This window comes from Stegostoma tigrinum, chromosome 10, assembly GCF_030684315.1.
Source record: "Stegostoma tigrinum isolate sSteTig4 chromosome 10, sSteTig4.hap1, whole genome shotgun sequence".
Taxonomy (NCBI): domain Eukaryota; kingdom Metazoa; phylum Chordata; class Chondrichthyes; order Orectolobiformes; family Stegostomatidae; genus Stegostoma; species Stegostoma tigrinum.
Window position 1 is genome coordinate 45,041,203 of NC_081363.1, and position 243,793 is coordinate 45,284,995.

Genomic DNA, 243,793 nt, shown 5'->3' on the forward strand with positions numbered 1-243,793 from the left:
ATATTAGAAAAATAAAGAAACAAAAAGCTCAGCACTACAGAGTTGAGTAGGGCTGAAACTATAGTAAAATCAAGTCAGCACTCACATGGGTGAACGTTTAATAGCCTTAATTAAACATAACTATATAGAAGGGATGGTAAGAGAGGACATCTTCTGAAACACTACAGATTTAGGCTCCAGTTCCAGGTGATCTGCTGTCACTATGACATAGCTCAGTCACTGTTGTGTTATAATGAGATTCCATGTAAATTCTGATTCTGCAAATAATCAGATGATTCTGACATCTGTATAAGAAGAAACACCAGTCTAGAATGAGCGTGTGAATAGAAAGGTCTTACACACTACATTAGAGAGCTGTATTTAAGAACTAGTATGTGCAGAAGTAAATACAAGATCACTACAGCACATAAGGATTTAAGAAACCTTACTTAGAGATAAGGAGTAAGCAACCTCTGGGCCAATATTTTTATAAACACACAGAGCCTGAGATAACATGATGTCTCTATGTGCAGAAATGACTTAAAACATAAGATAAACCATGATGGTAGCTAGGGCAAAAAAAACCCTCCAGAGCCAGGACCTGAAGTTGAAACAATCTGTGAGATACAGCTGAACAGGGAAAACTCCCAAAGCAGGATAAGTCCTCGGAAGACTTCGAATGTGCAGCTGAGAAAAAAGTGTGAAGACGCCAACAGCAGGCAAAGGCCATGAAAGGTTTTGATTACAGTGCTACAGAATAAGAAAGACTCTGAAACACAGGAAAAGCATGTTCAGCAGTCTTTGAAGCCTAGCTATAAAACACCAAAACTCTGGAGCAAAAAAAACACAAGACTGGAACACTTTGACAGTAAGTAATAAAAACTTACTTACTCACCCAAGTCAGTGAGGCTTGATAATTCTTAGAGATGGCAGCTCCAGTAGAGACATTGCCTTTATCTCAACCACTTGATAATATAGAAGGTTCAAAATTAGGCCAGAAATGGGAGCTCTGAAGCTCCAGTTTCAATGTTATGGAATGGCTTCTGGCTTACATCCTAAGGAGTAGTGCCACCAAATCAGTTCTTATATGCTATAGGTCCAATAGCTGATGATAGTCTGGTAAGACAAATTATGGATCAAAGTTGATTGAAGTATTCATTGGATACATTAGCCCCAAAAGAAATATAGTGATGGAATAGCAAGATTTAATCAGCAACCTTCACATTTCTGAAAGTCAATAGGAGCTTTATTACCAGATTTATATCAGCCTATGTGCAGGTACAAAACTTTGAAAGCTGAATTAATTAGACACTGTGTGGTAGTTGATGTGATAGATGAGAAATTACCAGATTTTCTTCAATCCAAGGAAGGTGTGACATTGAACAGGAAATGCATTTCACTACATAGGTAGAAATAAGGCCCTAACTACAGTTAGTGTTTCAAGGAAGCATCATCATCTGACATGGATCCAGTAATTAGGCCCCAAGGTAGCTCCATCTCTCTCCCAAAAGCCCATTAAAATACCAAAAGAGTGGGAATCTATGTCATTGACCACACTAAGCTGCACAAGAATTATCAGCATGCTGAATATCCAGCAGGAGGAGCTAAATGCTATAATTATGGCCAATTGGGACACTTCAGGAAATATAGTTAAGTTATCAGCATCTTCATATCTTAAACAATGAAGAAAAATTTCTGTCAAAGGAAAACTTCTGAGAAAATGTAAATTATGTAATAAGAAAATGTTAAAAGGTTGAGTAATACCAAATATTGGTTAAATGTCATTTATGTTAAGTTTCATGGAGGTATTCCACCCTCACCACTTTTCTTGCTCTGTAATCTCAAATTTCTCTTATTAATTGGACACATTACTTATCTGATGCCAGCCTGTTTCTCCCACTTGCCTTAGTTGGAAGTATTTGCCACAGTTGTGATATCCTGGGATCCCTGGTGCCATCTTTAAATCCTAGCCATGCATACAGTCAACCATTGGCAATTTGGAGATAACTTTTGCCATGAATATAAAGGGGCAGTATCCACAACTGATGCCTTTCAGAGCACATACTTAGCATGGCTGATAATTCTTTGGACAGATAACTGCACATATCTATATCTATCACTGTTTAAGTGCCAAGCCACATAGCATATCTGCCCTTAGCCACAACATAACTTACAACCCTTTCTCAGTCACTGCTACACTTTCACCAGAAATTGTTGACTGATTCAGTTGCACATGTGGTCTGTTCTGCCGCAGTGAGTGAGGTTTGAAAATCATGAATTGTCCGTATTGTGAAAAAGAGAGAGAAAATCGTGGAACTGACCAAAGTCTGGACACAGGTAAGACTTCTTAATATAACAACGTACTTTTTTAAAAAAATTGTATTAAAATGTACTTTCTTCTAAGTGTGCCTTGGAGTTGCACTTTCAGGACCACTTAATTGCTAATTCTTTTTACATCAGATCAGCTGCCCCTTATATTTGTTTATTTTAAGAGTCAGGGCGGGCTCGAATGCTCATAGTGCTTCAGTACAGAACTATAGCCTTTACTATAGTTATATTTGTAACAACAGCCATTTCATATTTAAGTAAGACAGTCCTAGAAATTTATTGTGTCTTGGAAAATGTTTATAATCTAATGATAAGGAAATCAATTCAGTTTTCTTGGTGGTCAGTGCCATATCTGCAGATCTGTATGACTGTCTATACTCACTGAAACTGGTGCTGCTGAGGCATGAAAGATGGCTCCTTTGTCTGAATTCACTGCTGTTCAAAGCTGTTGTCTGATTGGTCTTCAATTAGTTTTCCAAGTATTTGTCACCAAAATGTTGGAGTTTTATTGACAGTTTTTATTGACCACTGGTAATATGATGTGAGTTTGCCTCCAAGTTTTTCTTTACTTGATGTGACAATGCCTATGATGTCACCTGTAACATAAGATGTTGGGTCTGGATAGCATGTTATTGAAGAATTCAACAAATATTTATCATGGATCACCGTTATGTAAAATAATTAAGTTGTTCAAACCCGAGTTTCTGGGTTAACACTAAGAGTGTTGATTACAAACACTTTCAATAAAGAGTCATATTTCAAGTGATTCAAAATGAAACAGTGTATGGGACCATTGTATCTTTAGGCCACGTGTTATGATGCAATGAAGGTATCATGAGCCTGTCTCTTAAAAGTATACTGATGTATTGACTGTGTCATAACAGAACAGCATACAGTCACCACCATGAGTCTCAACATCCTTTCAGTTGAGCACTGCATGGCTTCGCCATGGTAGTTCAGAGAATGAAAATACTATTTCAGTATGTCAATGGTCAGCTGTACCATGTGGCATTGTGTCTTCAGTTGTATTTGTGCAATCCTTGCATGTGTGGATTGTGCACAGGAATCATCATCTATGTCATTAAAAATGCTCTTGTTGTCCAGTAGCCATTAGATTTTCATTGTAACTCAAATGTGGCTGGCACTGCAGAATGAGGTCAACACAATTATTGCCAAGATATTGGAGACTGACCTGCCTGATTTATTGTGCATGACCATACAACAGGAAGTGAACTCACTCTCAGCTGTAACAAAAACAGAAGTTGCTGGAAGAGCGCAGCAGGTCTGGCACATCTGTGAAAGAAAAACTTAGGATTAAAATTTCAGTTCTGAGGAAGGATCACCAGACAGAACATAGAACATTACAGCACAGTACAGGCCCTTCAGCCCTCGATGTTGTGCCGACCTGTCATACTGATCTCAAGCCCATCTAACCTACACTATTCCATGTACGTCCATATGCTTGTCCAATGACGATTTAAATGTACCTAAAATTGGCGAATCTACTACCGTTGCAGGAAAAGTTCCATTCCCTTACTACTCTCTGAGTAAAGAAACTACCTCTGACATCTGTCCTATATCTTTCACCCCTCAATTTAAAGCTGTGCCCCCTCGTGCTTGCCGTCACCATCCTAGGAAAAAGGATCTCCTTATCCACCCTATCTAACCCTCTAATTATTTTATATGTTTCAATTAAGTCACCTCTCAACCTTCTTCTCTCTAATGAAAACAGACTCATGTCCCTCAGCCTTTCCTCGTAAGACCTTCCCTCCATACCAGGCAACATTCTAGTAAATCTCCTCTGCACCCTTTCCAAAGCTTCCACATCCTTCTTATAATGCGGTGACCAGAACTGTACACAATACTCCAAGTGGGGCCGCACCAGAGTTTTGTACAGCTTCACCATAACCTCTTGGTTCCAGAACTCGATCCCTCTAGTAATAAAAGTTAAAACACTGTATGCCTTCTTAACAGCCCTGTCAACCTGGGTGGCAACTTTCAAGGATCTGTCTACATGGACACCGAGATCTCTCTGCTCATCTACACTGCTAAGAATCTTACTATTAGCCCAGTGCTTTGCCTTCCGGTTACTCCTACCAAAGTGCATCACCTCACACTAGTCTGCATTAAACTCCATATGCCACCTCTCAGCCCAGCTCTGCAGCTTATCTATGTCTCTCTGCAACCTACAGCATCCTTCGTCACTATCCACAACTCCACCAACCTTAGTGCCGTCTGCAAATTTACTAACCCATCCTCCTACGCCCTTATCCAGGTCATTTATAAAAATGACAAACAGCAGTGGACCCAACACCAACCCTTGCGGTACACCACTAGTAACTGGTCTCCAGGATGAACATTTCCCATCAACTACCACCCTCTGTCTTCTTTCAGCAAGCCAATTTCCGATCCAAACTGCTATATCTCCCACAATTCCATTCCTCCGCATTTTGTACATCTTCTGATGAAACTTTACCTCTGATTTTTTTTTTCTTCACTATGCTGCCAGACCTGCTGAGATTTTCCAGCAACTTCTGTTTTACACATCTGCAGTTCTTTTGGTTTTCACTCTCAGTTGTGTTGTGTCTCAGTGATATGAGCGAGTGAGGTGAGTGAGTGAGAGAGAGTGAGAGATTGAGAGAGAGTGAGAGAGAGTGAGAGAGAGTGAGAGAGAGTGAGAGAGAGAGTGAGAGAAAGAGAGAGAGAGAGAGTGAGAGAGAGACAGTGAGAGAGAGTGATTAATGGATGCCCTGTACCACAGAGAAGTCTGCAATCTTTGGAGGTCAGTGTGCTTGCTCTGCCTGTTTCTTTCTGGGAGAAAGAATGCAATGTACTGAGCTGTAATTGATTGAAGTGCCTCAGCCATGTCCCTAAAGCAATAATGAATGGCACACTGGGACGTGCCACAAAAATCTTCAGCTCCAGCCTGGTAGGATCCAGACTACTTACAGTTCGTCACTTTGGTTCCCTTGGCCCTAATATTCCCGCCCTGCTTTGGCTGCAGTTATAGATGAAATAGCTGGCAGATTGTAGTGAGAAGCTCCTTACAGAAGCACAAACATTCCCTACACCATTACTGGCTGAAATTCCTCTCTGAATGTCCTATGTGGATATGGCCTCCTATTGAAAGTCTTTCTTCACCTTCTCCCACCTCTTCAACACCTTCCCCTGCTCTTTCCCACCTCTACATATTCTCCCAACCATGCATCATTCCATTTGGAATGCACACATGTCTGGGACCAATCTGGTTTGTACAGAAAGTAGTAGTCAGCTCCAAATCTTTCAGCACCCATTACACCACTCCCTGTTAGCATTAGTCATATTAAAGATCTTTGGAAAGTACCAAACACTTATACAATTATAAGAACAGTCAGCAGAAATCAATCAGCAACTAACCTGAGAGTGCTTGATGATCCCTTTAAATAGAGCTGGTGGCGACAGTGTCTTTCCAGCTGCTGACAATTTGGCACAGCAGAGGGAGAAACAAGGATGTTAGACAGAGTTCAGCTTCTTAATATCAGCAATGGTGCCAAATCAGTTTTAACACTGATTGACTCCATGATCTGCCTACCCTACATTTTTCTGGCAGATGATTCCAATCCTTTCTTAACACCCTCACCTCATTACATTGCATTGTATGTTCCCTATTACAGATCTCTAAGGCCAATAAGCATCTAAAAAACCAATATATCTGAATTTTGTCCCACATATTTATTTCAAATTGTCTTACGTCAGAATTCAGGGGTACTTGGTTTATTAATTTGCACTTTTGTCAAGATTTGTAATTTAAGGTTGTATTTGTAACATAAGCCTACCAGGATTATTGTAGTAGATGCAAACCACTCAGCGTTTTGAATGACAAATGTGCTTTTACTTTGGAGTGGTGTGGAATTACTGGTTTTGAAAAATTGGATCAAATTCTGACTGTTTCAGTGGTTTCTAGTGGTAATTGGTTCTTGAAAACAGTAAGTCATTGTATTGTTCAAAACAAGGAAAGCTATTTTACCTTTTTTGCATTGAATCCCATTTTCTTCATAATTTCACAAAAGTGAGCAAGTTTTGTGAGTTATGGATTATGTGTAAATTTCAGAAATAAAAATATTACAGATACTTGTATTACATACTTTTTATAATTCTGTAGCTTAAAACAGGGAAGGATAACATTTTGTCAATATACTGGGGGTTACCATTGATGAAAAATTGAACTGGATTAGCCATATATATCAGAAACAGAAATTGCTGGACAAATTCAACAAGAATGGCAGCACTTACTGAAAGAAAACGGAATTAAAGTTACGTATCCAGTGACCCTTCTTCAGGATCTTCTGTTCTGAAGAATGGTCACTGGGTTTGAATCATGAACTCTGTTTTCTCTCCACAGATGCTGCCAAACCTGCTAAGTTTTTCCCGTTCTTTGTTTTATTTTAGCCACAGAAATACTCACCTCTTGATTTCCCAAAGCCTGTCCACCATCGACAAGGCACAAGATCAGGAGTGTGATGCTGTGTAGAAATTCAGCAATGCTCCTTAAATAGCACCTTCCAAACCAATGGCTAGAAGGACATCTTCTAGAAGGACGAGGGCAGCAGATGCACGTGAACACCACAACTTGCAAGATCCCTTCCAATCCATTCATCATTCTGATGTGGAAATATTTTGCTGTTCTTTCAGTGTCACTGGGTCAAAATTCTTAAACTCTCTCCCTGAAGACCATAAGACATAGGAGCAGAAATTAGGCCATTCAGCCCATTGAGTCTGCTCTGCCATTCAATCATGTCTGATAAGTTTATCAACACCATTGTCCCGCTGTCTCCCCTAACTCTTGATTCCCTTGACAATCAAGAACCGGTCTGTCTCCATCTTAAATACACTCAATGTCCTGGCCTCCATTGCCTTGTGTGGTAGTGAATTCCATAGATTAACCAATGTCTTGTCGAAGACATTTCTCCTGCTGTACCCTTGGGTCTGGTCCCTCCTACCAATGAAAACATCTTCCCAAAATCACTGTCTAGGTCATTCAGTATTCTGTAAGTTTCAATTAGATCCTCCCTCATCCTTCCAAACTCCATCAAGTATAGACTCAGAGTTCTCAAATGTTCCTCATATGTTAAGCTTTTCATTCCTGGGACCATTCTCGAGAGCCTCTTCTGAACCCAGGGCCAGGGTCAGTACATCCTTCCTGGGATATGGGGCCCAAAACTGCACACAATACTCCAAATGTTGCCTGGTCAAAGCCTTATAGAGCCCTAGGAGTACATCCCTGTTTTTATATTCAAGTCCTCTCAAAATAAATGGCAAAGTTGCATTTGCTTTCCGATCTACTGACTCAACCTGCAAGTTTACCTTGATAGAATCCTGGACTAGAACTCCCAAGTCTCTTTGCACTTCAGACTTCTGAATTTTCTCACCATTTAGAAAATAGTCCATGCTTTTATTCTTCTTATTAAAGTGCATGCCTCCCACACTTTCCTATTTTGTAATTCATCTGCCACTTCTTTGCCCACTTTCTGAACCTGTCCAAATCCATCTGCAGCCTCCCCGCATCCTCAATACTATCTGTCCCTCCACCTTTCTTTGTATTGGCTGCAAACCTAGCCTGAACACCCTCAGTTACTTCATCTAGATCGCTAATGTATTAAGTGAAAAGCTATGGCCCCAGCACTGACCCTTGTGGAACACCATTTGTCACTGGCTGAGAAAGACCCTTTTATCCTCACTCTCTGCTTTCTGCCAGACAGCCAACCTTCTATCCATGCTAGCACCTTGCCTCTAACACCATGGGCCCTTAGCTTACTCAGCAGCCTCCTGTGCGTCACCCTGTCAAAGGCCTTTTTGAAGTCCAGGTGGAAAACATCTATCTTCTTGGTCTAACCTGCTCATTACTTCCTCAAAGAATTCTAACGGATTTTTCAGGCATGACCTCCCCTTGATGAAGCCATGCTGACTTTGCCCTATTTTAGCATACACTTCATCCTTCACAATTACCCACAACTAAGGCTAGGCAAATTGGCCTGTAATTTTCAGAGTTTTGCCTTACTCCTTGATTTAACAAGGGTGTCATGTTAGCAATTTTCCAGTCCTCTGGGACCCTCCCTGACTCTGGTGATTCCTGAAAGATCACCAGTAATGCCTCCACTATCTCTTTAGCTATCTCTTTAAGAACTCTGGGGTGTAGACCATCTGGTCCTGGTGACTTACCCACCTTCAGGCCGTTCATTTTTTCTAGCACCTTCTCCTCGGTGATGACCACCATATGCAGCTCTGCCCCTTGGTTCTTTTGAATTTTTGGGATATTACTCATGTCTTCCACTGTGAAGACTGACGCAATGTAATTATTCAATTCCTCAGCCATTCCCTGTTCCCCACTACTATCTCTTCAGCGTCATTTTCCAGTGGTCCAATTTCCTCTTTTGCCCTTTATATATCTAAAGAAACTCTTACAGTCCTCCATATTGCTGGCTAGCTTACCTTCTCCCTCCTTATTTCTATTTTTGTTGCCCTCTGCTGGTCTTTGTAAGCTTCCCAATCCTCTGGTTTCCCACTGCCCTTCGCCACATTATAGGCGTTCTCTTTTGTTTTTATCTTATCCTTGGCTTCTCTAGAGAGCCATGGTCGCCTCATTGTCCATACCAGGCTTCTTTTTCCGAGGGATGAATTTTTGCTGTGGCTCCTGAATTACTCCTAGAAACTCCTGCCATTGCTGTTTCACAGCCTATTCTGGTAGGCTCCTCTCCCAGTCAATTTTGCCCAGCTCCTCCCTCATGCCTCTGTAGTTGCCTTTATTCAGCTGTAATACCATTACTTCTGATTCTATCTTCTGTCTCTCAAATTACAGAGTAAATTCTATCATCTTATGATCGTTGCCTCCTAAGGTTTCCTTTACCTTAAGCTCCCTTATCAAGTCTGTCTCATTGCACAACACTAAATCCAATACTGCGTGTTCCCTTGTGGGCTCCACCACAAGCTGCTCCATAACACCATCTTTAGTCACTCCACAAATTCCCTTTCTTGCAATCTACTACCAACCTGATTTTCCCAGTCTACCTGCATATTGAAAACCTCCATGTTTACTGTATCTTTGCCTTTCTTGCACACCTTTTCAATCTCCTGGTGTATTGTGCACCCCAGCTCCTGATTACTGTTTGGAGACCTGTACATAATTCCAACTATGGTTCTTTTACCTCTGCAGTTCCTCATACAGATTCTACAAGATCTGAGACTTTGTTTCTTACTATTGATTTAATTTCATTTCTTACTAACAAGGCAACCCCACCCCCTCTACTCACCTGCCTATCTTTTCAATAAGATGTAAGCTTGTTTATCTTACTCCTTATGCTGCATGCATTCAGATATAACACTTTCAGTCCTGTACTAACTGTCCCTCTTCTCCTTGTGACTTGCTTATCCAGTGTGCATGAAGTTTGATTTCTAACCCTTTCTAAACAGTCTATAGGATTTGTGTCTGTGCTGGAGACTTTAATAACTTCTCCTGAGTTCTCCTTTCCTGTCAGTTTATTCATATTTTTCCAAGCAGTGGAATCTACCCCAACTGATGTCAACCTGTTGCATTGTTCCCCAATGGGGGACGTTTTACCCTCCCATTTTCCCCCACTTTCTAGTTTAAAGTCCTCCCTAAAGGTTTTGTGAACCACACAGAGATTGCAGTGGTTCAAGAAGGCAGCTTACCACCACCTTCTTAACAGCAGCTTGGGGTGGGCAGAAAATGCTGGCAGTGACATAAATTAATAGATAGAATATCACCATGAAGCATATCTTCTGCTCTATGGTATAGCATATTTATTAAATAATTAAAATGTTGTTAATTTGGTTATGCAGTTCTGCTTTAGTAGGAATTGTGAATTTAAATCACCATCTGAGAATCAGATCAACCTAGGCACAGTAAATGAACAAAGGCACACTCCACTCAGTTGTCCCTGCAAGGCCCTTCTCACTAATATATGGGGGCTTGTGCCAAAATTGGGAGGGATGCTTCAGAGACCACACAAATCTTATTGTACGTCTCAGTCGATCTCCCAAATTCCTTCCACATTCCTGACAATGGATTACAACTGGGAGGATTTGGCCTCCCCAATGTTGGCTCTTGACTCCATGAGGTCTCATAGCATCAGCAAGGAGATTTCCTTTTGATTACCCCACATGAACCTTTCTCTCCTAATTCATCAGAATTCTTTCATACTAAAGATTAATTGAAAGAAATGCTCAGGATAAGAAGCCCACAGAATGTACTATGGATGGGGATTTGAATGTTTATCATCATGAGTAACCCATTAGCACTGCAATTCATTAAGTGGTATTGACTTGAAGAATTTCTTGACTAATCTGAGTCTGTAGCAGGCAGAGACAAATCAACAAGAGGAAAAATGCTGCTTGACCATGTCCTCACACGTCACAATCTATGTTTGTCCATGACAGTATTGGTAGCAGTGACAACCGTACAAGGCTACAGCTATATAGGATGCTGGTGAGACCACACCTGGAGTACTGTGTGCTTCCTTACTTGAGAAAGGATGTACAGGCATTGGAGAGGGTGCAGGGGAGATCCACTAGGTTGTTTCCGGGGTTGAGCGTTAGCTTATGAGGAGAGATTGAGTAGACTGGGACAATACTCACTAGGATTTTGAAGAATGAGGGAGGATTTTATAGAAACATGTAAAATTATGAAGAGAATAGTTAAGATGGAAGCAAGGATGTTATCTCCTTGGCAAGTGAAGCTATAATTAGAGGCATAGCCTCAAAATAAGGGGGAAGCAGACTTAGAATTGAGCTGAGGATGAAGTTCTTCTCCGAAAGGGTTGTGAATCTGTAGAATTCCATGCCTAGTGAAGTAGTTGAGGCTACCTCATTGGATGTTTTTAAGGCAACGATAGATAGATAGATAGATAGATTTTTGAGCAGTAAAGGGTTATAAGTAAGTAGAGCTGAGTCGACAAAAAGATTAGCTACGATCTTATGAAATGGTGAAGCAGGCTCAAGGGGTCAGATGGCCTACTCCTGGTCCTAGTTCTTATGTTCTTATGCTATCCATTACTATCAAGTGAGAGGACCAATCCTGAAATAATAAGGGGGTGTAGGCGAATATGCCAGGAGCAGTATTGCGTGTAGCTAAACTTGAAATGCCTAACTGGTGAGGTATAACACAAGACTACATTTATGCTGAACAGCAGAAGCAGCATAATTTCAACAGATCCACAACCAATGAGATCAAATCAAAGCTCAGCAGCCCTGTCTCAGGAAGGCAGTGATGTAGTGGAAATGTCACTGATCTGGTAAGCCAGCCAACCCAGATTAATATCCTGAGAGTGTGAATTCAAATCCCATCATGGTAGATGGTGAAATTTGAATTCAATAAAAAAAGTCTTGAGCAAACAATTAAATTTGACCATTAATTTGCCACTGTCAGTTTTTGTTTAAACAGCCTGGTTCATTAATGTCCTTTGGGGAAGGATATCTGTCATCCACATCTGGTTTGGCCTACGTGTGATTCCAGGCCCATAACATTTGGCCCCAAACCATCTTGGGTCAAGTAACCCTTCTTTAGAACTGAACAGAAATGTTGAGATGTTCTGAGGAAGGGTCACTCGATTCAAGAAGTTAACTCTAGCAATTTCTATTTTTTTCTGATTTATAGCATCCATAGTTCTTTTGGTTTTCATCAATGATGCTGGTCAAGTAAGCAACTAATAAAAAAAAGAGGAGAAGCAACAAATATACCAAACAAAGTAAAAATAACTGGAAATCAGAAACACTAATAGAAATAGGTCGAAAAGCTCAGCAAGTCTGGCAGCATCTGTGGGGAGCAAGAATGTTTCAGGTCCTGTGACTCTTCTTCAGACCAGTTCTGGACTCATAACATTAACTTGGTTTTCTCTCCGCAAATGCTGCCGGACCTGCTGAGCTTCTCCAGCAAATTCTGTTTGTGCCACAAATACATTATCTTTTATATCTTTCCCCTCTCACCTTAAACCTACGCCTTCTAGTTTTAGACTCTGCCACCCTAGGAAAAAGATTTTGGTTATTCACCTTTCCATGCCCCTCATGATATATTAATTTCTATAAGGTCATTCTGCAGCCTCTAATACTCTAGGTAACTAATCCCCAGCCTATTCAGCGTCTCCCTATAACTCAAACTCTCCAGTCCTGGCAACACCCTTGTAAATCCTTTCTGCACCCTTTCAAGTTTAAACGACATCTTTCCTATAGAAGGGTGACGAGAATGTGTGCAGTATTCTAAAAGTAGCCTCACCAATGTCCTGTACAGCACAACATAACATCCCAACTCCTATACTCAATTCTCAGTTCTGAGGAAGGGTCACCAGACCAGAAACGGGGGCTTTTTTTTCCTTCACGGATGCTGCCAGACCTGCTGAGCTTTTCCAGCAACTTTGTTTTTGTTCCTATCCTCAATGCACTGAACAACGAAGGCAAGCATGCCAAGAGCCTTGTTCACCACCCTGTCTACCTGTGACTCCACTTTCAAGACCTGCCCTGGTTTGCCTTACAAAAATGCAACACAATATCTATATCACAAATATCTAAATTAAACTCGACCTGCCACTGTTCGTGCCTATTGGCCCATCTGATCAAGGTCCTGTTGTGCTCAGAGATAATCTTCTTCACAGTCCACTACACCATCTATAAACTTACCAACCATACCTTGTATATTCACATCCACATCATTTATTCAATTGATAAAAAGCAGAGGCCCAAAAACAATCCTGTGGCACACTGCTGGCCACAGGCCTCTGGTCTGAAAAGCAACCCTCTACCACAGGCTGTTTCCTGCCTTCAAGCCAATTTTATATCCAATTGGTTAGCTCCCCTTTGATCCCATGTGATCGAACCTTCCTAAACAGTTTACTATGCAGAACCTTGTTGAATGCTTTGCTGATGTACCTATAGACAACATCTATTGCTCTGCCTTCATCAACTTCTTTGTCACCTCTTTGAAAAACCAGCTCCAGTCATTGCCATAGAAGTTCCTCAGGAGAGTCTACTAACCCCAATCATCTGATATTGCCACATTTCACCTATCCTGAGATGGTGAAAAAAGGTAATCAAAATTTCCATTTCCTAGAATGTTGTATTTTACAGTTACAGTGTTTGTATATCACTTGTATTTCAAAGAAAAATAATTGTTTTGATACTTAAAATGCACCAGATTGACAGTATGTAGTTTGAGAAAGTCATTGTTGCATGTTTAAGATTGAATATTACTAAAGTCCTACATTTGTATGCCTTCCACAACTTCAATGGGCTCCAAGAACTTGTAATCACTGAAGTAGTTTTGAAGTTGTTTTGCAGCAATTTATGTACAGCAAATCCTCACTAACAGCAAAGAACATGAGAAATAGTAATACATGTAGATGATGCAGCTCTTGAGCCTACTGTCATCCAATACAATCATGGCTGATCTTCTATATTCAATCCACTTTCACATTTCCATATCCGTCAATGCTCTGAGATATCAAGCCTTAATGCCCATGAATACAGGCAAAATACTGTGGATGATGGAAAGCTGAAACAAACACAGAGAATGCTGGAGAAACTCAACAGGTCTAGTAGCATCTATGGAGACAGAAACAGAGTTAGTCTATGGTTGTTCTTCAGAACAAAGAACAGAATGTACACTTTTGGGACTTTTCCAAGGATAATATGCTTAGCCTGAGACTCACTGTGTGAAGTGCAATTGCCGTTTCCTTCTATTGTGCTGCAAATAGCAAATACATAACAGAGGTAAAAATGGCTGCCGCCACTCCAAGAATGAGCTAAGTAAGCATTTCTTTGTGCAAGGCAGGTAGCTCCACTTTCAAGCAATATAAGTCCCTTTAAAAGGGCAATAGCTTGACACAGAAACCCATACAGTACATGTATATGACATCTGCAATCATTACATGTGAATGTAAAACTTAGACATTGTCACACTGTGCGGAGTCCAGATCCATGCCTCAAGCACTTTATTCCACATCATGCAGCATTAGGAACAGTCCCACTCATGATTGTGTTGCATAGACAATATACAGTAGTCTGGAAAGATTCGCCAAAGGTGCAAACACTTTCCAAGTTTTCGCTGCGAGTACACGCCTTGTTCCATACAATACAAAACCTGAAAGTACTGTGGGTGCTGTAAATCAGGAACAAAAACAGAAATTGCTGGAAAAGCTCAGTAGGTCTGGCAGCATCTGTGAAGAAAAACTCAGCGTTAACATTTCGGGTCTGGTGACCCTTCCTCAGAACTGGACAAAAGCAGGTCACCGGACCCAAAATGTTAACTCTTACTTTTTTCTTTGCAGATGCTGCTGAGTTTTTCTAGCATCTTCTGTTTTTGTTCCATACAATCTTGCATTGCACTAAGCTTGGCTACACTCTCCAACTTCAGTGTTGTAGTTGCTACTTGACAGACATTTGCTCACACAGTACATGATAAATAGTGAAGATATATTTCCAAATGGAGGAATATATTTTATGATGAATTGCCCTCACAAGGACTTCTTTGCCCTTTTCCTCCCATTACTTTTCAGTGCAATCCCAGCATCTCTAAGTGATGTAGAGAAAATCTGCCTGACAGTGGAGCCCACTGGCCTTGAAGTTTTAGTTGAGCGACACAGTGTGCATTTGTGTTTTGAGGGTCTTGCTCAAAAGGCAGGTGCACCATCCTCAGCTTGAACTCCCCCAGGTCTGAAAGTAGGCAGGGTGGAGAACGAAGGCTCAGCCCCCTCTGGAATGTCAGGCAAGGAGACTTCTGAAACCCATGTATGTGGTTTCTCCTCCATCTGTGTCCCCACTGGTATTGCTAAGCGCTGATGACTAGACCATTGTATTACAGGTCCCATGCAGACTCAGACTGGGGAATCTGGCTCTCTATCACAGCCGCTGACCTGTATCAGGGCTGCCAGATGATTGTATGCCTGAGGCAACAGCATTGGCACCAAGTTTAAGGAATGGCCCAATTTGTTCAGTACTTCTAACAAACCTGCCTGTTGGACAAATGTTAGCTTGTGTAATTCTATGATGGTTTTAACTGCTGACACCATCAAGCCCCAGGGTCTTTGCTGTCCAGCAGTCCTCCAGATGCCAGTTACCTGGGGCTATTGTCCATAAACAGCTGTGGAGATTTGGCAGTGAAGTGCTCATCAGAATATGCTCTGGACTCTAACCTAGTTCACGTTGCCACCAAGGGGTCAGTATTGCAGTGAGTGCAGGGGACAAGGAGGAGCCTCGCCGATGGAACTGTGGCTTCTTTCCCAGAAGTGGAGGGGCTGGCATCTTGGCTGACAAGACTGTGCAGATGTTACTCATACCTGTAGGATACAAAAGAGCAAATGAAACACATATAAGGCAGAGAAGGTTGGGGCTGTTAACAATACATTCATATTGGCACTAATGGGAGAATACTACAGCAATAGTCATTACTTCTTACTTGGTTGCCAGGACATAGACGTTTCATTATCCTCCCTGTGTGCTCTCAGTCCCTATTGGTGAGGGCCAGAATCCTTTCCACATTGGGATGAAGAGCCAAATGTCAATCACCCCACCCTCCATCTTGGATCTCTCTGCCCTTTTTCAGGTGTTTTCTCCTGAAATGAGACAATGGGAGAAATTGAGTGAAGATGAAAGTGTCTGGCATGGCAGGTATTGCTGTTGCATGTGATAGAAGTGTAGTTAAGTGTCCTGAGTGACTGAGTAGACAGTGCTGAGGGCCTGCCAGGCCAATGACAAGAGGGTTTAGAATGGAAGAGAGGGAAGATGTTGCATGAAATAAGAGTTGTAGACCCTAAACCTTGGGAACAGATGGAAGATGATGGTATTGACCCTGGCAGAGTAAAGAAAGTTGTTGAACTTCTTCCTGCACTGCTGAGTCTTTCTCCAGACTGTGGACACTATACTAATCCTAGTGGCAACATTAGACTAGGCTGGTAGAGCTTGGTATCTCCTCTGCCAATCCTAGTGGAGAAGACAGTCCTCTCTGCACCAACTTCTCAACAAGGATCTCCAGGTCTCCTTCTGCTAATTTTTTCTTGTCAGACATGTTTGGAACCAATAACATGAGCCATACCAGGCAGCTCTGGTCTGCCAGCACTTGACCAGGTGAACAATAACCTTTTAAATACTGTGCCAGTGCTAGGGATCTCAGGATATCTGGGCAGCATTGGTACTTCATCTATGCTGAGTGGAAGAATACGCGACTGGGTACCATAGGGGCATCACACATAGGTAAAGAGGTGAGTGTGTGGAAGATTGTGTGGGAAGAACCACTAGGCCTCATGGAGAGAAACACTATGTGAAACTCACAAAAATTAACAGAGATTATCATTTCAGAGAATGTACTATTTTGATTCTAGTCAGTTTTAAGCAGCTTATGGAATTCATCATGTGTCATCACAATGGGCCTTGTGCGATTCAACACAGTGATAAAGAACAGACTGAAAGCTATGTGAACAAATTCCTTTTGACGACAAAGAACAGGATTGAGAGCGTGTGTGTAAATAAATGTAGTTTCTAGCAATGAATCAAACTGACATGTTACTATAGCTTCTTTTTAACTGGAAGTACTCCAGAGGTTAATGAACCAGTATTCATACCCTTGAGAAAATACCTTTTCTTAGTCATTTGTAGGATGTAGACATTGATGGCTGGACAAGCATTTATTACTAATTCCTAATTGCTGTTGAGAAGGTCATGGTGAGCTGCCTTCTTGAAACGATACAGTCCTTTGGTATATATGCACCCACAATGCAGTTAGAGAGGAAGTTCCAGCGATTTTGACCGAGTGACACTGAAGGAACGGCATTTTAGTTACAATTCAGTAAGGTGTGTAAGGACACAGTTTAAAAATAAGGGGTAGGCCATTTAGAAGAGAGTTGAGGAAAAACTTCTTCACCTAGAGAGTGGTGGATATATGGAATGCTCTGCTCCAGAAGGCAGTGGAGGCCAACTCTCTGGATACTTTCAAGAAAGAGATGGATAGAGCTCTTAAAGATAGTGGAATTGAGGGTTATGGAGATAAGGCAGGAACAGGGTACTGATTGTGGATGATCAGCCATGGTCATAATGAATGGTGGTGCTGGCTCGAAGGGCCGAATGGCCTACCCCAGCACCTATTGTCTATCGTGTGCACTGGGGGTGGGGGGAGTGGGTAGGATCTAGCAGGCAGTGGTGTTCTCATTGCATCTACTGTCCTTATGATTGTAGTAGAAGTTGCAAGCTTGGCAGGTGCTGAAAGAGGTGTTTTGGTGAGTAGCTGCAGTGTATCTTGTAAATGGTACACATTGCTGTGACAGGATGTTGTGGAGAGGGGTGCAAATGTGGACGGTGGTGGTTGGAAGAGATAGTCAAGCAGGCTGCTTTACCATGGATGGTGTCTAGCCTCTTGAATATGGTTAGAGACACAACATTCCAGGCAAATAGAAAGTACACTATCACACGCCTTATTTGTACCTTGTTGATGGTAAAAGGCCCTTTGGGAGCTTGAAGGTGCAGTACCCACCACAGAATTCCAAGTCTCTGAGCTTCTGTAGCCATCATACTTGTACCATCCAGATCAGTTTCTGGCTATTGGTACTCCCTTGGATATTGATAGTGAGAGTTCAGTAGTGGTAATAATGAGCATCACTGGGATTACTCTTTCATTATATTAGATTATTATTACCATATTAGAGTATTCTCTCTTGTCAGAGATGGTCATTGTCTCACACTTGTGTGGCACAAATGTTACTTGGTTGTAGTCAATCCAAGGTTGGATATTTTCCAGGTCTTCCTGCATAAGGTCGTGGACAGCTTCGGTGTCTGAGAAGTCACAAATGGTGCTGAAAATTGAGCAATTATCACTGATCCTCCCTGTTCTGACCCTGGACTGAGTTAAATCATTCAAATTGTGCTGCTTGCTGCTCCTCTAATCACACTAATTCTCTCCCACATTTGCTTATTATTGAACATATCAGAAGTAAGTGGAGGAGGGAACCAGCCTCTGATTAGAGGAACATTTCCTTTCAAAATCTTCCAGTTCCACTCACTTGTATATTGAACAAAGGCTCGGGAGCCACACAGGCCACTTCTGTAGCTAGCCTTTTGGGCAAGCCCGGCTTAAATCATCAATATAGATTGCCTATTTATTTTCCGCTATAGAGGATTAACTAAATTAGGGAAAAGTGTTTAGATCTGCACACAGATCTATGCTTCCCTTAACATCCAGTTCAAAGAAAAGAGATATCCTTGGTATGTAGCCTATAACAATCGATTCATTGGTACATTGCATGTAATGATCATTTGTCATGCAGAGTGCTTTTCACTTTATTTTCCGTAAAGGATGGAGAACATTAATGATAGCATATGAGATCAGTTTATCCGTGAACACAACATGGGCTCTGACTTGAAGATCAAGCTATTATTCACATGTTGATAAGTAATAATTGTAGACTTTAGATTGTAATGGATTTACAGTCTGGTTGTGGGAGAGTCCAATGAAAGAGCGTTGGCTTTTAGAGCATAATTGCAAAATTTGTAATTGAGATCAAATCTGTGGAATATTATAAGCGGAAATAAGCGTCCAGCTGTGAAGAGATTATCATGTTGGTAAATACTTTTACCATATGCAGAAAATGATCACCACGTAGAAGTCAATGTAAAATAGTAAGCACACTGAAAAATACAACAGAAACATAGCAGAAGTTCAAGAATTAAAATAGATAGCTTGTGAGTTGGAAGAAGTGAAAGCTGGCAGGTAATTAAATCGAATTAAGTCAAATCTTGTTGGTTTAGCTTTGTTTGATGAAGTGGTTTATATCTGTCATTTTTTTTCATTACAGGAAGTCTTTCAGACAACTTTGAAGGATAACTTTTGTGCCATTGTATCAGCTTGTACTTTAAAAAAAATCATGTAATCAGGCTGATGCCCTTTGTTCTTCTGTTTTCCTATTTAGTTGTGCTGCTGTATGCATTGAGGGCTGGTCAGACTTTATGGGAGTTAACATCGATAGCATTGTTTTTTTTAAAGCTTCTTCTTTTAGATTACTGAAAAAAAAACAAATGCTACAGTATGTTTTATTCTTTGGATGAGATTTAAGTAAGCATTGACGTATTTATCTGCTGTCCAACTTCTTTTGTGGTTTTTTGCTTTAATAAACAATTCACAATTAAGTTTGAAATATATGTAGAGAAATGTGGCAGTTATCTACTTAATCAGGATAGTCATTTTGTACTGTCTACATTATATACTTTACTGAAATAAAATGTAAATTGTTCACTCCACAGGACATTAACTTCATATCTACAGTCAAAATTGAGTACATGGGTGAATGCATTTGACTGAAATTTGATGATTTTCTTTTGCTGAATTAAATCATTGAACATATAAGGCTTTAGTGTTTTATGGATGGTAATGTTAATATCACAATTTTGATTGTAACCTTGTTCACAGATGCACGTCTCCCACACCCCGTACCCCTTAAGCAACACATTTCATTTCTCCCTCAGCTTCTGCATTCGGCAACATCAATGAACATATTCAATGAATGGTTAATTCCCTTCTTGTGTTATTTAGTCACAAAATTCATTAGTTGCAATTGCTGAAGACTGTAGGGTAACTGCTGCTAATAAATCTGACTGACTTAATTTGAATATTAATGGACATCATTACAAACCACTGAGCCCAACTTGTGTGTCTGGAGTCTCATTAGTGCCCAAGACTTGTTTCATGTCTAATTATCTAGAAACGATGGAAACATTTTAATTTAGAAAACTTTGTTACACCAGCTTTCAAGTTGCTTTTTGTGTCTGCCTGGCAGACTCTTTTGGTACTCCCTTCCGTATCAGATGAATGTGGGTATGTGTTCTGTTCCAGGATTTAAGCCCAATAATCTGAGCTGATGATTCAGCGCAGCACCGAGGAAGTACTGCACTGTTGCAACTGCGATCTTTCATTTGAGACTTCTCTTAGATGTAAAAGTGTACAATTTTGAAGCAGAGCAGGGAAATTACTGCTAGTAGAGACAAACAAAAACTGCAGATGCTGAAATCCAAGACAAACAGAAGACTGGAAAAACACAGCAAGCCAGAAGGCATCCGGAGAAGAAGAAGACAATGTTTTGGGTATTACCCTTCTTCAGGACTGGATGTGGGTGTAGGGGGAGCGGGAGTGTAGCAGAATCATGGTGATAGGCGGGCACTGGTAGTAGGTACAACCTGGTTGGTCAATGGGAGGGATGAATCCAGTTGGTAGCTGAAATGAAAGGGAGGAGGCAGTGGGTGGAATGGAATGGAGAAGGCAGGTCTAGAAAGGGAGCCAGGGGATAGGTGTGGAGCGTTCTTTGTTCCTCTACATTTTTCAGAACTCTACACTTCTCCGAATCTTACAACAGCAAACTTTTTTTTAATTAACCAGCATGTGTGGGACCAGAAGCATGCTAGTTGATCAAGTATTCCGGATACTCAAGATGTATAATGGTGCTGGCCATTGTACCCTCCCAACTTCTTCTCACAGATACACAAACTGAGCATAGCACCAAGAGGATCTTGAGCACATTGTACTCACTTGGTTATGAGCAGCGTGTTTTGCACGATGACTTTCCCCACCTTCCCACCCACGTAAACTCTAGTGGCATTGCCACCTCTCATCCATGGCAGAAAATGCCCTCGGGTGCTGGTGCTCAGTGTGGCTGCAGCTGCCATCTCCTTGCCTTCCAGATGAGGTGGTAAATCTACAAAATCTGCTAACATGGTTGCTGCTTGGTCAACTTGGTCCACGGCCTCATGCGTTTTCCCAGTCAGTAGCCTCCTTCTCCTGCTGCTAGGTTGAATCTTCCTTCTCCATTGACTCAATGATGACGACAACATTGGCCGTGATTGCATTTTCGCCTTAGTCCTGCAGGTTTAGCTTTCCAATTTACAGCATAAAAACTCAGACATCACGGAAGTTCATGATATTTGAGGGATATCATGGTGTAGAATGCACGTTGATGAGGAGCCAGTCAAAACAAAGTTTGCTGTATTTATTATATACTACCTTGTCTTGTTTGTTATTGCCAAATACATTGCGACACACCTCTTTGGATTAATTACTTTCTCCAATTTTCTGCCTACTGGGTTGGTCCATTCACATTTTTCAGTACTCCAAACCTTTCTGCCTCATTCTGCGCCACAAGGTCAGTTGTGATCTGATTTGTAAAATTCTCAATCCTCGTTACATTTGAATCTATATCCTAGAGATTTACTGCAAATGGTGAAAGTCCCAGCACGAGCCCATTGAAACAATACTCCAACTGGCTTCCAGTCACAGATACACCTGTTGACTAGAATTATTTAATTTCTGCTAATTATCACTTTTCCTTGAACTCCATGTGCTTTTACTTTACTGATCATACTGCTTTTATGGGAGTTTGTTAAGGGAGATAAGTTCCATGTAGACTATAATCAAACACACTCCCCTCATTGACCCTTTCAGATTTCCCCTTCTCACTGAACTCTGTCGAGTGAGTCAGCCAATCTACCCTTAACAAATCCACACTGAATCAATTTGTGCCTGTCTAAATGACAATATGTGCCCACTACTGACTAGCTGTAATTATTCAGACAGGTCCATCACAATTGAATTGCCACAGACTGTTGGGACAGGCCACACAGCCAGCGGTGAACATGTTAGTTGGTGACTAATACACTATTGTCAGTGGTGAGATAACCCCGGAACCATCCTCCAGTCAACTCCTTAAGGGGTCAGTGGTGAATGAGGGTGAGAAGATGCTGCTAATCTTTGGATCCAAGTGTCCCCCCATTGAGGCCTACTCTTTGTGGGATCCAGAAGCAAGCACACAAGTTCTTCCATTCTACTTATGGGTCAGGAGTCATAAGGTCAGGGGCATCAAGGGAATGGAGGCAAGGGCAGTGGGTGGCTATCAGAGGCCACTCCCTAGCCTACATCCATGCCTCTAATTTCTCCAAAACTGTGTCAATTGCAGATAAACTCCAAATCCATAACTTGAAAAGTAGGTTGTGTGGTTTCTTCATCAAATTAGCCACTTTTCTCTGTCAGGGAGGCAGTGACTGGATAAAGGCCTTTTATGGCCATTTATTGAGCGCTTAATTGCTGGCTAGTTGAGAAAGTTACTCAAGGCCTAAGCACTTAGTTGCAGAAGTGGTAAAAAGGGATGAATTTCTCTCTAGTGTAAATGTACCTAATTAGTTCCCTTTCTCACCAAGTCTCTCACATGAGAGGCAAGTTCCACCCACAGGCCTGGCGTTCCTTGAACATCCTTCTCTTCATAAAACGTCCTGACCTCAATCTCTTCTGGGAAAGTGGTACATGCTTGCTTATTTCCAAGGCCCCCAGCCCCATGTCCTGTGTGATTGGAATCTTGTACTGCTATTAGCTTTGGGAAACAGAGTAGGCAGGCCGTAATTATGAAAGAGTGAAATGATAGCAAGATGAAAAGAGGGTGTTACAACTGTAATTGAATGCAGATCAAGCTTTCCAACACAAACAGTGGAAACCTATTTCTAATGCATTAGTCTATCAGCTTTGCTCATTAAATCAGTATTTCATCAGATTAAATGCCACCTCAATAATTACGTCTAGAATAAATGAGAAACTTGGGTCTTCAGATCCAGGTCTGGTTAAAAGGTGCCAAGCAGCAAGTGAGTTTGTTTTCTTGGCGGATTTGTAATGAGATTTTTTTCTCTCTTGAGGACATTTGTGGGAGCTTGGAAAAGGAGGCATTGAAAACAAACTCACTTGCTGGATGGTGGCAGTATAAGGAGACAGTACAAGGCATCCCTCCCACAAGGAGTTATGTCCTGGTTGTTCCAGGTGAAAGAATTAAAAAAGAGGTGAGGAGGATCGCTACCTGGATCTCTTTGCTCGAGCTCTGCATATTGCTGCACAGATAATCTCTGGGATCATTGTGATCTGCTACCCCCTACACTCACATGCACAGCAAAGGAATGAGCAACCGTCAGGTGGAGAAACGGAAGAGCCAGTGTCTTGCTCAGACAAGAAGTACCTAATGATCTTGTGCGAGTGGGTGATTAAATTAAAGCTGCAGGTGTCAGGGTGATAGAATGAGGAGACAGGCAGGCCCATGGCACTGTTATTGAAAGCCCATTCCTTTACACGCAAGGTCCCTGCAAGAACATGATCTTCTCAATAAATAACATAGTGGAAGTATCAACAGAACAAGAACACCGACCTACATTCCTGTAACTCCTGGCAGCAACAAGGAAAAATGTGATTTGGAAGGAAATTGCATCTAACTCAAACTCCAAATTTTGGCAGTGCCTTGCTATGAACTTTATTGTGTTCATTGGCAAAATATGGGATGCCACATCCAAGGATCCTACTTAGACATCAATTTCTGATGAATGAGAAGGGGCTAAGCACCGTATATTGAGGTTCCAAACTCGCTAGTTTACAAACCAAAACCCCCTTGTCAAAAAAGAGAGTTAGAGATTCCACTAGTTCTATAGCTTCACAATAAACGGTATCTCCATTAGCTCACATTGTTGTGTAAGACAGTTGGCCTGAAGTTGGAAAATTTGGAAGAGCTCCACCCACTGATATATTAATGACTGCTTCTAGAGGAATTAGTCAGATTGTTATTAGATATTAGTTCTATAATCTATAACCATGTAGTATAGACTTAAGTAATACCTGTTGGAGATAGTGTCTCTACTCCTGCCTTAACTTATTTAAATGGTGTAAAGTTACTGTAATCTCTTTTAGTTTACTATTCTGTAACTAACTACTTCTTGTTATGCAAGTATACCTTCTACTAAAGACTGATTTGTCGTTAATCCTTCTCCAGTTAATTTTAGTAAGCTTTGTACCCTGACATTACATGAAAGATAATGACTCTTATGATACAATGATAGTGACCTTAGCTCTGAGTCAGAAGCAAGGGTCACCCCACCTAAAAACATTAATTCTGATTTTTCTTCACAGATGCTGCCAAATGTGCTGAGCTTTTCCAGCAAAGTTTGTTTTCGTTTCTGAGCCAGGAGGTCCTGATTCAAACCCCACATTCTCCTGAGGAATGTCATAACATGCTGACTTCAACAATTGGTTGCATCAAATCTACCGAAAAAGGTCCCAGCATGTAGGCATCTCTATGAACGCGCATCGCCCACCACTGACAGCAAGTGAAGTGCCTTGCCCTTAAATTTACCTATCAACGTGCAACACAATGACTATTCAACACTCATGAATGAAGTGATTCCATCATATATTTATACATGACTTCTCAGTGAGGGCTGAATGACTTACTTCTGTTTCTATGTTTGCTCAAGACTCTGGAACAGGATTTGAACCCACAACCTTTTGACTTCAAGGCAACTGCTGCAGATTAATCTTTGTTTACTTAGTTATGCAGCTGTTGTAGGTTGAGCTCCCCATACATGTACACAAACCAAGGATTTCTTCTGATCTCTTAATGCATGTGCATCCCTTTCTATGGTTATCATAAAAATTTAAGGCAAAGTTGATATTTGAAGAAAACATGCATCTTGAAACGCCAAGAAGTTGGCCCCACTGATCCATGAAACAAATACAGTTTGTTGCCCTGGGCACTTTGTTTTCATATAATGGTGCCTTGCAATTGATAATCCCTAAGCTTTTCCCCTTGTTGACAGCTGCGTTCAGTGTCCTTGGGAAATTGGTGATTTACGCACACTACCAGTAACCTACAGTGTCCGACAGTTCACAATATGTTTGTTCCCTGTAACATTTTGCTATTATGTCACCAATACATAAAGAAAACCATTATTTCCAACTCTAAACAATGCAAATATTTGTAATATGAGTGAAATCAGATATGTCATAAAATCATTTTTATGAAGAGACTGTAGATTCATTTATTGCATCATCTGCCACAGAATGTTTGGACAGATGTTCAGGAGATCACAATGAAACAGGTAAAACAGGCTTTTTAGTAAGTATAATAAAGGTTTTACAAAGAATTAAGGTAGATTAGAGGTGTCTAATTTGGATCTCAGACTTGGTATTTATGATAGGCTTTTTCTTGTTTTTTTTCACCAATAGTCTTATTAAAAGCTTGAGATTTTTATATGCTTTGGAAAATATACAGATTCCTATCACACCACAATTTTTTTTGACCTAGTTCAGTAGTACTGAAAGAAAAAGTAAACTAAAAATATGAAAATGAGGCAGATGGAATAAGCTTTCCAAACAAAACTTATGTTTGGATTGCATTGCTAAAGATGGAAAATTAAAAAATCAAAATCAATGCCATTATCTCACAACATATTAATTAAGATGTATATAAAATATTGTTTCAGAAACCAATTTTCCTGATGCTTACCACTCTTTCTCCAGTCCACCTTGCTCCCACTCTAGTGAATACTACCATGATATCAAGGACAGTCACTATCAGTTCTTTTCTACTCGTGTTTGGGCCAATATAGTTATAAGAGTTGGATTTGGGCACCCCTGGTACAACACAATGATAAACAAACATTGACAAGTGGGTTGTTGCAGAGTGAGTGCCATTTGATTGCACTGTCCATCTTGCATTGTATTGCTGATTACTGACAATGGACTGTTGGGCCACTAATTGACAAGATTATATTTGCTTTTTTGCAGGTAGGACATACCTGGGTAATTATCTGCATTGTTCAGTAGAAGCTGGAACAGCTTGGCTGGGGCGTGGCAAGTTCTGGAGAATAAGTCTTTGGTACTACAACTAGCGCTTTTTGCCTTTGCAGCAGCCAGTACTTTGAACTATTCCTTGATGCCACATTGAGTGAACTGAATTGTCTAAAGATTACCTACTTGGCATATATGCCTGAAGAGGAATATAAATGCATCAGCCTTGCACTGATGAACTGGACCCCCTTATCATTGAGGATGGGGATGATTTGGGATCCTTCGCCTCAGTTAGTTTCACTGTTCGCTAATCTGCATGATTGGGTAAGGCAGGATTGCAAAACTTTGATCTGCTTCATTGGATCGCTGAGCTCTGTCAATAGCATGCTGATTCCATTGTTCAGCATGCATGTTTTGATTTGATTTGATTTATTGTAGTCACATGTACCTAGGTACAGTGAAAATCTTTGTTTTGTGAGCAGTATGAGCAGATCATAGCAAAATGGGCATTCAGATCATATGGTATTTAGCAGAGCAAGGAATACAAGGTTATATAGTTGTGCCGGAAGTGCACAAAGCAAGATCACTGTTAGCAAAACCAACATTATTTGAAGTTGGAGACGCCCATTCAGTAGTCAAATAATGGTAGGTAAGAAGCTGTTCTTGAAACTATTGGTGCATATGTTCAAGCTTCTGTATCTTCTGCCTGATGGAAGAGGTTGGAAGAGAGTATTACCGGGGTGGGAGGGGTCTTTGATGATGTTGGCAGCCTTTCTGCAGCAACAAGATGTGTAAATGGAGTCCATGAATGGGAAGTTGACTTTTGCGATGGTCTGAGCTGTGCACGTAGCTTTCTGTGGTTTCTTATAGTCCTGGGCAGAGGAGTTGCTGCGTGGTATTGTAGTTTCACCAGGTATGTCTGGCAATGTTACTGGCATGTTCCCCTGCACTCACGTAACCAGGGCTATTCTACTTTCTTAATAACAAAGTGTGAAACTGGATGAACACAACAGGCCAAGCAGCATCTTGGAGCACAAAAGCTAACATTTCGGGCCTAGACCCTTCAGAGACGGGGATAGGGAGAGGGTTCTGAAATAAATAGGGAGGGGGGGAGGTGGACTGAAGACGGATGGAGAAGATAGGCGGAGAGCAGAGTACAGGTGGGGAGGCAGGGAGGGGATAGGTCAGTCTGGGGAGGACGGACAGGTCAAGGGGGCGGGATGAGGTTAGTAGGTAGGAAACGGAGGTGCAGCTTGAGGTGGGAGGAGGGGATAGGTGAGTGGAAGAACAGGTTAGAGAGGCGGGCTGAGCTGGGCTGGTTTTGGGATGCAGTGGGGGAAGGAGAGATTTTGAAGCTTGTGAAGTCCGCATTGATACCATTGGGCTGCAGGGTTCCCAAGTGGAATATGAGATGCTGTTCCTGCAACCTTTGGGTGGCATCATTGTGGCACTGCAGTTGGCCCAGGATGGCAGAGGCTTGGGGACCGCTTTGCAGAACACCTCCGCTCGGTTCGCAATAAACAACTGCACCTCCCAGTCGCGAACCATTTTAACTCTCCCTCCCATTCCTCAGACGACATATCCATCATGGGCCTCCTGCACTGTCACAATGATACCACCTGAAGGTTGCAGGAACAGCAACTCATAGTCCGCTAGGGAACCCTGCAGCTCAATGGTATCAATGCGGACTTCACAAGCTTCAAAATCTCTCCTCACCCCACTGCATCCCAAAACCAGCCCAGCTCATCCCCGCCTCCATAACCTGTTCTTCCTCTCACCTATCCCCTCCTCCCACCTCAAGCCGCACCTCCATTTCCTACCTACTAACCTCATCCTGCCCCCTTGACCTGTCCGTCCTCCTCGAACTGACCTATTCCCTCCCTACCTCCCCACCCATACTCTCCTCTCCACCTATCTTCTTTTCTCTCCATCTTCGGTCCACCTCCCACTCTCTCCCTATTTATTTCAGAACCCTGGCCTGCTGTGTTCATCCGGCTTCACACTTTGTTATTTTGGATTCTCCAGCGTCTCCAGTTTCCATCATCTCTATTCTACTTGCTTAATGGAAATGATAGAGTGGAGGATATGCTAGGTCATGCGGTCATAGATTTTAGTTGAATATAACTCCACTTATCCTGGTGGCTTGCAGCACCTTGAGAACATCCACTTTTGAATTACCATTTTAGTTTGAGACCAATTCAGAAAGGTCAGGATGGTTTCGGCATCAGTTCTGTAAATTGCATCTCCTCCAGCAGATTCTATACAGAAATGTCCATAGCTCCTGTTCTCCGAAACTAGCTTTCCTCATTCCAAGGTGTAAAGAATGAACAATTTACTTTAACCTCCCAGTAATATCAGGAATGCTTAACTGACTTGATTTGCAGTTCACAGCTATTTTACACATTTGGCGTTATTCAGCATTTGTGCATTTTACACAAATGACTGAAAAAAAAATAGAACTGTTGCATAAAAACAGAAATAAATTCTCCCAGATGCTGTCAATAGCACAGCTAATCCTGAATAGGCTAGCCATAAATAGGTTCTAGATCACATACACGTTACTTATGGTATACACATCATATATTGGATTGATAAACATTTGCCAACCAGAATGTTGTAAGTAAATTACCGAAAAATTAAAAAAGGTTTCTGCAAATAGTTTCAAATGCCTTGTGATGAGCGTGTGCAATAAATTTGAATTAATTTGTTACTTTGTCCCGATCTGATGTGCTCTGGAAGACTGGCAATCTATTTAGGATTGGTCACTGTCTGACCCCAAAATCTTCTCCTAATTGTTTTTCCAGCAGCATCGGGAGGCTATGTTAATTGGCCGCTTTACATATAATTAACTCCCCCTCAGAATAGCAATTCAAGGTTCACGTTCTGTTTCCCATTCCACAGATTTCTATGTGTTTCCTGTCAGAGTCTTACAAGTTCTGAACAGCAAATTACAAATGGCTTTTTGGTTTCTTCTAGTTACTTTCTTATACATATGGTAGCCTGTGAACAAGTCTGAAACAATTTGTAGGAATGAAAAATGAAAGAAAGATTTCTCACTTGTACAGTCATGTGACTCTTTTTCTCCTATTCACAATTAGTGCAAAATTTATCACATACGAACTTGTTTGGACAACAGCCTGTAGCTCACCTTTCCTGTTTAGGGAATAGGAGTTGCAACATGATTCCATTTAATCTTTTTTATTGTAGTTTCAGATAGGTGTACTAGCTGGTAAAATAACACCTATTGCACAAAACCATGCCCTGGGTAGTTCTTCTGCGAGTACATTTATCCCAAAGCACAGTTAATAAGGAAATGGGTTAAGTCTACCAACATATCCTGGCTCAAAAAGGACTGCAAGTATTTCCTTCATTGTCCCCCCTGCCTTACCATTTGTGCTAGCTGTGGCTTGGCTAACTCTTGACTTCGAGTCAGATTGTTCCGGGATCAGGTTCCACTCCAGGACTTGAGCATAAAAATCTGGGCTGACACTCCAGCACAGGATTGAGAGAGTGCTGCACTGTTGGAGGTGCCATCTCTTAGACCAATTTTATGCTAAGGCCCTGCCAGCCCTATCAGGTGGAAGTGAAAGAATCCAGAACATTAACAAAGAAGAACAAGGGAGTTATCACTAATGTCCTGTCCTGTACTTATCCTTCAGTCAACATCACAAGAAAATGACAGATTGTCTGAGCATTATCACAAAGTTGCTTGTGGGAGCCTGCTGAGTACAAACTGGCTGATGTGTTACATATATAACGGAAAATACACTTCAAATGGACTTGATTAAGTAAATGAGGTGCTAACTGGTGGTGAAGGGTGCTATATAAATGCAAATCTTTCCTCCTTTATCAGTCATTGATTTCACAAAGCCTGGTTTGCCTTGGTCACCATATGTAAATAATGGCAAAGGAATGGGACTATATACTTCCCTTTTTTTTCCTGCAACTATACCACTGACAGAGAGAAAGACTTGTGCTAAGGAGACAGTAAAGCACTGCTTCCCAAACTGTGGACTGTAACCTCACTTGGGGTCATATGAACTGTGTTGGAGTTGTTAGCTACCTCTGCTTTGACACTGCACCAACAGCCTAGCCCAAGTGGATTGCCCTACTGTCACCTTATTCAATTTTCAGTGTTAGCATCTTTCTTCTTCTGACATTTAAGAATATCAGGGGCTACACTGGCTAAGGCTTGAGCAGTCAGAGCTCCCTGTTGGTCACCATCAGCTGGCTGACTTGTGTTCATGGGGGAAGAGGGGCTGAATATATTGTCGGTGGGTGTGTTTGAGGAGTGGGGGAGAATAGGGAGGGAGAAGGCCTCCAGTGAATCTTCAATCATTGTGGAACATGGAGACCTTGGCTGAAAGCTCATTTGCCAGTTGTACTCTGTCTGTTCAGTAGCAATTCACTTTCCCTGGATTAGGAGAAGTGTGAATCCACACAAGTTAGTTATCTTGTTGAAATGAATCCATTTAATTTCAAAACTGTTCTCTGCACAGCAGAATCCATGGTGGAGCTGCAATCTCTGGGACTACAAATGCTATGTGATAACCTCAATAGAAAATTAAATACTTATTTAATTATCTCACATTAGAATCAGTGATGCTTAGATGGCCTTTAGGGAATCTCAGTGTGGTGCTGTTATAGATCAATAAATGTCAATTGCATCCACTGCTTCATGGCCAAGGTCAATGAGCTGGAGAGACTCAGATCAAGGAATGAACTGGTGAATATATGAAGCAATAACATTTTTCCAAAAAAAAAATTTCAAGTTTAATATTTGTGTATTAATCTAATAATCCATGAATTTTAATAATTATGTCCTGAATGTTACAATGATGCTTTATTGCTTTCTTTTTCTTGTTGGTGTTCAGGTACACATTAATTTTGAAGTGTTAAAGTAGTCATAATGGAAAATTGCTTCAGAAGTAAGGGACTGTTGATGGGGGAAGATGATTGTCAGAAAAGAATTAAAGAGACATCAGTTTGGCCATCTTTTCATCTAACATTAACTTCAAACTTTTGCCAATAATGGCCCTCAGAGTAGAAAGGTCTCACGGAATACAGGGAGAACTGGCCCTGTATTAGAATGCAGAATTGGCTCAAAGGTAGAAGACAGATGGTGGTGGTGGTGGAGGGTTGCTTTTCAGATTGGAGGCCTGCGACCAGCAATGTGCCACAAGAATCGGTTCTTGATCCACTGCTTTTCGCCATTTATGCAAATAATTTGGATGTAGGAGGTACGGTTAGTAAGTTTGCAGATGACAACAAAATTGGAGATGTAGTGGACAGCAAAGAAGGTTACCTCAGACTGCAACAGAACCTTGATCAGATGGGCCAAGGAGTTGCGGATGGACTTTAATTTAGGTAAATGTGAAGTGCTGCATTTTGGAAAGGCAGATCAGGGGCAGGACTAATCCACTTATTGGTAAGGTCCTGGGGAGTGTTGCTGAATAGAGACACCTTGGAGTGTGGGTTCATAGTTCCTTGGAAGTGAAGTTGCAGGTAGATAGGATAATGAAGAAAGCGTTTGGTCTGCTTGCGTTTTTTTGGTCAGCGTATTCGGTATAGGAATTGGGAGATCATGATGCAGTTGAACAGGATATTGGTTTTGCTACTTTTGGTGTATTGTGTGCAATTCTGGTCTCCCTGCTATAGGAAGGATGTTGTGAAACTGAGGAAGAATGTTCTGTGGAAGGGTCACTGGACCCGAAACGTTAACTCTGTTTTCTCCTTCACAAATGCTGCCAGACCTGCTGGCAAATGGTACTAGATTTATATAGGATATCTGGTTGGTATGGACAAGTTGGACTGGAGGATCTGCTTCTGTGTTGTATATCTCTATGATTCTATAACCATTCAATTAAACCAATGCTTTACTTAACTGAGCAGCACATAGAGGGTCTCTAACCCTTTTAAACGTGGGCCTGCCCAAATCCACTGCTATAGCAATTCTACCATATTTTTCCACACAGCAGTGGCAAATTCTCTATATAGAGATGCTGTATAGGCCTGCCCAGCAATTCAAATCATAATGCCCAGTAAAAGGAGTCAGCTTTTGGCCTGGCCAAAGATGGAAGAGCTGCATTGGCTGACTTCGCTGCTAATGTTCAGGCCGATGTGTATGCATGTGAATGGCTTGATCTGTAGTATATTAAAAATCAGGACGGAGGTGTTTTCTTCATCGACTTTTGTAATTCAAGGTTAAGGTGATGGGTTGGGCCAAGATGAAGTAATCAAATATTTTGAGACTGGTGTTTTGTCATTACATGTTGCTGAACAAGAATTATAATCAACTGAACACGTTAGAACTAGAATTTTCAAACAGTTACTTAAAAGCCTGCTCATCTCCATTACATGGAAGACTTTTGTGTGATTTAAACGTGAGTGATTAAGTACTGTCCCTGAAACAGAAATTATGAAGGTTTGTACTTTTACACTAATTACTATGCAGTCTTACTAGCTGCAAACCATAAACTGCCCCGGCTGTCTGTAAAATGGTTAGAATAACTTGTTTGTTATGTTATTCAATGACTTGCATAATTCGATGGGATTACAGAGCTATTTCTGCAAAAAGAAAGTCTCTGCTTTTAATATGAATAAGAACTTATTAGATCAAGCAATGCCTTACTGATGTCAATTATAAATGTATAGCCACCACCTTCTTAGAAATTTGCCGGCATTGCCCAGATTTGTACATCAACACAGGCATCGGCAAGCATATGGAGAATATTTTCTTGAAGAGGTGCAGATTTATTCGGTAAATAACCACCTACCTATTTTTGTAGCACATTTTTATTTGATATTGTGAAAGGCACCTGGTTGTGTAGAAGACAGAGATGGTCAGAAATTGCACAACCCCAGCCCTGACCTCAAGATCGAATGTTTATTGAGCATTAAACTGAACCAAGAATAATCAAAGATGTTGAAGTAAGAGACGTGCCTAATAAGCACTCATGTGTGTAAAATGGCTGTTTGTAAAAATGCCTTCACGTTTCAGAGGGTGTAATGCATTAGTGAGGCTAATTTGCAAAGTTTAGACAATTGGATCCCAAATAAGTTAGGAATAGTATTAACTCAGTAAAGCTTGATGTGCCATTTAAAGAATAAATATTTTCTGCATTAAATCTCTCAGCATCCAGGAATCATAGGATGACCTTATGTTCCGTTTGACCTCTGACTATGTTTTCTAATTAAATCAAACCATTACATACAATGATTATACACAGACTTTACCCTTGAATGACCTAATTTTCAACTGAATGTTAACAAGAGGGAGAAATTTATGGAAACCTGAAACAATACCAGAAAGTGCTGGAAAACTACAGGCCAGTCGCTGCCCAGAAAATGTTTCTTTGGAAATTCGCAATCATTTTAAAGCATAGTTTTCTTTGTAATACCAATGAGTTAGAAGAAGTGATATAACAAAGAATCAAACAAAGAGTTCTTAAAAAATTAAATGAAGTTACTCTGAGGAATGTGAACAAGCTCTCCAAATTGTTGCATCTAATACATTCTGCAAATATCTCAGCCTTGTATATCATTAACAACCCAGTCTTGACAGCTCTCTGCAGCAAAGAATTCTATTGACTCACTACCCTCAGAAGAAATTCCTCATCAACTGTCTTAAATGAGTGACTCTACAATCTGAAGTTTTTCCCCTCTGGTTCTAGATTCTTCCACATGGGGAAAACAGTATCTCAGCATTTACCTTGTCAAGCTCCCTAAGAATCTATGTTTCAATAAGGTTGCCTTTCATTTTCTAAACTCCAATGAGTATAGGCCAAACCTACTCAACATCTCCTCATAAGAAAACTCCCCGTACCCAGGATTAACCGAGTGAATTTTCTCTGGACTACTTCCAATACCAGTATTTCTTTATTACCTTAGATAAGGGGACCAAAACTATTTACAGTATTCTAGGTATGTCTTATTAGTGCCTTGTATAGTTTTAGCAAGGTTTCACTCTTTTTATCCTCAATTTCCTTAAAAACAAAAGCCAGCATTTCATTTGCCTTCACTACTGTTTGATGAACATATATGCTGGCTTTGTGATTCATACATGAGGACCTGGCGAGGTGATGGCCTAGTGGTATTATCACTGGACTGTTGATCCAGGTAACATTCTGGAGACCTGGGCTCAAATCTTGCCATGGCAAGTGGTGAAATTGAGAGTCTAATGATGATTATGAATCCATTGTCAATTGTTGAAAAAAACCCATCTGGATCACTAATGTCCTTTAAAGCAGGAAACTGCCATCCTTACCTGGTTTGGCCTACATGTGACTCCAGACCCACAGTGATGTAGATGACTTAACTGCCCTGTGGTAAATTAGGGATGGGCAATAAATGCTGCCTAGCCAATGATGCCCTCATCTTGTGAATGAATAAAAAAAATTCTGCTGTGTTGTCATTTACTTCAGCCTTTCTCAAATTAAATAATATTCAGCACTTCTGTTCTTCCTGCCAAAGTGCATAACCTCACATTTCTCACGTATGTCAACTAGCTTAAACAGTCTATACTTTTTGTAGACTTTGTATCATCCTCACCAATTTCCTTCCCACCTACTTTTGTGTCATCCATACACTCGATATAGTACATTCAATTTCTTTATCCAAGACATTTATATTGTAATTAATTGTTGCCCAAGCAATGTTCCCTGTGGCACGCCACTAGTTATAGGTTGCCAGTTGAAATTGCCCCCTTTACCCCAACTCTCTGCCTTCTGTCAGATAGCCAATCCTCTTTCAGTTTTTCATTATGGATAGAACTGCAGATGCTATAAATCAAAAACAGAAGTTCCTGAAAAAGCTCAGCAGGTCTGGCAGCACCTGTGTCGAGAAATCAAAGTTAACATCTTGGTGACCCTTCCTCAAAACCCTCTATCCATGCTAAAATAACAGCTCCAACAAGTGGGCCCTTATCTTATTAAGTGGCCTTCTGTCTGTTATCTCAAACACCTTTCGAAAATCCAAAAATATTACATTCACTGCTTCTACTTTATCTATTCTGCTTGTTGCTTCCTCGAAAAGTTCTAGTATCTTTCTCAGACTTGATTTTTCCTTTGTAAAGCCATACAGACTCTAATTGATTATATATTGTATTTCTAAGTGTAATGCTATTAACAACTTTACAATAGACTCTAATATTTTCCCAATGACTAAAGTTAAGCTACTGGCCTCACATTAGTTGTTTTTCATCTCCGTCTCTCAAATAAGAATGTTACATTGGCAGTTTTCTAATCATCTAGGGAATTTTCAGGATCTAAGGACTTTAATATTAACATATTTATTTTACACACAGAACATTACAGCACAGTACAGGCCCTTCGGCCCTTGATGTTGTGCCCAGCTGTCGTACCGATCTGAAGCCCATCTAACCTACACTATTCCACGTATGTCCATCTGCTTATCCAATGATGACTTAAATGTACTTAAAGTTGGCGAATCTACTACCGTTGCAGGCAAAGCGTTCCATTCCCTTACTACTGTCTGAGTAAAGAAACCACCTCTGACATCTGTCCTATATCATTCACCCCTCAATTTAAAGCTATGCCCCCTCGTGCTCACTGTCACCATCCTAGGAAAAAGGGTCTCCCTATCCACCCTATCTAACCCTCTGATTCAGGTCCATATTCACTTCTTTAGTCTTTAATCACTCCTTGTGAAACTTGTCAGGCTTTTTGTCAGAGTTAGCACTAATTACTTTATAAGTTATTTTACTTCGTCAAACTTAAAAGTGTTGAGCAATGGAATCTTCCTCTTTATTGCATTATTATTATTATTATTATGCACTGAAATAAAGACCAATTCTACTATCCACTACTCTAAACTAATGCATCTGTGTAGCTGTTTGGCTCTCTCTCAATATTTCCTTCCTTATATACTTTGCAGCCATCTTAAACCCAAGACTAAGTCAGGCAAATCAATCCACTTTACTGGTTAAAGAATTGATGACCAGAGGGCAGAATTTTACAGTGATTGCCAATGAAACAGAGGCAATGTGAGGGAAAAGCCAGTGGTTAGGTTTTGGAATGCAATGCCTGAGTTGGATAATGGATAAAGATTCATTTTAGCCTTCAAAAGGGAATTGGATAAAATGTAAAGGACAGAAATGTTGCAGGGATAGGGAAAATAATGACAAGCCATAATAATTGGATTGTTGTTAAGAAATATGAGTGCAGATTCAAACAACAGAATTGTCTCTTAGACTGGATATTTTGTTATTCAATTATACTACTGTTTTTTATTTAGCTCTGCATTATTGGCGTTGACACTCCCAATAGAATTTTCAGCATAAACAGCCAGGGGGCATATTTTCCTTTGTTCACTGTTTTCAGTAACATGCAGAAAATAATATAAAGCAGGAAACACCACTTAGTAAACAGATTTTAAAAATATTCCCAGATGCTCGGTTGCTGTTTCAATTGAATGGAGCATGTTTTTCTCTTAATAGAATAAAATAAATATTTAACAAGCTCAAAATGTATATTGGAGGAAATTTTCTCTTAATAGAATAAAATAAATATTTAACAAGCTCAAAATGTATATTGGAGGAAATTTTAAACCACAGATTTGATTGTTTCGAGCAAATGGCCAGGTATAAGACACTACAATTTAACTCAATCCCAAACTACCCACTTCCAATCTCAGATGGTCAGGCCGGTCAGCAAAACCATTAAGATGTTTGAAGGCTTCTAGATTTGACAAGATTTAATACTTTAACCCAATGAAGGCTAAGTTTTCTGGGGCTCAGGAAACCAGCAGTCAGGTGGTAAAGCTGCTGAGACATGTAAAATTTGTCCTGTATTTAACTTCAGTCCAACGTGCAGGAAATCATTTCTTCCGGGTTTTTTGTCCCGAAATCTTGCTCCACCCCACTCTCTTAGTAGTCCTGAATAAACATTAGGGTCATTGCTCTTACCACAAGAGCAAAAACCAATGTGTCCATTCTACCCTGACAGTGAATCCATGATCATGGGCTGTGTCAGGTTTAGTTTGCAATGATTGCCTGCATTTAGTGTTATTTCAGGTGAACACCGGTCACGCCAAATATACAAAATATAAGCTTGGAACTCATACTTTTGCTGTGGATTTTGGAAAGAAAGTCCTGGAACATGCCAGAACTTTAACATCTGGCCCAATGTCCAAAATATTCAACTAGTTTGCTATGATTTAATGTCAATTACATTTCATTCCACTAAAATTATTGCTCCAGTCTAAGCAATGTCAAAACCCAAGGTACAGTACGGTGATATCTGTCATTCTTGTATAAAAAAGACGAGTTGAAGTGCTCTAAAAGAAGTTAGAAAGTAAATTCTTTTGAATTAAAACCAGAAAAAACAACACATTGTATAATGATATTTTTTGAAGAAGGGTCTAGGCTTGAAATGTCAGCTTTCCTGCTCCTGTGATATTGCTTGGCCTGCTGTGTTCATCCTGCTCTACACCTTGTTATCTCACATCCTATAAAGCATTTGTTTCATTCATTTTGACAGTCCGATACCTTTTTGTGAATAAAACACTTCTTTATAGCTGAAATTATAAGTGAAAAACAAGTTAAGGCATCGACATATAAAAATGATATTTCATGGACTCAGTAGTACAGTGCAGAACAGGACCTTCGGCCCATCGAGTCTGCACTGACATAATTACCACCAAAGACAGCTAATCCCGATTTCCTGCATTTGTCACAAATCCCTTAATGTTATGATATTTGAAATGATCATTCAAATATTGTTTAAATGTTGTGCCTTCCAGATTTCCAGCGCCCACTGAATAAAAATGTTTTGTCCCCAAATCCCCTCTGAATCTCCTGCCCCTTACCCTAAAACTATGCACTCTCGTGATTGCTTCTCAATCAAGGGGAACAGCTGCTCTATTCACCCTTTCTATACGCATCATAATCCTATACACCTCAAACATCTACTCACTCAGTCTTCTCTGCTGTACAGAAAACAATCTAAGCCGGTCTAGTCTCTCCGTATAGCTCAATTTCTCCATCACAGGAAAGATCCTGGTGAACCATCTCTGTACCCCTGTAGTACTAACTCATCTTTTCTGTAGCGAGGTGATCAGAATTGTGCACAGTACTCTGACTGTGGCCTGACCAATGCTCTATACAGCTCCAACATTACCGCCTTGCTCTTATATTTTATGTCATGACTGATGAAAGCAAGTGTCCCATATGCCTTGAATATCTGATTCACGTGCTCTGCCAACTTCAGGGATCTGTGAATAAATACCCAAAGATCCCTCTGTTCCTTAAAGCTACAGTGTTTTGCCATTTATTAAATACTCCCTCCTTGTGTTTCTTCCTCCACATTGCATCACCTCACGCTTATCAGGGTTAAGTACCATCTGCCGCTGGTCTGCCCATCTGACCAACACATCTATATCATCCTACAGAATCATAAAAATCCTACTGTGTGGAAACAAGCCAGTCAGCCCAACAAGTCTACACCGAAGAGCATCCAACCCACACCCATTCCTCTATCCCTGCTTTTCCCTTGTCTAACCCACCTCACCTAAAAATCCCTGGGCAATTTAACATAGCCATTCCATGTATCCTGCACATCTTTGGACTGTGGGAGTTGAGAGCCTGCGATCCTATTAACCACTCCACAAATCTTGGTGTCATCCGCAAACTTGCTTAACATTCCCTCCACATTTTCATCTAAATCATTCATATATAACAAACAACAAGGGTCCCAGTGATCCTTGTGGTACACCGCTGGACACTGGCCTCCAGTCATTGAAACAAACTTTGTAGCCTAATATTATGCCAGTTGCTGATCCATTTTACCAACTTGCCCTGAATTCCATATGCCTTAATCTTCGCAATGTTTCCCATGTTGGACCTTATCAAAAGCTTTGTTAAAATACATTTAAGCTGCATCAACTGAACTTTCCACATACTTGATTATATTTTCAAGAAATTCTAACGGATTTGATAGGCATGACTTCCCTCTGACAAAGCTATGCTGACTATCCCTAATCAACTCATACCTGTTGAAACGGCTATTACTTTGTTCCCTCAGAATTTTCTCCAATAATTTCCCTACTACTGACATGAAACTCACCAGTCTGTAATATCCTGGTTCATCTCTAAACACCCTTTTTAAAAATTGGAACCATATTTGCCATCCTCCAGTCCTCTGGCACTTAATCCATGGCCAGAGAGGAATTAAACATTTGCGGCAGAGCTCCTGTAAGTTCCTTCTATGACTCCGACAGCAGCCTGGGATGGAATTCATCTAGGCCAGTTTATTTGTCTGTTTTTAAGTCTGGCAGAGCTTCCAATACCTCCCCATTTCCTATGTCAAACTGTGCAAGTCCCTCATAGTCCCTTTCCTGAATTCTATACTTATGTTCTCCTTCTCCTTTGGAAGGCCCAAGAGATCTCATTCAATGCCCTTCTAATGTCCTGCAGCATCACACACTGATTGTTCCTTTGATCCCTAATCGATCCTATTCTTTCTCTGTTTGATCTCTTCTCTTTAAAGTATTTATAAAATATTTTAGAATTCTACCCAATCCTGTTAGCAAGATCTCTCTCATGTCCCCTTTTTGCTCTTCTAATTGCTTTCTGAAGTTCCTTCCTGCAATTTATATTTTCCTTTAAGGCCACAGCTAAATTCCTCCCTTTGGACTTGCTAAAAGCCCTACTCTTCTTCCTCATCCAGCCCTGAATTGGCCTAGATATCCAAGGTTCTCTGAACGTATTGCTTCCACATTTCCCTCTAAAGCACACATGTACACTCTGTACTCTCTCCAGCTCCTTTTTGAATGCCCCCCTGCTCCATTGCTCTGCTGTAGATTTACCCACAAGGAACTGTTCCCAGTCTACTGTAGCCAGATCCTGCTTTATTTTAATAAAATCTGCCTTCCCCCAGTCCAAAGCTGTCTTTCCTATAGTAAGGTGTATTTTGCAAGCCAATTTTTGCCTTTTTCAAAACACATTTAATATACTGTGTTGTGGATGCCGTTGTTAAAACGCTCCCCCACTGCCACATTGAACACTTTATGCAACTTCTTTCCCCAGAATCAGATCCAGCACTGCACCGACCCTTGTTGGGCTTTCTACATATTGATACAAAAAAAAACTTGCCTGAATACATTTCAAGAAACACACCCCCTTTAACCCCGTAGCACAATGACAATCCCAATTAATGTGAGGAAAGTTGAAATTTATTATAATTACTCAACTGTTCCTCTTATACACCTCTGAACTGTCTACATGTTCACTCCTCTATTTCCCACTGACTCTTTGGGGGCCTGTAATATATTCCAGGTAAAGTAGCTGCCTCTTTAACATCTGAAGTTCAACCCACAAAGCCTTGTTTAAGAATCCTTCCAAGATATCATCTCTCTTTATTGCGGTACTTGGCTCCTTAATTGTTAGCGCTATGCCACCACCCTTTTACACCCTCCCCGGCCTCACGTGAAAATCTTATAGCCTGGAACATTAACTTGCCAGTCCAGCCTCTTCCTTGACCATGTTTCTATGATGGCAACAATATCACACTTCTATGTATCGATCCACACCATTAACTCATCTCTCTTACCTATTACACTGCTGGCAATGAAGTAAAGACCTTCCAGCTTTGCCTTACTCTCTTGACACTCAACACAGCTGAAGTCAATCTAACTTACTTCCTTTGCTATAGCATGATGTGTCTTTGTTTCACTGATGTTCTGTGACCCCACCTCCTGCCAGACTAGTGTAAACTCCTCCCAACAAGCAATAGCCAACCTGCCACAAGGCTGTTGGTCCCAATGTAGTATATGCCCCACCTTCTACAAAAAAAAAGGTGCCAGTGTTCCAGGAATCTAAACTCACTATCTTGCGCCAACTCTTGAGCCATGCATTCATCTGTCCTTTTCTTGTTTCTAAACTCACTAGTTCGGTTCCCTCAAAGCAGGGAACTGACAAAACAAAGTTCATCGAGGGTGAAATCAACAAACCCAAACTCGAAATGGTTTAGTTTTTATGGGTTGTATCCCATTGCATAACCCTCCTTGGCGACAAGAGTAAACAATGATTCCATAACCAGTTAGCAGAAGGTAGTTGAGAGCTGTTTGCTCATCAGCGACTTTTTCAATTTTCTCAGAGGGATAGTTTGTCTTGACTTATGTCTGGTCTTTTGTGACAAAAACTGTATCAGTGAATAGGAATAGTCAAATCTTATACTGTTGAGCAATTTCAATACCTACATTAAATGCTCTATTGGTATAAAAATGCATTGCAAGCTTCAGGCTGGTAGTGAGATTTGTACTAGCAATTAGAATGGCCCAAGATGCTCCACATCAAAGGTGAAATGACAAGTGAAATTCTAATTAATTTTTTCCAATATGAGGCATGTTCTAACTCTTCCAGAATTTACATTTCATAAGGGGAATTGACATAATGGACAGATACTTCCCCACGGGCTTTAGAACCCACTTCACTGAGTGTCAGAAACCCGCATTGTGTCACAATCACCCCGTCTGATTTTCCTTGAATTGACCAATTAAATGCCAGGAGGACTGAGTTTCTCTTCAACTAAAGATAATGGGCTGACTTTTATTGCTGAAAGGCCAGATAAAGTGCACCAGCTCTGAATAAGTAAAAGAATTAATTTTCCATTTGAGTGTGGGAGAGGATGCTATATGATGGAGGGCTCCTCTCTTCAACTTTAATGTGACACTTGGGCCACTACTGGGAGAAGGGCAATGCCATCAACGTTTGATCTGCAACTACTGAACCATTCTCCAATCCTTCCAAGAAACCAAAGGCTGACTCAAACTCCAGTCAATCTCTTACAACAGGCCTTAATAAGTTTTTAACAAAATGGTTAGGTAACCATGCCCCTCCCCCCACCCTGTCAGCCCCAGAAAAGGCTAAGAGTGGGATGGCACCTGAAAATTGGTGTATGTTAGACATAGAGTTCTGAGTTTTGCAAGCACGGTGTGGCTGATCTTGATTGTGCCTCAGAACACATGCCCATCAATAGATGTGATGCTTGCTTTGGACTATATTGAATAAATAATTGGTTCTGTGCTAAGAATTAATCCAGAACCTAATTGAAGACTATCTGTTGGGCTTGCAGTGAGATGAATTTGCATTAAAAGCTACATATATTCAAATTTCGGGCCCTGTCTTAAGCAGGCAAAAGGAATTATTAGCAGCCTTTGGATTTGGAAAGAATGGGTTAAGTATTGTCAATCTCTGCTGTGTTCCCATGGCAACACCCTGGCCAATCAGAGTCCACATGTCTGGTTTGAAAACTAAACTTGACAGAAAATTGTTCTTGCTGCATCTTTAAGTCAATGACAGTGTAACCAATCTGTACCCTTTTCTCATATAGTACACTACTCATAACTGGTGTCCTTCTGCCAAGTTTGTTTCTTGTGGTCTAGACCTGATGAGTGCAAGATGAAAAGCTTTGAATCGTGTCTCCTCAAGCCAAGTTTTACACTACCAAGCAGTGAATCATTATTTACTGATTCAAAGTGATTTGTTGATCCAAATTGATAAGAATCAATTTTAGCAATTATGTTTCAATGAAAAATATATTTAATACAAAAGATTGTTCTAACTGTTAAATATTCATACTGTGAACTAATTTCAAAATTTAACAAATACACACTGAAAATATTTGTAGAATTAAGCTATATCTTTATAGATAAGCTGCAAGGTTGTTCTGTAACTTAAACAGCACAGAGATTGCTGGAGTAACTCAGCATGGCAGCATCTGTGGAGAGAAAGCAGAGTTAATGTTTCGAGTCTGGTGTAACTGTTCTTCATAATGGACTGAAAACATCAATTCTGTTTCTCTCTCCACAGATGCTGCCAGACCTGCTGAGTTTCTCCAGCAAACACTGTTTCAAGTTTCCAGCATCCACAGTATTTTACTTTCATTCTACAATTTAATCTTTTCTGCCTTTGACCATTAGTCCACTTTTATGTTATTCCTTATACATGAAGAAAATCCTGATAATGACACTGAAACTAGCAACACATTCACTGCACTTGTATTATGCCAGAACACATTATTTTGTGGACAGTGATCACACTTATATCACACTGGCCATAAAACTGCTCAAAGATTAGTTGAGCAGCTGCTTTTGTGTGTTAAGTCACCAGCAGAGCAAGATTTTCTTCACGTCCTGGGAAGTCAGTGGAGTTACCTTCATTGACTCTCATACCATAGCAACATCATGTAGAATCCAAGGGACAACTTGTCAATCACGATCATGCCCTGTGCTGTAAAGCAAATTGCACCACTAGGATCAATAGAGTGATGCAAAGAAAATACAAGCACTGAGGTCAACTGGTGAATCCACAGCTACATAGAGAATTGAGAGATGTTTTCATTGGAGCTACACTATATAATGAGATCTTGGCTATTATTGGACATAGGTCGTTTGGTAACTGAAACAAAAATCCTGCCCCAAACTTTGTAACCATGCTCTGAAAATTGAGCCTCCTTCCAAAACAATGATACACAAGACCAATGGAATCTTTAAAACGGTGTTGCAGCACATGAGTATAAAAATGGCTAAGTACAAATGGGATTAAAGTCAGTCTAGCTAAACAAACTATATGTCAAACGAAGTGTAGAGCTGGATAAACACAGCAGGCCAAGCAGCATCAGAGGGGCAGAAACGCTAATGTTTGTCAGCCTTCCTGCTCCTCTGATACTGTTTGGCTTGCTGTGTTCATCCAGCTCCACATTTTGTTATCTCAGATTCTCCAGCATCTGCAGTTTCTACTATCTCTATATATCAATGTTGTTTAAAGAAAATATTGAATAATTGATGACAAAAGCATGAGGCAAAACTCTTTGTGCTTTAGCGGCATTTTAATCTGTTTTAACAGAAGGAAATCCATTTCCTGATGCACATGCATCAAAAAGAATTTTTTTAAAAATCACTAAATTGTGCCAATTCTTTTCATTAATTTCAATTTCCATGTTTTTTGGGATGGAGACCTCTTGTGTTGCACATACTTGTGATGATGCCCCACTAAAACTGAGCATTTTAAAAGTGGAAAGATATCTTTATTTCTTCATCTTTATCTCTCCCCGGTGGCTATATCTCCTGTTAAACAAGTTGGCGTTGTGGTGGTGTTCTGCATAAATGTTCCCGACAGCTGGTGCTTGTGCACTTACTTGTTTAAATAATGTGCATCAATCATTCGAATGGTAAATTTAATCTGGCATTATGCCCTGTTTATGACCATTCTATCATTAAAAATGACACAGCTTTGGTCTATAAGTGAGCAATTGCACAGATGCTGGTATCTCTTCATCAAGTCACCCTTTATTTACTTGTGCCCAGTACTCTAGTGGTGACCAGCCAGCTTGGAGTCAGTACTTGAAGTGAGGAGATTCTCATCTCCTGGTTATATGGGGCAGCAAGGGCTTTCTGGTTGTGGTTTTAAACCTGGGCCAATCAATGACCTCATAGTGAATGTGGTCAATCTGATTCCATTCACTATATCCTTGCCCCCGACACCTCCACCAGTCCCTGATGTAAGCCTGGTCTTTCCCTTGTAGCTCTTCCTGGGATGTTTATGCCCCAAGCCTTGTTCCTCTGATTCAGACTCTGACACATAAGTGGCATGTACAGGTCCAAAGCCTGCTCCTTGAGTCCAGAGTGTCGCGGGAGAGTTTCTTCCTTTATTTCCCAGCAGTAACGGTATCGAGGTTGTATTCATCTCAGATTCTGAGGTTTGTTAGACATTAGCTGTAGGGGGAGAACCTACAGTTGCTGACAGGCCGTCCAGCTCTTCTGAGGGGCCAGGTATGTTTTGCTCCTTCCCCGTTTGAGGGGTAACAGCTTCATGAACATTGTAAGTGGCAGTTCCTGACCTCATGTCAATGTCGCCTCGTAGCTACACAGGGCCACTTCATTGGTTCTGGCACCAAACTTTGTTCACCTGAACTAAACTGTCTCTCGCTTAAAGGCAGCATGTCGCCAGCATTGGTATTGCTGCTGCTGTTTCACCCTCCCCACCAGATCTGGAAATATCAGGTTTAATGTGGTGCGGAGCCTACGCCCCATCAGCAACTCTGCTGGAGCTATCCCTGTTGTTGCGTGTGGGATGGTCCTATAATCAAACAGGAACTGGGACATTTTGGTATCAATTGATGTTGTTGGCTGCTTCTTTAAACCTGTCTTCAATATTTGGACCACTCTTTCTGCTAGATCATTGGATGTTGGATGGTGTTGAGCTGTCCTTATGTACCAAATGCCATTTGACTTTGGGAAATATTCGAATGTCCTGCTGGGAAATGACATCTCATTGTCTGTAGCTAATACTTCTTGGAGTCTGTGTATCCAGAATGATGCTTGCAGCTTCTCAATTATCATCTCTAGTTTTCTGAAACAGCTTTATGTGTGTCCGACCAGTTTGAATGGACATCCACAATGACCAGGAACATTGAGTATATGAAAGGGCTTACACAGGCGACATGCAACCGGGTCAAGTGTTTTCCCGGCCATTCCCAGAAATATGGGGGCACTGCTGGTGGCAATTTCTGTCCTTGGTGGCACTCTCAGCCCTGCCCCAACAACATAGCTATGTCAGCATCCAATACTGGCCACCAGACATAGCTTCTTGCTGGAATCTTCATTTTGTAAAGCTTTAGTGTCTGGTGCCTCTTGGAAAGATAAGCCCCTTATAAACGAGAATGCTGCAGGTCCACAAGCAGTCAGAAGGATTACTGGTTGCTTTTCATGTGCCCCAGTGTCACTTACCCAGGAAAAAAAATTGTATTCTTTCCACATACTGAGCCCAGTCTTTGACAGCAAGATCAAATGAATCAAGCTTCACAAATAAAAGTATGATGCTAGAAATGTTTACCCCAACTCCAGGATGACTGTTCCAAGCAAATGTTTTTCAGGCACGTCCTGGTTTCTTTTATTGTCACTGAAATAACTGCATAGAGGCCAATATTCCATTACCAAAACACCCTTTATTGACATGTGTATAGTACATTGGCCAGTCATCTGAACTGAGGAGATTCTAATCTCCTGGTTGAATTGGGCAGCCACGGTTTTCCTGATTGGCCCAGGTTAATAGCCCTAATCAATGACTTTGTAATCAATGTGGTCAACCTGGTTCCAATCACTACAATAAGGTAACTTGCATTTTAAATGTTAATCCTCGAAATGATTTTCGAGGCAAAGGCGAATGGACCATTAAACACCAGCTCTGAGCCAGACAGAATTAGCAAATAAAAATAAAATAACTGAGCTCAGAAGCTTTACGAATACTCAAATGGCTAATTGTTTGATATTTTATACACAGGTTTGGCCACTTGACAAATGCAGTGTTCAAACTGTAGTGTTCCCAGTATCCTGAAATAAAGGTCTTTCACTTATGTTTGCTATTTAACAAGGTCTGAAACTATACTACATGAAAGAGAAGATGGTGTTATTTAATTTAATGAATGTCAACTTCTGCTTTACAATATTATATGCTTCTTTTCTCTTTACCAACACAAATGTTGGAATCCTCTGGGCCCACAGCTAGCAGATTCATAGGTGGGAAGGGCACTTAATTTGGCAGTTGCTGGCATACCTATCTTCTATCTCCTTCCTGCCTCCACCCATCCCACTGCCATTTAAGGCACTTCTCTGTCTAATTGAAAGCAATTAAGGGCCTGGATTAGCCTAGTTGCAAGTAGGTTTGTTGCTATATGATGCCCAAGACAGGTAAAACCGTGTAGGCCACTTGACAATTAGGGGGGCAGGGAGTGGGGAAGGATGTTCCTTGATCAAAGGCTGTTGGGAAGGAGGGGGTGATGATGACAGTCACCCCTGTGACCCTTGCCCTGTGAAACCCTTCCCCATATTAGATCCATGTGATCTGGATCCCTGGCTAGTCTGGGAGGTGTGTTCTTCCCATAACAGCCACAAGCTCTTCAGCTTCAAGCACAGCAAAGCCACATCATATCATGCAGATTAGTGAACAATGATTGTCTTTATAATGCTACATTCATATTTTTGCCTCAGCATCTTTGAGAGTATAACAGCAACTCTTGATCCTGGTGGATATTGCATTTTTCTGAGGGAGTACCAATACCGCACTCATGTTCACCATACCACTCACAGTTTTGTGGTCTCAGCCAATCAGTTATTTGGTTTTTCACCAAGTGATTCACATATGAAAAGTAAACAACAGCCAACAGCAATGATAGGGAAAACTAATAAGTCGAGTCAGGAAGGCACATCCAATTTTGTTTAAATTTATCCTTTCACAGGATGTGGCTATCACCGGCAAGGCCGGCATTTATTACTCATACCTGATCACTTTTGATAAGGCTTTTGTGAGCAGTCTTCTTAATTGCTGCAGTCCCTGTGGTGCAGTAAAGTTGCTTGTTGCAGAGTTCCTAACCACTGACTATATTTGTGGACCAAGTATTCACATGTTTGATCTAATTCCATTTCTGTACAATGGTAAACATTAGGATGTTGGTCAGGAACAAAAACAGAAATTGCTGTAAAAGCTCAACAGGTCTGGCAGCATCTGTGAAGAGAAATCAGAGTTTAGGATCAGTGACCCTTCCTCAGAATGCATGGTGGCTAGAAATATGTCGCTCTATTTACAGAAAATTTTGAGAAATGGTGGAGAGGGTAGGAAGTAAACAATAGGTGGGGATAGAGCCCAAAGAGAGAAAACAGTTGGACAGACAAAGGATTTGATAATAATCTGACTAGGAGGGTGAATAGCTGTTAATGGAGACTATTCAGGTTCCCAAGCTGAAATTGAGGTGTTGTTCTTCTAGCCAGTGCTGAGCTTCTTTGGAGCACTACAGTAAGCCTGGGACAGAGATATTGGTCAGGCTTGGGTACCCTGCAGCCTTCTGGACTCAATATCAAATTCAATAACTTTAGGGCTTGAACTGTCCTATGTTCTAAACCCCTGCCCGACACACCAGGCCTTGTTATCATAGTCTGCTATTATACACAACTCATTGTCAGCCACTAACAGTCCCTATTAACAACTATTCACCCTCCTAGCCAGATCATCATCAACTTCTTTGTCTATCCAACTGTTCTTTCTCTTTGGGCTCTATCCCCACCTATCAGTTACTCTTTACCCCCTCCCCCACCCTATCTTGTGCATAAAAATCAACATTTTCCCAGCTATGAGGGTCACTTTACCCGAAATGTTAACGCTGATTTTTCTTCACGGATGCTGCCAGACTTGTTGAGCTTTTCCAGCAACTTCTGTTTTTGTTATGATTTACAGCATCTGCAGTTTTTTCAGTGTTTTTTAGGATATTGATATCAGGGCAATCAATAATGGTAAAGTCATTGATCATCAAGGGTCAATGATTAGATTATATCTTGTTAGATATGGTCAATGGCTGACACTTGTGTGATGCAAATGTTACATACTATTTCTTACTCTAAGCCTTAATATTAACAAGGTCTTGCTGTTTACGTACATGGACTTCTTCAGTGGAGTTACAAATGGTTTTGGATATTCTGCATCACCCCCCACTTCTGACAGTCTCCATGCTGTCCTCAGTTAAGATATAGATGTTGTACCCAAGGGGAATAAAGAGCAAAGGATAATTGTTGGAGGATTGAAGAACCATTCTCTTGTCTACAAAGAGTGCTGCAAAGGCAATTATCTTTTCCATGAAGTTGTCTTCACCTCCCTTTTGTTGTCTTGCTTCACCAAGAGTTAGTGCTCAACTTGAAAGGTAGGTTAAGTAAGAGGCACGCAGTCTGAATATTGTATTCTGATAGTTACCCCATACCCACTGTGAGCACATTGATTCATCACTCCTTACCCTGTTCAATTAAAATCAGAGGTATGTAAGCTGCTGATGGGTTCAAGAATTTTCACATCTCAACTGGCCCCCATGCTATTTTGGGGATAGAAGAGTTTTTATGCCAGCAGGATGTGATGAACATAAACAGGTTTGTCAAATCACTCAGATTAGAAAGTCATGATCCTTGCTATGAACAAGCAGAGATAGCAGATATTAACCCAACCATACTGAGGGCTGATTTACAAAGCTTTTTGGATAGATCTGGTGACTTGAGGGACTTATGATCAAAGCCATGAACCTTTGATGTATGGAAACCTAAATCTTTCATTAAGAAATTATACTACATACTTGCATTCTTTTGGATAAGGTGATTTTAAGTCAAGGCCTTCCAACACTATAACACTGTAATATTTCATGTGGTGGTTCAAGTTATATTAAGTAGTATTTCCTTCCATGATTCTCAGATAATAAATTGTGTACATTAAAGTTTAATTACAACAATTAGGTGGCTAAGTGAGCTCTTCATTTATGAGCCAGGAAGTAGTATCTCATTTGAGTTGTGTCAACAATGTTTCTCAAAGTTATCTCTGCATTTTTATTTTTGATAGATTACTGACAGTATTCAAATATTTATCTATTTTCCTTTTCACCTCTTCATAAACATAGATCTACTACAGCTGTATTTTTTTTCCCATTTCCCCCTTCCTTTAAAGGCTACTCATCATATCTTTTAGCTTGAAGGTGGGATTGTCTGGGTTACATAACTTTCTATGACTATTAATAATGCTGCCTTATGATCAACTGGCAGGAAGAAAATCAAACAGATTGAGTCAGATGATGTTAGCTTCCCAAGTCTAAGTAATTTGCCCCCATGTGCCACTAGCTAAGAACAAATTAAACTCACCCAACTGTATATTATGCTGTGATAGCACTCAGTTTTGAAGTTGACACACAGTTTCTGACCCTCAATGTGTTTGACTATTTCATCTGCTAGAAAAGTATGTAATATCATTGAGTAATGTGGATCTTTTTTATAAAATTCAGCATTTGATGTTGTACCATGGTGAAGTGTTAACATGCATCTAATCACAAAAATAAGGTCCAACCTATGTGACCAATAAGTCAAAGCATTTCAATTGAACAAAATAAAAGAACCACTAAAATCTGATCAAACATTTTGAAATAATATTTAGTGCAGTATTAATATTCCTTGTCTTGATGAGATTAGAATTCGGGACTGTTTAAAAATACTACAAGAGCTTTCAGTAAATAACGCTGTTAGCATAATAAAATCACCAAAGGGGCTTCAGAAGAGAGTATCAAATCCTGAGTTATGTAAGGTAATATTAGGATAGATAGCTAAAGTCTTTGTGAAACAGGTAGATCATAAAGAACATCTCACAACTAGGGGAGAGATGGAGAAAGACAAGCTTTAGGGAAAAAAAATGAGCTGAGAGTTCAGACAGCTGGAGATACAACCACCAATTAGGATGCTCAAAGGGCAAGATTTCGAGGGATACAGGTATCTCAAAGGGTTATAGGGCTGGACCAGATTACAAAGGTAAAGTGAGGTGAGGCCATATAGTGATTTGAAAACAATGACCATTTAAAAATCAGCAATTCCTGAATTGGATGTTTATGTAGGTCAGCAAACACTTAACTTGTGTTAGGTTATGCACAGTACAATTTAAAATAAGCTGAACTGTTTTCAGGATAGGAGATGAAAGACGAATCCAGAGAACCTCAGTCCAGAGATAACAATGATTATGGCCAAGATTTTGTGCAGCAGCTAAGTTGAGGCAGGGATGAAGTAGGCAGTCTTGATGATAAAGTGATATGTTGTTGTTGGTAGTTCATCTCGTGATCAAATCAGGTGCCAAGCTTGTGAACAATCTAGTTCAACCTCAGGGGAAAGATTTCTTAAAAGTGTGGCTTCTTCATGTTTTGTATTTTCAAATGTGATGTTGAAGTCCTGAACATTTGAAATTGAAGCTTCCAAAAGAAAATATGAATTATGAGAGGATAGTCAACCCAATAAATCAAATGGGTACAATTTCTTGTGTCAAATTCTATACCTTATTTAATCTCATTTATTTCTTGTAGGATGTAACTGTAACTTCTGAGTAAAAGCAATTCATTGCTTTGAAATGTCTTGAGAATATAAAAATACCACAAGCTTCCTTTCCGAAAGTTGCAGGCTACATCTCTAAAGTGAAGTTTCAAGTTAACATCCAATGAAATCCTAACACTATATTAAGCATGTATATGGCATCCTCCTGATTCTACTGATACACAGTGAAGTGAGAGTCATGTTTTTCTTAGAAATAACAGGCTAAGAAATGGCGGTTGAGTCAAAAAGCTGGAAATTTCAAAATGTAAAAGTTAACAATTAACTTGCACCCCTGAATGAATTCCAATTGTTTGTGATTACCATAGAACCTCTGTGCTATGTGGGGTTACAGTTACAAAAACTTTATTGTCACATGCACTTGAATGAGCGTAGAGAAAAGTTTGCAAAGTCGCTGCTTATGGTGTCATCTTAGGTCAAAGATACCTTGATACAGATGCTTAATTATTTGGTACAAAATTGAAAGAATAATAAAGAAAAGTCAAGCATAAGAATAAAAAAGAGGAAAATGTACTCCATTTATAGTCCTTTCAGCCCAGCCTGTGCCAGCACCTACCCTTCAGACCACACTAGCCAAGTTTCCAGATCATGCCGGGTCTCAAAACTTGAGGAGTCCGTCCCCAATCCGTGAGGGCCTTGCCTCCCTGTGACTGCCTCCAGCCCGGGACTCCCCTCTGGGGTTCGCCTCCCCACACTGGTCTCCAGTCCGGGACTTACCTCCCCATGATGGCCTCCAGTTTGGGACTCGCCTCTTGGACTTGCCTCCCTCCTCAGCCAGTCCAGGCCTCACCTCCCCACGATGGCTTCCAGTGCAGGCCTCACCTCCCCATGATGGCCTCCAGTTCAGACCTCACCTCCCTGCTATGGGCTGGAGGCTATCGTGGGGAGGTGAGGCGTGGACTGGAGGCTATCGTGGGGAGGTGAGGCTTGGACTGGAGGCTATCGTGGTCAGAGAAAAAAAAGAGAGAAAGAAAAATAATGGATGGAGGAAAGGAGCTCTGGGTGGAGCATCTTACAACTAAAGAGCCATGAGCAGAAATTATAAATTGTACATGAAATCAACTGACTTTTTTTCCAGAATATCAAATTACATAAATTTGTTATGTATTGAATATTTTCTGCTTGTGCATTTGTTTGCTTGTTTCTGTGTGTTGAAGAAATCTTTTTCTTCATATTTTGTAAATTTTTATGTGGGCGTTATAGATATTCTCTGATCAACCTGTTCAGAAATTATATTGCACACCTCTGGAGCAGGTGGAACTAGAATTTGGGTCTCCTAGCTTAGAGATAGGGACACTACCACTGTACCACAAAAACGCCGTTCACTTTCTTTTTTTCTTGCAACAAGTCTCCAACATGATAAGTCTCAAATCACGTAAAACACATCGCTTAATCATACACACTACTCAAAGCTCAGACTCATTTTCTAATGCAGTAGAATGGTTTTCCTTTCCTCATAACAGCAGTGCTTATGAGCTTTTTGGCAAACTCTCACAATTTACACAGGGATTTTGGGTTTTGTTTTGTGCTATAGAGCTATCTGTGCTATACAACTGATGCAGTTTTAGAAATAAATTATTAATATCCTATCAAGCAAGGTAACATGCAATCTCAGCTCTAGTGCTGAAAATAGCGTTCCAGCCCAATGGGACATGCCATTCCCCTCCCTTCAGATGTTTCCTGTCTGGCAATATTTTAAGGATAATCTGATTGCTAGTTTATGGCCGAGTAAATGACACAGAGGGAAGAATCCTGTTTCGAAAAAAAATGTTCCTCTTTGAAACAACATAATGCTAATGCATGAACCTGCAAAAATAACTCTAAATCATTCTGAACAACCATTTATTCAGTCAGAGACAGTTTTTGAATCTTATATGTAATTTTGTGAATAAAAGCTAACCTTCCCTAAAGCTTAAACAATGGTTGATTGCATTAGTTTCAGAGGTTCAATAAAATACAATTTTGTTACAACCATGTGTTTTATAACATTGTTTCATTTTTAGACTGTGTCCTTAATTTAAGATAAAATGAAGATGGCCATGCGTTTTGTTCTGAACCCTACCTTGCAACAATTCTGTGTGGTATGATTGTTTGACTTTAAAGGGATACAGATTGTTTTACTGGGATGAAGATGTAAGTGCACTTGGAGACAATGTCTACAACCTCTGTGCCAACAATGGGTAGACCATGAGACTCCAAAGTCCCAGCAAAATGTTGAGAATGCCAGTTATGCTTTAAATTGGTAATTAACCTCCAGGATAAAAGAGAATTAGGATCAAACATAATTAATCAGTATTTTAATTTGGATATAAGACTCATGAGATTCAGTTTGTCATGTGGATACGCTTTGAGAGGGGCAAGGTATATGATATCCATACAAACTTTGACAAAGATAACCTCTCAAGGCAGATAACAGCTAGACACCAAAAGGCTATATCATTCACCTTGCTGGATTATAGGTGGGACCTCATACTTAGATTGGAAAAATCAAATTCATGAAAAATTACAACAAAGTTGGAAGATTAATTAAACTTGAGCAAGATCAAGAATCTCCAGTGAAAAACACTACCATGAAATTTAATTCTGAGATTGGAAGTTCCCAAACTGAGAAAGTATAGAACAGAAACAAACCCTTGGAACCCAAGAGTGGTAAAGGCAGAAACCCTCAAAACATTTAAGTAGTATTTAGATTTTCATTTGTGATGCCAAGGAATGAAAGATTGTGGATGAAGTGCTGAAAAATGTGATTAGAATAGTTAGGTGGTTGTCTTTGACTGGCTCAGAATTGATGGGCCAGAGGGCCATTTTCAGTACTGTAGACCTCTATGACCCTATCTCTATAACTAAAGCTTGTGGCTACCGAAAACTTTTGGACCTGGATCTGACAGGGAACACAGTGGGGGGCATGGTAGAGCCTGAATTTGGGAGAAAGTCTGTGTACCTTCATTTTTAAATAAAGGAAATTCTCATGATAGGTGGGATGGTAGCTGAGTGGTTAGCTCTGCTGCCTCTCAGTGCCAGGATTCAATTCCACCCTTGGGCATGCCATGCTAATTTGTGGGGCATTCCATATTTTAGGTGGCATGGTGGCTCAGTGGTTACACTGCTGTCCCACAGCAGGGATCCCAGTTTGATTTTGAGCTTTGAAAGTCTGTCTGTGTGGAGTTTGCACATTTTTTCCCATGGCCACTTGGGTTTCCTCAGAATGGTCCTGTTTGCTCCCATAGTGCAAAGATGTGCCGCTAAGGTGATTGGCAATACTAAATTGCCCATAGTGTCCAGGGGTGTGCAGGCTAGATGGATTAAGATTATAGGATAGGGATGTGGGTCTGGGTGGGATGCTGTTCAGAGGGTTGGTGTGAACTCGATGGGCTGAATAGCCTGCTTCCACCATGTAGGGATTTATTGATTCTATGAGATATGTGAATGCTCTTTCGGTTTGACTTCCCCTGCAACGGTGTTGACAGCAGATAATAGTGGGGTGATGCCATCAAAAAGAAATCCTGTCAGCAGCATTTATGTTTTTAGAACCAAACAAGAAATCATTGTTGCATGATGCATGTTTGGAAACCATCCAGACAAATATGAGGCACAAAATGGTAATTTCCTCACTGTAATTTATTAGACAAAGATTGATTCAAGCAGCAAGATGCTGCTTTGAAATTCCATTTGCCCCCTTTCCTTCTGCCCCTCCTGCCTGGTTTGCTGGCAGCTGTTGGTGGTAGTATTTCCAGTCCTGGCGCCGGGAATCTGACTGGCACTTGGTTTGGTGTTCTTTCCCTGAGGCGGGTGATGCCAGACTCTTGCTGGCTGTCCTGCTGGTGGGAGAGAGTCTTATCTACTTATGATAGAAAGGCATTGAACATGTGAACAAAATGAACCACTGATGGTATAGTGTATCTTATACAATGCCAAAGATACCTCAAAAACTTTAATACTGACACTGTTACAGAAACTGTCCCTTTGAATGACTCTTGGTTATTATGTAGATGCTGTTAAGGCTAGTGGGGAGGCATGAGAAATGATAATTTAGTTAAGTATTTAAGTTAAAACAGAAAAAATTAATTTATTAACCTATTACCAATGCACAGGTTATATCAATGTTGTTAGTCTGACATTGGCAGGTTAACCTGTTTCTACGCGTGGTACAAATGGGCAGCCTATACTCAGAATGGCAGTAAGATCTCAGGCACAGTCCTGACACTGGTGATTGTTCTCACTGCCTGTCTGAGAACCTCTTATAAGCTGACATGAAGAATTGCACTGTAATAAGGCAGCAAAATGGCCCAATACTATTTGCATCCACTACCACTGTTGACACAAAACCTGGCTACTCCTGATGGGGAAAGCATGTGCATGGACCCTCAGCTTTTAAAGCCATGGAATATCAGCTTATCTTGAGTTGTTTTATGATTGATTTATTATTTGCCCCCTCCTGAGATGCAAGGTAAAAATCTTGAGACAGAACACTTGTGGCTGGGGAACAAGTTAACTTGCAAAATAATTTAAACTGATCTCCGACTCTCCCTACCTCCTCCACAATTTTCTACACATCTGGGTATCTGCTTTCCTACTCAACAGGCAGGTAACGTGTCAGTCAGGCTGCCTGTCAATCAAAATGAGAGGGATCTGATTGGGATGTATAAGATTATTAAGGGATTGGACACTCTGGAGGCAGGAAGCATGCTTCCACTGATGGGTGAGTCCAGAACCAGAGGACACAGTTTAAAAATAAGGAGTAGGCCATTTAGAAAAGAGTTGAGGAAAAACTTCTTCACCCAGAGAGTGGTGGATATATGGAATGCTCTGCCCCAAAAGGCAGTGGAGGCCAACTCTCTGGATACTTTCAAGAAAGAGATAGATAGAGCTCTTAAAGAGAGTGGAATCAAGGGTTATGGGGATAAGGCAGGTACAGGATACTGATTGTGGATGATCAGCCATGATCATAATGAATGGTGGTGCTAGCTCGAAGGGCCGAATGGCCTACTCCAGCACCTATTATCTATTGTCTATTGTCAATCAACCTGTCCGTTGAGTGGGAAAACTTCTGAAAAAATATATAAAGTCATCCTGCAGTAAAATTCAGTCAGAAGTCGGGGAAATTCATCCTTCTGGTTTTTCTGTCTGAGCCATCCCATTCTTGTTCTCTGCAAGGATCCCAGTAATATCCCCATGTACAAAAACATAGGCCAGAACCGCAGTAATGTTTGAGCCATTTACTTAAATCTAGTTGTTTATTTTCCACAGTAACACCACATCCATACTCATAATAAAACACCAAATTCTCCAGGATAATGAACTATCCTTTTAAGATTTGAAAGTTCTTTAAATAATATGGTAGTGACAAATGATTGCTTGCACTGTATTTACACAAATTCAGATGATTATCCAAACTAATGAATCAAGCTTGTAAGTCGAGCGATTACAACCTGCCCAGGAACACGAGCAGCAAACATGAGACCCCATATCAGAGGGAGATGGGAATAGGGATAGCCCAGTTTTGTGGTCAGGAACAACCCAAAGAATACTGTTACTGCTGACCATTTCTAGTTTCTGTTTCCTAGCTGTAGCCTGGTTGTGGATTGAACAAAGGGAGGTTTACTGAAGTGTTTGAGTGACATCAGTGCAAAGGTATGGTGGTATTACAATTCAGAAGCTGGGATGCACCATTTTTATTTCTGTCCGGATTCAAACCCATCAGTTTTCTTCAGTTTAAGCTACTCCCCTACCATCCCTATCAACGGTCAATCAAACTGCCTATCAGAGGAAGTCAATATTTACATATGTTCAGCCACTCTAATCTCAACTCCTGTTAAATATTACTTCCAAGACAAATGTTCCTAAAAAGAGAAAGTACTGATGTGATCCCAGGAATTTAGTAATGATCAAAGTAGTGACAAACGCCAATGCTTGCCAAAGTTTGTATTATACCTGAAAATGGTTCACCGTCACAAGTACACCCATGTATGTGTGATATGTATCCCAATACCTGTTCTTTACAAATTAAAACATCTTCAGTGCCTATAGTTGATTCAGTGGTGGCTCGACATGTCCAGTAATACTCCCAATGTAATTTCCCTAGCTGATGGAATTTGACACGAGGGAGACAGGTTTGTCACTGATGTTTGGAATGCGTCTGTCCATTAGACATGATAGGAAATGTCACATAAACTTAACCCTAATGCAGCAGCGATTAACCATTTAAAAATGAGCAGGTACTTACTTAGCTGTAAGATTCCAACCATGTTCAAAATTGACATGTAGGAATCACGAGGTGTGTAGTTAAAGTAGACCCTGTCACCTTATAGGAATGTACCCTGGGACCCAAGCAGTGAAGCTGTCATGATTTCTCCCTCGATGCAAGCAGAATGAAGCTGTAGGTGGAAGAAGTCCTTTTAACAAGTCTAAAATATTTCTCACCATATGGAAAATCTTGGCCTCCCTTTCCCTGGATCCCAGTTTCAAAATTTCTCCTTCCGGTTCTTTGGAATCCAGTGGGTGGCCCGTGGCTGTTCAACTTTAAGCGGCCAGCAGTTGTCCTGCAACCCCTTCAAGGCAAAGCCTCAGGAAACCAGGCAAATGAAAGCAGATGTAAAAGTGATCATTTCATTATGAATGCTGCTTGTCGACCAGGGATATTTTTTGTTGATAAAGATTTTGGAGATTCCTCCAATTTGGAGAAGCTAAGAACAATCCACGTGCCAGAATTTGGTCAATAAATCTTGAGTCCACTGATGGAAATTAACTGAGGAAATTTCTAACCTCTTGTTTCGAAAACTTTCACACTCTGTACTTATGTTATACTTTGGATGGAATCACTATACTCAGTTTTTCCAAATTTTCCTCCCAATCCCTTGAGTTTTTCCTAATGTTAGGAGCAGGTGAGGAAACAATTTTAACTCTTTGTTGCTCTTACAGCTTTATAACAGATTTAAAAGAACATAAGAGTCATTCTCAAGCTATCAAAATCATTGCTGAAAATAGTGTATGTCAGAATAACAGTTGTGGCATTTTATTTATTTTTATGATAAGTCTTATAAAATTGCTTGTAGTCATATTTTTATAAGAGTTACTTAAACCAAATGGATTGAACTCCTGAAAATTGAGCTTTGTGGGAATTGCATATAATCAGATTCTTGTTTAATAAAATTTCATTCTAAATTAAATAAAATATGGCTTGGTTATAATAATTGAGTCACAATCCCTCTATTCTCTGGCCAGTTTTTTTCCTCCAACCAGGGTCATTGAAAACATATGAGTAAGGTAGTTGATGCTGTTCTCATTTTCTAATACTCCTCTGGGAATTGCAGGCTGCAGAATTTAAGCATTTAATGAGAATTTCTTTTTTAATAGTAAAACATGAGTTTCTACCTCAAGAATTTCAATTTGCAACTGCATTTTTACAATGGCAAAGAAGATTAAAACTAGGCTTATTTACAGAGTATTGGAATACCAGCCATGTTTGAAAGACCCAACTTCTAATGAATGCAGAGACTTCAATCAATGTTATCTCCCTGTGGTTTCAGCATCTTCTTGTTCAGTTTATATTAGTTGGCTTTTGTTGACAAAGTCCTTTGCAATTCCACAACATCAGCAAAGCAACTAACAGTCAACCTGGCAGCGTGTAGAATGTAAGCATTCATACTGCTGCTGTAAACAAAATCAAGCATTTCAGCAAAACAATCATCATAACCTTTTTTCTTTGCTCAGTTTTGACAGATTGCATTCAACATCATTGCTGGAGCGCCTGTTGAAATACTGCAGCCAGTTTAGCTATTCTTTTCCTCTGTGAATGTTACCAGGAAACAGCATGCACACCAGTTGGGGGTCTCAGCTTTTATAACAGTGTTTTCATTAAAAACAGGCATCATTCAGGAGCTCATCAGCCATCAGCTAAACTAATACAGGTGTTTATGGCTTGCAATCCTGTTCAATCAAGTGACCCATCAGTTACTTTAAGCACTAACTACCCCACTTGACTTCAGCTGCTTTATTGTTTCTCTATTGATATCAGTGATAATATGTTGATCAGGAAAAGGGCTATTGTGCAAGAGGAATGATATACATACTTTTGTGTTTTAATTATCCTCATTTTCAATGATTCTTTGCCATAATATTTTCTGCTTTTCACACCAGTATAGTGACTCATCACACTTTAAAATAAACTGAGAACAGGCATCTAAATTCGCAATGTTACAACTAATAGTTTTTGTCACAGATTGTGAGATACTGGAGAAGCTTTCTTGTAACAATGTACCTCATGCTATAGATATCCCAAAACACATTACAACTAATGAATTACATTTTTTTTTGATGTGAAATCCCAAGTGTTACTTAGCCAACTGCCGCAAGTTGTAACCGCAAGGTCCCTAAAACAGCAAATCTCATCATTGAGAAGGTAATCCTCAGATTGAAAGAGTTGTTAGTGAAGAAATTTAGCTCAAGTCATGGAGGAATTCACTGCTATTGTTAAATAAGGTAACGGGATTTTGTTTTTACATCCACCCAACCTGTCAAATCATTTGTCATTTAAGCCAAGGCATCTCTAACACAGTACCATTTCCTCAGTATTACACCATGGGGTGTCACTCTGGATCACTCACTGAGACCCATTCCCCCCACTGATATCAAATGTCATCCGCCTGGAAATTCAGCATTAACCAGGTGCAAGGGCACTCTCTTCACTTGGATTGGAAGCTTCAAGGTTCACCAGGGATTTGGACTCTGGTCTTGTTTAAATGAGATGTGTCCTGGGTAACTCTGGGAAGTTGTTGGTAAAAGAGGTTTGGAATTTCAATCTGCTGTATCTTCGGCAACAAGGTAAAAAGGAGGTGAAATGTAGAACAGGAATCTCTTTATAAACAGAAATCCTCCACCTTCGAAATGCATAAAACCCCATTACGTTCTCGTGTACTGATAGACAAACCTTGCACAAGACATTGTTGTTCCAGGCATTCAGCAGCTTAAGTAACTAGCCTTAAAGGGATCCCTAGGGACAACTTCAAAAATGGCCTGGCTGCCATTTTGGTGGAAGTTCAGCTGGGTTTGGGGAGGCTGACATATTCTGTCTTAAAGCTACAGTGGCCCATGTATGACCTGTTCTTACTTCCCAACACGCCTGACCTGCTGGCTGGTTCCTTCCAAACCATCTGAGCTCCACAGCAGCATCCAAATGTTAGCTCACCTGTGAAATTTCAATGACACCTGGAGCTAAAATAGTTTGGGTCTCCAGAAGGCGACTTTGAGCTGGGCACCAACCAAGCCAATAACTTTAGACCTGCTTGATATCGGTGATGCACTTACACTGGTGGTCAAATTAATTTCATTTCTTTCACTGTATCTTGCATAACATCTGATAATTGTCAGGGTAAGCCACTTTTAAAATTCATCAGATAGAACATTTAAAAATTAATGTCAAACAAATAGAAAGGGTGATTTTTAAAAAAATGGCATTTTTATGTTATTAGAATCTTTAGAGGTTAACTAATGTGAAGTCATCTTGTGTTTAATTCATGTGTCAACAATACATACAGTTAATACACAATGGGGATTAACACTTTGTTGTGCATTCTTAGCATTAAAAGGTCATTTCTAATTTAATTATTTTTTGCTGGTCCTAGAACAGAGATTGGTTGATAAAAGGATCTTTTGGAGGATGCCTGTTGCAATGTTACTCAATTCACTAAGTTACGCTGCCACAGGAGAACTTATCTTAACTGACAGCTTAGTGAGTAGGTCAAGGTAAAAAGCCACTGCACTCATCTATTGAATGGCTTTCCTTGGGTAGAAAGAACTGTGCTTTACTTAGAATTCCTGGATTGCACTGTATTTTGCCTTGGTTTGAACTCTTTACTGATTCATATATCTCCTAATTCTTTTGTGACAGTGATGTTCAATCAACCGAGGCAGTTAGTGCCAGCAGGAGAAAGAAACACACAGATAGACTGACTGGGATTGTTTCAGCAGTTGCAGATTGGTGACCTCCAAGGTAATATTTATTCTTTGATTACCCATTTAAATGTAGTCATTTATTAAATGAATGAAGAATAATATTAGTATGAAACACATGGTGAAATATTGCCTGAATTTTATTATTTCAGTGATGTTTAGCAAATGATAACTCAGAATTATAGTATATGTACATATGTGGTTGCAGTATGTATGTGTTTATCTCTACAGTAATTGGCTCTCATCTATTAATAAAGGCTAAGAGAATATTTTCCTCTCTTTTTCTGAGCATAACACCTGGTTGAAAAATTGAAAGCTAGAAAACAGAAATGCTTGACTCTGAAAATGCATATTTTATAGCAGTCAGTTTTCAATGGGTGCATGATCCAGCTGGCAGTCCATTCTGGGAATCATTTGAGCCTGTCACCTCTTCACACTATGTTAGCCTGGCTAGAAAATCACAAATGCTTCCCTGCTGTCTCTCAAGATCTCCAATTGTCTCTTCATGTTCGTAGAAGGACTCCACTTGTTTCTGTTGGATGTCCTTGCTAGTTAAAAATAACAAGTTTAAGTAGAAAGCCGTAGGTGCAGAGCAGGATGCCAGCTGATTAGTCCCATTGATGATTTTAATTGGCAACCACAACAAATATTCCAATGGTATTGAAATGATATAGACAGGCCATCATTCCCATGTTGCATGCGGGAGTTAGGATTAAGGCCCCAAGGATCCTGGCAGGTGGGAGCTTTCAGTGGTCCAGACCAAAAGCAGCTGGAGGCAGGGCCTGAGGCAGAAAGAGTCCAGAATGCGCACTTTCAAGGCTTACCCCCCCATTCCCAAGAAGCTTTGACATCGTGCATTAAACTTATTACTTTGCATCCATTGACCCTCACAACAACATTCCCTTATTCACTCAGCCTCATGAATTATGTAGCCTATGAACTAGAAACTTTTCCCTTTGATAGAAGGTTGAATGACCAGGAGCCATAGATTTATGGTAATGGCCAGAGGGTTTAGAGGATTTATAAGGAAAACCTTTTTCACGCAGGGCCTGGTGGGAATTTAGAACTCACTGCCTGTAAGGGCATAGAGGCAGAATCTGTCATATTATTCAAATAGTATTTGAGTCGTACATTCAAGTACATTTAAGTTGTCATTGGACAAGCTTATGGACGTACATGAAATAGTGTAGGTTAGATGGGCTTCAGGTTGGTATGACAGGTCGGCAAAAATCGAAGGCCGAAGGGCCTGTACTATGCTGTAATGTTCTATGTTCTATGTTCTATTTAGGTGTGCACTTGTGAGGCCAAGGCATGCAAGGCTGTGGGCCAAGGGCTGAAAAATGGGATTAGAGCAGTTTGGCGGTTGTTTTGGCCAGCACAACTTGATGTGCTTAAAGGGCTTTTTTCTGTGCTGTAGACCTATATGACTATGATGAGGTGGTATTTCTGGCAGAACTACTATAATACAGTGTATTCAATTTGTCTGATATCATTTTATATCTGAAATTCTCTTTAACCCATAGGATTTATTGTTAAGATTTTGTAACATAACTGGGAAAATACTCAACATTTCTCATGTCATGTACATAGTAAAATCAATTGCTTTTCTTTAATTTGTTCATGGGATATGAGTGTTTCTGAATTGGCCAGCATTTATTGCCCATCCCTAGTTAGCCTTGAGCAGTTCATTGTAAGCTATGTCTTCAACTGATGCAGTCCATTTGGTGTAGATAAATCCACAATGCTGTTAGGGAAAGAGTTCTAGGATTTTGACCCAGTGTCAGTGAAAGAACAGTGATCTATTTCCAAGTCAGAATGGTGAGTAACTTGGAGGGGAACTTGCAGGTTCTCGTTTATGCTGTCCTGAATCTTCTAGATGGCAGCAGTTGTGGGTTTGGAAAGTTTTGTGTGAATTTCTGCAGTTCGTCTTGCATCTAGTATACGCTACTGCTACTAGACGTCAGTGGTAGAGGGTTTGAATGTTTGTGGATGTGGTGCCAATCAAGCGGCCTGCTTTGACCTACATGGTAGCAAGCTTCTTGAATATTGTTGGAACTGTACTCATCCAGCCAAGTCATCAATATTGTGTCACACTCCTGAATTGTGCCTTTTAGAATGTGGGCTGAGTTTATGGAGGTGAAATTACTCACTGCAGAATTCCTAGCTCTGACCTGCCCTTGTAGCTGCAGTATGTATGTGTTTATCTCTACAGTAATTGGCTTTCATCTATTAGAGTGAAGCCTTCAGCTTTACCTAAAGGGAAAATGTTATCAGTCACAGCTTTATTTCTGAAATGAAGTCAAAACATCCCACATAAAAGTGAAGTTGACCCTTTCTGTGATGCCTATGCAGTGGAATTCCTGTGTTCACAGGACTGTTCGCCTCTGTATCCAGGGTTGGTAGCATCACTGTCGTAGGGGAAAATTAGCTCTGTGGATGACCATTGCGTCATGGGTCATGAAGTGCCCATACAGGAGAACATCCCAGAACTCACTCAGAGGCTGTCAGGATTTACCTGTTGTCTCTCCTATCATGGCAGGATACCCTAATATTGCAGGAAAATCTCCACAGGGTGGGAAGTGGCATTTTATTGGGCATTGAAATGGACTGATTGGATGCCTGGTGTTTGGCTCAGCTTTGAGGTTCACACCACTTGTATATGCCAACGAGATGGTGAGTCCTCCTCCAGATTCCTTCACTGCCATATTTCCAGTTGTCCCACCTCCCATATTATTGGCAAAAGACTAGAAAAAGTTCAGCCCTTTCTGAAAATGTACACGGATATACAAAGAAAATCTTAGTCAAACAATGACATTCTTTGTGACTGTGAGCATGGTATATTCTCCCTCTCTCTAAGTTCACTGATACTTTTAATGCCATCCACCAGATCTCTCTTCCTTTAGCCAGTTCTGTAGAACTGTCCTGACTTGGGACATTGCTTTGCTATTAAATTTTGCTCTTAAATGACAGCATGACTAGCAAAGCTTCCTTCCAAATTTTAACTGTCCTTCCTGGGGTGTTATGCAAGGACCTACCTATTTATGTACCTATCCCTTGCTTTCTACTTTTTCTTATTTACATATTAGCCCTTGGCAACAACTGCATGGCCTTGGGATCAATACTTACGCCGGTTCTATTCAGGTAAGTTTTTACTCATGTTGAGGATGGCTGTAAAAGGAAGCATAATTATGTGAATTGGGCGACCAACTCAGCACAACCAAGTTAATGATTATCCACAGAGTAATTTGTTTATGGCTCAAGATTGCTCATTCACTGCTGGGTGGCCAGCATGTGGCTAATGGATGCAAAAATGACAAATGGTGCATTAGGGCACAACATCAAGAGTTGAGAACTGTTGCCCTGAAAGCTGCTGTTCAACTCACATAAACAATTCTATTTTCATTGATGGCTGTGTTTACATAAGGGACACTTGACAGAATTCCAAGGCAGATCCCAGCTGCAAGGTCACTCTAAAATGGCTAGTTATATTTTGAGAGAAATGCAAATGTTCTATCCTTCAAGTTGTGTATGAGAAATAAACCTTGAATCTGGATTTAAGATCACAAACATAGGTACTGAGCAAATGCTATGTTATAGCTGCCATTTTCCAGCGTCACACATAAATATTGTCTGAGAATTCTCTGTTACTGTGGTTACCACAGCAGATAAGAGTCTTCTTCCCACAGGCCCAACACAACATATTCCGTTGTTTTAGGAGTCGACAATTCTCATTTTGATGAAATAACACCAATTGGTATTCTCAACTAGGCTTTATTAATGATCTAAAAATAGAACCCATAACATTTCCTTCAGTGTGGTCTGCTGAGTCAACTTTTTAATTTCTTGATGCAAAACCTACCTTTTAGATGAAAACTTCTCTTTTTTTTAAAGAAATCTTTTTTCCATTCATTTGTGTGTTGAATTTACAATTCTAACACACGTAAATATGGAATTGTGATCTGTTAGAAATATGCAGTGAATATTTTGTCTCAAAGGGAAATTAGATGGAAGTGTGGAATGCTGCTTAACCTAATATAATTTATTCATTCAGATGAAATTAAGCCTCCTGTTTGCAGTATATAGCTGTTTCTTGAACTAAACAGGTTATGAAAAATACTAGCAGGATAGCCGCACTTGCTGCTGCTCGCTACGGTGATCCCTTCCAGACTGTATTGCTTTCTGATATTTTGATCACTTAACACAGCCTGTCAAATGAGGAAGTATTTTTGCTCTAGCATATATTGGCTCATGGAAAATCATTGGACTTAATTACTATGTCCCAGTATACACTCCTCAACTCTTTCTGCACTCAATAAGTACCAGGTTTCAATTCATAACATATCTCTCTGAAATACACATTTTTTTTTGAGTTTGCATCAAGCTTTCAAATATAGCTATTCCATGACTGAGTGGCAGCAGTCTGTCTTAGAAAATTAATCAGTTCTGTGCACATGATGTTTTGCATCACTGCTCTTTGCTGTTTTTGTTTATATGCAGTTGCTGAATGATTAAATGGGATGAAGAATAATGATTCCATTGTTACAGGAAGAACAATGCAGCATGGATTTAATGGAAATTATTGTACTTCATTTCATAGCCTGTAAAAATAATTTAAAATCTATATCCCTTGCACATGATTCTCAAACTACATTTGTATAATTTTTAGAGTTTTCTATATATAGTTTATAAAGTCCTTATACCTAATATTCACACATATAAAACCATCTTCATAAGCTGTCCATTCACATGTACATTTTATAAAGTCGTTAATACTACATTCATATGCAAATATTATGAAAAGGTACATTTAAATATATATTTTGTTTAATGATTGTACATTTTCATTGCATGTTGCTCAGGGTGAACTAATTCATTAGTCCGTTATAGAAAATCTTTGCGGGAAGAAAATGTTTTATTAGTATTTTCAGATTTAACTGAAGTGGGGACCTACATATTTGTACAATGCTTTCTCTCAGAAATGAAGCATGGATTAGTGGAACATTTACTGAATGCAACTTTAGGAGTGAAGAGAGATTATCGATGAGCAAACCACTCTTGAGTTGAGTGATTTATATTGTTGGCAATGGGATCATGATGCAGTAATACAAAAATTACAATTAATGTATCAGAAATGCTTTTAGGAAGAGACATATTTATCTTTCTGTTCTTGTAATTATTAACTATCTATCCACACTAGACATGTGTACAAATTGGTATTTGCATGAAGAAACAATTATCAAACTTATGTTTATTTTTATTTGTGGATAGTGTAAATGCTTACTAAACACAACAGTGTAATTATTACAGAGTATCATTGATACATAGATCATTGGTTTGGGATATATCTCAGTTGCTGAGATTAATGATAATTCAAATGCCGTCAGTATCTGATGATTTATTCATCATATTAGGAAGCTTTTTAACTTTGCGTGATACTCTGGGCTGTAACGTAGAGAAGCTGTTGATTTAACTCTTCCTCTTAATGGTAAAGATTGGAAACTGATCAGAGATACATCATGGATGTAAATTAATAGAATAATATTGTTACAATGCAGGGATAGCAAGCCAAATCAAATCAGCCTCACTATCATTGGCTGGATTCACAACACAGAGAAATTGAAATATACAATTATCCCCAAGTTGTTCAGTTGTTCCAAACCAGATGTTATGAATAACAAATTTTGGACACTAAATTTATAACAAAACAAAAACTTAAACAAAAATTAACATTTTATTAAAAAGAGAGAACACAGTGTGGAGCTGAAGGAACACAGCTGGCCAGGCAGCATCAGAGGAGTAGGAATGTTGATGTTTTGAGTCGGGGCCCTTCTTCAGAATTGGGGAGGGGGAAGGAAGCTCAGAAATAAATAGAGAGAAGAGGGGTGGGGCTGGGGAAGGTAGTTGGGATGGCGATTGGTGAGCGCAGGTAGGCAGTGGTGGGGATTGGTCAGTGAGGTCGGAGGAGCAGTTTGGTGGGAGAGAAGATAGACTGGTTGTATCAGGTCAAGGAGGCCCGAAATGTTAGCTCTGATTTTTTTTTCTTTGCAAATGCTGCCAGACTAGCTGAACTTTTTCAGCAACTTCTGCTTTTGTTTCTGATTTGCAGCATCTGCAGTTCTTTCAGACTTTAAGACCCAGTTAAGGAATAAATTATAATGAAAATAAAAGAATTGTAATTTACTGGTTCAAAGAACAGTTTCAAATGATGGCCTTCAGAAACCCTTAGACAATGGGTCATTCATAGTCCAGTAGAACTGTATAATTCTGAAATCACCAATTAATGCAAATAGTTCTAGAAATATTTACCTTTTTCTTACAGACTGGGATTCTTTTCTCAGAATATTCAACAATTTGAGAAACTAGGCAGCAAGCAAAACAAGATAATGAAATGTAAGGCTGGATGAACACAGCAGGCCCAGCAGCATCTTAGGAGCACAAAAGCTGACGTTTCGGGCCTAGACCCTTCATCAGAGAGCAAAACAAAGCAGCCTGATGTTTGAATGTTTTCAAAACAAAAATCACATTGCCACATGCCAAACACTATTAGTTCTCTCTTTGTTTTTTCATTTCAATCAACATTCTCTGTGGTTGACAAAAACAGAAATTGTGGCAAAAGCTCAGCAGGTCTGGCAGCACCTGTGGAGAGAAATCAGGGCTAACATTTCAACCTGAAACATTAACTCTGTCTTCTCTCCACAGATGCTGCCAGATCTGCTGAGATTTTCCAACATTTTCTGTTTTTGTCTCGAATTTACAGCATCTGCAGTTCTATGTGGTTGGCTGGGTCCTCCCTTGATTGGCTAATTGAACACCCAGCCAGCTGTCGGCTCTTACCATGGCAACACCTCAGTACCGATCCATCCACACTGTCCTTAGATCAGTAATTAAGTTGCATTATTTTCCAGGCAAATTCCCAATAGAAAACATCTGTCTTTGTTCTCTTTCCTTTTTTAACAGCTGCTGTTCAAAGTTTAATTCTTAACGTGAATTCACAGTTCCAAGCCAAAGGAAAATGACTAAAATAAAAGAAAAATAGAGATGGTTTCAACAATACAAACAATGAGTTCAAACTCTAGATCAACATTGACCATGTCAACTATCAGTTTTCTTATGAAGGGTCTAGGCCCGAAACGTCAGCTTTTGTGCTCCTAAGATGTTACTTGGCCTGCTGTGTTCATCCAGCTCCACACTTTGTTATCTCAGTATCTGTTGGGAACTTTTTTTTAACCATCATATGAATGATCACTTCTGTGCCTCACACTTCTTCTTCAGCTTGTAAGTTGGCAACAAATTGTCACCTCTCACCTGATGAGGGCAAATGTAATGAATGCCAGTACAGTTCGATGTCTGTGCTAAGATTTTTCTGCGCTGGCATTCTGATATTTTACTGCCAGAGCTGCCAGACCAGATTTCAAACTCTTGACTCACCCACAACTAAGTTTGTAAAGTTGTGCGTTAACTATTGGAGTGGAAAAGGGTGTGCCACTGGAAACACCCACACAAAGACTCATGCTTTTCAGCACAAAAGCCAGAAAAGGTGCAACTCAAGAAACACTGAGGTTCATGTTTCAGCAGGTGCTGTAGATTTTAATATTGCTCAGGGGATTGAGTAACAGCATGGAACTTGGATCAGGAGCTCAGTTATTAGTCACCAAATGACTAACTGCAGTGGAAATATTTACAACAGAGTTGGGATTCAGAATATAATTGAATTGGCCCTTTAAAACTATTGAAGTATTTCTAGCCTTTTCTGAATTAGGAATTAAGGGGATGGGGTACGGTTGGGGTCAAGGTGTAAACAATGACAGTATCCCTTGGCTTGGGGGAGGGAATGAATCAGTTTCTGCTGGAGGTGTGTATGTTGGATGAAGGCATTATTGGCTTCCATTCCCCACCCCATCATCCTCATACATTTTGATAATTCACTGGCTCATATTATCTGCTTTTATATTTGAAGAATTATCATTTGGGCAACTTATTGAATGGTTTCCAATGTCCACTAATCGAAGAAGGTGAACAGTGAGCTTAAATAAGTGAGAGGACAGTGTTTAGTAGACCGTTCCATCTTTCCCAGACGTTAGAGGGTGAGATCCCAAATTGAATATGTTTTTTTCTCTCCAGACCAACAGAATGACATGGCGCAGTGCTCCACGTAAGAAAAGATGTAAAATCCTGTCAGATGTGTCATATAGTGGGTTCAACATATGTCTCAAGCTTTTTTGGAGGAATTTTTCAGCTCCCCCATTGAATGAGGCTGATGCCCACTCTTCGAGGATAACACAATTAAGAATGCACCCTCTCACTTTGTGCCTCCTCCTCCTTGCTTCTAAACACGTGTGAAATGAAATAGATCTCATCCATTGGATATTGTTATCTCCCCCAATAGAACATAGAACATTACAGCACAGTACAGTCCCTTCAGCCCTTGATGTTGTGCCGACCTGTCATACCGATCTCAAGCCCATCTAACCTACACTATTCCATGTACGTCCATATGCGTGTCCAGTGATGACTTAAATGTACTTAAAGTTGGCGAATCCACTACCGTTGCAGGCAAAGAGTTCTATTCCCTTCCTACACTCTGAGTAAAGAAACTACCTCTGACATCTGTCCTATATCTTTCACCCCTCAATTTAAAGATATGCCCCCTCGTGCTCGCCATCACCATCCTAGGAAAAAGGCTCTCCCTATCCACCCTATCTAACCCTCTGATTATTTTATATGTTTCTATTAAGTCACCTCTCAACCTTCTTCTCTCTAACAAAAACAGCCTCAAGTCCCTCAGCCTTTGCTCATAAGACCTTCGCTCCATACCAGGCAACATCCTAGTAAATCTCCTCTGCACCCTTTCCAAAGCTTCCACATCCTTCTTATAATGCGGTGACCAGAACTGTACGCAATATTCCAAGTGCGGCTGCACCAGAGTTTTGTACAGCTGCAGCATAACCTCTTGGTTCCGGAACTCGGTCCCTCTATTAATAAAAGCTAAAACACTGTATGCCTTCTTAACAGCCCTGTCAACCTGGGTGGCAACTTTCAAGGATCTGTGTACATGGACACTGAGATCTCTCTGCTCATCTACACTACCAAGAATATTACCATTAGCCCAGTACTTGGCCTTCCGGTTACTCCTACCAAAGTGCATCACCTCACACCTGTCCGCATTAAACTCCATTTGCCACCTCTCAGCCCAGCTCTGCAGCTTATCTATGTCTCTCTGCAACCTACAGCATCCTTCGTCACTATCCACAACTCCACCGACCTTAGTGTCATCTGCAAATTTACTAACCCATCCTTCTACGCCCTTATCCAGGTCATTTATAAAAATGACAAACAGCAGTGGACCCAACTCCAACCCTTGCGGTACACGACTAGTAACTGGTCTCCAGGATGAACAATTCCCATCAACTACCACCCTCTGTCTTCTTTCAGCAAGCCAATTTCCGATCCAAGCTGCTATATCTCCCACAATCCCATTCCTCCGCATTTTGTACAATAGCCTATTGTGGGGAGCCTTATCGAACGCCTTGCTGAAATCCATATACACCACATCAACTGGTTTACTCTCATCTACCTGTTTGGTCTCAAAGAACTCAGTAAGGTTTGTGAGGCACGATCTACCCTTCACAAAACCATGCTGGCTATCCCTAATCAATTTATTCTTTTCTGGATGATTATAAATCCTATCTTTTATCATCTTTTCCAACACTTTACCAACAACTGAGGTAAAGCTCACTGGCCTATATAATGGTAGATATATAAATGTGCCACAAGTGGGATAGATGCCCATCCAATATATTCAAGCAAGATGACTTCTTTGCTCCTTGATCTGACATCAGGTTAACGCCTGAGATCACCAGCAGTCTTCCCACCACATCTGCTGGGATGTTGGGTCTTGGCTTATGATGCAAAATCCAAAAACTCTAAGGATATTTGGATCCAACGTGGAGCGTGTTGTTCACCCAACACTGCTTCTAGTAGATTTATATCAACTTCCAGCATCTAGGTAGTCCTGTGGGTTGCTACCCCATGTCGTGCTATTTATAGGTATCCAGTATGAATGACATGAAGATCATTGAGTTAACGGTCCAAGGTTCTGGCTGCCCAGGAGAATGAACATAAGTTTGAATGCTGCACCATGTAAATGTACTTTATTCCCGATAATTCTTTAAAAGTTTGTATGAACTCTATTGTATCGGATCTGATAAGTTAATGGAAAAAGGCTCCAGCCACTGAAGCTCTAGGTCACACAGTATATGCCAGGTTTAAAGCTTGGTCTGTGCTGCCTTAGTTGATGCAACAATGAAAGTGAGAGTTGATCACGTTGGCCTTGTGATTGATGAAAGATCAGCCAGATTTTATTCTTAGTATTCAGTATCTGACTCTTGCTGTAAAATGGGCATATGTGAATATATAACAGGAAGGCAAAAGTAAGCTGACTTCAAGATTTTTCGGCAGTTAAATACCCCACAGATGATAGATAAATAATTAAAACCAGCCATTTGGATGAAAGTTTTGAAGATGCCTGTGGAACTGTACCTGAGCAAACAGCATAAACAAAGGAAGATAACATCTGAGTAACATTTGAGGAAAAAAAACTGGAAACACAAAATAAATTCATTCTGTTTCACAAATCCTACCCTGTTTATTGGAAGTGACTGGAACAGGCTACGGTGAAGACAGAGAGAAATGAGATCCATGCATCTGCAAGTTAACTCCTCGATATTACTGCATGTGCGCAGTCAAGTGACTTCAATCTTTATTGCTATTTGTACACATCATTATTTTTGGATTAAGATTAAGACTTCCAATTGTTTCATGTTGTGTGAAGAACAAACACAATTCATTTAGAATTTTATGAAGAAATGGAACGAGGACATTAATAGATAATTTCATGTTAACTGGAATCTAGTGTTTCGACGCTATCAGTTTGAACAGCAGCAACTATACAGGCTCCACCCTAATAGGGTATATTTAATTATCTGCAGTGCTGCATCCCTTTCAAAATATAGTTCATTGTAAGTTTACAAGCCTGAATCAGCATTTTCCCCAAAAGGTTGGGCTTCCTTTTATTAATGAACCATGACGCTAAGTAATGTGAACTAAATGTATAATAGGAGGATTATGGCTGAGTTTTAAACCAGCAGAACCAAAAGTTATGGAAACACGTGTTAAATGAAATGTGACATGTATGTTCATGATTGAAATTTGTAATATTGGCAATGACTCCATCACTTCTTAAAAGTTCAACCTTCTCCTGGAGACATTGTCTCTTTGCTGATCTACATTTCAATGAAGCCAATTATTCTCTGGGACATTCAAGTTGTCTTGGGTTTTAGCAGATATTCAACTTTCAGGGTCATTACAGATAGAGCTGGCCCAGCTTTAAGCCTATGTCCACAGCAGGATAAGGAACTGGAATCATGACCAATTTTCCTATGCTTAACTAAAAATTCATTGAGATAAACTGTAACATTATTACTGCCTCATTGGCCCTGACTGTCTATGTGAAAGGATCAGATTTAGCCTTTTCTGACTTATAAAATTTGTTTGTATTCACTCAGGGAATGTAGGTGTTGCTAGCTGGACCGGCATTTATTGCTCATTCCTAGTTGCTCTTGAGAAGGTGGTAGTGAGCTGCCTTCTTGCATTGCTGCAGTCCATTTGCTGTAAGTAGACCTACAATGCCATTATGGAGGGAGTTCCAGGATTTTGACCCAGTGACACTGAAGAAACAATGATATATTTTCAAGTGATGATGGTGAGTGGCATGTTGGAAAATTTGGTGGTGCTCCCGTGTATCTCCTGCCATTGCCCTTTGAGATGGTAATGGTCGTGGATATGGAAGTTGCTGTTGAAGCAGCCTTGATTAATATTTGCACTGAATCTTGGAGATGGTACATTCTTCTGCTACTGCACATTCATGGTGAGGGAATGGATACTTGTGGGTGTGGTGCCAATCAAGTGGCTTGGATACTCTTTGGACTCATATGCACCAATGGGAGAACAAAAATAAGAATTAAATAAAACATAATATGCCTGAGGAGGATAGTTGTCATTTTTCAAAAGTATAATTTACCTATCTGTGATGAGACATTTTAACCTCTCTTCATGAGTGGCAGCCAATTACAAGCTCATGAAACTGATTTTTTCTATTCAAAAGAAACTTTGATTTCTTGGTAAATATTGATCTTCCTAAGTTGCTTTTTTGCCAGTTTTGGTTTCTGAGATTGAGAAATAGAGAAACGAGCTTTCAGTCTCCTCAAAATTTTTCATCCATATTGTGTTCTCTCTTCTGTTGCTCAAAGCAAGCAACTGAAATATTGTTCGTTTATATATTCCGAGTCTAGCTCCATTGTCTTTTATAAACTGAACACTTTGCAGATAACTTGTCACCTCCAATGTATCAAGTTATCTTGCAAGTGTAAGGAAAACAAGAGACAAGAGTTTCTTGGTGCCTCACTGAGTTGCAAGGCATCTTGATTAAACAATAATTCTGATACAGCCAATTTCACATATTCTTTGTGAGTTATCAGGTGAACTGATGGTTAGGGATTAAATATGCAGGCATGAATATCTCAGCCCTTAAGCCCGAGTTAGCTATGATTCACTTACCAGAGCTGGTTGCAATTTCCCTTCTGAGCTCAAGCTATCGTAATTGAAATTCCTTTCCTCTTTCATTTCTCTTTCTTAGAATTACCATCTTTTCTCTATCCCTGTTTCTCTTTCTGTTTCACTTTTCTGTCACTCTTTCTTTTTGCCAGCATTCGCTTTTCACATTTTATTTTGCTGAAAGTCCAATTCCAATCTTAGATGTTTCAATTTTCTAATTTCTGTTTTCCTCGTTTTTGAGCAGAAATAACTTAGCTAATTATGATAATTCTTCTATGGATAAGACTTTTAGTTTTTTTGTAAGTTTGTTCATACCTCTGAAAATACAAAATAGAAGATAGAGGCCAAAGTGGGGATAGACTCCTTAGAGAATTATGCAGCAGAAATAATAATAGGCAGGCAGGAAATGGCAGTGCGGTTGAATAAATACTTTGTCATCAATTTCATGGTAGAGGAGAGTGAAAACACTCCTGAAATGTTAAATAATCAAGGGCTAAAGATGGGGTGTAAGGGAGGAAATAAATACAATAACTATCACCAAAGAAAAAGGACCTAATGGGACTAGAAGTTGATATGTCCCATGGACCTGATTGTTTGCATTCTAGGGTATTAAAAGGAGGAGCTGCAGAGATAATGGATGCACTGGTAGTAATCTTCCAAGAATTCTTGATTCTGGAAAAGTCCCACAGGGTTGAAAAACTTCCAATGTAATACCCTCATTGTAAAAGGGAGGGAGACAATAAATCAGACAACTATAGACTAGTTAGCTTAACATCTATTGTTGGCAATATATTATAATCTATTATAAAGGAAATAATAGGAAAGCATTTAGAAACACATAATCTGATTAAGCAGAGTCAACATGACTTCATGAAAGGGGAGTCATGCCTGACAAATTTATTCGTTTTTTTGAGGGAACAACAGGCAGGGTAGATAAAAGAGAAACAATGGATGCAATATATGTTATGTCCAAAAGATATTTAAAACAGTACCTCACATAAGACTACATAATAAGTGGCCATGGTGTTGGAGGTAATACATTAGCATCAGAGGATTGGCTAATTAAGAGAGGGCAAGCAACAGAGTACAGTTTTTGACAATATACATTAATGATTTGGATGAGGCAAGTTGAATGTACTATCAATAAATTTATGGGAGACACAAAAATAGGTGGGAAGGCAAGTTGTAAAGATGACACGCCAAGAGTCTACAGAGTGATATAAACAGGTTAAATGATTGGGCAAACTTGTCCCAAAGTATATAATACAGGGAAATGTGAGGTTATGCAAAGGACGATTAGAAGAGTGGATTGTCATCAATAAAATGGGGAAAGACTGACTCAGAGACATTTGGGGGTCTTTGTGTATGAACCACAAAATGCCAGCATCCATGTTCAATGGGTAAAAGGAAGGGCACAAGGAATGTTGGAAAAAAATACAGAAAATGCTGGAGGAACCCAACAGGTTGGCAGCATCTAACAAGCTCCAAAGAAACAAAGTTAATATTTTGAATCTGCTATTGACTCTTCTTCAGAAATATACGTTGGCCTTTATTTCGAAGGAAATTGAGTAGAAAATGGGGAGGTCATGCCAGAAGTGTATAAGGCACTTATTAGTCCAAAGCTGCAATACTGTGAACAGGTTTGGTCCTTTCATCTAGGGAAAAGTATTCTGACATTATAATTAGTCCAAAAAAGAATCACTCAGTTGCTTCCAGGTTTAGATGGATTTTCTTGTAGGGAGAGGTTGAGTAAGTTGAGCTTGTATTCATTGGGATTTTGGATAATGAGAAGAGACCTGAGTTTGAAACCAGCCTCCGGCAACTGTCTGTGTGGAGTTTGCACATTCTCCCCGTGTCTGTGTGGGTTTCCTCCGGGTGCTCCTGTTTCCTCCCACAGTCCAAAGATGTGCAGGCTAGGTGGATCGGCCATGCTAAATTGCCTGTAGTGTTCAGGGGTGTGTGGGTGATAGGGGAAATGGGGCTGGGTGGGATGCTTCAAGGGGCGGTGTGGCCTTGTTGGGCCAAAGGGCCTGTTTTCGCACTGCAGGGAATCTAATCTAATCTAAAGAGGTAGACCTTATTAAAACATATAAGATTATTAGGCGACTTTCAGCATAGATGTGGATGGGTTGTTTACTTTAGTGAGAGATTCTAAGAGCAGAGGGCGTCATCTCAGAGTAAGGTGTTCCTCATTTAACACAGAGTTGAGAAAGATTTTTTTCTCTCATAAGGCAGTGAATCCATGGATTCTTTGCCACAAAAAATTATCAAAGCTGGCTTGTTAATTATATTCCAGGCTGAGATAGGCAGATTTTTAATCAGGAAGGAGAACAAGGTTATGTGAGTAGGGCAAGAAAGTGGAGCTGAGGATTGTCAGATCTGCCATGATCTCATTGAATGGTGGAGCAGACTTGATAGACTGAATGACGTACTTCTGGTCTCATGTCACTGCTTCTGAAAGCATTCGTATTGAATGTACAGATTTTGGCACGTTTAAGTATTAAAGACTCAAGAAAACCTTTTCCTGAATTAAAAGAAATAAAGTTTCATTAGCTATTAAGCTTAAAAAAAGTAAGAAATTTGGCATCAAATACAAAGGCAAGCATAACTTAAAAAGGTGGGAGACATGTTGAAAACAGACAGGAAGGTAAAGGCAGTTCCAGTTAAAGTTTTTAGGGTCCTTGAATTGCAAGAATGAAACCTGAGTCCCAGCTATTAGGTTTTTACCAGCTTCTTCAGGAGCTTCCTCAAACTTGCAGATTGTCTGATTTGTCAGTGAATTTTGTTTTTCAAACAATTGTTTCACTGCTACTTGTTTCTGAGATTGAAAGAGTGACAGAGAGAAGACCGTTTACTATCCTTGCTGCTATCAGTCTGTGTTGCTTCCTCCCTCCTGTTGCTCAAAGCACACTACTGAAATTTCTGAAGAAGGGTCCAGACCCGAAACGTCAACTTTCCTGCTCCTCTGATACTGCTTGGCCTGCTGAGTTCATTCAGTTCTACACCTTGTTATCTCTGCTGAAAAATTGGTTTGTTTGTTTATTCCAGGTTTAGCTCAAATGTTCTTTTCAACCTGAGCATACCACAGGTAACCCTTCATTTCCAATATGTGAAATTATCATGCAAAAATCAGTAAAATGAGAAGTACAAACTTCTGGATACCTTTGTTCCAGTGCCGTTGATTAAAATAGTAATCCTAATGCAGCTAGTTTGTATATTTCATGCGGGCTTCCTGTTTAAGGTCAGCATTGTCACTTTGAAACTACTTTTAGTTCATGTAAGTCGGAGATATTAAAATCAAATGATGAAACTTGAAAACTAATAATCTATTTACACAATGATCATAACAAACTACAAGTTACATGATCGGGCATGCTACGGTAGAATTACACACACAGAAAAGATCTATTACTATTTTAGTAAGGGAAAATATCAGTCATCCATGGTGACCAAATGAATTGAACTCTAGCCTCTCCAAAATGAGTGTATCTAGTCCTGCATTGGAAGTAGGACTTCTTTGCAAAATTATTGTCTGTGACCCCTTAATTTGTGATATCTCACACTTACTAATTAAAACTTGGTTCCAACGTTCATGAAGCTATCTGAAGTAATGCTATTCATAGGGGGAAAAAAACCCAAAGTACTGTAGATACAGGAAATCTGAAACAAAACTAGAAATTGCTAGAGAATTTCAGCATGTCTGGCAGCATCTTTTCTTTCTCTCCACCAATGCTGCCAGACCTGCTAAGTTTCCCTAGCAGTTTCTATTTACAGGGAACATTGCCATTATTAAAGAATGTCATAAAAAAAAATCAAGTTTGGCGCCTGAAGATTTTTTAAGCCATGCCATGTTTCCTTATCAATGGTCCAGAGTATAGCAGAGTTGGACTGCTAGCTTGCAGCTAGAGTTCTACTTTTTGACTTGTTTCACTTTAGGAATAGCAGCAAATAAAGGAATATTTCATTTCTTGAATTTTCTGCATGTATGTAGCAACAGACATTGAATAATGCAAATCTATGTCTTTATCTAGGCTATAGCTATGAATCCTACATATAGTGCCAGTTCTCAACCTCCCCTGTCTTCGGAGACCAGCAGGTCTTAGGTATGTTTATCAAGTTGGGGATATTCCCTCCACAGCTGGTTCAGCAATCTATGTATAGTTGTGGAGCACTGATATAATAAAAATCACACAAGGAAAACTAACATGAAGAAAGCCATAAGCATCCTCAGGCAAAGGTTCCAGTGTCTGGACTGATCTGATTGAATCCTCCAGTTTAGCATCACATCATTCCTCAGCTCTGAGGTGATTTGCCATGCGCTGCACAAGTATAGCCTTTAGAAGGGTCAAAGCAGTTCACAGTCACTAAATAAGGTAGAAACAATGATAAAAAAGACAATGAGGATGATTTAGGTTGCGCTACATGGCCAGCTGCCAAAATAGTAAAGCAAAGGGTATGGATAATGGTGGGATAGTATAGGGGGAGGGGCTTAGATTAGTTCACAGGTCGGCGCAACATCAAGGGCCGAAGGGCCTGTTCTGCGCTGTATTGTTCTATGTTCTATGTTCTAAAGAGTCACTGAGAGATTCTTCTATGGACATCCTTCCTCTGTTCTTTATTTGATCCATTTCTTCACTAAACATCTGCTTGATTTTGCTTTCCACTATTCTTACCTCATTTGCCCTTACCTTATATACCTTTGATGATGAAGAACAACAGCAAAACCAAGCTAAAAAATTTGCTTAATTGTGCACATTGTAAAACTTTTCTGTCTTCATCATGGCAAAATGAAAATATTTTACTACAATACCTTTGTACCTCTGTACTAATGAACACATCTAATGCAGGAGCCTTAGAGATAGGAAGCTACTGATCATCCACTGCGGACACTAGGAAAAATTTCAATTTTTTGAAATTTTGATCTTTATTTCCATAGTTTTCTCAATCATTTTTCAGAAATTTATTGTTGTTTCTACAATGGTGCTTTAATTTCTGCCAAACTAATTGTTTCTATTCCAACAGTTTTATTAATGCTGAGTTCTGCACACTCAAACCTGGAATTTCACGTCTTGCCAAGATGGATGTAATTAAACCCTTCCTCCACTGCTCCATTTAAGCTTTGCTTAGGGAAATAGATGTTATTCTGGATTAGATGAAGCCTATTTGCTTGGTATATCATTTCCTTGGTCCAGGACTTGATCCGGGTACTAATAATATTAACCATTTCCTCTGGACCAACTCTGCAACCAATCATCTAGAAAATTGCACAAGCAGCAGCCTAATATTTCCACTCTGGAGGTCTTCTTTTTACGTTTCCTCCTCTATATTCCCAACAGTACGGCTCATTCTTTTGTCTGGAAAATACTCTGTTTCTAGCCTTCTACGTGCGCCATGGCTGAACCACTTCTATTTCCTCGTTTGGTTGTGAGAAAACAATTATAATCTACCTAGAGCTTCCCACAAACCATAATGAGCAAAAGTGTGCTCTCACTGAAAGGGGAAATCCTTGCAACTATCCGTAATTTGCCAGTTCATCGTGTGTTATTTTGAGACAAAAATACACTATCTCATTGTCAGAGTCAAATTAAAGATTCTCGGGGTCTGGCCATTCAGATTCCCTTGGCACACCCTGTAATTTTTTTTTTGCGATATACTCAAGTCCACCCCAATGAGGAAAGCTGAGAAAGTGCTCTCTGGAGTCAAGACTAATAAGGATTGATTGCTCCAATTGGATCAGTGATGCATATACTGAGCTTCTTGGGATCTAACAGATAAACATCATGTTGTAGTGGGCTCTGCTCCCAGTTGGGAATGTTTGGTGGAGCCCCTGGGTATGTGTCCCCTGACTACTATTATCATGGCTGACTTAACGCAGTTGACATTATGAAAGAAGAGTCCATCTGTCTTCAATTGTAACTGGTTTTACATGGTAAAGACAAAGAATACTCATCAAACATCTGCACTCTCCAATTATATTATCTTCAGCTGATAGTCTACCAAGAATCAAGTGTACACAACTCTTTCACAACACCTACCGATATTTTAGTTCATCCATTCTTTCGAATTTCCTGTCTTCAGAATATTGCTGAGTCTGAACAAAACATTACTAAAATTACCTGACAATCATAATCCCAGACTGGGGCTGAGTTTGGCAATGTCATAAGTACCCAGCATCCTTAATTTTTCAACAAGCAGATGTTCTGTGGAAAAATGAAAGATGTAACTCTGTTTCCCCACAGTCCTCTGAAAGGAAACCTCTGTGTGACTCACATTTTCTGAAAAGCATCTGAACAGGACAAAACTTATAGAAAGTATTTCCTGTGCTTAGAATGCAGAATCATGTTATGTGGTGTTTGAACAGATTGAGAATAATTTATCTTCTTTGCTAAAGCTTTAATTAGTCAGTGTGTAGACAGATTTACTCTATTAGCCTGAAGTGTTCATATGTTCTTCAATACTCTGATGCTCCTCTTCCCTAACTGTCAAATCTTTTTATATTCAATGAGATGGTACGGCTTGAAATATTTAGATTGTGCACTTTCTGTTGCCTTGTAAGTATGAGGGAAAAACAGATTTAGGGCAAGTTAGTTTTAAATTCACAATCAGGCTGTATAACAAACTTGAGAGTTTATAATTTAAACTATATTACTGATAAAAGCAGCATTTTGTGTTAGATCTGTGTTAATCTAGTGAGTCATCCAACTCAATTTAAGATACCTTGGAGGGGGAAACAGGCAAACAATGTGACAGTGCTACAATGCTGACAGGCAACCATGTGAAGTGATGCCTATTTCCTTTTCCCTAGTGAGATTTCAGTGTAACATAAGTGGATGGTTCAGCATATCTTAAATTCCTGTTTGGAGCCTAATGGCTTGCTGCCATCCTTCCAGCAGCCATAGCCGACGTCACCAGCTGAGGTTTTGAATACGTCCAAGCAAACAATTTCTGTCATAAAACTTTCAATCAACAAAGGCTTTTTGCCCAACTTAAATTAGATTGTCTTTCCATGTTCTGTGGCTTAAAACCTGTAGTTTTAACCTTCAAAACAAAAACTTGAAAGAAACACATTTGAATTAATTTAACCTTTGAATTTAGGATTTTGAAATTGCATTTCCTATCTGACTTTAGCGAAGTCTCAGCAGAATCCTTGCTTCATCCCTTCTAATTTGAAGAAATACATGAATAAAAGATCAACTTCTTAGTTAACCAACAGAAAACTACCAAAAATTTTAAAACTGACTCTTCACTAGAAAAAAAAACTCATGATGACTGGTAAATGTGGAAAATTCTTGGCCAAATTGAAAGCCAAGTGCTTTACATTTTTTTATTGGATGGTCCTCTGTTTAACAGTAGCATTAATCCATTGTAATTGTAGTGCTTTTAGTAGCTATAATTTTCAGACAAATTTCTTCTGCACAATACTTATAGCAAAACCATGAAACAGTTTTCGGGGGTGGGGGGCAGCTTTATCTGCTTATTATTTGTGGTGAAAGCATAAATATCAATATGACTAAGTACTGACCTGACCCTCTCCACAGCTACTATCAACAGCTTCCACCTTTCTGTACAGTGGCTCACTCTCCTAAACGTTACAAACAGATTCCTCCCAATTCTGCAGTGTACACACCCACACTTGCTTTCCATGTCTTTTGGTAAAGCCACACACGTGGATATAATCAATTTCTAACAGCAGTTCATTAAAAACAACAGTGGGCATGTCAGTGTTTACTTTTTATTATCATGGTGCTTCCCTAACTACTTTTTCATTCTGTTGCTGATTTTGTGGCTTAAATATTTATTGTAGTTCCTTAATTATCATTGAAAAACAACCAGCTATGCTGCATGACTTGATACAGCAAAAGAGATAGCCCTTTATCTCCCTGTCTGTGGATTTCAGATGATCTTGCCACAATTGTGAAACACAAACAGATGTGAGGAATGCCTGTCCTAACCTGCTCTCTGGGTCTTGGCCAGTCATGAGTTGGTTCTGGAGGAATTGTGACAAAATGCTGCTATCCTGACTGAGAGTCTCACCTTCAATGGCCATATCTCTCTTCACTCTAATTCACTTCGTGTCGTGTTGGCCTCTGATCTGCAGTTCCACATACTTGAAGAATTTAGTAACAAGCTCACCCACCGCTAACCCTTCATTTGGGTGAGGTTAGCAATAAAGTGGTGGTAATGTAGCCTAAGACTTGGATGACATCTGTGCTGATGGCAGAATGTGTTGTGCATAACATTGGAATCGCTACAGTATTCAAGAACACTAATAAGTTCTGTACTGCATCCTTAGAATGTCATTCATGTGATTACTCAAGCTCCACGTTATTTGATAGAAGCTTCTGGATAATTTTATTATATTTCCTGCCAAATAAATGTGATCAGATGCATCCTTCTCCCAAAAGATTAAGATCTAGTAACAAAGATCTAGTTCCCTGATTTTAATGTCTGGGAATGGAGCTGACCTCAATCTCTACAAGGTTTTCCCCATGTTGTATGTCCTCCTGTTCCTGTCCAGCTGTACCCTGAGAGTTATCTTTTGCAGTATCATCTTGTCACTCTAAATTTTATGAAGTAGATTTTGTAGCTGGTGAAAGATTATAACAGTATAAGAAACAGGAGCAGGAGTAGACCATTCAGCCCTTCAAACTCATCCTGCCATTTAATTAGATCATGGCTGATTGTCTACTTCAATAACATTTCTACACTATTCTTGTATCCGTTGATGTTTTTAATATATAGAAATCTAACAATCTCTTTCATAAACATAGTAAACAACTTCAGCACAGAAAAGAGTAAGGTAAGTGCAGTAGAAGTGTGTCAATAAAAAATTGTTCCTCTACCAAAAACCATGAATCATCTGGTTCTGAAAGCCTGATAGGGTCTTGAAAGTTCAAAGAAGAAGACACAGGGCTGACTTTTACCAGGTATTGGCTAGGTATCAATTTTGGTCAGTTTCATTCAGGATATCTCTCCATAAAGTGTTAGCAAGCTCTCTTACTCTCTCCTTGGAAGCCTGCTTCAATACAAATGCACCTTATCTCTCTGGCACTCTGTTCATCTTATTTCCCCACTTGCTGCAAGCAAAGGTACTTGAAACTGGTGGGATATCCTGCAAACTCTCGAGCTGATGCAATATTTGAACTCGAGCTATGAACCTGGTCAAGTCCTGGCAGTCCAGAGTTGTCCTCCACTGTGCACACTGTAACCATAGAACAACATCTTTCAGGGCATTCAGGTGATGCAATGGACACTTCATTCACCTGTCAGAGTGCGTACTTATGCCTATTACTATTTATGAAACAAGCCAACCATCTTACACATTCTCAACCCCATCCTATCTTACAACCCTAAGTCAGCCCTACCTTTTTTCCCAATGCCCAGTGTAGTCCAGCACCTTCTCTTTGTTTGAGGTGGGACCATCACATATGGGGAAACCTTCATACGGTTCAAAGGATTCACTTTTATTCGGCAACAACTGAACTGAACAAAAAGCAAACAAAATGGGAACAGAAACAGACTGCTTGCCTTTTGAATGCCAACTAATTTACAGTCGAAGAGTGATCGCCGCATCCAGCTCTCATCTACTGTCAAAGAAGTCCTGGCTCTTTTTACTTGATGCAGCCATGGTCTGTCATGCAGAAGAGATACGACCATTCAGTCCATCGAGTCTATTTTGCCACTCGAAAAGATCATGGATGATCTGATAACTCTGCCTTCCTGCCTTTAACCTATAATCCTTGGTTCCCTAACTGATTAAAAAATTACCTTGAAGATCTGGAGGAGGGGAGAAGGCATAAAAAGATAAGCAGGAATCCAGTCAGCATCAAATTAGGCAGAAAATAAGTAAGTGCTAAGAGAGCTAAGGGGCACCTAGCTGAATCCATGAGTTGGGTGCCTGTTCCCACACACAATCATTCCTGGCAGCAGAGTTCCAATGATAGATATGAAGAAGTTCCAAAGTGCAGCAGTGATGTGCAGAAGTGTACTGTAAGAAGATTGGAGATGTGCCATGAGGGTGTGGTGAAGCTGGTAATATGACAGCTGCCAAGGTGCATGAACAGGGTTGGGAGGTTCATGCAGTTTCTGCCAATGGAGTGTAACTGCAATGTTGGCGCTTTGTGTCCGAGGTAGTGCCCTGTAGTAGCAAGGTAACAGCTTTGACTTTTATGTCAGGAACTGTTGCCATCTAGTTACTATCTGACAATTGGAACTTTCATATTAATGAGGTGAGAATAGGTCACAATGTGACGTTAATTCACGCAATAGATTTCTTGCTGCTAATTAGTGACAATCTCATCTTGTCATTTAAAACTTACTGGAAAATGAGACTTCTTGCTCTTAATTTCAGGCTGTCCATCTCACCATATTTTCCCAATCTTCTCACCAATGCCCACATTGTTCAGTATCTGGGCAATTTTCACCCCCAGTCACTACCAGGAATTCAGAATGACAGAATTAGCGTGGCATTGGAAAAGCAACTGTCCAGAGAAATCAATTCTCCAGTTTCAAGTTGCTTTATTTTATCTAATCAATGTGCCACAATTATCTAGTGCATTTGAAGTTTATTTGAATGCAGTCAGTAAACATTTGGTAGAACATGTTTTATGTTATGACTGTGCCTGAAAAATTGCATGCACAGAACATTGGTGCCAGATTATAATTAATACTGTGATGTGTTGTTTTTACATTTTTGTGACAAGTAACCATAAACAGATATTTCTCATAAATTCAGATGCCACAAGTGACCAACTGATGGGTGTGCAGTGTCTGTTAGTTATTTCTTCAGAAAAATGATCTAAAGGCACCTCCCTTAAAAATATGATAAAAACTATGCTGAAATAAATGAAAAGTACAGTAACAAAAATCTTTAAAAGATTGTTAAATAAAACTACTTGTTCTAAGAAATCCAGTTAAAAAGGTCAATGAAGCTGAACAAACTTTTATGAATAGTTAACGTTCTAACTTGGGAATAATAGGATCACCCTCAGCGTTGTGAAACCTGTAAATAAATCTTAATCCTCTTTGCATTAGTACAATGTATGATAGCTTCTACAAACATATTAATATGGGATGCTTGTTCTGCTGAATGCTAATTTATTTGCTTTAAACAGTAACTTACTTTCTTCGTGATAAACATCTTTTGCCTTTGCTTTCAGTCACTTACAAATACTTGTTAGCTGTCCTTTCTTTCAAGATTTCTCAAGTGAATTGTTTAATTGTTTCAAGTATTGATGTGACATCTTCTAAGGTTCTCTAAGAATCTGTTAGTAAACTAACATTGCAATTTTGTGCATTATGTTTATTAATTATTAGAAATGTATAAAAAGAACGTTGTTGTTGTAGTTGTTACATTGAAAATACGTTTTTAAAGCTAGAAGAATCTTTCAGCAATAGGAAGATGATTGATCTCAACTGAATGTTTTTAAAAGATCCAATTGTGTCAAAACAAACACAGTTCATAAATAAGAATATTCACACTCATTGGCACTTTTAATTCCTCATTTTTTTCCAGTCTTCATGGTTCTAAAGCTTCTGGTCAGAAGCCGTTTGGCATCCATTTTGTGCACAATTCCCCTTCAATGATATCAGACACATAACAGTGGCAGCAGCAGTTCCACACATTCCTATTATAGCTGTGGAATTTCTTAATAAATTGATATTCCTTAAAAGACTCTTTATTGAAGTAAGTGTGATTTTTAAAGAAAATAATTTTGCCAAAAATTCAACTTGGAATTCATATATTCTTTAAATCTTAACAATGAAGTTTTACTGTGATTTGTTATTATTGCCTTTGCTATGATTTGTTTTACTGCAAATTTAATGTCACACTGGGCAGCTGATCATGTATGTGTTCTGAGGTAAAGACCAGAGTTTGTACTAACGTAGAAATGACATATAGCAGATTGTTTCCTTAGTCTTTTGTGAACATGATCAAACTAAAGCACTGCAGACCTCATAGAACGCACCCCCAGGAAGAAAATAAATGCTATTTCAACATCCCCCCCTTTTCTGATGAAGGGTCTAGGCCTGAAGCATCAGCTTTTATGCTCCTAAGATGCTGCTGGGCCTGCTGTGTTCATCCAGCTCCACACTTTCTTATCTCAGATTCTCCAGCATCTGCAGTTCCCCTTATCTCTGATCGCTATTTCAACTGGGTTGGCTAGTTTAGTTGGCTGGATGGCTGGCTTGCCATACACAGTGACTCCAAAAGCATGAGTTCAATTCCTGTCTCAAATAAGGAAACTGTGAAGACCCCACCTTCTGAACTCAACCCTTTCCATTAAACTCACTACCGGATAATGTCCCTCTTTAATGGGAGAGCAGCTCTAGGACTGTGATGACTTTCACTTTCAAAGATTGTTCTGTAAACATTGAAAGGGCAATTTCAGTGAAGGACAATGATTTGGTTAACGACAATGACAATGGTTAAGAACAGTGTCACGGAGAACAAAATAGTGGCAATTAAGTAGAATACTGAAATTTCTTTGTTCTCCATAACTTCTTGTTGATATTTTTTCTACTTTTCCTCCAGAGAGAAACCTCAATTATTCTTTTGAGGGTCACTGGTAAGGGCCAGCATTTCTTGCTTTTCCATATTGCTTTTGAGACAGTGGTGGTTTGCTATCTTTGTAATCACTGCAGACCAAAGTAGTGCACTCATAGTGTTGTCAGCGAGGGAGCTCCCATCCAATGGCAATCTTGGAATCTTGCTGACAGAGTGGGGGTCTTGTCTGCCAGTGGGAGAGCTGGTGAGAGACCTGCACTCCCCTCACATTCAAGGCCCAATGATTGTAACATTTAGCCCTACCTGTACAGTAATGTTCCCATGCATCTGCTGCCTTTGTCCTTCTAGACAGTTGAATTTGTGAGTTTCAAAGGCGTTGTCAATGGTGTATTGGTGAATTGCTGCAATAAATCCTGTAAATGCTTTCACAGTATGGTGGTGATAGAGGAAGTGAGTGCTGGATTGGGTACTAATCAAAAGGGCTGCTTTATCTGTCATTCTGATAAGTTTCTGGTAAATTGTGCTCATCCAGGCTGCTGGACAGCATTCAATTACACTCCTGACTTGTGCCTTGTAGATTCTAGACAGATATTGGAGAGGTGGGAGGTGAGCTCAGTCTCTGGCCAGTTGTTTTCGTCGTCGTGTTTATATGGAAGGTCCAGATCAGTCAATGGTAACCCCAGTAAAGTGATAGTGGCAATTTCAGTCATGGTAAATGTCATTGAATGTCATGAGGAGATGGACACATTCTCTCATTGGAGATGATTATTGCCTGGCACTTGTATAAATGTCACTTGCCACATATCAGTACCACCCTAAAATTTGTTCAGAACTTGCTGCACACAGACACAGGCCGCTTCAGTATCTCAGGCATTGAGAATAGTGCTGAACATTGTGCAATCATCAATGAGCACACTTCAGATGATAGAGGGAAAATAATTGATCAAGATGGTTGTGTCTAGGACAGTATCCTGAGGAAACCCTGCAGAGGTATCCCAGGGGTGAGATAATTGACCACCAGTAGCCACAACTATCTTCCTTTGTGCTAGATATGACACCAACCTGCAGAATGTTTTTCCTCTTATTGCCAGTTTCATTTCTGCTCTGAAATTCAGCTACTTCTTCTATGCTTGGAATAAGGTTGTGAAGGGGTCAGAAGCTAAGTGAACCTGGTAAAACTCAAAATGAGCATCAGTGAGCAGTTTCTATCTGTAGATGCCATTAAATAGTACTGTTGATGACACTTTTGGTCACTGTGCTGATGATCAAGCGTAGACTGACAGGGTAATAATTAGTTGTGTTGGATTTGACCCAATCTTTTGGGGAAAGGAAACACCTGGACAATTTTCCAGTTGTTGGGTAGCTGCAAATGTTGTAGCTGTACTAAAGGAGGTCGGTTAAGGACACACTTATTTCTGGGGCACATCTTCACTGCCACTGCTGGCCTTTTTGTATGGCTCTATGACTCTTAGCTTTTGCATATCTGGTGCGTTATTGAAATTACATGGAGTGAATTGAATTGGCTGAAGACTGGTCTCTGTGCTTCTGGGGATTTCAGAAAAAGGTGAATCTCTGACACTCTGGTTAAGAATGACTGCAGTACTTCATCCTTGTCCTTTGCTGGACTTCCTCATGATTAAGCGTGGAAATATTTTTGGAGATTTCTCATGCCAGTTGTTTAATTGTCGAACTAAAACCTACAAAGTTATGCATTTCCTCAATTCCAGCTTCATATTCGAGAAGCACAAATTACTTGGAATGAGAGGAGGCACCATCTTGTACAAAGTGCTTATGTACTTCACCATGAGCTTTGGCTTTAAATTTTATGTTTTACACGCTCTTACCTGTTTTACTGGAAATGCCACTTTCAATTACAGTTATTCTTTCTCTTCATTATAATTGTCTGTTGCTATGATCCCTCTTGGACACAAGTAATGCTATTCTTTACATTGTTCATTCCTAATAATCTCAGAAAAGGACATTAATGATTTCATTGGCGAGACAATCGAGCTCCACCATCACTATCTTTCTATCTTTACTGAAAATCAACAGGCTTTAGCATAAAGTGATTAAGCCAGATGTACTTTCTCTGTTTACCAAATAATCTTGTTTTAACTCAGCTGGAAATTCTGTGAATTGCTTTGGACCAGTCTGCCTCTGAGCAACGTAACAAGACAATTAGTGTAAAAGTATTTCAAGGAAAATCTGTCTTTGTGATCTAAAGTGAGATAATAAACAAATGGCTCATTTTTATAATGAATCTACAGCTGCCTGAGCCCTATCCTCCTTGACATTTGTACAGGTGTTGGGTTGGGCCAAATGTCCGGATCAGGCGGGGAATCTTGTTAAAATGTTTAAATTGAAGCTCTGCACAGGACACGGCACAGTGGACTTTAAGGGCTTTAATGCAGGTCCTGCTAGAAATATTGCAATAGCTTTTCTGACTGAATAAAAATTTCTCCATGTTCTGCCAATCTTATGCTGCTATCCCCTCAACCCACACTTCCAGGGGGAATGTGAGGATTGCATGGCCACTCCATCATGGCATCTTCTTTCTGGTGCACATTAGATTCCTTGAATGCCTGCAGCAGTGAATAATTCAACCCAAGCTCACGCCAGATCTCTGTAAGAGCTACCCAGCTGGTACTATTCCACTGCCTTTGACTACAGCCCTTCCTATTCTTTCTCCTCAATTAATTGTCCAATTTTCTTTTGAACTCCATGATTGAATTTATCACTCTCAGACAGTTTCCACACCTGAATCAGTCCCTGTGTATAAGGGTTTTTCTTCATGTTACATCAGTTCTTTAGTGAATCGAATTAATTCTTATTCTTTGCTTCTTTACCCTTCCCCAAGTAGGATCAGTTTCCCTCTCAGCTTCTTTGTCAGATTCCTCAGGATTTTAGGAAACATCAAAAGCTCTTTGAAAAACTCTTCTCAATCTGCTCTTCTGTGAAGAAGACAGCCCCAGCTTTGTTCATCTACTTGTGTAGCTGAAGTCTCTCAAGTTTGGAAATTTTCTCATAAAACGTTCCTTCACCATCGTGAAGGCCTTCACAATCTTCCTAAACTGTGGTGCTCAGAATTGGACGCAGTTCCATTTGAGCCTAAACTAGTATTTCATAAAGGTTCAAAATACTTTCCTTTTTTTCATATGTCATGTCTTTGCTAGGTACCTAATTCATTGCTTTCTCAATGTTGTCCTACCATTGTCAATGGCTTGTTCATAAACTCCCCATTCCCGTCCCCCTGCTCACTCTACTCCAACATTCCTTTGAGAACTATACCCTAATTATTTTCTATGGTATTCTCCTGCTCTTCCAGCCAAAATGTATTACCTCACACTTTTTGCACAAAATGTCATCTGCTGCATGTCTGCCCATTCCATCAGTCTATGTTTATTTCGGGTTTTACCATCATTTGTTGCGCAGTTCATCAAGCTTTCAGGTTTGTGTCATATGCAACTTTTGAAATTAGGCTCCACACATGCATGTTTTTGATAAAAATGAACTAAAAGCAGCAATCCTAATAATGAACCACGGGAATCCCCACTTTATACATTCCTTCAATCAAAAATCAACTATTCATCATTGTTTTCTGTTCCCTGTCACTCACTCAACTTCATATCCATGCTGTCACATTCCCTTTTATGCCATGGTCTTTGGATTTGCTGACAAGGCAATTAACAGTTAACATAATTAACATTTCACAGAATTTCCAAGAACAGATTAGAAGTATGTGATGAGAACATTCATAGCTATCCAGAGTGTTTGCAAAATACTGGTGTGTGTTGAGAAATAGGCACAATTTGTCTCTTTGAAGAATGGCATTCAGTCTGTAGCATTAAGGCCCCTTCGATGTCATCACAGGCAGAAACAGATGAGATTGCTGTCTGCCAAGTTTCCATGGAGAACTCTTAGATTTATGATGGAAAATTTCTTCCCTGCCTCCTGGACAGTGATCTGGATGTTCTAGCAGCTGCTTTCACTACATTGAGTGATGGGACGTCTTACTTGTCCCATGCACTGTCTACTGCAGAGTGAGGGAGGTTAATAAATGTTGCATGGGTCTGAGAAATAGGAGTGATATTCCTGACACAATTATCTCCTGTTGTTGAGGATTGCCTTAATTTGTTCAGTAATCTGCATGGGAGCAATGTCAATGCACAGTGCGGTAATGGAGACAGTGATGGCCTGAAGAATTGTCCCTGTGCATCCATTCCTTCACCAACTTGAAACTGTTCAAGATAATCTTCTGCAGATCAAAACCAAGGCTTCTATAATAGTGAATTCAGCTTTCATGTCAGATTCTCCAAATGAGCACTGGTATTGACAGCCTTGCAGTTGCCATGTGCCACATGCTGAACCATTGTCCCTTTGAGTAATTATACATGACATGGCTTCTCCAATGCAAAGAAGAGCAGGAGAGTTCTCTCGGTGTCCTTGCCAACACTTTTCTGTAAAACAAGTGATCTACCAGGCACTTATATCTGCAGGTGTTTCATTACTGTTCGTGGATGATTGTTGTATGTAAACTAAAAGTTACGTTTTCCCCAATAGAGCAGCATTGTGGCTCAGTTGTTAGCACTACTGCCTCACTGTGCCAGGGACCCAAGTTTGATAGCAGCTTTGGGTGACTGTGTGGGTTTCCTATGGATGCACTGGTTTCCCCCCATAGTTGAAGACTTGCAGGTTAGATGGTTTGCCCATGGGAAATGCAGGATTACAGAGTTAGGCTAGGGGTGAGAGTCTGGGTGGGGTGCTCTTTGGAGAGTCGATGTAGCGTCAATGGACTGACTGGCCTGCTTCCACACTAAGGACATTCTTTGATTCTATAAATGTGTTTAGACTTCAAAGTACTTTACTGGTTGACAAGTACTTTGGGTCATCCATGTGTGGGGATGTTTTTCTTTGAATAATGCCAAGTATGGTAGTTACCCTGACCTAAAGGAAGGCCTGTGGGTTTTTTTTAATCTATCATCTCGGGTCCAGTTATATTAATGTAAGAGTCTACTCCAAGAAACTAAGTAAATATCTTCTGTGTTTTTCTCTGTGCCCTCCTGATATACTCTATGCCATGGTTTAATATTCTGCTTTTAAGTTTTTCTCCTTCTCCACCTTTAAGATTCTGTTGAGAATCCACCTCTTGTTGGCCACTCCTGCTTGCATCTGGTTATTTGATTTGATGGTAGTTTTCTTCTGATTACATTTCGGTAAGGTGCTTTGGGAAGTTGCTGTTGTTATTGTTTTATCTTCGTGCTTAGCAATTGAGACAAAGCTGAGATGCTGGAAGTTTGAAGATGATTTAAATGTGTCACAGCCAAATAGCCATCCTAAGTCCCAGTTAGTCTCTGGGCAAACTGGCAGATGTCAGCTTGCTTTGGGGGAATAATTTTTCTGAATATGCACGACTGGAAGAATCTTCCAAGCCAGGCCAGAACTTCTACAAGGGACAGCTGAATGAACGTAATTAGCTGGGAGATAAAACTTCAGTTTCCTGACAATGGGTTAAAGCTTTGGTATTAGCTTCTCATAACCTTTCAGATGGGCTGGCTTTCCTGGTACTGATGATTGGGAACTTCTTTTGCATTCATTAGCGTGGTTATGAATACTAATTTTATTAGCCAAACATTAGGACCAAAAGTGTTTCGCAAACCCAATGATGTATGATGCATGTGCCTGGTATGAATACATTGGAAAATATGAACATAAAAGCAGGAGTAAGCCAATCGAGCCTGCATTACTATTCAATAAAATGAAAGCCGATCATCCACTTCAGGTGCTTTTCCCCATTATATCTCCATATCCCTTTATGTCCACTGGTATTTAGAAATTTGTCAGTCTTTACTTTAAACATACCCATTGACTGAATTTCCACAATTCTCAAATTTCTAAGATTCACTACCTTCTAAGTAAATAAATTCTCCTTATCTCAATCTTGAGGAGCTTTCCTGTTACTCTAAACTTGAGCCCACCCGCCACATTCCCCAACCAGGTGAAACACCTTATCACTTATACACCAATCATTGGTGATGAGCTGGGGCCCAAGTACTGATTGTTGCACTTCCTCACTAAAAATAACCTACCAAATTAAGAATGACCCATTTATTCCTACTCTCCATTTTCTGATTGTTAACTTAATCATTATCTAATCAAAACATATCCTAACAATGCTACTATCGCTGTGTAGACTTCTTTCTCCAAGTCTGGTTTCTAGGCTTCTTCATAACCAAGCATCTTCTTGTGGAAATGTTTACAGTGTAAGGGGAGATACCGCTTCATGTTAACAGCTCACGACAAACAAATCTATTCTTGCTTGTTACAATTAAGCACTTGCAGTGAAGACTAACTGGACCCTTAGCTCACCCAAGTAAGATAGCTGCATTGTGTAACACTAGCAAGTCTGACTGGGGTAAACAAGAAGCTGAAAAGGAGTCTGAAATCAAAAGGGGCCATGTTGAAAACATTCACAGAAGGATGAGCTAGGTGAAAAGGACTAGAAGAGAATGGGACTTAAAAGATGTTGTTCCTGGGGAATATATGGAGCAATCTGGGATGTACAGGGAATAATCACAATGATGGACCAACTGGGAAAAGTAAGAATGGGAGCTACATATTCACAGTGAGGAGTCTGATAATCATGAGCTGGGAGGGAATAATGAGTGGGTGAACCGGATAAGGGGTAGTGCAAGCATAAACCTCATCAGAGGGACCTAGCTGAGAGTTGAATCAGTGGAAGTGCAAAAATATCATGGGAGATAGAAAAAGAGCTGATAGCCACAGGGGAGCTTGAAGAAGGACAGAGGAAATGTCAGTAAAAGGAGACAGTCTACAATTATGGAAGTAAAGTTTATTTCAGAAAAAGAGAGTAAGGTTAAATGATTCAAATGAAAAATTTACAACCACTAACTTTCTCTAAATTGGTTTTCAAAATAAGGCCTCTCAGGGGATCTACAGTGTGTATGGGAGGGTCCAGGAATTGTTTGCACATGTTCGTGCTGAAGGACTTGAAAGAGAACCTGAAAAATGCCAATGCATGATCATTCAGCTGAAGGTTTTGCACTAGAAGGAAGCACTGACTGCAAAATAAACACAAATGAACTCTTACTGCTCCATATTCTAACATCCCAACCATGTTGTGTCATTCATTAACCTTTGAGAAGGACAGCAAAGGATCACCAGCAATGCTAATGGTGCTAGGTGGAGCTTGTTATCTATGAAGCCATACAGGAGCATTCACAAGCCCGTTTATCTAAAAACTAAGGACATGGGGATAAAAAACATTATGTAAGCTATAGATTTCAAGGTTGAAAGGCTCTGTAGCAGGGATAATGAAGTGTATTATTAGTTACAAAAACAGACCCTACTGGTAAAACTCAACAGATCTGGCAGGATCTGTGAAGGAAAATCAGAGTTAACACTTCAGGTCCAGAACTCTGTCTCTCAGAACTGATGGTTAGCTCGGAAAATATCAGTTTATATGCAGAAAATAGGGTGGGGCAAGAGGATAAGGAGTAAATGATAGGTGGGATAGAGCCCAAAGAGAGAGAGAGAGAGAGAGAGAGAGAGCAGTTGGACAAAGGAGTTGATAATGATCTGGCTAGGAGGATAAACAACTGTTACTGGAGACTGTTAGTCACCAACAATCAGCAGTGTATAACAGCAGACTGTGATAACAAGGCCTGGGGTATGGGTAGGTAGGTGGCTAGGATATGGGAGAGTTCAGGCCCTAAAATTATTGAACTCAATATTGAGTCCTGAGGGCTGCAGGGTCCCCAGGTGGAAAATGGGGTTAATCGAGAGTTAGATTAAGCTAACTGCCCCTTGCATAAAAAGTAATATAAAGATCAAGGCTACAATATACACATGACGGTACTAGAAAGGGAAAGCCCACCACTGGTTATAGAAGATGGACCTCACCATGTACAGACAGCTGTAGTGTAGGCTTTCATCCAAGCGCAAGCTCATATGGGCCTTAGGAGTAAATTGACTATGTCAGGACCTCAAATAGAAAGCAGGCACCTCCTTTTTCTTCACAGATCAGCACTTCCATGTTTCACTAACTTAATCCAACAGCTATATTAGCCTTACTATGGTTAAAAAGACAGCAATATAGTTTGGCCAGTTCACCATGGGCTCAGACAGTCTGGGTGCCTGAGCCAACAGACTTACAGTGATTGTTAGGTTTCCTCAGATTCAAAGGGACATCAACAGCAATAAAGTGGTGCTCAGAATTCCTTGGCAGCATCCAGTTAGAATCATAAACAGAAAGGGATTGCACTCTGTCAATGTCCAGCTTGTTTTTGACAAAGGGCAGCAATTCCTGCAGGTGTGCATCCGCTATCCAAAGAGATGTCATGATCCTTACATTCTGCACAACTCCCAGGTATCACGAATGTTCACTCGCCCACGTCATCTCCCTGGCTGGTCAGTGAGTGATAAGGGATGCTCCTGAAGACATTGTTAATTATCCTGTTGTGTAACCTTCAGACTGATGCCAAAACAGTGCTTCCCATGCATCCACAATTGGTATTGCAAAAATTACCTGGGTCACTCAGGAGGAGAACTCCAATACTCTCTGGACAAGCTTAGTGATTGTACAAAGTGCGGCATATAGCCCAGATAAATGATGGTCTGAGAACCTGTCTCCTCAGATGAGGGAGTCAAAATGGAAGATAAGGATGCTGATAATGCCAGTGGAGAAGTGGTCCTACCTTCAAAGAACTGTATGGTTTATAACTTCAACTTACTTTGTTTGGCATGAATTGGATGATAATTTGTTCACTTTGCACCAATAACACCTCTTCGGTTTTGGGAACAGAGGGTCAGTACAGCATTAAGCAGAATTGCAAGGGGATTGATCTTCTTCGTCTGAGATCTTCTGCAAGGGGCATCCATCAATACTAAGAAGTGAGGAGCTAAACTATGCTGACTGACTCTCAAAACCCTGCTACCTAGATTAAAATCCTGCTCCCTGAGGTAATATTGCTCCCAGAGGAAAGCACTGAATGAAAGTTTCAGTGCTCATCACACTGCTGCACGTGCGTATGTGGGTGTTCACATATGGTGATCAGCACCCGTCCAGGTGGTTCACAAGGAAAATGTAACAGTCTGAAGTCATAACAGATGGAAAGAGGCCACAGGACATTTGTACAAAGTGCTTTATTTATTTTAAGTGAAATGTTTAACAGAAGATTGAAACCTACAGTGTCTTTGATGTTCTTTAATCTTTCTTCTCCTACCTGTGCATCTTGGTGTCACCTTGGCAGATGCAACTGACCTTGAAGACATCCACTGACTGTTTTACTGACCTACCTCTGAGAGCTTTAATGGGCCTCCTCTGGTGATCCGTGGTCTAGAGATATCCAGCCTGCTGATGATCTCCTGCAGAGGTACAGGTGCAACCTCCTCAGTTGAACTTGAGTAGATGGTTATCAATGAAGCATTAAATGATGTGTGTGCCTGTGATACCTGTTCATCCTGAAGGCATGTTTTGTTGTTGTGTGCTTGTCCCACGTACATTGGTGAAAAACCATCAGATGTGCCTATTCGCCCAGTTGTGATAAAAGCTGATGGTATGTGAGCTGCTGAGTGTTGTATCCGAGATAATGGGAACTGCAAATGCTGGAGAATCCGAGATAACAAAGTATGGAGCTGGATGAACACAGCAGGCCAAGCAGCATCTTAGGAGCACAACGGCTGCCATTTCAAGTTCTGATGAAGCGTCTAGGCCTGAAACGTCAGCTTTTATGCTCCTAAGATGCTGCTTGGCCTGCTGTGTTCATCCAGCTCCACATTTTGTTATGCTGAGTGCTGTAGTTCCTTTTATGTTTTGGGTGTGAGCCTTGATAGGTGTGTAAGAACCAGTAGCACCGTGTTGTAAGAAGTGCCACATTGGTAACTACAATGAATTGGCAAACATTGTTTACATAATGATGTAATGGAGATGCCTGGTACCAAATATTGTCTGTTGCATTCCTGTGTTGACAGCTTTTACAATGCTAACTCATATTCATAGGGGTATGAAGCATTGACAATGCAGTTGTACCTACCTCAGGAAGGTGCAATGGATCATTCACCATTTGTGGCCCTGGAACTAGGTTCTCTTGAGCTCAGTGCAGGCACTGACCTCCACAACTTTGTCCACCCATTTTCATGAGTCAGGATGGCCTTCCGTTTTCATTCATAGGATAAGGCGCTTCTCTTCTTTCGTGGCCAGCCCTGGAAAACTGCCAAGAGACATGGCGAAGGAATGGTGCTGATTTTTGCTGAATCACTAACTTATCCAGAGCTTGGCGAGGTGATGAGCTGAGGTTGATTATTGCTCTTGTGTTGCAGTCCAGGTACGCTTTCAATGTGGCACCTGCAAGTTGTGGTGCAGAAGGACGTGACCCTGGTGGGTAGAGGGCTACAGAAATTTTAGCCTGTAAAATTTGGCATCTTACCCATGTATAGATATGGACTGAGTGGAAAAGTATCCATTTGTGTCAGTAAACCTGCCCTGCTCCCAAGTAGAGGTGCCTCCCATGTTTGGACCCACCTCCACACAAGGTTCGATCTTAAATAAAACCTTTAGATTAAAGTAGTAGAGGTAAATTATGCTCTGGATCAGTATGAGTGTGCATGAAACTGTTTGATGAGGAATTATTAGAAACCTCCACCATGATGTGAAATCGTATAGGAAGCATTTTGTGGCTTGCCTGCCTATTTGATTTAGGGCAATGCTGGCTCTCCTTATTTTTACGGATCTTGTAGTCCCAGTGCTAATCAGTTCTTGCAAACAGCCTGGGCATCTCTTTGGTGCATGAAGTAATAAAGACCCTCCTTTTTGTTTCATCTTCCACTAGCACCTGCACAATTCTATTCGCCAAATTGAAGAAGCATCACCCTTTTCACTGCAACATTGAAGTGGCTCCTTTAATCAGGACTTTACACTTTTAAAGGATGCTGTCAAATTCCAGGCGAGCAATATCTGCGGTGCCCGCGCTCAGGGCTCATACTGCTTTCGAACCGCTTATTGAAAATATCCCTGAACTTCGAATTCAACAAAGGGGGGAGTGTTTTTGTCTCGAACGACAGATCAAGAACCTTTACTGATTGACCAATGAAGATCTCTGCAGCGGAAGATTTTCTTGTCTTCGAGTAGCAATCAAGAATTATAGGTTGGAATAAAAACGTTTGGGGAGAAAAGTTCAAGTTAAAGGGAACATAATTGTCGTAAAACGTACTCTATTCCACTCTCCGTTCATCACACTGGGAAGTCCAGCTAATTCTGAGTTCTTTGTGCGTGTTTAACGAACACAGAAATTGTTGCTGTGGTAGTGGATTCGTGCAGAAAGTCGACAGAAAAGCTAAAAGTACACCAAATCAGCTTAATGAAATATACCTGGATATTGGGCGGGAGAGAGCAGGTCAAAATTCATAGCCACCCCAGAGAAGTTGTAAAGTAAGTTTTCCCACTTTTGTTGTCATATTTTAACCTTGGCATTCGCCGCAATAAAACATTTCCTTATATATTGACCCTCCCTCCCTGCCCCCCCCCCCAATAAATGGTGCCCAGTGCCAGCTCCAGCACGCCTTTCAGATCGTGTGATCATCCTTCTCAGTAGTGTTCATATTACAGCCTTAGGGTGTAACATACACAAGTCTGTCTTTGTAACATGTTAGCAGATGGAGCTATTAACGTTCGGGATAATGATTTACGACGGAAATAGCCTTCATTTGATTTCTCAAGCTAGGCGTAAGAAAACCTGAAAGACAAATCCCTTTTTAAGAGAAAAGGAACGTTTCTAATTCGGTGTAAGAAAGAACAGAAGGTAATAAATCAGGAATTTCGCCCCCACCCCGAGCTGGTTGTGGAAAATATTCCAGGCTGGTGTGAGATTGGTTGCAGAAGGCTGACAGAAAAAGTGCAGATATGACCGGCCCGGAATGAAACCCTTTCTCATGTACTGCACACATGAAAGCTCTGGCACACGAAGCTAGACAGGAGATGGCATGTTAGGGAGTGGAACATACCATTGGTGCAACCAGAAGAGGGGAGCACATCAGCAGGAGCTCGGAAAATGCACCAATGAGTTCGCCCGGCACAAATGTATGCGGGACTCCGAGCAGGGGAAAGGAGGAGAAACCATACGATACGACCAGCCTCCGTGTCTATCCGAAAAGTGTTTTAAAACACACGCGAGCAGCAGCTTCCCCCCGGTTCTCTCTAACATATGTCTAAACACACCCGTGTACTGCATGCGTTCGGTTCCCGCTGGACTATCAGAGATGTGGCAGTGAAGTTTGCAGCAGCTCCAGTAACAGTTCCTTACTTGAGTGACCGAATACCGAGAGTGCCAGGGAGGTGAGTTCCAATAACCCCTTCTTTTCCAGGCATCCACTGACGAATACTTTGACCGAGCGAGAATGAGTGCTTGCTTCACTCTGACTCTTCGATTTCTGTTTTCTTTTACTGTGGAGATCATGGAGCCAATTTAGTGTCACAGTGTGGCTGCAAAAAAAAACATCTTTGGGGAATTGATGTACAATTGTAATGAGGCGGGGGAGCGGGGGCGGAGAAAGTTATTGAGTGGAGATGCTGCGCTTTTAAAAGTACTGCATTGCTTACGAAACTTTACTCTTTCTTCAACGATTCGTTTTCGGAATATTTATTGAATACATGTTACCTTAATTACGGCATTTTATACATTATCTCGCAAACTGTGCAATCTTAAACGATCTGCGGGACAGATTATCCCCTTTAGCTCCCGATGGGGGACATTGTCATTCTTGTGGGTTTTAATGAATCTCTCAGTTCCAACAAGATCCTATAGAGTTCAGTTGTATCATCCGATGGTATTTTTAGATTCACAGTCACCAAATACATTTGTTATGATATTTATTTTCTACATTATTACTTTTCACTTTGAATCCGATCTACCATCCAACAACATTTAAGAGTCTGTACGCTTGCTTCCTTTAATGCCGCAGGATACAATTTATGCGATTAGTCACTTCTGCTAAGGGACTACATGTGGCTTAATTTTTAAAGAATGCTAGTCATTTCCTTTCTGAGATTTCTGGGAGTTGATTTTTTTTCCTCTCCACTACAGATCAAAACAGCAGTTGCTGCTTGGGACATTTTCTAAGCTGCAAGCCGTCTGTAAACCTTTGTATTCTAAGTATGATCTATCCCATTACAGCAGGGTTTTAAACAACAACTGTTGGAAGTATTCATCTGAGCTTTTCAGCCAGTTATTAAAACGAGGAAACATTTTGTTTTCTGGGATTTGGAGAGTGGAGAGAATGCATCGAACCTGAATGAAAGATTACAACCAAACGCCCAACCTACCTTTAATTGTATTGAAATTCAATGTTTAAAATTGCCATGCTTGATCCTATTGGAGCCTGTGAGAAGTAAAATCCTATAAGATTCGTTGTCAAATCTTCAGTATCCAATAGAACCATACCACAGTTTTGAATAGACTGTTCCACTGTACCTTTGATAAGGGTGGTGCACGTGTAGGTATGTTGTAGTTACTAATTAATTTAGTGTGACTTCTACCTGATTCTTGCAACAGGAAGAGAAAAGCTCGGAGGCTTTTGCTTGCTTGCTGGGGTGCCTTTGATTTGCCCATTTAGACGCTACAGGAAACCAACCGTTTTTTCCTTGTGTTCATGGATGTGTTCAGAAGGGCACAGGAAATCTCTTTTCTATCTGCTGCATTGTAACAGTCAATTAAAGCTGACTTTAATTCTACCCAGTGGTGCTGTAGGGAGGTACTGTTGTTTTCAGAAAATAGTATGTTAGTGCCATATATAGAATAAATAGAAAGATGAAGGTTATGCTTTCCCTTTGAAAAAGAATGTTATTCTATTGAAATGTCTCAGCTGCTTGGCAATGGGAGTTTATTTTGATCATGTGTGACAGATCTGAAGAAATGGTACTGACTACCTTTTGAGATACATACATTATTTTAAAGAATGGAGACTATGGGTTACTGATGGGCACAATATAACAAGGTCTTTAACGCTGGTATCTCTTACTGTGTATGGTAAAGATAAAGCAATGAATTAAAAACACATTGATCAAGTATGTGAGTGTACTGAAAATAGGGGCCTCAGCTGATGCCTGCTTCACATGTGGTACTGCCTTGCTATGGCCATATGCTTCTGGATTCTGTTGATAACTTAGTTTTCTTTTGTTCATGTTTTAGACGGTGATGTTTATTTCATGATCATCAATCTAGGAGCTGCAACTCTAACAGCCAGGCTGATATTGTGTGCTGCAGTTATTTTATTGTTCGTGATCATTCTGTGAAATGCATAAATGTAGATATAGCTGAACAGTTTTAGCTCACTTGGCCAGCTATAACATGACATTTACAGAACAAACCATAAATGCCTGGAGCACTGCAATTACTTTTAGCACTATGATATTTGTTTGATTTTAAATCTTGTTAAATATTCTCTCAACTCTCTAAATGAAAGTGGTGCTTATGTATGTAGAATTTCTCTTTGCAGTGAAGTGACACATCATTTGGGGAGATGGGGTAAATGTAAGAAATTTAGAAGCAGTGTGTAGAATGTTTCAAAGTAAACAGTTAGTAGAGACCTCGTTTTTTTTAATTATTGATTTTAGAACTGTTAATAGCCATTGTGTTCTGCGTCCATTGCCCCAGCTTTCATGCTGATATGCTGCTGATTCGTTTGCCAAACAGTAATCACGTGGCAGTTCTTCAGAATCGTTTTCATGTATTTGTAGATTGATGTGTGAATACTTGCCTTGTAATCATACTCAGAATCAGATGTATTGATTTAATGTTGGCTGAAGTTCTTAACATTGATTAGAATTCAAGTCAACATTGGGTATTGTTTAGACCAAATGGCCTCACTACTTTTCTTTTACAAAATAATTATTACATTTTTATACATTATTTACTGCAAAATTATGTAACTGTTAGGGAGCTGTTTGTAAAGTTTTGGAAAATTCCTGCAAGATTGTTTAGAGGGACAGGTCATTTTTATTGGTTCAAATAAAGAGACGTTCTGAGAGGGAATTTCACAGGTTAGGATCTGGGCAAATGAAGTCTTTGTCAATGAAGGAGTGGATAAAATTAAGGATGTGCAAGAGGACAGAATTGGATGAGTGCAGATTTCTTGCAGAGTCTGGAAGAAATTACAGAAATTGGGACAAGCAGTGGGCGGATCTGAAATCTAGGATCAAGTAAGTATAAAATGAATTACTTTTTAAGAGGGAACCACTGTACATCAGTAGCCAAACTGGAATGATGATCTAAAACAACTACTACATAAGAAATTTGTTTACGTAAAGAGGTGTTGATGAGGTCCCAGTATTGCATGTACATTTTCCAAATATGCTTCTTGCAAGTTTGTGTCTCCGTAGTCAGTAGTTCTAGGGAAAAGGAGTTTTAGTTCCCTGGTTAGGTTGAAGGAGCTGTGGTTATTTTCCTAGGAGTAAAGGAAATTGAATTGAAATTCTGTAGCGTTATGCAAGATTATGACAGTTTTTCTTTCTCTACTTTGTCTAACCTATATTAGCATCTAATGGTACAAGAATGAAAGAACACAAATCTAAAGTTTTGGGAATAAGCTTGCATGGACTCTATAGGATAATTGAAATCCTCCTGTGCAGTAATGACTGTATGAAAGACTGCTTCTGGCTTTTATTGTAAAAGCTATGGGCATACAAAATCCCATAAGAATTGGCCTTTGGATGCCTCAGCAAAGGAAGTGGGGACCTTATGAGGAGGGGCCCCATCCTGTTTGATAGCTTGACATTGCTAATGGATGCAAAAGATTTGTTCAAAATTTATGAATTTTAGACATGGTGGTTCTCTTTGCATTTTAGGATCACCTTTTATGGAAGTACACAGGTTTTGCGTAGCCAGTTGTTAACAGATTGAGTCTCTAGCATTCCTTAAATAATACAATCACATAGTATGGGCTTTATGTACAAATAGTACACATACTTTTAAGAACAGTGCCACTGGATTACATATAGAAGTTTGAGATCTACTTTTGCTTCTGACGCATTTAATTGATGGAAATGTAAGTCGAAGCATTAGAGATAATGCATATGCTACACTGCACCAGCATGATAATCAAGGACCACTGTTCTTATATGTTGAAAAGGAAAAAAAATCAAATCAGACAAATTATTTCTACTTTAGCTGCTTTGCTTGTCGGGACTGGTTTTCTCTTTTTTTATGTACCTCAAAGTTACATTTGTAAAATATGGACAAAAATATTTCTGAAAAATCAATAAACTTACCCATTGAACTTTAGAATACTCAGAAGAATTAAAATTTTATTAGTGGTGGTGGGTGTCTTGGTTTAGTTTATCACCACCTTAGCTACTGATGTTGAAATTGAATATAATGTATAAGGAATGGGTGTGTTTAAGAAAATGAAGAATATAAGAAGTTGTTGGAAAAGACTTATATTAGAAGCAGATTGTATTGGGAGAAGAATTCACAAAGGAGTGGTGAGTTAAATGGTATTCTTTGCTGTAAGTTCTGTGATTTTTTTTGGTGGTGTAGTGGTAGCAGTCTCCCCTGAGGTTGAATTTCATAGGCTCAAGCACTATTCAGGGACTGAAAGTCATAGCCTAGGTTGATATCTCAGCGTCATCCTGAGCGAGCATTTAATCCTTGATAGCAATTTTTCGATGAAAAGTCAGATCGAGGTCCTGTCTACCTTTTTGGTTGGCAATAAGAATTCAATCGCTACAATCAGTGGAAAGAATGAAATATCTAGCAGAGTCCTGGCCAAAAGTTACTCCTTGGTTAATACCTAATAGGTAGGAGTGCAGGAATTTCCATGCTTGAAAAGGCTGAGGGCCATCACATCACCATCTAACATCATGATTGCGAGATTTGCTGTGCAGTTTAACTGCTGCATTTCTGATATTAAATGATTATACTTTCAAGCTAGTTCGTTGGCTGTAAAATGCTGTGGAATGTCTTGTGATCAAGGAATACACAATACAAATGCATGATCTTTCTTTATCACTTCACACTTCTCTCAAAAGAATTCTTAAATGCTACTTGATTGATTTTTGTTTTCGGATTTCTCCGCTAATCAGTCAGCCATCACTATTTTATGTTTGGTTATTTTTAATGCTTCGAATGTTTTATTAAATAAGTGGTGCAATGCAAGCAGTTTGTACTGATTCTAATGTGTATCTTTTTTAAAAAAACAACAAAAGATAAAAACTGAGTAGATTAGGAGAAGAAAGTGTGTATGCACATAAATAGAAAGCTAATCAAAGAGACCAGAGTAGACATATGCATAAAAGAAGAAACTATGAGAGAAAAGACAATGACAAGTCAATGGAGAGTGTGACCGTCTAGTGAGCGAGTAAAGAAAGGCTGGCAGATGAATTGAAACCTAGAGAACCAAGGAAGCAGCTGTAAGTAAGCAACGTAGGAAAACCAGCAGAATTTGTTTTTTTTTTACTCCTTTCATACCAACTAACATGCATAAAGTAGACAGTTTATTAATTTGGTTCAGTGGTTTGTTGGAAATGAGTGAGACAAGCATATCCTAATGACAATAATGTGTTGCGAAAATCTACCGTCCTTTATTGAGATCAAACTAATCTCGTCAGGATCATGCTGTGCTGGTAAATCTGCTATTTGATGGACCAGAAGTAGTTTATCTTTTGTTAAGATTATGTGATTTGGCTATTAAAATCAATGAAAGCGTAAGATCAAGACAATTCACAAGTTTTTCTGAAGGCTATCAACATTTAGATGTCTTTATATGTACAAGAACACTAACTCCAACAGTAACTTAATGTTGCAGTGAGCGAAATTCTTTCAGACTCAAAATGTCCATTCGGTCAGCTGATTGAATGAGTGTTTGATTATGGAAGGCTAAGGCAATCTATCAGGTTCTATTTAAATTGTTAAAAGCAATAGGTCACTTTAAAAGGTAGTAAAAAGTGAAGACTATGAATGTGAAATTGAAGTCACCAAGTCTAGAGCAGCTAAAGCAGGCAGGTTTATTATTTAGAAGGCATTAAGGAAACAAATATATTTTGTCTATCTGACAGCTTTTGAATCACATTTATTGATAATAATAGCTTTTAATGTCCAGATCTAATTCATTTTAAAATTTGTTTTTGATATGTTTTATAAATCTCAAAATGGTATGATCTGATTTCAACCCACATGCTTTGGATTTTCATTGAGATCTCTAGATTGATCTGATGGCTCCTCCAGTAGAGTCAGTTGAAGTCCTCAAAGATTATGATGAATTGCTCTGTAACTTGGCCCTCCATCTCCACCTCTTTAACTTGTCTGTCTCCTCTCCACCTATCTTCTCCTCTATCATCTTCCATCTGCCTTCCCCCCCGCCTATTTATTTCAGAACCCTCTCCCCCTCCCCTGTTTCTGATGAAGGGTCTAGGCCCGAAACGTCAGCTTTTCTGCTCCTAAGATGCTGCTTGGCCTGCTGTGTTTATCCAGCTGTACACTTTGTTATCTTACAAAACCAGAGTTTTTTTTTGGTTACCAAAAAGACTGTGAAAGATGTGAATGAGCAAGCAGATTACTAGAAAAGCGCTTGTCTCAGGTAGAGCCAGCACAGTTGCAATTTTGGTGTGCTAGCATAACTGAGCTTCTGACCCCAACTGCTCTACATCACAAAGATTGTCATCTTTTGCCTCGAAAATTGCCCTTCCTGCTCATTTGGTGTCTGTGCTTCAATTCGTCTGCTACCCACACATACACTCCTGCCTTTGTTACCTCTAGATTACTTCAGTGTTTTCCTAGCTGGTTTGTCCTTCAACATCCTTCATCTTGTTCAAAAGGATGCTGCTTGTACCCCATTTTGCACCATGTCCTACTTGGTCTTGCAGAAAGCAGTAGCACAGAGGGATTTGTGGGTCCTCACTGTGTGTCCTCATAGCGTCCAAGTTCAGTAAGAAAGGTAAGTGGATGATGACATTTATTTCAAAGGGAATGGAATATAAAAATAATGAAATTTTGCTAAAAATATTAAAAGGTACTAGTCAGATCACACCTGCAATACTGTCAACGGTTTTGGCCCGTTTATCTGAAGAAAGATTTTGGAGACAGTTCAGAAAAGTTTCACTCGGCTGGTGCCTGGTTTGGACGGCCTTACTTGTGAGGAGAAATTGAGTAGGTTGGGCTTGTACTTGTCGGAGTTTTGAAGAATGAAAGGGGATTTATTGAACCAGGAAGGTGGAGTTGAGGGTAATCAGATCAACCATGATCTCATTGAATGGTACAGCAAACTCGATGGGCTGAATGGTCAATTTTTGCACCAACGTTATATGGTATCTGAGGAGTGAAATTCTTCTATTTTCCTTGATTTCTGGGTAAAGCTTTAATGGTTGCTCCCTTTAGGCCTGAATTAAAATGAGGTGGGACTCCATGACATTCTCTGGAATTGATCTGTATGTGGAAGGAACAATGCTCCTTTTTTTTGGGAGCTGCTGTCCTCGGTCCTTACGAAAGATTGAACACTCAGATTCTGAGATATATCAGGATAGGTAACTAATTCCTGTGCATTTCCGGCACTTTATCTGAATTTTGAAAAGGTATTGAATAAGGTGCTGCATTAAGGATCACTATTCAAAATAAGACCTCATGATGTATGAGGTAACCTGTTTACATGGAGAGGAAATTGGTGGCTAACAAGCAACAAAGAATAGGGATAAATGGATCATTTTCAGGTTGGCTAATTGGAACCAATGAAATGCCACTGTGATCAGTGCTGGAGCCTCAACTAGTTACACGCTGTATCGGTGATTTGGATTAAGGAACTAAATATATGGTATGTAAATTTCATGATGACAGAAACCTAGGCAGGAAAGCAGGTTATCAAGAGCAAATCAAGATCTGCAAAGTGATTGAGAGCTGGTAAATGAGTGGGCAAAAGTCTGGCAGATCCACTTTGGCAGGAAGAATTAAAAAAAAGCTATTTAACTGGAGAGTGATCACAGAATTCTACAGTGGGATCTGGGTGTCCTTGTACATGAATCACACAATGTTAGTATGTGGATACAGCAAGTTATTTGGGAGAGGAATGGATTGTTGATTTTATAGAAATGGGAATTGAGTACAAAAGCTGGAAAATGTTTCTATAGCTGTTCAAGGCCATAGTGAGATTGCATCAGGATTACTGTTTACAGTTTGATTCTTCTTTTATTTATAGATTAGAATTACATTAAAAGCAGTTCAGAAATGATCCCTGGGACAGATTACTGGGTTAAAAGGCTTGTTGTATGAGGGAAGGTTGGGCCTGTATCTGCTGGAGTTTAGAAGAATGAGAGGTGTTCTTATTAAAACATGTACGATCTTATGTGGACTTGACAGATGAATGCTGAAGGGATATTTCTCATGTCTAGAACTGGAGGTAAGGGGGAGCAGACGTTTGATCAAAGGTGTCTATGGTATGGGGGCAAGCCAGAAGTGATGTTGGGGCCACAATCTAGTTAACTGTGATGTTATCAAAAGGTAGAACAGGCTCAAGAGGCCAAATGGCTTAGTCCTGAAATTTTTGTGTTCATCTAATTAACACCAGATTAGTCAGATTGAAATTGATTGGAGCGACTGGTGTGTTTCAAATGTTTATTAGCATGTGCCTTTTCAGAAGCACTACTTACTCTTCTTAATCTGTCTGCCTTGGTGATGTGATCGAAATCTACATCTGCTATGATGCTAAGTTACTGTTTCCCCACTTCCTCCTAAATTGTAAATGTTGGTTTCATGAGTGCATTGTAGGGTGGCCTACAATAGTTCACGGATCTAATTGAGGTCTTCAGGGTATTAACAGGAAAAGATAGGAGAGATAGAAATCATCCTGTGGAAATAGTTGAAGATTTTAGAACCAGGGGCATGGCCTAAGAACTAGGGCCAGGCTATTCCTGAGAGTTGTTAGAAAGCTCTTGTACATGCAAAGAATAGTGGAGGTTTGGAACTCTTTACCTCAAAACAGTGGTTGTTTCTAATTCAATTGTGAAATGTAAATCAGAGACTATTTGTTTTTTTAATTCAGCAAGGATATCAAGGGATGTAGGCCCAAGGCACATGGAGCTAGGCCACAGATCAGTCATGATTTTATGGAATGGTAGAGCAGACTCGAGGGGCCGTACAACCTACTCTTGTTCCTATGTTACTGTGACATTCTCACACAGTGAAGGTTTTTAGAAGCTACCAAAACAACCAAGGCACGTTGTCTCCTTTCGCAGTTGTTGCAGGCCTTTAAAACTTGCAGCAACACACCAGTTCCTAATGTGAATGGCGAGCTCCCAGTAATTGGCATTCCTAATCTTGTGGACCCTTTAGGAATGTTGGAATTTTTGCTGAGCCCTGGAAATTACACCAGGGTCGGCTCATACGTTGTTAGGTAGGAGTGACGTGCACCCCATCATAATCCCACTCTGGCTTTTACCAAAATGCACATTCATGTTGTGGATTGTTTAAAGTCAGTACAATAATAAGAATACAGATTTTTGTAGAGTTCAAGATTTAATTATAAACCAAGAAGTTTAAAGCTTGAAAGATCCTGTGGATGAGTCCTGCAATGAACTGCAATGTTAATTCTGTGTCATCTATTACTTTGACATGTTCCAATAAAAACCATTTTCCCCTCTGTGTGGTTTTCGGTGCTGCTAGTAGAACTCCTGATCCATTTTTAGGTCTGTCGGGTGCAGACACAAAGTGACTGCACTGGGTCTGCTCTGAGGTGGCTCAGTCGTTGTCACTGCTGCATCACAGTACCAGGAACCCAGGTTCAATTCCTCCTGTCAGATGACTGTCTGTGTGGAGTTTGCACGTTCTCCCTGTGCCCTTGTGGGTTTTATTTGGGTTCTGGTTTTCTCCCACAGTCCAAAGATGTGCAGTTCAGGTAGATTGGCCATGCTAAATTGCCCAAAGTATCTAGGCATGTGCAGGCTACATGGGTTAGCCATGGTAAACGAAATTGCTTCTAGACTTGGTATGCGGCAGGTGGTGAAGGAGCCAACAAGAGGGCAAAACATATTTGACCTCATCCTTGTGATGCATTCGTCCATAACAGTATCGATAAGAGCAACCACTGCGTAGTCCTTGTGTAGATCAAGTCCCACCTTCACATTGAGAATGACCTCCATCATGTTGTGTGGCACTATCACCGTGCTAAATGGCGCAGACTTCACTCAAGCCTTGGCACACAGGAGGCATTGTGGGGCATCAGCAGCAGCAGAATTGTACTCCAGCACAATTAGAGTTATTCCTGACACAAAGGAAGATGACGTTATTGTTGGAGGTCAGTCAAGTCAGCTCCAGGACATCTCTGCAGGAGTTCCTTGGGGTGGTGTCCTAGGCCCAATCATCTTCAACAGCTTCTTCAGTGAATTACCTTTCATCATAAGGTCAAAAGTGGGGATATTCACTGATGATTGCACAGTGTTCAGCACCATTTGTGACTCCTCAGACACTGAAGCAGTCTGCGTCCAAATGCAACAAGGTTTGGACAATATCCAGGCTTAGGCTGACAAGTGATGTTTCCGCCACATGAATGCCATGATATGATCATCACCAACAAGAGACAATCTAACCATCGCCCCTGACATTCAATTGTTACTACCACTAAGTTCCCCACCATCAACATCTTGGGAGTTATCACTGATCAGAAACTTAACTGGACTCACCACATAAACACAGTGGCTACAAGAGTAGGCCAGAAGCTAGGAATACTGCGGCAAGTAACTCACCACCTGATTCCCTAAAGTCTGCCCACTATCGACAAGGCACAAGTCTGGAGTGTGATGGAATACTCCCCAATTGCCTGGTTGAGTGCAGCCTCATCAACACTCAAGAAGCTTGACACCATCCAGGACAAAGCAGCCCGCTTGATTGGCGCGACATCGACAAGCATCTGTTCTCTCCACCACCGACGCTCCGTAGCAGCAGTGTGTACTATCTACAAGATGCACTGCAGAAATTCACCAAAGATCCTCAGACAGCACCTTCCAAACCCATGACCACCTCCATTTAGAAGGACAAGGGCATCAGACAGTTGGGAACACCACCACCTCCAAGCCACTCACCATTCTGACCTAAAAATATATTGCTGTTCCTTCACTGTCACTTGGTCAAAATCCTGGAATTCCCTCCCTAATGGCATTGTGGATCAATAGCAGTAAGACTGTAACGGTGCAAGAAGGCAGCTCACTACCACCTTCTCAAGGGCACCTAGGGATGGGCAAGAAATGTTGTCCAGCCACTGATGCCCACATCCCACAAAAATGAATATTTTTTTAAAATGTGGGATGACAGGGATAGGGCAGAGAGGTGGGTCTGGGTGGGATGCTCTTTGGCAGGATGGTGTGGGCTCAGTGGGCCGAATGGCCTGCTGCCACACTTCTAGGAATATCAGGTGACCCAGCCAGGGTCTGGACTCAGAGCTAACAGTTGGCCAGGAGAATTGCTTTCGTGGGGTGGACCCAAAGGGTAGCAGCAGGCAAGGTAATTTTTGTAGAATCCAGTGAACTGGTCGTGCTTCACTTGAGCAACTCCCTCCCAAAAAAAAATACACAGACACCTATAAATACTTAAACTATTTGGCTGCTCTTTGATAGGATTATTGTATGATAGAGGCTAGTAAATGGTCCTCTGGCCTGGCATAATGCGAAAAAAAGATGTTTTTGAAACTAAATGACAGGAAACTGAAGATAAAAGCGAAATACTGCAGCTGCTAGAAATCTGAAACAAAACAAAGATCTGGAATCGCTCAGCAGGTCTGGCAGCATCTGTGGTGATGTTACGAGTCACATCAGATATGCTATATTCCTTTTAAGGGACACGCTGATGATGTTATTGCTGTATCATGGCCTGTGACCTAATGGCATAAAGCTCTGTTTCCCAGCTTGAAACGTGCTGCAGTACATCCAAATTGCTTAGCTTGAGCCCAGATATGCCAGTGCCTGTGTGTGTATGGTGTACCTGTGTGGATTCTAGGTTCTGTAATAAACGTTCATTGAATTTTACAGTACTTACATGATCTGTATCTCGCCCTTGTGTTGTGTGAGCTAACACACATATCACTGCATGATTGTGAAAATCATCAGTAATCCATACCATGTCACATCATGTAGAGTGAGAAACAGTTAATTTTTCAAGTCGAGTATGATTTTTCTTCATAACCCAGATTCTGAAGAAGTTAAAGTTGACTTGAGATGTGGACTCTAATTCTCTGTTCAAGGAGTTTGGCCTTTAATGTTGTGTTGTAAAAGTCTTAATGATACTTCCACTCCCAAGGACCTAAACTTGTAAAATAATCTGGTTTTGCTTTTAGTCATCACTGTTGACGTGCCACTTAGTAACATATCAAGAATATTTTTAAAAGTCTCAATCTATAGGCCTGCTTTATATGGCACTAATGACAGTATAAACATTTACCATCATTAATCCATTGAAACTGATAGCAACTTCAGGAATCATTCAATAGTGCTGAATAGCTTCACCAAAGGGTGTGCTGTTGAGGCACCCACCAAATACAATTAATGAAAAGCTCGAATATTCTGCCGTCAGTCTCTCTGTAAAAGCTCTCAAAAACTTAAGATATTGACTGGTGTGAGCTTTTGAACAGCATGCTGACTTCATAATTACTGCTAAACATAGTCGTTGGACTTGCAATGCAAACTTTATATTTTATGGAAAGCCAAACTTATCCTTTCTAATAAACTGCATGTTTTTATTTTGTTTGATATTTTAGTTTCTGTCTTAATCCAAATTATCACTTATTTTTCTATCTGAAAAATATTGTTATATTCATGGTATGTTGACAGCGAGACTACTTCGCTGTTATTGGTTGCTTATTGTTGCTGCCACATGTGTGCAGATGCTTTGACTTGGCACCAGACCTGACCTGCCTCAGGGAAACTGGAATGGCTCATTAGTAAGATTGCTTGGTTGGCAACAAGTCCCGTTACTTCATCACTGACAGCAATATTTAGCCTTTTCAATGGTTTGTAGGGGCCTACCTCATTCCCTTGCTCCAATCTTGACGTTGGTTGGCACCGTTCAAACTATATACCCAATTGATGATGCTGTTTACTGGAAAAAGTCCTGTGATTGTTTTGTAGATTATAACTAATTAACTGAATTACCACCAGTCACATTGTTATAAGAATCAATAGCAGAGTTTACTGTTTATTAGAGAAAGCAAATATTAAATGGGAAACATTAGAAACAACTCAAAAGAATATGAGTCAAACACTTTCCAGCAGAGAAAGTGACGAATGATTTAAAAGCTGGGGGAGAAGGGGGTCCAAGAATACATGGAAAGATTAGATCAAATGTGATTTCTTTTTTAACAAAATCTTTCTTAAAGTAGAAAATAAAAGGAAAAGCAGGGAAAGAATTTCGGAAAGCAAAGCAAATATTATTAAAAGAAAAAAAAGTTTTCTGTTTTAGAGGAGCATGTTCAGAGAGATGAGAAACTTAAGTGAAGGATTAGAAGAAAAACTAAGACTGCATTAGCCCATTTTCACTGAGGGTGTGTTATTGAAACTGTAGAAACATCAGAGGAATTAAAAGATAAGATCACAGATCATGTAATTATTTGTACCCAGGCATCCTGAGGAAATGAGGAAAGCTATAATAGAGGTTCTGGCTATAGTGTTGGCAGCATTTTACAGAAAGGACATTTGGAGAGGAACAGTTTTCCTTCTTTGTTGTTGATCGCTAGAACCTAAAATAAAGATACAAAGCACCTGGAGAAATAAACATTTTTCAAGTTCAGCTAGTTCAGATCACAAAAGGCAGGCTGTGATCAACTCAATTTTTAGTTAGTTGAAGAACAATTGTAAAGGAAATGCACTGAATGTGACTTACCTACAAGAATGTTATTTTAATTCCAAAATATACTTTATTCATAAAACCTTTTATGCTTTAGAATTCATCTTTATATGCGTACATACATAGTCGCAAACAAAGTCCAGTTCTGTCCAATAGTATATCAAGGAGACAAACAACCACTGGAGTTTGACTCTATCCAAACAAACTACAGGCATCTCTTGAGCCAGACTATATTTACATGTATTTGAGCCACTAGAAGCATCTGAAAACTGAATGGATCCGCATTTAATTTCAGCAGAAAGACCCTAGACAGTGGTCTTTCCCCACTGTACCTTTGCAGTGACTGTACCAAACAAAGAAACATAGAAGATAGGAGCAGGAGGAGGGCATTTGGCTCTTTTGAGCCTGCTCTGCCATTCTTTACGATCATGGCTGACTGTCCAACTCAACAGCCTAATCCTGCTTTCTACCCATAACCTTTTGATCCCATTCATTCCGAGTGCTATATCTAGTCACCACTTGAATTCATTCAATGTTTTAGCATCATTTACTTCCTGTGGTAATGAATTCTACAGACTCTTTGGGTGAAGAAATGTCTCCTCATCTCCATCCTAACTCTCAACCCTGAATCCTCAGACTGTCACCCCTGGTTCTGGACACACCCCTCATCGTGAATGTCCTCCCTGCATCTACCCTGTCTAGTCCTGTTAGAATTTTACAAGTCTGTTTGAGACCCTTCATTCATCTGAATGCCAGAGAAAACAATCCCAACCTAGTCAATCTCCTTGTATATCAGACCCACCAACCCTGGAATCAGCCTGGTAAACCTTTGCTGCATTCCCTCAAGAGAAGGAGCATCTTTCTTCAGAAGAAGATACCAAAATTGCATTGTTCTAGGTGTGGTCTCACCAACGCCCTGTACAATTGCAACAACACATGCTGCTCATGTACTCAAAACCTCTTGCAATGAAGGTCAACATACCATTTACCCTTTTTACTGCCTGCTGCACCTGCATGCATACCTTCAGTGACTGGTGCACAAGGACACCCACGGCTCATTGCACACTCTTTTCTCCCAATTTACAGCAATTCAGCTAGTAATCTGCCTTCTTGTTTTTGCTTCCAAAGTGAATAACATTACATTTATCCAAATTATTCTGCATCTGCCATTGATTTTTGCCCACTCACCCAACCTGTCGAGATCATGCTGAAGGATCCTTATCACAGTTCACCTTCCCACCCAACGTGATATCATCTGCAAACTTGGAGATGTTGCATTTTGTTCCCTCATCCAAATCATTAATATATATTGTGAATACTGGGGGCCCAGCACTGATCCCTGTGGCACCCCACAACCTACCAATTTCAAAAGGACCCATTAATTCCTACTATTTGTTTCCTCTCTGCCAACCAGTTTCCTATCCATCTCAGCACACTTCTGCTATTCCCATGCCCTTTAATTTTGCACATTAATCTCTTACGTGGGACTTTTTGTCAAATGTTTTCTGAAAGTCTAAATAAACTACATTGACTGGCTCCCCCAAGCTTTAGTATGTCCCTCAGCACATAGTCCTGGACTTTGGAATGTGCCGGTCTGCAGCAGTTGGTCTGGGTTAACTCCTTGTTCTGGAACACCAACAAGTTTCAGGCAAACCAAATTGCGTCTTTTGCCTGGTTGATGATTCTCCAGGGAGTAGTTGATGTTTGGCTCCATGCGCATCTGGAGAACAGACTGTAAGAGCACAAGAGCCCCGCATCATGGAGCTGCTTGAGATGAATCTTGCTTAAAAACCACTGCATCTTACAAACATGTGATTTAGAAGCATGAATGGGCCACTTGGTTCCTGAAATTTGCTCCACCATTTAATAAAATCATTGCATGTCTGATAATTCCACATTTCTGATACTGTTATTGAATAGATTCCAGACCAGAGAGGCAAAGTAACTAGCGAGTTTTGAGAAGATTTGTAGCTCAGGTTGAGGTTCTGGATGTGAGTTTGCTCGCTGAGCTGGAAGGTTAGTTTTCAGAAGTTTTGTCACCATTCTAGGTAACATCATCAGTGAGTCTCCGACGAAGCGCTGGTGTTATGTCCCGCTTTCTATTTATTCTATAAATAGAAAGCGGGACATAACACCAGCGCTTCGTCGGAGGCTCACTGATGATGTTACCTAGAATGGTGACGAAACGTCTGAAAACTAACCTTCCAGCTCAGCGAGCAAACTCACATCCAGGCAAAGTAACTTTAAGACACCACAGCCTGTGATGTTCCAATGTGAAGGAACGTGCCTTGCCTTCAGTCATGCATTCAGCACAATGGAGTCTTTTAGTCTTGTGTATGAAATGTACAGTAATATCAGTAAGCACAGAACTCAGAATATGTAAAAATCTATGATTATCATAATATAAATTGTATTAATAACCTTCAAGACAACTGTCTGAACAAGAACACTGTCTTAGTGGTATATGTTATGTGACCTAACGTGGGATGACACTTACATCTTTTACTGGCAGTGATGTTTGAACCAAGAAATTACATCGTTTGTGTATGGCCACCAACCGTTCACTCCTTTGCTATTCAAAAATCTATCTACCTCTGCTTTAGATAATTCAAACCTCTTTCACTGATTTTTGAGGAAGAAAGTTCCAAAGCCTGTTCCCTGAGAAAGCCCTCTCTTCTGTCTCACATGGGGTAACCCCTTGCCTAAAACTTTCTGCTTTCAAAATCAATAGGGATAGAAAATGGCAACTGAAATAAATGACTTGGTATCTTATGGATATTGGGATGGATGGAAGACAGAAAACCAAAGCACAGTGGTTAAAGGAAGTCTTCTGGAGTCGTGAAATAGTATTTGCGGTCTAGCATAGAGGTAATGTTGTGAATGCTGTTCTTTCATTATAACTAAAATATTCTAAATCCTGCTCTATAAGCACTTTATGTCTGGATTATTTGACTTTTTTATTGTCTATTCTTGTCTCACTTGTGTGTCAATTTTTGTTCCTATGATATGTTCCTAAATTCACAGTTGATAAGAATGAGCAATTAAGGTAACAAATTGGCAATCAGTGAGAACGATCTGCATGAGGGCCTGTTAGATTGGCAGTACAGTTCTTCTAAATTGTTCCGAGCTCCACAGCAGCATTGCATCAGGAGTTGTGACCCCCAAATTTCAGCTCATGGCCCAATTTGGAGTCTTGACACCGCACCCCCCCCCCCCCCCCCCCGCAACCCTCTCCAAAATTTGGGCAGCCCTGGTTTGATGAATCTCTAGATGAGGCTCTGAGATCGACTCTGATGTACCTTTGACCTCACTGGTCATGTTGGATAATCTGTTTAAAGGCTGGAACCTGTATTCTACGGAGCTTGCAAGTCTAGTCAGAGCTTTCATAAAGAATTCATGCTGAAATGGCAAAAATCTCTATCTCTGAGTTGTGTTCTAACCATATGTCCTCTTTATGCTGAGAAACAGCACAGTACCAGTTTCTCACCTGTTGAAAGGAAATTTAAATGAATTGGAAGAAGAGTACATTTGATAAATAGACACGCAAGTCACTACTGATGGTACTATGGATAGATTTAACTGTCTAAAGAAAAATTAGATTTTGGCTCTATCTAGAGCACGTGCACTGGAATTATAAGAGAAGTAATGTTGGATTTGTACGAGTTTTGCACGAATTTTCGAATTGCGTGATGGTCAAAAGTACTGCGCATGACCCAGTTATTCCATTACAAGATGCTAATGGTAAAAGAAAATGGAAGGATGGAAAGTAAGTTTGTTTTGATGACACCAATTATGTTCTGAGGCAGGAGAAATTAGGGTTTTTTTTATCCATGGGACCTGAGAAAGTTTAAGGGATGACCCAATAACATGTTTTTGAGATAATGAAAGTCTATGATAAAATGAATGATAAGAATTCTCCCCCTGTTTGAGACAATAATGAAAAGGACTAACTTTGGAATAATTATAAGAATCAAGTGGAATTCTCTGCCACAAACTATCCTGAAGCAGTTTGAATAATAAATTTATTTCAAAAGGGAAGTGGGTAATTGATTAAAGAAGGATCAAATGAGTCAGGAAACTCCAAATGAAAAGCCATGTGGTGCAGAACATAATAGTGAAGCAAATCCTATTTGCTGATTTGTGTTTGAGGTATTGACCTTAAGTTGACCTTATTCTGAGTATCTCATCATCAATGTCATTTACTGGGAATATTTCTGAGGCCAGTGGTAATTAAACTACTAATTGTTTTCCTGATCTTTTTTATTAAAATAGTAATTTGATAAGGGAAGGTTTTTATATTTGCCAGTATAAGGGGAAGCAGAATTCAGTTCACAAGTAAAAGAGAGGAGAAATGAAAAAAATATACTCATAATTCATCTCCATTTGGGCAATACTGCTCTGATTAGTCTAGGAATTTCAAACTGGCAAAGAAATTTGTGCTTGTAAGTTGATCCAACTTCCCATTCTTGAGAATCTCTAAGTTACAACTAATGTATGCCACATTTTACTTAAGAACCTTTGCATGTGATGCTACCAATTGAATGCAAAGAGAGTAAATGATGGGATTTCTTAGCTCCATCATGCATTGCAAGGATGCACACACCATTCAGACACAACGGGCAAAGAAAATCTCCCATTCAAGGCTAAATTTCATTTAGTTTTTGTTGACCCACATCCTTGGCTGCAAAAATTCAACTCGTGTGGCTCTGAAAACACAATAGGAAGATCTACAGTCTCTTTGTTGAATTGAAGCTCAGTGAATTGAGACTTTATTTTAAATCAGCAGTCACTGAAAGGTGATTTCTGCATGACCTCGCATATGTTAGTGCAATTATTCTAATAGTGCACAGGTTACTTTTGCAAATTTACAAACAATGGGATTAGTGCACCCAAAGTCATACTTCATGATTGACCATTTCCAACTTTCTGACAGGAATCTTCCACCTCCATTATAGCCAGGATAAAACCAAATTCTCAGTCACTTTTTCAAAAAAAAACACTAATTATTTCAGATGTTGCGCAGGTCAAACTCAAATGATTCTTTACCTTAGCACCTGTCAGCAATCAATGTGTAATGTTGTTTTGAGCTTTAACAGAGCAAGGCCACTCTAACAATCTCTGTTCTGTTTTTCAAATCATTTTATTGTCATTCTGAGGTTAAAATGGGCTCAAGAAAATTATGTACTGATCTGTTATAAATGTAGCAGTTAGGTCTACACCATTAGGTTTTATCTAATTTGTACAGTTGTTCAAAAAATGTTTTCTTGTCTACTTTTCCTTTCTTTCATGCAGTAATAATAGCTTCCACATGACCAAACGTCTCGTCTGCAAAGTCCAAATATGTCAGTTTGAAGTTTAGGATGAGAAGAATTTGGTGCTTAGTTAGGTAACAGTCTATTTAAACAGTATGGTGGCGGTAGGGGGGTGGGGCAGGTTTACTTGAGATTAGTTTGAAGGACAGATTGAGATGAAAGGGTGGATCCCATGTGACTTGCTTTTTTTTTGTTTTTGCTGCTGTTGCCATCAGGCATACGCTGTTAATTGATCAAAGACGCCTTTGTGAATTCTGATCTGACATCTTTGGGATTATCAAGATGTATGAAGTAATGTGAACAGTTAGTTTGTAAATGGGGTCCTCTGCTTGTGGGGAGTTGCTGCGCGTAACATTGCTCAGTTACCTGGTATGGCTGATTATATTTGAGTACGACTGATACTTGAATCTCAGACTGCAAGTGCATTTCCTCCGCCCGCAAAGCAGTGAATCTCTTAGAGCAACACAAAATGTGACGTGGCCTTCTGCTGATAGCAGGTTCTGTGAAGGTTAAACTGCTATGTGGATGCACCTTTTCAGGATTTGCATCAAAGGTGTTTGAAATTATTGTTACTTGAAGTTGCATCTTTGAGTCCTACGTACCTCAAATGTTTTTATTTCTGGAAAAATATTGAGATTTTAGTTATTAGTTGCCACACTTCACAGTGCCATGTTACTTTGACAATCACACCAATTTACATTTGTTTTCTGTTTTTGAGCAGTGGTTTTGTTTCTTCAAATCTGTGCGTTACTCAAGTTTGTATGTGGGTTTGCAAGGATTTCTGTCTTAATCAGATGTTTTCTTCAATTACTTTTTTACAGAAATACTTGTAACAACTGACTTCCCTGATTAGATAAACACTATACTCATAATAATTTCTCCATAATTAGACTTTTCTTGAGCTGCTAGATTTTCCTATAGTAAGCAATCTACTTTCTGGTATCAATGGGTAGACTTTGATTTTATATTGTGGCATCATCTTAAATGGGTAAGAGCAAATTTTCAGCTTACTCCTGAAGATTTTTATTTCCCTTTTTGACTCCAAAAATCTGCTCTGAAATGCCTTTCTGAAGTGGAAATGAAATATTGCGAGTATCAATGGAAATGCATTGACATCAATAGTCTGCATTTGCAGTGCTGAAGTACAAGTTTGTGGGATTATTGGAGGCCTGTAATTTGTGACCAGATTTATTTCCGTTCTTTTGAATCAAAATAGGAAATGCTGAAAGTATTTAGTGGTTCTGACAGGATCTGCAGAGAGAAACAGTGTTAATGTTTTGGGTCATTGACCTTTCATGAAGAATGTTCTTGTCACTCATCATCTATACAAGTCTAAATATGCCATCTTTCTTGTAACTGGAATTCTTGCATTCTTTTAGATGCAAAAAGCAAAATTTGAAATGGGAATCCCTGAAAACTGAAGATTTCCATAAGTTTCACCTAGGCTTGGGACCTGGAAAGACACTTCAGTTTCGCTGCAGGAGACACCAGTTATAAGTGATAAGCCTAATTCGATTGGTGTAGGGAACGGTTGCTATACACTGTCTCCAGTAGTGAGAAGGACCATTATGGCCTACTGTTTGGTTACCTCAATCCCCTGATAAGGTGCTGACCTGCCACTGTCCTTGTGTTTCAATGGGAGTTTGTACTAAAGGGTCACTTCTGAACAAATGGATGGAATCTATTTTACCGAGAAAATAAACAAATAGAAAAGGCTGCTGACGCTTTGGCCAGCTGTAACATCAGGATCATGTACAGGAGATTGACAGATGACATGCTAGTTGATAACATAAAGATGGCAGCCATGAATGACATGGAACTTGATATAATGAAGATTGACATAGTTTCTCTCCAAGAAACCCAGGCTTGCTGAGAGAAGATCACTTAAAGAATAACGTTACATGTTCATCTGACAGGAGGAGTTCTGAGAAAATGTTGAACAAAGTGTAAGGAACCAGCTGTTCTCAATATTTGAATCAGAGTAGAATGTGTTCTCTCAAATCCAGTATAGTTAACTACATGAATAATTATGCTTCAATGCTATGCTGCACTAAAGAGACGAAAGACCGATCCTATGAGGAGGTGAATACTACAATCAGCCAAATCCCTAATTTGGTACTTCTTTACCGATTTGAGGGATTGTAATAAATATGTCCTTCCTGTCCTGGATATCATGGCCTGGGGTAAGTAAATGAGAATGATCAGAGACACTTTGAGCTTTGGTGCTGACAGAGCTTTGGGTGGCTAACATCTTCTACTGGAATAACAAAGCCACTGGTGTCCTGGTGGGGGGGTGGAGGTCAGGCGGTGGGGAAGGGAGAGAGAGACTATTTTTTCCTCTGTCATCCTAGTAGGATGTTGCTTGTATCAGTGATTAGGAGATTATCAGCCTTTTCAGGCATATTATGACTGGTGGGACGTGAACTGTCCTGGAGACATCCAAGATAAGGCATTGACACAAGATGAATCTGATCATCGTCAGACAGTGCTCTCTGAATGAGATTCGGAGCATTGATACCACTCCTTGGTGTACACGGGAGAGAGCGTGCAATCCTTGAAATGTTATCACTCAAAGCACAAATGCCATCCATGTTTTAAAATCCAACCGTTGCTTCCCTGAAAAAAAGCAACAGTTGCTCCTCTTAATTGAACAGACACATTCCAGTATTCCCACATAGAGTACTGAAGCAAAATTGATGATACAGTACTGCGCACAAACTATGGGAAGCAAGGGTGGAAAAATGATTGATTTGGAACTAATACCACTTTGAGGGAAAACTGTTATTTGAGGCCAAGTGATTTGCTCTTATTAATCCAACTAGAATGGAACTAAATGCATAAAGAGCTGCTTGAAGTAAAGTCCAATAAGAGCGCTCTCAAAATCTTCTGGTTACAATGTTGCCAGACTATCTGGATGTCCTGTGACATAGGGAATGCATGAAAGGATCAAAATTAAATCTGGTCCTTCAGCAGTTCCATAGAGAATAAAGGCAGTGAAAGTCACTATTGATTGCAACAACCTTTGGAGAGGTGGGTGGAATGTTACCTTAAGTTGTATTTACGGGAAACTAGAAGATGAACTATGGACACCGTAGAAGGTCTGCCTGCCATGCAGTGGGGCAGTTTAACAAAACTATTGAGCTTTGCCCAGTGATTCTACCTGGTAATGTTAAGCTGTTCAACTTCAGGCATGAGAAACTGGCACTCCAGTAGCATCAGCACCAATTTCCATCCCCACTGGAGGGAGGGGATCGGTGAGCCAGGATGTGAGTGATGCAAAGGTTGTGACCCTATCCAAGAATTAGGATCACTTTTGATTGCATCAACTATGGAGGCAACTTCCTGCTGAGCGTGGTGGGAAAGATAGTGCCCTGTGTCAATGCTTGTCAAATTGCAGATCTGTCAGAAATCCATGTGGCTTGAGAACTGGAAGATCCACAGTGCTCATGATCTTCTCTGGTCATTAGCTATAAGAGAAATACTATGAACAAAGGAGATGACTGTTGCCTCCACTGATTTCACTAAGGCATTGAAAAATGTGAACAGAGGTGGTCTATTTGAACTGCTTCGGAAAATTGACTGCCTGCTGAGGCTGTTCAATGTGATCTCTCCCTTCCATGACAAAGTGAGCATAAGGTCAGCAATGCAAGGGAAAATTGGAACCCTTTGGGAACTGCAGTGAGGTCAGGGTTGTGACCTGGCATTTAGACTCTTTGGCATAATATTCTATTTGCTGCTGCCAAAAGCCTTTAGGTCATCTGTAGGGCTGTCAACTAACCTGCCAAAGCTGATGGAAAAGTGTTCAGCCTTGCTCACTGGAGAGCAAAGACACAGGTACACCAAGTCCTTATCAGAACCTGGCTGTACACTGATGCCACACTTTTGTACTTAGGAAACACCTTCAGCAGGAAATGGACACAGTCCATTAGACATTTGTAAAGAGTTTGACTATCAACATCAGGAGACAAATGACTTAAGGCAACATGTTGTACCATCACCATCTACCTGTATTGACAACATGATCCTGAAGGTGGTCGTTAGTTTCATCTATCTAGGTTCAATAATCAACAGTAATCTGTCACTTGTTAGACCACAAGATATAGGAGTGGAAGTAAGGCCATTCGGCCCATCAAGTCCACTCCGCCATTTAAATCATGGCTGATGGGCATTTCAACTCCACTTCCCTGCACTCTCCCCGTAGTCCTTGATTCCTTCTGAGATCAAGAATTTATTGATCTCTGCCTTCAACGCATCCAACGCCCTGGCCTCCACCGCACTCCGTGGCAATGAATTCCACAAGCCCACCGCTCTCTGGCTGAAGAAATGTTGTCTCATTTCAGTTTTAAATTTACCCCCTCTAATTTTAAGGCTGTGCCCACGGTTCCTCGTCTCCCTGCTTAACGGAAACAACTTCCTAGCGTCCACCCCTTCTAAACCATACATTATCTTGTAAGTTTCTATTAGATCTCCCCTCAACCTTCTAAACTCTAATGAGTACAATCCCAGGATCCTTAGCCGTTCATCATACTTTAAATTTACCATTCCAGGGATCATCCGTGTGAATCTCCGCTGGACACGCTCCAGGGCTAGTATGTCCTTCCTGAGGTGTGGGGCCCAAAATTGGACACAGTATTCTAAATGGGGCCTAACTAGAGCTTTATAATGCCTCAGAAGCACATCGCTGCTTTTATATTCCAACCCTCTTGAGATAAACGACAAATTGTTGATTCTGAAATAAACAAGTACACTGTAAAAGCTGAAGTAGTTTCCAAGCTAAGTAGGAGAATTTTGAACAAGAGCAACCTGACTGAGAACACCAAGCCTCAAGTCCATGAAGCTTGCATCATCAGCACGCTTCCAGACGGTTGAGAATTGGACAGTATTTCATAGAATCCCTACAGTGTGAAAAGAGATCATTCAGCCAATCAAGCCTCACAACCCTTCGAAAGGCGTCCCACCCAGACTCAGCCATTCTTGTAACCCCACATTTCCTGTGGCTAATCCACCTAATCTGCACATCGTTGGACTGAGGGAGGAAACCAGAGTACGCGGAGGAAGCACATGCAGACGTGGGGGGAAGAATGTGCAAAATCCACACAGACGATGACCAAGGCTGGAATCAAACTCCATACTATGCTAACCAGTGAGCCACTGTGCCATCCTTGCATCTTAGGCGGGAGAGAAGGCTGAATAGTTTACACTTTATTTGTTTCAGAAATACACTTGGCATCACTTGGGTGAAAAAGACCAGAGGCTGCAAGGACCTCGGAGTGCTGATTCCATCAGCTCATTGATAAGTTAACAACGGCATCTGCAGCCACACCACCATATTCATTGTATGGGTGACAGCAATGTAGTCACTCTGGCTGATACATTTCCAAATCAGGATAATGTTGGCTTGCAAGTGCTGGCATTTCCATTTGTCCTTCTAGTTGGAAGTGGACATGGATTTGGAAGGAGCCTTGGTGAATTTCTGCAGTGTATCCTGTAGACAGTACAGACTGCTGCTACTGAGTGCTGATGGGAGTGGAAGTGGTACAACTGAAGTAGGCTGCGTTGTCCTAGATGGTGACAAGCTTTAGGCCAGACTCAGCTAGGCAAGTGGGTGTATTCCTTCACGCCTGACTTGTGGACAGGCTTTGGGGTGTCTGGAAGTGCATTACTCACTATAGGATTCCAAGTCTGTAACCTAATGAAGCATGGTATTTATATGGCTAGTCCAGTTCAGTTTCTAGTCCATGGTAGCCCTGCAGGATGTTGATAATGGGGAATTCAGCAATGAAAATGCCATTGAATGTCGAGGGGAAATGGTTCAATTGCTTCTTGTTGGTCATTGCCTGGGACTTTCATGGCGCAAATTTTACTTGCTGTTTGTCACCCCAAATCTAAATATTGTCCAGATCTTGCTACATAACATGTATGATGCAAGCTATCAACTTGCACTATAGAAACCGCTATGTTCTTCTATTGCTTCCAAGTTTTGGATCCAGTTGCAGAGTGTTATTTGCTGCACCCATGATTTCACCCAACAGACCATGCAAACAAGTTGGAAAGCTTAAGGAATCGCTTCCAATTCGTACAGTCTCTCAAAAAGAAATTTCCATTTGTGTGCATTTTTGCAGACAACAAGGTTATCTTGTCTATTTTTTTGGAAATGATTGAAATTTTGGTAGTGAAAGATTTAATGTGAACTGGTCATTGTCTGTTTCTTTACATATACCTGTATGCATTAAGCATTTTCCTTGCATTGTCAGAACTGTACTTCATTCCACCAAAATGAGAGTCAATCTGGTCACATGGTCGATCCTGCTGATCACCTGTGTTATTGGAAGGGGGAGAGGAGGACAACAAAATGGAGCAAAATCAAACGATGCTGCACCAACAAATTTTGAGACCAATTTGTAATACCTTGCCCAGTGAGCAGAAATCAGACAGAGTGAGGAGCTCTGTCACTGATGACTTTGTTTCAGAAGAGAAGCTCTGGCTGAGCCACTTCTCCTTCTGCATGATAATTTGTTGTCTTTTACTTCTTGCTTATCCATCTTTTTTTGAGGATTGAAAGAGGGAAGTTTAAATTAAAACTACACTTCAACAGGCAGGAGTGATTGTGTTTTTTTAAAAAAAAACCTGCACTGTAAACTTGTAGCTAAAAAAACAGACACTGGAAACTTGTTAGGATCACACTCAAAATATATGTAAAAAGAGCTTGTGATGCGAACTGAATTTCTACATGTTTGTGGGATTGCCTACGTAAATGTTTAAATGACTACTTGTGTTAATTGTTCTCTCGAAGAGAATGGAATTATTTTCTGCACACTCCACTTTACAATCATTCCTTAAATGAGTAGCAATGATTACTCCTATGTTCATTCGCATAGTTTACAGACCAAATCATATGAAGCTCTGTCCAGTGTTGGAACTCATACAGCTGCTGACTTCTTTGTTGATTTAGTTTTGATACCCAAATGCTGCACAAACTGCTATAAGCACACAAATTGATTTAACAATATAAAACAGGATATGGTGAGTAAATACCACTATTACACAGCTATAATTTATTTGCATTGTATGAGTTATTCAGATGTGATGCAAAGAGTTCATACTTTTAAAATCACATTGAAATTACTTTACTCTTGGGCCAAAGAAGCAGTAGTGGAGTTTGGACACGTGGTCCAATGAGAATGCCTAAGATTTAATAATTGATTTATTATCCCAAAAGTGAAGGAGTTTTTAAATTTCTTCAAGACAAATAGGCTCAATACTTATGCTATTGTGTCACAGGAATCACATAAAAAAACAGCTAGGTATCTCTCAATAATGGAGTAAACGATAGCTGCCTGACCAAACTAGCCACCTTTTCATCGGGCGGGTTACTTTACTTTAAAATGACTGCTTTGCTTTGTAATCAAGAAATTTGCATATTGTTAAATCAACCCAGAACAATCCAGTGTTCTGAGGAAGGGTCACCGGACCCAAAATGTTAACTCTGATTTTTTTTTTCTTCTTCACAGATGCTGCCAGGGCTGCTGAGCTTTTCCAGCAACTTCTGTTTTTGTTAACCCGGAACACAGCACACCTTTGCCTCTGCTTGTGCCATTCCATTGAATTGGAGATTGTATCATCATCCAGTTCATTCAGGGGTCAGGAGACATGATCTGTGGGAGATGTCACGGATGACACTAACCTGCTGTTTCAGTCTTCTCTTAAAAAGACAGGGACAAAAACAAAGTTGCTGGAAAAGATCAGCAGGTCTGGCAACATCTGTGGAGGAGAAAACCGTTAATGTTTTGGGTCCTTTTCTTAAAAGGACAGACTGTTTGGTGACATTCTCCAGTATAGATAAACATGACTAGCATAATTAGGGAACTTCTGAAAATGATACACTAATGTAATGAAAAATATCAGCTCTGACTGTTCCAGTATTCGTAATATAATGAAGGAATAGTTCTTCCATCTTGTGTGTTCGATAGTATTATGAAATCTTAATTTAAAGTTCAAGTATGCATTTGGGTACTCTGCAAATTCTATTTTTATTATGTGATTTACCACGATATGCTTGTAATGTTCTTTACCTCGAGGTATATATTACCAACAGATTGCATGTGTGGAATTAAGTTGTAGAACAAAAGCAAAAAGAACAAAAGAGAAGGACAGAATAAGAACAGGCCCTGTGGCCCTCCAAGCCTGTGCCGATCAGCATGCCTTGACTAAACTGAAAAACCAACATTCTGCCCATCCCTCTATTCCCTCCCTATTCATGTAACCATCCGGATGCCCCTTAAATGTTACCAACACACCCGATTCCATCACCACTTCTGGCAGTGCATTCCAGGCTCCTACCACTCTGTGTGGAAAAACTTTCCTTGCACATCTCCCATAAATTTTTGCCCTCTAATCTTGAACTTGTGCCCCTTGTAATCAAAACTTCAACCTTGGCAAAAAGGATCTGACTTTCCACCCTGTTTATGCCTCTCATAATTTTGGAGACCTTTATCAGGTCTCCTCTCAGCCACCATCTTTCCAGTGAAAACAATCCTAGTCTTTATAACCTTTCCTCATTGCCACTGTCCTCAAGACCAGGCAACATCCTGCTGAACCTTCTCTGCATTCTGTCCAAAGCTTCCATGCCCTTCTGGTAGTGTGTCAACCAAAACTGCACACAATACCCCAAAAGCGGCCTAACAAGTGTTTCATAAGGCTGTAATACGTTTTGCCAACTCTAGTATTCCATACCCCGGCTGATGAAGGCAAGCATGCCAAGTGCCTCCTTAATCACTTTGGCCACCTGTTTTGCCACTTTTCGGGAACTGTGGAACTGCATGCCCAGATCATTCGATTATATTAATGTTCTTTAAGGGTTCTGCCATTAACAGTGTAATTTACACTAAATTTGATCCTCCAAAATGCATCACCTCGCCTTGTCAGGATTAAACTCTGGCTGCTTGGGCACAGAAATAGCAGATAATCTATCTTTTTCCTGTTGTATCCTTTCACAATCATTGGCAGTAACAGCAACTTTCAGACTCACTGGCGTATAATTTCTTGGATTTTCCCAGCTACCTTTCTTAAACAAGGGAACAGCCTTGGCTAATCTCCAGTTCTCTGGAACCTTGCCTGTGGTCAAGTAGAATGTGAAGATATCTGCTAATGCTTCAGCTATTTCTTCCCTTGCCTCTCACACTAACCTGGGATAGATCCCCATCTGGCCCTAGGGACTTATCTACCTTAATGCAGTTTAGGATACCCAAAAACTTCCTCCTTTAATATATTGACATTTTCTAGAGTATTCACATACTTATTCCTGACCTCAACATCAGTCATATCCTTTTCTCTTGTAGATTCAGTTTAGCTCAGGAACCCTCTATAACTTGCTAAGCTATAGTTGGATTGATATAGTTGGTATGGCTTGCATACATTCATGAATCATTCCATATTCAAATTAATCCTTGGCCATTACACAGATTATCATGCTAACTGTTTTGGATGTTTAATACCTGTGTCCCTGGTGTACTGCTTTTAGATTTTGTTTTCCCTTCAAAATGACTTGTTACAATAGATCAAGTTTGGTTCTTTATTGCCAAAATGAATGAAATCTGTCAGGTGGTATTTGAACAGCCAGGCCATCTGGAAAATGATCTTTTGCAACTCCTTATAGTTGTTTATCCCTCTTTCTTGCTAAATGCAACAGTTCTCACCGACTTTGGCCAAAGTGCAACATCTCAATCTTAAAGACATCTTCAACTTTATAGGTTAGAGCATTGACGTGTAGATCAAGACGAGTGTTAGTGGTTGTAGTGTGGACTGGGTAATCTACTCAGCATGTCAGATGTAATTGACCTGGTACCTAGCTTGTGCCCTACTTCTTCACAGCCATATCCTTGCAATCGTTGACTTATTTGATTGTCTGTGTGGTCTGCTCTGCCACAGTGGTTGTGCTTTTTAATTTCATGAATTGTGATGTTATACCAAAATCTCCGCACGCAGGTAATCCTGCCACTATAGAAATTAGAAGGTTGAGTCTTCCAGAAAGGCACAATGAGCACTGCACTGTGATTCTACTAATACATGCACATGGTGATCCACTGTCAGTGTGAAGTCGCTCTTTCATAGATTGTATCATGGACTGCCACTTGTTGAGTCTTGTGAATGTGCAGAAGTAATCTGTTTTAGTGTGTACTTCTACTTTTCATAACCGGTGAGATAAGTCACAGTCACCTTATAACATTAAGATGGTGTGTCTGGTTAACAGTGCGGAAAATTTGGCCACCTTCTGCAATGACCTTTTGCTTGGTTGACTGACCCTCACAGATATGTTTACACCTTTGTCAACACGTTTTTCTGCTGTCAGTGTTGCAGATTTGTATTGTCTTATTAGTCAGGCGTTTTGTTCTGTGTTTATTTCCTTTGGAACTAGACTTCCTGCGCATGGGTGCCCAATATCCTCAATGCCATAGGCTTTACTGATATCAAAAGTTTGGACTGCTTTTCAACCACTTTTTGTTCTCATTGTCTTTTCTTAAAATGTGTGTAAGTATATTTTGTTTTAACTCTCAATTGTTGCCTTTTTGTGTGGAACATTGTCAGAAGAATCCCAAAACATGCCTGTGCACTGGGGTTTCTACTCCTGATCCGGTTACCTCTGCTGGGAATCTGCATGTGTGCATCTTGGGTGAAAATGATAGTCTGTGATGCTGTTCACAGTGGAATAGACAGATTCTCAGTGAGTACACATGTGAATTGGAGTGAGAACCGTGATTTGCATTGGGATCAGAGGGCTATCATTGCCTAGACAATTGCAAAATCATCGTCTCCAGAATGGGGTAGAGAGGAAATAAAATCTTGATGAAGGTATGGAAATGGGTGTAATGAAGATTTGTGTTATCCCATGTGTTTTGGGAAGCATGGGATTTTCTTTTTATAAACAGTGCCCCTTTACGAGTAAGGTGGGTTGCAGAACATTCTGAAAAGAAACCAATTGCATTCCTGATTATGGCATCATTTGGTTCCAAGAAATCCCCATCTCCCTTTGTGTTGTCATGGGAATGAACAGTAAAAAGCAAAGGATAAATAGAAAGTAAATTGCAGTGGCAATGGGTTACAACATATAGAATTTGTATAAAGAGGAAACAAGAAAATTTCACTCCATATACCACACAGGTTTTGCCAGTTTTAGACCAGATCCTAATGTTGAGGCAGGGCTCTGAAAATAGAGCAGAGATTGTGTTACTGTGTGCATTGTACACTTGGAACAGACAGAACACTGAAAGCAGAAAGAGAGATTATGGATAGGATAAGACTTGTTACACCAAGGTTTCAAAAGGGTTAGAGAAGGGAAATCTTATAGTGAGCCTCTGCCACCAGGGGTGTCATGGCCTGAGAGGAGGAAGATTTGTAGGTGTGCGCTTTTGTTGGTTGTGCTGACTATGTTTGGGACCCTTGAATGAAATACGGCTGCTGGGGAATGCCACTTGAGGGCTAAAACATTTCGTTATGAAGTGATAAATCCCACAAAATTGAGATGGAAATACTGTATTTATGTCTTTCTCAATAACAGAATACTATTTTCTCATTGTGAATGATGTTTTCATAAAGTGATTGACTGATGAATGTGAATTTAAAAACACAAAGCTGTGCCAATAGTTTCCTGAAGTACATTATTTGAAACGAAAGATTGTTTACCTTACACTTACTTACCAGCAGAATTTTCTGTTCTTGTATTTGTAAAATCTATCACTGCAAATGATATGTTGATAAGTAACTTCTCTTCTGACAATTGGCATTTATTAGAAATGTCAAATCTTCACTCAAACTATTTTTTTCACAAAACAAGTTTTCAATTTAATGGCTGGATATCCAGGTACGCATTAATAAAGTTGAGTTAAACATAGACATAACAAACTATACTCCATAGAATGTGAGACGTTTACAAAATGCATTGTGGTGTTTTACTCTAGTTATATGCATGCACACAGAAGTATGTCTATGGATATATAACTGCTGCAATGACAACAGTAAAATATCAAACCAGCCATCGATAGATAAAAGTAATATCTGGGTAGGTCTCATTAAATAGATTGTGGGAGCCCATGCCACCTTCCTATCATACAGGATTCATTGACCTATTCATTGCACATAACTAGGTATAGCACTGGAAACTATTTACAACACATCTTGTCAAACATAGACTGTAATCTCTTCTATTATTTAACGTCACTTTTCCAGTTATTATTCCAATGACCGTCCAGTAATTTAAGGCATTGTATTTCCTAGTGATTAAGTTTAAGTAATGAATGAAGTGATGACCAATTTTACTGTAATGGAGGAAAATCTCAGATATTCTTGCATGTAAAAACCATTTGAAGGTTTAAAAGTCCGGTGTTTTCGAAGAATCTTTTGATTATATAAAAGAAAGCTAGCATAGACATTGTAATATCAGCTTGTAAATCAGCAAGTTAAACATTTTGAATTTCAACAAGGACACTAGCATCATTTGTTTATAATACTTACATAAGCAGGACTGAACCATTATTACTGTATTAACATACAGAATTAACTTGTGATGTTGCTAAGGATTATTGAGTTCAGTTTTGTGGTAGTAATTTTAAAAGATTATTGCTAAATGAAATATTGTTAAAAGATACATAGTTCTAAACAAGGCTAGCTGCAAACTGCCAGATGGGCCGCATAAAATCAGGCAATTTGGTTTTCACATTGTAAAATAGGAAGCTTATGTGTCCACTCCTGCTTTTTCCCTGTTGAAGAAACAATTTTATAATTTCGTGGAAAACCACAACTAAATATATGTTCAAGTATAAATATTATTGCCATGTTTATCTTCAGTGACGTCTGTTCTTGTCAGTTTTGTTTTGTGGAGCTCAATAAACAGGAGACTAGAAGTTGAAGCTTTTCATCTTTACTCACCAGAACTAGGACTCTAGAAATGCAAGACAAAAAATGTTCAATTTCCAGTCGTCTTTCAACAATGTTAAGAAATTTATGTGATCTCAAATGTGCAAAAGTTTTTTTTTGTTGGGGTGTGCCTTTTGCTGCCTAATCCCGAAGGCCTAGAATTCCCTTCCTTTATTTTCATATTTATTCGCCCCAATTCCCAGTCACCTAAAAATTAAGAGCCTAATTCTGACCAATTTTTTTTAGTCACCCATTTGAACACAACTTTCTTTGGCTCTGCGTCAGTTCTTGTCTGAATACCCTCCTGTGAAACACCTTTCAGGTTGCTTATATTAAGTAACTGTTACTCTTAAAAATAGTAACTGTGGGCAGAATCTTATGAATATTGATTTGAAGTGTGGTCATGGTTGTTAAAACCAGCAGAAAGCCCCTATCCTGTCACAATCTGAATGAAAAGCCCATAGGATCTTGTGCCTATCATGCACCAAAGTGGCCACTCAGAGTGGGCTTTCTGCTGGAAATGCTTCCCAAAGGCTGCTGTCTGCTGGCTAACCTGAAGCTGTTGGTGAGCCACAGTGGTTGGCCTGAGACTGCAGCCTCTGATGACAAAGCAAGCTGAAAGTTTAGGAGCAGTGGGCATGGCAGGTATCCGTTTGAGAGAGCTCACGTTGGGCAAAGTGGTCAGAAGCCTCCTTGAACATCATCCCTGCCTCCGATCAACCCAGATTGGGGTTCCCATTTCTCTATGCTGGCCGGCGATTCCACTGTGCCACTTGGTAATATTGCCCCCCTTGGGGAGCAGGTTCAATCATAGCAGTCATCGGAAAAAAAACCCTTGATTGATCATTGACCAATAAGCATTTCAATTGATGCCAGGGTGGGATAGCCTTTCTTGTGGCCATTTAGGAACTTCCTGATGCCCACCTGCCTGACTGTTTGTTTGTTTTCCTCCTGCTGCCACGTTCCCCACCTCTGTTTGGGAGCGATACAGATTATAGATTGAAAATTTGGAAGGGCCCCATAAACATGCTGTAAGACAGTGACAAATAATACAAGAGGAAGTGCTACATTAGGTGCAGGAGATCTGCAGTTCTCCAGTAACTGTGAAGAGGCTTAATATTTTTACAAAGGTTCTTACAACTATTTTTAGGTGTTGCTTTCTCTGCATATTTACTTCTGACAAAACAATTTTATATAGCACCTTTTTATTGTCATAAAATGTCCAGGGTTCTTCACAGGAGTATTCTGCAACAAAACAAGACCACTAAGTCACATTAGAATAGATGGTCAGGTAACTGAAATCTTGGTCAAGGAAGGAGGTTGTAAGAAGTGTCCTAAAATCGGGCACTTGAAATTAAAAGAGCACAAAGAACTCTTTTTAAAAAAGGGCATCCGGAAATGCAAATGTTGGTATTTCGACCACATGAACAGTACTGAGAAGCTGTATATCTCTCTTCGAGAGGGCAAAGTGGACGGCAGCAGAAAGTGGGTGAAAATAGATGTAGTTGCTTGACAGATGTCACAGGATGATTGCGTACAAGCCACAGTGGGTTTTTGAGGACGGTGCAAAGTACATATACTGTGACGACAGATAAGCTTCTGCAAAGGCAGAAAATAGTTGTTTAGATGTGGGTTGGGAGTGTGGTGCTGTTCCCACTTTGTGGCGCAGGTAACTGAAGGCATAATCACTATTGGTGCAGCTATTAAAATTAGGCAAAGCTGGAGAGCAAATTTAAATGAATAGCAAATTTCTCAAAGGGTTGTGGACCTGCAGAAGATGATAGAAATGGGGAGCAATTGAATATGGAGAAATCTGGGTGGAAAAGCAAAGAGAATTTTAAAATCAAGATGTTGCTTACACAGAGTTAATTTAGGTCATTGAGCACTGTGGTGATAGGCGAGTGGGACTTCGTGTGAGCTGAGAAATGAACAGTGGAGTTTTTGAATGACTTCAGGTTTACTGAGGGAGACAAGCTACAGAACCCTGGCATAGTCTAGAGCGAGCAAAGTCATGAATGATGGTTTCGGCAGCAGATGAGCTAAGGTGGGACAATGTTGGATGTTTGTTACAAAGGTGGATGGAAATAGGTCATTTCAGTGTTTGTGCAAGTATAAGTCAGGAGCTCATCTCTGGCTCAAATACGGTAGTAAGAGTGTGAACGGACAGATCTAATCTCGGCCTATGAATAGAGGGAGAAGGAAGGAGTTAGTAGCTAGGGAACAGAATTTGGGATAGGGACAAAACAATAGCTTTAGTCCATTCAATTATTTAATGGGAGGAAATTTGCTTATTCAGTAATAGATGCTGGATAAGCAATCTGATAATTTCACATTAGTGCAGGAATTAGAAGAGTGGTGGTGGTGAGATTGAGTTTGGTGGTGTTAACTAAAATACAGCATTAATTCTCTCATAATGTTGAGGAATAGCATATAGATGAGAGATAGGTAAAAGATGGGGAAGTAACTGTCTGGGAGCAGGAAGAGAAGCCATTGCAAGTGGAACTTGGGATATAATTATTGGGCAGCATGGTGGCTCAGTGTTTAGCACTGCTACCTCATAGCACCAGGGACCCGGGTTCGATTCCACCCTCGGGCGACTGTCTATGTGGAGTTTGCATGTTCTCCCCGTGTCTGCGTGGGTTTCCTCTGGGTGCTCCGCTTTCTTCCCAAAGCCTGAAGATGTCCAGTTTAGATGGATTGTCATGTTAAATTACCCTTAGTGTCCAAGCATGTGTGGGCTAGGTGGATTAAGCATGGGAAAATACAGGGATAGGGTAGGGACCTGGATGGGATGCTCTTTGGAGGGGCAGTGTGGTCTCAATGGGCTGCTCCCACACTGTAGGTATTCTACGATTCTATGAATTAACTAAGATTGAAACTAGTCAGATCAGGTATTAGAAAACAGTGGAGAGACATTACAAAAACAGAGATTGCTGGAAAACCTCTGCATGTCTGCTAGCACCTATGGAGAGAAAGCAGAGTTAATCTTTTGGGTCCAGTGAGCCTTCTTCAGAACTGACCTCCTAAGTTTTTCCACCAATTTGTTTTTGATTCTGATTTCCAGCATCTGCAGTTCTTAGTTTTTTTATTCCTATTTGGTGGAGAGACGTTGGTTGAGGATGGCATGATCAACGAACTGCCAAAGGCTGTGGACAGGTCACAATGGATGCGATAGTCACATTGGACATCATTTGTGACTTTGGGAGTCATTTTGTTATTATGGGTGAGGTGGGAATCTGATTGAAAGGATTCAATTGGAGTAATATTTCAGGAAGGATGCGAACGAGTTTGGGAAGTACTAATATATTCAAGGATGTTGGAAATGGGAATAGACGTACAATTGCACAACAATTTTATTTCTATAAAATTGAAGAAGGAGGATGTCCCAATACTATTTGTAGGTGTTTTCTAGTCAACCTGTTTAGAGATGTTATTAACACCTCTGGAACAGGTAAGACTTGAACCAGGATCTTCTAGCCCTGAGGCAGGGACACTAGTATAACATCACAACAACCCTTTTTCTGTACTGGTGAAACTTGAGCTGGTGTGATGGAAAGTTGTTCTACAGATCTGAATAACTGAGTTTCTAACCATTTCTAGCCCCTATAACAGATCTCCAGAACCACTGCCCTGGAAGTTGGGAATAAGTAGGCACCAGTGTTAGAGCATCGTATGTCTTATGTGCTGACTCTAAAGAATCCTTCTCTATCACAAAGCCCTAGGTTGCTGGGGTTACTTGAAGCCACTGAAAAGGAAGCTGCAAGTCTGACATCAAAGCAGGAGTAAGTTTTCAAACAATGCTGATATAAATTACAAAGGTTGGAAATTAAAACCAAAACAAAAACTCGGAAATATTCAGCAGGCTTGTCAGCATTTGAAAAGAGATAAGGTCGCATGATCTTTCAGAAGTGTTTTGTTGAAGAGTCTGATTTGAATATTCACTGATGCTGATTTGCATAGTGTGTTCCCATTTTTGTTACAAACCACTTCTTTTGCAAAGGCTTGTGGATGATTGTAGAGAACTCCACAGCAGGTTCTTATATTGTGACAGCCTTTAAGAATTACTGTAATGTTATGAGGAAATGCTTCCGCATATTGCAATGCAATGACCAAAGATAAACAGGCTCAGGGCTGCCAAAAAGTTCTGAACCCTTTCAAAACTAATACACTTACTAAAAGCCATTTGGTTTCCTTCATTCCAGGTTGTGACTGTGATTAATGTATACGTGCTGCTCCTGAGAGTAAATCCACATTTGGAAATTGATTGACATCATAATTTCATACAGATAATGGCAGCTGCCTGTGTTTATTGAGTGTGAAAAGTGGAAGGCATCTCCTTAACCAAAGTGTTGAGTAAGTGCTGAGGAAGCTGGGAATCTGTCGATCGGCTGTGGGAGGGCATCATAAGGCCCTTGACATTGTTACAAATAAGGCAGCTGTCCCATGATGGAACTGCAGCACCTGTTTAAACAGGTCATTGAAGGGGAGACTGCTTCTTAACGATAAAAAGAATCAAGCCACTCCTTGTCATTCTTGCCAGCTGCTTCTCGTTCCATGTTGAACAGTCATCTGATATTTTGGCCTTGGCATTCTCAGTGTGCCATTTCTGAATTATCTGGAGCACCAGGAATCGTTGCAGCTGACTTGACCTGACAATTCCTAATCTGGACTCATTGCTGCACACACAAAGGACGTCATAAGCCTCTAAAGTTCTCATTAGCCCTGCCATTGGGTTGATCAGATGGTTGCCTGATTTGCTCAGAGGGACTGGATTCAGTGTTAAATGTTCTTTTTCCTGTGTACACAACCCAAGGAATTTTCATGACTACTCAAAACCTGAATGGCTTTCCGTCCAATAAGGATTTCTAATATCTTCAGCGTTTGTAATCAGTGTCTTTTAGCCTTGTTTCCAGATGAAATCCTTTGATGGTACTTCTTGATACTTGCTGGTATTGATGCAATAAGTACAAACCAGATTTTCAGGAGCCATTGCTGGCCATAAAATTGAAAATAAAAATAACTTGCCACTGACGAAGGACTGTTGGAACTTTCATTGCTGGAATGTTGGGAGCATAGCAACCTCGCACAAACAATGCGATAATAACCGGATAATGTGTTATTTCTGGGATGTTGATTGAGTATTGGGCAGGATACAATTCCCCTGCTGCTATTTGAAATATTGTCAGGGGATTGTTTATATCCACTAAGGCATAAGAACATAAGGGGCTGAATGAACTATGTTTTAAGTCTGTTCGCCAATCATGTAAGATCATGGTGATCTGCTCAAGACTTAATTCTCCTTTTGTTCCAACTCAGCAAAGCCCACAACTCCCCAAGATTCCTATGTTCAGGAAGTCTCTGATTTATGAACATCTGACATACAAATGCTTCTGCTTACCAACTAATCCCATACAAGAGTATAATTTTTAAAACCTGACATATGAACATTTCCCATACTTATGTATACTTGATTTATATTGATGACATTGTTTTTGGCTTTCATATACATTGATTGCAAGCAGACTCCAGAATAAAACCTGTTTTGTAACCAGGAGACTGTCTCTACCTCCTCTTTTACTGACCTGCGGCAATCAACACTCCACAACTTTGAGATAGAGGATTCCAGGCCTTCGCTACTGTCTGTGAGAAGAAATTTCTTCACATTTCTGTTCTAAATATCTTCTAGGTTATGATTCCCCAATGAGTAGAAACACCTTTTCAAAATGTACTTTCTCAAGGCCCTTCTGAATCTTGTACGTTTCAATAAGATCACTCCTTATTCTTCTCTCCTCTAATGAATAAAGCACTAACCTGTTTAGTGGTTCATGATAGCTCAACCCCTTCATCCCAGGAGTCAGTCTTGTGAATCCTGTTTGAAGTGCCTCCAATGCCAGTAAATCTATCTAAAATATGGGGCCCAAAACTGTACTCCTTAGCCCAGGAGTGGCTTTGCCAACACTCTGAAACTGTAACAAGACATTCAATTCTTAAACATCAAAGTTCTAGCAGTAGACTAAAATTCAGTTTGCTGCCTTAATTACTTACTGCACCCACATGCTAACTTCTTGAGATTCATGAACACAAACACACAGATCCCTCTGCACTGCACTTTTATTGGAATCTCTTGCCATTTAAATAATAATCTTCTTTTTGATTCTTCCTATCAAAGTGCATGATCTCACACTTTCATATATTAAACTCTACCTACCAAGTTTTTGTCCACTCACTCAACCTATCTGTATCCCACTGAAGGTTCCTTATGTCCTCATCACAGCGTGCCTTTCCACCTATCTTTGTCAGCAAATTACAGCCTTCCCTTTCCTCCAAAGTATTACAATAGATATTAAATCATTGAGACCCTAGGTCTGATTCTTGTGGTGTTCTTAGTTAATGCCATCCGTGTTAACCAATCCTCAGTCCACGTAGTATATTAGCCCTATCTGCCTGTCTTGTCCAGTAACCTTTGTGTTACCATATCAAATGCTTCCTGAACTATTCTACCTCTCTCAGTTCCCCTTTATCAATTCTGCTTGTTATATTGTCAAAGAACTCTAGCAAATTTGTCAACTGTTGATTCTTTAATCGGCTGTTTGATTGCTTTAAGCTTTTCTAAATGGCCTGCTATTTCTTCCTGAATAATCAGCTCTACAACTTTCTTAATGATGTGTTTAGTTAAACAGGCCAATTTATTTCTTGATTTCTGCCTCCCTCCTTTCTTGAACTGAGGCACCACATTAGCAGTTTTCCAATCCTCTGGAACTTCCCAGAATCTCGTGAGTTCTGAAGTATTTTGACTGATGCCTCCACTATCTCTGTAGCCACTTCCTTTGGATGCAGGCCATCAGGTCCTAGTGACCTATGCCTTTAGTCCCAGTAATTTATCAAATACTTAGCCCTCATGATAGACACTGCTACAAGATCTTTCCTCCCATTAGCACCTTGCTTATCTGTTACATTTGAGATTTGTATCCACTGTGAGGATTGATGCACAATATTATATGTATTATTTTACCATTTCCCTGTTGCCCATTATTAAGTCCCCTGATGCATCCTCTGCAGGTTCCATATTTACCTTAGATACTGTGTTCTTGACCACCTTTTCTTAATTGTTCATCCTTTCTGTGGATCCTTCTTTTTGATCAGGTATTTGGAAACTTGGTTTAGCATCACATTTGAGAAACAGCACCTCCTGCATTGCTTCCTCAGTACTATGTTAGGCTATCAGCCAGGACTTGATCCTGGAACCTTGAGAAACAGAGGTGAACATGCTACAAACTGCCCTCAGCCAGTACTCAGATCTACCATTAGATGGATTGAATTAGGTAAGAGTAAATATTTTATAATCCACTTGTACAGAAATGTGATTACACATCTCTGGAGTGGGTGGTACTTTAACCTGAGCCTTCTGACTCAGAGTTAGGGACACTACCAGTGCATCACAAGAACCCACCCCCACCAAAACACAACCTACCTGCCCAATGTGGAGATTGAAGTAGTGCCTCTGAGAGTACGATCATGGTGTTCTACTGACTGTGCCAGCCAGGCTTGAACTTTTTATTAAATGAAAGTAAAGCTACACTGTTCAGGCATTTGTGCTTTTTCTTTAAAAAAATCAACTCATGGAGAGCAAGATTCCTTGGAACATTAGTTGAGACATGGCTATAGATAATTAAAGTTGCCTTGCCAACCACTTAGCACCATTGTCTCATGCAGAATACCACTTGGCATTCTTGCATCTGCCCTGATGAATGCTGGATGCAAGGCTTCAGCAGTATGTGAGATAATGGGAACTGCAGATGCTGGAGATTCCAAGATAATAAAATGTGAGGCTGGATGAACACAGCAGGCCAAGCAGCATCTCAGGAGCACAAAAGCTGACGTTTCGGGCCTAGACCCTTCATCAGAGAGGGGGATGGGGGGAGGGAACTGGAATAAATAGGGAGAGAGGGGGAGGCGGACCGAAGATGGAGAGTAAAGAAGATAGGTGGAGAGGGTGTAGGTGGGGAGGTAGGGAGGGGATAGGTCAGTCCAGGGAAGATGGACAGGTCAAGGAGGTGGGATGAGGTTAGTAGGTAGCTGGGGGTGCGGCTTGGGGTGGGAGGAAGGGATGGGTGAGAGGAAGAACCGGTTAGGGAGGCAGAGACAGGTTGGACTGGCTGCCAATGTGGTATACTGCATCCACTGTACCCGGTGCGGCTTCCTCTACATTGGGGAAACCAAGCGGAGGCTTGGGGACCGCTTTGCAGAACACCTCCGCTCAGTTCGCAACAAACAACTGCACCTCCCAGTCGCAAACCATTTCCACTCCCCCTCCCATTCTCTTTATGACATGTCCATCATGGGCCTCCTGCACTGCCACAATGATGCCACCCGAAGGTTGCAGGAACAGCAACTCATATTCCGCCTGGGAACCCTGCAGCCATATGGTATCAATGTGGACTTCACCAGTTTCAAAATCTCCCCTTCCCCTACTGCATCCCTAAACCAGCCCAGTTCATCCCCTCCCCCCACTGCACCACACAACCAGCCCAGCTCTTCCCCCCCCACCCACTGCATCCCAAAACCAGTCCAACCTGTCTCTGCCTCCCTAACCGGTTCTTCCTCTCACCCATCCCTTCCTCCCACCCCAAGCCGCACCCCCAGCTACCTACTAACCTCATCCCACCTCCTTGACCTGTCCGTCTTCCCTGGACTGACCTATCCCCTCCCTACCTCCCCACCTACACCCTCTCCACCTATCTTCTTTACTCTCCATCTTCGGTCCGCCTCCCCCTCTCTCCCTATTTATTCCAGTTCCCTCCCCCCATCCCCCTCTCTGATGAAGGGTCTAGGCCCGAAACGTCAGCTTTTGTGCTCCTGAGATGCTGCTTGGCCTGCTGTGTTCATCCAGCCTCACATTTTATTATCTATTCAGCAGTATGTCTTTTGTTTGTAGTAATTTATTTAAGACTTCATTGCATGTTGCGTTAAATAACATTAAGTGACTTCATTTTAGTTCAGTTAATGGCCTTACGAATGATTTTGAATGATTGATTGAATGAATGATTTTTGTCACTTCCATTTTGCAATGAATAATATGGTAAATCCCGTGAAAAACTTCAACAGTCACCACAATTTGGTGCCATTCTGAATAGTTTTAAGAACAGAAAAGATAAAAGATATAACTGAAGGAGTGCTGAGCTAGCTCACCAATGATACTTGCGTCACCACCCAACAAACCACCCCCCCCCCCCCCCCCGCCACCTAGTATCTTGTTGTCATCTGCACTGGATCCACCATCATAAGACTTGCCAGTCTTTAGGTGCCATCTCTTCGCTGCTAGACACAACGCTTCCACTCATGTTGATGCTGATGCCAGGACCCATGATAAACCCACATTCGCCTTGCAACCAGGAGCCCCTGGTAGCACTACCACCTTGATGATGCCAGGGCTCCTGACTCTGGGCATACCACACTGTTACCATTGCAACTACTGCTTTAGGAGATATCGGAGTATGCTCTTAATGTTGAAAGCTTAGCAGCAAAGGGGTAATCTTCATACATGTGCAATGGAGTTCAAATTCAAATATAAAATTAAGGAACTGATGTTTCAACTGCACAAAGCTATGTAAAATATGCTGTTGTGTTTTGGACCCTGCAGTTGAGAAGAAATATGTTGGCCGTGGAGGCAGCATAGTGTAGATTTACCACAATGCTATTATGGCTTAAAGAGTGAGATCTGTTGCTGTATGACTTTTGAAGCCAATGTAACTTTAAAAGCTTTTCTTCATCTTGGTTGTAAGCATTTCTGATTGACCAAGATCAATCGATGGAAAGTGTAGATGTGTATTATCTTCACTAGTTTCAACATTATGGCAGAGTTTACATGGATGTGTGGTGTTCATTCTAAATAAAATACTTCTTGCTGGTCCACTAAACTGGACAGAGCTAATTGAAACTAGTAGGGATTTTTGCATTCACCAAAGACTCCCATTTAGTTTCTCATGGCGCAGAACAGTGTCTCTTTTGAGTCCCTTCCATGTTGAAGCAAGCTAACAGCTAAAGTGGGTCACTATTCTTTATATATTTCAGTTCTCGTTTATTTTGTACTTTTGCATAAAGATATGCCCTTTGTCAAAGTAAACAACATGTTAAAACTATTTTGGGCACATTGTGAACTGTCTTGTTGTCTGTGGCTGAACTCAGTTCAATGCTGAACAGTGAAATAGTCTTTGCAGCTGAATACAGAGTACCATTAGTGGTGTATCTGGAGTCCAGAAGGTCAAACTATTTGTTGGATGGACAATTCAGGAATTTTGGTTAGTTATTTGGAATTTAAAGCTAGTTTTGGCTATTTAGGTGGAAATGTATAATATTGAGAAGCAATGAAGAACACTTTAATTCAGCTACATCTGGTTTGAATCTGAAAGGTAAATTTGAAAGGTTTCACCTCACTCATTAGAACGTTACTGTATCTGACATAGGAAGCATTGTACAAACTGTTACACTTGATTTGGAAGTAGTTTATCACACTCAGAATTCCATAAAATAATTACCTCGCCATATTTTTCTCCCATTAAGCATAAGTTGTATAAAAATAACTTTCTTCTATTTTCATATGCTGTTTCTCCTCCCTTAGCAGCAGACCTCAATAGCAAGGCACAGTGATGTCAGTGTAATATTAAAATGCCAAATAACAATAGCTGTTTCAGATTCCCAGAATAGCTTTGCTTCTCGCTCTGATTAAGCTGTGTTATTTTGAGAGTAGAATTCAGTAGGTTCACTGAAATGAGTGAACTTTCACATCTTGATTTTATTGCTGAACTTATGTTTACAGAAATGCAAATGACATCAAAACATTGAAATACAGATTGTAGCTCTCTAATCCCTAGATATGTACAGCTCCAACAATGTTTGAGAAGCTTGACAAAGCAGCCCACTTGATTAGCACCACATGCATAAACATTCACTGGATCCACCACCAACACTCAGTAGCAGCAGTGTGTGCTATTTACAAGATGCACTGCAGGAATTCACCAAAGTTGCTTGGAAAGCACTTTCCAAACCAACAACCACTTCCATCTAGAAGAACAAAGACGACAAATATATGGGATCACCACTATCTGCAGATTCCTATTCAAGCCACTCCACATCCTTACTTTGAAATATATTGTTTTTCCTTCAATTTTGATGGATAAAAATCCTGGAATCTCTCCCCCCCCCTCCCCTCCCCGCCCAATGTTATTGAGTACATACCTAAACCAAAGTGGCTGCAATGGTTCAAGAAAGGCAGCTTGCCATCGCTCTGTCAAGGGCATTCATGGATGAGCAATGAGTGCTGGCCCAGCCGTCAACATCCATATCCTGTGGCTGAATCAGAAACATAATCTGGTACTGTATGTTCCGGTCTCTGATCTGGCATGTTCTGTATGCTGAGCCGTACAGTGCTTCCAGTTTTCTGGAATTGTACTGTCAGTTAAAGGGTTTATCCATATTCCCTAAAAGAACTGCTTTCTATCTCATATTTAAGTTGCACAATGCTTTTTAAACATATTTAAGAACTCCTGCAATGTCCCTTACAGGTGACCTCCTGGGATCTTGCAAAACCTGTTGTTGGACAGGACGTCCTCCTGAGGTTGCTGAATTATGGCAATACAATCTGTATTAGGGATATGTCTTGTAACCCATAACCCAGCTTCGCAAGTTAGTGTAGATGTACCAGGCAGATGTAATGACAGCCCTTTTTTACTGAAGCGAGTAAATCCATTTTTATGAATAAAACCAAAAACGGTGGAAACACTCAGCAAGTGAGGCATGTGTCTTTTGGAGACTGAAACTGAATAAGCAGCATGAAACCTATGCTTCTAATGGTGAATATGGAGGTGGGAGGAATACTGTAAACTTCACTGCCTTCCCAGCTCTCCTATGAAGCACATTTTATGTCCAGCATGATATCTTTACTTGATGATGTTATCCCTTCTAACATAAGGAACTAGGATATGGGTAGTGTGCTATTGAAAGATCCAAACGATGGCTCACTGACGTATACAGAGATTACATACACAGGCACATCTGTGCGTTGGCTAACTATCAGTTACAAAGAGTAGTGTGTTTCTACCAGCTTGTCATTTTTCAAATGACCTAAATTAAGATGGAATCTGAGACCTTTATGCCCTCAGTTCACATACTGTGATACAGCAGATGATATCTATCTGTTAATTTTTGTGTTACTATGTCAGTATATTTTTATGATATGCCTTATAGAGGGTTTTAGAGCTCTTTGTAAAGTTCCACATGAAATATCTCTAAATTGAAGTATATCTATGAGAATTTGAGACTGATTGAGTTGCTGATGAAAATAAGAAAGTAGCAGAAAGAAATGATGCAAGAACCTATTTTCAAAATAATTTAGATGGATTATGCAATTACACAAATAGCAATTGAAAAGCTAACAAAAGATATTACACGTAAGTCAAGAAAATAGGCCTCACTATATGGTAACTCAGGATAAACATGGAGACTAGGAATATCATTCCCAGGAGTGTCAGAGAAATGACAAAATCATTTAAAAGCTAATGAAATAATAGGGTATGTAATGAAAATAAAAGTTCATGATCTTATAAAAGAGGTTTTACAATGGATTTGTTTGATGATTGTATTTAGTTTTGGTATGACTATCACCAGAAGAAAAAGGCGTATGCATTAGAAGTGGTGTCCAATATACTGGTCAGGCGGAAGCCCATCTTTATCCCTTCCCTTGAAGCTAATCAGCTGATTATACAACTGCATCCCTTTATAGGAGCTTCTATAAAGACCACGTCTTTTTTTATTTATTTTTGGACTATGGACTAGAAAGTAAGCTACTTTACTTAGAGGATAGTGGAAAGAAGTAGTTGCAGTTTTAAAAATTATATTTACTGGAACACATGGTGAGTTATAGAGCATAGAGTTGTATAGTTCGAAAGCAAACCCTTCGGTCCAACATGTCCATGCCAACCACATATCCTAAGTTAATCTAGTCCCATTTGCCAGCTTTTGTCCCATATCCCTATAAATTTTTCCTCTTATTGCGCCCATCCAGGTCCCTTTTAAATATTGTAATTATACCCGTCTCCACCACTTCCTTTGGCAGACCTTTCCATACGTACATCACCCTCTGTGTGAAAAAGTTGCCCCTCAGTTCCCTTTTAAATCTTTCCCCTCCTACTTTAAATCAATGCCCTTTTGGACTCCCCTATACTGGGAAAAAGACATTGGCCATGCACTCCATCTGTGCCACTTATCGTTTTATAAACCTCTATAAAGTTTATAAAATCAGCCTCAGCCTCCAACACTCCAGGAAAAATAGCCCAAGCCTGTTCAGACTTTGCATATAGTTCAAACCCTCCAATCCTGGCAACATCCTTATAAATCCTCTTTGCACCCTCTCAAGTTTAACAGTGTCTTTCCTACGGCATAGAGATCAGAATTGAACACAGTATTCCAAAAGTGGCCGAACTAATGTCCTGTACAGCTGCAATATGACATCCCAACTCCTATGCCTAATGCACTGACCAACAAGGGCAGGTCTACCAAATGCGGCCTTCACTATCCTGTCTACCTGTTGAATGCAATCATGCCTTTTCCTGGAACAAACGTGAAAGCAAACAGAATGGAGTTAATAGGTCCTGATCTAAGGGATAACTGTCAGTTGTCATGGACACGATCAAGAGTCATTGCCATGTGTGGGGACGGTCCAGCAGAAATGTCTATCATTCTGTGTGTGTGTCTCTCTCTCTCTCTCTCTCTCTCCCCTCCCCGCCCCCCCCCGTCTCTCTCTCTCTGTCTCTCTCTCTCTCTCTCTAATATACGTATGATATTTGTATCTAACTTTTTACCTAAATTGCTCTCTCTGCAAATTTTCTGTTGAAGGAGGAATAAAATGCCTTCAAAGACATTGAAAAGACACATTCTCAGCCAGTAAATGAAAGACTGAAGATCAGTGTGCAGACAACATTGTGCTGATGTCAAACAATTGAAAGGAAGCAAAAGAAAACAATTTATTGAATCCTGTGGCCTATACTGGTGCTATTGAACTGTTTTCTCTCTTTCATGCCTTTATCCATGTCTTGTCCATCTTTGTGCATTTGTATGCTTTTGAGTGGGAGTTTAAGAAGAGAAATGGCTTTAAGTGATAGTTATAAGTTAGTAATATCTTCCTGTCATTGGTTAAAAACAATCTGTTTGCAATTAATAGTTATCTTACTAAGTGCACAAATTTGGCATGCATATTATTTCACGCTTATTAGACCATCAGAATTGGACAATTCAGTGCATTATTCAAATTTTCAGATTTGTTGTGACTCAAGACCAGTGGGGCTTGATTTTACAATGCACTGTCTTCAGGTGAGTCATGAGTAGTAAGTGTATAGTAAATCATGTCTTAAAATGAACAGAGAAGTTTGCAGCCAGGCTTCATTACATTTAGTCAAATGGGATATTAGTGTAAGTGAATGCTTGCAAAGGATATTCATAGTCACTGCACAGCATAATACAATGGACTTATTTTTAACATCGCTGTGTTTCTTTCTTTCAATTAGCCAGCATTCATTCACATACTAGATCTCTCATCCTATTTTTGAATTTTCTACCTTATTCACTATCCTTTCCCAAATCATCCTCAAAATCTACCTCTTACTGTGTTTCTGGCTACCTGCCCAGTGCCCAGCACTAATGCTCTCAAGATTGTTGTAGAATATATTGAAGTTGAGAGGCACTGCATTAAGGCGCTGTGGGAAACGAAAAGCATGGAGGATGTGTGGTTTTCCTGTGCCCATTGCATTGCAGTTGTCAACCTGTCCTTTTTGAACAAGTAATTGATTTTGTAGATGTCAGTTAGCTCACCAGTTGAAAGGCTGATTTGCAATGCAGATTGTGACCAGTAGTGCACGTTTAATTCCCACACTGGCTGAGGTTACCAAAAAGTCCTGCCTTGCCTCTTGCCTGAGACACCATAACCCTCAGCTTAAACTCCACTGATTGATTATCTCTCTCTAATGAGAGAGCAGTCCTATGGTCCTTTGGGACGATGGTGACTTTACTGACTTTATTGATTTTGTTGTACTTGTGGTACATACAAGAAAATTGCCCATGGTTTCCAAATTGAAATACAAGAAATAAAATCTTCTGCCCAGGCAAGTAAGTAGGCACAAGTTATATACAGTTGAACAATTAAATTGAAAAACATAGCTTTTGCATAGATTTCACATCAACACTATGCTTGCCAAATGATATGACTATGTCTGTTAATTTCCTTCTATTTCAAGTTGCAGAGTCAACTGTTTGGGTCTAGTGATCCCTCTAAATACTAAAAATACTTGCTCTGAACCTCAGAAAAGACAGGATAAAAGTTCCAAGCATAAATATCAATTGTGCTGAGAAATTTGATTTGTGCTTCAATGTAATGACTCCGGACGGGTTTGTACTAGTTTGAGACCTGGGCTATAAATAATGAAGATTACGATTGAGAACAGAGATAATGGGAACTGCAGATGCTGGAGAATCCAAGATAACAAAGTGTGGAGCTGGATGAACACAGCAGGCCAAGCAGCATCTCAGGAGCACAAAAGCTGACGTTTCGGGCCTAGACCCTTCATCAGAGCTGATGAAGGGTCTAGGCCCGAAACGTCTGCTTTTGTGCTCCTGAGATGCTGCTTGGCCTGCTGTGTTCATGCAGCTTCACACTTTGTTATCTAAGATTACGATTGAGCTCTGAGTAATTTTGGGCTGCTTGCTGGAGCTTGGTGATTAGTGAGTGTAGAAAATAGCTCAAGCTTTGGGGAGCTGGGGCATCAGGTTTGGGGATTGGGAAGGTAGTTCAGAGGACTTTTTTGTGAAGTTAAGATCCTGCCTACTTTTCTGGGCACTTGAAAATAATAAAAATAGAAATTCTGAGGTCCTTTAGTAACATAACTGAGTGGACAGTACAATCAGTGAGTGGGGTGCTAACTGTGGGCATATTCCAGGGTATCAGGCAGAAGTGATGTTAAGAAATTTGGCTTTGCCACACTAGTAGGTGAAACTAGGGAAAATGGGATAGGAAAAGTGTGTGGAAGGATTAAGCTCAAGTAAACGTGGGGAGGGAACATAACTAGCACAAACTGGGTGAGCTGAATGACTAAATCAGCGAACCTGAATTCAAATAGTTTCCCTACTGCATCTGAATAATTCCTTTGCCTGTCAGTTATTTTTAGGGCATGGAAATCCATAATGCACCATAGTCCAACTGGTTGAATGCAAGACCAATTATAACATTAATGATACTAATTAATCATTTTACCAGTAACCAGCCAGTCTCAACTGAACCTAGCCTTGACTCATTAGCATCACCCTGTCCTCCAGCTCTGCTTGAACATGTCCTGTGAACATTTTGACCATTGCATGTTATTGCAAATTGCCAGCTTTATGAATTCTGCAAACAAGTCACCATTTCCTCCAGCCTACAGAAGAATTTACAAATTCTTTAATGTTCATTGCCTTAACATGATAAATGAAGGTACTTAATGTTTCCTCTTGTACCTTAACAGTAGATAGCTCCCAGTCTCCCACAACATAATCATAACATGCTTAACCGGCAGAGGACTGTTCCTGTCATCCGTGGGCTGTTTTAGAAGTTTCCATCAATTCATATCCACTCTCTCTGCTACAAATGTGAAAACTTGGGCTTTTCAATGGGCAGGGGAGTAGTTCCTGATATGGGGAAGATCAGATGGTACCCGAACACTAGTAGGGATTGGTCATCTGGGTGGTCAGGTGGTACCTGAGAGCTGGCTAGCTGGCACGGCTGCTGTTGCTAGAGCTGACCCTGCTCCTGAGATGGTTTGTTGGGCTTCTGGCAAATTAAGGCCGATTCTGGGGGATCCCTAGCCGTTCTGGGAAGCTTGGCAAATGTAACTATAATTGATACTGCAATACAGACTGTTGAAAACTCAGCTGAAATGGTCAAAATTGTGAAACGAGGTGAATGAATAATTAAATAAGTGTGTGGTTTGCTCAGATTTTACAGCAATGCATAAGCAATGATTTCCCAATTTACAGTTTCCACCTGATGTGGTTAGAAGTGGTTGAGCCAGTCCTATTATCAGTTGTTGTCCTACCTAACCTAGATCAAGAAATGGGATTGCAGTGTATGGAATAATGCTGCATTGTGAGTCAGTTATGTTGTGAGTCAGTCGGAATTTTGCATGCTGAAGTAAATACACAGATAAGTCACCTTTTGAAAATGGTAACTAGAAGTGAAGGAACATTTTGACCATCGTGTGTTATTGCGAATTGCCAGTTTTATGAATTTTGAAAATAAGTCACTATTTCCTCCAGCCTACAGAAGAATTTACAAATTCTTTAATGTTTTTTGCTTTAACATGATAAATGAAGGTACTTAATGTTTCCTCTTGTGCCATAATAGTGGATAGCTTCCAGTCTCCCACAACATAATCATGAGACATTTTAAAACAGTTACAAGACTATAGCAAACTGCTGCTTATTTATCTCTGACTTGCAACTCATACTGATTATTTTGATAAACTGTTCAAATTGCACAATTGTTATTATGATCAGATTAGTGGGTTCGAAGAAGCTTATTTCATTTTGGGAATTTTTAAATCCTTGTTAAATCCCATTGAAGTAAAGTGCTACCAGTGATTTGGTTTACTGTGTTTTGGTTGAAGGTATGAGTTTTGCTTTCTGATATTTGTAAAATTGACAACGAAAGATTGTAGAATTATACAGTACAGAAGAGGCCCTTTGTTATACATTACAGAAGAGGCCCTTTGGCCCATTGTGTCTGCACTGGAAAAAAATCTGCTGTAAATCTACACTAGTCCAACCTTCTAGCACTTGGTCCTTAGCCCTGATATACAGCTACTTTTCTTTCCACCTTGTCCATGCCCCTCATAATCTTATGTACCAAAATCAGGTCCCCTCTCAGTCTGTCTGCTCACAGCAACCTTAGCTTATCCAATCACATCCGTACCATAGTGTGGAGACCAGAACTGCACACAATACTTCAGCTGTAGTCTAACCAAAGTTCTATATAGCACCAACATAACCTACCTGCTTTTATAACTTATGCCACAATTGACAAAGGCAAGTGCCTTGTATGCCTTCTGAACTATGGAATGAACCTGACTTTCTGCCTTCAAGGATATGTGGACAAGCACCTCAAGATCTCTCTGTTCCTCTGAGATTCTTCATGTCATGCCATTCACTGGCTACTCCTTTGTATTGTTACTTCTTCAAAAATGCACCACCTTGCATTTATCAGGATTAAATTTCATGTGCCACTGATCTGTCCATCTGACCAATCCGTTTATATATTCCTGTAACTTAACACTTCCCTCCTCTCTGTTACCCATCTGGCCAATCTTTATTGTAACAAGGTGTGGAGCTGGAGGAACACAGCAGGAGGAACACAGGCAGCATCAGAGGAACAGAAAAACTGACGTTTCAGGTCTGGACCTCTCTTCAGAAATAGGGGAGAGGAAGAGGGCTCTGGAATAAATGGAGAGAGAGGGAAGTGGTGATGGAAGGTGGATAGTGGAGCAGCTAGGTAGAGAGAAGACAGATAGTTCAAGGAGATGGGGACAAGAGGGTGTTGCTGGTCTTGGGATGAGGTTGGGGTGGGGAGATTTTGAAGCTCGTAAAGTCCACACTGACACCATTGGGTTGTAGGGTTCAAAGGTGGCACATGACGTGATGTTCCTCCAATTTTTGGGTGGCATTGTCGAGACACTGGGGGAGGCCCAGGATGGACATGTCGTCCAGGAAGTTGGAAGGGGAATTGAAGTGGTTCACGACTGGGAGGTGCTGTTGTTTGTTGTGAACCAAGCGTAGGTGCTCTACAAAGCGGTCTTCCAGCCTCTGCTTGGTCTCCCCGATGTAGAGGAGGCCGATCTTTGCGTTGTCCACAAACGTACTTACCACAACCAATCCCCAATGCCTACCATTATATTAATGTCTGTATCATTTATAAATTCACAAAGAATAAGAGACCCAGGACTGATCCCTGTGATACACCAGTGGACACTCCTCCAGTCGCGCACACAAACACCTACCACGACACTTTGTCTCCTACCGGTGAGTCAATTTTGGATCCAACTTGCCAATTTACCCTGGATCCCATGTGCTTTTACTTTATCATCAGTCTCACATGTGAGACCTTGCCCAAAGGCTGTGCTGAAATCCATTAAACTAAATCAATTGACATAGCCTCATCACTTCCTTGAATTATTCCAACAAATTTATTCAACATGACCACTCTCTGACAAAGCTTACTATCCCTGATCAAACCTGGCTTTTCCAAGTGGAGATTTAATTCTCTCCTTCAGAATTTTCTCCAATGATTTCCCACACTGGCCTGTAATTCCCTGGTTTACTTCTACAACCCCTCTTAAAAAGTGCAACCACTTTAGCTGAGTTCCAGTCCTCTACCTGCCCTTGGCCAGCGAAGACTTAAAAATTTGGCTTAAAGCCACTGTAACTTCCTCTCCCATCTCCCATGAGAGCCTGGGATACAACTCATTCAGACTAGAAGATTTTATCCATTTCAAAGCCTCCAAAAACTTCTCGGTCCCTATATTAAGCTGCTTAAGGCACTCAGTCACTCTTCCTGAATTTTGTACCTACATCCTCCTTTTCCACAGTGAGGACAGGTGTGAAGTACTTGTTTAACACCCTACCAATGTCATCCAGCCTCCAAGCAGAGATTGCGCTATGGTCCCTGTTGGGTCCTACTCTACCCCTGCCCTTACCCTTGATACACATAGTATATTGGGATTGTCCCAAAACTTACCTGCTGCTGTTTTTCATAGCCACTGTATGCTCTCCTAGTTGCTTTTCTAAGTTACCCCCTGGACTTACCCCCGGGTCTCTGTTGAATTGCTCCCATTGAACCTGTTAAAAGCCTCTCTTTTCCTTCTTCTCCAGTCCTGAATGTTCCGAGAAACGCGGAGTTCTCTGGGCTAGTTGCTCCTACATTTCGCCCGAAAGAGAACATGTTGTGCCTGCACTCTCACCAGTTCCATTTTGAATATCCTCTCAATGTTCTGCTGTAGATTTACCCAGAAGTAGCTGTTCCCAGCCTACTTTGGCCAGACCCTGTCTTGTTCTAATAAAATCCGCCTTCCCCCAATCCTAAATGCTTTTCAGACATCAGTAGCCAGATCTTCAGGTCTGTACCTTTTAAATGCAGAGCCTGGTGACTGACAAATTCTTTTAAAAGGATGTTTACTCTTTGAATGCAGCTGTCTAAAGGCATCTGTGATGTTTTGTGAAGCTACTCCCCCTCAAGGGAAATCAAATCATTTGATTCAAGTCACTACCTTTATGTAAGGATCTTTTGGCATAGAAAGGTAATGTATGCAGAGTATTCTCTAAGAAATCTAATAGATTTCCTCCTACAGCAGTAAGTTTTAGAAACTTAGACGTATTTTACTATATCAACACAAATTGAGCCTTGAGTATTAACAGTGTAACTGATGCTTCTACATGTTGAAAAATTACTTCTTATGACTAGTCTTAAAAGGATAAATGTATGCCTTTGAACCTCAACAGTCAATAACAATTAGCTAACTCACCTTTGCACTTAAGTCACCAGTTGTGTTTGAGCTTGCCCAATAAATATTCTAATGACAGCATAGAGTTTGACTGGCTTCTTTCATAGAACTATAATGTCTCACTTTTCTCTGCTGTCCAGCTGCAGTGAGTGTTATGACACATCCAGAGCTGTTCTGCCTCTTGCAAGTGCGTGATGAAGAGGATTTGCGTGTTACTGTAGTGCACTACAGCCCAATGCTCTGACTTGTAATTTGAAAGAACCCTGGGGTGCCTGGGAAAAACCTCTTACAGCTGACTTGGCGTGATGAGCAAGTTCACGTTTCAGAACAACAAAGTGATGCAGGACCGCCGCAGTGTTTGTGTCTTCCTTCCAAATGATGAAGCTCTCAACATTATTGTGAATGTAAGTTTATTCCCATTTGTTTTTCTATTGATTTTAGTTCTTTAAATGATTAATTGCCATTGTAATGGTTTCTACCACATTAAAAATGTAAAACATTATATCCATGTAGTGTAGTTTTCCTTTGGACATCCCAGTTATTGTCTTTTCTAATTTAGCCCATTATGTCTTGAAATATCATCAAAATAAAAATTATAAAATATAATAAAAATTGTGACCTAACGCATGGTTACATTTTATTATTAAAAACATCTGAAATTAAAACTGCAGAAAATCACTAAGGATATTACAATATCAGCTATAGATGTAATGGGACAGAGCTAAGGGTAGTTGATATAGTAAATTATAAATCTCAACTTTTTGTTTTGTTATGAAAAACAATAAGGTGGTGTGACTGTCTTTTTAACTTGTTTTGAAGAGAAGGTATATTAAAAACCCACTTAATTTTTTTTTAAATATTCATCCATCATTGCCAAGCAAGCATTGTTTGTGGGCAACCATTTTTCTGTTTATCTTCTGATCTGGTTCTTGGGTAAACTATGGCAAAGAACAGGAATGCCAGTGAAGGAACTAGATCTTCAAATTATTTCCCTTTCTACCTCTCATAGAATCACCAGATGTGTTATGGTGCAGATGAAGGCCATTCAGTCCATTGTGTCTTTTACTGGGTCTCCAGATGACCATCATGACTTAACACCATTCTTCTCCTTTTTTCCCTGTCCTTTTAAATGCTTCAATTGAACCAGCCTCTATTACCATTCTGAAGCAGTACATTCCAGATCTAAATCACTCGCATGATTTTTTTTCCCTCTCTTGTCACACTTCTGCAAATTACTTTGAACTTTTGCTTCTTTGTTTCTGATTCTGATGCAGGAACAATTTATTCTGTTCTGTTCTAACCTGCTCCCTCATGATTTTGGAAACTTCGACCAGATCTCCTCTGGGCTGTCCGTAGAGAACAACCCTAACCACCGCATTTTTATCTTCATACCTAAAGTTTCTTATTCCTGGAACTGTTTTTGCCAACCTCCTTCTGCACTATCTAATAAGTTCACATCCTTATGCCAGAATGGTGCTCAGAGCTTTAAACCAGACTTTCCAATTCTCAGAAACAGTCGCTTTCTATTTGATGTATCCATAGCTGAAGTCAAAATCTTACTGTGTGAAGACTTAAAGGTGCAAGTCCTAATACACTGTAGCAAAACATTGGATGACATATTGAGATAGCGTGCCAAAAAAAGCAATTTTGATCTTGATTAACTATGCTTGATTGTGTCTGAGCTATCCAAACGGTTTGCTGTTGTTGTTCAAAGCTTTTCAACAGCTTTTATCATTGTCAATTTTCAGACTACCTAATAATGAGTTATTGGTTTAGTTTCAGTAGATTAGACTTGTGTGTTTTAAAGCAGATGAAGTTACAGGGTGCTCCTGAAATGCTGCTGGGCCTGCTGTGTTCATCCAGCCTCACATTTCATTATCTTGAAGTTACAGGGTTATGGCAAGAGACCAGAGGAGTGGGACCAGTTGTAGATTGCTCTAACAAAAAAAGCCAGAAGCAACACAAAAGGTTGATTGGCCTCCTATGTAGTAAACAACTGTAGTACTAAAGCCGTAGCCAGAATGCTGAAAGAATGTTTGCAAAGAAAGACATTTATTTCAGAAATAAATAATCTCACACAAATTGGAATGTTATTGCTGCATTATTACAACATTCAACTGAACCACTATTCTCATTATTCCTTCTCCTCTTCATTTCGCAGAGTACTTACTGAAAGAAATTTGACTAAAAATGCACGTGTGAAATATTTCAGATCCCAGACAAGTACAACATTAGGACTTTACTCATTATCAGTTTCCTTATTCTTATATGATGGGGCTAAGAAGCTAATCAGAGGGCTCACTGGAAAGGGAGTATCTCTGAAATTGAGTCAGACAGTAATTTTAGGTTCCTTAGCATTCGTATTTCTTTAGCTTTCTCTGATGGATGTGAGCAATTAGGAGCTAGGCTTATCTATGCACAGCACTATGTCTGTGCACAATTTTCTTTGTTTTGCAAATGAGATACAATTCACTTGAGAACATGAATCCATTTAGCTGTGAAATTTCCCTCAGTTTTTAAAGTAATGATCCAAAACTCTCAGTATGGAACTTTTCCTTCCAAATGCTGCATCTGTCTGTTACTTCATCTTGTTTATATGAGCCTCCCTTACCATTTTAATTAATTACCTTTGACCCAAATCTGAAAGGGAGGATAATTCATATCATGAACAAAGATGCAAAAATAAGTCTTTTTGTGACTACTAGCACATCCATTTTTCTTGTGTACATCCCCCCACCATTGAAAGCATCTTCGTGCTTAACCCAAGCAGACATATTGTTGAAGAATAGAGACATGCCTAACCGGTCTTCATATTTTGGAAAATACTGCAAGCAGCTATAGATTTTAGTTGTTTCTCTGATCCCACATATTTTGTTTGTAAACGTGCCTTAAACATAAATATGCCAATATTTAGAATAGATTAAATGCATCTTTTCTACAGTCTAAATTATCTAAGATATTAGTAGAAAAAAGCTCTACTTATGAACTAAATTGCTATGAAACTTGGCATAATTTCCACGCTGTATTCTCCTTGGAGCAGGGAATATTATTGCAGCTGTGAGAGTGGGCTCACAATTGCAGCATGTAGTCAGTACATTGAAATAATTTTATTTTAATATTTTTATATTTAATATATTGGGTAAGCTATTGCCTGCTTGGTTTCAGAGTTTCAATTTCTGTGAAGGCAGAGAATCTCAATGTCTGCTTTGACAAAATACTTTCAAAATATCATAATATTTCCTTTTTGTAGGTTAAAGCCTTGTGCCAAGAATTATTCGTTCAAGTCTGCGACCTTCTAAGGCTGAAAGACTGTCATCTGTTTGGACTTAGTGTCATACAAAGTAAGTGAGACTGAAAACTGACTAACTCCATAACAATGAGGTAAACTGTATTATCTGCAATTTATCCAGTTCTTTGGAATCCTGTCGACTGCTGAGAGTTTTATTCACAATCGCAATTTTTGATCTTTTCATTTTGATGGCTTCATTTTAAATGGAATTATTCATAATATGCTACTGTGCCTTAACTTTTCTCTCATGTAGTTAAGGCATCGCAATTTATTTTCTCAATTGCCGACATGGCTGAATGTAAGTGAAGTAAATGAACTGAAAAAGTAAAGCTTCAAAACAAAAATATTTTTTTAAAAATCAGTAGTTTCCATTCCTTGAAATGGGTCTTTGATTTACTTGTTCAGGGTATTGACAATCTGTGGGTGTGCGCGTGTATCTTCAACCTCTCTTTCTGTTCTTTAGGAACAGCCCCTTCGACCCGCCAAGCCTGTGCTGACCATCATGACCTAATTAATCTAAAAGCAAACCTGCCATTTTTCGATCCGTGTCCCTCTATTCCCTCCCTATTCATGGACCCATCTAGGTGCCTCTTAAATGTCTTCAATGTGCCCACTTCCACCACCAGTTCTGGTTGTGCATTCCAGGCTGCTTCCACGCTCTGCATGAAAAACTTCCCTCGCATGTCTTATATAGTACTGCGACCCAATATCACAACATTTTGCCATACAATGCATTACATATACTGGAAAATGACAGTAACTCTTGGCTAAGCAAATAATAAGCTAAGTACAAGTGAAACAACAATGACATTTGAGGAAAAAAAGGAAACAATTGACTACAAAATGTATTATTATTTACCAGAAAATTTAGATAGTGCCTTTAACATAATAAAATATTTGTATTCATTCACACATGTATTATAAAACAAAATTTGACACTGAACTACAAAAGATATTGGGGCAAAGAAGTGGGTTTTAAAGAGCACCTGAAAGGAGGGGATTGGGGGGTGGGTGCTGCAGTGGAGAAAGCCAGAGGTATTTTGGGAGAGGATTCCAGAAGTAGGGGTCTTGAATGTGCAAAATTATAAGACTGCAGTTATCATGGAGGGATGCAGGAAAGTTGGTGGGGGGTGGAAGGGGGGGGGGGGCAAGAAAGATTTGAGCATGAGGATGAATAATTTAAAATGAATTTGTTAAGCTAACTCAGAGCCAGTATAGATCACTGAGCATAGAGGGATGTGTGAATGGGATTTGGTGCAAGTTACGTCAAGGCAATGCATTTTTAAGTTGGCCTTAACTTAAAGCATGGGAGAGTGGCCAGGAGTATGCTGGAATAGTTGAGTAAAGAGGTAGCAAGGACATGGATTATAATTTCAGCAATAGTTGAGCTGACTGGAGCAACGTTAAAGGAGATCTAAATTGATTGTTTTGGTGATGATATAGATATGTGATCAAAAGCTCACCTTTAGGTTAAACATTATACCAAGGTTGCTGAGTGTCTTCCAGTTACTAGAGAGAGTGACAATCAAGTGTGGAAAGACAACATTTATTTTAGAAACTGAATAATGAAAATTCTTTTTCATGTGTTTATTAAGATATAGTGAAGTTATGGACAGTTGAGCAGAATATGAAAACTTTCAGATCACTTTTTTCAAATTCCTCTTGCCCACTATGAAAGATGTCTTGAGGTAGTTCAACCATCAAAAGGATGAAAAATTTGAGGCTAGACAGACAAATATGGCTTTAAGCCAGATGCAAACACCGAAATCTGGGGCACATCTCTCAATACTCTCTTCAACCTGCCAGCCCTTATCCAACAGTAGTTTTTTAAAAATCCATTCTAAAGGTTTACCTAAAATACTCATACCTTTGAGGTTAATTATTATCCCTTTGTTTGGACTGTTATCAGAGATATTTATTTTGTCAAAGTTTCCAAGTAGCAAGATGTCTACCCTCCAGTTGGATGCCACTTTCTCAAAGAAATAGGCTAGATTGCTGAATCAGAATTTCTTTCTTTCTGAATCTATGTTAATTGTAGATGGATAGTTTATTATTATACAGATGATCTTCATGTTCAATCTTTAGGATTAATTCCATTGCGTGCAATAGAAGTCAAAAGGATATGAAGTGATCAGTGTTAGTTTTGTCACTCTGTTAATTTATGGTCACCAGATAAGGTTATTAGTGCCTCCTTGCTATCTATTGAACCCCCTCGCCTTGATTATCAGTGCTTCACAAATCCCCTTCCTAATCTCTATCAGCACATTAGGATAGATATCGTCTATCCCTGGGAATGTATTTGTTTTTGTTAATTTGCTAGTCTGGAGCTTTTACCTCATGGTGAAGTCCTTGGTATTATCTTTGATAACTTCTTCAGTGACCATGTCTCAGGTACCTTCCCATGTGAATACATGCAGAAAGAGTTGTATAAAACATTTACTACTTTTTCCTTGTATTTATATTCAAGCCCATTTAGCAATTGTTTGCCATCTCTTCTCTGTCTGCCCTCTTGCTGTTGTGCCTTTGACAGTAAGTTTTATTATGCTTAACCTCAGCTGCTCTGCCTTTTTCTTGTTCTCTCTTTAGTTCTCAATTATTTTAATTCTTTAAAACTCTTTCACTTCCTCCCACGACTTTGACAAGTCCATCTTTCTGTGTCTTACACTTGTAATCTCTTCTTATTTTTCAAATGTCTGCTTTCAAGTTTGTTGGATTTCAAAATGTATTTTTATTTGTTCACATGTCTGTCTTATTTCTCTTTAAATGTGTTTCTTTTTTGCCTTTCTTTTCAATTGTCGTGAATGACCTTCCCTAAGTTATTTGTGAAAGGTTTCCCTTGTTTTGGTAAATTAGCCCTTTTAAATTCATTTGCCAGGTTCCTGGTCTTGGGTATTTTTGACTCTTGGGTAATGTTAAAAGTTATTATTGTCGGTCACTGTTTCCCTAGGATGCCAAAGCTCTATTTCTTATACATTTGATGATCATCTTAAAAAAAAGATCAAGATGAGTGTTATTGTTTGTGGCCTCTTCAACACTCCAGCTCAAGAAGCAGTCATTAACTGAGTCTAATAACTCAGGCTCTAAGGATGTGGATTATTCTGTTTATGTTACATTGATTAGTCTTCCATTGAATTAACCTTCCCATTTTTACATAAAGTTTTTCAGTGTGGGAACTGAGCCGGTTAACTTTACCTGTTTGGCTGTAAAAACAATACTCCCAGATTACTTACAAGCTGGAATGAGGTCAAGTTTCAGCTGAATGGTTGCTCACACATGTCAATCAACATTTGATCACTTTCTCAAAGCTCGACTGGCTTTTAACTTGGGTTTGAATGAGAAATCTTTTCTTAATTAATATGGGAAGGATCAGAAAGCTGAAGGTAAATTTATTTTCTTTCTTGGAGTCAGGTGATGTAGGAGTTCTCCACAAGGCAAGTTTCCACTGCTTCTGTTCTACACTCTTTCCTTGCACCACCACCCACCTCAAGAGCGCCCCCTGTAAAGTCTTATCCCCTTCCAATTAATGGAGTGTTGGCTGACAATCCTCTGACCAATTTTCATAGCTGACATTCAATCCCCACTTCTCCACAGAAGGCAGTCATAAAATTACCTGGAACTTCCTGTTTCCTGTCAGAAACTTCTTACATTTATTAATAAACTTGGTAAATTTTGAAACCATTGGTTTCAGTCTCAGCTCCAAACTGCACTCTCAACCTTCTGACTTTGCCTTTTCTCCTTGCAACTGCCTGAGGTCAAACCAGCTTGTTCCCAACCTTGGGACTGGATTTTCGTGGAGACTGGTCATCTCCTTAGACCTTTGAAAGGCGGACAGGACCTGGATGCAGATGTCCTTGTCCCAACTTTCAACGGATCCCATTTTTTCAGGCAATGGGAAGGTCACAGGTTATGAATCACACAGGCAAGAAACCTGGACTCGTTAGAGCCTTTTGAAAATAGTGCTGTGTTGCCAATTTCTCTAATAAATGTGTCCTGTATATGGGAGTCTTGAATTTTAGGGAGTAGGCATAAATGGTATAGAAGGGTTAATAAGGTCTGTTTAAGTGTCATGGTCTGATGTTATTTAAATCTTCAGGCTTTTACAAACAAATTGAAAAATAGGCTGAAGCTATAATGTGGAACTTAAAATAGAAATGGCTATTGGAGTGGTTTTGTTGACAGTTGTCTGGTATAGGTTTGTAAAGGCTATTACCATTTATTCAGTTTAGATTGTTCATTGTTGAGATTTCAAAAAGATCAATTATTACAGCTGACATCATTATGAATGCTTCGTTGAACTTTAACAGCTTCAAAAATGGGGACAGGGCGCTTCATTCACATTCTTGCTGATAGTTCAACAGGCTATTAAAGGAAGAGTTATCTTTATGGTTACTGAATAGAAGTTGCATCTTTTTCAATAACGGATTGAACACTTGTGGAGATTTAACATCTTTGCATCAGTTTCATGACTGATATTCTTTTCTGTACCAACCATCTATGACTGAGAATATTTTTGGGTTACATGTGTAGTTTTATTTTGGTACCCCTCCATGTAGCTCCTGAGGTCTGTTCATACTGGATATTGGATGAGTAGTGGTGGATGTGGCATAGGAATGTGAGGTGCCTTGATAGACATAAGCTGACTAATTAGGTGGGTGGCTTTGGGAGTGTGAAGGTTTCTAGGTGTTCAAACGGTCTGGGATAAGGCGTATAACAGCTTCTAAAGCAAGCTGGCTAAAGTCCTAAAGAACCAAAGTGGGTCTTGTTAACTGGCTGCCTGAGCATTTGCCTGCTACAGAGTCTGTTCATGTGAGTCCAGTATCAGTGGGCCTGACTCTTTCATTTTCCAGGGAGGTGTGAGCAGGATAAAGTGTAGTCATGCTTTTAAGTTGGGGTGTAACTACCAAGTCAGGAAATTCCAAACTGAGCTCCTAGTCTCAGTAGTGAAAATCCAGCACTCGGTCATTTTTGATCCTGATGTCAACTTTCAATCTTGTATTCACGTTGGACCACTCATTTCCACCTGCGTTTCATCAGCCGACTTCATTCCTGTTTCATATCATTTACGGCTAAAACCCTCCATTTTTGTGTTGCTGGATTTGACATTTTCCAGCGCTGATCTTCCAAAGTCTAGCCTCTGTAAGCATTGGCAGCAGGGCCTTGGTTGACCTCCTGTCTTAACCAAGTCCCATTCTGCTATAGCCTCTGTACTCCTGACATACCCTGGCAAGCAATATCTTGATCTTAAAACTCTCATTTATATTTTCAAATTCTTGCATGCCCCCCTCCCCCCTTCTTTGTAATCGCTTCCAGTCCCACAGCCTTCAAGATACCTCAGTCCTCTAATCCTGGTCTCTTGTACATTCCAAGTTCTAGCTGCTACATCATTAGGCTGCACTGTCAGTCGCCTAGGGCTGAATCTCTGGAATTCTCCCCTTATTGCCAGTCCTGTCTGTTTATCCTTCTTTTATCCCTTAAGATACTCCTTAAGACCAATCTCTTTTGACAGAGCTTTTGAGTGTTGTGTGTAATATCACCTTATGTGCCATACTTTGTTTGATACTGTGAACCACCTTGGGATTTATCTTTACATGTTACAAACAATGGGATGAGAGGATCGTGTTTGTAATCAAGCCCCACTGCTCCTCCAGTCACTCCATTAATGTAAACGTTTTGGATCAATCACCAAAATGGCCAACTGGTTCCCTTTGGTACTGTTATCCAGAATATAGGCTTTCTTAATGAACTCAAAATAATCTGTTTATTGTAAAACACAACTCGAACAACAGTAAGTGGCAAAACTGATTAACATCTAGATTGTAATCCAGAATTGTAACCATCCCTTTTAATCCAAACACAGAAACAGGGAATTATAAAGACTCTGCACAGATGGTATTTTAGAAAGGGCAAAGGAAACACACACATTGGCTGATGATCTGAAAATTAATAGATACAGTTTGATGAACTCTGGCAGCTCATTGTGTTTCCTGTTGTTGAAATCAAATTGCTGACTGTTGTATAACAGAGAACATAGAACCCCTAAGGTGTGGAACAAATGCCCAACAAGTCCACACCGACCCTTGGAGCATCCCACCCAGACCCATCCCCTTATAATCCACCGATGCTACACATCCCTGAACACTACAGGCAATTTAGCATGGCCAATCCACCTAGCCTGCACATGTTTGAACTATGGGAGGAAACCGGAGCACCCGGAGGAAACCAGCACAGACACGGGGAGAATGTGCCAACTCCACACAGACAGTCACCCAAGGGTAGAATTGAACCTGGGTCCCTGGCACTGTGAGGCAGCAGTGCTAACCACTGAGCCACCGTGCCACCCAGAATGTTGGAAGATCTGTGAAACAAGGCTTCGATTCAGATCTAAACAGATTTTTAATTAATAAAGAAATTGAGGGCTATGGGGAAAAGCAAGACAGTAGATTTGAGGATTTTCAGATCACCCAATTTCTCATTGAATGACAGAGCAGAGTTGATGGGCTGATTGGCCTGCTTCTGCTTCTACATGTTATGGTCTTAGGTATGGAGATGAAGCAGTATCCAAGTTTTTAACTGATGGTCACAGTTCAGTTTTTTAGAAATTACAAAGTAATTAAAGCACCGATGTATAGAAGGTTCCAAAGTGATTCAATGAAAAGAGGGATAAAGAGAATCTTGCAGGCATACTGCTGCTTTAGGTGTTTTTTTTAAAAGCTTCTCCTTAGACTGCCTAGATTGGTGAAACCAAAATAACCAAGTCCAGAAAGGGTTGCTAAGCAACCATCAGCACAGCAGCCCCCATAGTCCAAACTGTCTAAATTAAGAACAATAAACTCTATGTCTTCCTTCCTGAAACGTTTAGTTTGGATATTTTTCCAAAATCCTTCGACTTCCTGTAATCAGCTGATGGATCACAGCCTGCATTAACCTACTGACTCATTTCCAGGAAACCACATGGGTTTCCTTCAAACCCTCATTAAAAATAAACCTTTTTAATCCAGAAAGTTCCCAAGCAGTTCAATATCTTTTATTTCTCACGCAGTCTGTAAACATAGATATGTAATCCCATCAATGCTGTTATCATGGATAAAGGGGGAATAGGCTGACTTTAAATTTTGATTGCTCTTCCCCTACTAAGACTGAGACAAGGTCTGGTTTGATTTAGATCCTTTCTCTTCTCCTTATCGTTCTTTCCGGAAGTAGACTGACGAATGCTCTCTAGCCCTAGTTTTTGGATTCCAATTTTTGAAATAGACCCACAGCATTAACCTTGAAGATGAAATCAAAGATAAGATTTATTAACAAATATTTTTAAAAAGGGAAATTGTTTTGCTACTCCATCCACACACTCAAGCACTCAGGAAGTTATTGAGTACAGGGCAAATAAGCAGTTATAAATTGAGTATTGGTAATCCAAGTATTAGAATCAGTCGATGTGGTTACAACCACCAGGCGGATAATGTTTTAAACAGATTGCTTGGTGAGCTGGGCACAGTTGTCATTCTTTTTATAAGCAAAGTGTAGGCTTCTTTCCAGCCAGCAACTTGGAGACAAAAATGGAGGGTCTAATGCTGGCAACTCGGCCTGGAGCCCTGAACACTCTCTAGGTCAAAAAGGAGCATTAAAAAAGAAGCAGGAGTCAGTCGTTTGGCCTCTCAAGTGACTGATGTGCTCCAGGCCTGAACTCTTACTTTGGGACAGCTCCTCATAGCCATCAAATACCTCAATATTTCAAAAATTTAGCAACCTTCTCTGGGTCCTCCACAACTTTCTGGGTTCGAGAATTCCAGAAATTCACTTCCCTTCAGGAGCAGAAATTTCCTGTAAATGATTGTTCCCTTATTCTGTAACTATGTTCCTTAGTTTGAAATCTCCCCTCAAATGGAAATCTTCTCAAATTCTCCCCTGCTCAAGCCCCCTCAGTATCTTGCATGTTTCAGTGACATCATCCCTTATTCTTCTAAATGCCAGTGAATAAAAGCCTAATTGATTTAGCTGTTGTTCATCATTCACAGTCTTCATTCCAGGAATCAGCCCGGTGACTCTCTTTTCTGCTGCCTCCAATGGCAATATGTCCTCTAATGCCAATATATCCTTTCATAAATACAGAGATCAGTACAGTGCACAGTACTCCCAGGTCTGTCCTCTCAAAAACCCTGTAGATGTAACAAGATTGATCCATTTTTAAACTCCAGCCTCCAGGCAATGAAGGCCAAAATTCTATTTGCTTTTTTGATTAACACCACAACATACCTGACAGTAAATTACTACAAAATTATAGAGGCAGTTTACATCATCTTGTCAAGTTTGTTAACCTAGCTTTGTTGACAAATTATTTCGTTTACCATTGTTACTGATATTGGGCCATATCTTCTTGAGAAGGGGAAGGATATCCATAGAATGAAGGACAAGTTAGGCTTCTCCATGCTGCCTATTCATGCTGGCCAATTGTTACAGTTGCATTGGTATAATGGGATCTTAACACATCTCTACTTTCTTAATTACGCAATGTGATATGGTAGGGCAAAAGTTAGTGTGGAGAGCACAATTTTAAAAATGGAAAAATAATCAATTACAATGATATCCTGAAAAACCTCAGGGTAATTTTTACATTAAAAGTCAGTGAACCTTTTTAGAATTGAAAGCATCAATAGGTGATGCAGTAGGACAATCATCTACTTTGATTATCACCACTTATTATACATCTCTCTAAAAATCTAAAGTAGTTTTAAAATAAATATGGCCCCAAACTTGGCTAAAAAAACTTATCATCAATTAACAGTGTATGCCCTTATTAATGCATAAATGCTAATGTAAGGCTAGGAGAAGTTACAAATTCAAACAATGTTGGACAACTGTGTAGCTTCCTTGACATTCTCTCCAAACTTAGGGCTTGCTATCAACCCCCCTAATAACGTCAAAACATTATTGAATTTAATGGAATAAACACATTGACCTTTTTTGCAGAAGGTTTTTGCAGCTATTTCCCAGCATAAGGACCCTGTTAATTGAGTAATTTGTGTTTCAAATAGCCTCACGTCTTGAAACCAGCTAGCAAGTGTGCATGCCAGGAAATGGTGCAGCCAGATGCAAACTGAACTGGGAACATATGAAAGGAATAAAATGCCTTACAAAGAAAAATAAACATGTTAGGAAATGCAATTAATTGATAGAGTTAGGAGCTTTAAACTAACTCTGCAAGAGTTTAGGAACTAAGAGAAAATATTAGAGAATAATACCAAAGTGCAGTCAAATACTGGAAGAGATAAATAACTTGCTATTTTCTATTTGAATGTTAGTTGAGAGCGTCAGAATAAGAGAGAAATTTTGAAACTTTCCGTATCAGGATTACACTTCATGTATGTGAATGATCAAAGCATAATAAATAAAATTGGGAGTTAGAGGTGCAGATTGCCATGTGTAATTATAAAGTGGTAGTAAGAGATTTGGCTGAAGGAAGGGCAAGATTGGGTGTTAAATATTCTTAGTTATAGGGTGCAGGAGAGACTGGAAAGGAAAAATGGAGATGTGGGTCAAGGGGAGCATTGTAGCATTGCAGAATGAGGATGTGACAGAGAGATCAAGGAAAGAAATGATTTGGCTAAAGCTAAGAGTGCAGTTACATTTCTTGGTGTAGTCTGTGCACCATCCATTGTGGTTAAACTGTGGACAAGCAAATCTGCAAATAAATTGATATGCAAGCGTCATAGAGTAGTTCTAATGGGAGCTTTAATGAGCTGAATTTTGACTGGGATCCTGGTAGTGTTGCGAATAAAGAGCAGTAAGATAGAGATATTTGGAGGGTCAGGGCAGGGAAGGAATGACTTGAGGTATTAAATTCATATTTTGCATCTGTTTTTATCAAGGAAGCAGAGGCTGTCCAGACCAGAGGAGACTCGGTCACTAGATGCCTTCTGAATTGATAAGGAGGAGGTTCTGGATGAGCTCGTAGTATTTTGAGTTGATATGGCATTGGAACCAGATGAGATGTATCAAAAAACATTGAAGGATGTGCAAAAGCACTGACCATAGTTTTTTTTCAATCATTACTGGATTTAGGGTAGTGCCACAGGACTGAAGAATTGCAACATTACATTCTTGTTCAAAAAAGGTTGCAAGTATGAGCCCCCCTGTAATTACAGAGCAGTCAGTTTAACTTTGATAGTGGGGACACTTCTAGAAACAATAGTTTGGGATATAACTAACAGTCCCATGGACAAACGTCGGTAATTAAGGATAACCACCAGAGATAACTAAAGGTAAAATAATGGTTTACTAACTTTCTGGAGTTCATTGAAGAGATAAAAGTAAGCAAGGATTGTATGTGGTGTACTTGGATTTTCCAAAAATTGATCCAGTGGAATACAACAAATTTGTGAGGAAACTTCATGGGACATGGAATAAAAGGGACAGTAACAATATGGATGAAGATTTGGCTGACAGGAAGGATGGTGGTTTTCAGTCATTTAAGTGGAGTTCCTCGGGGTTGGAATTGGGACTCTTGCTTTTCTAGATTTGTGTTACTGATCTAGATCTTGGAGAGCAGAGGCCAGTTGCAACGTTTGCAGACAATACAAAATTTGGAAATAGATTCAATTGTGAGAATAGCGCAACACTTGAAAAGGACATAGACAAGTTGGAGTGGGCAGGTAGGTGGCAGAGAAATTCCCTCCTTAAGGGATTGCTGTCAACCTACAGTATGTGGACTGCAGTGGTTCAAGAAGGCAGCTGATGACTACCTTCTCCAAGGCAACTGGGGAAGGGCAATTTGGGTCTGTTTTCCTTGGTGAAGTGAAGGCCATCAGGAGATTTTTCAAAATTGGAAATGTTCTGGACAGAGTTGACCAAGAGAAACTGTTTCCTGTTTTAAAAGTATCGAGAATGAGGGGTACAGTTCAAAGTGATTTGCAAAAGAAGCAAATGCAGTGTGAGAAAGCAAACATTTTCATTCAGTGACTGGAACACACTGCCTGAAGTGAAGTGGAGTTATATTTAATTGCAGCGTTCAAGAAGGTACTGAATGAATATTTAAACATAAACAATGAGTAGGGTTCTGATTGAAGAGGGGGAGAATGACACTAGGTCATAATGCCCATATGGTGAGCTGGTACAGACATGATCGGCCAAATGACCGCCTGCACTATAACAATCCTGTGATATACATAAACAACATAGATGAGAATGTAGGAGAGATGATAAATAAGTTTGCAGATGACACAAAGATTGTCTGGGTAGCTAGTGAGGAAGAAAGTCTTCGGTTACAGGAAGACACAGCTGTATTGGTTTGATGGGTAGTTCAGTGGAATTTAACCCTGATAAGCGTGAGATGATGCACTTTGGATGAAGTAACAAAACAAGGAAGTACTCAATAAGAGGGAGCTTGCAAAAAGATAGATCTTGGAGTGCTTCCCTACAAATCCCTGAAGGCCTCAGGGCAGGTGTATAGGGTAGTTAAGAAGTCATACAGGACACTTGTCTTTACAGAGAATTCTTTCATCTGAAGATCCTGAATCTTTGGAATGCCCTCCCTCAAAAGGTAAAGGAAGTGGTCTTTGCATACTTTTAAGGCTGAGCTTGATTTGATTCTCGATAAATGAGGAATGAAAGCTTATTGGGGATGGTTAGATAGGTGGAGCAACTAGATCAGTCATGATCTAGTGCATATTCTTATGATCGGATAATGAACACAATTCCACCTTTCTACCTCCCACTGATACCCTATGACTTCCTTATTAGACAAGAAATTATTTGCTTTTGCCTTGAAAAATGTTGACTAACTCTGCCTCCTCTGCATAATGCAGAAGAGATTGCCAAAGCCTCTCACTTCTCTGAGAGTGAACATTTCTCTTCATCTCCATCTTAAGTGGTAGACTCCTTTTATAAACTATGTTCGCTAGTCTGTCCCACAAGGGGCAACCTCCTTTCAGCATCTACCTGGCCAGTACCCTCCTGCTCTCTTGTGTTTCAATAAAAACATTGCTCACTCTAGTAAACTCGAATAGATATACAGACCTAACTTATCCAACCTTTCTACATAAGATATTTGTCACCACCACTATCTGCCCAAAATAAATTCCCTATCCGTGTTTCCACTGATTGAACTTTCCTTGAATTGCTTCTAAAATGTTTATACTTTTTTTTAAGTAAGGGGACCAAAACTTTAGATGAGGTCTCACCAATACTCTATACAACTCTAGTAAAATATCCTTATCTTTGTCTTCCATTCCATTTGCCTTCCTAATCACTTGCGGTATCTACATACCAACCCTTCGTGATTCATGTACCTGGACAGTCGGATCTCCCCGTATCCAGAGTTCTGTTAACCCCCTCTGATTTCATAATTAGTTGCTTTTCCCACATTCTACTTCATCTAACCAGTTTTGGCCCAGACACTTAACCAATCTGTATCCATTTTCAGACTCGTAATGTTCTCTTACTTTCCCACCTACCTTTGTTACACTTGCTAAAGACTCAACCATGCATTTGGCCCCTTCAACTAAATCATTGATATAAACTGGAAATGATTGTGGTTCCAGCACTGATTTTGTGGCTTTCCACTCATTATGTCTTGCGAATCTGTAAATGACCCATTTGATTCCTATTCTGTTTCCTGTCAGTGAGCTAATCTTCCAATGATGCTAATGTGTTCTCCACAATGCCTTTGACATGATGCTTTTTACGAAGTGCCTTTTGGAAATCAAAGTGCATTCACATTGTTTAACACTTTTTCAAGGAACTCCAATAAATTAGTACACAGCATCACAGAATTGTTATTATTACAGAAGGAGGCTATTCAGCCCATCATGCCTGCACCAGCACCTCAAACGAGGATCATTATCTGTTGCCAATCTCCTGCATTTTTCCTTACCCTTTCACACTATTTCTTTCAGAGTAATCATCCAGTGCCTTAATTGAACCTGCCTCCACCATACCGCTAGGTAGTGCATTTCATACTCTAACTACTTGCTGCGAGAAAAGGTGTTGTCTCGCTTTTGTTCCTTTTACAAATGGACAAAGCTTCATGTTATCTACTGTCCAGCCCATAGATAATTTTGAAAACCTCTATCAAATCTTCTCCTAGCAACCTTCTCTCCACGGAGAATAGTCCCAAATTCTTTAGTCAGACTTCATCACTGGGACCATTCCTGTAAACCACTTCTTCACTCGCTCTAATGCATTCACATCTTTTCTATAATGTGGCACCTACAACTATACACAATACTAGAGATAGTAGGAACTGCAGATGCTGGAGAATCTGATATAACAGGATGTAGAGCTGGATGAACACAGCAGGCCAAGCAACCCTTTGGTCTAGGCCTGAAAAAGCAACCCTTTGGTCTAGGCCTGAAAAATCAGCTTTCTGCTCCTCTGATGCTGTTTGGCCTGCTGTGTTCATCCAGCTCTACAGCTTTTCATACACAATACTACAGCTGATGTCTAACATGTGTCTCATACACTTTACTTTCCTCTTCACAGTTTACAATTCTTCCATGCTCGGTGTTAGAGTTAAACTTGAGATCATTTTCATAAAACCATAAAGCCTGGTTACATTGAGATTTTCTGAGTTCCTTGCTGTGACCTGCTTAATAATAATTTCCAGCTGTTTTCCCTACAACAGAAGTTAATTTAACTTGTCTGTAGTTTCCTGTTATCCGTTTCCTTCTGCTTTTTAGAGTCATGTTTGCCATTTTTCAATCTGGAGGGCTCTTTACAGAATCTAGGGAATTTTAGAAAATTAGAACCAATCGATCTGATGTCTCAGTAGCCAGCTTCTTTATAAGACCACACAATGAAATCCATCAAAACCTGGGGACTTGTCAGCTTTTAGTTCTAATATTATTTTTGTATATTTTGTTAATAATTCTTTGTCCCTGGTGACGGAAACTGTTTTAAGTTCCTTCCTCCCTTTCAATCTTTGATTCACAATTATTTATAATATGTTAATTATATTCTGGATAGTCAACACAGATGCAAAATATCTGTTCAGTTCATTTGCCAGCTCTTTTTTTTAAATCATTAACTCTCCAAGTTATCTTTCTCACAAGGACCAACGCTCCCTTCATCAGATCTCTTGCTTTTTAAATATCTGTAGAAATTCTACTATCTATCTTTATATTTCTAACTACTTTTCTCTTGTAATCTAATTTCCTCCTCTCATTTAACCTTTTAGTGATTCTTTGTTCTTCCTTGTTGTCTGCCAATTTTCTGATCTGCCACTTGCCTCTGCTGAAATGTGTGCTTTTTCTTTCATTTTGATAGTATCTTTAACTTGCTTAATTAGCTACAAATGGAGCATTCTTCCATTCAAGTCTTTCTCTCTCATTCAAAAGTATCTTTTGTTAAGTATTCTGAAATATCTTCTTAAATGTCTGCTACTGCAGCCCTGCCAACTTGTCCCTTAACCTAATTTTGCTAATTTACTTTAGCCAGCTCTCATAATTGTCCTCAAACTATACTTAATTTAACTTTTTATTATTCTGTTCTTAGAGCCTTCTTTTCTGAACCCGAATGTGAAATTTGATCTTACTATGACCATTGCTACCCAAGGGTGCCTTTGCTGTGAGATCATTCATTAATTCTGCTTCATTGCACAATACCAGATCTACCATAGCCTGCTCTCAAGAAACTGTTCCAAAAACATCCACTAAACTCACCGAGTCTTGCAGCATCTGTGAACAGAAATCAAAGTTAACGTTTCAGATCTGGTGACCCTTCCTCAGAATCTTATATGTTAACTCTGATTTCCCTTCACAGATGCTGCCAGACCTGCTGACCTTCTCCAGCAACTTCTGTTTTTGTTCCTGATTCACAGCATTTGCATTTCTTTTGCTTTTCATTAAACTCATCATCGAGGCAACCTTTGCCGACCTGATGTGTCTGATTTTCTCCTGGATTCAGAATCACCCATGACTTTCTTCGTAGTTTTCTTACAAACTCCCATTATTTCATTCCATATATCTTATCCTACAGCATGGTTACTGTTAGGGGACTTTCAAACCACTTCCATAAGTGACTTCTTGTCTTTACTTCTCGACTGAAACTGATTCGAGATTTTGATCTTCGGAACTGTGATATAGCGTGATCCATAATTCGCAGAGCCACCTCTCCACATTTCTGAGCTAACAGTCTTTGTAAATGTCATGGATCCTAGTCCCAGCTTATGCCATCTTTTATCCATGTTCCTGTAATGGCTATCAGATAATATTATTTATTTGTAATGTCATTTTATTTGCTTTATGAATGCCAGGTGCACTCAGATTTAAAGCCTTCAGTTGTGACTTCTTATGAATTTTCTGACCAGGGTCTTGCCTATTGGCACACTCGTAGATTTGTCCACTCTTCTGCCTACACTCTGATTATAATTTTCTATACTGCTACCTTACTCTCTTGTGTATTGTTGCTGCATGATCTTTTAATAGGCATCTGCTGAGGATACCTAAACAAAAAAAAGGGCCACACAAATTTAGTGGGACCAAAATAAAAATGTGTGCAAGCGAGGTATTTTCAACACTGACAAGATGATGGGGAAGATAGTGGGTATTCTACTCTCTGCCTTCCCTCATCGTCTTATGAGGTTCTGTCCAATCTGCCTGAGAGAGCCAATGAAATCTGTTCTGTGGTTGCTGTGATCTTCTGCAATAGGTCATTGATAATAATTCAAAGTTAAGCATTTAGCTGTTTAGAAAGTTGTCTTCTCTTTATAATTACAAGACTGAAAATTATGTGGTGAGTTTGAAAACCTTTTGGTGAGTGTATAGGGTTCTTCTGGAACTTAGAACACTTTTTGTGAAATAATTTATTTGCAGCTGTCGTGGGTGGGAGTACATCAGTGAATTCTTTGTTATGTTCAAAATTATAGTCAGCTGACATTTAATTTATGAGAAGATATTTCTTATGATTGAAGTGTCGTGGAACATTTTTCTAAAACGCCACGTTTTACTCTAAGTTATGAGAATCTTTCTTTATCTTGTGGCCAAATACTGCCTACTCCAAAGGATTGAGGGCCAGTAGTGAGCTGAGGGCATTAAACATATGCAGAGCTCCTTTGGAAAGCACAGATGTGAGACTGCTTATGGCTCTGGAATTTCTCTTAAAGACCACCTGTTTAAAGTTTCCATCCAGTGACATATGAAACCACTTAGATTGAAGCAAGACCAACTGAACTTTATTCTTAAATTAATTGGTTGACAAGTCTTGCTGTGCAACAAGAGATATTCTAGGCCATTACCAGATCAGTATGCCAAATTATGATGAATACATTTTGGAACCTTTTGATTTATTCTTATTTCTGAACATTATATTTTGCTTAGTTTTAGGATTGCACGGTGATAAATGTGACTATATTTAAATAGAATGTAGTTTACAATCTCTGTGTGACAGAACCACCATGCTAACACAAAAGAGAAGATAATTACATGTGCTTTGGGTGAAAATGATTCAGCAGTGACTGTACTAAAGGTGCCATAATGCAACTGTGTGCTATAATTGATAGATGGCATAACAGTGTCTGAATATCTCAGTTGCATTCTGTACAAAATTAATTATTTTTTCAGTGTCATAAATTGTGACAATTATGAAGCCAAGAAAGATCAAAATGAGGTTAAAAACCATTGGCAGTAAATATAAAGGATTCGTGGTCATTGCAACCTTTGAGAACATTCATAGAATATTACTGTTATTTTACAATTAGAAATGAACAAATTGCATTACACCCATGATAACGCTGAAAGTTTTATTTGTTATTATAATGCCTGCAGAGATAGACAAACTGAAAAACAAATTTACAAAACTAACCTTAACAAAAAAATGGACAAGTTACCACCTTTTCTAGAACTTTAACAATCCAATGAAAACCAATATAAATTTCACTGGCAAACCAGTGTGTATATAATATATGAATTGCCATTAAATAACAAATGCAGCAGAAATAGATCTCAGATTTGTCAGGCAGTCCACTCAGTAGACATGGCACTAATTTCAGCCACATACCCTCAGCTTCTTCAAAACTCCAGCTCATTTTTCTTCAATGATTTAGCTATTTCAGGGACCCTGATATCTAACCCAAGTGCCTAGGTCAGTTGCAGATACATACTTGAGTGATGATGAACAGTAAGCAATCCGAATATAACAACATGTTGCCAAGATATTGCAAAATGGTTGTAACAATGCTGTAAATCCTCAACCTCAACTGGATCCAACCAATCTCCCGCACTTCCGGGCTCGCCCCCTCTCTTCCCTCTCGTAACAGTAATAGGGTTCCCCTTCCCCTTCCCTACCACCCCACCAGAATCCACATCTAGAAGATCATCAGACGCCATTTCCGGCACCTCCACCGAGATGCCACCACCGGACACATATTGCCCGCCCCTCTCTTGTCCACCTTCTGCTGGAAATTTCCCTTCCAGGCCACCATGGTCTACTCTTCCTTCACTCCCAACATCCCCCCACAGTTCAATGGCACCTTCCCCAGCAACCGCCGATGGTGTAATACCTGTCATTTATCTCCTCCCTCTCCAGTATCCAAGGGCCCAAACATACCTTCCAACAGAAGCAGCACTTTACCTGCACTTCGCACAATCTAGTCTACTGCATTCGCTGCTCCCAATGTTGTCTCCTCTACATTGGGGAAATGAAGCGTAGACTGGGTGACCGTTTTGCAGAACATCTGTGTTCTGCTCACAAAAAAGACCCTGAGCTTTCTGTTGCCTGCCACTTTAACACACCACCCTGTTCCCTGACCAACATCTCTGTCTCAGGTTTGCTGTAGTGTCCCAGCAAAGCTCAAAGCAAGCTGGAAGAACAACACCTCATTTTCTGCTTGGGAACCCTGCAGGCCTCTGGACTCAATATCGGGTTCAATAACTTTAGGGCTGAACTGTACTATGTTCTAGCCCCCTAACCCACACACTAGGCCTTGTTATCATATAACCTGCACATTACCTATTGTTAGCTATTTACAGTCCTCATTAACAGCTATTCACCCTCCTGGCCAGTCTGTTATCCACTCCTTTATCTGTCCAACTGTTCTTCTCTCTCTTTGTGGTTTATCTCCACTTATTGATTATACCTTTCCTTCTTCCCCACCCTATCTTTTGCATATAAACCAACACTTTCCTAGCTACTATCAGTTCTGAAGAAGGATCCCTGGACCTGAAACGTTAACTCTGAGTTTTTCTTCACAGAGGCTGCCAGACCTGCTGAGCTTTTCCAGCAACTTCTGTTTTTGTTTCTGATTTACAGCATCCGCAGACGGTTCTTTCGGTTTTTATTGACATGACTGACAATGTTTTTCATTTAACTGGCAACTGCCATGTAACCTTCTCTTTATGTGATATTTCTTTATTTTCTTTTTCCGATGCAGACAATGAACATGTTTATATGGAACTGATGCAGAAGCTCTGCAAGTACTGTCCAAAAGAATGGAAGAAGGAAGTAAGCAAAGTAAGTTTCCCCCAGCGGCAAAACTCAATATGTGCTAGTTCACTATAAAGACCCACTTTAACACAGCCATATTTATATTTATATAATTATACTCCAATTAAGACTAACTCTGGTAAATCAACTCCTTCTTCTTACTCTGGAATAATGACTCAGTCAGCTAGCACTACAGAGGTAATAGTTCAAGGTTGTTGATATCTTTAACATGAAAGGGATGTTTGAATGGTTTGTGATTGTCATCTGACATCTGAGTGGTCAAAGCTATACTCACTATGAAGCTATTTCTAAAGTTAATATAGTTGCATTGTTTTAACACACACAAATAGTGATAATGCAGTGAAGTTGATCAGATTGGATACCCCGCTCCATATTAACGTACATACTGGATTGAATTGTAGAGGTCACAAAAAGCAGACTATACTGCAGCAGCAATAGTGAGGAATAATGTGGCTGGAAAGGACAAAATTGGCTGCAAAATGCCGATACCTTCCACAATATAAAGTCATGTTAGTTGCACACAATCCATATTGCTTTCACTTAGTAAATGTCACTAGCATTTTTAAGCAATCTTCCCTATTTCTTCAACATAAAATATCAGAAAATGGCTGCATTAGCCAGTGCTATACCCTTGGCATCAGCTTGGCTGTATAATTCAACTTTTAAATGATATAATTTCAGCAAATAAAACATTAATTTAAAGTGACATCCTGTGTTAATATTTTGGTGAAGAGTATTCTGGATTTTCTAATAATTATGGAGGTCAGAAGTCACACAATACCAGGTTTTAGTCCAACAGGTTTATTTGAAATTAAACCCTTTTGGAGCGCTGCTCCTTAATCAGGTGAAGTGGACATGAATGAAGTAAGTCATAAACAGTATTGCAAAATGGACTGACAGTGGATTGGCCATTCGGTTTACACCATGTGCAGTTTTCTTATACATCATCTTCATTGACCAGTTGGACTCCTTTACCTGTCAATGTGAAGATTTACATTGCTGATACATTATTTGTATTCTGCCTTATAACTGAAACAAAGAATTCTTTGTTTTTGGGTTTGATATGAGAATGTCAATGGGCATGCAATGCGAAAAATTTTGAAGAATCTAATGATTGCCTGTAATGCCGTATTATTCATTTTTCCAATATTTCTGCAGGGCATTGACCAGTTTGGTCCCCCTATGATTGTTCATTTCAGGGTACAATACTACGTGGAGAATGGGCGATTAATCGGGTAAGACGAATGACCTTTTCAAATGTAGGGAATGGAGGTACACAAAATCTAGCAAATAACCTTCCTGTCTGACCTGACCCGTCTCCCATTTTACAGAGGGCAGAGGAGGTATTTGGTGGCTTGCCCACGCTTGGGCTTATTGAGGCCTTTAAATGGCCAATTTAGGGCCTCATTCCTCCACTAAATGAATTTAACTAATGGTGGGAGAGCCCTGCACCACGTACGAGCCTAGCAGCTTGAGCTACTGTGATGGTATGAGGCAGGTTGGCAGTAGTGACTCCTGAACCTCCCTCTTTCATATGCAGCCCCCACACTCTGCTGAGCTTTTGGATGGTGAACTTAACCTGGGCCCTTCTACCTAGTTGGGACAGTCTGGAATCCAAGCAGTAGTCACTCCACTCTCGGCTTGCATTACTGAGACAACAGAACTGCCAGTCATCCAAAGCCTGCACCTGACTATGGATTCAAGAGCCATACTTCTCTGTAAATCCCAGCATGTGGACATGTTGGGATGCAGTCTAAATCAGTAGGGGGAATTTGGGGAACGTGTGGTGTGGACTGTGGAATTTTGTATGAGTTGATAGTTGTGGCAGGAGGAGGTTTGAAGCCTGAGCAATGAAGTAACAAAATCTGGAGTAATGACAGATATGATTGTGCCTTTCAGTGAAAGGTGGTCTGCAATAGATGGCAGAGAGGAGAACAGGCGATGTAGTGGGTTTAATAGTAAAGATTGAATTAGGTAGCCATTATGATTAACAGGTCAGAAATTCAGTCCAGGGTTGAACTCAAGCAAGCAGTTTGGTTAAGCTTGTATCAGTGATAAATGGGAACTGCAGATGCTGGAGAATCCAAGATAATAAAGTGTGAAGCTGGATGAACACAGCAGGCCAAGCAGCATCTCAGGAGCACAAAAGCTGACTTTTCGGGCCTAGACCCTTCATCAGAGAGGGGGATGAGGTGAGGGTTCTGAAATAAATAGGGAGAGAGAGGGGGAGGTGGACCGAAGATGGAGAGAAAAGAAGATAGGTGGAGAGTAGAGTATAAATGGGGAAGTAGGGAGGGGATAGGTCAGTCCAGGGAAGACGGACAGGTCAAGGAGGTGGGATGAGGTTAGTAGGTAGGAAATGGAGGTGCGGCTTGGGGTGGGAGGAAGGGATGGGTGAGAGGAAGAACAGGTTAGGGAGGCAGAGACAGGCTGGGCTGGTTTGGGATGCAGTGGGGGGAGGGGAAGAGCTGGGCTGATTTTGGGATGCAGTGGGGGAAGGAGAGATTTTGAAGCTGGTGAAGTCCACATTGATACCATTGGGCTGCAGGGTTCCCAAGCGGAATATGAGTTGCTGTTCCTGCAACCTTTGGGTGGCATCATTGTGGCAGGAGGCCCATGATGGACGTGTCATCTAAAGAATGGGAGGGGGAGTTGAAATGGTTCGCAACTGAGACGTGTAGTTGTTTATTGCGAACCGAGTGGAGGTTTTCTGCAAAGCGGTCCCCAAGCCTCCGCTTGGTTTCCCCAATGTAGAGGAAGCCACACCGGGTACAATGGAGACAGTATACCACATTGGCAGATGTGCAGGTGAACCTCTGCTTAATATGAAAAGTCATCTTGGGGCCTGAGATAGGGGTGAGGGAGGAGGTGTGGGGGCAAGTGTAGCACTTCCTGCGGTTGCAGGGGAAGGTGCCGGGTGTGGTGGGGTTGGAGGGCAGTGTGGAGCGAACAAGGGAGTCACGGAGAGAGTGGTCTCTCCGGAAAGCAGACAAGGGTGGGGATGGAAAAATGGCTTGGGTGGTGGGGTCGGATTGTAGATGGCGGAAGTGTCAGAGGATGATGCGTCGGGGATGGAGTAAGACACAAAGACACTAAGATGTTACCCTCAGGCTTCCTAGTGTGTGACTGGAAGAGTTTGTAGATGCAGTTGTGTATGTGGTGGTATGCTGCAGCCTTCAGGAAGATAGCAATGGAATGCTCTGTTGTTGGTTCAGAATATGATAGAATTGGAAGCAAATGGAATTCAATGCAGGGATGTATGACGTATATTTTGGAAGGACAAGTAAATAAACAATGAATGGTAAGATTTTGAGAAACATAAGGGAACAGAGAGAACTTGTCTACATACTCCTGGACAACTAATTATGCTAATTAAGAAGGCACTCAGAGGTTACATTTTTTTGGCTGTGGTTTGGAATGTACGTTATGTCATAGCTAAGAGTACAGCATATGCTTATATGCTTATTTATAGGAAGGGGCTGATCCTGCTCCAGAAGTTACAGAGGACACTTTGCAAGGAAGTTGGCAGGAATGGAGAATTTTTTTCGGTTGAGGAAAGATTGAGTAGGTTGAATTATAAATCTGAAGACTCTCCATAGTCTGCAACCATTCAAATTCCCCATCAGAGAGGTCAATGAGCAGAAAGCATAGATTTAAAGTAATTGCCAGAGGATTAAAGGGAAATTGAGAAGAATTTATTTTCATCAGAGGTAGCCTGAAAAAGTGACAGAGACAGAAAGCTTCACCAAATTTTTAAACGGGCTTGGAAATACCTTTGAAGTGCCACGTTCTGGAGGGCTTGAAAGTGGGATTAGGCTGCATTGGTGTGTTTCTGGCTAGCACAGACATGATGAGCCAAAGAGCCTCTTTTGTCCTCAAATTTCTATATTCTGTGATTCTAGAGACCAAATTTTTTGTCTGGGTGTGAAATGACTGATGCTTTAATTTTTTTCGAAGTCTATTTGCTTATCTTCCTTCCTGCACCATTTTCGTTTAGCCTTTTTACAGGTTGGCAATTTGCTTAATGTGTAAAATGCAGACTCATCCCACTGAGAACATGGTTCCTTGTTTCAATGGAGGATGGTATTCACACCATTTTCATTCTGTGCTGCTACGTTGTGGAAGCCAATTAACAGCATGCCAGAGTTGGAGAGTTTGTGAGGAGAACTAGGAGCACTCCGAAAGATAAGAGTGTAGTGCTTTCATGTCTTCACATGTTACTGTTAGGTGCTTTATTGTAATATAGTTCTGTTTCTAATGTAGTGATTCCCACGCCTTACTTATCAGTAAGCATGTAACTTTATTTCGGTGTGCTTGTCAGACATTCTAATATGGCATTTTTTTTTGCAGTGATAGAGCAGCTAGATACTATTACTACTGGCACTTGCGGAAACAAGTTCTCCAATCCCAGTGCATGTTACATGAGGAAGCCTACTTTCTACTTGCTGCCTATGCTTTACAAGCAGACCTTGGCAACTACAAAAGGCACAAACACTATGGGAAATACTTTGAGCCAGAAGCTTACTTTCCTCCTTGGGTATGACCTTTTAAAATCTTTAATCTTTCAAAACCTTGTATATGAAATATAGATACAGAAACAAAAGAGCCAAAAATCGTTTGTTAAGCTGTAAACATGAAAGCTGTAACTGAGCAAAGAAGAGTGGGGTTTGTGATTCAGTGACTGAATGCACCACCTTTGAATTCCACCTTGAATTTCACCGGAAATATAAAACAAGTTCATTGTAATTAAGTGCGACCGTGTGCATCGTGGCATTGGCTCAGGATGATTCATCAGTCCTGAGCTCCACGTGTACATCCTGCAGGAAGTGCCCACAAATGAGGCTGAGAATTTTGCGCAGAGTTTTACTTAGATTGCAACCTGAAAATGATAACTTCAAGGTCTGTGGAGAGGGTGAAATTTTCTCCTTTCATCCGATGTCGTAAACTGTTGTTTACTGCTGTCTTTCAGCTAGCACTGTGGAGATAGACATAGTAAGCAAACGAGGAGGAAGATTGCCAGGCTCTGAACTCTACCCATCAATTACATCAGGATAATGGCCGTGCATTATGTTAGGAATGGGAAGCGGGACGTAGAGTAGAATGGGAGTGAAGCAGCACAATGCACTGCTCAATTCTCCGTCATTTTCCAATCTTATCTCAGTTCAGCAAGAATGATACTGATTAAATCCTCCATGGTATCTACCTAAGATAGTAGAACTGCAGATGCTGGAGAATCTGAGATAACAAAGTGTAGAGCTGGATGAACACAGCAGGCCAAGCAGCATCAGAGGAGCAGGAAAGCTGACATTTCGGCCCCTACTACAGAAATGGGGAAGGGGAAGAGGGTCTGCAATAAATAAGGAGAGAGGGGGAGGCAGATAGAAGATGGATAGAGGAGAAGACAGGTGGAGAGAAGACAGACAGGTCAAAGAGGCGGGAAATGAGCTGGACTGGCTTTGGGATGTTGTAGGGGGAGGGGAGATTGTGAAGTTCACATTTCCTGCAACTCATCCCTCACACCACCTACCCACAATAACAACCAAAACAGAATCCCCCTTGTCCTCATGTACTACCCCACCAATCTCCAGACCCAATGCATTATCCTCTAACACTTCCACCATCTGCAATCCGAACCCACCACCATTTACATTTTTCCCTCCCCACCCTTATCTGCTTTCTGGAGGGACCACTCTCTCACCCAGCAACCCTGCAACTGCAGGAAGTACTACAACTGCCCCTACACCACCCCCCCCCCCACCCCCATCCCAGGCCCCAAGAAGCCTTTTCACATCAATCAGATGTTCACCTGCACATCTGCTAATGTGGTGTACTGTATCCTCTACATCGGGGAAACCAGATGGAGACTTAGGGACTACTTTGCACAACGATCCTACTGGAAGGTTGCGGGAACCCTGCAGCCCAATAGTATCAATATGGGCTTCACAAGCTTCAATATCACCCCTCCCCCTACTGCATCCCAAAACCGGCCCAGCTTGTCCCCACCTCCCTAACCTGCTACCCATCCCATCCTCCCACCTGAAGCCCCACCCCCATCTCCTAACTACTAACCTCGTCCCGTCCCTTTGACCTGTCCATCCTCCCTGGACTGACCTAAGCCCTCCCTACCTCCCCACCTACACTCACCTTTACTGGCTCCATCCCCGCCTCTTTGACCTGTCTGTCTCCTCTCCACCTATCTTCTCCTTTGCCCATCTTCTATCCTCCTCCCTCTCTCTCCTTATTTATTTCAGAACCCCCTTCCCCTCCCCCATTTCTGAAGAAGGGTCTAGTCCCGAAACGTCAGCTTTCCTGCACCTCTGATGCTGCTTAGCCTGCTGTGTTTATCCAGCTCTACACCTTGTTATCACTGGTATCTACCTAACATCCTTTTGCAGTTGTTTGAATTTTGTATTGATGAATACAGAATTTCTAATAAACCAAATGATCAGGGTCACCTTGTAAATATTATTTCACATTTACACCTCCTGTTTGGAACTAAAAGAAAAGTTTGAAAGGTGAGTGTATAAGTTCTTTCATCAAGAAGGTAGCTTCAGTCAGTTGGATTTGTAAGCATAGTAAGATGAATCCTTATCATATTGAAGCTTTTTCATCTGTGTGCAGCTCCCAATGTATGCAAAACTTTCCCTTCTGTCTCCACCTGCACAAATTTGCATACTTTTGAATGCATCACCCATTCCACACGAGTGTTAGGCAACAAAGTAGAATCAAAACGTCTCTCCTTTGATATTGCCATTGCTGAATTCCCTACCATCAACATCCTGAGGATTACCATCAACCAGCAACTTAACTGGTTCAGCCACATTTCAAGACCAACTCAGAAGCTGGAAATTCAGCTGTGTGTGCTTCCCCTCTCAACTGCCCAAATTTGTCCACTATCTCAAAAACACAAGTGAGGAATATATTAGAACATTCCATTTTCTCAGATGAGTGCAGATCCAAAAAGAAGCTTGACTGTTCAAGACAGAGCAGCCCACTTGACCAGCACCACAACGTTCACTGCCTCTACCACTGTGGCAGCAACGTGTACCATCTACAAAGTGCATTGCAATAACTTATCAAGCCACGTTGACAGCATGTCCTAAACCTGTGCCTCTACCACTTAGAAGAATAAGAGCAGCAGATTCCCAAAAGCAGCATCACGTGCAAGTCACGTGCCATCCTAATATCGAATGAATCATTACACCTTCACCTTGGACCTCTCTCTATAACAGCATTGGGTGCAATGACACCACTCAGACTGCACTAGTTTGAGAAGTACTTTCTCATCACCTTCTCAGGGACAAGTATGGGTAGGCAATAAATGCTGAATTTCCATATCCCATGGACTATGCTTTTTTAAAAAAGAGGTCTGGTCTTTTGATTATGTTATTTCACAGCAGCAAACATTGTAAGCTGTCCCATAGGTGCAGCTCTTTAATCAACTGTAACAACTTTAAGTATTTTCTGCATAGATGTGTATGCTAATTTTTCCGTAATTAGTTATTTTACACATTTAGCTAATTTAGTTGCAACAAGAATGCACTGACTGTTAGCAAGGAGAATTTTTATAAGAAATAGTTTAGACAGAACAAGGACTTATGAGAATGCTAAAAGATATTCTGTAATATTCCCTAATGCTGTTTTCTTTTAAGTAGCAAATTGCTGACTTAATTATTTGTGTGCTGAATACCATAATGACCTCAGTGCAGAAACCGAAAAAAACAGAACACAGAAACCACAAAATAACAGGGGACTTATGTTACTATGTATTTAAGATAAATCTTAGAGAATTTAAAGGCAATGTTTTGGGTCTGAATACACAATCTCATGTTTTTAGGAAGCTTTGAAGAATAAACCCCTGGCTGTTTTTGCTTTGTAAATAAGATGTGTGTGTGTGTGTGTGTGTGTGTGCATTGTATGATAATGAAATACAAAATTTTAGACTGACGTAAGTACTTTTGTCATTTTAAATCGTCATTTCATTATGTTTGCAAACCCTTAAACTTTATTCTCAAAGTTGATCCAAATGCTAAACTGGCATCTTTTGATCCAGATTAATTTAATAGGAGGGTTCAACTGAGTGTTCCAAACTGGGAACAACATGAAATAGAAATTAAGGGAGCAGACATCATATGTTGTATCATCTGTATATTTCAGCCATACAGTTACTAACATTGTGATTTGACACAGTCCAATAATTATTATTTTGATTTGAATTTCTTATTGTCTCATCCTTTAGTTTCTGTTACAGCAAAGCGATAAATATGAGCACAACATGACTCCTCTGTGCTTTTGCTTTTGGCCCTTTTTGTCAGTATATAGTGCGCATTCATTTTGAAGCACAGTTGGCCTTGAATAGGGAGTGTGATCTGTTTTAGTCTGAGATTGGGTGGGAAGTGATAAAATCTGAGGTTGATTAGACATAATATTAGCAACAGACTGTTGTGAAGCAGTCACCACTTTAGCACTCACTCGTCATTTTTAGTGCTGTCATTCAAAATGCACTAGTCAGAGTTGGAGGCAAAAAGAGGAAAACAATATGTACTGGGAAGAACATCCGAAAACTTCAACCATATATTTATTTCATATAAGAACTGAAAATATCACTCTGATACCAATTTTGCTCTTTGTAAAGCGAGTGTTGGGTTTTAATGACTGATTGACAGACACCAACAGCTGGATTGTTGAATTACTTACTTGCCACGGGTAAATTGAAACATAATTCAAATAGAATAGAAAGTGTCATGAGTTAACACCTTGAAAACAACTGGACAGCATTGAGCATTTTACATATTCAAAGTTAGACAGTGCTGTTTCAACTTGTCATACCCCTAATCATTGTAATGGATCTAATGCTATCATGAAAGGGCTTGTTTGCCTAAGTGTGAAACTGGTGACAATATCATAGACAAATATATGCATAAGGATACATGTAAGTACTGTAATATTTTGAAGCTGCAGTTATTTTATTCCAAGAAGATTGTATAATTGTCACAGATTATATAACATGGTACAAAAATATTTGATTTAAAAAGATTATTTACTCTTGTAGGTGGTTACCAAGCGAGGAAAGGAATACATTTTGAAACACATTCCAAACATGCACAAGGACCAGTACGCACTTACAGCCTCCGAAGCACATCTCAAATACATCAAGGAGGCTGTCCAGTTAGATGATGTAGCCGTTCATTATTACAGGCTTTATAAGGTAAGGAACAGAGTAGATATATTGTGGCTTCAGTTCAGACAGAGTGCTCAGAATGTTTATAGAAAGCACTGTCTGGAAGAATTTTCTGTTTAATGAGATTTATTTTTATCTGGTTGCTTTCACAACCTGAGAAGGTTAATCAGGTTAGTGGAATAGTTGCCTGCAGTCAGATTAGGATTGTCAAGCAGAGTTTGGGGAAATAACAATCCAGAACAAAGATCGAAGTAGTGAGTGACATGTTAGAGATGAAAACTGCAGCAACTCTGCTTAAAGAATGGTTTGTGTTGTTGTAGCAACTGATCAGGCTAAGATGGTGCAGGGTAAGTATGGCATTTCACAAAGGAGGAAAATGCTAGAAAGGAGCAATTTTTGCATCTAGCAATAACACTTCACCTTTGGCTTTTGTTACTTTTTTTGTCTTCTTTTTATTTAGTAACAATGGAGGCCAAAAGGAATTAAGAGTCCTGTCCTGGTTTAAGTGGAGGGAGGGAGTGGCATAATGGGAATGCCATGGGACTTGTAATCCAGAAATGCAGGCTAATGTTTTGGGGATGGGTTTTCAAACCCTATAACAGCAGATAGTGATATTTCAATTTAACAAATATATAAAAATAAAAGCTAGCCTAATGATGAGCATGGCGCTATGGCTGATTGTTTAAAAAGCTGTTAGGTTCACTAATGGCCTTTTGAGCTTGAAATTGTCGCCCTGGCCTTATGTGCCATACGTGCAACTCCAGATCCACAACACTGTGTTTATGTTTGACTTGTAACTGCCCTCCAAAATAGCTTAACAAACCACTCAGTTGTATCAAAATGCTACAAAATGCTACAAGGGAATGAATCCAGGCAGACTACCCAACATCAACCTGCGCATCAGAAGAAATGAGGCAGACAGAGTCTTGTTGACCTTGCAAAGTCCTCCGGGGGTTTGTGCCAAAATTCAGAGGTGTCTAACAGACTAGTCAAGTAACAGCCTGACATTATCATACCCATAGACTCATACCTTACATACAATATCTCAGACACCACCATTGCCATTCCTAAGTAAGTCCTGCTCCACAGCTGCTAGGCACTGTGGTATACATTAGGCAAGATATTGCCCCAGGAGACCTCACCATTGACTCTGAACCTTGAAGGTACTCTGTCTGAGGGATTTCAATTTTCCATTACTAAGAGTGACTCCATAGTATTGCTACTGATTGAAAAGGTCAAAGCTGAAAGGACATAGCTGCTGGGCTGGGTCTGTGACATGTATTGAAGGAACCAACAAGGGGAGAATCTGTTTGACCTCCTCCTCAGCAATCTGCCTGGTCACAAGTGTATGTGCTCATGACAGTATCAGTGGCAGTCACCACCATGCAGTCCTTGTGGAGATGAAAGCCTGTTTACACACATTGAGGATACCCTCCATTATTTTATGTGGCACAATCACTGTGCTAGTGGGACATACTTGGGATAGATCTAACAACTCCAGACTAGGCATCCAGGAGGGCCTAGGAGTTGTCATCAGTAGCATTCTATCATTACCATCAGATCAGGAGGTCAATCCTGGTTCAGTGAAGACAGCAGGAGGGCATGGCAGGAGCAGCACCAGGCACAGTTCAACTTAGTGAAGCTGCTTGTGTGCCAAACAGCAGAAGCAGCCTGCTAAGAAAGGGATATGGGAGTCCATAGCCAATGGATCACCTCTAAGTTCTGTATTCTTGCCATATCCAGTCATGAATGGTTATGGACAATTAAACCACTAGCGTGGGGGTTCATCCTGAAATGCCAAGAAAATGATTCATTGGAGCCTTCTGCTGAAATCCCCAGCGTCACGAATGCCAGTCTTCAACTTGATTCAGCTTCTTGTGATTTGAAGAAATGGCTGAAGACACAAGATACTGCAGGGTCTATGGGCTGTGAAAAGATTTTGGTGATATTACTGAAGACCTGTCCTCTAGAGACTAGCCTCATCTCTAGGTAAGCTATTTTAGTACAGCTACAGCACTGGTATCTACCCAACAATGTGTAAAATTGCCAGGTAAACAACAATTCCAAAGATAACAAGGTGTAGAGCCGGATGAACACAGCAGGCCAAGCAGCATCAGAGGAGCAGGAAAGCTGACGCTTCAGGCCTAGAATTCCAAACCGGTGAATTTCCAACCCAGCAGGCTACACCTGATTATTGGCAATGTGATGGAAGAGTTTGTCGACAATGTGACCCTGTGAAGGAACAATCTCACCTACACAGAGTTTGGATTCCTGAAGGACCACTCAGTACCTGACCTCATTCGAGCCTCGGTCCAAACATGAACAAAAGAGCTGAACTTCAGGGGTGAGTTGAGAGTGACTGTCCTTGGCAACATGCAACTGAGTATGACATCAACGGCCCTGTCAAAACTCAAGTTGAGGGGAATTAGGGGAGTAAATACTCTGCTGGTTAGAGTCATGCAGATCATAAAGGAAGTTGGTTGTTTTTGGTGGAGGTCAGTCATTCAGCTCCAGGAGATCTCTGCAGGAGTTCCTCAGTGTAGTGTCCTTGGTCCAACCATCTTCAGCTCCTTTGTCAATGACATCATCTCCATCATAAGGTCAGAAGTGGTTAACTGTGAAATTTTCAGCACCATTTGCAACTCCTCAGAAACTGGTGCAACCCAAGCCCATATGCATTAAGATCTGGACAATGTCCAGCCTTGAGCTGATAAGGGGAAAATAATATTCAACCATGTATGTTGTGGATACCAGAATGTGTAAGAGGCTAGGAATTCTGAATGCAGTGACTCATCTTCTGTCTCCTAATGCTGTTCACCATCTACAAGGTGAAAATCAGGAGTGTGATGGAGTACTCTCTCTATTTGCAAATAGCAGTTTAAGCTCAACAGTATTCAGGACAAAGCAGTCCGCTTTCAGCATTCATTCCCTTCACTCCTGATGTACAGTGGCAGCACTTTGTACTGTCTACAACATGCATTCACCGAAGCTCCTTCAACAACGTGTTCCAAGCCCATGATCTCTAACACCTACAAGACTAGGGGAGCAACAACATCTGCAAGATCCCATGCAAGTCACACACCTATCTGACGTGGAACAGCATTGTTGTTCCTTCACCGGTATGGGGTCAAAATTCTGGAACCATCTTCCTAACAACAGTGATCTTACACCGTAAGAACTGCAGCAGTTCAAGAAGGCAGCTTACCACTACTTTTTCCAAGCCATTAGGGCTGGTCGATAAAGCTTGCCTAGCCAGTGACGCCCACATTCTATGGAACAAATAATAAGAAACATGCCTTGTGTATCCAGCAGGAATATAGCAATATGTAAACGCATCTTAACACTTTCTTCTTGGCTCTCACTATATCATGATAACCTACTACAAATCCATTGCCCTGATTAACACAAAAAGCACATATTCAAATCTCAGAAACATTGGCCATTGACCTAGCCATTGTATTTATGCATAAACTCTTACTCTTCTGCACATGTGTATAACACAGTATGTTCTGTTCAGGCTTGTTGCCTCCACAGACTAAAGCTATTTTGCTGAGCAAAGTGAACTGCCACAATTGTCACTTACCTACTGTATGTTGCAAACCTTTGTTTCTGTTATTCATTCTGTTAATAGTGGAACAAGTGCATGAGGAGAACTGGCTTACACATTATTCCAATGAACAGCAAAATACGAAGGATGTTTCTTCATTTTCATTGCAGTCTAGTTTTGATACCTGCATTAGCAGAATGTGTTTTATTTCATTGGATATAATTTGGCACGCATTGAATAAGATAGCACTGCATCACAGGAGAATGATTGCTGTATGTGATTGTAATGCTGCCAAATAGAAATTATATTGTAAACAGGAAAAAGCAGACTGACTGTGTTCCCTGTTGATGTATGGCCAACACCCAAAATAGAAATCATGTCATATAACTAATTTTGAAATATTCACTAAATAACACTCATTATTCTGTATCTGCCAAATGTCCTGTGCAATCTACTATTTTGCCTAGGACTCGTATAGTAAATGGTAAGGTCCTGAGGAGTGTTGAGGAACAGAGGAACCTAGGAGTACAAGTACATAGCTCATTGAAAGCAGCACCATAGGTGGACAGAGTAGTGGGGAAGGCATTTAGCATGCTGGCCTTCTTCGGTCGAGACATTGAATATAGGATTTTGGACATTATGTTACAGTTTTATACGTCATTGGTGAGGTCGTACTTGGAGCGTTGTATACAGTTTTGGTCACCCTGTTACAAGAAAGACTGGAAAGTGTGCAAAGATGATTTCTGAGGATGTTGCTGGGACTAGTATGCCTGAGTTATAGGGAGAGGTTGTCCAGGATAGGACTTTATCCCTTGGAATGTAGGACAATGATGGGTGATCTTATTGATGTGTATAAAACTATGAGGGGCTAATAGGATAATGCATATAGTCTTTTTTCCAGGGATGGAAAATTGAAAACGAGGGGACACAGGTTTAGCTGAGAAGGGAAAGATTTAAGAAGAATCTGAAGGGCAACTTCAGAGAGTAGTGCAAGTCTGGAATGGGCTGCCAGAGAAAGTGTTTGAGACAGGTACATTAGCAACATTTGAAAGACATTTGGATAGGTACATTAACCCACACTATGGCCAGTGCTTTATGTTTATGCATCATGGTAGATTTGGTGGCTGGGAGGTTGTTTATTGTGTGAGATGGTTGTGGGTGGGACCCTACTGCCTTTCTGCCTTGTCTCCAGTTGGCGAAGTTGAAAAGCCCCTTTGGGCGGTCTTCAAGACCTATCACCAAATGCAGACTTCTAAGAGCCTTCCATTGCCTCCACTACTATTAACCCAGCAGTGGACACCCATGTCTCTGAGCATGACATATAACTGGAGCTGGTCACTTGTGATCTTTTGTCCTTGTCCCTCATTCAAAAGTTGTAAGATTAGGTGGATCGTGAGACCTAAGGTCAGGAAGGAGAGGAGACACTGAGAACCACAGCCAGCCCTTGCTGCTGACCTCCTTAATACCTCCCTCCACTATGACTTTATGCAACTCCCCCTGCCACCACTTATCTGTAGGTCACTCCATGATTCTGGAGCCCCTGTGAATATATTTCCTACTGTCTTGTGGTGGCGCTGCTGAGCAGAAGAACTTCTGGCCTCTCAGTCAGTGGGACTTCTTGCCAGCTGGGTCCTGATCCAGTGAAAGGGATACTGGTGATCTGCCAACTGCCCGATTGGCTTGTGACATGGTGGACATTTTCAGGAGGGAGATGTATGAGTCTTCTGCAAGCTCTCCAAATGGTAGCTGAGACCCATGATACCTGCATAAAAATCCCTCGGTGACACACACCTCTCTGCAGGACAAAGCGACCCATAATTGGATGGAGTAGCACCTAACCTGGGGACGGGGGTGCTGAGGTGGGTAACAGCAAGACCTGACCTCACAGGTGAGAAGGTGCTGGCAATCATTGGAATGGCCAAGCACAGTAGCATGGCTGAAACTATAGATTCTCACTCCACTTCTCTCTCATCTCAGTTTATGATTTACAAGTTGCAGGATGGTGTAAGCATGCACCTCCAGTTCACTGATTGGTAATAAGCTGCAAATAATGTTTTGTTAAAAATGCGAGCCTCTTCTTGTTAGACAACCAAGTGGTCTTTCTCTACCACATGTGACCAAATAGGCCCTGTAGAGTTCTCCCAGGATAGAGGATAGCATCAATAAAACAACCCGCTGGATTTTGTACCATGCTGAGTTATGGAGATGATTAATCTTACAAGACTGATGCTGCATGGTGCAGATACCAGCCTCTTAAAGGGTCTCTCCGCATCCAGCAATCTGTGCTCCAATAGGTTCTATTGAGATCTGCTGAGATGTTGGCTTTGGTGGAATCTATGAAAAAGAGTTGTCAGGATGACATCACTGCCATTCCAGTTATGGCCCACTGTTGACTGTAAGCCAGTCCAAAGTATGCCATTTGTTCAAAGATGGTGCAGTTTGAAGCCTGACCTTTTAAAGCCCAGAACTAGTTGCAGACAATCCCTGACAGAGTCCCACAGGAAAAGCCATCAGTGTTCCACCAGCCATGCTGAAGCCCCTGGGGTAGTATTGTACAGAAACACAGGAACAAAGACTCTCACAGCACAGACACAAGGGGAATGCTCAATGGTGGCAGGCTAGTTTAGTGGTTAGCACTGCTGCCCCACAGTGCCGGGGACCTACCCTTGGGTGACTATCTGTATGGCGTTTCCATGTTTACGTGGGTTTCCTCTGGGTGCTCCAGTTTCCTCCCACAATTCATAGATGTGCAGGCTTGGTGCATTTGCCATGGGAAGTGCAGGGTTACAGGGATAGGGTAGGAGAATGGGCCTGGGATGGATGCTTTTTGGAGGGCTGGTGTGGACTCAATGAACAAAATGGCCTACTTCCACACTGTAGGGATTGTATGATGATTTAACTTTTGCATGGAATATTGGATGTCTAACTGGATAAAGTTCATTTGAACTTGTTGTTTGTTGTGACTTTTACTGTAGTTTGGTAACCAACAGGACTCTTTAATTCTATCCATCTTCAGTCCGCCTCCCCCTCTCTTCCTATCTATTTCAGTACCCTCTTCCCATCCCCCTCTCTGATGAAGGGCCTAGGCCCGAAACGTCAACTTTTGTGCTCCTGAGATGCTGCTTGGCCTGCTGTGTTCATCCAGCCTCACATTTTATTATCTTGGATTCTCCAGCATCTGCAGTTCCCGTTACCTCAGGATACTTTAATTATTTATTTAGTGTGGAGGTCTTGTATAGTATGGTTTGGGCAAGTGTTCACGCAAAGTGAGGCAAACATACGGATGTTAATGTGTAGGAGCAGGAGTAGATCATTCAGTCCATCAAGGCCACTTTCCTAACCAGAGAGATCATGGATGATTTGATTATCCTCAACTCCACTTTCCTGCCTTTACCCTTCAACCTTGAATATGTTTAATAACCCAGCCTCAACAGCCCTCTGCGTTAAATTATTTTGCAGATTTATCTTCATTTGAGAGAAGAAAAAATCCTCCTCATCTATGTCTTAAATGGGCAGCCCCTTTATTCTGAGATTATGCCTCCCAGTCCTAGATTCTTCCAGAAAGAGAAACACCCCCTCCGTATGCACTCTGTCAGGTCTCCTTAGAATCTTGTATGTTTCAATAAGGTCCCTTCTCATTCTGCTAAACTCCAACGAATACAGGCCCAGACTGCTTAACCTGTCCTTATGAGAAAATTCCTGCATGTCTGAGATCAACCTCATGACCCCCCATCTGTGTTGCCTCCAATACCAATATATCTTTCCTTAGATGGAGGATCAAAACTTTTTTTACAATATTTTGTCTATGGTCTGCCAGGTGCCTTGTATATTTTTAGCAAAGCCTCTCTGTTTTTACTCTCCTTTGACGTAAGAATTGCCATTTGCTTTCCTTATTACGTACTGAACACGGATCCTAGCTTTTGGTGATTTATGCACCAGACACCTTCAAATCCATCCATGTTGCAGCTTTCTGCAGTCTTTTTCCTTTTAAATAATATTCAGCTCCTCTATGCTTCCTGCCAAAGTGCATAACCTCACATTTTCACATACTATATTCTATCTGCCAAGTTACTATCCACCCATTTAACCTGTCTGTACCCATATGTAGACCCATCCTCGAACTTGATTATAGTACATTCACTTTCCTCATCCAGGCCATAAATATATATTGGAAATAATTGAGGCCCTAGCATTGATCTGTGTGGCACTCCATTAGTTACAAGTTACCATGCTGAAAAATTGTCCCTTATCCCAAATTAGTCATCTGTGAGTTTGTGAATCCTCTTTTATTTTAAGGAGTCTTAATTGGGGTACCTTATTAATTTCCCTTCAGAAGAGTCCTAAGTTCTTTCCTCCCTCCTTCCTCCTTGCTCTTCTTGAGTGGTTTACCATACCCCTAATGGCTAGTGCTGCGTCCTCTACACAGAATACTGCTGACTGCTCTTCAGTACTGTTGAGTTCCTCCAGAATTATCAAGACAACAGGACTATTGCTTCAAACCCCCTGTAATCTGTTCTGTCATCTTTCACCTAGTGACAAGAGCATATCTGAAGCGGTGAGATTGAAAATGGCCACTTCCCTGGAGGTGATATTGTTTAAGACAACTGACTGTCTCTGGCCAGCAGTTCACAGTGGGTGGGACTACTGTCAGGCTTTTTCATTGACCTGCCTGATGCTGTGGCTATTCATGAGAAAAAAAAAGGCAACTCTGGGCTCTTGCTGGTTCTCCAGCCAGTGGACCAAACCACTCATTGTTTCCACTGGCATAAATTATCTTAATTTAGGGCTGTTGTGCATCCTCAATGCAGATGTGAAAAACTTCTTATTCAGGTGTATAAGTTCATAAGTTGGTTATAATTATTTAATGCTGTCAGAAATTATTCCAGACCTATTACTTCACTGATGCTCCATTGCTAACATATAGCTGAAGAAATCATGGTGCAGCCTTCAGCTGCTCAGAAAACTCTTCATTCAGTGAATACTATTGATCTCTATATTATTTTTTCATTCCATTTAGGATAAAAGAGAAATTGATGCTTCACTGATGTTGGGCTTGACTCTTCAAGGACTTCAGATATTTCAGGTCAGAAAAAGAACTGTTTTGTAAAAGTCCAGCTCCTGTCCTTTTTCTTGCCTTTCATGGGTGCTGACCTGACTGAGAGCCATCCATCTTGAAAGATAATGCAGCAAGTGTCAAATCAGTTCAGCTTCTTTGTCATTTTGTCACACCGTATGTGGCTGAAGAATTCAATTCCTTAGCAACGGTCCTTGCCAAAGGCAAAAATCACATGTTGGTCATTGTGGACTTTCAGTTTGCTACACACTGAGTTTGCTTAAAACATCATGTTTATGAAGACCGTCCTAACACATTACTAGCTTCCAATCTCACTGTCCTTAACTCGCTACTATACTTAACCCTACTCTATCCAATGTACTGTGCCCAGTTCCATCTCCCTTCCTCCTACCCAAACATGGCCCATGTCTCTCTCCATTTCCAATGTGCTACAAATATAGTAACAGATCTCCTTCACTGCTGTAGTTTAGATAAGTTTTGCATTTTGTACATTGTTTTGTTTAGAATAAGTTTAGAACATAGAACAGTATAGCACAGTAAAGGCTGTTCGGCCCACTATTATGCTACTCCAAGTTCAAACTACCCTGCATACCCTACATTTTGCTATCATCCATGTGCTTATCCAAAAGTCGCTTAAATGTCCCTAATGTATCTGACTCCACTACCACTGCCGGCGGCACATTCCATGTACTCGCCATTCTGTGTGCAAAGAACCTACCTCTGACATCTTCCCTATACCTTCCTCCAACCGCCTTAAAATTATGCCACCTCATAATATTCATTTCCGCCCTGGGAGAAAGCCTCTGGCTATTCACTCTGTCTATGCCTCTCATCATCTCTTACACCTCTATTAAGTCACCTGCCATCCTTCTTTTCTCCAGTGAGAAAATCCCTGGCTCCCTCAACGTTTCCTCATAAGACCTGCCCTCTGGACCAGGCAGCATCTGGGTGAATCTCCTCTGCACCTTCTCTAAAGATCCCACAACCTTCCTATTATGAGGCAACCAGAACTGAACACACTATTCCAAGTGTGTTCTAACCAGGGTTTCATAGAGCTGCAGCATAACCTTGTGGCTCTTAAACTCAGTTCCCTGCCAATGAAAGCAAACATGCCATATGCTTTCTTAACAACTCTATCAATTTGGGTTGCGACTTTGAGGAATCTGTGGACGTGGACATGGACCCCAAGATCCCTCTGCTCCTCCACTCTGCCAAAAATCCTGCCATTGACCCTGTGTTCTGCATTCAAATTTGACCTTCCAAAATGAATCACTTCACAATTTAAATTTTCAGCCTTCATATGCTTGTTGAATTTTACGCAGACTCCTGCTTCTAAAAAGGATCAAATGGGGAGACAGTTTGGTCTCCATCAGCACAGTTGTATTTTTCTGTTATTCATTCATATGATGTGGCCATTGCTGCCTCGGTCGGCATTTATTGTCCATTTCTAATGGTCTTTGAGTAGATGGCGGTGCCACTCCAATGGGTCTGGACCTGGTTTCCTAATCAATACTGCTTCTTGACTCTCAAACTTGGCTGGCCCAAGCCCCAAAAACCTTGATTCTCATTGGTGTTTGCTTCCTTCAACAGCCTCCAGTTCAGAGCTTGACCTCCAACCACCAAATAGCTCTGAGCTCCTCCTTAGTGGCAACAGGTCATGGCTTTCAGTGCGTCTCTCTTGCAATCTTGCTTGGAGTCTATGCTGCACTTGGTTTCCTCCTCTTGCTAAACAATTAAAACTCCAAAAATTATTGTGATTCAATTCATTTTCATTTTCACAAAGAGATTTTCTGCAATTTGGTTACTAAATAGCAGAAGAAAATTCAATCATTTTAATTTTTATTTAACTCTAATTTAGCAGCATTAATGTGTATTAACTACTCCACTGTAAACAGACTCCTTTCTCAACCTAAACAGTTGCAAGGGCCAAAATTACTGTTGAATGCACATATTGTGTGTTTGTTCATAATGTACACGGTGCTAAATTTCAGAGGTGTTTTCTGACACAGTGTTAAAGCCTTGAAACGTTAAAAGTAATGTTAGAGATCCTGCAATTCCTAACTTGCTGCCTAGTCAGAATGATCTCAAATGACTATATATTTCACAACATCAGGGTGAGTCTTAGTCCATTTTCTGAAGGCCAGAAACATTATTTGAGCTGAAGAAAAGATAGAATTTAGGTTCAAAGATATAAGTCAGAGTGAAGAATAAACAATAAGAAGGTTTCAGAAACATAATGTTTTGAATAAGTTTTGTGAAATTGTAAATGTTTTATGTCAGACATTTTCTGCTTCATGTGTGCTGCAGCCAAGATATGTAAACATTATGTAGAGTGTCTATGCATTTGATAATACAGATTAGTGGAAGTTCGTGGATACGATGGACCTACATTTATATTCTCATTTTGCCTGTATACAACATTGATGTATAGTTCAACCTATTATGCTGTAAATATGATCTTACATTTTTTGCATCTTATAACACAAAACAGTGATATATCTTAGTTACAAGATAACTGCTTTTGTTGAATTCGATTGTCAGTGCTACCTCTTACTATAAGAGGGTACTGAGCTAATAGTTATAAATGCATAAATCAACATTTTTCTTTCTTACCCCTGGATCCAAAACAGTTATCTGGGCATTTTAGTGCCTTGTGATCCAGATTTTAAAAAATTTAAATATGGACAGTCATGCTCCAGAGTCATCTATGCATTGAGGAATCCCCAGTGCTATTGGCATATATTGTCCAGGATCCTATAGGGAAAGTTTACCTCAACATACCTAAAATATTTTCCTTATTTTAATATATCTTTCGCTTTTATGTATTTTGATCATCAGCGAAATCTGAATTTTGCTAAAATTGCTCTTTGATGATTACATAAAAATGTCAAATTTAACTCTGCACATGATTCAGCAGAAGGTAAGAAGATGCTGATATGGAGCTACAATTACATTGTAATCATTATCATTTTCACTGTACAACATTTCATTTTCCTTATAGAAGACAGAATATAACTATAATGCTGCTTCTTACTGAGTACTAGTAGACTCAAACACTTTCTCTTATTCTCATGATTAGTATGGTCATGCTAGCTAGGAAAAGGAATTCTCATTTTCAGTAACTAAATCTTAAATGCATTTCTTCCTCACTTTTATGTCCCAGTATAAAGGATAATTAATTGAGGATTTTGTCAACTGAATATATTTATTTCATGATTTAATGTTTTCCAGGTTGTGGGAGAATCTAAGCAATTGTTGTATGATTTTCCTTGGACCAATGTTGGCAAGCTTGTGTTTGTGGTAAGTTATAAAATCCATAACAGAACTTTACTCCCCTTAAACTATGAGGGAGAGAATGTGTTACTTCCTAGATATTATTTTAGGTCTAAAGGAGACAGATGCTATATTGTTTTAACAGAACAGAATCGTTATCCACACCTTACTTTGGCATCTTTCAAAGCACCACAATAACAGACTTGGAATTTGTTACCAGCAAACAAACCTGTCCACACCTTTCAGCTTTATTCGAAACAGATTTCACAAACAGCATTCTTTTTAAAAAGAAAAATACAATGTATGCTGTGAAATATCACCTTAGAGCCTTTGGTTGTGCTGGAGTGAAACTATACAAATGTACATTGGAGGTGTTTGTCAAAATATTTGCACCATTTTTGTGCTCATTATCATTGCTTTTGGTCAAACCTAAGGAAGTAAAATAAAGCTGTACAATTAGTCTATTACCGTTATTATAAAAACAGAAAATGCGTAAAATATTCAGTAGATATGGCAGCATCTGTGAAGAGAGGGGCACAGTTAATGTACTGGATTGAGACCTTTTCAAGAGTTCTCCTGAAAAGATAATCAGCCTGGAATACCAACAATGTTTCTCTTTGCACAAATGCTGGCAGGGTTGCTGAGTACTTTCAGCAGTTTGGATTTATATGTCAAACTTCCATTGCCTGCAGAGCTTTGCTCTTGTCTACTTTTTAACCCTTTTCGCTGCTGACAATGAGGATCTGCACAGTACTGAATTGAAAAACTTGTAATTATTCTCCGGAACAGTGGAATGCATTTTGCTATTTATTCTTTGTCAGATTCATAGATAAACGAACAACTAATATACATAATTTGATGACATACCTATGTTCATTGCATTTTTGCTGGTCTTTTCACTTCATCGAAGTGCATAATATATTACAGGATTAAGGTAGATAAGGGAAACCATTTGGCTAATCCAGACATACTTCCACATCAAAGCGTCATCCATTGCCTTGTGAAAGTCCCTGAGGTTTTACCTGCACTGAGGTAACATAAGATACTTGTACCAGAGATAATGGGAACTGCAAATGCTGGAGAATCCGAGATAACAAAGTATGGAGCTGGATGAACTCAGCAGTTCCACAACTCATCCCTCACGCCCCACCCCCACAATAACCGCCAAAAGAGAATCCCCCTAGACCTCACATACCACCCCACCAACCTCCGGATCCAACGCATCACCTTCCGACACTTCTGCCATCTACAATCCGACCCCACCACTAAAGACATTTTTCCATCCCCACCCTTGTCTACTTTCCAGAGGGACCGCTCCCCCCGTGACTCCCTTGTCTGCTCCACACTCCCGTCCAACCCCACACATCTGGCACTTTCCCCTGCAACTGCAGGAAGTGCTACACTTGCCCCACACCCCCTCTCTCACCCCCATCCCAGGCCTCAAAAGGACTTTCCACATCGAGCAGATGTTCACCTGCACAACTGCCAATGTGGTATACTGTATCCATTGTACCCAGTGTGGCCTCCTCTACATCAGGGAAACCAAGCGGAGGCTTGGGGACTGCTTTGCAGAACACCTCCACTCGGTTCTCAATAAACAACTTCACCTCCCAATCGTGAACCATTTTAACTCCGCCTCCCATTCCTTAGATGACATGTCCATCATGGGCCTCCTGCAGGGCAACAATGATGCCACCCGAAGGTTGCAGGAACAGCAACTCATATTCCACTTGGGAACCCTGCAGCCCAATGGTATCAATGTGGATTTCTCAAGCTTCAAAATCTCCCCCCCACCCCCCCCCAACCAACTGCATCCGAAAACCAGCCCAGCTCGTCCCTGCCTCCCTAACCTGTTCTTCCTCTCACCTATCCCCTCCTCCCACCTCAAGCCGCACCTCCATTTCCTACCTGCTAACCTCATTCCGCCCCCTTGACCTGTCCGTCCTCCCCGGACTATCCCCTCCCTATCTCCTCACCCATACTCTCCTGTCCACCTATCTTCTCCTCTATCCATCTTTGCTCTGCCTCCCCCTCTCTCCCTATTTATTTCAGAATGCTCTCCCCATCTCCCTTTTCTGATGAAGGATCTAGGCCCGAAACGTCAGCTTTTGTGCTCCTAAGATGCTGCTCGGCCTGCTGTGTTTATCCAGCTCCACACTTTGTTTTCTAACATAGCATACTTTGTGTTTTATGACATAATTCGTAAACTGCCTTTTACCACATTATGCTTCTGGACCCTTCTACAGTTTATAATCCTATCACTCCCCATGCATACACAAACAAAGTTGAATTGAGCTTGTGTTTTTGATATAATTATACAGAAGATGCATGGAAGCAAGTTCTAAGCATGTGTTTGGCTACAATGATTGCATAAATGCTAAATTTGAAGTACATGTAATTCAAAATGTCACAACTCAACAGGGTCAGTTCAATAGCAGGCTGAAAACGTGGCTGTCATAAGATTAATGCGTCATTTTGTGTTTTCAATATTTAGCCTGAAATATTTGAATGAATGAGTCTGAGCTCAGAATTAATGGTAATTATAACTTGTTACATCTGCTCTAATGATCAAACCGAAGTAAATAATTGCCTCACATACAAAGGAATGCAGAATTTATAATCTTGTGCCTTAAAATTAGTGGTGACATTCTGTGTATTTAAATACCAAGCTGCAAACCATTTTACTAATTCGACCAGCTGGCCGTTTTTGGTGCAGAAAATCATCATCACAGAGCTGCCAGCGAAAGCACAACTGTGAAGATTTCAAAACCTGCGTGACACTGTGATTTTTTTGAAAAATTGCTGTTCATCTCCATACATCTGCTTAGAGTGCTGCCAAGATTTTATTCCCACGGTCTGAGAAATAATCCCCTTCTCCTCGTACACTGTGAAAGATGTGCATTAAGAATAGCTTACTTTATCCATTTTTTTTTCCTTGATGGCAGCTGATATAGATAGAAGAAAATTTTCTGGCATGTACCAATTTGGGACTAATTTTTAACTCTTGAAAACAAGTAGGTTTTGATGGGTTAAAGTTGGGCGCGTGGCATTGGAATGTGTTGACTTTGGGATTCTTACTTGAACTGTCCCTGACAGACTATTTCAACTCTATTCTCTCAGACAGGAATTTGGACAGCGTTGATCAACATGTGTGTTCTTTTTGTAGTGAATAGGGAGGGGATGTTGACCTCAGTCCAGAGGGTGCATCATTACACTTCTCAAAATCTTTTCATAAGACTTTTTGTGTTCAGGGAGAGCAGAAATTGAGCATTTTCTGTTGATTATTGTATTCTGAATTTACAAGGTCTTAGCCATCTAATGTCAGCAAATACCACATCATTTTCATCCTGCTCACATATTCCGATTGAAGCCAAACATCTGCAATGCTGACTAAAAAGCAGAAGAGCTGAAGAACAGACCGAGGCCCGGATTGACCCAGTCGCTCCCCGCCTGCACCGAGGCCCGGATTGACCCAGTCGCTCCCCGCCTGCACCGAGGCCCGGATTGACCCAGTCGCTCCCCGCCTGCACCGAGGCCCGGATTGACCCAGTCGCTCCCCGCCTGCACCGACGCCCGGATTGACCCAGTCGCTCCCCGCCTGCACCGACGCCCGGATTGACCCAGTCGCTCCCCGCCTGCACTGAGGCCTGGATTCACCCAGTCGCTCCCCGCCTGCACTGAGGCCTGGATTCACCCAGTCACTCCCTGCCTGTGTTGTTAGCATCCATAGGGCCTCACAAAAGACAGAACCTCTGTCTGCACATTACCAGATAATCAAAATGCAAAATACCGTGCATGCTTGAAACTGAAAGGAAGAATGAAAAGTTCTGGAAATATTCAACATTAGTTGCAGAGGGTAACACTGTTATGGTTTTAGCCTGATACTTCTTATTGAGATTTAGAATAAGATGATCCACATTAGCTGACTAAAAACAGGGAAGCACAACCAAAGGTTTTTATTAGATCTAGCATCTCGGAGGCCTTATGTTGAAGTACCAGCTGGTACACTCACACATGCCTTTTGGTCTGACTCACCAGAATTTATTGTCGTCTAGTTTCCTAACCATTTTTGATCATGTAGTAGGAAGCTGCCTCAAGCTATCAGTTAAGTATTTCAAAACTTTTACAATTAGTTGATGAATTAGGTTTAAAATAAGTCTCTCTTCTGTTCACTTAACTGATGTTCACTGAGACATTGTCACTTCAGGCCATTAAAACAAACATTTAACTACAAACATGTGAGTTAGCTTTGAGTCCAATATAACTTCTTTGGAATTCAAAATAATTCAAACAATCTGCTCCTTGGTTTCATTCTCTTTTAAACTAACATTTAGTTCAGTAAGGAGCCTTGTACCGTTTGTTTTTAACTCTTTTCCACTCTGCTGAGGCACCTGGCACTTTCCTTCAGAGAATGGTTGAGGTCAGAGGCTGTGTATATGAGAAATAAATACCCTGAATTCGTAAGAGTGGATGTTCATACTCAAGTGTCATAAACAATTCTGAAAGTATTATTATAATGTGCTCAATGTTAATGGAATGTCTTATTTCAAATTCACATGACATAAAAACAAAATTGCTGAAAAAGCTCAGCAGGTCTGGCAGCATCTGTGGAGGAGAAAACAGAGTTAACATTTCGGGCCCGGTGACCGTTCCTCAGTTCTGCTGAGCTTTTCCAACAACTTTATTTTTGTTCCTGATTCACAGCATCCACAGTTCTTTTGGTTCAAATTCATATGAATTTGTCTAACGAATTGTCCACTGTAGATGTTGAATCTGAAGTAGGTCAAAGCATTTGCATGTGCAACAGATATTATGGCAACGTTTTACTGTTAGATCCATATAAAATCATGCCAAACAAAGCTTTCTTGCTGCAAATTGACAGATTCCTAAAAGACAACAGTGCCAAAATAAAGTCCAAGGTAATAATTCTCTCTCTCTCTCTCTCTCTCTCTCTCTCTCTCTCTCTCTCTCTCTCTCAGTATTTCCATTTTATATCTCAAGATAGTGTAAAATTTGGCATCTTCAGATTTCCAGGTTCCATAGGAATGATTGAGTCAAACATTCGCTTCTAAGAAAACTTAGTTTAACAGAGTTAAATTGCCACAAATTTCCTTACAAATTAGAGAACTTTTGGCTTCAGGTTTAAAATCCTGTTGCAGGATTTGTTCTATGTTATATTTCCTGCTTATGGTGCAGATTTTGTCCTTTCTTTACAGGGAAAGAAGTTTGAGATTCTGCCAGATGGCCTCCCTTCAGCTAGAAAACTTATTTACTATACTGGCTGTCCTATGCGCTCAAGGCACCTACTCCAGCTACTCAGTAACAGCCATCGTCTCTATATGAACCTGCAGCCAGTCCTGCGACAAGTCAGGAAACTGGAAGAGAATGAAGGTATTTTTGAAACCTCGAGTACTGGTGTAACCTAATGGATTCTGAATTTGCACTGAAATCAAATGCTTTGTGTATACCAAAGCTGCTGGGCTGCTCACATTGTTTCCTCAGTTCTACCAGGGGAGTTGTGATTTATAGCATGTCCCTCTTTTTCTCTGAGGCATCATGCTATCTTTAGTGGCCTAATGAGAGCTTCCCAATAACTTGGACTCCCATATTATCGGAAATATCTCCCAGCCAACTCTCCTAAATAACACAGCAAAGCCTGTGATATTATAGTTGAAAATTTGATTGAAAATTAGAGTAGGAAGAAGTAATATGACTGACAAATAATTGGATATATCTGTATGTCATGTATTAAAATCATACATCTGCATACCTTCTTGGAATTATTAATTCTTATTTCCACCATTATGATGAAATAATTTAGGGACGCTCATTCCACTGACTGTGCAAGGTGTCCACTGAGTTTTGACAATTATTTCAAAGCATTCTCCAAAGATGATTTCTCAATAAAAGCCCCTCCTCTGTAAATGACATTTCCAGTGTCTGAAATCAAAAAGAAGTTAATTCCAAATTTCGCAAGGCTAGGCTTACATTTGTCCATTGAATTGTCTTTTGCAATTTTTAATGTGAAATTTGAATGTTTTACTTGGAGATCTTTACTCTCCCAAAAGGCTTGAAATGAATGCTGGGTATTTTGGCTTACTCGACTCAGAGATGAAGGGTACAGGTGAACCTGGATCGGGGGGTCCCCACGCACAACAGATCCACAATGTGTGTGTTATTACTGGTGTGTTTCCCATCTGGAAGCCAGGCTAACTGACCCAATCAGGAGGAAGGCAAAAGACTAGCTTAGTCCATGCCCCAGTCTGGAGGTGTTGTGTGCAGAGGGGAAGTGGATACTGACCCTGGGGTTGGGAGGTTTGATCATTTGATACCTGACCCAGGAAAGGGACTGTTTGCAAGGTTTTGGAGAGGGTGGCAGAGATCAAAGATCTGAGCACAGCTGTAAATCCGAAGCTTACAGGGTATGAGGTGAGAGCCTTGGAGAGGTGATGGAGATCAGACGTCTCAGTAAAAGGGGTATTGAAGGTCTGTAATGCAGAGAGAGATTGGAGGAGTTGTGGCCATTGTTGAGATTTTGTGTGGGTGTTGATCAGACTGCATGCCGGTATGTGTCCCAAGGTGAGCCATTAAACTTGAAATGGTGAATGAGTTGTTGCTTCATTTAAATATATAAAAGACCACTTGTTGTTCTCCTGCCCTCTGTCCCAACCCCATTAAAGTCAAAATTGGCTACATTGCAAGTGGGTCATAGTTGGGATTCAGAGCTTTAATACACGACTGTCCGATAACAACCAATTTTTCGGGTTTAAAATCAGCCCCTCAGCCACAGTTCTCCTTCACGTGATGTTTTTGCTCCAATCTCTAGCAACGAACTGAAATTTATGCAATCTATGGATGCCAGGGACCATCAGCACTGTCTGTCAGCTAAAAAAAAAGTAGCTTTCATTAGCTTGTAGTAGATTGTCCTAAAGAGATCTTTTGTAAAGTTTTAAGATTAAATTGTTATAAACCCACAGATCACGTCGATTACAATTATATACACCCTTGAGTTTATCATTATCGATATAATCTAGTGCTAAGGGCAGTCGCTTGGATTTTGACAGAATAGATGCCAGTGCATTCAATTTTCTTTTTGCATACATTTTCCAATTAAACACTCCGGTATGAGTACTTAATCTCTCTCTCTCGCTCTCTTTTTTTTCCATTAAGAAAAAAAGCAGTACAGAGAATCATATATCAGCGACACAATGGAATTGGATATTGAGCAACTAGAGAAGCGATCCCGAGCCAGCGGCAGCAGTGCAGGCAGCATGAAGCATAAACGCCTTTCCAGGCATTCCACAGCTAGCCATAGCAGCTCTCACACTTCGGGCATTGAGGCAGACACCAAACAACGGGACCTTGGACCAGAGGACAGTTTCACTGGAAACATCCTTCATAGGAAACTCAAATCCTGCAACTCAATGACCAGCCACGGGAGCTCTCACACCTCAGGCATTGAGAGCGGTGGGAAAGACAGAATAGAGGATGACTCACAGGATGATGGTAATCCAACTGGATAGTGCTGCAAGCTACCATTGCGTCCGCTTCATTTACTTGTTATTACTGTCGTAAAGCCTAACAAAGTCGTCACAAAAAACATTAACAAGTAGGATAAGACAACAGACATAAAGGCTTCTTTTGCATGCTGAGCATTTTGGTTCCGAGAATGGAAGCAATAAGAATTTCAAATGGTTTGCATTTTGTAAGATTCTTACGTGACAAGTGTTGTGATGTATTCAGCTCCCTTTCAGATGTGCTGTGTAAGCAGAGTGTAATCCAGGAAAGGACACCTTTTGCTTCACTGCTCTTTGAACAAACTATGGAACTAGCGACTTTACTGATCAAAGCTGATCTGCAGATATTTTCCCTGAAATGTTTTCATTTCTCAGGGGAGTGGGGGAAGGGCCTGAAAGATGGAATCAGTCTTAAGTGTATTCCGTCCATTGGATACAATGGAGTGGTGGAGGGTCAGAGGGACATTATGAGACTGGACATTTGATGACTGTTTCCCATCAAAAACCATTTCTAATCTTAGTATATTTTTGAAACAATTCATTTTTTTAAAGAATAAATTTGTAAACATTTTGTAACATTCTTGTGTGGTATAAAGAATTGCTGTTAAAATGCAGTATGATAGATCTCCCACTGTAGATACTTACAAACTGATAAAAACCAAAACAAAGCTGACCAGAAGTATAGGATGCTGACTGCATGTATTTTGTTTTAAAATGGTTGATTCATCTTATCATTATAGATAACTTATTGTTTATAGCAGGGAGACCGCACAATGATGGGGCCAGAAACAAAGTGGGAAAGAATGTGGCATTCCTAAGTGACTGAACGAAGGGCCAAAATTTCTTTAAACCTTTGAAACGGCTTCAAGGGCATTTAATGCTAACTTTGCCAAGGCTGGAACTCCCGGGGGGAAAGAAAATTAAAGTGAAAGGAAATCAAAGTGCAGGCACTACTGAGAGACTGTAGGAATGTGGCAGAGTTTCTGACTCAGTTTGAAACAGGGGTCCTTGAAGTGATTGCAAAATGGGTGGTGCATTTTGAATGTTGGGGCATTGTTCAGATAGAGCAGCATTTCAGCATGCCAAAAAGGTGAAAGCAGGCATGAGGACTTAGTTGACTGGTGACGTTATAGTTGTGCCATCCTTGCCATCCATGTTGGCTGTAGGTGCCATTGCCCGTTTACTTATTTACTTTGAGAGTATGAAGATACTTACCCATTGTGGCAGTCAGGTAAGAGTTCCATCATCTGTGATCACACCTCATGCATGGCTAATTAAGCCTGAGCTGCCTATTGATCTCCCTAAAATGAATTGCCACTCAAAAGCTGAAATACTAGATGTTGCTGAAATAATTTCACTGAGGCTGGTATCCCATCACCAAGTCACCCTTTATTTCCATATAGAAAGTTCTTGACACTGATCTAGCTCCCTCAGAGGCAGCACTCAGAGTGAACAGGATGTCTGAAACTCCTGTTCATATCTGTTAGCCAGGGCTCCCTGATTGAGCTGTTAATCTGATCCAATCAGGGAACTCATATTCTGAGATCCACCTGGATGACCTCATTCCAATCACTATAATTGCCATTAGAGGCACTCTGTATTTCATACTTGTGTCAAGTATGCTGGCAGGTTCTACCTTCAAAATTTGGGCCTCCGCATACACAGACTATCTGCCTCACTGAGGCCTGTGTATTTGTGTAGAAATGAGAGTATTGACAGGTGGCAAGGAATACAGCCTGACTGTCCATTGGTCGTCATCTTTTCAAAACAAGACTAGAATGAAAGAGGATTCTGTTCAGGAAACCCATTATGACATTCATGTGTCAGCCTTAGTCAGTCATAGTACTCACCTCGGAGTCAAAGCACTGACTCTAGAGGCTTGAACATTAACATCAAAGAAGATGTCTTTGTGTCCTGACCACATTTATCCTTCACCTGTTATTAAATAGTTATCTTGCATTTACCTCAGTGCTGTGTGTTGATTGTTTGGGAATTCACTAGCCATCAATACTGGAACTACAATTCCAATGTTCTTAGTTGACTGTGATTATTTTTGGACACTGAGGTTAGAAAACATCGTATATAAATACAAGTTCCTTCTTCTTTAACTCCAAATGGGGTTACAGGGACAAAGGGACAAGTGAGCAGTTGCCAAGTACATTTCTTGAAAACCTGAAAGTCATAGGAAAAATACAGAGCCAAAAGGTACAGAACAAGGCTGAAAGCTGTGATCTGAATTTTCATTTTGTGTTTTTAAAGGATTTTATGTCTATCTTGCATTTATATAATGCTTTCAATGTGAAGAATATTCCACGGAGCTTCAGAAATTATTGCAGAGAAAATGGATGTCGAGTTTGGAACAGAAAGGAAGATTTATTCCATTGTACTTCTGGCTGAATTTGCATACTTCACCATTCTTAAATTTCAACTGATTTATCACTCTTCTGTCTATTTCCTAATATACACCTCAGTCCTGACCGGCATCATTCCTCTGCTCCCGTTACATTGACTTCTGCTCCCTCAATGTCTCCAAATAAAATTTCTCATATTGAACTTAAACCCTTTTGTGGCTTTGCCCATACTATCTGTGGGACTTCCTTCAGCCTTGCAATTCTAGATATTTTATATTCTTCCAACTTCAGACTCTGATATAATCCTCAGTTTTCTTCACTGCACAATGATGGGTTTTCCTTTAGCTGTCTAGGTTCAAAGCTCCAAAATTCACTCCTTAAATCTTTTTCTCTGCCTGCCTATGTCTCACTCTTTGTCTACCTCTGTCTTTTTCACTCTGTCCCACATTGCATGCCCTCATCGAAGCTTCACTGTTTTGACCAAGCATTTAAACATACTGCCTAATATCTGTCTTCTATGGCTTAGCATGATTTATTATTTCTGATTGTGTGCTTTATTGAAGCCTGTTGGAATTGCATTAAAGGTGTTATGTAAATGCAATCTGTTGATGCTGAGAGAACGGTTTTGGAATATTCATGCCATAATGCATGCTTCATGATCCATGGCAACTCGATCACCGTTGGAACACAGGACAGGGCTCTAGCCAGTGGCATCGTAGAAATTTCACAGGCAAGCGATGCAATCTAACAAACTTTATTTTGAGACTCTGACTACCTTTGCAGTTCACTTGTCTACAAATCAGGCTCTGTATAATTTCTTTTTCTCTCTCTATCTTTCCTTAAAACAATTTTTCCTTCACAATATCTTTTTGGCTTACCTCACTTCACTCTTTCAACCTGGGCTGTATCCAGCGTTTGAGACTTTGGACTTTCACCTACATTATTCAATAAAATAACGTTCATTATGGCTCACTTCCGGACAGGTCTTTCAGACTAAACTTTGAAAGTCTGCACAAGTTTCAAAGAAAAATGAAAGCAAATCCTGAAACAGAAGTTACTTTATGAATTAGTCAAGGGCTTCAGTTTCTGTGATGCACACAGTGAGATCAATGAACATCTAACTCCTATAAACTCCTGGGTTGGGGATTGTGTAAAAAATCTCAATCCTGACCTCAACTTGTCTCCAAGCTGCTTCCTGATTTATCTGCGGTGGAGCAAGAGCTTGCCGGGAGACAGATTGGCCATTTGAATACAATGAGACCAGCAGCTCAGAATAAACTAGTTTTTCACGTTTAAAACCGGCTGGGTATCCCAGGCCTCAACCACCTGGAAACTACAGCTATGGAGGCACAGAATTGCTTTCCCCTAGTCTGACATGTCTGTTCTTGCCTTGAATGTTGTCTCGCTCCCCACCGCAGGCTAATATCAGGGAATGGAACCTGTCAGTGGAGTCCCTACTGAGGATTGCTCCCTGCACCGGTGTGCTCCTCAAGTGACTCATGACAGCCAAGTCTGTCAATCAGGCAGAAATCTTGGCACATATGCACACTGCAGCTTTATCAGAACAGATCAAATATGTCCCTATTTATACACTTTACTGGAAATAGTGTGTTAATTTTGTAATGAAGGCACTGAAAACGTGCTGGTCATACTGAAGGGTTTGGTGGTGTTGAGTAAAACTACAAAATATGTAAAAGAATGAGAAACCTTTGGTAAACTGCCCATGCCCCTTCATAAGTTTCAGAGAAAAATTAAAACAAATCCTGAAACAGAAATTAGTTTATTAGTCAAGGGTTTCAGTTTCTGATAGTACTGGGCCACACAGTTAGAAAAGACAAAGACTAAGGATACAAAATCTAAAGGAACTCTGTGATTGGATGACTTTACCAAAATGGATGCAAGTCATTGTTCACAAATCAAATCAAGAAATCCCTTCAAACAATTTGATCTTGTATCTCCAGAACCTTAATCTTATTATCGTTACTTATTATTTAACTGATTTGACCTTGATTATCCTCCATAGGATGTTCAACTGCAAGAATGAGCTACTGTTTGCAGAGAAATACTTCATTTCAGTTGCTCGTAACTTGCTCTGCATGGCCATGTAGCTCTCTTTGCTTGATATATTTGAAAGTATAGCTGCAGATTAAGTTAATCACATTTAAGTATATAATCTGTCTCTTTACGGGATAATCTGAGACATGTCTTTTCAAGTCTGAAAACACCAATGGAGTCAAGGCTGTAGTGTCCAAATTATAATCTCATCCATAAGCCTATTGATATTCCCTGTAATAGTTGAAGATATTGGCAAATGCTTTTAGAAAATGAAAAACACCATAGTGCACCCCACTGCAACAGAAGATAACCTTTTACAAAGGAAGTCAGTAGAGTAAACTTAGAACCTATTAACCTGATTTATGGCCAAGAGTTATAGGACACAGTCTTCCAGCAGCAATTCTGTACATGAATTCTTCTTAGTCAGGTAAACTGTGAGGGGATAAATGTTATCTTCATAAGGATAAAGAGAAGTATTATTAACAAGGGCTCTGCCAACCATTCTCCCAATTTACTACATGAATGAACCAACCCTAATAATATGCACAAGCCACGTTACTTCAGGTAGATATAGATCATTTATTTTTGTCAAGCTTGGAATTTTCATTTTCAGTTTGACTCTGGAGTTTAGAAGGGATGGCATTGATTGCACACGACTAGATCACCGTAACTGGCTGTTATTGCAATAAATGTTTCTCATTCTCCTAATTACATGGAAACTATAAGATAGCAAAATAGGAGATGTGAAATCTATTTGAGCTAAGTGTACTGTTTTTGTTCTAGAAATAGAAATGCTGGTTGATGATCCCAAGGACTTGGAGCACGTGCATGAACTGGCCCCAGAGATCAGTCCCGATATGTGTATTCATATTACTGAGGAGATGCTGATGTCAAGGCAGCTGAATGGACATGCGGGTGAGCAGATCTGGAAGAACGTCTTCCAGGATTAGATAATCTTGTATAGACTCTCGCAAATGAGTAATTTAGTCATTTGTTTGAAAATGTACTAAGAACAGGCCCAAGTTAAAATGAGAATCTACAATCGATAGTATTAATTGAAATGCAAGTTGTTGTATGCAAAAAATAGAAGGCTTGAAATTCTTTGGTACATTTAGGCAGATTTGGGTACTACAAGATAGCTGCTCCTTTTTAATAGATTTTGCCAGGGACATAGGTGGTGGGTGCTGGATGAGTGAAGGCCCACGTCCCCTAACAAATCCCCTCTAGTTGTGCATCATAAGAGAAAGGATGAGCTAAATACTGTTTGCAGACCAACACACACTGCAGACAGGAGGTGTCTGAGACTCTCAGGAACAGTTCACAGCATAGAAATAATCCCAGTGCAGTTAATTCTTCCTCCGAAATGGAAGCTAATTGCAAACATAATTACTCTTAAAGTAGAGTGTGCCACCTACCTTCTTGCCCTTCTTCTCTGCTAAGACAATGACAAGGAATCAGTGTGGGATGGGTACCAAGGGGCGCCCTTTGTGGCACAGCTTCCTGCTCCCTTTGTGCTAATGACTCTGTTCCTGGGATTTTGGTTGCGATCAGCCCCTGGACAGACTGACAGGTGGTTGTCCAAGCCACCAAACATCCAAGAAGAGCTCACCAAGAATTGCTAGGCTAATGCACTTTAGATTTTCCTTAGATTATGGTTTTGGAGTAGATTACCCCAATTAAATCTTACAAAGAAAGGCATTGACGAAAAGGAAAATTTAAATCAGTTATTTGATAGCAGGAAGCCTGCTGGGGTATTTTGGCTTTTCATGCTGGAGATCTGATCAGGATTAGTACTAAACCTGGCTGCCCTTGTTTTCTTCAGACCACAGTATGCTGCCTCTACGTTGGCGGAAATGAAGCGCAGACTGGGTGACCACTTTGCAGAACATCTACGTTCTGCCCATAAACAAAGGTCCTGAGCTTCCAGTTGCCTGACACTTCAACTAAGATGTTTCTCATAAGATGTTTATTTCCTAAGTTCTGCTTTTCCAGATGATGATAGAAGAGCTATTTTTTTTAAAAAGTTAATGTTTCTTTGGTCAGAATGGATGCAAGGTCCTTGACATGTGATGTTAATTTTTTTTATTGCCAAAGGTGTTCCCAACTGGCTGTGTTTCTCAGCATATTAGATTTTATAGATTTTTCCAGAATCCATAATAATTATTTCAGTATTGAAATTTTTAAAACAATGTGTACATTTAAAAATACACCAACTGCACAAGAATTGCTTTCAGGGCTTTTGTTGGCATCAGTTTTGAAAGTGACTGTGACAGTCTGCTGCTGACCCAAGATTAATCAGAGCCACTACCATCCTTGGTATAAAGTGTTACCTTTGGCACCTCACTTGGAAAGTAAAGTTCCCGGCACAATTTAAAGGCAAGGTGTTCTCCTGATTTCTTAGCGAGCAATATTGCCTACAACAAACGATCTCAAAAAAAAGCAAGGTCATTCAACTCACTGCTATTTGTAACATCATTGCTGGATTTTTCTCAACTGGAGTTATTGCACTTCAAATCACTTCTTTGATGAAGTAGTTTGAAAAATTACAGTGATTAGATTAGATTGAAACACAAGTGTTTAAAGTGTTTTCAGGGCGGCACGGTGGCTCAGTGGTTAACACTGCAGTCTCACAGTGCCAGGGACCTGGGTTCGATTCCAGCCTTGGGCGACTGTCTGTGTGGAGTTTGCACATTCTCCCCGTGTCTGCGTGGGTTTCCTCCGGGTGCTCCGGTTTCCTCCCACGGTCCAAAGATGTGCAGGCTAGGTGGATCGGCTGTGCTAAATTGCCCGTAGTGTTCAGGGGTGTGTGGGTTATAGGGGGATGGGTCTGGGTGGGATGCTCCAAGTGGCGGTGTGGACTTGTTGGGCCGAAGGGCTTGTTTCCACACTGTAGGGAATCTAATCTAAAATTTGTTGTGGTGATTTTGTATGAAAACGATTAGGTATTTTGTAAATATACGAATATTTTCTTTGTTTCCTGTAAGTTAAATTAGTATAGGAAGAGTGCTGGGTGATGAGGGGGAAGAGAGATTTGTTCAAACATGGGAATTTTGATGTGCTCCCATTCATTTTGAAGCAGGCAGCACCCAAGCTTTCAGAAGTCTTGAGTATCCAGACGACTGCAGTGTGCAGCTCAGTGCAGAATGGGCTGCTGACTGGCTACGGGGTCACAGTGTGCGCAGCTAAATAACACTGGACATCTGAAAGGAGAGCTGCCTCCTACAATAGGTGCTACTGCAGCTTTATCTGGAACATTCAGAAACCTAGAGGTTTACAGCATGGAAACAGGCCCTTCTGCCCAACTTGTCTATGCTACACAGTTTTTATTTGCTTGCATTTAGTCTATATCCCTCCGTGTACCTGTCCAAATGTTTCTTAAATGACAATATCATACTTGCCTCCACAGCCCAAACCAATCATTCACCATCCTCTGTGTGGGGGAAAAGAAGTACCTCGCTGCACCCTCTTCTATCTTTTCCCCTCTAGTTTTAGGTTCCCTTACCCTGAGGAAAAGCTGTTGGCTCTCTATTTCATCTATGCCTGTTATGATTTTATAGACCTCTATATGGTCACCCCTCAGTCTCTTAAGTTCCAGTGAAAAGTGCCCCAGCCTATTCAGGCCAGGTTGCAGTTGTGGGGCAGCGTCAGTGGCCCAGAAACCTTTCTATCCTCTCTCAGGCAGACAGCTTTCATACTTCTCCCACTGCCGCTCTGCTGCTGTCCTTGCTGTTGCCTCTCAGATATACCAGGAAACTGCCACACTCACACCAAGATAGTGCACCTGAGCCTGGACCCACAGTGCCCAGAGTTTCTTGAGCAGGTTGTGAAAATTGGGTTGCCTTTCTCCCTGAGTGAAGGCCAGCAGCGTCCGTCAACCATGCTGTAGCAATTAGGGTAGCTGTGTAGAAGTGCAGGAAAGGTAACTGCATGACACAAACCAAGAGCATGCACAAGGGTTAAACAGCTTGAGCTTAGTACATGTGATTGGAAGTATTGAGAAATTGCTGTGGAAGGTGGGAGCTGAGAATAAATGAGGAAAGGTGATGTATTCAAGAATGAAAGTCGGAGAGCACGAGCCTCGGTTGGAGATAGATACAGTAGCTGAGATAGGGTCAGCTGAGTAGCTGTGAAGTAGCAGAGTGAAGATGGTGGCACGTTCCATGATGAAGCAGAGAAGGCCGCTTTCCTGCCTTGCTGAATCCCCGCCCAAGCTGTGGATGCTGCACTGCCTGCGTGGCAACCTGGGACCAGGTCGGTAGGGCTTGGTGTCACTGTCACCTCTACTGGTCCTCTGGAAAGATGATGTCCCTCCTCTGTGCCACACTGTCCACTAGGACTTCCAGGTCCTTGCTCACAAAGCGAGGCACCAATTTCCCTTCTCTGTCATGCCCGAGTGAATGCCTACAACTGTGCTGGGCTGCTTCGCACTAACACTTGACTAGGTTACGTGAAAATAAGACTCGATTTTGACGATACGAAGGTGGGTTGAGTTGTGGGCAGTGCGGAGGTCTGCTTTAGGTTACAAAGGGGCATTGATAGGATGCAGAGCTGGGCTGAAAAGCAGCAGATGGAGTTTAACCCTGAAAAATGTGAGGTGATTCATTTTGGAAGGACAAATTTGAAAGCAAAATGCAGGGCTAATTGAAAGATTCTTGGCAGTGTGGAGGAGCAGAGGGATCTTGGGGTTCATGTCCACAGTTCCCTGAAAGCTGCAACACAGGTGGATAGAGTTGGTAAGAGGCATATGGTGTGTTAGCTTTCATTAATAGAGGGATTGAGCTCAAGAGCCGTGAAGTTATGATCCAGCTGTACAAAACTTTGGTTCAGTCTCATCTGGAGTATTGTGTCCAGTTCTGTTCACCTCATTACAGGAAAGATGCGGATGTATTGGAAACAGTGCAGAGGAAATTTACCAGGATGTTGCCTGGAATGGAGGGAATGTCTTATGAGGAAAGGTTGAGAGAGCTGGGGCTTTTCTCTTTAGAATGACGAAGGATGAGATGTGACTTGGTAGAGGTGTACAAAATGATTTAGAGGTATAGATAGAGTGGACAGCCAGAGGCTTTTTCCTAAGGCGGGAGTAGCCGTTATGAGGGGGTATAGTTTTAAAGTGAGTGGAGGTAGATACAGGGGAGACGTCAGACAGAGGTTTTTTATTCAGAGTGGTAGGGGCATGGAATGCATTGCTGGAGGGGCTGGTGGATTTGGCCTCATTAGGGGCATTTAAGCGGCTACTAGATAGGCGTATGGATGATAGCATAAGGTAGGGGTGGAGGTTAGATAGACCTTATATTTAGGGTAAAAGTTTTGCACAACATTGTGGGCCAAAGGTCCTGTACTGTGCTATACTGTTCTATGTTCTATGTTTCACAATGGCCTTTTAAATATGGCACTGGTGCCAGGTTTGCCAGTACATTCTGACAGTAACAAGTACTTTGGGATGCAGTTAGTGGGAGAATTGTGCAAACATTGGATGAGAGGGTCACCACAGGGGTGTAGCACCTTGTTATTGAGGCATGTTTGGGCCTATCATGTGACTAAAACTCAGTGGATCCTGCAGAGAAAAACCTCTGTGAAATTACATTAAAATGAGACTCAGTTCAAATATGGGAGCGTCCAGCCCACCAGAGCTCTCCCTTGGAATTTGGATGCAAAACATAATGGTGTTGGGTGCTGTGGACTCCATTGTGAAGCTGGGAGAGATTACATGGAAATAGTAGTTGGACTTGAGCAGTTCAAAATGTCAGATTGTGCACCAAATTGAAGACAGAAGCTGTCTAATCCCTTAGTCTGCATTCATCTGGCACATGCACTGCACATCTGCATCTGTCCACTGTCAGCCAGAGTGCAACAGAGTGACATTTAACACCCAGTGGCTAGGTCCTGAGTTTGGGATTTCAGTAGCACAGCCAATTACAGCACTGTGGACCCTAAGTTTACTGTAAGTCTTTGCATCACAGAGTAATAAAGTAGTCCCAAAATTGCTGAAATAATGCATCTCTCAGCAAGCAGCCGACATTGGGTCTATTTCATTACTCTTCAGGTCAAACTATAGTCACAATGCAAATTTATGGAAATTCACATCAATGATGTTGCCATGGTGTCAGTGTCACATCTGGATGTCAAGAATGTTGTGTCTAATAATCTGATGCTGTGAATAAAGGATAGGAAAAAAACAGAGTAAGTAGCAGACAACAAAATACGAAGAATGTGTCAAATGTAGAGAAAGAATTCAATGGGTTAAGAGTGAAAGAAGAGGATGTTGTAATGGGAAGGCATGAAGAAAAGTTAAAAGAACAAGCAGAAACAGAACACATTGTAACGTGTGTGTTTGGAAACTATTGCACTGACTCTTGAGAAATTGAGTGAGCGGCAGGGCAAGTACATGAGATATACAAATGTTGTTTCTCATACTGTACTCTTTTTGAAAGAAACCAGTCCAACTGGCAATTGACTGACATAACCAAGCTTCACCTGGAAATTATTGACTTCTGACACTCTTGGCCAGGAAAGTACCACGTACAAGGATAGTAATTGAGTTTTGAGAAGCTGTAGGAATGATTCACTCATTGCTGGACTGGGACTGCTCAGCTTTGTCTGTTTCCTTGCTGGATCTTCAAGATTGTGTTTCATTGTCAGGATCATAAATTACATTGTTAACAATGTCCTCAGAACATGATATATTAGCTTTAACTGGCAGCAGGAGAAAATCCAATAATTTCAGGACCCACAATGCAGAGGCTCACTGTTGGGTTGCAACTTTTTTCACTTTGTCGAGGTTAGAAGCTGAATTGCACAAATCTGTCCAATTTGTGGAGAATTGGAATTGACGCTATCTCTTCTTCACCACAAATTGCTAGAGTTTATATTTAAAATGGGCTAATATTGGTGAGTGCTGCTAATTCTCAAATAGTTTTTAACAGTAAGCTCACTTTATTCAGTGAATTTCTGGACACCACATCAACCTGTATTTGTAAAGGATTCTGCAGCCATTAATGGCACCTATTTTATTTGCTGCAGGTCTGATTGTACGGGAGCTGAGTTCTTCTACTTCCAGTTCTTCTGAAACAGTGGTGAGACTTTATGGCCAAAGTGTGGATTCGTTACCACAGGTGAATTCACCCATGCATAACATGATACTTTGTGTTCTGTGTGCACTTGATTAGATCTGATTAAATAAGTACCTATTTACCTTAACTAAAATATATTTCCGTGCAACTGGTTTTGTCAGAACAGGTCAGACAAATGAACCAACAAGCTATGTGACTATTTTCCGTTCCACATGCTGCTGCACCTCAGTAGTAGCCCCAAGGAAATGGAGCAGGTCAGGGCGAGCTAAGATGGCAGGGGCATTGTCGAGTTGGTTTGCCTGCTGGCAGTAATCTCATTGCCTTTTGTTCCAGCCATGAGTTATATCTGGCATACAAATGAGGTGCAAGAGTTAATATCTCTGTCTGTGGGTGGACACCTGTAAAGCCATAGGAGGGGAAGCAACTTCTACACTATCTCCTGCTTCTTTTTAGATTCATTCACAGGATGTGCACCTTGCTTATTCGTCCATCATTTATTCCCCATGCCTAGCTGCTCTTAACAAGTTGGTGTTGAGCTGCCTTTTTGAACTGCTGCCTTGGTATAGGTATACCCACAGTGCCATTAGAAAGTGAGATCCTGGAGTTTTGACCCTGGACCAGTGAAAGAATGGCAACAAAATTTCCAAGTCATGATGGTATTTAGCTTGAAGGGGGACTTTCAGATATTGAAGATGTGGGCTGCTTTGCTCAAGATAGTTTTGAACTTGTTGGTGTACATGGAGTTTTGCCTATCCAAGCAAGTGGAGAATATTCCACCAAACTCCTGACTTGGTTCTTGTTGATGGCACATGTGCCGTGGAGAGACTTCAGGTGAGTCACTCATTGTAGAATTTCAAATGTCTAGAACATAGAACTGTACAGCACAGTACAGACCCTTCGGCCCATGTTGTTGTGCCGAACTTTTACCCTAAACCTAAGGTCTGTCTAACCTGCACCCCTATCTTATACTAGCATCAAGTCTGACCTGTTTGTTTTTAGTTGCGATATTTATATGGTTGCTCTAGCTCTGTGTCTGATCAGTGGCAAACCTCAGGATGTTGTTGATGCGGAATATCAGCAATGATAATGCTGTTGAGTATCATTGTCTGAAATAGTTAGGTGTTCTCTTGTTGGAGACAGTCGCTGGCTGACCCCTGTGTGGAACAAATGCTACTTGCCAATAATCAACTCAAATGTGGATATTGTGAAGGTCTTGTGGCTTATAGATACTGAGTACTTCAGTGTCTGAGGAGTCAGGAAATGGTCTTGAATATTGCGCAGCCATTAGCAAACATGCCCACTTCTGACCTTTGCAAAGAAGGGAATCTCATCTCTGACCACCAATGCCACACCTATAAAATTTGCCTGCAACGGTAGTAGATTCGCCAACTTTAGGTACATTTAAGTCGTCATTGGATAAGCATATGGACGTACATGGAATAGTGTAGGTTAAATGGGCTTGAGATCGGTATGACAGGTCGGCACAACATCGATGGCCGAAGGGCCTGTACTGTGCTGTAATGTTCTATGTTCTATGTTCTATGTTGACTTTGCCACTGAAGAAGTTTGGGTGTCGAACCCTAAGCTGTGGAATGCCTGGAGGCTGATCTGACTGACTTCTAATAGCCACAGCCATCTTCGGTTGTGCTAGGTATAATTCCTGCCAGTGGTGAAGACATACACATACACAGACATGCACGCTGCGAGTCCCTCTAACTCAGTGAGCGTCAGCTTCCTTTATGACACACTTCAATTAAATGGTCCCTTGGTATCAAGAGGAATCACTCTCTACCCAAGCTCAGCCCCTTTAATTCATATTTGGATCAAGATTGTAGTGATGTCAGGAACTAAGTAGCCCTTGTTGAGCCGAAGTGAGCTTTAGTGAGCATGTTTTTGCAGACTAAGCTCTGGAGCACACCTTCAGTGCTTTTGTTGAAATGTTGTTACGCTTCAAAGACTTTTCGGTGTCCGTGCACTGCAGGAATGCTAAAGCCCCTGCAGATGTTACCTCTTAGGTCTTTTTGTGCACTGCACCCAGAACCATATCCCCAGGGTAGCTATTGAAGGTGTGTTTGCATACGCTCCCTCAGTGTTGTTTTTGCACAGATATCATAACTTCATTCTGTTTTTCCACTGATGCAGATTTCTGGAGATGACTTTTTTTCCATTGCAACTGGCACCCCAGAGAGGTGACACTGCACGTTTCAGGCCTGGGGAGGGGAAACAGTTTCCTGTTTCAGGCGAATACTGTCAGAAGTGGAATCTTTCACCCATAACAAAGGTTTCATGTTGTGATTCACCCAAAGGCAGAAGTGTATTCCTGTAAAGGAGATAAAATATCACGTGTGCAAGTTTACTATTCGTTTTTTAAATATGGCACAATCAATGAGACAGGAATTTCCACAGATTTCAAAAGAACACTCTTTTTATCCTCTGGTCAACAAGTCAGTTGAACAAACAGTTACAGATGAAAATATAACAAAGCCAATGATCTCATCCCTGGAGTGAACACATTTGAAACTGGATTTGTTTTAAAAATGAAATCCTAAAATAAAACCCTGAGACCTGCATAGAGCTCTGCTAAGTACACCGAAACTGTTATGGGCAAGCTCTCCCTGGAACTCCCTTTTGATGTGATAATAGTTTTAAAGGATCAGCAATACATGTTAATTTAAAATAATTCCACTGATTTCTGCAATACAATGGGGTGAACATGTCTCTGATATCTTTCTGGAGCCTTTTTAAAGGAAATTCAAAACAAATATTTACATTTTTACTTTCTTTAGAATCCAAAGCAACTGTCGACCAGAACTTCAGCGACTGTAAAATATCTGCTATATACTGTACTTAAGTACTTCCTGTAGTTCCTGCTACCTTTTTAAAACACAATCACATGGCATATGTCACAAGAGTTGGACACTTGCTTTGGGCAACTAACATTTTCTTTTCTGTACAACTTAGAAATGGAAAGCTGCTGACTTATTTCTGTATTAAACATTTTTGTTACATGTTGCATGTTTCTGTATTTTTGTATTCAGTTACCCCCATCGGTGTTTCACACCCTTGCTGCTCTGTGCAAATATTTCCCTATAACTAAATTCTGTCATGGAATAGGGATATGTCACATGGGATGGTTCTGTACGTAATTGTTGTGCCACAATGGCCATAAGAAGCTCACTGCTTGCATCTGTGATTCTTCTCTTGGGCCAGTAACCTTATTACTTTTCAAAAAATCAACTACTATGATTTATGCAGAGCTGCATGATGATAGAGAATTACTAGTGACGTGAGCCTCAGCCAGATCTTTTCACAATAATCCATGCGTATTAGCATGCAACAGTAGCAGAGTAGGTCAACAGAAACACTGGCTTTCATTCTAACCCAACCCACCCAGTGAAAATAGAATGAGTGAGAGGTTTACAGTCGCAACAATCAATATATTCTCCTACTCCCCGAATTCACTGCTATATTAAGTTCAGGTGGAGTTAAATTCAGTATGCACCTGCCAAACATAGGCAGGTATCTCATGAAGAAATTCAAATCGGAGTCAGATTGTGTCATTTGGATCCCAGTACCAAAGTAACTGGAAAGGTCTAAAGTTTCATCTGGCAGCAAGTGCAGAGCAAAACTTGAAGCAGCTTTAAATCATGTCTAACCAATGCCACTTTTGCAATGCTCTGAACATAATGACAAGTGAATGCAGTGCTTGGTGGTGCACAGCTATCTGCTAATAGGCAAGTCTACAAAAACGTATATTCCCAAAAAGCAGTACTTAACATGTTGGACCTTCATCTCTCTCCCACCTGCACGCACTCAGTAGATCCAGACAAAGCCACAACATTTAATAGTGAACTTAAAGCTGAAGTGTGCATTATAGTTGAAGTACTGGCACGGGACAGTCAGACACCCAAAAATATTAATTAACATCCAAACTGGGTGATTTTATCTATTCATTTGGCTATTCTCCTTTAGATCAACTTAATTGTATGTATACAGTATGTAGTCATGTTTGTATCCACAAACCTTCAGTGCTTGTACACCTTGAGGTCTAGCTGAAACACTGTTTCCAAACATTAGATTTACCTATTTTCTAGAATTAAAAGTTCAGCTATTCAATTGAATTTGACAAACATCTACTGTATGCAAAGAGTTACCTGTCCAAGAGTTACCTTTCTGTAAATTTATTTGCAAAATGTTTTTGTAGAGATTTGCTTAGCAGTGACTTCTGATCAATTAAAGTTTTGAAGTTAATTGAGTGAAATGGTGCCTAATATTTTGGTATTGTTATGTACAGCCTGTATGCAGAAAACCAAAGACCTCCACTGACCGGCATAGCCAAAGCTTGGATGACATTCGTCTTTATCAGAAGGACTTTATGGACGTAGCCACCCTTTGCCAAGATGCTGCTCAGAGTTACACGTTTGGCTGTGCTCATAATCTGAATGAGGAACGTAATTGCTGTAACCGGTGCTTGGCAGAGCAGTACAATGCAACAAAGGAAACTTTCATTGTCAAACGAACAAGTAAATATTCATCTTTGGACCTTACAGCTGATGATTCTGTTCCTGAATTTGTGGTTTGAACATTTTTACTATGCATTAGTGATGTGTGCTGTAAGTCTGGCTGCCTACTGCATTCCAATGACCTTCCAAATCGACTGCCTACACTTCACTGTTGAGCTGAAAGACATTTTGTTTCAGTCACCCAAGGAACTGTTAGTTTATATTCTGCAGTTCTTCCATGTTTCTGAACAAAAACAACTTAGATAGCAATGGATGCCAAGAAGCCAAAGAAATATGTTAAGCAGGAGTCTAAAACAATGATAAGAAGATGTATATTTTTGAGAGTCAAAGAACGTTCAGTCACAGCAAGACAGTCAGAATTCTTTGCACATTGACTCTTCTGTGGAAAATTAAATCCATGGTGTTTGGAGTATTACAATTCAGTATTACACAAACAAAGTTCTTTCCAAACAAAACTTGTCTTTTTTTTTAATCAAGCAAATGTTATGTAGTAAAACATTAGGGTTTCTAACACTTGTGTGTTAGTGGCACCATTATTAATGTTGTTGATCAACTTCTTGAAAATGTTTCAGTTAAGGATGTAGTCTTGACCTTGGTACTGTGAACCTTGCAGTGTTGTGGCAGTTCCATTTTATTCCTGTACCTTTTTAGGTGCCTTTGTTTTACTTGTTGTCAGATGTATATGAGTGCAGTGACAATCAGAATCTTTCCTCAACTTGCACACTTTCATCCCCACCCATAAGACACAAAAAAGAAAATTACTATCTGGAGGGAAATGATTTGTCTCCTGCATAGGCAAGTAATTATATGGGGGATTGCATCTAAATTTGTTTTAGGTGAGGGGTGGGATTGTTGGCCTATTTGAATGTTCTTGCATTTAACTGGTAAATTCCATTGATTTTGAAGATGGGTGAAGGCTTTCTGTATATACCAGCAGATGACTGCAAGTGTGTGAGTTGAGAAATAGAGCCAGTTATAGTTTGCTGGTAGGTCAATGAAAGTATACACAAGTGGATAGCCTACTTGGCCTCTGAGTTCCAGTGTACCAAGGCACATATTCAAGTAAAGTACTTTTGAATACAGAACATTTGTATTCAAAGACATGCTATTTGTTTATATGCCGTTACTCAAGACATATGATTCTAAATTCATATTTCTGTTTAATTTGCTGTCAGATTGGTTTGAAAACTACAATTTGCATTGATTTTCAATTTAAATTCCAGCGTTGTACTTTAAATATGATGCAACATATAAGTCGAGCAATTTTTTTTTTCCAAGCATCATCGTCAACAATGATAATGTCCCACATACGTGAGAGGGTTCCCAGCTGCAGGACAACGGTTGTAATAATATATCATTTAACAGCCATTGGTATCCATCAAGCTTTACTTGCAGTATGAGTACAATAGATGACAAGGGAATTAATAGATTACATTATAGGAATTTCATTTTTAATTTCATTAAGACAGTAACATTTACATTGTGGCTGACACACAAATTAGCTTCGAGGTGAACCAGCTTTGTTGTTAAATGGATAATTTTTCAAGCTGATACATAGTACTTTACAATACATTATAGATGGCAATATTTTAACATTTAGCAGCATTTTTGCAACTGGAAGTTTCTTAAAATATTTTTTGATATGGAACATGTTTCTATGGTATTTTTATATAACTGATATTTTTACATGAAATTATATTAATCAAGTAGTTGTCAAGAGCAGTGCAATTTTTAACAGTATTATGGCAGTTAGCAGTACTGGAAGCAGTATTATAAACTGATAATGTCATTAGGTTGATATTTGTAAATATATTTGTGTTTGGGTAAGTAAGTGGATTGGCCTTGTGAAAACTTTGGATTACTCTGTCCCTTCCCCACAGAAGCATTTTAATGAAGGTTACTTCATAAAGGATCATGACACAGTTTTACTGTGATTTAGTAATAATGATTCACCATTTTCAGTCACGTATCACAGAAGGCACTAATTACAGTATGTTGGGTTCACTAACAAGGTAGGCATAGTTTAAGGTTTTCATCAGGCTCTGTAGATGTTTTAATTCTGTGCTACCTTAAACCTCCTTCTGATGAGATTATTAAGGTAACGATTGAATAATAACAAACTTGTTTCATTATATTCATAGAATGTGGGCAGTACTGGCTAGGCCAGTATTTATTGACCCTGTCTCTAATGGTCCTGGAGAAGGTAGGAATTAACAATAAGCATTATTTTAAAATATTATATTACATTCTTTTGGGTATCCACTTTAGATTCAATCTGTAGCTGCAGTCTGAAAATGCAATTATTAAATTCTCCAAAATAGTTTACTTATTGCTGAAGAATATTATGGCATTTTAGCCACATTAGCAGAAATCCTTTGTTAATTAACCACATCCTTTTAAATGGAGGCTTAAAGAAATCCACATCAGATTTTTGAAATAGCGTAATTCCATATTGCAGTTATATGAGGGATACAAAAGAGGCTGGTTATCCTCAGGTTAAGCTTGTAATAAAAATCAACATGGCACAGACTTCGTCCCACATTATACTAATAAGAGCAGCAGGTTTACCACATTGAAATCCCATCTGCTCCATGATGATGGGGCAAAGGAGAGCAAAACTGGATGACCGGTGATGCAGTTATTTGCATAAATATGGAGATCAATAAAATCTGTGTTTCCAAAGATCAAGTCTATCAATTAGTCTTTCACATGCATGTTTGTGACAGTGGGTTCATGTGTCCACAGAATCCCATTAATGCTAAATTTTCCTATCAACAATGTCCCAGAATCAAACAACAATTTCATGACAACGGGTTGTCATTAGCTAATGCTTGTAGTAAATCATCAGTAGAAACCAATTATTACACTATTTAGTGTGAATATTTTTTAAAGGCATGAATGATTTATATTGTATGCACAGTTCCATTTAGCAGAGCTATGAGAATTAGAAAAGCACAGAAGAAACTGATTATAAGTCAATTCACTTGTGTTTGACATACCACTCATGCCATTGATCATTTGTGCAGAAGTAAAATAAACATCACTGTTGACAGTTTATGAAAACTCTATACTAACTGGCAATTTTCAGTTGGTCATAACTTCTGACACCTTAACATGCTTTTTATATTCAGCAATGTTAGGAGCTTTTAAGAATGTTCTTTCGGGATCTATGTTTCCAGAATTATCAGGGCCGACGCAGTGGCACACTATTTCGAAAGCTGATAATGATACGCTAGTTTACAGTGTTTGCTCTAATTGCCCTTATGCATGTGATTATTGGACATGTGCAAAATACCAATAATCTGTCCATCAGAAACAAGGAATTTCTGTCTTAATGTTTGTTATTGAAGAATCAATCTACCATATTGTAAAATGTTTAAACATTTTAATTCTCAATTAACCAATCAGAAAAAGAAAATAACAATCAATGCATTTGGTTTTAAATGAGGATTCTTATGATTATAAAGGGGGCTCACCTTTGACTGGAATAATGATCTTCCATAGCTAATTAAATTTTGAATGCATTGCTGTAACTAGGTAGACATTTAAAAGAGACTGTGGTACAAGGGTCCCTGGGTACGTCATCTTTAAATTTCTTAGTACTTTTTGAAATTTAACAGAGATGGACATTATGGCCAAGCGCTGCTTTGTCTTGAAAATTTTTGATGTATCCAGGCTTGATATTTTGCTCATACTTTTTATTGGCTTCATAGAACCTGGGCTTTACACCATCCTAATGTCCAGCAACATCTGGAACCATACTGAAATATCGCATTGGTTATTTATTCCAAAATAGGTTTTACACATTCATTTAAAAAGGCCAATTTTTCAGCAGCATAGTAAAAATTGTTATCTTCCATATTCTTTAATGTAATAATTGCACAAACTGTAAAATCCTTTCTGTGAAAGGTGCTCCTGTCAAAATATGTAAAGTAAGATAACATTGTGCAACCTGCAATTGAATTACTTTGGTAGAATGAAGTCCAATGTGTACCTTCAAGGTACAAATGCCAAAATATAATAAAAGCAACTTTGTTTAAATGTATTACTGTTCTATGTATTAATTTTAAGTTGTCAAGATTGTAATTGAAATTCTGTTATGGATTATTGGATGCTGCTTTTTGCGTCCCAGGGGATTGTCACTACAATCTCCCACATCGGTTGATCAGTCCTTGCAGGAGCTTAATTAGCATGTGGAAGAAGATGATATGGTATTTTCCTATTCTCAATTCTAAGACTAGGATGTGACTAGAATGATTGGCACACAGAAGTTTAGAGCTCAGATTGTACAGTGTGTCTATCTGTCATTGATTGAAAGGTGCGAGAAAACTTGCTTTAATTTAACAACTTAAACCCTTGGCCTCCTCCAAAAACTTCAGCTTTAAAAATATGTACTGGAATTTTGGAGAATTATCTATTTTGACAAGTAGTAGTTAAATTTCCAGTGGTTCTGTGCAAGACAATTTTTGCTAGCCTACACCTTTCTCAATTTTAGTAGAAACATGAGATTAAACTAGAAACCATATACTGTACTGTAACATAGGTAGACAATGACCTAGTGGTATTGGCGCCTAACTATTAATCAGCAAACTTGGGTAATGTTCTGGTGACCTGGATTTGAATCCTGCCATGGCAATTGGTGGAATTTTATTTCAATTTTTAAAAAAATCTGCAATTATGAATCTACTGGTAACCATGAAAACATCGCCAATTGTTGGGCAAAAGCCTAACTGGCATCACTAATGCCCTACAGGAAGGAAATCTACCATACTCGTGTTGGTCTGGCTTGCATGTGACGTCAGACCTGCAGCAAACCTGTTGTTTACTCATAACTTCCATTTGAAATGTCCTAACAAGCCACTCAGTTCAAGGGCAGCCAGGAATGGGGAATAAATGCTGACCAGCCAGTGACGTCCACATCATGCAAGTGAATCTAAAAAAAATTAATTCATCCATGTTTACTGACCATTCGAGAAACTTAAAAATACAGAGATCTAGATAAATTTTCAATGAATTTCCTGGTTTAGAATGTGAAATCCGTGATCCTTATCAATAAAAAATCAGCTAGAGGGGCCACTATTAAGATAGCAGTTTTTGTCTTAAATTCAGCCAATGGCATCTGCGGAGTTAATGTGTTTTAAGGAACTTTTTCATTGTAGCAGCTTTTGAACATTCAGCCCCTTACTAAAACACCTTGTACAGGCAAAGTTTGGAGATATGACAGCTAAAGCTTTTGATAATATGGTAGAAGACAGTATGAAAATTCTGGGGTTTTAGTAGTGGAAGTAAAGAGAAACTATTTCTTCTGAAAAATGGATCTGAAACCAGAGGTCATAGATTTAAAATAATTGGCAACAAAATGAGTGGAGAAATAGATGTCTTTGCCTACACAGAGGGTTGTTAATCCCTGGAATACAAGGGTAATGATAAGAGATTGCAGAGGAACTTTCAAAAGTCGATTAGATGTGTCCCTCAAGAGGACTAATTTGAAAGGCTTTTGGAAGAATGTTGGAATGTGGGACTAAACTAGGCAACGCTTTCAGAGTACTGAAGGTTACACCCACGTCATCCTGTAAGAAAAACAAAGCACATTGATTCAATTTCTGTCTGAAACCAAATAAAAGCAGCCGAAATGGAAAATATTGACGAAAAGTGTTTCTAAGAATTCTATGGCTCAAAGTGAAAATGATGTCCTTATAAAATCTGCTGTAATCATGCAGTTTCTAAGAAATAATTACTATATCCACATATGGCGAATCAACATGTCAGTTGTTTCATCCCGAAATGGAATGAAAAGCTCCCTCTCTATTTCAAAAACTAATATTGATGTTAACCTCAAAGAACAACCTTTTGCTGGACCATTGCGTTAATACAATTGCATTATTGGAGCCTCTTGAAATTGACTAAAAAATAGTATAGTGCTGAGGATTTCATTTGTCTTTGGGCCCACAGCACTCAAGAAATGAATTAAAATTATCCAAACGTATCTCATGTAGGATGTCTACAAAAGAGTATTCTGAATCATAATCCATTCAATTCACATTACCTGATTTGTTTGTATTCTTGCTTGAGAATTGATGGTGGACCTACTAAAAAAAACATAGAGTTGAAATACAATAGCCATGAATTGCATTCATCCTGGAGCATTCCAGTGTGTCAGTTACATTTAAATATAGCACAGACTAGGCAGAAGGTAATTACTGCACAGGACGGGCCAGAATGATCCAGCTCAGAATAAGAGACCCCAGATCCTGCATGTACTCAAAGCCATGTTACAACACGGGTTGTGATAAAGCGCATCACATGACTGCTGAAAGACAGCTTTCACTGTCTGGAGGTACCATGCAGCTGTCACAGAGCAGAGGCAGGACTTGTGCAGCAGTAGATCATCTCCTCCTCACCATGATGAGGGCATTGCCCTTGCCAACAGCTATATGGTGAGGAGGAAGAGAAGGCAAATAGGTGCCAATCACCAAGGTATTGGCTGTGGTTGACTATCCAAGTGTGAAACCAAAAAGTGCAACCTCAAGATGCCATTCACTAACTATTCCTCATCTTCTTCATGCCTCCACCCAACCATGCTTGAGCACAATACTGAAATAAAAGCCAACCCTAAATAAATGTTCTAAACCAAATGTACAAATCAAAGCATTCCATACAGTATGTTCCATATCATACTGCACAGCAGCCCAGTCAATCTTGCTCCCTTGCTCTGTCCCTGTAACCTTTATTTACTCTCAGAGCCCATCTGGTTTCATTCATTGCCTCTGCTTCTATCCTCTAGTAGGCAGGCAGTTACAAGTCATTTTCATGCACTGCAATAAAAATCTTCCTCAGATCTTCCCTGTGTCCGTTGCATAAAATGTACAGAGACTAATGGAAAGTTATTCAATTAAGTTGTGATGAAGTATGGTGGGGTCAGGGTTGTGTGGAACATGGTCATCAGCACAGAACAGTTGAGCTCACTGCACCTTCAATGCCAAAACAAATGGCTGCACAGATTTGAGCTCTGACTTTAAGACAATAGGAACTCGAGCTCCAGGAACATCCTCCACGTGTTTGTTTGTGAACATGTTCAGCTGAACATGGGGCAATCCTGTTAAAAAAGGGTAGTGTTATCTGAGTTCAGGGGCCCGACAAGGCATGGGCATCAGTTATTAGCATACATACCTCCTCCCCTCCCAGGCCCTGAGAAGGAAGCTTTCTGAATTGTTGCCGTGAATCTTGTAGATGATACAGACAATTGCTCCTGAGCATCAACAGAGGGAACAAATGTTGAAGGTGTTGGATGTCATGTCAATCAAGCAAGCTGCTTTGTCCTGGATGTTATAAAGCTGCCTAAGAACTGCCCATATCCAGGCAAATGAAGATTATTTCTTCTCACTCCTGACTCTTACATTGTGAGTTGTGGATAGTTTTTGGAGAATCAGGAATTCAGTTACTCAGCACAGAATTTCTTATCTCTAACCTGTACTTGTAGCTACACCATTTATAGAGCTGGTCTAATTTAGTTTCTGGTCAATAATAATCCCCAGAATGTTGACAGTGGGTTTCAGGGATGGTAATGCTATAGAATGCTAAGAGGAAATGATTTATTGCACTCTTTTTAGGGATTGTCATTGCCTGGCCCTTGTGTGACATGACTGTTTCTTACCACTCATTAGGCCAAGAATGAATATTGTCCAGGTTTTACTGAATTTGGACATGGACTGCTTCAGTATCTGAGGAATTACAAATAGAGCTGAACATTGTGCAATCATCAGTGAGCATCCCCACTTCTGACCCTGTAATGGAGGGAAGGCCATTGATGAAGCAGCTGAAGATGGTTGGGTCTCAGGCCTGCAGAGATGACTTAGGACTGAGACGGTTAACCATAAACAACCACAATCATCTTTCTTTATGGTCAGTATGAGTCCAACCACTAAAGGTAGTTTTTCCTGATCACCATTGATTTCAGTTTTGTTGGGGCTCCTTGATGTCATGTTTGTCCAAATGCGGCTTGATATCAAGGGCAGTCATTGTCACATAAAACCATCAGATATAGGAAAGGAAATTAGGCCATTCGGCCCATCGAGTCTGTTCTGCCATTCAATCATAGGTGATAAGTTCCTCAATCCCATTCTCCTGCTTTCTCCCCGTAACCCTTGATCTCCTTGATAATCAAGAACCTCTCTATCTCAGTCTTAAATGTACTCAATGACCTGGCCTCCACAGCCTTATGTGGCAGTGAATTCTATAGATTCATCACTCTCTGGCTGAAGATGTTTCTCCTTATCTCTGTTCTAAAAGGTCCTAGTCTCTCCTACCATTGGAAGCATCTTCCCAACATCCACTCTGTTTAGGGCATTCAGTATTTTGTAAGTTTCAATTAGATCCGCTCTCATCCTTCAAAACTCCATTGTGTATAAAATCAGAGTCCTCAAATGTTCCTCATATGTCAAGCTTTTCACTCTTGGGACAATTCTCGTGAAACTCCTCTGAATCCGGTCCAGTGCCAGTACATCCTGAGAAAAGGGGCCCAAAACTGCACACAATACTCCAAATGTGGCCTGACCAGAGCGTTAGAAAGCCTCAGTAGTACATCCCTGATTTTATATTCAAGTCCTCTTAAAATAAATGCCAACATTGCATTTGCCTTCTTTACTACTGACTCAACCTGCAAGGTTACCTTGAAGGAATCCTGGACTAGAACTCCCAAGTCTCTTTGCACTTCAGACTTCCGAATATTCTCACCATTTAGAAAATAGTCCATCCTTTTATTCTTCTTACCAAAATGCATGACTTCACACTTTTCCACGTCGTACTCCATCTGCCACTTCTTTGCCCACTCTCCTAAACTACCCAAATCCTTCTGCAGCCTCCCCACCACCTCAATACTACCTGTCCCTCCACCTATCTTTTATCATCTGCAAACTTAGCCGGAACACCCTCAGTTCCTTCATTAGATCATTAATTTATAAAGTGAAAAGTTGTGGTCCCAACACTGACCCTTGCGGAACGCCACTCGTCACTGGCTGCCATCCTGAGATGGACCACTTTATCCCCACTCTCTGCTTTCTGCCAGACAGCCAATCTTCTATCCACGCTAGCACCTTGCCTCTAACACCATGGTCCCTTATCTTACTCAGCAGCCTCCTGCACACCACCTTGTCAAAGGCCTTCTTGAAGTCCAGGTAGATAACATCCATTGGCTCTCCTTGGTCTACCCTGCTTGTTACTTCCTCAAAAAATTCCAGCAAATTTATCAGACATAACTTCCCCTTGATGAAACCATGCTGACTTTGCTCTAATTTACTATATACTTCAAAATATTCATAAATCTCATCTTTCACAATGGAGCCCAAAATCTTACCCATGACTGAGGTTAGGCTAATCAGCCTAAAATTTTCCATCTTTTGCCTTCCTCCCTTTTTAAATAGGGGTGTCATGTTCGCAATTTTCCAGTCTTCTGGGACCCTCCCTGACTCTCATGATTCCTGAAAGATCACCACTAAAGCTTCCACTATCTCTTCAGCCATCTCCTTTAAAACTCTGGGGTGTAGTCCATCTTGTCCAGGTAATTTATCCACCTTCAGGCCAATCAGTTTTACTAGCACCTGTTCCTTGGAGATGGCTACCATACTCAGCTCTTCCCCCTGACTGTCTTGATTTTTTGGTATATTACTCGTGTCTTTCCACCGTGAAGATTTTAGAGGTGTTTGGTATGCAGTTCTATTTGACTAGTGTTAGTACCCCACTACCATACCAGCTCATGACTTTAAAACTAATAGCCAATAAGCAATGTTCTAATAAATCAACTGAGCCAGAAGAATAGTTTTAGAAACCCTTCCAGTTAGTTATTATTCTTGCCTCAGAGCAATATTTCTAGCACAGTTTCAATGGCACTAGAACCTTTGGCTCAATGAATAATGATTGGGGAGTTTAATTTTAAAGAGTCATTGTAATTTATACTGTGTAATTGTTAAATTTGCTTATGCTTTGTGAGCTGTGTGCATGCAAGTTTAGAATATATAAAAAGGTCACCCTAAATACAGATGAATAATTACCCAGATAAATTCAAATCGCTGGAATATTGAATATACCAGACTCTGAGTGGAATGACTCTAGACAACCATTGTAGGCAGAATTATAAAATGTCGCAACACCAAGGTATACATAGCAGCTTCTAGAGTTAAACAGAAAGAGCCAGTAGCCATGGATACACCTTCGCTGGTTTGTATAAGCTAATCAGAAATGAAGGAAATTCCTATATGTTAAGAACAGGTACAAGCAGGAACTGGCTTCAACATTAGAGGAGTGGCTCATGTTTCCCAGGTATTGCATTCAGGCTACAATCCAAGTCAGACGAGTATCAAATTTCCATTCTATACTATGTAACAAATCGAATGCTCTGAGAAAGAACATTTTCAGCACTTTCGTGTTATTCACTTTTAGGCAGTTGGGTCAATTGAAACCAGCCCTGCTTCATGCAACACTTACAGAAAGTGAAGAAACCAGTCTCAGGTCAAGTAATAGACTGGAATAATTTATGGATTTCAGCTTGAATTCTTCAGTTGTTTGGAAAGTGCTTAAAATATATTCCCTTTGGAGAAAATGTGACAACCAGTAACATGATTTCAAAAAAATCACAAAAACCTTTCATTAACATGTCTGGGGCAAGTGGATTGCATCTGTACGAACAATTAAGTGCAGCCTTCTCTAATCTGTCAGCTGGAAAGGGGAGTGGTCCACAGACAGCCCTTTGAGAGCAAAAGAAAAAAATTGACAATCATTCCTTTCCATCAAAATAAACAGAGCTACAAGACATCTTCAGGTCTGATGGGAGCCAGAATACTATGGATCCTTTTGAGATTTATCTTTGCTCAGCTGCTGCATGTTTCGTTAAGGTCTCTTAAGAGTTTATGGGCAGGTCTCTCATGGTGTGATGATAGCGTCCATACCTCTGAACCCGGAGGATCTGAATCCACTTACTCCAGCCCTTGTAATGACATCTCTAGAGAGGCTGATTAGAAGATATCTTGAGTTAATGGGTAGAATTCACAGGACAATCCTGGAACTATCAACACGCCTTATTAATTCTGAGACTGGGTGAAAGATCTACCGTTGGCCTTCCTAATGGGAAAATGACTGGATTCAGGAATGAATTTGTAATCTACACCCTGTGTAGGAGGTTTCGGGCTCAATATTGTTAGAATGTTGAAGTGTTTTTGGAAGAATGGCACATATTGAAATGTAAATGTAATTGTGCATTGATGTAATTCTGGTACGTTGAAGATACAAGTAGCCTAATTAAAAATGAGGTGCTTCTTCATTAACAAAGAAGACTTTTGTACTTGTCAACCATTTTAACTTGATCCTGAATGATGTGATTAGCCATTTAACAACTAATCAGAATTTGATTTGCAAGATAGTAGTAAAATGATTAAATATTCATTCTTACCTAGTACGCTAAGATTGCAATTTAATATGTTGCTATTTCCTTCATGTGACAATTACTAGCTTATTTTGGATTGCTGAAAATATGTTGTCAAAGCTTCTCATCTTGCATTTATCACAACAGATGTCAGTATACTGGGTAATAAAATGTGAGGCTGGATGAACACAGCAGGCCAAGCAGCATCTCAGGAGCACAAAAGCTGACGTTTCGGGCCTAGACCCTTCATCAGAGAGGGGGATGGGCAGAGGGAACTGGAATAAATAGGGAGAGAGGGGGAGGCGGACCGAAGATGGAGAGTAAAGAAGATAGGTGGAGAGAGTGTAGGTGGGGAGGTAGGGAGGGGATAGGTCAGTCCAGGGAAGACGGACAGGTCAAGGAGGTGGGATGAGGTTAGTAGGTAGCTGGGGGTGCGGCTTGGGATGGGAGGAAGGGATGGGTGAGAGGAAGAACCGGTTAGGGAGGCAGAGACAGGTTGGACTGGTTTTGGGATGCAGTGGGTGGGGGGGAAGAGCTGGGCTGGTTGTGTGGTGCAGTGGGGGGAGGGGACGAACTGGGCTGGTTTAGGGATGCAGTAGGGGAAGGGGAGATTTTGAAACTGGTGAAGTCCACATTGATACCATATGGCTGCAGGGTTCCCAGGCGGAATATGAGTTGCTGTTCCTGCAACCTTCGGGTGGCATCATTGTGGCAGTGCAGGAGGCCCATGATGGACATGTCATCTAGAGAATGGGAGGGGGAGTGGAAATGGTTTGCGACTGGGAGGTGCAGTTGTTTGTTGCGGACTGAGCGGAGGTGTTCTGCAAAGCGGTCCCCAAGCCTCCGCTTAGTTTCCCCAATGTAGAGGAAGCCGCACCGGGTACAGTGGATGCAGTATACCACATTGGCAGATGTGCAGGTGAACCTCTGCTTAATGTGGAATGTCATCTTGGGGCCTGGGATGGGGGTGAGGGAGGAGGTGTGGGGACAAGTGTAGCCCAGTTCGTCCCCTCCCCCCACTGCACCACACAACCAGCCCAGCTCTTCCCCCCCACCCACTGCATCCCAAAACCAGTCCAACCTGTCTCTGCCTCCCTAACCGGTTCTTCCTCTCACCCATCCCTTCCTCCCACCCCAAGCCGCACCCCCAGCTACCTACTAACCTCATCCCACCTCCTTGACCTGTCCGTCTTCCCTGGACTGACCTATCCCCTCCCTACCTCCCCACCTACACTCTCTCCACCTATCTTCTTTACTCTCCATCTTCGGTCCGCCTCCCCCTCTCTCCCTATTTATTCCAGTTCCCTCTCCCCATCCCCCTCTCTGATGAAGGGTCTAGGCCCGAAACGTCAGCTTTTGTGCTCCTGAGATGCTGCTTGGCCTGCTGTGTTCATCCAGCCTCACATTTTATTATCTTGGAATTCTCCAGCATCTGCAGTTCCCATTATCTCAGTATACTGGGAGTTGGGGGAATCATGTTGAGGCTGTATAGGACATCGGTTAGGCCACTTTTGGAATATTGCATTCAGTTCTGGTGTCCCTGCAGTAAGAAAGATATTGTAAAACTTGAAGGTGTTCAGAGAAGATTTACAAGGATGTTGCCAGGGTTGGAAGGTTTGAGCTATAGGGAGAGGCTGAATAGGCTGGGATAATAGGAGATAACAAGGTGTGGAGCTGGAGGAACACAGCAGGCCAGGCAGGATCAGAGGACCAAGAAAGCTGGTGTTGGGGCACTTCTTTAGAAATGGGTGAGGGGAAGGGGGCTCTGAAATAAATAGAGAGGGGGGCCATGATAGAAGGTGGATAGTGGAGCAGATAGGTGGGAAGGAAGATGGACAGGTCAAGGAGGTGGGGATGAAGCTAGTAAAAGTGAGTGTAGGTAGGAAGTGGGGATGGGGGTTGGTCACTGAGGTGGGAGGAGTGGATAGGTGGGAGAGAAGATGGACAGGTCACAGGCTGGAATAGGCTAGGACTACTTTCTCTGGAGTGTTGGAAGCTGAGAGGTGACCTTATGAAAATTTATAAAATCATGAGGGGCATGGATTGGGTGAATAGCCAAGGCCTATTCCTTGGGATAGTGGAGTCCAAAACTAGAGGGCCTAGGTTTAAGGTGAGAGGGGAAAGATTTAGGAAGGACCTAAGGGGCAGCTTTTTAACACAGAGGGTGGTGCATGTATGGAATGAACTGCTAGAGGGAGTGGTGGAGTCTGGTACAATTACAACATTTAAAAGGCATCTGAATGGGTATATGAACAGGAAGATTTAGAGAGATCTGGGACAAATGCTATCAAATGGGACTAGATTAATTTAGGATATCTGGTCAGCATGAATAAGTTGGACAGAAGGGTCTGTTTCCATTCTGTGTTGCTCTATTACTCTGAGATTCTATACTAATTATAAAGGGAACAACAAGTTATATTTCATGAGAAAAGGGGTACTGGCAACTAGACTCTGATTGACATCTGCTATGGAGAATGCTCCAGAAAATAGTTTTAGTTCTTTCACAGGATATGACCACCTCACTACAGAACCACCATTTGTTGTCCATCCTTACTACCATTGAACTGAGTGGCTTGCTGGGCCAGTTCAGGATCAATAGGTTTAGAGGCACATGTAGGCCAATCCAATTAAGAATGACAGATTTCTTTCCTTAAAAGCCGCTCGTGAAGTAGGTGAATTTTTTACAACAGTTGATGGGAGTTTCATAGTCATCATTACTGAGACAAGTTCTCAATTTAAAACTTCAACTCAGTTTAAATTCCACCCACTGTAATGGCATTTTAACCCTGTGTCCAGGGATTGCTCGTCCACTGATATTCCCACTGTGCCACCATCTCCACAAGCTTTTGTTTATGTTTAAAAAAATGATAGGTTGACTCTGATTGATCGAAGTGTTGCCATAAGGAGCAATTTTCCCATACTTTTATTGAAAAAAGTACAAGGCCTGGGTAAGTTATCTATTTTTGCAAAGGACATGGCTCTGCATATGGATAAGTGTAGCTTTTAGCAAATATAATGAGCTATACTGGCAAGCCCAAATGATAATCTTAATTGATGGTCAATGTAATTTTTGGCACACTTGGGATTGTTTTGTGAATGCTATCCATTCATAGACTTATGTTTGCTATTAACAATATGTTCTGAGTTGTGAGAGCATTAATTGATTGAATACAGTAAATACTCTCACTTTTGGAAGCAGCTGAAGGAATATAATGCTTGAAATCATTTCCGAGTCTGTGGAAGGGCTTACTTACTTGCCAATACTAATTTGTATGGGAGGAAGGATGTTGTTTTGGCTTGCTGGCAGTATCCTGTTGTGGAAAATATCACATATTGCTACTGCATAGCAGCATCAGCACCAATGCCAGCTGCTGCTACTGCCAAAGAAACTTGTTGAACTTCCAGAGCAGGAAGTTGACCTCAACTGATTGTTGCAGACTAGCACATTCCAATTCCAGGACTACATGCTGAGGGATGCATTAAAGCTTGAGACAGCTGCTGCCGAGGTGCAGTGGGGAAAGGCCACCATCTGAGGTCTTTCTGTTTAAGTTAAATGGGATCTATTCAATTACTGGGCTCTCCCAGTGCTTCAAATATGTGAAAATATTATCCTGCACAAGTAAGAGATCCCTTTGGTTTTTTTATTGGATGAATTCAAACTCCAATATTTACTTGTTTCCTCATATGCTAATTTGCTTTAGCGACTATGTGCCTACATAAGGATATTTTATGGATAATTTACAGTTTTGAAATAAAAAAACCCAACTGTACAACAACTAGCATCACCGGTTCTTGATATATTTGAGACACATTACCTTTACAGATTAATCTAAGGTACATTTGGCACTTTGCAGGACTGAAAGTGACAGCCTTAGGCCTAACCATGAGCTTTTATGACAGATGACGAGTATCTTGTATTTCCGGTTGGACAGGTATTATCACACAAGATAGCTTATGTTTCATGTTTTGGGATCAAATTTGTACAGTGAGCAAATGTCTCCAAGTTCTCTTTACAAAGATGTAGGATGGATTCTCTTCAAATATAATCACACAGTTGTCTTTAAGGAGCCACCAATTTTATGGAAAAGGCACTTGATTATTACAATTGAACATAACTTAAAAATGCACAAGAGATGAGAACAGGACTAGACCATTCAGCCTGCCTGGTACTGCCATCCAATATGACCAGGGCTGATCTTTGAATTCGGCTCAACTTTCTTGTCATCTCCCTGTATCCCATGTTTTCCCAAGAGACCAAATGTCTCCCTATCCCAGCTTCAGCTATATTTAGTGATGGCTCAATCCTCTGAGGTTAAGAATTTCAAAGAATCACAATCTTTTGATCAAAAAATTTTCTACGCATTTCTTCTTAAATGATTGGCCCTCTTGTCCTGTGGCTGTTGTTGTGACCCAAGCTTCAGATTCCCTAGCTGGTGGAAACAAATTCTCGATCTTTATTTGTCAAATTCTTTCAAAATCTTGTAAGATTCATTAAGGTCATCTTTCATTCTTCTAAACTCTAAAGAACATAGACTCAATTTACTTGATGTATCATTCATAAGAAAATCCACATATTGCAGGAACCAATGGAGTGACTCATCACACACTGCCTCCGATGGAAGTAGATCTTTTCTTGTATGTGGAGACCAAAACTGCACACAGTATTCCAAATGCGGTGAACATCAAAGTTCATATATCTGTAAAACGTAGGAGCTGAAATAGGCCATTCAGGCACTTCAGTTTACTCTGCCACTCAATGACATTATGGCTGATCTGATAATCCTCAGTTTCACTTTCCTGCCTTTACCCCACAACCCTTGATTCTCTTGCTGATTAAAGATTAAAGTCACTCATCAGTAATATACTGCCCTTTTATATGTGATCATTATTTCCTGAGTTTTTTTTGTCCCACTGTAATGCTACTGTCAGGGGCCTATAGACTATTCCTACGAATGGCTTCTTTTCCTTTTGATTTATTACATCCACCCATATGGATTCTATAACTTATAATTCAAGATCGTTTTTCTCTTGTACTTATTCCATCACATATTATACCAACACTGCTAACCTACCACCCTCTCCTTCCTGCATGTCCTTTGAAAAGCCACACTCCCCTGTATATTTAGTTTCCAGCTTTGATCTCTTTGTAACCATGTCTCTGTCATGGTAATAAAATCACACCCATTAACCTGTGTTTGTGGGGTTAATTTGTCTATTTTGTTCTGAATACTATGCACATTCAAGTAAACAGCTATTAACCCTACCTTTTTCTAAAATAGTTTTTTCCCCTTTTTGATCCTATTTACAGCTGTTTTCTCTTTGTATGTATACTTTGTTCCGTCCTGTACTACTCAGGCTATTGTTAGCTAAATAACGGCCCTTAAATTCTGCCATATGCTCTTGCTTTGTAAGCCCGCATTTCCCCTCTCCCAACAACTGCACACCCCACCCCAATTAGTTTAAAGATCTCACTATGCCTTAGTTATACAATTCACCGAAATATTGATCCCAGTATTGTTCAAATGAAGCCCATGACACCAGAACAGCCTCCACCCATGACCATCCTGATGCCAGACCCCCACAAACGAAATCCTTTCACCCACAACAAACCTTTGAGTCCTGTATTTATTCCTTAATCAGAGATGATTACCTTGGAGGTTCTGCTTTTCAATTTATTTCCTCATTTCTCAAAGTCTTTCAACAAAGCCTCCTTTCTCACATTGCCAACATCATTGGTGCCAACATGGATGTTGATTACTTGATCCATTCCCACCCTTTACATTCTTATTTGGAGTCGACCCATGCAACTGCAAAAGGTCTGCTTTATGCTTTTACTCCAGTCCCTCTTTTACTCTGGTCCCTTTCCATTAAGCATTAACTTGCTGTCTTCCAATTTGCGGGTTGCAGTAGATTCTAGTGCTTTCTTGATGCCTCAAGTCAGATTAATTAGTATATTGTTCCCAGTTTTCTTGAATAGTGGCACTCTGTTTTCTAAATTTCAATTGGTTTGGACCAGTCCTGGATCCAAGGAATTTTGGAAAGTTATGGCCAGTGTATCGACAATCTTTCCAGTAGCTATCTCCTTCACAAACCTAAGATGTTGGTCACTAGATCCTGGTGATTTGTCAGATCTCAGTCCTTCAAGTTTTTCCAAAACATTTTTCCCTGTTAACATTAGTTATCCTAATTTCCTTACTCTGTTTAACACTTAAGCAATCCTGTATTTCAGGCTATATACAGTTTGAGTTTCTGACTGTGAAGACAAGCACAATATAATTATTCCATTTTCTGCTGTTTTCATATTCCACACCATTTCTTATGCCTTTGATCCAAATAGACCAACATTTACTTTAATTATTCCATCATTATTTAATTTTATAGTTATATTCTAATTATATTTTAAAGGCTATTGTGAACACTGACTTATCCCCCTTGCTCTTGTATTCATTTTTTTTCATGAATCTGTTGGTGGAAGTTTGATGATTTCTAAGAAGTAGGAGGGATTGAGTTTCTTAAGTGTGACACTGTTGCAATCCCTGTCTACGGAAGTCATGTTTAAGCATCTTCTCCAACATTATCCTCATATTTCCCAGGTAAGCTGAGCGATGCTTAAAAAGGTTGTTCAGGTGACATAAAGTTCTACTTCTACTTGCTTTCACTAATGTCTTCACTAAGGATCTTTGTTCTGAGCCTGTGTGCAGGTTCACAGCTACAGCTCCCAGTGAATCCACACTTGCTCCTGCTTCAGGTGGCCACCACCAGCAGACATAGGATAGACAGATGATGGAAAGATAATGAAAATGACTTCTGCATGAAATGGATTGTAATGTAGGAATATCGCGCATTGTCAGCATCACTCTCATATCCTGACATATCTTGGTCCTAGGGCAAGATGGTTCTGGACTGCTGGAAATAGAGCTGAACAAGATATGGAAAACATCTTGGTTATCCACTGAATCTGGATATAGGGCACACTGGTGTTGACTTGCCTTTAGGGCTATTGGATTTTTGATTGATCTCATCTACTATATTTGCACACCAGGGTAGATAAATTGCCTCAGTTGCCAAATGTAGGAAAGCTAATTTCTAAGCTCACCTGGTTTGGCCCACCTATTGAGGCTGTTTTCTGGTGTGTAGTCACTGGCTACCTGGACCACAGGTGAAAGCTGAGTGAAAGTAGCTTGCAATCCAGGATAAGCTGCAATGAGATGTTGTCCTCTACCGAGTCCTTGTGTAAGTTGGGTGTATGTTCTCTAAAGTTTAGAAAAGCGAGGGGTGATCTTATCATAACATCCAAGATTGTGAAGGGGTAGATAGTGAGAGATTGTTTCCGTTGACTCAGGAAATCTAGAACAAAGGGGCTGAGTTTCAGGATTAGGGGGTGATTGTTTAGACTGAGATGAGGAGAGATGCCATCAGTGAAATGGGTGTGAACATTTGCATTTTCTACCCTCAAAGGTTGTGGATGGGCCATTATTGAATATATTTAAGTTTGAAGTTGGTGCATTGTTGATCTCTCAGGGAATTAAGGAGAAAGAGGAGCAGACAGGAAATTGGTTTTGAAACCCAGCAAAGATCAGTTGGCGAAGCAGAGTTGAAACATTTATGTTCTGCGTTGACATGATGGTTGAAAGATTGAGCAAACAGCAGACTATACAGAATGAATGATGTGCCGACTGTGGCCAGGCACCAACTGCATATTCAGGGAGTGGTAACATTAGCAGAATGATACACCTCAGTCTTGAGGTGAGGCATCCACAAAACTGAATTTGCAGTTAATGGCATACTGTAGAGCCCAGTGGCTAATCTAGTAAAAGATACAACAATACCAAATTGTCCTGTCATTTCACATTGACATTAGGAATGAAAACTTTAGGTAAATAATTCCTGCATCTGAATGCAGATGGTCAACCGTTTCTGAGAGAAATCTTTGAGCTTAAACAATTGACTCTTTATTTCTTAAATTGGATATCATTTTTGAATATATATTCTCAGACCTAATTATCAAAACTCTGAAACACAATAGATCATTAGGCTGAAATCTTTATGGCAAAAATCAAATGTTTTCTGCCAGAAATAAATTTGACTAAACAGAATAATAGAAATCAAAATGCACAAGCAATTTATACCAGTTATAGTAAGTACCATAAATCATTGCTGAAAGTTTAATGGAAGTTATACTCTGCACACAAGGAGCTAAACTCCTCACTAAGGTTCATTTGTTCTAAACTGACAGTGACAACAGAAATTGCTTGTATCTGCAATTATTGTACCGGGGTTAGCCCTTCATTATGGTGTCATTTTTAGATTTCTACCCTTATGCAAATATTTATTAAATAATCCCAGGAACCAAATAAATTATTTTTAAGGCTCATTTTATTTTGATCAATAAAATCACCCAGCATATAAAATTTGTAACTGGTAACACTGACAAGATTACATAAAGTTTCAAATGATTACAATTTTTTGCCACACATAATTAAACCAGTTCCTCACTCTAGAGCTCCAATGTTAGTGTTATCCATTCTCATGTCTGATGTAGGACCACGCTTTTGCTACCAAGACACACAGCTTGACTTGGGGAATTCCCTGATTTGGCAAGCATGACTCAGCTTAAAGGACCTGCCAGAACTAATGTCTGCTTTGGGGAGGAGGGCACAGTGAAACGCATTGACTCTGGAAGTAGGGCAGGTACAGTGATGACCACGCGTGGGACTTTTGCCTGGAGGCTGCTCTACTTCTCTGGAACTTTATCCCCCTTCCTTTAACAAACTCTTGCCTTCTCACCTATCACATCCCTTCACACTTAGCTGGCCCCACTATGCCAACTCATGACCCCTATTGAGTACTACATGCCTCCATATTACTTTCATAGATATTCACTCAGTATCAATCATGAGCAGAACCTAGGAGACTTATGCAGGCAAATAAAAATATTCTAACAATGCATTCAGCTCTTACTCATACACACTTCATAGTGAAAATACTCCCATTCATGAAACTCAATCAAGGGTTTGAAATCTGCTCAAGTGATTAATCTCTTGCAAAAACAATAGTTTATTCTGGTCCCATATAAAAGACATTTAATTCTTTGAACAATGAATGCAGAAGCTCCAGCTGAGGTAAATCATCACACTTTTGAAATTCAGCCAAGCATTCCAATTGAAATTACAATAGCCCTGTATTGAAACTGCATGACAGATGGCATTACTTTTATCTAACTCATATCAAGCGGTCAATCAATAAAAATAGTCCAGTAGAAAGTTTTCCTTTCATGTTTAAAGAGATTTTCAAAAACTTGAGATTACTGTGTAAATTTATGATGCTCATACTGCAAGTTAAGGATCTTGGATAGGACATGTTTGAACTTAGCACTACGATCCAATGGCCTTGCAGAGTTCAGATTTACTTCCTGTGTGAGTCACATAACTTCATACAGCTGGTAAAAATTCTGCCTTTGGGACTTGTCCATGACTTTAAATGGTTCCAGAATTTTACTGACTCTGCAAAAACCCAGGCCAGCGAGTACGATTCCCTCTACTCTGCTAGTACTTGTGTGTTGTACATTATCTCCTTCCTCCCTTCAGCATATATCTACACCACACATTGTGATACTGGACTCATGTGATACTTTAATTCTACCAGCATCAGGTACCATGTACCTTGCCAGTTGGATTACAATCAAATCCAAATGCAAACAGTTAAGTGAACCCAATATTTTTGCTGCTCTCTCTTTATTGGGAACAGTTAACAGAATTACAATTGATTTCAGCCCACTGACTATTTATTTCTGATCGGCCCTAACAACTAAATTATAGGAAATTTCACCACTTAGTTTCTTTATAATCTTCTCAAAGCAGTGAATAATTATGAATTTGGAGATTCCCCCCAATTCATATTAAATATTTCTACTGCAAGAAAGATCACTTTTCCTATCTCCTTAATAATTTCCAGTATCTTGCCTCCATTAGTCTCACTCATGTCTTTATTACTTCTAATTTTGACTATTCCAAAGCTCTCGTGCTGATCTCCAACATTCTACTTTCAGTGAACATGAGATCGTCTGCACCTCTGCATCCTATATCTTTTCTCACAGCAAATCTTTGACAGCTGCGATCCTGATGTTCTCTGACTTATATGAGTTCTTCAGTCTTAATTTTAAAATTCCTATTCTTTTTATCAAATTGTTACATGTTTCAGTGCTCACTACTTCTGTAAACTCCTCCAGCCTCAAACCCTCTGAGGTAACTGCGCTCCTCTAATACAGGCTGCTTGTGTATCTGAAATTTTGATCACTCCACCATTGCTGGCTAAACCTTCAGTTAGTTTGGTCCCAAACTCTGACTGCTGTGTCTGGAGCAAATATCAGAAGCTGTGCAAAATTTCAGGAACTGTGCAAGGCAGTTCCGGAGTAACAGTTGTTGCATTAGGTGCGCGGCAGCCTTTTAGAGATGATGCTGGTTTCAGAAAGGTTGGTCTATTCCAGGATATCCTGGCAGTGGCAAGTTGTTGCAGGAATAGTGGGTGGTAATATGGAGCTAGAATAGAAGTGGCATAGCTAACTGGTGAGCATGTTTGCTAAGTGAGAAAACCCCTGCTAGCTATTATGGCGAGAAACCTTCCATAAAACCAAACACAGCTGGTACTTAGCCTAAAAGGTAAGATTCAGCGCATTGACTTTTACCAAGATTTGTATCATCTGATCTGAAATTTCCTTATGCAGCTTGGTGTCACATTTGGTTTCATACTATTCGAATGAAGCACCTTGGAACAGTGAAAGTGGTACATTAATATCGGGTGTTGATGATGATGATTACAGGCTGTTACCCTGTAGCACCTTTTATCAGGGCTGTTCCCTTTTAAAAAAGATTGATTCCTATCCTGCAGAATTTTACTTACATTAATATTTCAAAGCCGGTGTACAAATCTTCTTCAAATTCTAAAATAAATGTAATCTAGCCTCATGACTTTGATGATTGTCAGCCCTCTAATTATTTGAAGAAAGTCTGAAACAAATTATAACCATTGTCAGGTAAAAGTTATGAGTAAATAATCATTCTCAGCCTCCTCCTTAAGGCCATACTATCACAGATACCGGCACGAAGCTAATTTGACTCACTCCATATGCTCTGCACCGTCTCAGTTCATTGGTTGCAACTATTGCCACAGATTCTAGCAATATCGCAGTTTTAATACTCAATGGAGTGAAAGATAATCATTCATTATAATCTTTTTAATGCTGTTGGCATCAAGCAATTTTAATTATTTATAAAGCCCAGGATCCCATTTTCTTTATGAACTGCTTTGTTAATCTCTCCTCGAGCTCTAAAAATTTGGGCTCAACTATCCCAGGTTTCTTGCACCTCCAGCAGATATCATCCTTTTTCATTTGCTCTGCATTGAATTTTATCTGCTGTGTGCCTGCCACTTCTGCAGCTGGTCGTGTCCTCTTAAAGCCTATTACTATCTTCCTCAATGTTTAGTGTACATTCAAGTATTGTGTCATCTTCACATTTTAAAATTCCATCTTGTCCTTTTTTTGGGTCCCTTGCTGCTTGTTGTATATATTAATGCTTAAGACTCAAAAGTAGGAGGCATGATTGGGAAATTTGCAGAGGAGCTAAAACTTGGCTATATGGTTGACTGTGAACAGGATAGCTGTTGAGTGCAGGATGATTTGAGTGGGTGTAAAAGTGGCAAATGGAATTCAATCTGGAGAATGCAAAACAACAAAGCAAGGGAATACATAACAAATGGGGGGTGGGGGTGGTATCGAGAGGGGTAAAGGAAGTGAGAGACTCTGGAGTGCGCATCCATAGGTTCCTGAAAGTGGCAGGAGAGGGAGATCAGGTGATAATGAAGGCATACCAGATTGATTCCTGGGATGGTAGTACTGTCATGTGAAGAAAGACTGGGCTTGCACCCGCTGGAATTTAGAAGAATAAGGGGAGCTCTCATGGAAACACGCAAAATCCTGATGAGACTGGGCAGGCTAGATGTGGGAAGAATGTTCCTGATTTTGGGGAAGTCCAGAACTAACGGTCACAGTCTAAAAATAAGGGATAAGCTACTCAGGACTGACACGAGGAAGAATTTCTTTACTCAGAGAATTGTTAACCTGTGGAATTCTCTACCACAGAAAGCTGTTGGGGCCAGTTCAACAAATATATTCAAGAGGGAGCTAGACATGGCCCTTGTGGCTGAAGGGATCAGGGGTATGGATAGAAAGCTGGGAGTGGGATACTGAAATTGCATGAGCAGCCATGACCATATTGAATGCTGGTGCAGGATTTAAGGGCCAAATGGCCTACTCCTGCACCTAATTCTCTACCTTTTTATGTTTCTATGAAGATGTTCTTTATTGGGTAAGGTAATGAATACAAATGCAGGAATATAATGCTGGAACTATATAAGACACAGGTTAGGCCTCAGCTCGAGTTTTTCTTACACTTGTGGTTGCCATATTACAGGAAGGGCAAAATTGCTCTCGAGATAACACAGAGATTTACAAGAATATCATTTTTTTTCCATGCTGACATTACTGATTGGAAATCATTTGTCACAATCCAAGACAAGAATCCCTGTATTCAGATCAGCTTAAACATTCATTATACCATAGAAGGTCAAGTTGACACAGAGCTTTTTAAATGGGTGTAAGCGCTGGGGTCAGCATAGTTGTGAAAAAAATGGTTACTCATTTAAGAAGAGATCCTCCAAATTCATCAGCAAGTCATTTTCAATCAAGGCAGCTGGCAACCTGAACTGGCTCAGTGGTTAGCATTGCTGCTTCAGTGCCAGGGACCCGGGTTCTATTCCAACTTTGGGGCACTGTCTGTGTGAAGTTTGCACATTCTTCCTGTGTCTGCATGGGTTTCCTCCCACAGTCCAAAGAAGTGTAGGTTTGGTGATCGGCCATGCTAAATGCCCATGATGTGCAGGTTTATATGGGTTAGCCATGATAAACGTAGGATTACAGGGATATGTTAGTCGGGGCTGGGCGTTGGTGGGTGGACATTGCATGGGTCTGTGCGTGATGCTCTTTAGAGGGTCAATTTAGACTCAATGGGTTGAATGGCCTGCTTCTACACAGTAGGGATTCTATGAGTCTAGAATGTAAGATTACCCTTTCAGATAGCCTGGAGTGATCAGCAGTTCCTGCGTTTCATTTGCAGTTTTAGTGTAGGGTAACTTTAAGATTATCCCGCTTGTGAAGTCTCAGTGGTCTAACCAGCTGTGCATCATCAAATGCAAAGGCTAGACTGTTTACAGGTTTTCAGGCAGATGTTCTATATTATGTTCCAGGTGAATGTATTTAAACTCACTGTTCATAATAGGACACAGGTGAAACAGTAGTAGACCTCCATTATTTGAAATAAAAGAGTGAGGTGAGTTAATGATGTGCCAGTTCACATCAGCTCAAATCCTTTATCTGTTGCCAAATATTTAAAAGTTTCTAAACCAGACAGGAATTTCAGCTTCACTACATTCTGGAGGAAGATTTCAGATATACATTCATTTTGTTGTCTCTAGTAAATTACTAATAAGGTATCAGTTCTACTCAAAGGCCAGGGACTTACAGGATTATGTGTACATGGTGACTAAATTCAAAATTATTCTGTTTTATGTGTTGATCTCGCTAATAGCTCACATTTCTTGCTGAGCTCATTTTCCTGTACCAGAACATAAAACACAGCATAAAGCAAGCACATGATTAACCATGTGAGGCTGGATGAACACAGCAGGCCAAGCAGCATCTCAGGAGCACAAAAGCTGACGTTTCGGGCCTAGACCCTTCATCAGAGAGGGGGATGGGGGGAGGGAACTGGAATAAATAGGGAGAGAGGGGGAGGCGGACCGAAGATGGAGAGTAAAGAAGATAGGTGGAGAAGGTGTGGGTGGGGAGGTAGGGAGGGGATAGGTCAGTCCAGGGAAGACGGACAGGTCAAGCAGGTGGGATGAGGTTAGTAGGTAGCTGGGGGTGCGGCTTGGGGTGGGAGGAAGGGATGGGTGAGAGGAAGAACCGGTTAGGGAGGCAGAGACAGGTTGGACTGGTTTTGGGATGCAGTGGGTGGGGGGGAAGAGCTGGGCTGGTTGTGTGGTGCAGTGGGGGGAGGGGATGAACTGGGCTGGTTTAGGGATGCAGTGGGGGAAGGGGAGATTTTGAAACTGGTGAAGTCCACATTGATACCATATGGCTGCAGGGTTCCCAGGCGGAATATGAGTTGCTGTTCCTGCAACCTTCGGGTGGCATCATTGTGGCAGTGCAGGAGGCCCATGATGGACATGTCATCAAGAGAATGGGAGGGGGAGTGGAAATGGTTTGCGACTGGGAGGTGCAGTTGTTTCAACCGGGAACCCAACCCTCCTTCCACTGACCCCTTCACCCGCTTCCAACACAAGTCCTCCTCCTGGACACCACCCCCAGGCCTCCTACCCTCCCTCGACCTCTTCATCTCCAACTGCCGTCGACACATTAACCGCCTCAACCTCTCCACCCCTCTCACCCACTCCAACCTCTCCCCCGCAGAACGGGCAGCCCTCCGCTCCCTCCGCTCCAACCCCAACCTCACCATCAAACCCGCAGACAAGGGTGGCGCAGTGGTAGTATGGCGTACTGACCTCTACATCGCCGAGGCCAGACGCCAACTCTCCGACACCACCTCCTACCGCCTCCTCGATCATGACCCCACACCCGAGCACCAAACCATCATCTCCAACACCATTCATGACCTCATCACCTCAGGGGACCTCCCACCCACAGCCTCCAACCTCATTGTTCCCCAACCCCGCACGGCCCGTTTCTATCTCCTTCCCAAAATCCACAAACCTGCCTGCCCTGGTCGACCCATCGTCTCAGCCTGCTCCTGCCCCACCGAACTCATCTCCACCTATCTGGACTCCATTTTCTCCCCTTTGGTCCAGGAACTCCCCACCTATGTCCGTGACACCACCCACGCCCTCCACCTCCTCCAGGACTTCCAATTCCCTGGCCCCCAACACCTCATATTCACCATGGACGTCCAGTCCCTGTACACCTGCATTCCGCATGGAGATGGCCTCAAGGCCCTCCGCTTCTTCCTGTCCCGCAGGCCCGACCAGGCCCCCTCCACCGACACTCTCATCCGCCTAGCGGAACTCGTCCTCACACTCAACAACTTCTCTTTTGACTCCTCCCACTTCCTACAGACTAAGGGGGTGGCCATGGGCACCCGCATGGGCCCCAGCTATGCCTGCCTCTTTGTAGGTTACGTGGAACAGTCCATCTTCCGCACCTACACAGGCCCCAAACCCCACCTCTTCCTCCGGTACATTGATGACTGTATCGGCGCCGCCTCTTGCTCCCCAGAGGAGCTCGAACAGTTCATCCACTTCACCAACACCTTCCACCCCAACCTTCAGTTCACCTGGGCCATCTCCAGCACATCCCTCACCTTCCTGGACCTCTCAGTCTCCATCTCAGGCAACCAGCTTGTAACTGATGTCCATTTCAAGCCCACCGACTCCCACAGCTACCTAGAATACACCTCCTCCCACCCACCCTCCTGCAAAAATTCCATCCCCTATTCCC

The 243,793-nt window shown here is 40.5% G+C and overlaps 1 protein-coding gene across 4 annotated transcripts; it reads left to right on the forward strand.

Moving 5' to 3' along the window:
* Positions 1-32,254: 32,254 nt before the first annotated feature.
* frmd6 (FERM domain containing 6) lies at positions 32,255-220,857 on the forward strand. Of its 4 annotated transcripts, XM_048537817.2 has the most exons (16): positions 32,255-32,336; positions 35,217-35,307; positions 60,705-60,806; positions 150,641-150,904; positions 153,751-153,841; positions 172,148-172,227; positions 173,380-173,456; positions 176,572-176,758; positions 181,274-181,429; positions 189,967-190,032; positions 193,255-193,323; positions 198,513-198,687; positions 200,467-200,802; positions 206,003-206,134; positions 212,240-212,331; positions 216,584-220,857. In XM_048537817.2, the coding sequence occupies exons 4-16, from the start codon at positions 150,806-150,808 to the stop codon at positions 216,869-216,871; spliced, it is 1,848 nt and encodes a 615-aa protein (XP_048393774.1). In that variant the 5' UTR covers positions 32,255-32,336; positions 35,217-35,307; positions 60,705-60,806; positions 150,641-150,805; the 3' UTR covers positions 216,872-220,857. The 4 variants fall into 4 exon arrangements, with proteins under 4 accessions (XP_048393774.1, XP_048393773.1, XP_048393776.1 ...); XM_048537816.2 differs by lacking the exons at positions 32,255-32,336; positions 35,217-35,307; positions 60,705-60,806 and adding an exon at positions 97,469-98,235; XM_048537819.2 differs by lacking the exons at positions 32,255-32,336; positions 35,217-35,307; positions 60,705-60,806 and adding an exon at positions 99,276-99,396.
* Positions 220,858-243,793: the final 22,936 nt, after the last annotated feature.

What these genes read in the sequence shown, in the direction of transcription:
- frmd6 (XM_048537817.2), top strand. Translation starts at nt 150,806, where the DNA reads ATGAGCAAGTTCACGTTTCAGAACAACAAAGTGATGCAGGACCGCCGC. An exon ending in GGATGACTCACAGGATGATG is followed by an intron (nt 200,803 to 206,002) that starts GTAATCCAACTG and finishes TTTTTGTTCTAG; the next exon opens with AAATAGAAATGCTGGTTGAT. An exon ending in GTGTGGATTCGTTACCACAG is followed by an intron (nt 212,332 to 216,583) that starts GTGAATTCACCC and finishes TGTTATGTACAG; the next exon opens with CCTGTATGCAGAAAACCAAA.